The sequence below is a fragment of the Lampris incognitus genome, chromosome 2, assembly GCF_029633865.1.
Source record: "Lampris incognitus isolate fLamInc1 chromosome 2, fLamInc1.hap2, whole genome shotgun sequence".
Classification (NCBI taxonomy): Eukaryota; Metazoa; Chordata; class Actinopteri; order Lampriformes; family Lampridae; genus Lampris; species Lampris incognitus.
Genome location: NC_079212.1, coordinates 64378765 through 64614818, shown reverse-complemented (window position 1 = coordinate 64614818; position 236054 = coordinate 64378765). Strand labels below are relative to the sequence as shown.

Below are 236054 nucleotides of genomic sequence, written 5' to 3'. Positions count from 1 at the left end.
ATACAAGCAGCTGTTCTCGGTGATGCGGCGTTGACGCTCCTCCGGGTTGAGCCGGAAGCGGCCGAGTTGCATCGGCTCCGAAGCTGGGGAAGAGTCACGCCTCGGGCTTTCTCGGAGGACGTCCGCCTCAGGCGAGCGAGCTCGGCCCCCAGAGTTTGGAGGTGTGGCCCGTGGTAAGTTGTTGTGACCAGGAAAGCGGCGCGTCCTCTCTCTCCTCCGCTCCCGGAGACGGTTGTCCACACGAATGGCCAGGGTAACCAATTCCTCCAACCCTCCAGGCTCGGGGTAGGAAACCAATTCGTCCTTTATGGATTCGCTGAGACCGTTGGAAAACCCGGCCTGGAGGGACTCGTTGTTCCATCCGCTCTCCGCTGATAGCGTACGGAACTCAACTGAGTAGTCAGCGACGCTGCGGGAACCCTGGCGGAGAGATATCAGTCTTTTTGACGCATCCTTTCCCCGCACGGGATGATCAAAAACCTGGCGAAAAGCAGTGGTGAACTCAGCGTAGGATGAGGAAGTGGAGGCCCGCATCTCCCACACCGCTGTAGCCCAACCCAAGGCGCTTCCCCGGAGAAGACTCATGATGTAAGCGACTTTGGCTCCATCCGTGGAATATGACTGGGGCTGCTGGTTAAACACCATCTCACACTGCATCAAAAAAGGGCGACAGAGTCCAAAATCTCCATCATACTTATCGGGCGGGGCAACCCATGGTTCCTTAGCCGAAGTTGATGGCGCTGGGGGGGGGGCGGAGCTGGAGGGGCGGGTCCCGGGCTAGCGGAGGCACTAAGTTGGGTCTGGATTCCGGAGATCTTTGAGCCGAGCTCACGGAGGGCGTCAGCCATCTCCTGTAGCACCTGGCTGTGCTGGCCGAGGACCGATTCCTGGTTGGCTACAGCCTGGCAGACCGTGGCCAAGTCTGTGGTGGAATGGTCTGCTGGGTCCATAGACGCTGGAACGTACTGTCACGTATCAGGAAAGAACTCAAAAGCAGACAGGACAACCAGGTAAGGGAAGAATCAAGTCTTTATTGAAGTAACCGATCTCAGGGGTAGAGCAGGAGTCGGTTCAGTGGCAGGTAGGCAGGCAGGCAGGCAGGCAGGCAGGCAGGCAGGCAGGCAGGCAGGCAGAAGTCCATGAAAGGCGACGTTCCAGCGAAGACTGGACCACAGCGGAGGCTTTTTAAGGGTGATGATCGCGTTGATGTCAAGGGAGAGCGGCTGACTGCTTTGATGGCCAGCTGGTGTCAGGGGCGAACGCTTTGATGTCAAGGCAAGTCAAGGGCGAGAGGCTGTGACAGCGAACGCTTTGATGTCAAGGGCAAGTCAAGGGAGAGAGGCTGTGACGGGGGGTCAGCAGGTGTCAGGGGCGAACGCTTTGATGTCAAGGGCGAGAGGCTGTGACAGCGAACGCTTTGATGTCAAGGCAAGTCAAGGGAGAGAGGCTGTGACAGGGGGGGTGAGCAGGTGTCAGGGGCGAACGCTTTGATGTCAAGGACGAGAGGCTGTGACCGCGAACGCTTTGATGTCAAGGGCGAGAGGCTGTGACAAGTTGAGGTGGTTCGGGCATCTGATCAGGATGTCTCCTGGGCGCCTTCCTTTGGAGGATTTCCGAGCATGGCCAACTGGGTGGAGACCCCGGGGTAGACCCAGAACTCGCTGGAGGGACTACATGTCCAATCTGGCCTGAGAACGCCTTGGGATCCCCCAGGAGGAGCTGGAGGGCGTTGCTGGGGAGAGGGACGTCTGGAGTGCCCTACTTAGCTTGCTGCCACCATGACCTTCTTCAGAGAAGCGGCTGATGATGAGATGAGATGAGATGAGATAAGATGAGACTTATGCTTCATCATAGAAAGGCAAAGCTCGGTTCTCCCCATTAACTGCAATGTTAAAAACCCAACTTTCCTCAGTGACAAAGACCTCAGTGGCGGAACTGGTGGAAGATGTTTCCAGGTCACAACAGCATTGAAGGTGGATGAAGGCTACAACAGACCTGGTCCCCAATCGGCTTGGTTCTCCATGCCATTGGACTCTGGCCACCCCCTGCCAAGGACCGTGTGGTGGCTGCAGGTGCATCAGCCTCCCCACATAAAAAGCCGCTACGCACAGGCTTCCTGCTGCAAGGATCAAGCCATAACCCTCCTGGTACAAAGGCCTGTGGCGATCAGGAAGAGGTGATGGGGCAGGACAGTGATTGGCCCCTACGCCCACCTGAAGACCCACAAGGACCTAGACGGAGGATAGTCATACCCCAAGTGACCGCTGATGATGATGATGATGATGATGTGTGTGTGTGTGTGTGTGTGTGTGTGTGTGTGTGTGTGTGTCGCACCCAGCCACCCATACACAAAAGTGTGTAAATGATGTAAATGTTACTGACCCACAACCTGCAGAAAGGCAGGTGTACTTCATGTTGTTGTTTAAGTGCTGTTCCGGCTAGATTTCCACGGCTGGTTGCCCTTGTGAAGTGATTTTCAAACAGGTTTTAAAGGGAGGTCTGCCTCCATCTGATTAGCCTTCATTACTTTGATTATCCAGCTCTGGTTATCCTTTAATTTCACTTTAAGTCTTTATCTTTTTCTGTTCTTGTTATTTGATCTATCTTGTTTTGCATCTGACATTTACAGCTGTACATAAAGCACCTTGAATTGTCTTCATGTATGAAATGTGTGACTTGGTAAAAAGGGATCCGATATCAGTTCCCTATTTTCTGAGAGCATTTCGCCGGAACTTCACCAACAATAATGTGTTCGTTGGTAATGTTCAAATGATGACATGTTCCAGCAATGAACACAAGTCAGCAAACAACCTGGACCTGAGCTCTGGGCCTCACTCCGACTGACCAACATGTGATCTGGATCACAGATTTTCAGACAGGTGTTTGACGGGAATCATTTAAGCTATGAAAAACACCATCCATCCATTATCCACCCATCCATCCATTATCTGAAGCGCTTATCCTGCTCTCAGGGTCAATACCAACCTCTTGTAAGTCCCCGTTGTGCAGGAGCTGCTGCGAACCTGCAGCTCTCATTGGCAGATGGGCGGGGTTTGTAGTGATATAATGCCATGTATATCCACTGGAACTACACTAGGTGTTATGTACTACCCGGACTGTTATTATGGTTACACCACTACCATGTATGGTTATTACGTCTGCCTACTGAGCCGCGATTAAACCTGAGTTCTATAACCCGGTGTGGTCATTGATCCTCGACCAATACTACCCCAAGTATTACTTCATGGTGGCAGCGGTAAAGTACTCTCTATGAATAATGAAGATAGACTGATAAAATTGTCCGTGGATAATTTCTGTCATCATTCAAGCAAGAGTGCACCGGAGCTGAGCTAGCCGCAAAGCTAACTAGCTAGCTAGTAACAGGAGATGTCATGGCGTCGTATCTACCGACGATGAATTGGTCAGACCCGGACCTGGGTGAGGCAATTTCACTGTAGAAACAGAAAATGACTCTGTATTTAGAAGATGAAGAAATAAATGGCGCAGCTAAACAAGCTAGGAAAATATGTCGTGGAATCGGAGATGAAGGATTAAAAAGACTGAACGCCAGTGGTCTCACCGATGATGAAAAGAAACAGCCTGCCAAACTATGGGACTTTTTTGAAAAACAGCTAAAGTTGAATGTAAATTTCAGAATCCATAGACTGCAACTGATGCAACACAGACAGAAACCAGATGAGAATATTGATGATTTTGTGACCAGAGCCAGAACACTAGCACAGAAATGTCAGTTTTCAGACAAAGAGCTTAACGAGCGTATGATTGAGCTTATTATTGCGAGCACTCCCCATGATGCCCTGAGGAATGATCTATACAGCAAACCAAAAGGATATTCCTTAGCAGAGGTTCTGGCCGAGGGACGAAAATATGAAGCCCTGACAGCAGGCAATGAACAGTTAGACAAACTTACCCTGTCACACAATGAGAGAATCCACGCTGTGGACAGGGACCGCATATGTCTTAACTGTGGGAGAAGCCACAAACCACGTCGATGTCCTGCATATGATGATGAATGCAATGCGTGTGGTGCAAAAGGTCACTGGGAGCGGTGCTGCAGGAAGGCCAAACGAGAGTGCCAGGAACACTCCAGCCAGAGCAGGAGCGGGGGAAGTAAGTCCCACACACCACAAGACAAACAGCACAAGCGCAAAACCTATATAGACAAAAAGCAACAGAGCAGGACTCGCATACATGCTGTAGAGAGTAGCAGTGAAACAGACAGTGAGAACGAAAGTACTTACCAGAAACAGTTCCACTCCATAACTATCAGTGAAAAGTGCATGCATACCATAGACAGCAAGCCGGCCAGAGAGGAGGCGTACACAGTCCTGAAGGTGACGCCACCTGACCTACCTGGTCGTGGATACACACTACGTCTGAAGATAGACACAGGTGCGTCAGGCAACACACTCCCATTGCGTACCTTCAAGCAGATGTACGGTGAAAATGCATGCACCCAGAAACGACTGAAAAAAACCAACAGGAGGCTATCTGCATACAGTGGTCACGCCATCCCCTGCCTAGGCACCATTGACATTCCATGCCAGTACAAAGAATCCAAATGGATCAATGCAAAGTTCTATGTTGTAGACGTACCAGGGCCAGCCATAGTTGGGCTGCCAACATGTGAACTGTTAAACCTAGTGACTGTCAATGTAGATGCAGTGACTGAGAAAGGACATGGAAACCAGAAAAAAGTCAACACAAGACAGACAAAACCCAAAATGACCATATCTAACAGTGCAGACCTAAAGAGAGCATACCCAGACCAGTTTGACAAAATTGGCAACTTCAGTGGAAAGGCCAAGCTCTTCCTGAAAAAGGATGCTGAACCATTCATAGACCCACCACGTAAGTGCAGCATTCACATCAAAGACAAACTGAAAGATGAACTGAATAACCTATTCAAACAAGATGTGTTAAGAAAAGTAGAACAGCACACGGAGTGGTGCTCGAGTCTGGCATACAGCGCAAAGAAAGACGGTTCCCTTCGCATATGCTTAGACCCCCAAAAGCTTAATGCCAGCCTTAGGAGATGCCCACACAAGATTCCTACTGTGGAGGAACTGAACCCGAAGTTTGCCAATTCAAAGATATTCAGCTAACTTGACGCAAAAGCTGGATATTGGTCAATACACCTAGAGGAAGAGTCACAACTGCTAACCACATTCCGAACTCCATTTGGTAGATACTGCTGGAAACCTTTGCCATTTGGTCTCAGTGTCTCTCAAGATCTCTTCCAGGCAAAGATGGACCAAATCCTGGAGGAGCTCGACAGTGTGGTCAGCATAGCCGATGATATCGCAGTCTACGGAGCAAGCGAAGAGGAGCATGACAGGAACCTGACCAACCTGATGGAGAGAGCAGCCAAGACAGGTATTGTGTTCAACAGTGACAAGTGCACAATCAAACAGACAAGCATCTCATTCTTTGGCAACCTGTACACAGACAAAGGTATCAAACCTGACCCAGCCAAAATCAGGGACATCCAGAAAATGCCGACACCCCAGAACAAAGATGAACTGAGCAGATTCTTGGGGATGCTGACCTACCTGTCACCCTACATCCCAAAGTTCGCAGACAAAGCACACACACTGAGGGTGCTGCTGAAAAGTGATGTGCCTTGGACATGGGACACTGACCACCAAAAGAGCTTTGAGGACCTGAAATCAGTTATCAACGAACATGACTGCCTGAAGTACTATGATCCAAGCACACCTCTGACACTTGAGGTCGATGCATCACAGAAAGGACTGGGCGTGGCATTAGTGCAGAACAAAAGACCCATAGCTTTTGGCTCAAAGACACTGGACGACTGCCAATCCAGGTACAGCAACATAGAGCGAGAAATGCTGGCCATAGTCTATGGAATGCAGCGATACCATACCTACCTGTATGGGAAGTCATTCATTGTAGTTACAGACCACAAACCCCTCGTTACCATATGCACAAAGCCACTGCATGCCGCCCCACCACGGCTTCAGCGAATGCTGATAAAAACACAAGGATACAACTACGAGGTCACGTATCGACCAGGAAACCAGATGGTCCTGGCAGACACACTCAGCCGACTACCCAACCCTGAGAATAACAGCAACATCGAGCTGGACGAGCGCATTGACGGAATAGAGGCAGAAGTCGAGGATCCAGAGATGCTCACTGTTGCAATGATAAACGTCTCTCCCGAGAAACAGGACGCACTCCGCACGGAAACCACCAGCGACCCTAGACTCAATGCACTGAAAGAGCTGATCCACCAGGGATGGCCAGACAACATCAAAGCTCTACCAAGACAACTACGTGAGTACTGGTCATTCAGAGATGAGCTCGCAGTTGAAGCAGGAGTCATATTCAAAGGCAGACAGGTGCTCATCCCAGACTCCATGACTGATTCTATACTCGAACAGCTGCATGTAGGACACCAGGGCATCGAAAAGACATGGCGACTGGCAAGAGAAAGTGTCTACTGGATCAAAATGAACGATGACATCGAAATAGTCTGCAGGTCATGTAGCATATGCGTGGAACATCAGGATGCAAATCCAAAGCAACCTCTCTGTTGTGGTTACACCGCCCCGAGCTGCCTCCCCGGCACGTTCAAGCCACTCCCCCAGCTCGGACGTGCCGGAAACATCCGAGCGCTCGGCTCGCGCTCTGAGGAGACGAGCGCTGCACTGCACCAGGTGTTTGCCATCATCCATCAGGCACACCTGTGGCAATCAGGCAGCCTTCTACAAGAAGCCTCCCAGAACGTCTCTCAGTGCTTCGACGTACTGAACCCTGCGACTCTCCCTCCGCGATTTCCACGGCTCCCCGCGTCTCCCTCGTCCCCAGCGACCTTCACGTTTCTCCCCGGACCTCTCCTGCGATCTCCCCCCTTGTCCCTCTATCTGGACCCCTCCTTTCGGACTCGACTTCCCGGATCTCGGACCTGGACTTTCTCGGACAACCCCTCTTGGATCACGGACTGGACTTTCTCGCCAGGTGCACGCACATTTTTTCAACACCTCCTGGTCATTTACATACCGCACCACACATTGGCTAAAAACACTCACACATAGTTATACACGCAAACCACGGGACACCACACATAGTTTATTCACACATCCCACTAACAGAACGCCCTTTTTTCACCATACATTTCCCTCCACAATAAAACCTCCCTTTGTAGATTTTGAAGTCATCTCGTGTCTGTCTGTCTTGGGTTTCGCCACACGGGTCAGGTTCTGGTGCGCGAGCATAACAGAACGTCGAAGCCATTATGGACCCAGGCAAACCCAAGGAGCGGACGGTCCCTGTGACGCCCCAGAGCCCCTTCCCCCTTGAGGCAGTAGTAAGAAGTCACAGCTGCCAACTTGCCTCTCCGCTCAGAGCTTACTACTGCCTTCACCCGTGTCACCGGAGAGATCAGCGATCTTCAGTCCGGCTCCCAGGCGGCGACGAGCGCGTTAGATGCCCTCATCGCGCAGATCGCTGCACTCTCCACAGCGGTCTCCAGGATGAGCGACCACCCTGCCCTGGCCTCGGTCTCTGCCCCCAGCTCGGCCTCCGGTTTCCCCGTTTCTGGTCCCGACGTTCCCCCTCCTCCGAGTCAACCCCCACTGGACCCCCGGTGCGAGCCTAACCTCCCCTGCCCCAAGGCCTTCGGTGGGGAGTTCGAGCTGTGCAGGGGTTTCCTTGGTCAGTGTGAGCTCCTGTTCAAACACCAGCCAGCTAGGTATAGGACAGGAGAGACCAAGGTAGCCCTTGTCATGTCCCTCCTCACCGGCAAAGCCCTCAGCTGGGCCATAGCGGCGGTAGGCCATACCGAGCAGCTCGCCTCGGACTATGGTGCCTTCCGCCGCGAGTTCAATCTGGTGTTCGACCACCCAGTTGACGGGCAGGACGCTGCCGGCCGCCTCCATTCCATCCAACAGGGAGCCAGGTCGGTGGCAGATTATTCCTTGGAGGTAAGGATACTCGCGGCAGACAGTGGGTGGGATGACACTGCGCTCAAGAGCGCGTACAGGAGGGGGCTGAGCGAGCCCATCAAAGATCTCATCGTTCGGGACCGCCCTGCCTCCTTCGACGAGCTCGTCACCCTCGCCCTCCAGATGGACGAACGGCTGCGGGAGCGGCGCCAGGAACGCGCCCCGCGCGCTGGCCCCTCCCATAGACCAACCCCCGTCCGTCCTACCGGTGCCTTCCCTGGGTCAGCGTCCCGTGGGCTCTCTCCACCCTCACACTCCCCCTCGCAACCCTGGGTGGCTTCTGGATCCAGGCCGGAGGAGGAGCCCATGCAGTTGGGTCGGTCACGGCTCCCGCTGGAGGTTGGGGAGCAGAGGATGCATGGCCACCTCTGCCTCTACTGCGGGAGGTCGGGCCACTATATCAAGGCCTGCCCGACTCGCCCAAAAAGACCCGGCTCACTAGTGAGGGGTGTCCTAGTGAGCCTGACGACCCTTCCTCAGCCCCAGCCCAAGAAGGAGCACAACCACCTTTTTCGGTCACTCTCACCTGGGGTAACCACTCACTGTCTGTTGGTGCACTCCTGGATTCGGGGGCGGACGAGTGTTTGATGGACATCTCGCTGGCCCGGCAGGCCGGCATTCCACTCGTCCCCCTAGACACACCCCTCACAGCCCAAGCCCTAGTTGGTCGTTCACTTGGTAAGATCAAACACAGCACTGCTTCCCTCACCCTCACTCTTTCGGGTAATCACGTGGAAGCTATCCGTTTCTTGGTTTTGCACGCCCCCACAGCGCCCCTGGTGTTAGGAAGACCGTGGTTGGAACGGCACGATCCCTACATCTCTTGGTCTACTGGGCGGATTTTGGGTTGGAGCGTTGCGTGTCATGCCAACTGCCTTCGCTCCGCCCACTCCCCGTCCAGCGGCCTCAGACCCGTGCCTCCTCCCACGGATCTCACTGGCGTTCCTTCCATTTATCACGATTTAGCCCCTGTATTTAGTAAAGACAGTGCGCTTTCCCTCCCCCCTCACCGTCCCTGTGATTGTGCCATAGATCTCTTTCCCGGGGCCGCCCTTCCCACCGGTCGGTTGTATAACCTCTCCATCCCGGAGAAGGAGGCTATGCGCAATTATATCACAGAGTCCCTGGCCTCAGGAATCATAAGGCCCTCGTCTTCCCCGGTGGCGGCGGGCTTCTTTTTTGTGGCAAAGAAGGAGGGCAGCCTGAGGCCTTGCATAGATTATCGAATGCTAAATAATATCACGGTGAAAAATAAATATCCACTCCCCCTTATGAGTTCCACGTTCGAGCCACTCACTCACGCCACGGTGTTCACGAAGCTGGACCTGCGCAGCGTGTACCACCTGGTGCGCATCCGGGAAGGGGATGAATGGAAGACGGCCTTCAACACCCACCTAGGGCATTTCGAGTACCTCGTTATGCCCTTTGGCCTCACCAACGCCCCGGCCGTCTTCCAGGCATTGGTCAACGACGTGCTCCGGGACATGCTGAACACGTTGGCGGTGGTGTACCTGGATGACATCCTCGTGTTCTCCAGGACTGAGGAGGAACACCACCAGCATGTCCGCCTGGTCCTCCAACGGCTGCTGGAGAACAGGCTCTTCGTGAAAGCCGAGAAGTGCGTGTTCCACTCCGCCTCCGTGGAGTTCCTTGGCCACATCGTGGAGAAGGGGCTCGTCCGCACTGACCCCAGGAAGACCCGAGCGGTGGAGGAGTGGGCACGGCCCACCAACAGGACGCAACTCCAGCGCTTCCTGGGGTTTGCAAACTAATACCGGCGCTTCATCAGGGGGTTCAGCCGTGTGGCCGCCCCCCTCACTGCACTCACCTCCAACCTCCGCCCCTTCTCCTGGACCTCGGAGGCAGAAGCCGCTTTCTTGGCCCTGAAGAGGCTGTTCACAACGGCTCCGGTGCTCGCCCACCCGGACCCGTGCAGGCAGTTCATCGTGGAGGTGGACGCATCGGACACGGGCATCGGAGCCGTCCTCTCCCAGCGGTCGGAGGAGGACCAGAAGATCCACCCGTGCGCCTTCTCCCGGCGTTTCAGTCCTGCGGAGAAGAATTATGACATCGGCAACAGGGAGTTGCTGGCCGTCCACGCCGCCCTAGAGGAGTGGAGACACTGGCTGGAGGGAGCAGGGCAGCCGTTCATCATATGGTCCGATCACAAGAACCTGACCTACGTGCAGACGGCTAAGAGGCTCAACCCCAGGCAGGCGCGCTGGGCTCTCTTCTTCAGCCGGTTCGACTTCCCCCTCACCTACCGCCCGGGCACCAAGAACGTCAGGGCAGACGCCCTCTCCCGTCTGTTTCCCGAGGGGTCCCCTGACGCCCCAGACATCATCCTTCCCCCGGCCCGGGTGGTGGGTGTCGTCACCTGGGCCATCGAATCAGTGGTGAGAAGGGCCCAGCGCGCCCAGCCCGACCCAGGCAATGGACCCCGGGACCGGCTATTTGTGCCTCCCTCTGTCCGGCCCCAGGTGCTGGAGTGGGGCCACTCCAGCCATCTTGCCTGCCACCCTGGTGTCTACCGAACGGCGGCCTTCATCCGCAGGGGTTTCTGGTGGCCCACCATGGAGGCAGACACCAGAGAGGTCGTGGCAGCCTGCACTACCTGCGCCCGCAGCCCGGCTCTCCATCGCCCTCCAGCAGGTCTCCTGCGCCCCCTTCCTGTCCCCGGCCGACCTTGGTCCCACATTGCCTTGGACTTTGTAACTGGCCTCCCCGTGTCCCAAGGCAATGACACCTTTCTGACCATTGTCGACCGGTTTTCCAAGGCCGTCCACTTTGTTGCCCTCACCAAACTCCCCTCTGCAGCCGAGACGGCGGACCTTCTCGTCTCCCACGTCGTCCGACCCCATGGGATTCCCCTGGACATTGTCTCTGACCGTGGTCCCCAGTTCACTTCGAAGGTATGGCAGGCCTTCTGTAAGGGGATTGGGGCCACGGTCAACCTCTCCTCCGGGTATCACCCCCAGACCAATGGGCAGGCAGAGCGGGCCAATCAAGCCCTGGAGGCGGCTTTGCGTTGCGTTACCACCAGCAACCCCGCCTCCTGGAGCAAGTACCTGCCCTGGGTGGAGTACTCGCTCAACTCCATGGAGAGTTCGGCTACCGGTTTGTCCCCCTTCGAGTGTTCCCTGGACTATCAACCCCCTCTGTTCGCCCATCAGGAGTTGGAGGTGGCGGTCCCGTCCACGAGGGCCCATCTCCGCCGATGTCGGCGCGTTTGGAAGACCGCCCGGGCCGCTATGTTGCGAGCTACAGAGCGGGCCCGGCGCAGCGCCAACCGGCGGAGAGTGCCGGCCCCAACTTATCGACCTGGCCAGAGGGTATGGCTCCTGGCCCGGGACCTGCCCCTCCCTACCCTCAACCGGAAGCTGGCTCCCCGCTACGTCGGTCCCTACACCATCGACCGCATCGTCAACCCTTCGGCGGTGCGTCTCCATCTCCCTACCTCACTCAAGATCCATCCCGTCTTCCATGTCTCGCGCCTCAAACCGGTAGCCACCAGCCCCCTGTCTCCCCCTGTCCAAGCTCCTCCACCCCCCAGGGTCCTCGACGGTGGTGACATGGTCTGGGATGTCGACCAGCTGCTCGCCGTACGCCGCCGGGGGCGTGGGTACCAATACCTGGTGGACTGGGTTGGCTATGGGCCCGAGGACCGCAGCTGGGTTCCCCGGTCCTACCTGGCCGACCCCGCACTCCTGGAGGAGTTCTATCGGGCCCACCCCAACGCCATCGGACGGTCGCCCGGTGTCTCCTGTAGGAGGGGGGGTCCTGTTGTGGTTACACCGCCCCGAGCTGCCTCCCCGGCACGTTCAAGCCACTCCCCCAGCTCGGACGTGCCGGAAACATCCGAGCGCTCGGCTCGCGCTCTGAGGAGACGAGCGCTGCACTGCACCAGGTGTTTGCCATCATCCATCAGGCACACCTGTGGCAATCAGGCAGCCTTCTACAAGAAGCCTCCCAGAACGTCTCTCAGTGCTTCGACGTACTGAACCCTGCGACTCTCCCTCCGCGCGATTTCCACGGCTCCCTCGTCCCCAGCGACCTTCACGTTTCTCCCCGGACCTCTCCTGCTATCTCCCCCCTTGTCCCTCTATCTGGACCCCTCCTTTCGGACTCGACTTCTCGGACCTGGACTTTCTCGGACAACCCCTCTTGGATCACGGACTGGACTTTCTCGCCAGGTGCACGCACATTTTTTCAACACCTCCTGGTCATTTACATACCGCACCACACATTGGCTAAAAACACTCACACATAGTTATACACGCAAACCACGAGACACCACACATAGTTTATTCACACATCCCACTAACAGAACGCCTTTTTTCACCATACATTTCCCTCCCACAATAAAACCTCGCTTTGTAGATTTTGAAGTCATCTCGTGTCTGTCTGTCTTGGGTTTCGCCACACGGGTCAGGTTCTGGTGCGCGAGCATAACGGTTACATTTTTATTTGAAACTTGAAAAATGAATGTGGCATATCTTGTCCAAGTTGAAATGATTTTCTTATTTTTCACAAGCGGATGTCTACATTTGTTAAAGGATACATTTAGGGTGGAATCAAAGGAAATGTTTGTCTGTATCTACAACAAGTCGGTCATCATAGGTTAAATCTAGTACAGAGGAGACCTGGCGTTCTGTTCAATGAAATAAAAAGATGTGTATGTATCAGTATGGGCAAATGACCAAAACGAGTCTGAAAATATCGGCATATTATATATTGCCAAAAACCCAATATTGTGGATCCCTATTTTCAGTACATCTTAACAATACCGCGATAATACTGATAACCATGATAATTTTGGTCACGACTACTACCACTTTTGGCTGCTCCCGTTAGGGGGCGCCACAGCGGATCATCCGTTTCCATCTCTTCCTGTCTTCTGCATCTTCCTCTGTCACACCAGCCACCTGTATGTCCTCCCTCACCACATCCATAAACCTCCTCTTTGGCCTTCCTCTTCTCCTCTTCCCTGGCAGCTCCGTATTCAGCATCCTTCTCCCAATAATATCCAGCATCTCTCCTCCACACATGTCCAAACCATCTCAATCTTGCCTTTCTTGCTTTGTCTCCAACCTGAGCTGTCCCTCTAATATAATCGTTCCTAATCCTGTCCATCACTCCCAAGAAAATCTTAGCATCTTCAACTCTGTCACCTCCAGCTCCACCTCCTGTCTTTTCGTCAGTGCCACTGTCTCCAAACCATACAACATAGCTGGTCTCACTACCATCTTGTAAACCTTCCCTTTAACTCTTGCTGGTACCCTTCTGTCGCAAATCACTCCTGACACTCTTCTCCACCCACTCCACCCTGCCTGCACTCTCTTCTTCACCTCTCTTCTGCACTCCCCGTTACTTTGAACAGTTGACCCCAAGTATTTAAACTCATCCACCTTCATCACCTCTACTCTTTGCATCCTAACGATTCCACTGTCCTCCCTCTCATTCACACAGGTATTCCATCTTGCTCCTACTGACTTTCATTTCTCTTTTCTCCAGTGCATACCTCCACCTCTCCAGGCTCTCCTCAACCTGCACCTTACTCCCACTACAGATCACAATGTCATCCACAAACATAATAGTCCACGGAGACTCCTGCCTGATCCCGTCTGTCAACCTGTCTATTACCATTGCAAACAAGAAAGAGCTCAGAGCTGATCCTTGATGTAATCCCACCTCCACCTTGAACCCATCTGTCATTCCTACCGCACACCTCACCGCTGTCACACTACCGTCGTAGAGATCCTGCACCACTCTTAAATAGTACTTCTCGGCCACTCCTGACTTCCTCATACAATACCACACCTCCTCTATCGGCACCCTGTGGTATGCTTTCTCTAAATCCACAGACACAATGTAACTCCTTCTGGCCTTCTCTATACATCTCCAACATTCTCAAAGCAAAGATCACATCTGTGGTGCTCTTTCCTGGCATGAAACCATACTGCTGCTCGCTGATCACCACCTCTCCTCTTAACCTAGCTTGTATTACTCTTTCCCATATCTTCATGCTGTGGCTGATCAACGTTATACCTCTGTAGTTGCTACAGTTCTGCACATCGCCCTTATTTTTGAAAACCAGTACACTTCTCCACTCCTCAGGCATCCTCCCACTTTCCAAAATTGTGTTAAAAAATCTACTCAACAAAAAAAACAAACAAATAAACAAACAAAAAAACTCCACTGCCATCTCTCTGTTATGCTCACGCACCAGAACCCGACCCGTGTGGAGAAACCCAAGGCAGACAGACACAGGATGACAGTTAGTAATGCAAAAGGCGGTTTTATTGGGGGAGGGGAATAACATAGCATCTTCTTCATAGCTGCCCTCACCTCCTCCTTGCTAATCCACTGCACTTCCTGATTCACTATCCCCACGTCATCCAACCTTCTCTTCTCTCTCTAATTTTCTTCATTCATCAGCCCCTCAAAGTACTCCTTTCACCTTCTCAACACACTCTCCTCCCTTATCAGCACATTTTATCCTTCATCACCCTAACCTGCTGCACATCCTCTCCAGCTTGGTCCCTCTGTCTAGTTAATCGGTACAAGTCCTTTTCTCGTTCCTTAGTGTCCAACCTCTCATACAACTCACCATATGCCTTTCCTTTGCGTTCGCCACCTCTCTCTTTGCCTTTGCCGCATCTCTTTGTACTCCTGTCTACTTTATTCAGCTTTCTGACTATCCTACTTCTTCTTCTCCAAACTCTTCCTCTTCCTGTACCTCCTCATTCCACCACCAGGTATAATTTTCTTCCTTAGTGTGTCCAGATGACACACCATGAACCTTCCTAGATGTCTCCCTCATTATTTCTGCAATAGTTACCCAGACATGCGGCAACTCCTCACCCAGTGCCTACCTTAACTCCTCCCTGAGCTCCACACAACAGTCTTCCTTCTTTGCAGAAATTTGAATCAGGCACCCAAATTCCATCTGTGACTGAAAAGCCAGTAAAGAGCCAGGGTAAGATCTTCACCAGCAATCTGTAGGACACAGCGGCACACCAGGTAACCATTGATGGCCCCAACGCTTGACTCTCCTCAGTGGACAAGTCAAGGCTTCCTGAAAAATTAAAGGCCGACATACATCAACATGGAATACTGCCTCGACTCCTCTGGCCGCTGTTAATCTATAAAGTCCCAATCACCATCGTGGAGGGCTTTGAAAGGATGATCAGCCAGTTGCTGCGCAGGTGGCTGGACCTGCCACAGAGCCTAAGCAGAATCACCCTTTATGGGCATAACACCAAGCTACAGTTTCCTCACAGCAGTCTGGCAGAGGAGTTCAAGGTCACCCAAGCCAGAGAAAACCTGCTCTACCAAGATTCCACAAACACCAAGGTCTCCTCTGCAGGTATCGAGGTCAGAACAGGAAGGAAGTGGCATGCACATGAGGCAGTTGAGCGGGATGAGGCAGGACAACATCCTGATGCGCACTTTGGCAACTGATTGGGCCAGGCTCGGGAGCAACTCAATACCTTGCTACAGTAAAGCCCGAGGAAAGGAAAGGTGAACGCTGATCCAGGAGGAGATATGCGCAGAGGTTGAGGAAGCTCGCTACAGCAGAATGGTGCGTATGTGCAAGCAGGGGGCCTGGATGAAGTGTGAGCATATAACTGGCCGAAAGAGCACCTGGACAGAACTCTGGAAGGTGGAATCACACCGATTAAAGCTTTTGGTCCAGTCAGTGTATGATGTTCTCCCAAGCACTTCCAACCTTTTCAACTGGGGCCTGGTGGACTCACCTGCTTACCAACTCTGTCAGAAAAGGGAATCCTAGGAGCAGATCCTGAGCTGCTGTCCACAGGCCTTGGAAAAGAGGGGCAGTATCATTGGCGCTATATGACCAAGTTCTGCGGGCAGTAGCAGACACCATGTGCACTGGGATCAGCATCACAAGCAGCAACACCCAACAAAATGCACCATCGCCTTCGTTTGAGCAGGGGAGAAGCCCCAGCCAAAGGCCTAGGATGGGCTGCTCACAACAACAAGGCACTGGCAGTTCCTGGTCAACCTAGGGAGACAACTGAGGTTCTCGGACACCATCACAGCTACCACACTCAGGCCAGACATGGTCCTGATGTCCGTGGCAACCAAGCAAGTGGTTTTGCTAGAGCTAACTGTCCCCTGGGGAGATCAAATTGAGGAGGCGCAAGAACAGAAGAGAGCCAGGTATGCAGATCTGGTAGCTGAGTGTCGGAGACATTGATGGAACGCCCACTGTGAGCTGATTGGAGTGGCTGCAGGGGATTTGCAAGCCAGTATCTACACTGGGTCCTTGGACTCTTGGGGAATTGTGGGCTGCAAAGAAGAAGAGCCATTAGGAACATCTTGGAAGATGTGGAAAAGGCTTCCCGTTGGCTCTGGGTGAAGAGGGGTGACACATGGCGTAATGCACTACCTGGACACAAGTCGGGGCTTGATCATCTCCAGCTGGGTCGCTCGGGCGAGAGTGTCTGATGTTAAGACCCAAAACACCTGATGATCCTGGGTTCATAACTGCGATGTGTCCAGGTTGCACTCCATGATGTATCAAAGAACTAGCACCTCCACATGTCACCTGGATCCAATTCCCACAACCCTAGTTAAAACATGCCTGCTCTTACCATCTCCCTGATAACCTCCATCATCAACTTCTCTCTGTCCACTGGTACAGTTCCCCCTTCACTGAAGGTTGTCATAATCAGACCAACTCTGAAAAAACCTGGTTAGATTCTAATGACCAAAACAACTACCAGGCTATTTCCAGTTTACCATTCATCTCACAAATTCTTGAGAGGGTAATTGCATCTCAACTCTAGGTCTACCTTGATAACAATAATCTCTTTGAACAATTCCAATCTGGCTTTCGCCCCAAACATAGCACAGAAACAGCCCTGGTTAAGATCACCAATGACCTCTTTCATGCAGCTGACTCCGGTCTACTCTCTATCCTCATCCTCCTTGACCTCATCACAGCCTTTCATACTAGTATATCTCATCAGCTCCTCATGGATCGTCTGGCTAGCATCGGAGTTGGGGGCACTGTGTATCAGTGTTTTGTTTCCTACCTTAGAGACAGAACACATTTTGTACAGATTTAGGATTACTCATCAGAAAGTTTGATAGTTCCTGAGGGACTCCATCAGTTTTGGGGCCACTCCTGTTTATTATTTACCTCATTCCTCTTCGCAACATCTTCTGGCATTCTGTTATCCATTTACAATGTTAGGCTGATGATACACAGCTTTATGTGTCCACTAAGCCCACCTCCACGCTCCCCTTCAGTTACCTCACTGCTTGTCTCCATGGTATACAGATATGGATGACTAACAATTATCTGAAATTCAACAGTAGTAAAACTGAGCTATTCCTAATTGGCACTAAATCTACACTCTCAAAAACTAATATTTACTCACTCCCCATTGCTGGAGCCATCATACCTGTCCCCCCACAGGCTAAGAGCCTTGGTGTTATCTTCGATAGTCCCTTTCTTTTTCCAGTCATTTAAACAATGTCTCTGGGATTGTCTTTTCCCATCTGCAAAACATCTCCAGACCACGATTTAACACTCCAGATTTAACACAACAGTCCATGGAAGTCTTAGTCAATGCTTTGGTCACATCATGCATTGACTACTGCAATGCAATCCTGGCAGTTATCCCCAACAATCTTACTCACCGACCTCAACTCATCCAGAATTCTGCAGCATGGATTATTACACGTTCAAAGTCCACGGACCATGTCTCTCCCCTGCTGATTCAATTACACTGGCTTCCTGTGTCACAGCGGATTAACTTTACAATTTTATTAAAATTCAAAGCTCTTCATAATCTATCACCTGCTTATCTTGCAGACCTCCTCTAGACGTACACTCCATGTTGTTCCCTGCGTGCTTCACCAGCAGGTCTATTGGCACTACCAGCCGTCAACCTCAGCACAATGGGTGACAGGGCTTTCTCCTATGCTGCACCCAAACTCTGGAACTCCATTCCCCGTCACATTCGCTTACAGGACTCCATTACAGAATTCAAAACTGCTCTTAAAACCCACCTTTTTAAACTAGCATACTCACTTTAACAGTATTAACTGCATCATTTTCGTCTTGTTTTAACTCCTACTGATGTATGCTCTATTGCTTATTGTGTGTTTTATTGTTGATTGCGCTGGTGTTTTTTACTGCTTTGCTTTATTGTAGTTGAAGTAAGGTGACCTCGGGTGTCATGAAAGACGCATTTAAATAAAATGTAGTGTAACATGCATGGATAAGCAGACACGTTGGCCTTTGGCTAAAGGGTAGGACCCTTTAGTCGAGCGGTCAGATTGGTGCCAGAAGTGAGATGGACTTTTCTATCAGCAAACGTTGGCCGAAGGGCATAACCGAAAGTTGGCCGGTGGCTGTATGAAAATCATTGCTCTCGAAGAGGAGATCAGAGGTCTGCTCTCTCTGCCAGATGGGATCAGCGCAGTGCAGCCTCATGAAGGGGGAGACCTGTGCCCACCCCTGAGTGCGGTAGATGCGCTGGGTACTGTCCGAGGGGCGGAGTCCCGAGGAAAAGGAAAATTTCTTCTCTTTCAGAGCAAGCCCAATGAAGAGCCCCTGCCCCGTCCTGCCCCGACCGTGTGACGAAAGACAGCCAGCCATTCAAGCCATGGGGAAGCCACCAGAAGCAAGCTGGACATGATTCGTGAAGAGAGAGCCACCAGCGGCGGCCATCAGAAGCAAGTTGGGCACGATCGGAGAGTGTGCCACCAGGGGGAAACACCAGCAGCAAGCTGGACACGATCTACAGAGAGGGAGCTTCAACCCAAGTTACTCACTGTCCCATCTGCCACTACTGGAGAGTTGCACACACCCTGTAGATGTGGTTCCTGTACAAGATTCACTAACTCTACTGACCCATGGCAACAAACAAGAGGACATGAGGCCATCCTGCTCCAGTCCCCTCCCTGCCTTTCACGTTCCAACCCCTGGCCAATCCCAAACACTTCTTCGGTGAAGCTGGGGCGCTACAACAGGAGCTCCAGCTGGGAGGGATTCCTTGCTCAGTTCAACCTGATTGCTAGGGTGATGAGATGGACAGAAAACCAGCAAGTAGTCAACCTAGCAGCAGCCCTGGAGGGAGAAGCAAGGCAGGCACTCCTAGACCTGGCAGCTGGAGAGATATCACTGGGGGCGCTAACCACTGTCCTGGGTCACCAGTTTGGCAACACCCAATCACTGATCAGCCTCCGGGATCAACTCCATTCAAGACAGAGACATGGCCAGGAGAAGTCGGGTACCCTAGTGGCTGACATTCAACGCCTGGAGAGCCGTGCGTATCCTGATACGCCCCCATCTGCCATCCAATGCTTGGCCCTTGACTTCTTCCTACGTGCTCTACAGCCACCTCACCTCAGGCAACAGGTGCGGCTTGCCAAGCCACTGACCATTGAAGAGGCGCTGCATAGGGCAGAGGAGGTGGAGGCCATCATGGCAGAAAAAGGAGCGGCCTCAACACTGCACCATCATGTGCGGGCACTACAGGAAAGCGAGGAGGAGCCACGCACATCCATCCTGGCAGTACGAGGAGCAGAGCCATTTCTGTGCTGGGGCTGCGGGAAACCAGGGCCCCAAAGACAGGAGTGTCAGAAGACAAAAAGATGCTTCTACCAACGAGTACGGAGGCCTGTCGCCCAAGTAGCCGCCACTTCTGAACTGAGAAACGACCAAGGGTCGGCCTAGAGGGGGACTGGCCAGCCCATACAACCTCCCCCCTGAGTAACAGTCCCAGGGTCATTGGACGGATTGGCGCTGGCTTCAGCCTCCATGTCTCCTGTCAGCTGAATGGCAACACCTGTATTGCCCTGGTCGACATCGGGCTTGGTGGGACAGTTACATGTCAGTGTGCTAGAATGGAGGGGAGAAGTACATTGACCCTTAAGATGGAAGAAATGGAAGTACAGCAATCATTTTGGCTAGCAAACACACGAGAGGGCTGTATCCTTGGATTGGACTCTTTGAGAGCCATTGGTGCGGTGGTACGGGCGGCCGGACCACAGCTGGAGGTGGGCAACCAAGTGCTGAATGCCATTACTGTACACAGCAATCCGGGGGGCAATGCAGGTGGACCACGACTCTTGTGCTTGGCTTCAGGGCCATGGGAAGGTACATCACCAGAAACGGCCTCTGCACTGGAAGAACTGTCCCAAAAGTGCATGGAGGGGTTGAGCCAAGAAGAGGGGGAGCAGGTACGAAACCTGCTGATAGAGAACAGACACCTCTTTGCTTAGTGTAACGTGCATGGATAAAGTAGACATGTTGGCTAAAGGGTTGGACCCTTTAGTCGAGCGGTCAGCGATGTCTCCCGCAGTGCGAGAGATATGGGTTCGCGTCCCAGCTGTGACAGTTCCTGTGGTTGCCTCCCGAATTCCCTACACTGGTGTCGGAAGTGGGATGGCGAGACCGTCTCTCCCACTTATTGTGCCATAGATAGAAAACTTGTTTTGATATGGATGTGCTCAGAAGAATACAAACTGTAGGTCCGGGGACATTCTTAGATGGTTGATGCACATCTGTAAGTCATAAGATGGACGAGAAAAATAAAAAAATATTGCAAAACACAATGATATGGCTTTTTTTAAACTTTACTCATGTAGTCCAAATACTGTGAATACAGACATTTGCCAACTCGGTAATTTGTTTTTCAAATGTTGGAGTGGTTCCTGAATTATTAATTTATTTTATGATATATTTCAGCGGTTTGTTGTTCTTTTTTTTTAGATTTACTATTTTGATTTTTGAAGCGTAAAACTGCTTGTTGAGATGTAATTGCCAATTCTCAGCCTCTTTAGATCAAATATGCTATCCGCAATAAAAAAAATCAACTTCATGAATCTAATTTTTCTATTTGATAATTGGCCAACTCCTTAGAGCCAAAAGGTTTATGCTCAAACAAAACGAGTCTTAATGGTCTTTAATTTAAATATGACCATAAGTTCAATGGCTCTTCCCTGATGCAGTTGTATAGTTATTATGTAGTAATGATGAATTTGTATGAACAAAAGAACTGGAAAAAAAAAGAATTGATTTACTGACAAAAACCTGCACAAGTCTATGTTGTGTTACTGAGCTCGGGTTCCCTACAGCCATGTTCCTATATTCAAACCATACACCAAAATAGCCATGGGAGTGCCCCCATCCTGCACCATCTGTTGTTCCTTCCTTTGGTCCGCAGCAACAGTTTACTGGTTAAACAGTTTTAGGGACAGGTTTATATAGTCCTCCTTCTGTGGTGATTTTCCAAATGTGTTCTTAGAGTAGGCAGCCGTGTGAGTTATATCACAGACAAGACTTTTATGCTACACTGGGTTGATCACACAACCTTCTGTATTTCCACTGGTTTAGATTCAGTTGTGAACATGGGAAGTGCAGTGGGTTCGGCGTGGCTACGTGAGCCATACGGTACAGTGATTTCCCCACAGTGCTGTGTTGTCAGAAAGTTGCTCTGAGCCATGTTCTGTTTTTCCTTTACTTTTAGGTGTGCGCAGTGATCCTGCATGTGACATCACGTGAAACTTGAGACCATCATTTTGAGTGGCCCTCCCTTTCCCCTGCCTCCTCACATGTGTTCCCTTCCCTAACCCCTGCCTGCACAGCACAGGAGCAGACTCTCCCTAACCCCACTCAGCTGCAGACCCAGGCCACTTCCACCGCTCGAGCTGGACAAGTCAAGGCCAAGAACGCCGCGCTTCTTGCAGGACTTCCCACCAGAGTCGACCCTGCTGCAGAAAGTCAGAGTGTGTGCGCTTCAGAAGGTGAGTGAAGCAGTTTTTTCTGTACGTGTGTGTGCTTTCCTGGTATGTGGCTTTCCAATGGAGGAGCTCTTGTCAGAGAACAGGCAGTACCTGAGTGACCTAATAATGCCTGGTCACAGCATCAAACTCACATTTTGTAAAAACGCATAAACTATATGATAAAAACATTGTTTGTATTTTATAAACAAGGTTTTGGTTGTAATATTGGCTGTAATCATTGTGATGACATTGCAGTGTGCAACACACGGAAAGGCAGTTTAAAGTACAGAAATCTAAAAGTTATGTGTATGTTGTGGTAAAGCAGAACCCTGGTAGGTCCTGAGTGTACTGCAGAAGTCCAGATAAGCGGCTAACGGTCACTACACATGTAAAGACGGCTCAATAAACCACGTGGAAAAGCGACAGAATTACATAACTTGTAACGCTATATATCTCATGCTTGGAAAATGGGCCAGGGACAGTTAGAAGACCACTGCATGCTCCTTTTTTCCCTCTTTGGGCTGTACATTTGCCCCCTACTCTCCCATAATATAATATAATATGATATAATATAGCATAAGCTATATTATATATATATAGATATATATAATACAATATAACATAGCACAAACTATATATATATATTTCGCGTTTTTCTGAAACCGTCAATGGTGTTGAGTGCTCCACTAATGAGGAGCGGAATATATCCTATGTGTGTGTATAAGGGGAAAACACATTAGCAGCTGATGAGTGCAAGACGCACGAAACAGGCCTGTACTGCTATGCATTAAAATCTTTTTTCCTGTATCCTGTATGGAGCTTATATATATATATATATATATATATATATATATATATATATATATATATATATATATATATATATATATATATATATATATATATAGCATAAGCTCCATTCTACACAGGACATATTCATACAACTGTTTTATACTGAGAAATAAAGACATATTTTCGGCTTACTACGGTTATGGGTTTTGGCTTATTTGCTATCAGATGCAGTGAGTCTGTTCAACCCATGTGAGGACAATTATTGTAATCAAGTTATTTTCCATGTACTTTCTTTCCAACCTTTTAAAAAATGTCAGCAGCAAATAATGGAGGCTGACTTGTCAAGTTTGGCTTTTCTCTTCTAAGGTGTTGAGGCCTGCAGAATCAAATCAAACGTGACCTGTGAATGGGTTTTAAACTAGTCTGTCCTTCTGTCCTTCGGCTGTAACATCACAGTTCCTTTTTGGACCCATCGGGTTGGAGCCCAGATTGCCAAGAAAATAAGCTAACAGCTGGTACATAACAAAACATTAATGAAAACCAATATGAATATTTACTTGAAAGTTCCAGGGCGAAGCTTCGGTTTGCCCAGTGAGTCTACGCATACGTCACATCAGCATCATAAACACAAGCATCTGTTGTGAAGGCTGTTTAGAAAGCAGACCTGCACCAGGCTAACAGCACCAGGCTAACCGCACCAGGCTAACAGCACCAGGCTAACAGCACCAGGCTAACCGCACCAGGCTAACAGCACCAGGCTAACAGCACCAGGCTAACCGCACCAGGCGAAACAGCACCAGGCTAACAGCACCAGGCTAACCACACCAGGCTAACAGCACCAGGCTAACAGCACCAGGCTAACCACACCAGGCTAACAGCACCAGGCTAACAGCACCAGGCTAACCGCACCAGGCTAACAGCACCAGGCTAACCACACCAGGCTAACAGCACCAGGCTAACCGCACCAGGCGAAACAGCACCAGGCTAACAGCACCAGGCTAACCACACCAGGCTAACAGCACCAGGCTAACCACACCAGGCTAACAGCACCAGGCTAACCACACCAGGCTAACAGCAGCAGGCTAACAGCAGCAGGCTAACCACACCAGGCTAACAGCAGCAGGCTAACAGCACCAGGCTAACAGCACCAGGCTAACCGCACCAGGCTAACTGCAGCAGGCTAACAGCAGCAGGCTAACAGCACCAGGCTAACCACACCAGGCTAACAGCTCCAGGCTAACAGCACCAAGCACCAGGCTAACTGCAGCAGGATGGGGATGTTTATGTGGCGCTGCCATTCAGAGCGTGTAAGGTCATCAAAGTTGTAGAATTTTTTTGCTTAATTGAACTTAAGATATGCTCTTGAGAACAGTGTGTTTTGGCACTCTACATGTTGTCTTATGTCCATCTGCTACTCAAAATAAGTGAAAAAAAGGATTAACTCCAGTTGGGCTGACTGCTCTTTGTGGGGTTCATAAAAAAATCAAACGAGGAGATATAGTACCGTGAAGTAGTATTTGCCCCCTTCCTGGGCAAATACTACTTCCGGGGTCTCACCCAGTGCTGGTGTGGGAAGATGGCGGCGCGAATTCACATTTGCGGCGGCCTCACCCAGCACCGTCCATGCAGTGTCTTTGTCTACGTCTGCGTCTACTTTCTGTCTTCGTTGATGGCTTGGAGAGCAAGGCAGGCTAAGCTAACTGCTAGCCCATGCAGACTAGCGGTTCCGATAACACCAACGGCGGCCTGGCGGCGGCCTCACCTGGCACTGACTGTGGTACTTTTGATGTCGTCGTGAGCAGTGCGGAGAGGTGTGTCGAGGGTGTCTGGCTGGGAGAGCTTGGTCTGCCTCGTCCGGTGGGCCCGGAGACCACGGCCCCTACCTGGAGCTGCACCTGAGGAAGAAGTGCCGGGGGCGGTCTGACGGGACGCGGAAGCGGGGCAGGCTAGGCTAACTGCTAGCCCATGCAGACCTGCAGTTCCGACAATCATCCTGGCTGGCGTTCGTTCCCTTGGACAGTGATTTTTGGTTGTGTGTTAGTGTGGGTATGTGTGTTAGTAGGGGTATGTGTGTTACTTTGGATGTGTGTTACTTTGGGTGTGTGTTAGTGTGGGTATGTGTGTTAGTGTGGGTGTGTGTGTTAATGTGGGTGTGTGTGTTAGTGTGGATATGTGTGTTAGTGTGGATATGTGTGTTAGTGTGCGTATGTGTGTTAGTGTGCATATGTGTGTTATTTTGGGTGTGTGTTAGTGTGGGTATGTGTGTAGTTTGGGTGTGTGTGTTACTTTGGGTGTGTGTTAGTGTGGGTATGTGTGATAGTGTGGGTGTGGGTGTTAATGTGGGTGTGTGTGTTAGTGTGGGTGTGTGTGTTAATGTGGGTGTGTGTGTTAGTGTGGATATGTGTGTTAGTCTGGGTATGTATGTTAGTGTGGGTGTGGGTGTTAGTGTGGATATCTGTGTTAGTGTGGGTGTGTGTGTTAGTCTGGGTATGTGTGTTAGTGTGGATATGTGTGTTAGTGTGGATATGTGTGTTAGTCTAGGTATGTGTGTTAGTGTGGATATGTGTGTTAGTGTGGATATGTGTGTTAGTCTGGGTATGTGTGTTAGTGTAGATATGTGTGTTAGTGTGGGTATGTGTGTTAGTTTGGCTGTGTATTAGTGTGGGTATGTGTGTTAGTGTGGGAATGTGTGTTAGTTTGGGTGCGTGTGTTACTTTGGGTGTGTGTAAGTGTGGGTATGTGTGTTAGTGTGGATGTGTGTGTTAATGTGGGTGTGTGTGTTAGTGTGCATATGTGTGTTATTTTGGGTGTGTGTTAGTGTGGGTATGTGTGTAGTTTGGGTGTGTGTGTTACTTTGGGTGTGTGTTAGTGTGGGTATGTGTGTTAGTGTGGGTGTTAGTGTGGGTGTGTGTGTGGATATGTGTGTTAGTGTGGGTGTGGGTGTTAGTGTGGATATCTGTGTTAGTGTGGGTGTGTGTGTGTTAGTGTGGGTGGGTGTGTTAGTGTGGGTATGTGTGTTAGTGTGGATATTCGTGTTAGTGTGGGTATGTGTGTTAGTGTGGATATGTGTGTTAGTGTGGATATGTGTGTTAGTCTGGGTATGTGTGTTAGTGTGGGGCTGGGTGTTAGTGTGGATATCTGTGTTAGTGTGGGTGTGTGTGTTATGCTCGCGCACCAGAACCTGACCCGTGTGGCGAAACCCAAGACAGACAGACACGAGATAACTTCCAAAGCTGCAAAGGGAGGTTTTATTGTGTGAGGGAAATGTATGGTGAAAAAAGGCGTTCGGTTAGTGGGATGTGTGAGTAAACTATGTGTGGTGTCCCGTGGTTTGCGTGTATAACTGTGTGAGTGTTTTTAGCCAATGTGTGGTGCGATATGTAAATGACCAGGAGGTGTTGAAAAAATGTGCGTGCACCTGGCGAGAAAGTCCAGTCCGTGATCCAAGGGGGGTTGTCCGAGAAAGTCCAGGTCCGAGATCCGGGAAGTTGAGTCCGAAAGGAGGGGTCCAGATAGAGGGACAAGGGGGGAGATCGCAGGAGAGGTCCGGGGAGAAACGTGAAGGTCGCTGGGGACGAGGGAGACGCGGGGAGACGTGGAAATCGCGGAGGGAGAGTCTTGGGAGGAAACAGAGACACGAAGATAAGACACTGGGGAATAAACAGAATGCAAGGAACGCTGGAGGGCTTGTCAGAACTTTACCGCAGGGTTCAGTACGTCGAAGCACTGAGAGACATTCTGGGAGGCTTCTTGTAGAGGGCTGCCTGATTGCCACAGGTGTGCCTGATGGATGATGGCAAACACCTGGTGCAGTGCAGCGCTCTTCTCAGAGCGCGAGCCGAGCGCTCGGATGTTTCCGGCACGTCCGAGCTGGGGGAGTGGCTTGAACGTGCCGGGGAGGCAGCTCGGGGCAGTGTAACCACAACAGTGTGTGTGTTAATGTGGGTGTGTGTGTGTTAATGTGGGTGTGTGTGTTAGTGTGGATATGTGTGTTAGTGTGGGTGTATGTGTTAGTCTGGGTATGTGTGTTAGTGTGGGTGGGTGTGTTAGTGTGGGTATGTGTGTTAGTGTGGATATGCGTGTTAGTGTGGGTATGTGTGTTAGTGTGGATATGTGTGTTAGTGTGGATATGTGTGTTAGTGTGGGTGTGGGTGTTAGTGTGGATATGTGTGTTAGTCTGGGTACGTGTGTTAGTGTGGATATGTGTGTTAGTGTGGATATGTGTGTTAGTCTGGGTATGTGTGTGAGTATGGGTGTGTGTGTTAGTGTCGATATGTGTGTTAGACTGGGTATGTGTGTTAGTATGGGTGTGTGTGTTAGTGTGGATATGTGTGTTAGTGTAGATATGTGTGTTAGTGTGGGTGTGTGTTAGTTTGGGTGTGTGTGTGTGTTAGTGTGGATATGTGTGTTAGTGTGGGAATGTGTGTTAGTCTGGGTGTGTGTGTAAGTGTGGGTATATGTGTTAGTGTGGGTGTGTGTGTGTTAGTTTTGGTGTGTATGTGTTAGTGTGGTTTTGTGTGTTAGTGTGGGAATGTGTGTTAGTTTGGGTGTGTGTGTTACTTTGGGTGTGTTTGTTACATTGGGTGTGTTTAAGTGTGGGTATGGGCGTTAGTGTGGACATGTGTGTTAATGTGGGAGTGTGTGTTAGTGTGGATATGTGTGTTAGTCTGGGTGTGTGTCTAAGTGCGGGTATGTGTGTTAGTGTGGGTGTGTGTGTTAGTTTGGGTGTGTGTGTGTTAGTGTGGTTATGTGTGTTAGTGTGGGAATGTGTGTTAGTTTGGGTATGTGTGTTTTAGTGTGGGTGTGGGTGTTAATGTGGGTGTGTGTGTTAGTGTGGGTGTGGGTGTTAATGTGGGTGTGTGTGTTAGTGTGGGTGTGTGTGTTAGTGTTGATATGTGTGTTAGTCTGGGTATGTGTTTTAGTATGGGTGTGTGTGTTAGTGTGGATATGTGTGTTAGTGTAGATATGTGTGTTAGTGTGGGTGTGTGTTCGTTTGTGTGTGTGTGTGTGTGTGTCAGTGTGGATATGTGTGTTAGTGTGGGAATGTGTGTTAGTCTGGGTGTGTGTGTAAGTGCGGGTATATGTGTTAGTGTGGGTGTGTGTGTTAGTTTGGGTGTGTGTGTGTGTTAGTGTGGTTATGTGTGTTTGTGTGGGAATGTGTGTTAGTTTGGGTGTGTGTTACTTTGGGTGTGTGTAAGTTTGGGTATGTGTGTTAATGTGGGTGTGTGTGTTAGTGTGCATATGTGTGTTATTTTGGGTGTGTGTTAGTGTGGGTATGTGTGTAGTTTGGTGTGTGTGTTACTTTGGGTGTGTGTTAGTGTGGGTATGTGTGTTAGTGTGGGTGTGGGTGTTAATGTGGGTGTGTGTGTTAGTGTGGGTGTGTGTGTTAATGTGGGTGTGTGTGTTAGTGTGGATATGTGTGTTAGTGTGGATATGTGTGTTAGTCTGGGTATGTTTGTTAGTGTAGATATGTGTGTTAGTGTGGGTATGTGTGTTAGTGTGGGTGGGTGTGTTAGTGTGGGTATGTGTGTTAGTGTGGATATGTGTGTTAGTGTGGGTATGTGTGTTAGTGTGGATATGTGTGTTAGTGTGGATATGTGTGTTAGTGTGCGTGTGTGTGTTATTGTGGATATGTGTGTTAGTCTGGGTATGTGTGTTACTTTGGGTGTGTGTGTTAGTGTGGATATGTGTGTTAGTGTGCGTGTGTGTGTTAGTGTGGATATGTGTGTAAGTGTGGATATGTGTTAGTCTGGGTATGTGTGTTAGTGTAGATATGTGTGTTAGTGTGGGTGTGTGTGTTACTGTGGGTATATGTGTTAGTTTGGGTGTGTGTGTGTTAGTGTGGGTATGTGTGTTACTGTGGGAATGTGTGTTAGTTTGGGTGTGTGTGTTACTTTGGGTGTGTTTAAGTGTGGGTATGTGTGTTAGTGTGGATATGTGTGTTGATGTGGGTGTGTGTGTTAGTGTGCATATGTGTGTTATTTTGGGTTTGTGGTAGTGTGGGTATGTGTGTAGTTTGGGTGTGTGTGTTACTTTGGGTGTATGTTAGTGTGGGTATGTGTGTTAGTGTGGGTGTGGGTGTTAGTGTGGGTGTTAGTGTGGGTGTGTGTGTTAATGTGGGTGTGTGTGTTAGTGTGGATATGTGTGTTAGTCTGGGTATGTGTGTTAGTGTGGGGCTGGGTGTTAGTGTGGATATCTGTGTTAGTGTGGGTGTGTGTGTGTTAATGTGGGTGTGTGTGTGTTAATGTGGGTGTGTGTGTTAGTGTGCATATGTGTGTTATTTTGGGTGTGTGTTAGTGTGGGTATGTGTGTAGTTTGGTGTGTGTGTTACTTTGGGTGTGTGTTAGTGTGGGTATGTGTGTTAGTGTGGGTGTGGGTGTTAATGTGGGTGTGTGTGTTAGTGTGGGTGTGTGTGTTAATGTGGGTGTGTGTGTTAGTGTGGATATGTGTGTTAGTGTGGATATGTGTGTTAGTCTGGGTATGTTTGTTAGTGTAGATATGTGTGTTAGTGTGGGTATGTGTGTTAGTGTGGGTGGGTGTGTTAGTGTGGGTATGTGTGTTAGTGTGGATATGCGTGTTAGTGTGGGTATGTGTGTTAGTGTGGATATGTGTGTTAGTGTGGATATGTGTGTTAGTGTGCGTGTGTGTGTTATTGTGGATATGTGTGTTAGTCTGGGTATGTGTGTTACTTTGGGTGTGTGTGTTAGTGTGGATATGTGTGTTAGTGTGCGTGTGTGTGTTAGTGTGGATATGTGTGTAAGTGTGGATATGTGTTAGTCTGGGTATGTGTGTTAGTGTAGATATGTGTGTTAGTGTGGGTGTGTGTGTTACTGTGGGTATATGTGTTAGTTTGGGTGTGTGTGTGTTAGTGTGGGTATGTGTGTTACTGTGGGAATGTGTGTTAGTTTGGGTGTGTGTGTTACTTTGGGTGTGTTTAAGTGTGGGTATGTGTGTTAGTGTGGATATGTGTGTTGATGTGGGTGTGTGTGTTAGTGTGCATATGTGTGTTATTTTGGGTTTGTGGTAGTGTGGGTATGTGTGTAGTTTGGGTGTGTGTGTTACTTTGGGTGTATGTTAGTGTGGGTATGTGTGTTAGTGTGGGTGTGTGTGTTAGTGTGGGTGTTAGTGTGGGTGTGTGTGTTAATGTGGGTGTGTGTGTTAGTGTGGATATGTGTGTTAGTCTGGGTATGTGTGTTAGTGTGGGGCTGGGTGTTAGTGTGGATATCTGTGTTAGTGTGGGTGTGTGTGTGTTAATGTGGGTGTGTGTGTGTTAATGTGGGTGTGTGTGTTAGTGTGGATATGTGTGTTAGTGTGGATATGTGTGTTAGTCTGGGTATGTTTGTTAGTGTAGATATGTGTGTTAGTGTGGGTATGTGTGTTAGTGTGGGTGGGTGTGTTAGTGTGGGTATGTGTGTTAGTGTGGGTATATGTGTTAGTTTGGGTGTGTGTGTGTTAGTGTGGGTATGTGTGTTACTGTGGGAATGTGTGTTAGTTTGGGTGTGTGTGTTACTTTGGGTGTGTTTAAGTGTGGGTATGTGTGTTAGTGTGGATATGTGTGTTGATGTGGGTGTGTGTGTTAGTGTGCATTTGTGTGTTATTTTGGGTTTGTGGTAGTGTGGGTATGTGTGTAGTTTGGGTGTGTGTGTTACTTTGGGTGTATGTTAGTGTGGGTATGTGTGTTAGTGTGGGTGTGGGTGTTAGTGTGGGTGTTAGTGTGGGTGTGTGTGTTAATGTGGGTGTGTGTGTTAGTGTGGATATGTGTGTTAGTCTGGGTATGTGTGTTAGTGTGGGGCTGGGTGTTAGTGTGGATATCTGTGTTAGTGTGGGTGTGTGTGTGTTAATGTGGGTGTGTGTGTGTTAATGTGGGTGTGTGTGTTAGTGTGGATATGTGTGTTAGTGTGGGTGTGTGTGTTAGTCTGGGTATGTGTGTTAGTGTGGGTGGGTGTGTTAGTGTGGGTATGTGTGTTAGTGTGGATATGTGTGTTAGTGTGGGTATGTGTGTTAGTGTGGGTGTGGGTGTTAGTGTGGATATGTGTGTTAGTCTGGGTACGTGTGTTAGTGTGGATATGTGTGTTAGTGTGGATATGTGTGTTAGTCTGTGTATGTGTGTTAGTATGGGTGTGTGTGTTAGTGTCGATATGTGTGTTAGACTGGGTATGTGTGTTAGTGTGGGTGTGTGTGTTAGTGTGGATATGTGTGTTAGTCTGGGTATGTGTGTTAGTATGGGTGTGTGTGTTAGTGTGGATATGTGTGTTAGTGTAGATATGTGTGTTAGTGTGGGTGTGTGTTAGTTTGGGTGTGTGTGTGTGTGTTAGTGTGGATATGTGTGTTAGTGTGGGAATGTGTGTTAGTCTGGGTGTGTGTGTAAGTGTGGGTATATGTGTTAGTGTGTGTGTGTGTGTGTTAGTTTGGGTGTGTATGTGTTAGTGTGGTTATGTGTGTTAGTGTGGGAATGTGTGTTAGTTTGGGTGTGTGTGTTACTTTGGGTGTGTTTGTTACTTTGGGTGTGTTTAAGTGTGGGTATGGGTGTTAGTGTGGACATGTGTGTTAATGTGAGAGTGTGTGTTAGTGTGGATATGTGGTTTGTCTGAGTGTGTGTCTAAGTGCGGGTATGTGTGTTAGTGTGGGTGTGTGTGTTAGTTTGGGTGTGTGTGTGTTAGTGTGGTTATGTGTGTTAGTGTGGGAATGTGTGTTAGTTTGGGTATGTGTGTTTTAGTGTGGGTGTGGGTGTTAATGTGGGTGTGTGTGTTAGTGTGGGTGTGTGTGTTAATGTGGGTGTGTGTGTTAGTGTGGGTGTGTGTGTTAGTGTGGATATGTGTGTTAGTCTGGGTATGTGTTTTAGTATGGGTGTGTGTGTTAGTGTGGATATGTGTGTTAGTGTAGATATGTGTGTTAGTGTGGGTGTGTGTTCGTTTGTGTGTGTGTGTGTGTGTCAGTGTGGATATGTGTGTTAGTGTGGGAATGTGTGTTAGTCTGGGTGTCTGTGTAAGTGTGGGTATATGTGTTAGTGTGGGTGTGTGTGTTAGTTTGGGTGTGTGTGTGTGTTAGTGTGGTTATGTGTGTTCGTGTGGGAATGTGTGTTAGTTTGGGTGTGTGTTACTTTGGGTGTGTTTGTTACTTTGGGTGTGTGTAAGTGTAGGTATGGGTGTTAGTGTGGACATGTGTGTTAATGTGGGTGTGTGTGTTAGTGTGGATATGTGTGTTAGTCTGGGTGTGTGTGTAAGTGCGGGTATGTGTGTTACGGTGGGTGTGTGTGTTAGTTTGGGTGTGTGTGTGTTAGTGTGGTTATGTGTGTTAGTGTGGGAATGTGTGTTAGTTTGGGTGTGTGTGTTACTTTGGGTGTGTGTGTTACTTTGGGTGTGTGTAAGTGTGGACATGTGTGTTAATGTGGGTGTGTGTGTTAGTGTGCATATGTGTGTTATTTTGGGTGTGTGTGTAAGTGTGGGTTTGTGTGTTAGTGTGGGTGTGTGTGTTAGTTTGGGTGTGTGTGTGTTAGTGTGGTTATGTGTGTTAGTGTGGGAATGTGTATAAGTGTGGGTATGTGTGTTAATGTGGGTGTGTGTGTTAGTGTGGGTGTGTGTGTTAGTGTTGATATGTGTGTTAGTCTGGGTATGTGTTTTAGTATGGGTGTGTGTGTTAGTGTGGATATGTGTGTTAGTGTAGATATGTGTGTTAGTGTGGGTGTGTGTTCGTTTGTGTGCGTGTGTGTGTGTCAGTGTGGATATGTGTGTTAGTGTGGGAATGTGTGTTAGTCTGGGTGTGTGTGTAAGTGCGGGTATATGTGTTAGTGTGGGTGTGTGTGTTAGTTTGGGATGTGTGTGTGTGTTAGTGTGGTTATGTGTGTTTGTGTGGGAATGTGTGTTAGTTTGGTTGTGTGTTACTTTGGGTGTGTGTAAGTTTGGGTATGTGTGTTAATGTGGGTGTGTGTGTTAGTGTGCATATGTGTGTTATTTTGGGTGTGTGTTAGTGTGGGTGTGTGTGTAGTTTGGTGTGTGTGTTACTTTGGGTGTGTGTTAGTGTGGGTATGTGTGTTAGTGTGGGTGTGGGTGTTAATGTGGGTGTGTGTGTTAGTGTGGGTGTGTGTGTTAATGTGGGTGTGTGTGTTAGTGTGGATATGTGTGTTAGTGTGGATATGTGTGTTAGTCTGGGTATGTTTGTTAGTGTAGATATGTGTGTTAGTGTGGGTATGTGTGTTAGTGTGGGTGGGTGTGTTAGTGTGGGTATGTGTGTTAGTGTGGATATGCGTGTTAGTGTGGGTGTGTGTGTTAGTGTGCATATGTGTGTTATTTTGGGTGTGTGTTAGTGTGGGTATGTGTGTAGTTTGGTGTGTGTGTTACTTTGGGTGTGTGTTAGTGTGGGTATGTGTGTTAGTGTGGGTGTGGGTGTAAATGTGGGTGTGTGTGTTAGTGTGGGTGTGTGTGTTAATGTGGGTGTGTGTGTTAGTGTGGATATGTGTGTTAGTGTGGATATGTGTGTTAGTCTGGGTATGTTTGTTAGTGTAGATATGTGTGTTAGTGTGGGTATGTGTGTTAGTGTGGGTGTGTGTGTTAGTGTGGGTATGTGTGTTAGTGTGGGTATATGTGTTAGTTTGGGTGTGTGTGTGTTAGTGTGGGTATGTGTGTTACTGTGGGAATGTGTGTTAGTTTGGGTGTGTGTGTTACTTTGGGTGTGTTTAAGTGTGGGTATGTGTGTTAGTGTGGATATGTGTGTTGATGTGGGTGTGTGTGTTAGTGTGCATATGTGTGTTATTTTGGGTTTGTGGTAGTGTGGGTATGTGTGTAGTTTGGGTGTGTGTGTTACTTTGGGTGTATGTTAGTGTGGGTATGTGTGTTAGTGTGGGTGTGGGTGTTAGTGTGGGTGATAGTGTGGGTGTGTGTGTTAATGTGGGTGTTTGTGTTAGTGTGGATATGTGTGTTAGTCTGGGTATGTGTGTTAGTGTGGGGCTTGGTGTTAGTGTGGATATCTGTGTTAGTGTGGGTGTGTGTGTGTTAATGTGGGTGTGTGTGTTAATGTGGGTGTGTGTGTTAGTGTGGATATGTGTGTTAGTGTGGGTGTGTGTGTTAGTCTGGGTATGTGTGTTAGTGTGGGTGGGTGTGTTAGTGTGGGTATGTGTGTTAGTGTGGATATGTGTGTTAGTGTGGGTATGTGTGTTAGTGTGGGTGTGGGTGTTAGTGTGGATATGTGTGTTAGTCTGGGTACGTGTGTTAGTGTGGATATGTGTGTTAGTGTGGATATGTGTGTTAGTCTGGGTATGTGTGTTAGTATGGGTGTGTGTGTTAGTGTCGATATGTGTGTTAGACTGGGTATGTGTGTTAGTGTGGGTGTGTGTGTTAGTGTGGATATGTGTGTTAGTCTGGGTATGTGTGTTAGTATGGGTGTGTGTGTTAGTGTGGATATGTGTGTTAGTGTAGATATGTGTGTTAGTGTGGGTGTGTGTTAGTTTGGGTGTGTGTGTCTGTGTTAGTGTGGATATGTGTGTTAGTGTGGGAATGTGTGTTAGTCTGGGTGTGTGTGTAAGTGTGGGTATATGTGTTAGTGTGTGTGTGTGTGTGTTAGTTTGGGTGTGTATGTGTTAGTGTGGTTATGTGTGTTAGTGTGGGAATGTGTGTTAGTTTGGGTGTGTGTGTTACTTTGGGTGTGTTTGTTACTTTGGGTGTGTTTAAGTGTGGGTATGGGTGTTAGTGTGGACATGTGTGTTAATGTGGGAGTGTGTGTTAGTGTGGATATGTGTGTTAGTCTGAGTGTGTGTCTAAGTGCGGGTATGTGTGTTAGTGTGGGTGTGTGTGTTAGTTTGGGCGTGTGTGTGTTAGTGTGGTTATGTGTGTTAGTGTGGGAATGTGTGTTAGTTTGGGTATGTGTGTTTTAGTGTGGGTGTGGGTGTTAATGTGGGTGTGTGTGTTAGTGTGGGTGTGTGTGTTAATGTGGGTGTGTGTGTTAGTGTGGGTGTGTGTGTTAGTGTGGATATGTGTGTTAGTCTGGGTATGTGTTTTAGTATGGGTGTGTGTGTTAGTGTGGATATGTGTGTTAGTGTAGATATGTGTGTTAGTGTGGGTGTGTGTTCGTTTGTGTGTGTGTGTGTGTGTCAGTGTGGATATGTGTGTTAGTGTGGGAATGTGTGTTAGTCTGGGTGTCTGTGTAAGTGTGGGTATATGTGTTAGTGTGGGTGTGTGTGTTAGTTTGGGTGTGTGTGTGTGTTAGTGTGGTTATGTGTGTTCGTGTGGGAATGTGTGTTAGTTTGGGTGTGTGTTACTTTGGGTGTGTTTGTTACTTTGGGTGTGTGTAAGTGTAGGTATGGGTGTTAGTGTGGACATGTGTGTTAATGTGGGTGTGTGTGTTAGTGTGGATATGTGTGTTAGTCTGGGTGTGTGTGTAAGTGCGGGTATGTGTGTTAGTGTGGGTGTGTGTTAGTTTGGGTGTGTGTGTGTTAGTGTGGTTATGTGTGTTAGTGTGGGAATGTGTGTTAGTTTGGGTGTGTGTGTTACTTTGGGTGTGTGTGTTACTTTGGGTGTGTGTAAGTGTGGACATGTGTGTTAATGTGGGTGTGTGTGTTAGTGTGCATATGTGTGTTATTTTGGGTGTGTGTGTAAGTGTGGGTTTGTGTGTTAGTGTGGGTGTGTGTGTTAGTTTGGGTGTGTGTGTGTTAGTGTGGTTATGTGTGTTAGTGTGGGAATGTGTATAAGTGTGGGTATGTGTGTTAATGTGGGTATGTGTGTTAGTGTGGGTGTGTGTGTTAGTGTTGATATGTGTGTTAGTCTGGGTATGTGTTTTAGTATGGGTGTGTGTGTTAGTGTGGATATGTGTGTTAGTGTAGATATGTGTGTTAGTGTGGGTGTGTGTTCGTTTGTGTGCGTGTGTGTGTGTCAGTGTGGATATGTGTGTTAGTGTGGGAATGTGTGTAGTTTGGTGTGTGTGTTACTTTGGGTGTGTGTTAGTGTGGGTATGTGTGTTAGTGTGGGTGTGGGTGTTAATGTGGGTGTGTGTGTTAGTGTGGGTGTGTGTGTTAATGTGGGTGTGTGTGTTAGTGTGGATATGTGTGTTAGTGTGGATATGTGTGTTAGTCTGGGTATGTTTGTTAGTGTAGATATGTGTGTTAGTGTGGGTATGTGTGTTAGTGTGGGTGGGTGTGTTAGTGTGGGTATGTGTGTTAGTGTGGATATGCGTGTTAGTGTGGGTATGTGTGTTAGTGTTTATATGTGTGTTAGTGTGGATATGTGTGTTAGTGTGCGTGTGTGTGTTATTGTGGATATGTGTGTTAGTCTGGGTATGTGTGTTACTTTGGGTGTGTGTGTTAGTGTGGATATGTGTGTTAGTGTGCGTGTGTGTGTTAGTGTGGATATGTGTGTAAGTGTGGATATGTGTTAGTCTGGGTATGTGTGTTAGTGTAGATATGTGTGTTAGTGTGGGTGTGTGTGTTACTGTGGGTATATGTGTTAGTTTGGGTGTGTGTGTGTTAGTGTGGGTATGTGTGTTACTGTGGGAATGTGTGTTAGTTTGGGTGTGTGTGTTACTTTGGGTGTGTTTAAGTGTGGGTATGTGTGTTAGTGTGGATATGTGTGTTGATGTGGGTGTGTGTGTTAGTGTGCATATGTGTGTTATTTTGGGTTTGTGGTAGTGTGGGTATGTGTGTAGTTTGGGTGTGTGTTACTTTGGGTGTATGTTAGTGTGGGTATGTGTGTTAGTGTGGGTGTTAGTGTGGGTGTTAGTGTGGGTGTGTGTGTTAATGTGGGTGTGTGTGTTAGTGTTGATATGTGTGTTAGTCTGGGTATGTGTGTTAGTGTGGGGCTGGGTGTTAGTGTGGATATGTGTGTTAGTGTGGGAATGTGTGTTAGTCTGGGTGTGTGTGTAAGTGTGGGTATATGTGTTAGTGTGTGTGTGTGTGTGTGTGTGTTAGTTTGGGTGTGTATGTGTTAGTGTGGTTATGTGTGTTAGTGTGGGAATGTGTGTTAGTTTGGGTGTGTGTGTTACTTTGGGTGTGTTTGTTACTTTGGGTGTGTTTAAGTGTGGGTATGGGTGTTAGTGTGGACATGTGTGTTAATGTGGGAGTGTGTGTTAGTGTGGATATGTGTGTTAGTCTGAGTGTGTGTCTAAGTGCGGGTATGTGTGTTAGTGTGGGTGTGTGTGTTAGTTTGGGCGTGTGTGTGTTAGTGTGGGTGTGTGTGTTAGTGTGCATATGTGTGTTATTTTGGGTGTGTGTTAGTGTGGGTGTGTGTGTAGTTTGGTGTGTGTGTTACTTTGGGTGTGTGTTAGTGTGGGTATGTGTGTTAGTGTGGGTGTGGGTGTTAATGTGGGTGTGTGTGTTAGTGTGGGTGTGTGTGTTAATGTGGGTGTGTGTGTTAGTGTGGATATGTGTGTTAGTGTGGATATGTGTGTTAGTCTGGGTATGTTTGTTAGTGTAGATATGTGTGTTAGTGTGGGTATGTGTGTTAGTGTGGGTGGGTGTGTTAGTGTGGGTATGTGTGTTAGTGTGGATATGCGTGTTAGTGTGGGTGTGTGTGTTAGTGTGCATATGTGTGTTATTTTGGGTGTGTGTTAGTGTGGGTATGTGTGTAGTTTGGTGTGTGTGTTACTTTGGGTGTGTGTTAGTGTGGGTATGTGTGTTAGTGTGGGTGTGGGTGTAAATGTGGGTGTGTGTGTTAGTGTGGGTGTGTGTGTTAATGTGGGTGTGTGTGTTAGTGTGGATATGTGTGTTAGTGTGGATATGTGTGTTAGTCTGGGTATGTTTCTTAGTGTAGATATGTGTGTTAGTGTGGGTATGTGTGTTAGTGTGGGTGTGTGTGTTAGTGTGGGTATGTGTGTTAGTGTGGGTATATGTGTTAGTTTGGGTGTGTGTGTGTTAGTGTGGGTATGTGTGTTACTGTGGGAATGTGTGTTAGTTTGGGTGTGTGTGTTACTTTGGGTGTGTTTAAGTGTGGGTATGTGTGTTAGTGTGGATATGTGTGTTGATGTGGGTGTGTGTGTTAGTGTGCATATGTGTGTTATTTTGGGTTTGTGGTAGTGTGGGTATGTGTGTAGTTTGGGTGTGTGTGTTACTTTGGGTGTATGTTAGTGTGGGTATGTGTGTTAGTGTGGGTGTGGGTGTTAGTGTGGGTGATAGTGTGGGTGTGTGTGTTAATGTGGGTGTTTGTGTTAGTGTGGATATGTGTGTTAGTCTGGGTATGTGTGTTAGTGTGGGGCTTGGTGTTAGTGTGGATATCTGTGTTAGTGTGGGTGTGTGTGTGTTAATGTGGGTGTGTGTGTTAATGTGGGTGTGTGTGTTAGTGTGGATATGTGTGTTAGTGTGGGTGTGTGTGTTAGTCTGGGTATGTGTGTTAGTGTGGGTGGGTGTGTTAGTGTGGGTATGTGTGTTAGTGTGGATATGTGTGTTAGTGTGGGTATGTGTGTTAGTGTGGGTGTGGGTGTTAGTGTGGATATGTGTGTTAGTCTGGGTACGTGTGTTAGTGTGGATATGTGTGTTAGTGTGGATATGTGTGTTAGTCTGGGTATGTGTGTTAGTATGGGTGTGTGTGTTAGTGTCGATATGTGTGTTAGACTGGGTATGTGTGTTAGTGTGGGTGTGTGTGTTAGTGTGGATATGTGTGTTAGTCTGGGTATGTGTGTTAGTATGGGTGTGTGTGTTAGTGTGGATATGTGTGTTAGTGTAGATATGTGTGTTAGTGTGGGTGTGTGTTAGTTTGGGTGTGTGTGTCTGTGTTAGTGTGGATATGTGTGTTAGTGTGGGAATGTGTGTTAGTCTGGGTGTGTGTGTAAGTGTGGGTATATGTGTTAGTGTGTGTGTGTGTGTGTTAGTTTGGGTGTGTATGTGTTAGTGTGGTTATGTGTGTTAGTGTGGGAATGTGTGTTAGTTTGGGTGTGTGTGTTACTTTGGGTGTGTTTGTTACTTTGGGTGTGTTTAAGTGTGGGTATGGGTGTTAGTGTGGACATGTGTGTTAATGTGGGAGTGTGTGTTAGTGTGGATATGTGTGTTAGTCTGAGTGTGTGTCTAAGTGCGGGTATGTGTGTTAGTGTGGGTGTGTGTGTTAGTTTGGGCGTGTGTGTGTTAGTGTGGTTATGTGTGTTAGTGTGGGAATGTGTGTTAGTTTGGGTATGTGTGTTTTAGTGTGGGTGTGGGTGTTAATGTGGGTGTGTGTGTTAGTGTGGGTGTGTGTGTTAATGTGGGTGTGTGTGTTAGTGTGGGTGTGTGTGTTAGTGTGGATATGTGTGTTAGTCTGGGTATGTGTTTTAGTATGGGTGTGTGTGTTAGTGTGGATATGTGTGTTAGTGTAGATATGTGTGTTAGTGTGGGTGTGTGTTCGTTTGTGTGTGTGTGTGTGTGTCAGTGTGGATATGTGTGTTAGTGTGGGAATGTGTGTTAGTCTGGGTGTCTGTGTAAGTGTGGGTATATGTGTTAGTGTGGGTGTGTGTGTTAGTTTGGGTGTGTGTGTGTGTTAGTGTGGTTATGTGTGTTCGTGTGGGAATGTGTGTTAGTTTGGGTGTGTGTTACTTTGGGTGTGTTTGTTACTTTGGGTGTGTGTAAGTGTAGGTATGGGTGTTAGTGTGGACATGTGTGTTAATGTGGGTGTGTGTGTTAGTGTGGATATGTGTGTTAGTCTGGGTGTGTGTGTAAGTGCGGGTATGTGTGTTAGTGTGGGTGTGTGTTAGTTTGGGTGTGTGTGTGTTAGTGTGGTTATGTGTGTTAGTGTGGGAATGTGTGTTAGTTTGGGTGTGTGTGTTACTTTGGGTGTGTGTGTTACTTTGGGTGTGTGTAAGTGTGGACATGTGTGTTAATGTGGGTGTGTGTGTTAGTGTGCATATGTGTGTTATTTTGGGTGTGTGTGTAAGTGTGGGTTTGTGTGTTAGTGTGGGTGTGTGTGTTAGTTTGGGTGTGTGTGTGTTAGTGTGGTTATGTGTGTTAGTGTGGGAATGTGTATAAGTGTGGGTATGTGTGTTAATGTGGGTATGTGTGTTAGTGTGGGTGTGTGTGTTAGTGTTGATATGTGTGTTAGTCTGGGTATGTGTTTTAGTATGGGTGTGTGTGTTAGTGTGGATATGTGTGTTAGTGTAGATATGTGTGTTAGTGTGGGTGTGTGTTCGTTTGTGTGCGTGTGTGTGTGTCAGTGTGGATATGTGTGTTAGTGTGGGAATGTGTGTAGTTTGGTGTGTGTGTTACTTTGGGTGTGTGTTAGTGTGGGTATGTGTGTTAGTGTGGGTGTGGGTGTTAATGTGGGTGTGTGTGTTAGTGTGGGTGTGTGTGTTAATGTGGGTGTGTGTGTTAGTGTGGATATGTGTGTTAGTGTGGATATGTGTGTTAGTCTGGGTATGTTTGTTAGTGTAGATATGTGTGTTAGTGTGGGTATGTGTGTTAGTGTGGGTGGGTGTGTTAGTGTGGGTATGTGTGTTAGTGTGGATATGCGTGTTAGTGTGGGTATGTGTGTTAGTGTTTATATGTGTGTTAGTGTGGATATGTGTGTTAGTGTGCGTGTGTGTGTTATTGTGGATATGTGTGTTAGTCTGGGTATGTGTGTTACTTTGGGTGTGTGTGTTAGTGTGGATATGTGTGTTAGTGTGCGTGTGTGTGTTAGTGTGGATATGTGTGTAAGTGTGGATATGTGTTAGTCTGGGTATGTGTGTTAGTGTAGATATGTGTGTTAGTGTGGGTGTGTGTGTTACTGTGGGTATATGTGTTAGTTTGGGTGTGTGTGTGTTAGTGTGGGTATGTGTGTTACTGTGGGAATGTGTGTTAGTTTGGGTGTGTGTGTTACTTTGGGTGTGTTTAAGTGTGGGTATGTGTGTTAGTGTGGATATGTGTGTTGATGTGGGTGTGTGTGTTAGTGTGCATATGTGTGTTATTTTGGGTTTGTGGTAGTGTGGGTATGTGTGTAGTTTGGGTGTGTGTTACTTTGGGTGTATGTTAGTGTGGGTATGTGTGTTAGTGTGGGTGTTAGTGTGGGTGTTAGTGTGGGTGTGTGTGTTAATGTGGGTGTGTGTGTTAGTGTTGATATGTGTGTTAGTCTGGGTATGTGTGTTAGTGTGGGGCTGGGTGTTAGTGTGGATATGTGTGTTAGTGTGGGAATGTGTGTTAGTCTGGGTGTGTGTGTAAGTGTGGGTATATGTGTTAGTGTGTGTGTGTGTGTGTGTGTGTTAGTTTGGGTGTGTATGTGTTAGTGTGGTTATGTGTGTTAGTGTGGGAATGTGTGTTAGTTTGGGTGTGTGTGTTACTTTGGGTGTGTTTGTTACTTTGGGTGTGTTTAAGTGTGGGTATGGGTGTTAGTGTGGACATGTGTGTTAATGTGGGAGTGTGTGTTAGTGTGGATATGTGTGTTAGTCTGAGTGTGTGTCTAAGTGCGGGTATGTGTGTTAGTGTGGGTGTGTGTGTTAGTTTGGGCGTGTGTGTGTTAGTGTGGTTATGTGTGTTAGTGTGGGAATGTGTGTTAGTTTGGGTATGTGTGTTTTAGTGTGGGTGTGGGTGTTAATGTGGGTGTGTGTGTTAGTGTGGGTGTGTGTGTTAATGTGGGTGTGTGTGTTAGTGTGGGTGTGTGTGTTAGTGTGGATATGTGTGTTAGTCTGGGTATGTGTTTTAGTATGGGTGTGTGTGTTAGTGTGGATATGTGTGTTAGTGTAGATATGTGTGTTAGTGTGGGTGTGTGTTCGTTTGTGTGTGTGTGTGTGTGTCAGTGTGGATATGTGTGTTAGTGTGGGAATGTGTGTTAGTCTGGGTGTCTGTGTAAGTGTGGGTATATGTGTTAGTGTGGGTGTGTGTGTTAGTTTGGGTGTGTGTGTGTGTTAGTGTGGTTATGTGTGTTCGTGTGGGAATGTGTGTTAGTTTGGGTGTGTGTTACTTTGGGTGTGTTTGTTACTTTGGGTGTGTGTAAGTGTAGGTATGGGTGTTAGTGTGGACATGTGTGTTAATGTGGGTGTGTGTGTTAGTGTGGATATGTGTGTTAGTCTGGGTGTGTGTGTAAGTGCGGGTATGTGTGTTAGTGTGGGTGTGTGTTAGTTTGGGTGTGTGTGTGTTAGTGTGGTTATGTGTGTTAGTGTGGGAATGTGTGTTAGTTTGGGTGTGTGTGTTACTTTGGGTGTGTGTGTTACTTTGGGTGTGTGTAAGTGTGGACATGTGTGTTAATGTGGGTGTGTGTGTTAGTGTGCATATGTGTGTTATTTTGGGTGTGTGTGTAAGTGTGGGTTTGTGTGTTAGTGTGGGTGTGTGTGTTAGTTTGGGTGTGTGTGTGTTAGTGTGGTTATGTGTGTTAGTGTGGGAATGTGTATAAGTGTGGGTATGTGTGTTAATGTGGGTATGTGTGTTAGTGTGGGTGTGTGTGTTAGTGTTGATATGTGTGTTAGTCTGGGTATGTGTTTTAGTATGGGTGTGTGTGTTAGTGTGGATATGTGTGTTAGTGTAGATATGTGTGTTAGTGTGGGTGTGTGTTCGTTTGTGTGCGTGTGTGTGTGTCAGTGTGGATATGTGTGTTAGTGTGGGAATGTGTGTTAGTCTGGGTGTGTGTGTAAGTGCGGGTATATGTGTTAGTGTGGGTGTGTGTGTTAGTTTGGGATGTGTGTGTGTGTTAGTGTGGTTATGTGTGTTTGTGTGGGAATGTGTGTTAGTTTGGTTGTGTGTTACTTTGGGTGTGTGTAAGTTTGGGTATGTGTGTTAATGTGGGTGTGTGTGTTAGTGTGCATATGTGTGTTATTTTGGGTGTGTGTTAGTGTGGGTATGTGTGTAGTTTGGTGTGTGTGTTACTTTGGGTGTGTGTTAGTGTGGGTATGTGTGTTAGTGTGGGTGTGGGTGTTAATGTGGGTGTGTGTGTTAGTGTGGGTGTGTGTGTTAATGTGGGTGTGTGTGTTAGTGTGGATATGTGTGTTAGTGTGGATATGTGTGTTAGTCTGGGTATGTTTGTTAGTGTAGATATGTGTGTTAGTGTGGGTATGTGTGTTAGTGTGGGTGGGTGTGTTAGTGTGGGTATGTGTGTTAGTGTGGATATGCGTGTTAGTGTGGGTATGTGTGTTAGTGTTTATATGTGTGTTAGTGTGGATATGTGTGTTAGTGTGCGTGTGTGTGTTATTGTGGATATGTGTGTTAGTCTGGGTATGTGTGTTACTTTGGGTGTGTGTGTTAGTGTGGATATGTGTGTTAGTGTGCGTGTGTGTGTTAGTGTGGATATGTGTGTAAGTGTGGATATGTGTTAGTCTGGGTATGTGTGTTAGTGTAGATATGTGTGTTAGTGTGGGTGTGTGTGTTACTGTGGGTATATGTGTTAGTTTGGGTGTGTGTGTGTTAGTGTGGGTATGTGTGTTACTGTGGGAATGTGTGTTAGTTTGGGTGTGTGTGTTACTTTGGGTGTGTTTAAGTGTGGGTATGTGTGTTAGTGTGGATATGTGTGTTGATGTGGGTGTGTGTGTTAGTGTGCATATGTGTGTTATTTTGGGTTTGTGGTAGTGTGGGTATGTGTGTAGTTTGGGTGTGTGTTACTTTGGGTGTATGTTAGTGTGGGTATGTGTGTTAGTGTGGGTGTTAGTGTGGGTGTTAGTGTGGGTGTGTGTGTTAATGTGGGTGTGTGTGTTAGTGTTGATATGTGTGTTAGTCTGGGTATGTGTGTTAGTGTGGGGCTGGGTGTTAGTGTGGATATCTGTGTTAGTGTGGGTGTGTGTGTGTTAATGTGGGTGTGTGTGTGTTAATGTGGGTGTGTGTGTTAGTGTGGATATGTGTGTTAGTGTGGGTGTGTGTGTTAGTCTGGGTATGTGTGTCAGTGTGGGTGGGTGTGTTAGTGTGGGTATGTGTGTTAGTGTGGATATGTGTGTTAGTGTGGGTATGTGTGTTAGTGTGGGTGTGGGTGTTAGTGTGGATATGTGTGTTAGTCTGGGTACGTGTGTTAGTGTGGATATGTGTGTTAGTGTGGATATGTGTGTTAGTCTGGGTATGTGTGTTAGTATGGGTGTGTGTGTTAGTGTCGATATGTGTGTTAGACTGGGTATGTGTGTTAGTGTGGGTGTGTGTGTTAGTGTGGATATGTGTGTTAGTCTGGGTATGTGTGTTAGTATGGGTGTGTGTGTTAGTGTGGACATGTGTGTTAGTGTAGATATGTGTGTTAGTGTGGGTGTGTGTTAGTTTGGGTGTGTGTGTGTGTGTTAGTGTGGATATGTGTGTTAGTGTGGGAATGTGTGTTAGTCTGGGTGTGTGTGTAAGTGTGGGTATATGTGTTAGTGTGTGTGTGTGTGTGTGTGTTAGTTTGGGTGTGTATGTGTTAGTGTGGTTATGTGTGTTAGTGTGGGAATGTGTGTTAGTTTGGGTGTGTGTGTTACTTTGGGTGTGTTTGTTACTTTGGGTGTGTTTAAGTGTGGGTATGGGTGTTAGTGTGGACATGTGTGTTAATGTGGGAGTGTGTGTTAGTGTGGATATGTGTGTTAGTCTGAGTGTGTGTCTAAGTGCGGGTATGTGTGTTAGTGTGGGTGTGTGTGTTAGTTTGGGTGTGTGTGTGTTAGTGTGGTTATGTGTGCTGGTGTGGGAATGTGTGTTAGTTTGGGTATATGTGTTTTAGTGTGGGTGTGGGTGTTAATGTGGGTGTGTGTGTTAGTGTGGGTGTGTGTGTTAATGTGGGTGTGTGTGTTAGTGTGGGTGTGTGTGTTAGTGTGGATATGTGTGTTAGTCTGGGTATGTGTTTTAGTATGGGTGTGTGTGTTAGTGTGGATATGTGTGTTAGTGTAGATATGTGTGTTAGTGTGGGTGTGTGTTCGTTTGTGTGTGTGTGTGTGTGTCAGTGTGGATATGTGTGTTAGTGTGGGAATGTGTGTTAGTCTGGGTGTCTGTGTAAGTGTGGGTATATGTGTTAGTGTGGGTGTGTGTGTTAGTTTGGGTGTGTGTGTGTGTTAGTGTGGTTATGTGTGTTCGTGTGGGAATGTGTGTTAGTTACGGTGTGTGTTACTTTGGGTGTGTTTGTTACTTTGGGTGTGTGTAAGTGTAGGTATGGGTGTTAGTGTGGACATGTGTGTTAATGTGGGTGTGTGTGTTAGTGTGGATATGTGTGTTAGTCTGGGTGTGTGTGTAAGTGCGGGTATGTGTGTTAGTGTGGGTGTGGGTGTTAGTTTGGGTGTGTGTGTGTTAGTGTGGTTATGTGTGTTAGTGTGGGAATGTGTGTTAGTTTGGGTGTGTGTGTTACTTTGGGTGTGTGTGTTACTTTGGGTGTGTGTAAGTGTGGACATGTGTGTTAATGTGGGTGTGTGTGTTAGTGTGCATATGTGTGTTATTTTGGGTGTGTGTGTAAGTGTGGGTTTGTGTGTTAGTGTGGGTGTGTGTGTTAGTTTGGGTGTGTGTGTGTTAGTGTGGTTATGTGTGTTAGTGTGGGAATGTGTATAAGTGTGGGTATGTGTGTTAATGTGGGTGTTGGAGTTAGTGTGGGTATGTGTGTTAGTGTGGGTGTGTGTGTTAATGTGGGTGTGTGTGTTAGTGTGGATATGTGTGGAGTTTGGGTGTGTTTGTTACTTTGGATGTGTGTTAGTGTGGGTATGTTTGTTAGTGTGGGGATGTGTGTTAACGTGGGTGTGGGTGTTAGTGTGGATATGTGTGTTAGTGTGGATATGTGTGTTAGTGTGGGTGTGTGTGTTAGTGTGGATATGTGTGTTAGTGTGGAAATGTGTGTGAGTCCGGGTATGTGTGTTAGTGTGGGTGTGTGTGTTAGTGTGGATATGTGTGTTAATGTGGGTGTGTGTGTTAGTGTGCATATGTGTGTTATTTTGGGTGTGTGTTAGTGTGGGTATGTGTGTAGTTTGGGTGTGTGTGTTACTTTGGGTGTGTGTTAGTGTGGGTATGTGTGTTAGTGTGGGTGTTAACGTGGGTGTGTGTGTTAGTGTGGATATGTGCGTTAGTCTGGGTGTGTGTGTAAGTGCGGGTATGTGTGTTAGTGTGGGTGTGTGTGTTAATTTGGGTGTGTGTGTGTTAGTGTGGGTGTGTGTGTTAGTGTGGGAATGTGTGTTAGTTTGGGTGTGTGTGTTACTTTTGGTGTGTGTGTTACTTTGGGTGTGTGTAAGTGTGGACATGTGTTTTAATGTGGATATGTGTGTTAGTGTGGATATGTGTGTGAGTCCGGGTATGTGTGTTAGTGTGGGTGTGTGTGTTAGTGTGGATATGTGTGTTAATGTGGGTGTGTGTGTTAGTTTGGGTGTGTGTGTGTGTGTTAGTGTGGATATGTGTGTTAGTGTGGGAATGTGTGTTAGTCTGGGTGTCTGTGTAAGTGTGGGTATATGTGTTAGTGTGGGTGTGTGTGTTAGTTTGGGTGTGTGTGTGTGTTAGTGTGGTTATGTGTGTTCGTGTGGGAATGTGTGTTAGTTACGGTGTGTGTTACTTTGGGTGTGTTTGTTACTTTGGGTGTGTGGGTATGGGTGTTAGTGTGGACATGTGTGTTAATGTGGGAGTGTGTGTTAGTGTGGATATGTGTGTTAGTCTGGGTGTGTGTCTAAGTGCGGGTATGTGTGTTGGTGTGGGTGTGTGTGTTAGTTTGGGTGTGTGTGTGTTAGTGTGGTTATGTGTGTTAGTGTGGGAATGTGTGTTAGTTTGGGTATGTGTGTTAGTGTGGGTTCGGGTGTTAATGTGTGTGTGTGTGTTAGTGTGGGTGTGTGTTCATGTGGGTGTGTGTGTTAGTGCGGGTGTGTGTGTTAGTGTGGATATGTGTGTTAGTCTGGGTATGTGTGTTAGTATGGGTGTGTGTGTTAGTTTGGATATGTGTGTTAGTGTAGATATGTGTGTTAGTGTGGGTGTGTGTTCGTTTGTGTGTGTGTGTTTGTGTTAGTGTGGATATGTGTGTTAGTGTGGGAATGTGTGTTAGTCTGGGTGTCTGTGTAAGTGTGGGTATATGTGTTAGTGTGGGTGTGTGTGTTAGTTTGGGTGTGTGTGTGTGTGTTAGTGTGGTTATGTGTGTTCGTGTGGGAATGTGTGTTAGTTTGGGTGTGTGTTACTTTGGGTGTGTTTGTTACTTTGGTTGTGTGTAAGTGTGGGTATGGGTGTTAGTGTGGACATGTGTGTTAATGTGGGTGTGTGTGTTAATGTGGGTGTGTGTGTTAGTGTGGATATGTGTGTTAGTCTGGGTGCGTGCGTAAGTGCGGGTATGTGTGTTAGTGTGGGTGTGTGTGTTAGTTTGGGTGTGTGTGTGTTAGTGTGGTTATGTGTGTTAGTGTGGGAATGTGTGTTAGTTCGGGTGTGTGTGTTACTTTGGGTGTGTGTGTTACTTTGGGTGTGTGTAAGTGTGGACATGTGTGTTAATGTGGGTGTGTGTGTTAGTGTGGATATGTGTGTTAGTCTGGGTGTGTGTGTTAGTTTGGGTGTGTGTGTGTTAGTGTGGTTATGTGTGTTAGTGTGGGAATGTGTATAAGTGTGGGTATGTGTGTTAATGTGTGTGTGGGAGTTAGCGTGGGTATCTGTGTTAGTGTGGGTGTGTTTGTTAATGTGGGTGTGTGTGTTAGTGTGGATATGTGTGGAGTTTGGGTGTTTGTGTTACTTTGGGTGTGTGTTAGTGTGGGTATGTTTATTAGTGTGGGTGTGTGTGTTAATGTGGGTGTGGGTGTTAGTGTGGATATGTGTGTAAGTGTGGATATGTGTGTTAGTGTGTGTGTGTGTGTTAGTGTGGATATGTGTGTTAGTGTGGATATGTGTGTGAGTCCGGGTATGTGTGTTAGTGTGGGTGTGTGTGTTAGTGTGGATATGTGTGTTAATGTGGGTGTGTGTGTTAGTGTGCATATGTGTGTTATTTTGGGTGTGTGTTAGTGTGGGTATGTGTGTAGTTTGGGTGTGTGTGTTACTTCGGGTGTGTGTTAGTGTGGGTATGTGTGTTAGTGTGGGTGTGGGTGTTAATGTGGGTGTGTGTGTAAGTGCGGGTATGTGTGTTAGTGTGGGTGTGTGTGTTAGTTTGGGTGTGTGTGTGTTAGTGTGGGTGTGTGTGTTAGTGTGGGAATGTGTGTTAGTTTGGGTGTGTGTGTTACTTTTGGTGTGTGTGTTACTTTGGGTGTGTGTAAGTGTGGACATGTGTTTTAATGTGGATATGTGTGTTAGTGTGGATATGTGTGTTAGTCTGGGTATGTGTGTTAGTATGGGTGTGTGTGTTAGTGTGGATATGTGTGTTAGTGTAGATATGTGTGTTAGTGTGGGTGTGTGTTCGTTTGTGTGTGTGTGTGTGTTAGTGTGGATATGTGTGTTAGTGTGGGAATGTGTGTTAGTCTGGGTGTCTGTGTAAGTGTGGGTATATGTGTAAGTGTGGGTGTGTGTGTTAGTTTGGGTGTGTGTGTGTTAGTGTGTTTATGTGTGTTCGTGTGGGAATGTGTGTTAGTTTGGGTGTGTGTTACTTTGGGTGTGTTTGTTACTTTGGGTGTGTGTAAGTGTGGGTATGGGTGTTAGTGTGGACATGTGTGTTAATGTGGGTGTGTGTGTTAGTGTGGATATGTGTGTTAGTCTGGGTGTGTGTGTAAGTGCGGGTATGTGTGTTAGTGTGGGTGTGTGTGTTAGTTTGGGTGTGTGTGTGTTAGTGTGGTTATGTGTGTTAGTGTGGGAATGTGTGTTAGTTTGGGTGTGTGTGTTACTTTGGGTGTGTGTGTTACTTTGGGTGTGTGTAAGTGTGGACATGTGTGTTAATGTGGGTGTGTGTGTTAGTGTGGATATGTGTGTAAGTCTGGGTGTGTGTGTAAGTGTGGGTTTGTGTGTTAGTGTGGGTGTGTGTGTTAGTTTGGGTGTGTGTGTGTGTGTTAGTGTGGTTATGTGTGTTAGTGTGGGAATGTGTATAAGTGTGGGTATGTGTGTTAATGTGGGTGTGGGAGTTAGTGTGGGTATCTGTGTTAGTGTGGGTGTGTTTGTTAATGTGGGTGTGTGTGTTAGTTTGGATATGTGTGGAGTTTGGGTGTTTGTGTTACTTTGGGTGTGTGTTAGTGTGGGTATGTTTGTTAGTGTGGGTGTGTGTGTTAATGTGGGTGTGGGTGTTAGTGTGGATATGTGTGTAAGTGTGGATATGTGTGTTAGTGTGTGTGTGTGTTAGTGTGGATATGTGTGTTAGTGTGGATATGTGTGTGAGTCCGGGTATGTGTGTTAGTGTGGGTGTGTGTGTTAGTGTGGATATGTGTATTAATGTGGGTGTGTGTGTTAGTGTGCATATGTGTGTTATTTTGGGTGTGTGTTAGTGTGGGTATGTGTGTAGTTTGGGTGTGTGTGTTACTTTGGGTGTGTGTTAGCGTGGGTATGTGTGTTAGTGTGGGTGTGGGTGTTAATGTGGGTGTGTGTGTAAGTGCGGGTAAGTGTGTTAGTGTGGGTGTGTGTGTTAGTTTGGGTGTGTGTGTGTTAGTGTGGGTGTGTGTGTTAGTGTGGGAATGTGTGTTAGTTTGGGTGTGTGTGTTACTTTTGGTGTGTGTGTTACTTTGGGTGTGTGTAAGTGTGGACATGTGTTTTAATGTGGATATGTGTGTTAGTGTGGATATGTGTGTGAGTCCGGGTATGTGTGTTAGTGTGGGTGTGTGTGTGTTAGTGTGGATATGTGTGTTAATGTGGGTGTGTGTGTTAGTGTGCATATGTGTGTTATTTTGGGTGTGTGTTAGTGTGGGTATGTGTGTTAGTGTGAGTGTGGGTGTTAGTGTGGGTGTTTGTGTTAATGTGGGTGTGTGTGTTAGTGTGGATATGTGTGTTAGTCTGGGTATGTGTGCTAGTGTGTGTATGTGTGTTAGTGTGGATATGTGTGTTAGTGTGGGTGTGTGTTCGTTTGTGTTTGTGTGTGTGTCAGTGTGGATATGTGTGTTAGTGTGGGAATGTGTGTTAGTCTGGGTGTCTGTGTAAGTGTGGGTATATGTGTTAGTGTGGGTGTGTGTGTTAGTTTGGGTGTGTGTGTGTTAGCGTGGTTATGTGTGTTCGTGTGGGAATGTGTGTTAGTTTGGGTGTGTGTTAATGTGGGTGTGTGTGTTAGTGTGGATATGTGTGTTAGTCTGGGTGTGTGTGTAAGTGCGGGTATGTGTGTTAGTGTGGGTGTGTGTGTTAATTTGTGTGTGTGTGTGTTAGTGTGGTTATGTGTGTTAGTGTGGGAATGTGTGTTAGTTTGGGTGTGTGTGTTACTTTGGGTGTGTGTGTTACTTTGGGTGTGTGTAAGTGTGGACATGTGTGTTAATGTGGGTGTGTGTGTTAGTGTGGATATGTGTGTTAGTCTGGTTGTGTGTGTAAGTGTGGGTTTGTGTGTTAGTGTGGGTGTGTGTGTTAGTTTGGGTGTGTGTGTTAGTGTGCATATGTGTGTTATTTTGGGTGTGTGTTAGTGTGGGTATGTGTGTAGTTTGGGTGTGTGTGTTACTTCGGGTGTGTGTTAGTGTGGGTATGTGTGTTAGTGTGGGTGTGGGTGTTAATGTGGGTGTGTGTGTAAGTGCGGGTATGTGTGTTAGTGTGGGTGTGTGTGTTAGTTTGGGTGTGTGTGTGTTAGTGTGGGTGTGTGTGTTAGTGTGGGAATGTGTGTTAGTTTGGGTGTGTGTGTTACTTTTGGTGTGTGTGTTACTTTGGGTGTGTGTAAGTGTGGACATGTGTTTTAATGTGGATATGTGTGTTAGTGTGGATATGTGTGTTAGTCTGGGTATGTGTGTTAGTATGGGTGTGTGTGTTAGTGTGGATATGTGTGTTAGTGTAGATATGTGTGTTAGTGTGGGTGTGTGTTCGTTTGTGTGTGTGTGTGTGTTAGTGTGGATATGTGTGTTAGTGTGGGAATGTGTGTTAGTCTGGGTGTCTGTGTAAGTGTGGGTATATGTGTAAGTGTGGGTGTGTGTGTTAGTTTGGGTGTGTGTGTGTTAGTGTGTTTATGTGTGTTCGTGTGGGAATGTGTGTTAGTTTGGGTGTGTGTTACTTTGGGTGTGTTTGTTACTTTGGGTGTGTGTAAGTGTGGGTATGGGTGTTAGTGTGGACATGTGTGTTAATGTGGGTGTGTGTGTTAGTGTGGATATGTGTGTTAGTCTGGGTGTGTGTGTAAGTGCGGGTATGTGTGTTAGTGTGGGTGTGTGTGTTAGTTTGGGTGTGTGTGTGTTAGTGTGGTTATGTGTGTTAGTGTGGGAATGTGTGTTAGTTTGGGTGTGTGTGTTACTTTGGGTGTGTGTGTTACTTTGGGTGTGTGTAAGTGTGGACATGTGTGTTAATGTGGGTGTGTGTGTTAGTGTGGATATGTGTGTAAGTCTGGGTGTGTGTGTAAGTGTGGGTTTGTGTGTTAGTGTGGGTGTGTGTGTTAGTTTGGGTGTGTGTGTGTGTGTTAGTGTGGTTATGTGTGTTAGTGTGGGAATGTGTATAAGTGTGGGTATGTGTGTTAATGTGGGTGTGGGAGTTAGTGTGGGTATCTGTGTTAGTGTGGGTGTGTTTGTTAATGTGGGTGTGTGTGTTAGTTTGGATATGTGTGGAGTTTGGGTGTTTGTGTTACTTTGGGTGTGTGTTAGTGTGGGTATGTTTGTTAGTGTGGGTGTGTGTGTTAATGTGGGTGTGGGTGTTAGTGTGGATATGTGTGTAAGTGTGGATATGTGTGTTAGTGTGTGTGTGTGTTAGTGTGGATATGTGTGTTAGTGTGGATATGTGTGTGAGTCCGGGTATGTGTGTTAGTGTGGGTGTGTGTGTTAGTGTGGATATGTGTATTAATGTGGGTGTGTGTGTTAGTGTGCATATGTGTGTTATTTTGGGTGTGTGTTAGTGTGGGTATGTGTGTAGTTTGGGTGTGTGTGTTACTTTGGGTGTGTGTTAGCGTGGGTATGTGTGTTAGTGTGGGTGTGGGTGTTAATGTGGGTGTGTGTGTAAGTGCGGGTAAGTGTGTTAGTGTGGGTGTGTGTGTTAGTTTGGGTGTGTGTGTGTTAGTGTGGGTGTGTGTGTTAGTGTGGGAATGTGTGTTAGTTTGGGTGTGTGTGTTACTTTTGGTGTGTGTGTTACTTTGGGTGTGTGTAAGTGTGGACATGTGTTTTAATGTGGATATGTGTGTTAGTGTGGATATGTGTGTGAGTCCGGGTATGTGTGTTAGTGTGGGTGTGTGTGTGTTAGTGTGGATATGTGTGTTAATGTGGGTGTGTGTGTTAGTGTGCATATGTGTGTTATTTTGGGTGTGTGTTAGTGTGGGTATGTGTGTTAGTGTGAGTGTGGGTGTTAGTGTGGGTGTTTGTGTTAATGTGGGTGTGTGTGTTAGTGTGGATATGTGTGTTAGTCTGGGTATGTGTGCTAGTGTGTGTATGTGTGTTAGTGTGGATATGTGTGTTAGTGTGGGTGTGTGTTCGTTTGTGTTTGTGTGTGTGTCAGTGTGGATATGTGTGTTAGTGTGGGAATGTGTGTTAGTCTGGGTGTCTGTGTAAGTGTGGGTATATGTGTTAGTGTGGGTGTGTGTGTTAGTTTGGGTGTGTGTGTGTTAGCGTGGTTATGTGTGTTCGTGTGGGAATGTGTGTTAGTTTGGGTGTGTGTTAATGTGGGTGTGTGTGTTAGTGTGGATATGTGTGTTAGTCTGGGTGTGTGTGTAAGTGCGGGTATGTGTGTTAGTGTGGGTGTGTGTGTTAATTTGTGTGTGTGTGTGTTAGTGTGGTTATGTGTGTTAGTGTGGGAATGTGTGTTAGTTTGGGTGTGTGTGTTACTTTGGGTGTGTGTGTTACTTTGGGTGTGTGTAAGTGTGGACATGTGTGTTAATGTGGGTGTGTGTGTTAGTGTGGATATGTGTGTTAGTCTGGTTGTGTGTGTAAGTGTGGGTTTGTGTGTTAGTGTGGGTGTGTGTGTTAGTTTGGGTGTGTGTGTGTTAGTGTGGTTATGTGTGTTAGTGTGGGAATGTGTATAAGTGTGGGTATGTGTGTTAATGTGGGTGTTGGAGTTAGTGTGGGTATGTGTGTTAGTGTGGGTGTGTGTGTTAATGTGGGTGTGTGTGTTAGTGTGGATATGTGTGGAGTTTGGTTGTGTTTGTTACTTTGGATGTGTGTTAGTGTGGGTATGTTTGTTAGTGTGGGTATGTGTGTTAATGTGGGTGTGGGTGTTAGTGTGGATATGTGTGTTAGTGTGGATATGTGTGTTAGTGTGGGTATGTGTGTTAGTGTGGATATGTGTGTGAGTCCGGGTATGTGTGTTAGTGTGGGTGTGTGTGTTAGTGTGGATATGTGTGTTAATGTGGGTGTGTGTGTTAGTGTGCATATGTGTGTTATTTTGGGTGTGTGTTAGTGTGGGTATGTGTGTAGTTTGGGTGTGTGTGTTACTTTGGGTGTGTGTTAGTGTGGGTATGTGTGTTAGTGTGGGTGTGGGTGTTAACGTGGGTGTGTGTGTTAGTGTGGGTGTGTGTGTTAGTTTGGGTGTGTGTGTGTTAGTGTGGGTGTGTGTGTTAGTGTGGGAATGTGTGTTAGTTTGGGTGTGTGTGTTACTTTTGGTGTGTGTGTTACTTTGGGTGTGTGTAAGTGTGGACATGTGTTTTAATGTGGATATGTGTGTTAGTGTGGATATGTGTGTGAGTCCGGGTATGTGTGTTAGTGTGGGTGTGTGTGTTAGTGTGGATATGTGTGTTAATGTGGGTGTGTGTGTTAGTTTGGGTGTGTGTGTGTGTGTTAGTGTGGATATGTGTGTTAGTGTGGGAATATGTGTTAGTCTGGGTGTTTGTGTAAGTGTGGGTATATGTGTTAGTGTGGGTGTGTGTGTGTTAGTTTGGGTGTGTATGTGTTAGTGTGGTTATGTGTGTTAGTGTGGGAATGTGTGTTAGTTTGGGTGTGTGTGTTACTTTGGGTGTGTTTGTTACTTTGGGAGTGTTTAAGTGTGGGTATGGGTGTTAGTGTGGACATGTGTGTTAATGTGGGAGTGTGTGTTAGTGTGGATATGTGTGTTAGTCTGGGTGTGTGTCTAAGTGCGGGTATGTGTGTTGGTGTGGGTGTGTGTGTTAGTTTGGGTGTGTGTGTGTTAGTGTGGTTATGTGTGTTAGTGTGGGAATGTGTGTTAGTTTGGGTATGTGTGTTAGTGTGGGTGTGAGTGTTAATGTGGGTGTGTGTGTTAGTGTGGGTGTGTGTTCATGTGGGTGTGTGTGTTAGTGTGGGTGTGTGTGTTAGTGTGGGTATGTGTGTAGTTTGGGTGTGTGTGTTACTTTGGGTGTGTGTTAGTGTGGATATGTGTGTTAGTGTGGGTGTGGGTGTTAATGTGGGTGTGTGTGTTAGTGTGGGTGTGTGTGTTAGTGTGGGAATGTGTGTTAGTTTGGGTGTGTGTGTTACTTTGGGTGTGTGTAAGTGTGGGTATGTGTGTTAGTGTGGATATGTGTGTTGATGTGGGTGTGTGTGTTAGTGTGCATATGTGTGTTATTTTGGGTGTGTGTTAGTGTGGGTATGTTTGTAGTTTGGGTGTGTGTGTTACTTTGGGTGTGTGTTAGTGTGGGTATGTGTGTTAGTGTGAGTGTGGGTGTTAGTGTAGGTGTGTGTGTTAATGTGGGTGTGTGTGTTAGTGTGGATATGTGTGTTAGTCTGAGTATGTGTGCTAGTGTGGGTGTAGGTGTTAGTGTGGATATGCGTGTTAGTGTGGATATGTGTGTTAGTGTGGGTGTGGGTGTTAGTGTGGATATGTGTGTTAGTCTTGGTATATGTGTTAGTGTGGATATGTGTGTTAGTATGGGTGTGTGTGTTAGTGCGGATATGTGTGTTAGTCTGGGTATGTGTGTTAGTGTAGATGTGTGTGTTAGTGCGTGTATGTGTGTTAGTGTGGGTATGTGTGTTAGTTTGGGTGTTTGTGTGTTAGTGTGGATATGTGTGTTAGTGTGGGTGTGTGTGTTAGTGTGGATATGTGTGTTAGTGTGGATATGTGTGTGAGTCCGGGTATGTGTGTTAGTGTGGGTGTGTGTGTTAGTGTGGATATGTGTGTTAATGTGGGTGTGTGTGTTAGTGTGCATATGTGTGTTATTTTGGGTGTGTGTTAGTGTGGGTATGTGTGTAGTTTGGGTGTGTGTGTTACTTTGGGTGTGTGTTAGTGTGGGTATGTGTGTTAGTGTGGGTGTGGGTGTTAACGTGGGTGTGTGTGTTAGTGTGGATATGTGCGTTAGTCTGGGTGTGTGTGTAAGTGCGGGTATGTGTGTTAGTGTGGGTGTGTGTGTTAGTTTGGGTGTGTGTGTGTTAGTGTGGGTGTGTGTGTTAGTGTGGGAATGTGTGTTAGTTTGGGTGTGTGTGTTACTTTTGGTGTGTGTGTTACTTTGGGTGTGTGTAAGTGTGGACATGTGTTTTAATGTGGATATGTGTGTTAGTGTGGATATGTGTGTGAGTCCGGGTATGTGTGTTAGTGTGGGTGTGTGTGTTAGTGTGGATATGTGTGTTAATGTGGGTGTGTGTGTTAGTTTGGGTGTGTGTGTGTGTTAGTGTGGATATGTGTGTTAGTGTGGGAATGTGTGTTAGTCTGGGTGTTTGTGTAAGTGTGGGTATATGTGTTAGTGTGGGTGTGTGTGTGTTAGTTTGGGTGTGTATGTGTTAGTGTGGTTATGTGTGTTAGTGTGGGAATGTGTGTTAGTTTGGGTGTGTGTGTTACTTTGGGTGTGTTTGTTACTTTGGGTGTGTTTAAGTGTGGGTATGGGTGTTAGTGTGGACATGTGTGTTAATGTGGGAGTGTGTGTTAGTGTGGATATGTGTGTTAGTCTGGGTGTGTGTCTAAGTGCGGGTATGTGTTTTGGTGTGGGTGTGTGTGTTAGTTTGGGTGTGTGTGTGTTAGTGTGGTTATGTGTGTTAGTGTGGGAATGTGTGTTAGTTTGGGTATGTGTGTTAGTGTGGGTGTGGGTGTTACTTTGGGTGTGTGTGTTACTTTGGGTGTGTGTAAGTGTGGACATGTGTGTTAATGTGGGTGTGTGTGTTAGTGTGGATATGTGTGTTAGTCTGGTTGTGTGTGTAAGTGTGGGTTTGTGTGTTAGTGTGGGTGTGTGTGTTAGTTTGGGTGTGTGTGTGTTAGTGTGGTTATGTGTGTTAGTCTGGTTGTGTGTGTAAGTGTGGGTTTGTGTGTTAGTGTGGGTTTGTGTGTTAGTGTGGGTGTGTGTGTTAGTTTGGGTGTGTGTGTGTTAGTGTGGGAATGTGTATAAGTGTGGGTATGTGTGTTAATGTGGGTGTTGGAGTTAGTGTGGGTATGTGTGTTAGTGTGGGTGTGTGTGTTAATGTGGGTGTGTGTGTTAGTGTGGATATGTGTGGAGTTTGGGTGTGTTTGTTACTTTGGATGTGTGTTAGTGTGGGTATGTTTGTTAGTGTGGGTATGTGTGTTAATGTGGGTGTGGGTGTTAGTGTGGATATGTGTGTTAGTGTGGATATGTGTGTTAGTGTGGGTGTGTGTGTTAGTGTGGATATGTGTGTTAGTGTGGATATGTGTGTGAGTCCGGGTATGTGTGTTAGTGTGGGTGTGTGTGTTAGTGTGGATATGTGTGTTAATGTGGGTGTGAGTGTTAGTGTGCATATGTGTGTTATTTTGGGTGTGTGTTAGTGTGGGTATGTGTGTAGTTTGGGTGTGTGTGTTACTTTGGGTGTGTGTTAGTGTGGGTATGTGTGTTAGTGTGGGTGTGGGTGTTAACGTGGGTGTGTGTGTTAGTGTGGATATGTGCGTTAGTCTGGGTGTGTGTGTAAGTGCGGGTATGTGTGTTAGTGTGGGTGTGTGTGTTAGTTTGGGTGTGTGTGTGTTAGTGTGGGTGTGTGTGTTAGTGTGGGAATGTGTGTTAGTTTGGGTGTGTGTGTTACTTTTGGTGTGTGTGTTACTTTGGGTGTGTGTAAGTGTGGACATGTGTTTTAATGTGGATATGTGTGTTAGTGTGGATATGTGTGTGAGTCCGGGTATGTGTGTTAGTGTGGGTGTGTGTGTTAGTGTGGATATGTGTGTTAATGTGGGTTTGTGTGTTAGTTTGGGTGTGTGTGTGTGTGTTAGTGTGGATATGTGTGTTAGTGTGGGAATGTGTGTTAGTCTGGGTGTTTGTGTAAGTGTGGGTATATGTGTTAGTGTGGGTGTGTGTGTGTTAGTTTGGGTGTGTATGTGTTAGTGTGGTTATGTGTGTTAGTGTGGGAATGTGTGTTAGTTTGGGTGTGTGTGTTACTTTGGGTGTGTTTGTTACTTTGGGTGTGTTTAAGTGTGGGTATGGGTGTTAGTGTGGACATGTGTGTTAATGTGGGAGTGTGTGTTAGTGTGGATATGTGTGTTAGTCTGGGTGTGTGTCTAAGTGCGGGTATGTGTGTTGGTGTGGGTGTGTGTGTTAGTTTGGGTGTGTGTGTGTTAGTGTGGTTATGTGTGTTAGTGTGGGAATGTGTGTTAGTTTGGGTATGTGTGTTAGTGTGGGTGTGGGTGTTAATGTGGGTGTGTGTGTTAGTGTGGGTGTGTGTTCATGTGTGTGTGTGTGTTAGTGTGGGTGTGTGTGTTAGTGTGGGTATGTGTGTAGTTTGGGTGTGTGTGTTACTTTGGGTGTGTGTTAGTGTGGATATGTGTGTTAGTGTGGGTGTGGGTGTTAATGTGGGTGTGTGTGTTAGTGTGGGTGTGTGTGTTAGTGTGGGAATGTGTGTTAGTTTGGGTGTGTGTGTTACTTTGGGTGTGTGTAAGTGTGGGTATGTGTGTTAGTGTGGATATGTGTGTTGATCTGGGTGTGTGTGTTAGTGTGCATATGTGTGTTATTTTGGGTGTGTGTTAGTGTGGGTATGTTTGTAGTTTGGGTGTGTGTGTTACTTTGGGTGTGTGTTAGTGTGGGTATGTGTGTTAGTGTGAGTGTGGGTGTTAGTGTAGGTGTGTGTGTTAATGTGGGTGTGTGTGTTAGTGTGGATATGTGTGTTAGTCTGAGTATGTGTGCTAGTGTGGGTGTAGGTGTTAGTGTGGATATGCGTGTTAGTGTGGATATGTGTGTTAGTGTGGGTGTGGGTGTTAGTGTGGATATGTGTGTTAGTCTTGGTATATGTGTTAGTGTGGATATGTGTGTTAGTATGGGTGTGTGTGTTAATGCGGATATGTGTGTTAGTCTGGGTATGTGTGTTAGTGTAGATGTGTGTGTTAGTGTGTGTATGTGTGTTAGTGTGGATATGTGTGTGAGTCCGGGTATGTGTGTTAGTGTGGGTGTGTGTGTTAGTGTGGATATGTGTGTTAATGTGGGTGTGTGTGTTAGTGTGCATATGTGTGTTATTTTGGGTGTGTGTTAGTGTGGGTATGTGTGTAGTTTGGGTGTGTGTGTTACTTTGGGTGTGTGTTAGTGTGGGTATGTGTGTTAGTGTGGGTGTGGGTGTTAACGTGGGTGTGTGTGTTAGTGTGGATATGTGCGTTAGTCTGGGTGTGTGTGCAAGTGCGGGTATGTGTGTTAGTGTGGATGTGTGTGTTAGTTTGGGTGTGTGTGTGTTAGTGTGGGTGTGTGTGTTAGTGTGGGAATGTGTGTTAGTTTGGGTGTGTGTGTTACTTTTGGTGTGTGTGTTACTTTGGGTGTGTGTAAGTGTGGACATGTGTTTTAATGTGGATATGTGGGTTAGTGTGGATATGTGTGTGAGTCCGGGTATGTGTGTTAGTGTGGGTGTGTGTGTTAGTGTGGATATGTGTGTTAATGTGGGTGTGTGTTAGTTTGGGTGTGTGTGTGTGTGTTAGTGTGGATATGTGTGTTAGTGTGGGAATGTGTGTTAGTCTGGGTGTTTGTGTAAGTGTGGGTATATGTGTTAGTGTGGGTGTGTGTGTGTTAGTTTGGGTGTGTATGTGTTAGTGTGGTTATGTGTGTTAGTGTGGGAATGTGTGTTAGTTTGGGTGTGTGTGTTACTTTGGGTGTGTTTGTTACTTTGGGTGTGTTTAAGTGTGGGTATGGGTGTTAGTGTGGACATGTGTGTTAATGTGGGAGTGTGTGTTAGTGTGGATATGTGTGTTAGTCTGGGTGTGTGTCTAAGTGCGGGTATGTGTGTTGGTGTGGGTGTGTGTGTTAGTTTGGGTGTGTGTGTGTTAGTGTGGTTATGTGTGTTAGTGTGGGAATGTGTGTTAGTTTGGGTATGTGTGTTAGTGTGGGTGTGGGTGTTAATGTGGGTGTGTGTGTTAGTGTGGGTGTGTGTTCATGTGGGTGTGTGTGTTAGTGTGGGTGTGTGTGTTAGTGTGGGTATGTGTGTAGTTTGGGTGTGTGTTAGTGTGGATATGTGTGTTAGTGTGGGTGTGGGTGTTAATGTGGGTGTGTGTGTTAGTGTGGGTGTGTGTGTTAGTGTGGGAATGTGTGTTAGTTTGGGTGTGTGTGTTACTTTGGGTGTGTGTAAGTGTGGGTATGTGTGTTAGTGTGGATATGTGTGTTGATGTGGGTGTGTGTGTTAGTGTGCATATGTGTGTTATTTTGGGTGTGTGTTAGTGTGGGTATGTTTGTAGTTTGGGTGTGTGTGTTACTTTGGGTGTGTGTTAGTGTGGGTATGTGTGTTAGTGTGAGTGTGGGTGTTAGTGTAGGTGTGTGTGTTAATGTGGGTGTGTGTGTTAGTGTGGATATGTGTGTTAGTCTGAGTATGTGTGCTAGTGTGGGTGTAGGTGTTAGTGTGGATATGCGTGTTAGTGTGGATATGTGTGTTAGTGTGGGTGTGGGTGTTAGTGTGGATATGTGTGTTAGTCTTGGTATATGTGTTAGTGTGGATATGTGTGTTAGTATGGGTGTGTGTGTTAGTGCGGATATGTGTGTTAGTCTGGGTATGTGTGTTAGTGTAGATGTGTGTGTTAGTGTGTGTATGTGTGTTAGTGTGGGTATGTGTGTTAGTTTGGGTGTTTGTGTGTTAGTGTGGGTATGTGTGTTAGTGTGGATATGTGTGTTAGTGTGGATATGTGTGTTAGTGTGGGTGTGTGTGTTAGTGTGGATATGTGTGTTAGTGTGGATATGTGTGTGAGTCCGGGTATGTGTGTTAGTGTGGGTGTGTGTGTTAGTGTGGATATGTGTGTTAATGTGGGTGTGTGTGTTAGTGTGCATATGTGTGTTATTTTGGGTGTGTGTTAGTGTGGGTATGTGTGTAGTTTGGGTGTGTGTGTTACTTTGGGTGTGTGTTAGTGTGGGTATGTGTGTTAGTGTGGGTGTGGGTGTTAACGTGGGTGTGTGTGTTAGTGTGGATATGTGCGTTAGTCTGGGTGTGTGTGTAAGTGCGGGTATGTGTGTTAGTGTGGGTGTGTGTGTTAGTTTGGGTGTGTGTGTGTTAGTGTGGGTGTGTGTGTTAGTGTGGGAATGTGTGTTAGTTTGGGTGTGTGTGTTACTTTTGGTGTGTGTTACTTTGGGTGTGTGTAAGTGTGGACATGTGTTTTAATGTGGATATGTGTGTTAGTGTGGATATGTGTGTGAGTCCGGGTATGTGTGTTAGTGTGGGTGTGTGTGTTAGTGTGGATATGTGTGTTAATGTGGGTGTGTGTGTTAGTTTGGGTGTGTGTGTGTGTGTTAGTGTGGATATGTGTGTTAGTGTGGGAATGTGTGTTAGTCTGGGTGTTTGTGTAAGTGTGGGTATATGTGTTAGTGTGGGTGTGTGTGTGTTAGTTTGGGTGTGTATGTGTTAGTGTTGTTATGTGTGTTAGTGTGGGAATGTGTGTTAGTTTGGGTGTGTGTGTTACTTTGGGTGTGTTTGTTACTTTGGGTGTGTTTAAGTGTGGGTATGGGTGTTAGTGTGGACATGTGTGTTAATGTGGGAGTGTGTGTTAGTGTGGATATGTGTGTTAGTCTGGGTGTGTGTCTAAGTGCGGGTATGTGTGTTGGTGTGGGTGTGTGTGTTAGTTTGGGTGTGTGTGTGTTAGTGTGGTTATGTGTGTTAGTGTGGGAATGTGTGTTAGTTTGGGTATGTGTGTTAGTGTGGGTGTGGGTGTTAATGTGGGTGTGTGTGTTAGTGTGGGTGTGTGTTCATGTGTGTGTGTGTGTTAGTGTGGGTGTGTGTGTTAGTGTGGGTATGTGTGTAGTTTGGGTGTGTGTGTTACTTTGGGTGTGTGTTAGTGTGGATATGTGTGTTAGTGTGGGTGTGGGTGTTAATGTGGGTGTGTGTGTTAGTGTGGGTGTGTGTGTTAGTGTGGGAATGTGTGTTAGTTTGGGTGTGTGTGTTACTTTGGGTGTGTGTAAGTGTGGGTATGTGTGTTAGTGTGGATATGTGTGTTGATGTGGGTGTGTGTGTTAGTGTGCATATGTGTGTTATTTTGGGTGTGTGTTAGTGTGGGTATGTTTGTAGTTTGGGTGTGTGTGTTACTTTGGGTGTGTGTTAGTGTGGGTATGTGTGTTAGTGTGAGTGTGGGTGTTAGTGTAGGTGTGTGTGTTAATGTGGGTGTGTGTGTTAGTGTGGATATGTGTGTTAGTCTGAGTATGTGTGCTAGTGTGGGTGTAGGTGTTAGTGTGGATATGCGTGTTAGTGTGGATATGTGTGTTAGTGTGGGTGTGGGTGTTAGTGTGGATATGTGTGTTAGTCTTGGTATATGTGTTAGTGTGGATATGTGTGTTAGTATGGGTGTGTGTGTTAGTGCGGATATGTGTGTTAGTCTGGGTATGTGTGTTAGTGTAGATGTGTGTGTTAGTGTGTGTATGTGTGTTAGTGTGGGTATGTGTGTTAGTTTGGGTGTTTGTGTGTTAGTGTGGGTATGTGTGTTAGTGTGGGAATGTGTGTTAGTTTGGGTGTGTGTGTTACTTTGGGTGTGTGTAAGTGTGGGTATGTGTGTTAGTGTGGATATGTGTGTTGATGTGGGTGTTTGTGTTAGTGTGCATATGTGTGTTATTTTGGGTGTGTGTTAGTGTGGGTATGTGTGTAGTTTGGGTGTGTGTGTTACTTTGGGTGTGTGTTAGTGAGGGTATGTGTGTTAGTGTGAGTGTGGGTGTTAGTGTGGGTGTGTGTGTTAATGTGGGTGTGTGTGTTAGTGTGGATATGTGTGTTAGTCTGAGTATGTGTGTTAGTGTGGGTGTGGTTGTTAGTGTGGATATCTGTGTTAGTGTGGGTGTGTGTGTGTTAATGTGTGTGTGTGTGTGTGTTAATGTGGGTGTTTTTGTTAGTGTGGATATGTGTGTTAGTGTGGGTGTGTGTGTTAGTCTGGGTATGTGTGTTAGTGTGGGTGGGTGTGTTAGTGTGGGTGTGTGTGTTAGTGTGGATATGCGTGTTAGTGTGGGTATGTGTGTTAGTGTGGATATGTGTGTTAGTGTGGATATGTGTGTTAGTGTGGGTGTGGGTGTTAGTGTGGATATGTGTGTTAGTCTGGGTATGTGCGTTAGTGTGGATATGTGTGTTAGTGTGGATATGTGTGTTAGTCTGGGTATGTGTGTTAGTATGTGTGTGTGTGTGTTAGTATGTTTATGTGTGTTAGTCTGGTTACGTGTGTTAGTGTGGGTATGTGTGTTAGTGTGGATATGTGTGTTAGTGTAGATATGTGTGTTAGTGTGGGTATGTGTGTTAGTGTGGGTGTGTGTGTTAGTTTGGGTGTGTGTGCGTGTTAGTGTGGATATGTGTGTTAGTGTGGGTATGTGTGTTAGTGTGGATATGTGTGTTAATGTGGGTGTGTGTGTTAGTGTGCATATGTGTGTTATTTTGGGTGTGTGTTAGTGTGTGTATGTGTGTTAGTGTGGGTATGTGTGTTAGTTTGGGTGTTTGTGTGTTAGTGTGGGTATGTGTGTTAGTGTGGATATGTGTGTTAGTGTGGATATGTGTGTTAGTGTGGGTGTGTGTGTTAGTGTGGATATGTGTGTTAGTGTGGATATGTGTGTGAGTCCGGGTATGTGTGTTAGTGTGGGTGTGTGTGTTAGTGTGGATATGTGTGTTAATGTGGGTGTGTGTGTTAGTGTGCATATGTGTGTTATTTTGGGTGTGTGTTAGTGTGGGTATGTGTGTAGTTTGGGTGTGTGTGTTACTTTGGGTGTGTGTTAGTGTGGGTATGTGTGTTATTGTGGGTGTGGGTGTTAACGTGGGTGTGTGTGTTAGTGTGGATATGTGCGTTAGTCTGGGTGTGTGTGTAAGTGCGGGTATGTGTGTTAGTGTGGGTGTGTGTGTTAGTTTGGGTGTGTGTGTTAGTGTGGGTGTGTGTGTTAGTGTGGGAATGTGTGTTAGTTTGGGTGTGTGTGTTACTTTTGGTGTGTGTGTTACTTTGGGTGTGTGTAAGTGTGGACATGTGTTTTAATGTGGATATGTGTGTTAGTGTGGATATGTGTGTGAGTCCGGGTATGTGTGTTAGTGTGGGTGTGTGTGTTAGTGTGGATATGTGTGTTAATGTGGGTGTGTGTGTTAGTTTGGGTGTGTGTGTGTGTGTTAGTGTGGATATGTGTGTTAGTGTGGGAATGTGTGTTAGTCTGGGTGTTTGTGTAAGTGTGGGTATATGTGTTAGTGTGGGTGTGTGTGTGTTAGTTTGGGTGTGTATGTGTTAGTGTGGTTATGTGTGTTAGTGTGCGAATGTGTGTTAGTTTGGGTGTGTGTGTTACTTTGGGTGTGTTTGTTACTTTGGGTGTGTTTAAGTGTGGGTATGGGTGTTAGTGTGGACATGTGTGTTAATGTGGGAGTGTGTTAGTGTGGATATGTGTGTTAGTCTGGGTGTGTGTCTAAGTGCGGGTATGTGTGTTGGTGTGGGTGTGTGTGTTAGTTTGGGTGTGTGTGTGTTAGTGTGGTTATGTGTGTTAGTGTGGGAATGTGTGTTAGTTTGGGTATGTGTGTTAGTGTGGGTGTGGGTGTTAATGTGGGTGTGTGTGTTAGTGTGGGTGTGTGTTCATGTGGGTGTGTGTGTTAGTGTGGGTGTGTGTGTTAGTGTGGGTATGTGTGTAGTTTGGGTGTGTGTGTTACTTTGGGTGTGTGTTAGTGTGGATATGTGTGTTAGTGTGGGTGTGGGTGTTAATGTGGGTGTGTGTGTTAGTGTGGGTGTGTGTGTTAGTGTGGGAATGTGTGTTAGTTTGGGTGTGTGTGTTACTTTGGGTGTGTGTAAGTGTGGGTATGTGTGTTAGTGTGGATATGTGTGTTGATGTGGGTGTGTGTGTTAGTGTGCACATGTGTGTTATTTTGGGTGTGTGTTAGTGTGGGTATGTTTGTAGTTTGGGTGTGTGTGTTACTTTGGGTGTGTGTTAGTGTGGGTGTGTGTGTTACTTTTGGTGTGTGTGTTACTTTGGGTGTGTGTAAGTGTGGACATGTGCTTTAATGTGGATATGTGTGTTAGTGTGGATATGTGTGTGAGTCCGGGTATGTGTGTTAGTGTGGGTGTGTGTGTTAGTGTGGATATGTGTGTTAATGTGGGTGTGTGTGTTAGTTTGGGTGTGTGTGTGTGTGTTAGTGTGGATATGTGTGTTAGTGTGGGAATGTGTGTTAGTCTGGGTGTTTGTGTAAGTGTGGGTATATGTGTTAGTGTGGGTGTGTGTGTGTTAGTTTGGGTGTGTATGTGTTAGTGTGGTTATGTGTGTTAGTGTGGGAATGTGTGTTAGTTTGGGTGTGTGTGTTACTTTGGGTGTGTTTGTTACTTTGGGTGTGTTTAAGTGTGGGTATGGGTGTTAGTGTGGACATGTGTGTTAATGTGGGAGTGTGTGTTAGTGTGGATATGTGTGTTAGTCTGGGTGTGTGTCTAAGTGCGGGTATGTGTGTTGGTGTGGGTGTGTGTGTTAGTTTGGGTGTGTGTGTGTTAGTGTGGTTATGTGTGTTAGTGTGGGAATGTGTGTTAGTTTGGGTATGTGTGTTAGTGTGGGTGTGGGTGTTAATGTGGGTGTGTGTGTTAGTGTGGGTGTGTGTTCATGTGGGTGTGTGTGTTAGTGTGGGTGTGTGTGTTAGTGTGGGTATGTGTGTAGTTTGGGTGTGTGTGTTACTTTGGGTGTGTGTTAGTGTGGATATGTGTGTTAGTGTGGGTGTGGGTGTTAATGTGGGTGTGTGTGTTAGTGTGGGTGTGTGTGTTAGTGTGGGAATGTGTGTTAGTTTGGGTGTGTGTGTTACTTTGGGTGTGTGTAAGTGTGGGTATGTGTGTTAGTGTGGATATGTGTGTTGATGTGGGTGTGTGTGTTAGTGTGCATATGTGTGTTATTTTGGGTGTGTGTTAGTGTGGGTATGTTTGTAGTTTGGGTGTGTGTGTTACTTTGGGTGTGTGTTAGTGTGGGTATGTGTGTTAGTGTGAGTGTGGGTGTTAGTGTAGGTGTGTGTGTTAATGTGGGTGTGTGTGTTAGTGTGGATATGTGTGTTAGTCTGAGTATGTGTGCTAGTGTGGGTGTAGGTGTTAGTGTGGATATGCGTGTTAGTGTGGATATGTGTGTTAGTGTGGGTGTGGGTGTTAGTGTGGATATGTGTGTTAGTCTTGGTATATGTGTTAGTGTGGATATGTGTGTTAGTATGGGTGTGTGTGTTAGTGTAGATGTGTGTGTTAGTGTGTGTATGTGTGTTAGTGTCGGTATGTGTGTTAGTTTGGGTGTTTGTGTGTTAGTGTGGGTATGTGTGTTAGTGTGGGAATGTGTGTTAGTTAGGGTGTGTGTGTTACTTTGGGTGTGTGTAAGTGTGGGTATGTGTGTTAGTGTGGATATGTGTGTTGATGTGGGTGTTTGTGTTAGTGTGCATATGTGTGTTATTTTGGGTGTGTGTTAGTGTGGGTATGTGTGTAGTTTGGGTGTGTGTGTTACTTTGGGTGTGTGTTAGTGAGGGTATGTGTGTTAGTGTGAGTGTGGGTGTTAGTGTGGGTGTGTGTGTTAATGTGGGTGTGTGTGTTAGTGTGGATATGTGTGTTAGTCTGAGTATGTGTGTTAGTGTGGGTGTGGTTGTTAGTGTGGATATCTGTGTTAGTGTGGGTGTGTGTGTGTTAATGTGTGTGTGTGTGTGTTAATGTGGGTGTTTTTGTTAGTGTGGATATGTGTGTTAGTGTGGGTGTGTGTGTTAGTCTGGGTATGTGTGTTAGTGTGGGTGGGTGTGTTAGTGTGGGTGTGTGTGTTAGTGTGGATATGCGTGTTAGTGTGGGTATGTGTGTTAGTGTGGATATGTGTGTTAGTGTGGATATGTGTGTTAGTGTGGGTGTGGGTGTTAGTGTGGATATGTGTGTTAGTCTGGGTATGTGCGTTAGTGTGGATATGTGTGTTAGTGTGGATATGTGTGTTAGTCTGGGTATGTGTGTTAGTATGTGTGTGTGTGTGTTAGTATGGATATGTGTGTTAGTCTGGTTATGTGTGTTAGTGTGGGTATGTGTGTTAGTGTGGATATGTGTGTTAGTGTAGATATGTGTGTTAGTGTGGGTATGTGTGTTAGTGTGGGTGTGTGTGTTAGTTTGGGTGTGTGTGCGTGTTAGTGTGGATATGTGTGTTAGTGTGGGTATGTGTGTTAGTGTGGATATGTGTGTTAATGTGGGTGTGTGTGTTAGTGTGCATATGTGTGTTATTTTGGGTGTGTGTTAGTGTGGGTATGTGTGTAGTTTGGGTGTGTGTTTTACTTTGGGTGTGTGTTAGTGTGGGTATGTGTGTTAGTGTGGGTGTGGATGTTAATGTGGGTGTGTGTGTTGGTGTGGGTGTTTGTGTTAATGTCGGTGTGTGTGTTAGTGTGCATATGTGTGTTAGTGTGGGTGTGTGTGTTAGTGTGGATATGTGTGTTAGTGTGGCTATGTGTGTTAGTCTGGGTATGTGTGTTAGTGTGGGTGTGTGTGTTAGTGTGGATATGTGTGTTAGTGTGGATATGTGTGTTAGTGTAGGTATGTGTGTTAGTTTGGGTGTGTGTGTGTTAGTGTGGGTATGTGTGTTAGTGTGGATATGTGTGTTGATGTGGGTGTGTGTGTTAGTGTGCATATGTGTGTTATTTTGGGTGTGTGTTAGTGTGGGTATGTGTGTAGTTTGGGTGTGTGTGTTACTTTGGGTGTGTGTTAGTGTGGGTATGTGTGTTAGTGTGAGTGTGGGTGTTAGTGTGGGTGTGTGTGTTAATGTGGGTGTGTGTGTTAGTGTGGATATGTGTGTTAGTCTGAGTATGTGTGTTAGTGTGGGTGTGGGTGTTAGTGTGGATATCTGTTAGTGTGGGTGTGTGTGTGTTAATGTGTGTGTGTGTTAATGTGGGTGTGTGTGTTAGTGTGGATATGTGTGTGTTAGTGTGGGTATGTGTGTTAGTGTGGGTTGGTGTGTTAGTGTGGGTATGTGTGTTAGTGTGGATATGCGTGTTAGTGTGGGAATGTGTATTAGTGTGGATATGTGTGTTAGTGTGGGTGTGGGTGTTAGTGTGGATATGTGTGTTAGTCTGGGTATGTGTGTTAGTGTGGGAATATGTATAAGTGTCAGTATGTGTGTTAATGTGGGTGTGGGAGTTAGTGTGGGTATGTGTGTTAGTGTGGGTGTGTGTTTTAATGTGGTTGTGTGTGTTAGTGTGGATATGTGTGGAGTTTGGGTGTGTGTGTTACTTTGGGTGTGTGTTAGTGTGGGTATGTTTGTTAGTGTGGGTGTGTGTGTTAGTGTGGATATGTGTGTTAGTGTGGGAATGTGTGTTAGTCTGGGTGTCTGTGTAAGTGTGGGTATATGTCTTAGTGTGGGTGTGTGTGTTAGTTTGGGTGTGTGTGTGTGTTAGTGTGGTTATGTGTGTTCGTGTGGGAATGTGTGTTAGTTTGGGTGTGTGTTACTTTGGGTGTGTTTGTTACTTTGGGTGTGTGTAAGTGTGGGTATGGGTGTTAGTGTGGACATGTGTGTTAATTTGGGTGTGTGTGTTAGTGTGGATATGTGTGTTAGTCTGGGTATGTGTGTTAGTGTGGGTGTGTGTGTTAGTCTGGATATGTGTGTTAGTGTGGATATGTGTGTTAGTGTAGGTATGTGTGTTAGTTTGGGTGTGTGTTAGTTAGTGTGGGTATGTGTGTTAGTGTGGGTATATGTGTTAGTGTGGATATGTGTGTTAATGTGGGTGTGTGTGTTAGTGTGCATATGTGTGTTATTTTGGGTGTGTGTTAGTGTGGGTATGTGTGTAGTTTGGGTGTGTGTGTTACTTTGGGTGTTTGTTAGTGTGGATATGTGTGTTAGTGTGGGTGTGGGTGTTAATGTGGGTGTGTGTGTTAGTGTGGGTGTGTGTGTGTTAATGTGGGTATGTGTGTTAGTGTGGGAATGTGTGTTAGTTTGGGTGTGTGTGTTACTTTGGGTGTGTGTAAGTGTGGGTATGTGTGTTAGTGTGGATATGTGTGTTGATGTGGGTGTGTGTGTTAGTGTGCATATGTGTGTTATTTTGGGTGTGTGTTAGTGTGGGTATGTTTGTAGTTTGGGTGTGTGTGTTACTTTGGGTGTGTGTTAGTGTGGGTATGTGTGTTAGTGTGAGTGTGGGTGTTAGTGTGGGTGTGTGTGTTAATGTGGGTGTGTGTGTTAGTGTGGATATGTGTGTTAGTGTGGATATGTGTGTTAGTGTGGGTGTGGGTGTTAGTGTGGATATGTGTGTTAGTCTTGGTATGTGTGTTAGTGTGGATATGTGTGTTAGTGTGGGTATGTGTGTTAGTATGGGTGTGTGTGTTAGTGCGGATATGTGTGTTAGTCTGGGTATGTGTGTTAGTGTGGATATGTGTGTTAGTGTGGGTGTGTGTGTGTTAATGTGTGTGTGTGTTAATGTGTGTGTGTGTTAGTGTGGATATGTGTGTGTTAGTCTGGGTATGTGTGTTAGTGTGGGTGGGTCTGTTAGTGTGGGTATGTGTGTTAGTGTGGATATGCGTGTTAGTGTTGGTGTGGGTGCTAGTGTGGATATCTGTGTTAGTGTGGGTGTGTGTGTGTTAATGTGTGTGTGTGTTAATGTGTGTGTGTGTTAGTGTGGATATGTGTGTGTTAGTCTGGGTATGTGTGTTAGTGTGGGTGGGTCTGTTAGTGTGGGTATGTGTGTTAGTGTGGATATGCGTGTTAGTGTGGGTATGTGTGTTAGTGTGGATATGTGTGTTAGTGTGGGTATGTGTGTTAGTGTGGGTGTGGGTGTTAGTGTGGATATGTGTGTTAGTCTTGGTATGTGTGTTAGTGTGGATATGTGTGTTAGTGTGGGTATGTGTGCTAGTATGGGTGTGTGTGTTAGTGCGGATATGTGTGTTAGTCTGGGTATGTGTGTTAGTGTAGATGTGTGTGTTAGTGTGGGAATGTGTGTTAGTTTGGGTGTGTGTGTTACTTTGGGTGTGTGTAAGTGTGGGTATGTGTGTTAGTGTGGATATGTGTGTTGATGTGGGTGTTTGTGTTAGTGTGCATATGTGTGTTATTTTGGGTGTGTGTTAGTGTGGGTATGTGTGTAGTTTGGGTGTGTGTGTTACTTTGGGTGTGTGTTAGTGAGGGTATGTGTGTTAGTGTGAGTGTGGGTGTTAGTGTGGGTGTGTGTGTTAATGTGGGTGTGTGTGTTAGTGTGGATATGTGTGTTAGTCTGAGTATGTGTGTTAGTGTGGGTGTGGTTGTTAGTGTGGATATCTGTGTTAGTGTGGGTGTGTGTGTGTTAATGTGTGTGTGCGTGTGTTAATGTGGGTGTTTGTGTCAGTGTGGATATGTGTGTTAGTGTGGGTGGGTGTGTTAGTGTGGGTATGTGTGTTAGTGTGGATATGCGTGTTAGTGTGGGTAGTTGTGTTAGTGTGGATATGTGTGTTAGTGTAGATATGTGTGTTAGTGTGGGTATGTGTGTTAGTGTGGGTGTGTGTGTTAGTTTGGGTGTGTGTGCGTGTTAGTGTGGATATGTGTGTTAGTGTGGGTATGTGTGTTAGTGTGGATATGTGTGTTAATGTGGGTGTGTGTGTTAGTGTGCATATGTGTGTTATTTTGGGTGTGTGTTAGTGTGGGTATGTGTGTAGTTTGGGTGTGTGTGTTACTTTGGGTGTGTGTTAGTGTGGGTATGTGTGTTAGTGTGGGTGTGGGTGTTAATGTGGGTGTGTGTGTTGGTGTGGGTGTTTGTGTTAATGTCGGTGTGTGTGTTAGTGTGCATATGTGTGTTAGTGTGGGTGTGTGTGTTAGTGTGGATATGTGTGTTAGTGTGGCTATGTGTGTTAGTCTGGGTATGTGTGTTAGTGTGGGTGTGTGTGTTAGTGTGGATATGTGTGTTAGTGTGGATATGTGTGTTAGTGTAGGTATGTGTGTTAGTTTGGGTGTGTGTGTGTTAGTGTGGGTATGTGTGTTAGTGTGGGTATGTGTGTTAGTGTGGATATGTGTGTTAATGTGGGTGTGTGTGTTAGTGTGCATATGTGTGTTATTTTGGGTGTGTGTTATTGTGGGTATGTGTGTAGTTTGGGTGTGTGTGTTACTTTGGGTGTGTGTTAGTGTGGGTATGTGTGTTAGTGTGGGTGTGGGTGTTAATGTGGGTGTGTGTGTTAGTGTGGGTGTGTGTGTGTTAATGTGGGTATGTGTGTTAGTGTGGGAATGTGTGTTAGTTTGGGTGTGTGTGTTACTTTGGGTGTGTGTAAGTGTGGGTATGTGTGTTAGTGTGGATATATGTGTTGATGTGGGTGTGTGTGTTAGTGTGCATATGTGTGTTATTTTGGGTGTGTGTTAGTGTGGGTATGTGTGTAGTTTGGGTGTGTGTGTTACTTTGGGTGTGTGTTAGTGTGGGTATGTGTGTTAGTGTGAGTGTGGGTGTTAGTGTGGGTGTGTGTGTTAATGTGGGTGTGTGTGTTAGTGTGGATATGTGTGTTAGTCTGAGTATGTGTGTTAGTGTGGGTGTGGGCGTTAGTGTGGATATCTGTTAGTGTGTGTGTGTGTGTGTTAATGTGTGTGTGTGTGTGTTAATGTGGGTGTGTGTGTTAGTGCGGATATGTGTGTTAGTCTGGGTATGTGTGTTAGTGTAGATGTGTGTGTTAGTGTGGGAATGTGTGTTAGTTTGGGTGTGTTTGTTACTTTGGGTGTGTGTAAGTGTGGGTATGTGTGTTAGTGTGGATATGTGTGTTGATGTGGGTGTTTGTGTTAGTGTGCATATGTGTGTTATTTTGGGTGTGTGTTAGTGTGGGTATGTGTGTAGTTTGGGTGTGTGTGTTACTTTGGGTGTGTGTTAGTGAGGGTATGTGTGTTAGTGTGAGTGTGGGTGTTAGTGTGGGTGTGTGTGTTAATGTGGGTGTGTGTGTTAGTGTGGATATGTGTGTTAGTCTGAGTATGTGTGTTAGTGTGGGTGTGGTTGTTAGTGTGGATATCTGTGTTAGTGTGGGTGTGTGTGTGTTAATGTGTGTGTGTGTTAATGTGGGTGTTTGTGTTAGAGTGGATATGTGTGTTAGTGTGGGTGTGTGTGTTAGTCTGGGTATGTGTGTTAGTGTGGGTGGGTGTGTTAGTGTGGGTATGTGTGTTATTGTGGATATGCGTGTTAGTGTGGGTATGTGTGTTAGTGTGGATATGTGTGTTAGTGTGGATATGTGTGTTAGTGTGGGTGTGGGTGTTAGTGTGGATATGTGTGTTAGTGTGGATATGTGTGTTAGTCTGGGTATGTGTGTTAGTATGTGTGTGTGTGTTAGTGTGGATATGTGTGTTAGTTTGGGTGTGTGTGTGTTAGTGTGGTTATGTGTGTTAGTGTGGGAATGTGTGTTAGTTTGGGTGTGTGTGTTACTTTGGGTGTGTGTAAGTGTGGGTATGGGTGTTAGTGTGGCCATGTGTGTTAATGTGGGCGTGTGTGTTAGTGTGGATATGTGTGTTAGTCCGGGTGTGTGTGTAAGTGTGGGTATGTGTGTTAGTGTGGGTGTGTGTGTTAGTGTGGGAATGTGTGTTAGTGTGGCAATGTGTGTTAGTGTGGGTGTGTGTGTTAATGTGGGTGTGTTTGTTGGTGTGGATATGTGTGGAGTTTGGATGTGTGTGTTATTTTGGGTGTGTGTTAGTGTGGGTATGTTCGTTAGTGTGGGTGTGTGTGTTAGTGTGGGAATGTGTGTTAGTGTGGGTGTGTGTGTTAATGTGGGTGTGGGAGATAGTGTGGGTATGTGTGTTAGTGTGGGTGTGTGTGTTAATGTGGGTGTGTGTGTTAGTGTGGATATGTGTGGAGTTTGGGTGTGTGTGTTACTTTGGGTGTGTGTTAGTGTGGGTATGTTTGTTAGTGTGGGTGTGTGTGTTAATGTGGGTGTGTGTGTTAGTGTGGATATGTGTGTTAGTGTGGATATGTGTGTTAATGTGGGTATGTGTGTTAGTGTAGATATGTGTGTTAGTGTGGGTATGTGTGTTAGTTTGGGTGTGTGTGTGTTAGTGTGGGTATTTGTGTTATTTTGGGTGTGTGTTAGTGTGGGTATGTGTGTAGTTTGGGTGTGTGTGTTATTTTGGGTGTGTGTTAGTGTGGATATGTGTGTTAGTGTGAGTTTGGGTGTTAGTGTGGGTGTGTGTGTTAATGTGGGTGTGTGTGTTAGTGTGGATATGTGTGTTAGTCTGGGTATGTGTGTTAGTGTGGGTGTGGGTATTAGTGTGGATATCTGTGTTAGTGTGGGTGTGTGTGTGTGTGTTAATGTGGGTGTGTTTGTTAGTGAGGACATGTGTGTTAGTCTGGGTGTGTGTGTTAGTGTGGGAATGTGTTAGTGTGGCAATGTGTGTTAGTGTGGGTGTGTGTGTTAATGTGGGTGTGTTTGTTGGTGTGGATATGTGTGGAGTTTGGATGTGTGTGTTACTTTGGGTGTGTGTTAGTGTGGGTATGTTTGTTAGTGTAGGTGTGTGTGTTAGTGTGGGTGTGGGTGTTAGTGTGGATATGTGTGTTAGTGTGGATATGTGTGTTAGTGTGGGTGTGTGTGTTAGTGTGGATATGTGTGTTAGTGTGGATATGTGTGTTAGTGTGGGTGTGTGTGTTAGTGTGGATATGTGTGTTAGTGTGGATATGTGTGTTAGTCTGGGTATGTGTGTTAGTGTGGGTGTGTGTGTTAGTGTGCATATGTCTGTTAGTGTGGATATGTGTGTTAGTCTGGGTATGTGTGTTAGTATGTGTGTGTGTGTTAGTGTGGATATGTGTGTTAGTCTGGGTATGTGTGTTAGTGTAGGTGTGTGTGTTAGTGTTGATATGTGTGTTAGTGTGGGTATATGTGTTAGTGTGGGTATGTGTGTTAGTGTGGGTGTGTGTGTTAGTTTGGGTGTGTGTGTGTGTTAGTGTGGATATGTGTGTTAGTGTGGGAATGTGTGTTAATTTGGGAGTGTGTGTTACTTTGGGTGTGTGTGTAAGTGTGGGTATGTGTGTTAGTGTGGATATGTGTGTTAGTTTGGGTGTGTGTGTGTTAGTGTGGTTATGTGTGTTAGTGTGGGAATGTGTGTTAGTTTGGGGGTGTGTGTTACTTTGGGTGTGTGTGTTACTTTGGGTGTGTGTAAGTGTGGGTATGGGTGTTAGTGTGGACATGTGTGTTAATGTGGGCGTGTGTGTTAGTGTGGATATGTGTGTTAGTGTGGGTGTGTGTGATAATGTGGGTGTGTGTGTTGGTGTGGATATGTGTGGAGTTTGGATGTGTGTGTTACTTTGGGTGTGTGTTAGTGTGGGTATGTTTGTTAGTGTAGGTGTGTGTGTTAGTGTGGGTGTGGGTGTTAGTGTGGATGTGTGTGTTAGTGTGGATATGTGTGTTGGTGTGGGTGTGTGTGTTAGTGTGGATATGTGTGTTAGTGTGGATATGTGTGTTAGTCTGGGTATGTGTGTTAGTGTGGGTGTGTGTGTTAGTGTGCATATGTCTGTTAGTGTGGATATGTGTGTTAGTCTGGGTATGTGTGTTAGTATGGGTGTGTGTGTTAGTGTGGATATGTGTGTTAGTGTGGGTATGTGTGTTAGTGTGTGTATGTGTGTTAGTGTGGGTGTGTGTGTTAGTTTGGGTGTGTGTGTGTGTGTGTTAGTGTGGATATGTGTGTTAGTGTGGGAATGTGTGTTAATTTGGGTGTGTGTGTTACTTTGGGTGTGTGTGTAAGTGTGGGTATGTGTGTTAGTGTGGATATGTGTGTTAGTTTGGGTGTTTGTGTGTTAGTGTGGTTATGTGTGTTAGTGTGGGAATGTGTGTTAGTTTGGGTGTGTGTGTTACTTTGGGTGTGTGTGTTACTTTGGGTGTGTGTAAGTGTGGGTATGGGTGTTAGTGTGGACATGTGTGTTAATGTGGGCGTGTGTGTTAGTGTGGATATGTGTGTTAGTCCGGGTGTGTGTGTAAGTGTGGATATGTGTGTTAGTGTGGGTGTGTGTGTTAGTTTGGGTGTGTGTGTGTTAGTGTGGGAATGTGTGTTAGTGTGGGAATGTGTGTTAGTGTGGGTGTGTGTGTTAATGTGGGTGTGTGTGTTGGTGTGGATATGTGTGGAGTTTGGGTGTGTGTGTTACTTTGGGTTTGTGTTAGTGTGGGTATGTTTGTTAGTGTGGGTGTGTGTGTTAGTGTGGATATGTGTGTTAGTCTGGGTATGTGTGTTAGTGTGGCAGTGTGTGTTAGTGTGCATATGTGTGTTAGTGTGGATATGTGTGTTAGTGTAGGTATGTGTGTTAGTTTGGGTGTTTGTGTGTTAGTATGGGTATGTGTGTTAGTGTGGGAATGTGTGTTAGTCTGGGTGTGTGGGTATGCGTGTTAGTTTGGGTGTGTGTGTGTTAATGTGGGTGTGTTTGTTAGTGAGGACATGTGTGTTAGTCTGGGTGTGTGTGTTAGTCTGGGTATGTGTGTTAGTGTGGGTGTGTGTGTTAGTGTGGGTATGTGTGTTAGTGTGGATATGTGTGTTAGTCTGGGCATGTGTGTTAGTATGGGTATGTGTGTTAGTGTGGGAATGTGTGTTAGTCTGGGTGTGTGGGTATGCGTGTTAGCTTGGGTGTGTGTGTCTGTTAGTTTGGTTATGTGTGTTAGTGTGGGAATGTGTGTGTTAGTTTGGGTGTGTCTGTTACTTTGGGTGTGTGTTAGTGTGGGTATGTGTGTTAGTGTGAGTGTGGGTGTTAGTGTGGGTGTGTGTGTTAATGTGGGTGTGTGTGTTAGTGTGGATATGTGTGTTAGTCTGAGTATGTGTGTTAGTGTGGGTGTGGGTGTTAGTGTGGATATCTGTTAGTGTGGGTGTGTGTGTGTTAATGTGTGTGTGTGTGTGTTAATGTGGGTGTGTGTGTTAGTGTGGATATGTGTGTGTTAGTCTGGGTATGTGTGTTAGTGTGGGTGGGTCTGTTAGTGTGGGTATGTGTGTTAGTGTGGATATGCGTGTTAGTGTGGGAATGTGTGTTAGTGTGGATATGTGTGTTAGTGTGGGTGTGGGTGTTAGTGTGGATATGTGTGTTAGTCTGGGTATGTGTGTTAGTGTGGGAATATGTATAAGTGTCGGTATGTGTGTTAATGTGGGTGTGGGAGTTAGTGTGGGTATGTGTGTTAGTGTGGGTGTGTGTTTTAATGTGGGTGTGTGTGTTAGTGTGGATATGTGTGGAGTTTGGGTGTGTGTGTTACTTTGGGTGTGTGTTAGTGTGGGTATGTTTGTTAGTGTGGGTGTGTGTGTTAGTGTGGATATGTGTGTTAGTGTGGGAATGTGTGTTAGTCTGGGTGTCTGTGTAAGTGTGGGTATATGTCTTAGTGTGGGTGTGTGTGTTAGTTTGGGTGTGTGTGTGTGTTAGTGTGGTTATGTGTGTTAGTGTGGGAATGTGTATAAGTGTGGGTATGTGTGTTAATGTGGGTGTGGGAGTTAGTGTGGGTATGTGTGTTAGTGTGGGTGTGTGTGTTAATGTGGGTGTGTGTGTTAGTGTGGATATGTGTGGAGTTTGGGTGTGTGTGTTACTTTGGGTGTGTGTTAGTGTGGGTATGTTTGTTAGTGTGGGTGTGTGTGTTAATGTGGGTGTGGGTGTTAGTGTGGATATGTGTGTTAGTGTGGATATGTGTGTTAATGTGGGTATGTGTGTTAGTGTAGATATGTGTGTTAGTGTGGGTATGTGTGTTAGTTTGGGTGTGTGTGTGTTAGTGTGGGTATTTGTGTTAGTGTGGGAATGTGTGTTAGTTTGGGTTTGTGTGTTACTTTGGGTGTGTGTAAGTGTGGGTATGTGTGTTAGTGTGGATATGTGTGTTGATGTGGGTGTGTGTGTTAGTGTGCATATGTGTGTTATTTTGGGTGTGTGTTAGTGTGGGTATGTGTGTTAGTGTGAGTGTGGGTGTTAGTGTGGGTGTGTGTGTTAATGTGGGTGTGTGTGTTAGTGTGGATATGTGTGTTAGTCTGGGTATGTGTGTTAGTGTGGGTGTGGTTGTTAGTGTGGATATCTGTGTTAGTGTGGGTGTGTGTGTGTTAATGTGGGTGTGTGTGTGTTAATGTGGGTGTGTTTGTTAGTGAGGACATGTGTGTTAGTCTGGGTGTGTGTGTTAGTCTGGGTATGTGTGTTAGTGTGGGTGTGTGTGTTAGTGTGGGTATGTGTGTTAGTGTGGATATGTGTGTTAGTCTGGGCATGTGTGTTAGTATGGGTGTGTGTGTTAGTGTGGATATGTGTGTTAGTCTGGGTATGTGTGTTAGTGTGGGTATGTGTGTTAGTGTGGGTGTGTGTGTTAGTTTGGGTGTGTGTGTGTGTGTGTTAGTGTGGATATGTGTGTTAGTGTTGGAATGTGTGTTAATTTGGGTGTGTGTTACTTTGGGTGTGTGTGTAAGTGTGGGTATGTGTGTTAGTGTGGATATGTGTCTTAGTTTGGGTGTGTGTGTGTTAGTGTGGTTATGTGTGTTAGTGTGGGAATGTGTGTTAGTTTGGGTGTGTGTGTTACTTTGGATGTGTGTGTTACTTTGGGTGTGTGTAAGTGTGGGTATGGGTTTTATTGTGGCCATGTGTGTTAATGTGGGCGTGTGTGTTAGTGTGGATATGTGTGTTAGTCCGGGTGTGTGTGTAAGTGTGGGTATGTGTGTTAGTGTGGGTGTGTGTGTTAGTTTGGGTGTGTGTGTGTTAGTGTGGGAATGTGTGTTAGGGTGGGAATGTGTGTTAGTGTGGGTGTGTGTGTTAATGTGGGTGTGTGTGTTGGTGTGGATATGTGTGGAGTTTGGATGTGTGTGTTACTTTGGGTGTGTGTTAGTGTGGGTATGTTTGTTAGTGTAGGTGTGTGTGTTAGTGTGGGTGTGGGTGTTAGTGTGGATATGTGTGTTAGTGTGGATATGTGTGTTAGTGTGGGTGTGTGTGTTAGTGTGGATATGTGTGTTAGTGTGGATATGTGTGTTAGTCTGGGTATGTGTGTTAGTGTGGGTGTGTGTGTTAGTGTGCATATGTCTGTTAGTGTGGATATGTGTGTTAGTCTGGGTATGTGTGTTAGTATGGGTGTGTGTGTTAGTGTGGATATGTGTGTTAGTCTGGGTATGTGTGTTAGTGTAGGTGTGTGTGGTAGTGTTGATATGTGTGTTAGTGTGGGTATGTGTGTTAGTGTGTGTATGTGTGTTAGTGTGGGTGTGTGTGTTAGTTTGGGTGTGTGTGTGTGTGTTAGTGTGGATATGTGTGTTAGTGTGGGAATGTGTGTTAATTTGGGTGTGTGTGTTACTTTGGGTGTGTGTGTAAGTGTGGGTATGTGTGTTAGTGTGGATATGTGTGTTAGTTTGGGTGTTTGTGTGTTAGTGTGGTTATGTGTGTTAGTGTGGGAATGTGTGTTAGTTTGGGTGTGTGTGTTACTTTGGGTGTGTGTGTTACTTTGGGTGTGTGTAAGTGTGGGTATGGGTGTTAGTGTGGACATGTGTGTTAATGTGGGCGTGTGTGTTACTGTGGATATGTGTGTTAGTCCGGGTGTGTGTGTAAGTGTGGGTATGTGTGTTAGTGTGGGTGTGTGTGTTAGTTTGGGTGTGTGTGTGTTAGTGTGGGAATGTGTGTTAGTGTGGGAAGGTGTGTTAGTGTGGGTGTGTGTGTTAATGTGGGTGTGTGTGTTGGTGTGGATATGTGTGGAGTTTGGGTGTGTGTGTTACTTTGGGTTTGTGTTAGTGTGGGTATGTTTGTTAGTGTGGGTGTGTGTGTTAGTGTGGATATGTGTGTTAGTATGGATATGTGTGTTAGTCTGGGTATGTGTGTTAGTGTGGCAGTGTGTGTTAGTGTGCATATGTGTGTTAGTGTGGATATGTGTGTTAGTGTAGGTATGTGTGTTAGTTTGGGTGTTTGTGTGTTAGTATGGGTATGTGTGTTAGTGTGGGAATGTGTGTTAGTCTGGGTGTGTGGGTATGCGTGTTAGTTTGGGTGTGTGTGTCTGTTAGTTTGGTTATGTGTGTTAGTGTGGGAATGTGTGTTAGTCTGGGTATGTGTGTTAGTGTGGCAGTGTGTTTTAGTGTGCATATGTGTGTTAGTGTGGATATGTGTGTTAGTGTAGGTATGTGTGTTAGTTTGGGTGTTTGTGTGTTAGTATGGGTATGTGTGTTAGTGTGGGAATGTGTGTTAGTCTGGGTGTGTGGGTATGCGTGTTAGCTTGGGTGTGTGTCTGTTAGTTTGGTTATGTGTGTTAGTGTGGGAATGTGTGTGTTAGTTTGGGTGTGTCTGTTACTTTGGGTGTGTGTTAGTGTGGGTATGTGTGTTAGTGTGAGTGTGGGTGTTAGTGTGGGTGTGTGTGTTAATGTGGGTGTGTGTGTTAATGTGGATATGTGTGTTAGTCTGAGTATGTGTGTTAGTGTGGGTGTGGGTGTTAGTGTGGATATCTGTTAGTGTGGGTGTGTGTGTGTTAATGTGTGTGTGTGTGTTAATGTGGGTGTGTGTGTTAGTGTGGATATGTGTGTGTTAGTCTGGGTATGTGTGTTAGTGTGGGTGGGTCTGTTAGTGTGGGTATGTGTGTTAGTGTGGATATGCGTGTTAGTGTGGGAATGTGTGTTAGTGTGGATATGTGTGTTAGTGTGGGTGTGGGTGTTAGTGTGGATATGTGTGTTAGTCTGGGTATGTGTGTTAGTGTGGGAATATGTATAAGTGTCGGTATGTGTGTTAATGTGGGTGTGGGAGTTAGTGTGGGTATGTGTGTTAGTGTGGGTGTGTGTTTTAATGTGGGTGTGTGTGTTAGTGTGGATATGTGTGGAGTTTGGGTGTGTGTGTTACTTTGGGTGTGTGTTAGTGTGGGTATGTTTGTTAGTGTGGGTGTGTGTGTTAGTGTGGATATGTGTGTTAGTGTGGGAATGTGTGTTAGTCTGGGTGTCTGTGTAAGTGTGGGTATATGTCTTAGTGTGGGTGTGTGTGTTAGTTTGGGTGTGTGTGTGTGTTAGTGTGGTTATGTGTGTTAGTGTGGGAATGTGTATAAGTGTGGGTATGTGTGTTAATGTGGGTGTGGGAGTTAGTGTGGGTATGTGTGTTAGTGTGGGTGTGTGTGTTAATGTGGGTGTGTGTGTTAGTGTGGATATGTGTGGAGTTTGGGTGTGTGTGTTACTTTGGGTGTGTGTTAGTGTGGGTATGTTTGTTAGTGTGGGTGTGTGTGTTAATGTGGGTGTGGGTGTTAGTGTGGATATGTGTGTTAGTGTGGATATGTGTGTTAGTGTGGGTGTGTGTGTTAGTGTGGATATGTGTGTTAGTGTGGGTATGTGTGTTAGTTTGGGTGTGTGTGTGTTAGTGTGGGTATTTGTTTTAGTGTGGGAATGTGTGTTAGTTTGGGTTTGTGTGTTACTTTGGGTGTGTGTAAGTGTGGGTATGTGTGTTAGTGTGGATATGTGTGTTGATGTGGGTGTGTGTGTTAGTGTGCATATGTGTGTTATTTTGGGTGTGTGTTAGTGTGGGTATGTGTGTAGCTTGGGTGTGTGTGTTATTTTGGGTGTGTGTTAGTGTGGGTATGTGTGTTAGTGTGAGTGTGGGTGTTAGTGTGGGTGTGTGTGTTAATGTGGGTGTGTGTGTTAGTGTGGATATGTGTGTTAGTCTGGGTATGTGTGTTAGTGTGGGTGTGGGTGTTAGTGTGGATATCTGTGTTAGTGTGGGTGTGTGTGTGTTAATGTGGGTGTGTGTGTGTTAATGTGGGTGTGTTTGTTAGTGAGGACATGTGTGTTAGTCTGGGTGTGTGTGTTAGTCTGGGTATGTGTGTTAGTGTGGGTGGGTGTGTTAGTGTGGGTATGTGTGTTAGTGTGGATATGTGTGTTAGTCTGGGTATGTGTGTTAGTATGGTTGTGTGTGTTAGTGTGGATATGTGTGTTAGTCTGGGTATGTGTGTTAGTGTGGGTGTGTGTGTTAGTGTTGATATGTGTGTTAGTGTGGGTATGTGTGTTAGTGTGGGTATGTGTGTTAGTGTGGGTGTGTGTGTTAGTTTGGGTGTGTGTGTGTGTGTGTGTGTGTGTTAGTGTGGATATGTGTGTTAGTGTGGGAATGTGTGTTAATTTGGGTGTGTGTTACTTTGGGTGTGTGTGTAAGTGTGGGTATGTGTGTTAGTGTGGATATGTGTGTTAGTTTGGGTGTGTGTGTGTTAGTGTGGTTATGTGTGTTAGTGTGGGAATGTGTGTTAGTTTGGGTGTGTGTGTTACCTTGGATGTGTGTGTTACTTTGGGTGTGTGTAAGTGTGGGTATGGGTTTTATTGTGGCCATGTGTGTTAATGTGGGCGTGTGTGTTAGTGTGGATATGTGTGTTAGTCCGGGTGTGTGTGTATGTGTGGGTATGTGTGTTAGTGTGGGTGTGTGTGTTAGTTTGGGTGTGTGTGTGTTAGTGTGGGAATGTGTGTTAGTGTGGGAATGTGTGTTAGTGTGGGTGTGTGTGTTAATGTGGGTGTGTGTGTTGGTGTGGATATGTGTGGAGTTTGGATGTGTGTGTTAGTGTGGGTGTGGGTGTTAGTGTGGATATGTGTGTTAGTGTGGATATGTGTGTTAGTGTGGGTGTGTGTGTTAGTGTGGATATGTGTGTTAGTGTGGATATGTGTGTTAGTCTGGGTATGTGTGTTAGTGTGGGTGTGTGTGTTAGTGTGCATATGTCTGTTAGTGTGGATATGTGTGTTAGTCTGGGTATGTGTGTTAGTATGGGTGTGTGTGTTAGTGTGGATATGTGTGTTAGTGTAGGTATGTGTGTTAGTTTGGGTGTTTGTGTGTTAGTATGGGTATGTGTGTTAGTGTGGGAATGTGTGTTAGTCTGGGTGTGTGGGTATGCGTGTTAGCTTGGGTGTGTGTGTCTGTTAGTTTGGTTATGTGTGTTAGTGTGGGAATGTGTGTGTTAGTTTGGGTGTGTCTGTTACTTTGGGTGTGTGTTAGTGTGGGTATGTGTGTTAGTGTGAGTGTGGGTGTTAGTGTGGGTGTGTGTGTTAATGTGGGTGTGTGTGTTAGTGTGGATATGTGTGTTAGTCTGAGTATGTGTGTTAGTGTGGGTGTGGGTGTTAGTGTGGATATCTGTTAGTGTGGGTGTGTGTGTGTTAATGTGTGTGTGTGTGTTAATGTGGGTGTGTGTGTTAGTGTGGATATGTGTGTGTTAGTCTGGGTATGTGTGTTAGTGTGGGTGGGTCTGTTAGTGTGGGTATGTGTGTTAGTGTGGATATGCGTGTTAGTGTGGGAATGTGTGTTAGTCTGGGTATGTGTGTTAGTATGGGTGTGTGTGTTAGTGTGGATATGTGTGTTAGTCTGGGTATGTGTGTTAGTGTAGGTGTGTGTGTTAGTGTTGATATGTGTGTTAGTGTGGGTATGTGTGTTAGTGTGGGTATGTGTGTTAGCGTGGGTGTGTGTGTTAGTTTGGGTGTGTGTGTGTGTTAGTGTGGATATGTGTGTTAGTGTGGGAATGTGTGTTAATTTGGGTGTGTGTTACTTTGGGTGTGTGTGTAAGTGTGGGTATGTGTGTTAGTGTGGATATGTGTGTTAGTTTGGGTGTGTGTGTGTTAGTGTGGTTATGTGTGTTAGTGTGGGAATGTGTGTTAGTTTGGGTGTGTGTGTTACTTTGGATGTGTGTGTTACTTTGGGTGTGTGTAAGTGTGGGTACGGGTTTTATTGTGGCCATGTGTGTTAATATGGGCGTGTGTGTTAGTGTGGATATGTGTGTTAGTCCGGGTGTGTGTGTAAGTGTGGGTATGTGTGTTAGTGTGGGTGTGTGTGTTAGTTTGGGTGTGTGTGTGTTAGTGTGGGAATGTGTGTTAGTGTGGGAATGTGTGTTAGTGTGGGTGTGTGTGTTAATGTGGGTGTGTGTGTTGGTGTGGATATGTGTGGAGTTTGGATGTGTGTGTTACTTTGGGTGTGTGTTAGTGTGGGTATGTTTGTTAGTGTAGGTGTGTGTGTTAGTGTGGGTGTGGGTGTTAGTGTGGATATGTGTGTTAGTGTGGATATGTGTGTTAGTGTGGGTGTGTGTGTTAGTGTGGATATGTGTGTTAGTGTGGGTTATGTGTGTTAGTCTGGGTATGTGTGTTAGTGTGGGTGTGTGTGTTAGTGTGCATATGTCTGTTAGTGTGGATATGTGTGTTAGTCTGGGTATGTGTGTTAGTATGGGTGTGTGTGTTAGTGTGGATATGTGTGTTAGTCTGGGTATGTGTGTTAGTGTAGGTGTGTGTGTTAGTGTTGATATGTGTGTTAGTGTGGGTATGTGTGTTAGTGTGGGTATGTGTGTTAGCGTGGGTGTGTGTGTTAGTTTGGGTGTGTGTGTGTGTTAGTGTGGATATGTGTGTTAGTGTGGGAATGTGTGTTAATTTGGGTGTGTGTGTTACTTTGGGTGTGTGTGTAAGTGTGGGTATGTGTGTTAGTGTGGATATGTGTGTTAGTTTGGGTGCGTGTGTGTTAGTGTGGTTATGTGTGTTAGTGTGGGAATGTGTGTTAGTTTGGGTGTGTGTGTTACTTTGGGTGTGTGTGTTACTTTGGGTGTGTGTAAGTGTGGGTATGGGTGTTAGTGTGGACGTGTGTTAATGTGGGCGTGTGTGTTAGTGTGGATATGTGTGTTTTTCCGGGTGTGTGTGTAAGTGTTGGTATGTGTGTTAGTGTGGGTGTGTGTGTTAGTTTGGGTGTGTGTGTGTTAGTGTGGGAATGTGTGTTAGTGTGGGAATGTGTGTTAGTGTGGGTGTGTGTGTTAATGTGGGTGTGTGTGTTGGTGTGGATATGTGTGGAGTTTGGGTGTGTGTGTTACTTTGGGTTTGTGTTAGTGTGGGTATGTTTGTTAGTGTGGGTGTGTGTGTTAGTGTGGATATGTGTGTTAGTGTGGATATGTGTGTTAGTCTGGGTATGTGTGTTAGTGTGGCAGTGTGTGTTAGTGTGCATATGTGTGTTAGTGTGGATATGTGTGTTAGTGTAGGTATGTGTGTTAGTTTGGGTGTTTGTGTGTTAGTATGGGTATGTGTGTTAGTGTGGGAATGTGTGTTAGTCTGGGTGTGTGGGTATGCATGTTAGTTTGGGTGTGTGTGTCTGTTAGTTTGGTTATGTGTGTTAGTGTGGGAATGTGTGTTAGTTTGGGTGTGTCTGTTACTTTGGGTGTGTGTGTTACTTTGGGTGTTTGTAAGTGTGGACATGTGTGTTAATGTGGGTGTGTGTGTTAGTGTGGATATGTGTGTTAGTCTGGGTGTGTGTGTAAGTGTAGGTATGTGTGTTAGTGTGCATATGTGTGTTATTTTGGGTGTGTGTTAGTGTGGGTATGTGTGTAGTTTGGGTGTGTGTGTTACTTTGGGTGTGTGTTAGTGTGGGTATGTGTGTTAGTGTGGGTGTGGGTGTTAATGTCGGTGTGTGTGTTGGTGTGGGTGTTTGTGTTAATGTCGGTGTGTGTGTTAGTGTGCATATGTGTGTTAGTGTAGGTATGTGTGTTAGTTTGGGTGTTTGTGTGTTAGTGTGGGTATGTGTGTTAGTGTGGGAATGTGTGTTAGTTTGGGTGTGTGTGTTACTTTGGGTGTGTGTAAGTGTGGGTATGTGTGTTAGTGTGGATATGTGTGTTAATGTTGGTGTGTGTGTTAGTGTGCATATGTGTGTTATTTTGGGTGTGTGTTAGTGTGGGTATGTGTGTAGTTTGGGTGTGTGTGTTACTTTGGGTGTGTGTTAGTGTGGGTATGTGTGTTAGTGTGGGTGTGGGTTTTAATGTGGGTGTGTGTGTTAGTGTGGGTGTGTGTGTTAATGTGGGTGTGTGTGTTAGTGTGGATATGTGTGTTAGTCTGGGTATGTGTGGTAGTGTGGATATGTGTGTTAGTCTGGGTATGTGTGTTAGTGTGGATATGTGTGTTAGTGTGGATATGTGTGTTAGTCTGGGTATGTGTGTTAGTATGGGTGTGTGTGTTAGTGTGGATATGTGTGTTAGTCTGGGTATGTGTGTTAGTGTGAGTTTGTGTGTTAGTGTGGATATGTGTGTTAGTGTGGGAATGTGTGTTAGTCTGGGTGTGTGTGTAAGTGTGGGTATGTGTGTTAGTGTGGGTGTGTGTGTTAGTTTGAGTGTGTGTGTGTTAGTGTGGTTATGTGTGTTAGTGTGGGAATGTCTGTTAGTTTGGGTGTGTGTGTTACTTTGGGTGTGTGTGTTACTTTGGGTGTTTGTAAGTGTGGACATGTGTGTTAATGTGGGTGTGTGTGTTAGTGTGGATATGTGTGTTAGTCTGGGTGTGTGCGTAAGTGTAGGTATGTGTGTTAGTGTGGGTGTGTGTGTTAGTTTGGGTGTGTGTGTGTTAGTATGGTTATGCGTGTTAGTGTGGGAATGTGTATAAGTGTGGGTATGTGTGTTAATGTGGGTGTGGGTGTTAATGTGGGTGTGTGTGTTAGTGTGGGTGTGTGTGTTAATGTGGGTGTGTGTGTTAGTGTGGGTGTGTGTGTTAGTGTGGGTATGTGTGTTAGTGTGGGTATGTGTGTTAGTGTGGATATGTGTGTTAGTGTGGATATGTGTGTTAGTGTGGATATGTGTGTTAATGTGGGTGTGTGTGTTAGTGTGCATATGTGTGTTATTTTGGGTGTGTGTTAGTGTGGGTATGTGTGTAGTTTGGGTGTGTGTGTTACTTTGGGTGTGTGTTAGTGTGGGTATGTGTGTTAGTGTGGGTGTGGGTGTTAATGTGGGTGTGTGTGTTGGTGTGGGTGTTTGTGTTAATGTCGGTGTGTGTGTTAGTGTGCATATGTGTGTTAGTGTGGGTGTGTGTTAGTGTGGATATGTGTGTTAGTGTGGCTATGTGTGTTAGTCTGGGTATGTGTGTTAGTGTGGGTGTGTGTGTTAGTGTGGATATGTGTGTTAGTGTGGGTGTGGGTGTTAATGTGGGTGTGTGTGTTAGTGTGGGTGTGTGTGTTAGTGTGGATATGTGTGTTAGTGTGGATATGTGTGTTAGTCTGGGTATGTGTGTTAGTGTGGATATGTGTGTTAGTGTGGATATGTGTGTTAGTGTGTGTATGTGTGTTAGTGTGGGTATGTGTGTTAGTTTGGGTGTGTGTGTGTTAGTGTGGGTATGTGTGTTACTGTGGGAATGTGTGTTAGTTTGGGTGTGTGTGTTACTTTGGGTGTGTGTATGTGTGGGTATGTGTGTTAATGTGGATATGTGTGTTGATGTGGGTGTATGTGTTAGTGTGCATATGTGTGTTATTTTGGGTGTGTGTTAGTGTGGGTATGTGTGTAGTTTGGGTGTGTGTGTTACTTTGGGTGTGTGTTAGTGTGGATATATGTGTTAGTGTGAGTGTGGGTGTTAGTGTGGGTGTGTGTGTTAATGTGGGTGTGTGTGTTAGTGTGGATATGTGTGTTAGTCTGAGTATGTGTGTTAGTGTGGGTGTGGGTGTTAGTGTGGATATCTGTGTTAGTGTAGGTGTGTGTGTGTTAATGTGTGTGTGTGTGTGTTAATGTGGGTGTGTGTGTTAGTGTGGATATGTGTGTTAGTGTGGGTGTTTGTGTTAGTATGGGTATGTGTGTTAGTGTGGGTGGGTGTGTTAGTGTGGGTATGTGTGTTAGTGTGGATATGCGTGTTAGTGTGGGTATGTGTGTTAGTGTGGATATGTGTGTTAGTGTGGATATGTGTGTTAGTGTGGGTGTGGGTGTTAGTGTGGATATGTGTGTTAATTTTGGGTATGTGTGTTAGTGTGGATATGTGTGTTAGTGCGGATATGTGTGTTAGTCTGGGTATGTGTGTTAGTATGGGTGTGTGTGTTAATGTGGATATGTGTGTTAGTCTGGGTAGGTGTGTTAGTGTGGGTGTGTGTGTTAGTGTAGATATGTGTGTTAGTGTAGATATGTGTGTTAGTGTGGGTATGTGTGTTAGTGTGGGAATGTGTGTTAGTTTGGGTGTGTGTGTTAGTTTGGGTGTGTGTGTAAGTGTGGGTATGTGTGTTAGTGTGGATATTTGTGTTAATGTGGGTGTGTGTGTTAGTGTGGATACGTGTGTTAGTCTGGGTGTGTGTGTAAGTGTGGGTATGTGTGTTAGTGTAGTGTGTGTGTTAGTTTGTGTGTCTGTGTTAGTGTGGTTATGTGTGTTAGTGTGGGAATGTGTGTTAGTTTGGGTGTGTGTGTTACTTTGGGTGTGTGTAAGTGTGGGTATGGGTGTTAGTGTGGACATGTGTGTTAGTGTGGGAATGTGTATAAGTGTGGGTATGTGTGTTAATGTGGGTGTGGGTTTTAGTGTGGGTATGTGTGTTAGTGTGGGTGTGTGTGTTAATGTGGGTGTGTGTGTTAGTGTGGATATGTGTGGAGTTTGGGTGTGTGTGTTGCTTTGGGTGTGTGTTAGTGTGGGTATGTTTGTTAGTGTGGGTGTGTGTGTTAATGTGGGTGTGGGTGTTAGTTTGGATATGTGTGTTAGTGTGGATATGTGTCTTAGTGTGGGTGTGTGTGTTAGTGTGGATATGTGTGTTAGTGTAGGTATGTGTGTTAGTTTGGGTGTTTGTGTGTTAGTGTGGGTATGTGTGTTAGTGTGGGAATGTGTGTTAGTTTGGGTGTTTGTGTTACTTTGGGTGTGTGTAAGTGTGGGTATGTGTGTTAGTGTGGATATGTGTGTTAATGTTGGTGTGTGTGTTAGTGTGCATATGTGTGTTATTTTGGGTGTGTGTTAGTGTGGGTATGTGTGTAGTTTGGGTGCGTGTGTTACTTTGGGTGTGTGTTAGTGTGGGTATGTGTGTTAGTGTGGGTGTGGGTTTTAATGTGGGTGTGTGTGATAGTGTGGGTGTGTGTGTTAATGTGGGTGTGTGTGTTAGTGTGGATATGTGTGTTAGTCTGGGTATGTGTGGTAGTGTGGATATGTGTGTTAGTCTGGGTATGTGTGTTAGTGTGGATATGTGTGTTAGTTTGGATATGTGTGTTAGTCTGGGTATGTGTGTTAGTATGGGTGTGTGTGTTAGTGTGGATATGTGTGTTAGTCTGGGTATGTGTGTTAGTGTGAGTTTGTGTGTTAGTGTGGATATGTGTGTTAGTGTGGGAATGTGTGTTAGTCTGGGTGTGTGTGTAAGTGTGGGTATGTGTGTTAGTGTGGGTGTGTGTGTTAGTTTGGGTGTGTGTGTGTTAGTGTGGTTATGTGTGTTAGTGTGGGAATGTGTGTTAGTTTGGGTGTGTGTGTTACTTTGGGTGTGTGTGTTACTTTGGGTGTTTGTAAGTGTGGACATGTGTGTTAATGTGGGTGTGTGTGTTAGTGTGGATATGTGTGTTAGTCTGGGTGTGTGCGTAAGTGTAGGTATGTGTGTTAGTGTGAGTGTGTGTGTTAGTTTGGGTGTGTGTGTGTTAGTATGGTTATGTGTGTTAGTGTGGGAATGTGTATAAGTGTGGGTATGTGTGTTAATGTGGGTGTGGGTGTTAATGTGGGTGTGTGTTGGTGTGGGCATGTGTGTTAGTGTGGGTGTGGGTGTTAATGTGGGTGTGTGTGTTAGTGTGGGTGTGTGTGTTAATGTGGATATGTGTGTTAGTGTGGATATGTGTGTTGGTCTGGGTATGTGTGTTAGTGTAGATATGTGTGTTAGTGTGTATGTGTGTTAGTGTGGATATGCGTGTAAGTGTGGGTATGTGTGTAAGTGTGGATATGTGTGTTTGTGTGTAAGTGTGTTAGTGTGGGTATGTGTGTTAGTTTGGGTGTGTGTGTGTTAGTGTGGGTATGTGTGTTAGTGTGGGAATTTGTGTTAGTTTGGGTGTGTGTGTTACTTTGGGTGTGTGTAAGTGTGGGTATGTGTGTTGATGTGGGTGTATGTGTTAGTGTGCATATGTGTGTTATTTTGGGTGTGTGTTAGTGTGGGTATGTGTGTTAGTCTGGGTATGTGTGTTAGTGTGGGTGTGGGTGTTAGTGTGGATATCTGTGTTAGTGTGGGTGTGTGTGTGTTAATGTGGGTGTGTGTGTGTTAATGTGGGTGTGTTTGTTAGTGTGGATATGTGTGTTAGTGTGGGTGTGTGTGTTAGTCTGGGTATGTGTGTTAGTGTGGGTGGGTGTGTTAGTGTGGGTATGTGTGTTAGTGTGGATATGCGTGTTAGTGTGGGAATGTGTGTTAGCGTGGACATGTGTGTTAGTGTGGATATGTGTGTTAGTTTGGGTGTGGGTGTTAGTGTGGATGTGTGTGTTAGTCTGGGTATGTGAGTTAGTGTGGGTATGTGTGTTAGTCTGGGTATGTGTGTTAGTCTGGGTATGTGTGTTAGTAAGGGTGTGTGTTTTAGTGTGGATATGTGTGTTAGTGTGGGTGTGTGTGTTAGTGTTGATATGTGTGTTAGTGTAGATATGTGTGTTAGTCTGGGTATGTGTGTTAGTATGGGTGTGTGTGTTAGTGTGGATATGTGTGTTAGTCTGGGTATGTGTGTTAGTGTGGGTGTGTGTGTTAGTGTGGATATGTGTGTTAGTGTAGATATGTGTGTTAGTGTGGGTGTGTGTGTTAGTGTGGGTGTGTGTGTTAGTTTGGGTGTGTGTGTATGTTAGTGTGGATATGTGTGTTAGTGTGGGAATGTGTGTTAGTTTGGGTGTGTGTGTTACTTTGGGTGTGTGTGTAAGTGTGGGTATGTGTGTTAGTGTGGATATGTGTGATAATGTGGGTGTGTGTGTTAGTGTGGATATGTGTGTTAGTGTAGATATGTGTGTTAGAGTGGGTGTGTGTGTTACTTTGGGTGTGTGTGTTGCTTTGGGTGTGTGTAAGTGTGGGTATGGGTGTTAGTGTGGGTGTGGGTGTTAGTTTGGGTGTGTGTGTGTTAGTGTGGTTATGTGTGTTAGTGTGGGTATGTGTGTTAATGTGGGTGTGGGTTTTAGTGTGGGTATGTGTGTTAGTGTGGATATGTGTGTTAGTCTGGGTGTGTGTATGTTAGTGTGGATATGTGTGTTAGTGTTGGTGTGTGTGTTAGTTTGGGTGTGTGTGTGTTAGTGTGGTTATGTGTGTTAGTGTGGGAATGTGTATAAGTGTGGGTATGTGTGTTAATGTGGGTGTGGGTTTTAGTGTGGGTATGTGTGTTAGTGTGGGTGTGTGTGTTAATGTGAGTGTTTGTGTTAGTGTGGTTATGTGTGGAGTTTGGGTGTGTGTGTTACTTTGGGTGTGTGTTAGTGTGGGTATGTTTGTTAGTGTGGGTGTGTGTGTTAATGTGGGTGTGGGTGTTAGTGTGCATATGTGTGTTAGTGTGGGTGTGTGTTAGTGTGGATATGTGTGTGTTAGTGTGGATATGTGTGTTAGAGTTGGAATGTGTGTTAGTCTGGGTGTGTGTGTAAGTGTGGGTATGTGTGTTAGTGTGGATATGTGTGTTGATGTGGATGTGTGTGTTAGTGTGCATATGTGTGTTAGTGTGGGTATGTGTGTTAGTGTGAGTGTGGGTGTTAGTGTGGGTGTGTGTGTTAATGTGGGTGTGTGTGTTAGTGTGGATATGTGTGTTAGTCTGGGTATGTGTGTTAGTGTGGGTGTGGGTGTTAGTGTGGATATCTGTGTTAGTGTGGGTGTGTGTGTGTTAATGTGGGTGTGTGTGTGTGTTAATGTGGGTGTGTTTGTTAGTGTGGATATGTGTGTTAGTGTGGGTGTGTGTGTTAGTCTGGGTATGTGTGTTAGTGTGGGTGGGTGTGTTAGTGTGGGTATGTGTGTTATTGTGGATATGCGTGTTAGTGTGGGAATGTGTGTTAGCGTGGATATGTGTGTTAATGTGGATATGTGTGTTAGTGTGGGTGTGGGTATTAGTGTGGATATGTGTGTTAGTCTGGGTATGTGTGTTAGTGTGGGTATGTGTGTTAGTGTGGGTATGTGTGTTAGTCTGGGTGTGTGTGTTAGTATGGGTGTGTGTTTTAGTGTGGATATGTGTGTTAGTGTGGGTGTGTGTGTTAGTGTTGATATGTGTGTTAGTGTAGATATGTGTGTTAGTCTGGGTATGTGTGTTAGTATGGGTGTGTGTGTTAGTGTGGATATGTGTGTTAGTCTGGGTATGTGTGTTAGTGTGGCTGTGTGTGTTAGTGTGGATACGTGTGTTAGTGTAGATATGTGTGTTAGTGTGGGTGTGTGTGTTAGTTAGGGTGTGTGTGTATGTTAGTGTGGATATGTGTGTTAGTGTGGGAATGTGTGTTAGTTTGGGTGTGTGTGTTACTTTGGGTGTGTGTGTAAGTGTGGGAATGTTTGTTAGTGTGGATATGTGTGTTAATGTGGGTGTGTGTGTTAGTGTGGATATGTGTGTTAGTCTGGGTGTGTGTGTAAGTGTGGGTATGTGTGTTAGTGTGGGTGTGTGTGTTAGTTTGGGTGTGTGTGTGTTAGTGTGGTTATGTGTGTTAGTGTGGGATTGTGTGTTAGTGTGGGTGTGTGTGTTACTTTGGGTGTGTGTGTTACTTTGGGTGTGTGTAAGTGTGGGTATGGGTGTTAGTGTGGGTGTGTGTGTTAGTTTGGGTGTGTGTGTTAGTGTGGTTATGTGTGTTAGTGTGGGTATGTGTGTTAGTGTGGGTGTGTGTGTTAGTCTGGGTATGTGTGTTAGTGTGGGTGGGTGTGTTAGTGTGGGTATGTGTGTTAGCGTGGATATGTGTGTTAATGTGGATATGTGTGTTAGTGTGGGTGTGGGTATTAGTGTGGATATGTGTGTTAGTCTGGGTATGTGTGTTAGTGTGGGTATGTGTGTTAGTGTGGGTATGTGTGTTAGTCTGGGAGTGTGTGTTAGTATGGGTGTGTGTTTTAGTGTGGATATGTGTGTTAGTGTGGGTGTGTGTGTTAGTGTTGATATGTGTGTTAGTGTAGATATGTATGTTAGTCTGGGTATGTGTGTTAGTATGGGTGTGTGTGTTAGTGTGGATATGTGTGTTAGTCTGGGTATGTGTGTTAGTGTGGCTGTGTGTGTTAGTGTGGATACGTGTGTTAGTGTAGATATGTGTGTTAGTGTGGGTGTGTGTGTTAGTGTGGGTGTGTGTGTTAGTTAGGGTGTGTGTGTATGTTAGTGTGGATATGTGTGTTAGTGTGGGAATGTGTGTTAGTTTGGGTGTGTGTGTTACTTTGGGTGTGTGTGTAAGTGTGGGAATGTTTGTTAGTGTGGATATGTGTGTTAATGTGGGTGTGTGTGTTAGTGTGGATATGTGTGTTAGTCTGGGTGTGTGTGTAAGTGTGGGTATGTGTGTTAGTGTGGGTGTGTGTGTTAGTTTGGGTGTGTGTGTGTTAGTGTGGTTATGTGTGTTAGTGTGGGATTGTGTGTTAGTGTGGGTGTGTGTGTTACTTTGGGTGTGTGTGTTACTTTGGGTGTGTGTAAGTGTGGGTATGGGTGTTAGTGTGGGTGTGTGTGTTAGTTTGGGTGTGTGTGTTAGTGTGGTTATGTGTGTTAGTGTGGGTATGTGTGTTAGTGTGGGTGTGTGTGTTAATGTGAGTGTGTGTGTTAGTGTGGTTATGTGTGGAGTTTGGGTGTGTGTGTTACTTTGGGTGTGTGTTAGTGTGGGAATGTGTGTTAGTCTGGGTGTGTGTGTAAGTGTGGGTATGTGTGTTAGTCTGGGTGTGTGTATTACTTTGGGTGTGTGTGTTACTTTGGGTGTGTCTAAGTGTGGGTATTGGGTGTTAGTGTGGACATGTGTGTTAATGTGGGTGTGTATGTTAGTGTGGATATATGTGTTAGTCTGGGTGTGTGTGTAAGTGTGGGTATGTGTGTTAGTGTGGGTGTGTGTGTTAGTTTGGGTGTGTGTGTTAGTGTGGGTATGTGTGTTATTTTGGGTGTGTGTGTTACTTTGGGTGTGTGTAAGTGTGGTATGTGTGTTAGTGCGGATATGTGTGATAATGTGGGTGTGTGTGTTAGTGTGCATATGTGTGTTATTTTGGGTGTGTGTTAGTGTGGGTATGTGTGTAGTTTGGGTGTGTGTGTTACTTTGGGTGTGTGTTAGTGTGGGTATTTGTGTTAGTGTGGGTGTGGGTGTTAATGTGGGTGTGTGTGTTAGTGTGTGTGTGTGTGTTACTTTGGGTGTGTGTAAGTGTGGGTATGGGTGTTAGTGTGGGTGTGTGTGTTAGTTTGGGTGTGTGTGTGATAGTGTGGTTATGTGTGTTAGTGTGGGTATGTGTGTTAATGTGGGTGTGGGTTTTAGTGTGGGTATGTGTGTTAGTGTGGATATGTGTGTTAGTCTGGGTGTGTGTGTAAGTGTGTGTATGTGTGTTAGTGTTGGTGTGTGTGTTAGTTTGGGTGTGTGTGTGTTAGTGTGGTTATGTGTTTTAGTGTGGGAATGTGTATAAGTGTGGGTATGTGTGTTAATGTGGGTGTGGGTTTTAGTGTGGGTATGTGTGTTAGTGTGGGTGTGTGTGTTAATGTGAGTGTGTGTGTTAGTGTGGTTATGTGTGGAGTTTGGGTGTGTGTGTTACTTTGGGTGTGTGTTATTGTGGGTATGTTTGTTAGTGTGGGTGTGTGTGTTAATGTGGGTGTGGGTGTTAGTGTGGATATGTGTGTTCGTGTGGATATGCGTGTTAGTGTGGGTTTGTGTGTTAGTGTGGATATGTGTGTTAGTGTGGATATGTGTGTTAGTCTGGGTACGTGTGTTAGTGTGGGTGTGTGTGTTAGTGTGGATATGTGTGTTAGTCTGGGTGTGTGTGTTAGTGTAGGTATGTGTGTTAGTTTGGGTGTGTGTGTGTTAGTGTGGGTATGTGTGTTAGTGTGGGCATGTGTGTTAGTGTGGATATGTGTGTTAATGTGGGTGTGTGTGTTAGTGGGCATATGTGTGTTATTTTGGGTGTGTGTTAGTGTGGGTATGTGTGTAGTTTGGGTGTGTGTGTTACTTTGGGTGTGTGTGTAAGTGTGGACATGTGTGTTAGTGTGGATATGTGTGTTAGTTTGGGTGTGTGTGTGTTAGCGTGGTTATGTGGGTTAGTGTGGGAATGTGTGTTAGTTTGGGTGTGTGTGTTACTTTGGGTGTGTGTGTTACTTTGGGTGTGTGTAAATGTGGGTATGGGTGTTAATGTGGACATGTGTGTTAATGTGGGCGTGTGTGTTAGTGTGGATATTTGTGTTAGTCTGGGTGTGTGTGTAAGTGTGGGTATGTGTGTTAGTGTGGGTGTGTGTGTTAGTTTGGGTGTGTGTGTGTTAGTGTGGTTATGTGTGTTAGTGTGGGAATGTGTATAAGTGTGAATATGTGTGTTAATGTGGGTGTGGGTGTTAGTGTGGATATGTGTGTTAGTGTGGATATGTGTGTTAGTGTGGGTGTGTGTGTTAGTGTGGATATGTGTGTTAGTCGGGGTATGTGTGTTAGTATTGGTGTGTGTGTTAGTGTGGATATGTGTGTTGGTGTAGATATGTGTGTTAGTGTGGGTGTGTGTTAGTTTGGGTGTGTGTGTGTGTTAGTGTGGATATGTGTGTTAGTGTTGGAATGTGTGCTAGTCTGGGTGTGTGTGTAAGTGTGGGTATGTGTGTTAGTCTGGGTGTGTGTGTTACTTTGGGTGTGTGTGTTACTTTGGGTGTGTCTAAGTGTGGGTATTGGGTGTTAGTGTGGACATGTGTGTTATTGTGTGTGTGTATGTTAGTGTGGATATGTGTGTTAGTCTGTGTGTGCGTGTAAGTGTGGGTATGTGTGTTAGTGTGGGTGTGTCTGTTAGTTTGGGTGTGTGTGTTATGTGGGTATGTGTGTTGATGTGGGTGTGTGTGTTAGTGTGCATATGTGTGTTATTTTGGTTGTGTGTTAGTGTGGGTATGTGTGCAGTTTGGGTGTGTGTGTTAGTGTGGGTATGTGTGTTAGTGTGGATATGTGTGTTAGTGTGGGTGTGTGTGTGTTAATGTGGGTGTGTGTGTGTTAATGTGGGTGTGTTTGTTAGTGTGGATATGTGTGTTAGTGTGGGTGTGTGTGTTAGTGTGGGTATGTGTGTTAGTGTGGATATGTGTGTTAGTGTGGGTGTGTGTGTGTTAATGTGGGTGTGTGTGTTAGTGTGGATATGTGTGTTAGTGTGGGTGTGTGTGTGTTAATGTGGGTGTGTGTGTGTTAATGTGGGTGTGTTTGTTAGTGTGGATATGTGTGTTAGTGTGGGTGTGTGTGTTAGTCTGGGTATGTGTGTTAGTGTGGGTGGGTGTGTTAGTGTGGGTATGTGTGTTAGTCTGGGTATGTGTGTTAGTGTGGGTGGGTGTGTTAGTGTGGGTATGTGTGTTAGTGTGGATATGTGTGTTAGTGTGGGTGTGGGTGTTAGTGTGGATATGTGTGTTAGTCTGGGTATGTGTGTTAGTCTGGGTATGTGTGTTAGTGTGGGTGTGTGTGTGTTAATGTGGGTGTGTGTGTGTTAATGTGGGTGTGTTTGTTAGTGTGGATATGTGTGTTAGTGTGGGTGTGTGTGTTAGTCTGGGTATGTGTGTTAGTGTGGGTGGGTGTGTTAGTGTGGGTATGTGTGCTAGTGTGGATATGTGTGTTAGTGTGGGTGTGGGTGTTAGTGTGGATATGTGTGTTAGTGTAGGTGTGTGTGTGTTAATGTGGGTGTGTGTGTTAATGTGGGTGTGTTTGTTAGTGTGGATATGTGTGTTAGTGTGGGTGTGTGTGTTAGTCTGGGTATGTGTGTTAGTGTGGGTGGGTGTGTTAGTGTGGGTATGTGTGTTAGTGTGGATATGTGTGTTAGTCTGGGTATGTGTGTTAGTCTGGGTATGTGTGTTAGTATGGGTGTGTGTGTTAGTGTGGATATGTGTGTTAGTGTGGGTGTGTGTGTTAGTGTTGATATGTGTGTTAGTGTATATATGTGTGTTAGTGTGGGTATGTGTGTTAGTGTGGGTGTGTGTGTTAGTTTGGGTGCGTGTGTGCGTTAGTGTGCATATGTGTGTTAGTGTGGGAATATGTGTTAGTTTGTGTGTGTGTGTTACTTTGGGTGTGTGTGTAAGTGTGGGTATGTGTGTTAGTGTGGATATGTGTGTTAGTTTGTGTGTGCGTGTGTGTGTGTGTACATACACACAAGGTTTTGTGATGCGTCTAGTGCAGCAGTGTGTAGTTGGAGGGAAGGTGCATGTGTTCTTCCAACCCGCTTGTGTCCTTCCTGCCCTTAGCTTGCTGCCGCTGGCTAGCCTTTGTGGCGAATAGGGAAGCATCCTAGCGTGTAACCCTTCCCTTGCCAGTACATAGCCTCTCCTTCACCAAGACTCCTGCCAGGCCTCCCCGTGGCCACACATGGTAACTGGGGTCTTGCGGCCCAAGGCTAACTTGACAGGGGATCTCGGAGCAGCAGTGGGCCCCAGAGATATGGTGTGCAGGCCCACCCTGGTGGACACGCCCTGGCACCTATCAACCACTGCCCCGCTGCCTTGTGGGTGAGTCTGGGAAGACATAAGGCTAAGGGAGCTTACCCCAACAGAAAAGCAAGCTGTGGTGGCACGCTTCGAGGCGGTTTCCGAAAAACTGGATTTCCGGCAGCCCCCTGCAGTTGTGTGGAGGTGCTGGTTGTCTAGGGATCCCCCTTGCCATCGGAACCATCTCCTCTACAATCAAGTCATGTGGCGTTGGGAGAAGCGCACCCCCCATGCCACTTTAAAAACCATCTCTGAGCAGGTATCTTCTGCTATCTGAGTCCTCAAAGGACCCACAAATAGAAGAAGATGGTCATCATCGGGCACGATGGACAACCAGCAAGCAAGTGTGTTAGTTTGGGTGTGTGTGTTAGTGTGGGAATGTGTGTTAGTGTGGGAATGTGTGTTAGTTTCGGTGTGTGTGTTACTTTGGGTGTGTGTGTTACTTTGGGTGTGTGTAAGTGTGGGTATGGGTGTTAATGTGGACATGTGTGTTAATGTGGGCGTGTGTGTTAGTGTGGATATGTGTGTTAGTCTGGGTGTGTGTGTAAGTGTGGGTATGTGTGTTAGTGTGGGTGTGTGTGTTACTTTGGGTGTGTGTGTTAGTGTGGTTATGTGTGTTAGTGTGGGAATGTGTATAAGTGTGGGTATGTGTGTTAATGTGGGTGTGGGTTTTAGTGTGGGTATGTGTGTTAGTGTGGGTGTGTGTGTTAATGTGGGTGTGTGTGTTAGTGTGGATATGTGTGGAGTTTGGGTGTGTGTGTTACTGTGGGTGTGTGTTAGTGTGGGTATGTTTATTAGTGTGGGTGTGTGTGTTAATGCGGGTGTGGGTGTTAGTGTGGATATGTGTGTTAGTGTGGATATGTGTGTTAGTATGGGTGTGTGTGTTAGTGTGGATATGTGTGTTAGTCTGGGTATGTGTGTTAGTATGGGTGTGTGTGTTAGTGTGGATATGTGTGTTAGTGTGGATATGTGTGTTAGTGTGGGAATGTGTGTTAGTCTGGGTGTGTGTGTAAGTGTGGGTATGTGAGTTAGTCTGGGTGTGTGTGTTACTTTGGGTGTGTGTGTTACTTTGGGTGTGTCTAAGTGTGGGTATTGGGTGTTAGTGTGGACATGTGTGTTAATGTGGGTCTGTATGTTAGTGTTGATATGTGTGTTAGTCTGGGTGTGTGTGTAAGTGTGGGTATGTGTGTTAGTGTGGGTGTGTGTGTTAGTTTGGGTGTGTGTTTGTTAGTGTGGTTATGTGTGTTAGTGTGGGAATGTGTGTTAGTTTGGGTGTGTGTGTTACTTTGGGTGCCTATGTTACTTTGGGTGTGTGTAAGTGTGGACATGTGTGTTAATGTGGGTGTGTGTTTTATTGTGGATATGTGTGTTAGTCTGGGTGTGCGTGTAAGTGTGGGTATGAGTGTAAGTGTGTGTGTGTGTGTGTTAGTTTGGGTGTGTGTGTGTTAGTGTGGTTATGTGTGTTAGTGTGGGAATGTGTATAAGTGTGGGTATGTGTGTTAATGTGGGTGTGGGTGTCAGTGTGGGTATGTGTGTTAGTGTGGGTGTGTGTGTTAATGTGGGTGTGTGTGTTAGTGTGGATATGTGTGGAGTTTGGGTGTGTGTGTTACTTTGGGTGTGTGTAAGTGTGGGTATGTGTGTTAGTGTGGATATGTGTGATAATGTGGGTGTGTGTGTTAGTGTGCATATGTGTGTTATTTTGGGTGTGTGTTAGTGTGGGTATGTGTGTAGTTTGGGTGTGTGTTAGTGTGGGTATTTGTGTTAGTGTGGGTGTGGGTGTTAATGTGGGTGTGGGTGTTAGTGTGGGTGTGTGTTAATGTGCGTGTGTGTGTTAGTCTGGGTATGTGTGTTAGTGTAGATATCTGTGTTAGTGTGGGTATGTGTGTTAGTGTGGGTATGTGTGTTAGTGTGGGTGGGTGTGTTAGTGTGGGTATGTGTGTTAGTGCGGATATGCGTGTTAGTGTGGGTATGTGTGATAGTGTGGATATGTGTGTTAGTGTGGATATGTGTGTTAGTGTGGGTGTGTGTGTTAGTGTGCATATGTGTGTTAGTCTGGGTATGTGTGTTAGTGTGGATATGTGTGTTAGTGTGGATATGTGTGTTAGTCTGGGTATGTGTGTTAGTGTAGATATGTGTGTTAGTGTGGGTATGTGTGTTAATGTGGGTATGTGTGTTAGTTTGGGTGTGTGTGTGTTAGTGTGGGTATGTGTGTTAGTGTGGGAATGTGTGTTAGTTTGGGTGTGTGTGTTACATTGGGTGTGTGTAAGTGTGGGTATGTGTGTTAGTGTGGATATGTGTGTTGATGTGGGTGTGTGTGTTAGTGTGCATATGTGTGTTATTTTGGGTGTGTGTTAGTGTGGGTATGTGTGTAGTTTGGGTGTGTGTGTTACTTTGGGTGTGTGCTAGTGTGGGTATGTGTGTTAGTGTGAATGTGGGTGTTAGTGTGGGTGTGTGTGTTAATGTGGGTTTGTGTGTAAGTGTGGGTATGTGTGTTAGTCTGGGTATGTGTGTTAGTGTGGGTGTAGGTGTTAGTGTGGATATCTGTGTTAGTGTGGGTGTGTGTGTGTTAATGTGGGTGTGTGTGTGTTAATGTGGGTGTGTTTGTTAGTGTGGATATGTGTGTTAGTGTGGGTGTGTGTGTTAGTCTGGGTATGTGTGTTAGTGTGGGTGGGTGTGTTAGTGTGGATATGTGTGTTAGTGTGGGTGTGTGTTAGTCTGGGTATGTGTGTTAGTGTGGGTGGGTGTGTTAGTGTGGGTATGTGTGTTAGTGTGGATATGCGTGTTAGTGTGGATATGTGTGTTAGTGTGGGTGTGTGTGTTAGCGTTGATATGTGTGTTAGTGTAGATATGTCTGTTAGTGTGGGTATGTGTGTTAGTGTGGGTGTGTGTGTTAGTTTGGGTGCGTGTGTGTGTTAGTGTGGATATGTGTGTTAGTGTGGGAATGTGTGTTAGTTTGGGTGTGTGTGTTACTTTGGGTGTGTGTGTAAGTGTGGGTATGTGTGTTAGTGTGGATATGTGTGTTAGTTTGGGTGTGTGTGTGTTAGTGTGGTTATGTGTGTTAGTGTGGGAATGTGTGATAGTTTGGGTGTGTGTGTTACTTTGGGTGTGTGTGTTACTTTGGGTGTGTGTAAGTGTGGGTATGGGTGTTAATGTGGACATGTGTGTTAATGTGGACGTGTGTGTTAGTGTGGATATGTGTGTTAGTCTGGGTGTGTGTGTAAGTGTGGGTATGTGTGTTAGTGTGCGTGTGTGTGTTAGTTTGGGTGTGTGTGTGTTAGTGTGGTTATGTGTGTTAGTGTGGGAATGTGTGTTAGTTTGGGTGTGTGTGTTACTTTGGGTGTGTGTGTTACTTTGGGTGTGTAAGTGTGGACATGTGTGTTAATGTGGGTGTGTGTGTTATTGTGGATATGTGTGTTAGTCTGGGTGTGCGTGTAAGTGTGGGTATGTGTGTTAATGTGGGAATGTGTATAAGTGTGGGTATGTGTGTTAATGTGGGTGTGGGTTTTAGTGTGGGTATGTGTGTTAGTGTGGGTGTGTGTGTTAATGTGGGTGTGTGTGTTAGTGTGGATATGTGTGGAGTTTGGGTGTGTCTGTTACTTTGGGTGTGTGTTAGTGTGGGTATGCTTATTAGTGTGGGTGTGTGTGTTAATGTGGGTGTGGGTGTTAGTGTGGATATGTGTGTTAGTGAGGATATGTGTGTTAGTGTGGGTGTGTGTGTTAGTGTGGATATGTGTGTTAGTCTGGGTATGTGTGTTAGTATGGGTGTGTGTGTTAGTGTGGATATGTGTGTTAGTGTAGATATGTGTGTTAGTGTGGGTGTGTGTTAGTTTGGGTGTGTGTGTGTGTTAGTGTGGATATGTGTGTTAGTGTGGGAATTGTGTTAGTCTGGGTGTGTGTGTAAGTGTGGGTATGTGTGTTAGTCTGGGTGTGTGTGTTGCTTTGGGTGTGTGTGTTACTTTGGGTGTGTCTAAGTGTGGGTATTGGGTGTTAGTGTGGACATGTGTGTTAATGTGGGTCTGTATGTTAGTGTGGATATGTGTGTTAGTCTGGGTGTGTGTGTAAGTGTGGGTATGTGTGTTAGTGTGGGTGTGTGTGTTAGTTTGGGTGTGTGTTTGTTAGTGTGGTTATGTGTGTTAGTGTGGGAATGTGTGTTAGTTTGGGTGTGTGTGTTACTTTGGGTGTGTGTGTTACTTTGGGTGTGTGTAAGTGTGGACATGTGTGTTAATGTGGGTGTGTGTTTTATTGTGGATATGTGTGTTAGTCTGGGTGTGCGTGTAAGTGTGGGTATGTGTGTAAGTGTGGGTGTGTGTGTTAGTTTGGGTGTGTGTGTGTTAGTGTGGTTATGTGTGTTAGTTTGGGAATGTGTATAAGTGTGGGTATGTGTGTTAATGTGGGTGTGGGTGTCAGTGTGGGTATGTGTGTTAGTGTGGGTGTGTGTGTTAATGTGGGTGTGTGTGTTAGTGTGGATATGTGTGGAGTTTGGGTGTGTGTTAGTGTGGGTATGTGTGTTAGTGTGGGAATGAGTGTTAGTTTGGGTGTGTGTGTTACTTTGGGTGTGTGTAAGTGTGGGTATGTGTGTTAGTGTGGATATGTGTGATAATGTGGGTGTGTGTGTTAGTGTGCATATGTGTGTTATTTTGGGTGTGTGTTAGTGTGGGTATGTGTGTAGTTTGGGTGTGTGTTAGTGTAGGTATTTGTGTTAGTGTGGGTGTGGGTGTTAATGTGGGTGTGGGTGTTAGTGTGGGTGTGTGTGTTAATGTGGGTGTGTGTGTTAGTCTGGGTATGTGTGTTAGTGTAGATATCTGTGTTAGTGTGGGTATGTGTGTTAGTGTGGGTATGTGTGTTAGTGTGGGTGGGTGTGTTAGTGTGGGTATGTGTGTTAGTGCGGATATGCGTGTTAGTGTGGGTATGTGTGATAGTGTGGATATGTGTGTTAGTGTGGATATGTGTGTTAGTGTGGATATGTGTGTTAGTCTGGGTATGTGTGTTAGTGTAGATATGTGTGTTAGTCTGGGTATGTGTGTTAGTGTGGGTATGTGTGTTAGTGTGAATGTGGGTGTTAGTGTGGGTGTGTGTGTTAGTGTGGGTGTGTGTGTTTGTGTGGATATGTGTGTTAGTCTGGGTATGTGTATTAGTGTGGGTGTGGGTGTTAGTGTTGATATCTGTGTTAGTGTGGGTGTGTGTGTGTTAATGTGGGTGTGTGTGTGTTAATGTGGGTGTGTTTGTTAGTGTGGATATGTGTGTTACTGTGGGTGTGTGTGTTAGTCTGGGTATGTGTGTTAGTGTGGGTGGGTGTGTTAGTCTGGATATGTGTGTTAGTGTGGGTGTGTGTGTTAGTCTGGGTATGTGTGTTAGTGTGGGTGGGTGTGTTAGTGTGGGTATGTGTGTTAGTGTGGATATGCGTGTTAGTGTGGGCATGTGTGTTAGTGTGGATATGTCTGTTAGTGCGGAGATGTGTGTTAGTCTGGGTATGTGTGTTAGTGTGGATATGTGTGTTAGTCTGGGTATGTGTGTTAGTGTAGATATGTGTGTTAGTGTGGGTATGTGTGTTAGTTTGGGTGTGTGTGTGTTAGTGTGGGTATGTGTGTTAGTGTGGGAATGTGTGTTAGTTTGGGTGTGTGTGTTACATTGGGTGTGTGTAAGTGTGGGTATGTGTGTTAGTGTGGATATGTGTGTTGATGTGGGTGTGTGTGTTAGTGTGCATATGTGTGTTATTTTGGGTGTGTGTTAGTGTGGGTATGTGTGTATATTGGGTGTGTGTGTTACTTTGGGTGTGTGCTAGTGTGGGTATGTGTGTTAGTGTGAATGTGGGTGTTAGTGTGGGTGTGTGTGTTAATGTGGGTTTGTGTGTAAGTGTGGGTATGTGTGTTAGTCTGGGTATGTGTGTTAGTGTGGGTGTAGGTGTTAGTGTGGATATCTGTGTTAGTGTGGGTGTGTGTGTGTTAATGTGGGTGTGTGTGTGTTAATGTGGGTGTGTTTGTTAGTGTGGATATGTGTGTTAGTGTGGGTGTGTGTGTTAGTCTGGGTATGTGTGTTAGTGTGGGTGGGTGTGTTAGTGTGGATATGTGTGTTAGTGTGGGTGTGTGTTAGTCTGGGTATGTGTGTTAGTGTGGGTGGGTGTGTTAGTGTGGGTATGTGTGTTAGTGTGGATATGCGTGTTAGTGTGGGTGTGTGTGTTAGTGTTGATATGTGTGTTAGTGTAGATATGTCTGTTAGTGTGGGTATGTGTGTTAGTGTGGGTGTGTGTGTTAGTTTGGGTGCGTGTGTGTGTTAGTGTGGATATGTGTGTTAGTGTGGGAATGTGTGTTAGTTTGGGTGTGTGTGTTACTTTGGGTGTGTGTGTTACTTTGGGTGTGTGTAAGTGTGGGTATGGGTGTTAATGTGGACATGTGTGTTAATGTGGGCGTGTGTGTTAGTGTGGATATGTGTGTTAGTCTGGGTGTGTGTGTAAGTGTGGGTATGTGTGTTAGTGTGCGTGTGTGTGTTAGTTTGGGTGTGTGTGTGTTAGTATGGTTATGTGTGTTAGTGTGGGAATGTGTGTTAGTTTGGGTGTGTGTGTTACTTTGGGTGTGTGTGTTACTTTGGGTGTGTAAGTGTGGACATGTGTGTTAATGTGGGTGTGTGTGTTATTGTGGATATGTTTGTTAGTCTGGGTGTGCGTGTAAGTGTGGGTATGTGTGTTAATGTGGGAATGTGTATAAGTGTGGGTATGTGTGTTAATGTGGGTGTGGGTTTTAGTGTGGGTATGTGTGTTAGTGTGGGTGTGTGTGTTAATGTGGGTGTGTGTGTTAGTGTGGATATGTGTGGAGTTTGGGTGTGTCTGTTACTTTGGGTGTGTGTTAGTGTGGGTATGCTTATTAGTGTGGGTGTGTGTGTTAATGTGGGTGTGGGTGTTAGTGTGGATATGTGTGTTAGTGAGGATATGTGTGTTAGTGTGGGTGTGTGTGTTAGTGTGGATATGTGTGTTAGTCTGGGTATGTGTGTTAGTATGGGTGTGTGTGTTAGTGTGGATATGTGTGTTAGTGTAGATATGTGTGTTAGTGTGGGTGTGTGTTAGTTTGGGTGTGTGTGTGTGTTAGTGTGGATATGTGTGTTAGTGTGGGAATTGTGTTAGTCTGGGTGTGTGTGTAAGTGTGGGTATGTGTGTTAGTCTGGGTGTGTGTGTTACTTTGGGTGTGTGTGTTACTTTGGGTGTGTCTAAGTGTGGGTATTGGGTGTTAGTGTGGACATGTGTGTTAATGTGGGTCTGTATGTTAGTGTGGGTGTGTGTGTTAATGTGGGTGTGTGTGTTAGTCTGGGTATGTGTGTTAGTGTAGATATCTGTGTTAGTGTGGGTATGTGTGTTAGTGTGGGTATGTGTGTTAGTGTGGGTGGGTGTGTTAGTGTGGGTATGTGTGTTAGTGCGGATATGCGTGTTAGTGTGGGTATGTGTGATAGTGTGGATATGTGTGTTAGTGTGGATATGTGTGTTAGTGTGGATATGTGTGTTAGTCTGGGTATGTGTGTTAGTGTAGATATGTGTGTTAGTCTGGGTATGTGTGTTAGTTTGGGTATGTGTGTTAGTTTGGGTGTGTGTGTTAGTGTGGGTATGTGTGTTAGTGTGGGAATGTGTGTTAGTTTGGGTGTGTGTGTTACTTTGGGTGTGTGTTAGTGTGGGTATGTGTGTTAGTGTGAATGTGGGTGTTAGTGTGGGTGTGTGTGTTAGTGTGGGTGTGTGTGTTTGTGTGGATATGTGTGTTAGTCTGGGTATGTGTATTAGTGTGGGTGTGGGTGTTAGTGTGGATATCTGTGTTAGTGTGGGTGTGTGTGTGTTAATGTGGGTGTGTGTGTGTTAATGTGGGTGTGTTTGTTAGTGTGGATATGTGTGTTAGTGTGGGTGTGTGTGTTAGTCTGGGTATGTGTGTTAGTGTGGGTGGGTGTGTTAGTCTGGATATGTGTGTTAGTGTGGGTGTGTGTGTTAGTCTGGGTATGTGTGTTAGTGTGGGTGGGTGTGTTAGTGTGGGTATGTGTGTTAGTGTGGATATGCGTGTTAGTGTGGGCATGTGTGTTAGTGTGGATATGTCTGTTAGTGCGGAGATGTGTGTTAGTCTGGGTATGTGTGTTAGTGTGGATATGTGTGTTAGTCTGGGTATGTGTGTTAGTGTAGATATGTGTGTTAGTGTGGGTATGTGTGTTAGTGTGGGTATGTGTGTTAGTTTGGGTGTGTGTGTGTTAGTGTGGGTATGTGTGTTAGTGTGGGAATGTGTGTTAGTTTGGGTGTGTGTGTTACATTGGGTGTGTGTAAGTGTGGGTATGTGTGTTAGTGTGGATATGTGTGTTGATGTGGGTGTGTGTGTTAGTGTGCATATGTGTGTTATTTTGGGTGTGTGTTAGTGTGGGTATGTGTGTAGTTTGGGTGTGTGTGTTACTTTGGGTGTGTGCTAGTGTGGGTATGTGTGTTAGTGTGAATGTGGGTGTTAGTGTGGGTGTGTGTGTTAATGTGGGTTTGTGTGTAAGTGTGGGTATGTGTGTTAGTCTGGGTATGTGTGTTAGTGTGGGTGTAGGTGTTAGTGTGGATATCTGTGTTAGTGTGGGTGTGTGTGTGTTAATGTGGGTGTGTGTGTGTTAATGTGGGTGTGTTTGTTAGTGTGGATATGTGTGTTAGTGTGGGTGTGTGTGTTAGTCTGGGTATGTGTGTTAGTGTGGGTGGGTGTGTTAGTGTGGATATGTGTGTTAGTGTGGGTGTGTGTTAGTCTGGGTATGTGTGTTAGTGTGGGTGGGTGTGTTAGTGTGGGTATGTGTGTTAGTGTGGATATGCGTGTTAGTGTGGATATGTGTGTTAGTGTGGGTGTGTGTGTTAGTGTTGATATGTGTGTTAGTGTAGATATGTCTGTTAGTGTGGGTATGTGTGTTAGTGTGGGTGTGTGTGTTAGTTTGGGTGCGTGTGTGTGTTAGTGTGGATATGTGTGTTAGTGTGGGAATGTGTGTTAGTTTGGGTGTGTGTGTTACTTTGGGTGTGTGTGTAAGTGTGGGTATGTGTGTTAGTGTGGATATGTGTGTTAGTTTGGGTGTGTGTGTGTTAGTGTGGTTATGTGTGTTAGTGTGGGAATGTGTGATAGTTTGGGTGTGTGTGTTACTTTGGGTGTGTGTGTTACTTTGGGTGTGTGTAAGTGTGGGTATGGGTGTTAATGTGGACATGTGTGTTAATGTGGGCGTGTGTGTTAGTGTGGATATGTGTGTTAGTCTGGGTGTGTGTGTAAGTGTGGGTATGTGTGTTAGTGTGCGTGTGTGTGTTAGTTTGGGTGTGTGTGTGTTAGTATGGTTATGTGTGTTAGTGTGGGAATGTGTGTTAGTTTGGGTGTGTGTGTTACTTTGGGTGTGTGTGTTACTTTGGGTGTGTAAGTGTGGACATGTGTGTTAATGTGGGTGTGTGTGTTATTGTGGATATGTGTGTTAGTCTGGGTGTGCGTGTAAGTGTGGGTATGTGTGTTAATGTGGGAATGTGTATAAGTGTGGGTATGTGTGTTAATGTGGGTGTGGGTTTTAGTGTGGGTATGTGTGTTAGTGTGGGTGTGTGTGTTAATGTGGGTGTGTGTGTTAGTGTGGATATGTGTGGAGTTTGGGTGTGTCTGTTACTTTGGGTGTGTGTTAGTGTGGGTATGCTTATTAGTGTGGGTGTGTGTGTTAATGTGGGTGTGGGTGTTAGTGTGGATATGTGTGTTAGTGAGGATATGTGTGTTAGTGTGGGTGTGTGTGTTAGTGTGGATATGTGTGTTAGTCTGGGTATGTGTGTTAGTATGGGTGTGTGTGTTAGTGTGGATATGTGTGTTAGTGTAGATATGTGTGTTAGTGTGGGTGTGTGTTAGTTTGGGTGTGTGTGTGTGTTAGTGTGGATATGTGTGTTAGTGTGGGAATTGTGTTAGTCTGGGTGTGTGTGTAAGTGTGGGTATGTGTGTTAGTCTGGGTGTGTGTGTTACTTTGGGTGTGTGTGTTACTTTGGGTGTGTCTAAGTGTGGGTATTGGGTGTTAGTGTGGACATGTGTGTTAATGTGGGTCTGTATGTTAGTGTGGATATGTGTGTTAGTCTGGGTGTGTGTGTAAGTGTGGGTATGTGTGTTAGTGTGGGTGTGTGTGTTAGTTTGGGTGTGTGTTTGTTAGTGTGGTTATGTGTGTTAGTGTGGGAATGTGTGTTAGTTTGGGTGTGTGTGTTACTTTGGGTGTGTGTGTTACTTTGGGTGTGTGTAAGTGTGGACATGTGTGTTAATGTGGGTGTGTGTTTTATTGTGGATATGTGTGTTAGTCTGGGTGTGCGTGTAAGTGTGGGTATGTGTGTAAGTGTGGGTGTGTGTGTTAGTTTGGGTGTGTGTGTGTTAGTGTGGTTATGTGTGTTAGTTTGGGAATGTGTATAAGTGTGGGTATGTGTGTTATTGTGGGTGTGGGTGTCAGTGTGGGTATGTGTGTTAGTGTGGGTGTGTGTGTTAATGTGGGTGTGTGTGTTAGTGTGGATATGTGTGGAGTTTGGGTGTGTGTTAGTGTGGGTATGTGTGTTAGTGTGGGAATGAGTGTTAGTTTGGGTGTGTGTGTTACTTTGGGTGTGTGTAAGTGTGGGTATGTGTGTTAGTGTGGATATGTGTGATAATGTGGGTGTGTGTGTTAGTGTGCATATGTGTGTTAATTTGGGTGTGTGTTAGTGTGGGTATGTGTGTAGTTTGGGTGTGTGTTAGTGTGGGTATTTGTGTTAGTGTGGGTGTGGGTGTTAATGTGGGTGTGGGTGTTAGTGTGGGTGTGTGTGTTAATGTGGGTGTGTGTGTTAGTCTGGGTATGTGTGTTAGTGTAGATATCTGTGTTAGTGTGGGTATGTGTGTTAGTGTGGGTATGTGTGTTAGTGTGGGTGGGTGTGTTAGTGTGGGTATGTGTGTTAGTGCGGATATGCGTGTTAGTGTGGGTATGTGTGATAGTGTGGATATGTGTGTTAGTGTGGATATGTGTGTTAGTGTGGATATGTGTGTTAGTCTGGGTATGTGTGTTAGTGTAGATATGTGTGTTAGTCTGGGTATGTGTGTTAGTTTGGGTATGTGTGTTAGTTTGGGTGTGTGTGTTAGTGTGGGTATGTGTGTTAGTGTGGGAATGTGTGTTAGTTTGGGTGTGTGTGTTACTTTGGGTGTGTGTTAGTGTGGGTATGTGTGTTAGTGTGAATGTGGGTGTTAGTGTGGGTGTGTGTGTTAATGTGGGTGTGTGTGTTTGTGTGGATATGTGTGTTAGTCTGGGTATGTGTATTAGTGTGGGTGTGGGTGTTAGTGTGGATATCTGTGTTAGTGTGGGTGTGTGTGTGTTAATGTGGGTGTGTGTGTGTTAATGTGGGTGTGTTTGTTAGTGTGGATATGTGTGTTAGTGTGGGTGTGTGTGTTAGTCTGGGTATGTGTGTTAGTGTGGGTGGGTGTGTTAGTCTGGATATGTGTGTTAGTGTGGGTGTGTGTGTTAGTCTGGGTATGTGTGTTAGTGTGGGTGGGTGTGTTAGTGTGGGTATGTGTGTTAGTGTGGATATGCGTGTTAGTGTGGGCATGTGTGTTAGTGTGGATATGTCTGTTAGTGCGGAGATGTGTGTTAGTCTGGGTATGTGTGTTAGTCTGGGTATGTGTGTTAGTATGGGTGTGTGTGTTAGTGTGGATATGTGTGTTAGTGTGGGTGTGTGTGTTAGTGTTGATATGTGTGTAAGTGTAGATATGTGTGTTAGTGTGGGTATGTGTGTTAGTGTGGGTGTGTGTGTTAGTTTGGGTGCGTGTGTGTGTTAGTGTGGATATGTGTGTTAGTGTGGGAATGTGTGTTAGTTTGCGTGTGTGTGTTACTTTGGGTGTGTGTGTAAGTGTGGGTATGTGTGTTAGTGTGGATATGTGTGTTGGTTTGGGTGTGTGTGTGTTAGTGTGGTTATGTGTGTTAGTGTGGGAATGTGTGATAGTTTGGGTGTGTGTGTTACTTTGGGTGTGTGTGTTACTTTGGGTGTGTGTAAGTGTGGGTATGGGTGTTAATGTGGACATGTGTGTTAATGTGGGCGTGTGTGTTAGTGCGGATATGTGTGTTAGTGTGGGTGTGTGTGTTAGTCTGGGTGTGCGTGTAAGTGTGGGTATGTGTGTTAATGTGGGAATGTGTATAAGTGTGGGTATGTGTGTTAATGTGGGTATGGGTTTTAGTGTGGGTATGTGTGTTAGTGTGGGTGTGTGTGTTAATGTGGGTGTGTGTGTTAGTGTGGATATGTGTGGAGTTTGGGTGCGTGTGTTAATTTGGGTGTGTGTTAGTGTGGGTATGTTTATTAGTGTGGGTGTGTGTGTTAATGTGGGTGTGGGTGTTAGTGTGGATATGTGTGTTAGTGTGGATATGTGTGTTAGTGTGGGTTTGTGTGTTAGTGTGGATATGTGTGTTAGTCTGGGTATGTGTGTTAGTATGGGTGTGTGTGTTAGTGTGGATATGTGTGTTAGTGTAGATATGTGTGTTTGTGTGGGTGTGTGTTAGTTTGGGTGTGTGTGTGTGTTAGTGTGGATATGTGTGTTAGTGTGGGAATGTGTGTTAGTCTGGGTGTGTGTGTAAGTGTGGGTATGTGTGTTAGTCTGGGTGTGTGTGTTACTTTGGGTGTGTGTGTTACTTTGGGTGTGTCTAAGTGTGGGTATTGGGTGTTAGTGTGGACATGTGTGTTAATGTGGGTCTGTATGTTAGTGTGGATATGTGTGTTAGTCTGGGTGTGTGTGTAAGTGTGGGTATGTGTGTTAGTGTGGGTGTGTGTGTTAGTTTGGGTGTGTGTTTGTTAGTGTGGTTATGTGTGTTAGTGTGGGAATGTGTGTTAGTTTGGGTGTGTGTGTTACTTTGGGTGTGTGTGTTACTTTGGGTGTGTGTAAGTGTGGACATGTGTGTTAATGTGGGTGTGTGTTTTATCGTGGATATGTGTGTTAGTCTGGGTGTGCGTGTAAGTGTGGGTATGTGTGTAAGTGTGGGTGTGTGTGTTAGTTTGGGTGTGTGTGTGTTAGTGTGGTTATGTGTGTTAGTTTGGGAATGTGTATAAGTGTGGGTATGTGTGTTAATGTGGGTGTGGGTGTCAGTGTGGGTATGTGTGTTAGTGTGGGTGTGTGTGTTAATGTGGGTGTGTGTGTTAGTGTGGATATGTGTGGAGTTTGGGTGTGTGTTAGTGTGGGTATGTGTGTTAGTGTGGGAATGAGTGTTAGTTTGGGTGTGTTTGTTACTTTGGGTGTGTGTAAGTGTGGGTATGTGTGTTAGTGTGGATATGTGTGATAATGTGGGTGTGTGTGTTAGTGTGCATATGTGTGTTATTTTGGGTGTGTGTTAGTGTGGGTATGTGTGTAGTTTGGGTGTGTGTTAGTGTGGGTATTTGTGTTAGTGTGGGTGTGGGTGTTAATGTGGGTGTGGGTGTTAGTGTGGGTGTGTGTGTTAATGTGGGTGTGTGTGTTAGTCTGGGTATGTGTGTTAGTGTAGATATCTGTGTTAGTGTGGGTAAGTGTGTTAGTGTGGGTATATGTGTTAGTGTGGGTATGTGTGTTAGTGCGGATATGCGTGTTAGTGTGGGTATGTGTGATAGTGTGGATATGTGTGTTAGTGTGGATATGTGTGTTAGTGTGGGTGTGTGTGTTAGTGTGGATATGTGTGTTAGTCTGGGTATGTGTGTTAGTATGGGTGTGTGTGTTAGTGTGGATATGTGTGTTAGTGTAGATATGTGTGTTTGTGTGGGTGTGTGTTAGTTTCGGTGTGTGTGTGTGTTAGTGTGGATATGTGTGTTAGTGTGGGAATGTGTGTTAGTCTGGGTGTGTGTGTAAGTGTGGGTATGTGTGTTAGTCTGGGTGTGTGTGTTACTTTGGGTGTGTGTGTTACTTTGGGTGTGTCTAAGTGTGGGTATTGGGTGTTAGTGTGGACATGTGTGTTAATGTGGGTCTGTATGTTAGTGTGGATATGTGTGTTAGTCTGGGTGTGTGTGTAAGTGTGGGTATGTGTGTTAGTGTGGGTGTGTGTGTTAGTTTGGGTGTGTGTTCGTTAGTGTGGTTATGTGTGTTAGTGTGGGAATGTGTGTTAGTTTGGGTGTGTGTGTTACTTTGGGTGTGTGTGTTACTTTGGGTGTGTGTAAGTGTGGACATGTGTGTTAATGTGGGTGTGTGTTTTATCGTGGATGTGTGTTAGTCTGGGTGTGCGTGTAAGTGTGGGTATGTGTGTAAGTGTGGGTGTGTGTGTTAGTTTGGGTGTGTGTGTGTTAGTGTGGTTATGTGTGTTAGTTTGGGAATGTGTATAAGTGTGGGTATGTGTGTTAATGTGGGTGTGGGTGTCAGTGTGGGTATGTGTGTTAGTGTGTGTGTGTTTGTTAATGTGGGTGTGTGTGTTAGTGTGGATATGTGTGGAGTTTGGGTGTGTGTTAGTGTGGGTATGTGTGTTAGTGTGGGAATGAGTGTTAGTTTGGGTGTGTGTGTTACTTTGGGTGTGTGTAAGTGTGGGTATGTGTGTTAGTGTGGATATGTGTGATAATGTGGGTGTGTGTGTTAGTGTGCATATGTGTGTTATTTTGGGTGTGTGTTAGTGTGGGTATGTGTGTAGTTTGGGTGTGTGTTAGTGTGGGTATTTGTGTTAGTGTGGGTGTGGGTGTTAATGTGGGTGTGGGTGTTAGTGTGGGTGTGTGTGTTAATGTGGGTGTGTGTGTTAGTCTGGGTATGTGTGTTAGTGTAGATATCTGTGTTAGTGTGGGTAAGTGTGTTAGTGTGGGTATATGTGTTAGTGTGGGTATGTGTGTTAGTGCGGATATGCGTGTTAGTGTGGGTATGTGTGATAGTGTGGATATGTGTGTTAGTGTGGATATGTGTGTTAGTGTGGGTGTGTGTGTTAGTGTGCATATGTGTGTTAGTCTGGGTATGTGTGTTAGTGTGGATATGTGTGTTATTGTGGATATGTGTGTTAGTCTGGGTATGTGTGTTAGTGTAGATATGTGTGTTAGTCTGGGTATGTGTGTTAGTTTGGGTATGTGTGTTAGTTTGGGTGTGTGTGTTAGTGTGGGTATGTGTGTTAGTGTGGGAATGTGTGTTAGTTTGGGTGTGTGTGTTACTTTGGGTGTGTGTTAGTGTGGGTATGTGTGTTAGTGTGAATGTGGGTGTTAGTGTGGGTGTGTGTGTGTTAATGTGGGTGTGTTTGTTAGTGTGGATATGTGTGTTAGTGTGGGTGTGTGTGTTAGTCTGGGTATGTGTGTTAGTGTGGGTGGGTGTGTTAGTGTGGATATGTGTGTTAGTGTGGGTGTGTGTGTTAGTCTGTGTATGTGTGTTAGTGTGGGTGGGTGTGTTAGTGTGGGTATGTGTGTTAGTGTGGATATGCGTGTTAGTGTGGGCATGTGTGTTAGTGTGGATATGTGTGTTAGTGTGGATATGTGTGTTAGTCTGGGTGTGTGTGTTAGTATGGGTGTGTGTGTTAGTGTGGATATGTGTGTTAGTGTGGGTGTGTGTGTTAGTGTTGATATGTGTGTTAGTGTAGATATGTGTGTTAGTGTGGGTATGTGTGTTAGTGTGGGTGTGTGTGTTAGTTTGGGTGCGTGTGTGTGTTAGTGTGGATATGTTTGTTAATGTGGGAATGTGTGTTAGTTTGGGTGTGTGTGTTACTTTGGGTGTGTGTGTAAGTGTGGGTATGTGTGTTAGTGTGGATCTGTGTGTTAGTTTGGGTGTGTGTGTGTTAGTGTGGTTATGTGTGTTAGTGTGGGAATGTGTGATAGTTTGGGTGTGTGTGTTACTTTGGGTGTGTGTGTTACTTTGGGTGTGTGTAAGTGTGGGTATGGGTGTTAATGTGGACATGTGTGTTAATGTGGGCGTGTGTGTTAGTGTGGATATTTATGTTAGTCTGGGTGTGTGTGTAAGTGTGGGTATGTGTGTTAGTGTGCGTGTGTGTGTTAGTTTGGGTGTGTGTGTGTTAGTGTGGTTATATATGTGTTAGTGTGGGAATGTGTGTTAGTTTGGGTGTGTGTGTTACTTTGGGTGTGTGTGTTACTTTGGGTGTGTGTAAGTGTGGACATGTGTGTTAATGTGGGTGCGTGTGTTATTGTGGATATGTATGTTAGTCTGGGTGTGCGTGTAAGTGTGGGAATGTGTGTAAGTGTGGGTGTTAGTTTGGGTGTGTGTGTGTTAGTGTGGTTATGTGTGTTTGAGTGGGAATGTGTATAAGTGTGGGTATGTCTGTTAATGTGGGTGTGGGTGTCAGTGTGGGTATGTGTGTTAGTGTGGGTGTGTGTGTTAATGTAGGTGTGTGTGTTAGTGTGGATATGTGTGGAGTTTGGGTGTGTGAGTTACTTTGGGTGTGTGTAATTGTGGGTATGTGTGTTAGTGTGGATATGTGTGATAATGTGGGTGTGTGTGTTAGTGTGCATATGTGTGTTAATTTGGGTGTGTGTTAGTGTGGGTATGTGTGTTATTTTGGGTGTGTGTTAGTGTGGGTATGTGTGTAGTTTGGGTGTCTGTTAGTGTGGGTATTTGTGTTAGTGTGGGTGTGGGTGTTAATGTGGGTGTGTGTGTTAGTGTGGGTGTGTGTGTTAATGTGGGTGTGTGTGTTAGTCTGGGTATGTGTGTTAGTCTGGGTATGTGTGTTAGTGTGGATATGTGTGTTAGTGTGGGAATGTGTGTTAGTGTGCGTGTGTGTGTTAGTTTGGGTGTGTGTGTGTTAGTGTGGTTATATATGTGTTAGTGTGGGAATGTGTGTTAGTTTGGGTGTGTGTGTTACTTTGGGTGTGTGTGTTACTTTGGGTGTGTGTAAGTGTGGACATGTGTGTTAATGTGGGTGTGTGTTTTATTGTGGATATGTGTGTTAGTCTGGGTGTGCGTGTAAGTGTGGGTATGTGTGTAAGTGTGGGTGTGTGTGTTAGTTTGGGTGTGTGTGTGTTAGTGTGGTTATGTGTGTTAGTTTGGGAATGTGTATAAGTGTGGGTATGTGTGTTAATGTGGGTGTGGGTGTCAGTGTGGGTATGTGTGTTAGTGTGGGTGTGTGTGTTAATGTGGGTGTGTGTGTTAGTGTGGATATGTGTGGAGTTTGGGTGTGTGTTAGTGTGGGTATGTGTGTTAGTGTGGGAATGAGTGTTAGTTTGGGTGTGTGTGTTACTTTGGGTGTGTGTAAGTGTGGGTATGTGTGTTAGTGTGGATATGTGTGATAATGTGGGTGTGTGTGTTAGTGTGCATATGTGTGTTAATTTGGGTGTGTGTTAGTGTGGGTATGTGTGTAGTTTGGGTGTGTGTTAGTGTGGGTATTTGTGTTAGTGTGGGTGTGGGTGTTAATGTGGGTGTGGGTGTTAGTGTGGGTGTGTGTGTTAATGTGGGTGTGTGTGTTAGTCTGGGTATGTGTGTTAGTGTAGATATCTGTGTTAGTGTGGGTATGTGTGTTAGTGTGGGTATGTGTGTTAGTGTGCGTGGGTGTGTTAGTGTGGGTATGTGTGTTAGTGCGGATATGCGTGTTAGTGTGGGTATGTGTGATAGTGTGGATATGTGTGTTAGTGTGGATATGTGTGTTAGTGTGGATATGTGTGTTAGTCTGGGTATGTGTGTTAGTGTAGATATGTGTGTTAGTCTGGGTATGTGTGTTAGTTTGGGTATGTGTGTTAGTTTGGGTGTGTGTGTTAGTGTGGGTATGTGTGTTAGTGTGGGAATGTGTGTTAGTTTGGGTGTGTGTGTTACTTTGGGTGTGTGTTAGTGTGGGTATGTGTGTTAGTGTGAATGTGGGTGTTAGTGTGGGTGTGTGTGTTAATGTGGGTGTGTGTGTTTGTGTGGATATGTGTGTTAGTCTGGGTATGTGTATTAGTGTGGGTGTGGGTGTTAGTGTGGATATCTGTGTTAGTGTGGGTGTGTGTGTGTTAATGTGGGTGTGTGTGTGTTAATGTGGGTGTGTTTGTTAGTGTGGATATGTGTGTTAGTGTGGGTGTGTGTGTTAGTCTGGGTATGTGTGTTAGTGTGGGTGGGTGTGTTAGTCTGGATATGTGTGTTAGTGTGGGTGTGTGTGTTAGTCTGGGTATGTGTGTTAGTGTGGGTGGGTGTGTTAGTGTGGGTATGTGTGTTAGTGTGGATATGCGTGTTAGTGTGGGCATGTGTGTTAGTGTGGATATGTCTGTTAGTGCGGAGATGTGTGTTAGTCTGGGTATGTGTGTTAGTCTGGGTATGTGTGTTAGTATGGGTGTGTGTGTTAGTGTGGATATGTGTGTTAGTGTGGGTGTGTGTGTTAGTGTTGATATGTGTGTAAGTGTAGATATGTGTGTTAGTGTGGGTATGTGTGTTAGTGTGGGTGTGTGTGTTAGTTTGGGTGCGTGTGTGTGTTAGTGTGGATATGTGTGTTAGTGTGGGAATGTGTGTTAGTTTGCGTGTGTGTGTTACTTTGGGTGTGTGTGTAAGTGTGGGTATGTGTGTTAGTGTGGATATGTGTGTTGGTTTGGGTGTGTGTGTGTTAGTGTGGTTATGTGTGTTAGTGTGGGAATGTGTGATAGTTTGGGTGTGTGTGTTACTTTGGGTGTGTGTGTTACTTTGGGTGTGTGTAAGTGTGGGTATGGGTGTTAATGTGGACATGTGTGTTAATGTGGGCGTGTGTGTTAGTGCGGATATGTGTGTTAGTGTGGGTGTGTGTGTTAGTCTGGGTGTGCGTGTAAGTGTGGGTATGTGTGTTAATGTGGGAATGTGTATAAGTGTGGGTATGTGTGTTAATGTGGGTATGGGTTTTAGTGTGGGTATGTGTGTTAGTGTGGGTGTGTGTGTTAATGTGGGTGTGTGTGTTAGTGTGGATATGTGTGGAGTTTGGGTGCGTGTGTTAATTTGGGTGTGTGTTAGTGTGGGTATGTTTATTAGTGTGGGTGTGTGTGTTAATGTGGGTGTGGGTGTTAGTGTGGATATGTGTGTTAGTGTGGATATGTGTGTTAGTGTGGGTGTGTGTGTTAGTGTGGATATGTGTGTTAGTCTGGGTATGTGTGTTAGTATGGGTGTGTGTGTTAGTGTGGATATGTGTGTTAGTGTAGATATGTGTGTTTGTGTGGGTGTGTGTTAGTTTGGGTGTGTGTGTGTGTTAGTGTGGATATGTGTGTTAGTGTGGGAATGTGTGTTAGTCTGGGTGTGTGTGTAAGTGTGGGTATGTGTGTTAGTCTGGGTGTGTGTGTTACTTTGGGTGTGTGTGTTACTTTGGGTGTGTCTAAGTGTGGGTATTGGGTGTTAGTGTGGACATGTGTGTTAATGTGGGTCTGTATGTTAGTGTGGATATGTGTGTTAGTCTGGGTGTGTGTGTAAGTGTGGGTATGTGTGTTAGTGTGGGTGTGTGTGTTAGTTTGGGTGTGTGTTTGTTAGTGTGGTTATGTGTGTTAGTGTGGGAATGTGTGTTAGTTTGGGTGTGTGTGTTACTTTGGGTGTGTGTGTTACTTTGGGTGTGTGTAAGTGTGGACATGTGTGTTAATGTGGGTGTGTGTTTTATCGTGGATATGTGTGTTAGTCTGGGTGTGCGTGTAAATGTGGGTATGTGTGTAAGTGTGGGTGTGTGTGTTAGTTTGGGTGTGTGTGTGTTAGTGTGGTTATGTGTGTTAGTTTGGGAATGTGTATAAGTGTGGGTATGTGTGTTAATGTGGGTGTGGGTGTCAGTGTGGGTATGTGTGTTAGTGTGGGTGTGTGTGTTAATGTGGGTGTGTGTGTTAGTGTGGATATGTGTGGAGTTTGGGTGTGTGTTAGTGTGGGTATGTGTGTTAGTGTGGGAATGAGTGTTAGTTTGGGTGTGTTTGTTACTTTGGGTGTGTGTAAGTGTGGGTATGTGTGTTAGTGTGGATATGTGTGATAATGTGGGTGTGTGTGTTAGTGTGCATATGTGTGTTATTTTGGGTGTGTGTTAGTGTGGGTATGTGTGTAGTTTGGGTGTGTGTTAGTGTGGGTATTTGTGTTAGTGTGGGTGTGGGTGTTAATGTGGGTGTGGGTGTTAGTGTGGGTGTGTGTGTTAATGTGGGTGTGTGTGTTAGTCTGGGTATGTGTGTTAGTGTAGATATCTGTGTTAGTGTGGGTAAGTGTGTTAGTGTGGGTATATGTGTTAGTGTGGGTATGTGTGTTAGTGCGGATATGCGTGTTAGTGTGGGTATGTGTGATAGTGTGGATATGTGTGTTAGTGTGGATATGTGTGTTAGTGTGGGTGTGTGTGTTAGTGTGGATATGTGTGTTAGTCTGGGTATGTGTGTTAGTATGGGTGTGTGTGTTAGTGTGGATATGTGTGTTAGTGTAGATATGTGTGTTTGTGTGGGTGTGTGTTAGTTTCGGTGTGTGTGTGTGTTAGTGTGGATATGTGTGTTAGTGTGGGAATGTGTGTTAGTCTGGGTGTGTGTGTAAGTGTGGGTATGTGTGTTAGTCTGGGTGTGTGTGTTACTTTGGGTGTGTGTGTTACTTTGGGTGTGTCTAAGTGTGGGTATTGGGTGTTAGTGTGGACATGTGTGTTAATGTGGGTCTGTATGTTAGTGTGGATATGTGTGTTAGTCTGGGTGTGTGTGTAAGTGTGGGTATGTGTGTTAGTGTGGGTGTGTGTGTTAGTTTGGGTGTGTGTTCGTTAGTGTGGTTATGTGTGTTAGTGTGGGAATGTGTGTTAGTTTGGGTGTGTGTGTTACTTTGGGTGTGTGTGTTACTTTGGGTGTGTGTAAGTGTGGACATGTGTGTTAATGTGGGTGTGTGTTTTATCGTGGATGTGTGTTAGTCTGGGTGTGCGTGTAAGTGTGGGTATGTGTGTAAGTGTGGGTGTGTGTGTTAGTTTGGGTGTGTGTGTGTTAGTGTGGTTATGTGTGTTAGTTTGGGAATGTGTATAAGTGTGGGTATGTGTGTTAATGTGGGTGTGGGTGTCAGTGTGGGTATGTGTGTTAGTGTGTGTGTGTTTGTTAATGTGGGTGTGTGTGTTAGTGTGGATATGTGTGGAGTTTGGGTGTGTGTTAGTGTGGGTATGTGTGTTAGTGTGGGAATGAGTGTTAGTTTGGGTGTGTGTGTTACTTTGGGTGTGTGTAAGTGTGGGTATGTGTGTTAGTGTGGATATGTGTGATAATGTGGGTGTGTGTGTTAGTGTGCATATGTGTGTTATTTTGGGTGTGTGTTAGTGTGGGTATGTGTGTAGTTTGGGTGTGTGTTAGTGTGGGTATTTGTGTTAGTGTGGGTGTGGGTGTTAATGTGGGTGTGGGTGTTAGTGTGGGTGTGTGTGTTAATGTGGGTGTGTGTGTTAGTCTGGGTATGTGTGTTAGTGTAGATATCTGTGTTAGTGTGGGTAAGTGTGTTAGTGTGGGTATATGTGTTAGTGTGGGTATGTGTGTTAGTGCGGATATGCGTGTTAGTGTGGGTATGTGTGATAGTGTGGATATGTGTGTTAGTGTGGATATGTGTGTTAGTGTGGGTGTGTGTGTTAGTGTGCATATGTGTGTTAGTCTGGGTATGTGTGTTAGTGTGGATATGTGTGTTATTGTGGATATGTGTGTTAGTCTGGGTATGTGTGTTAGTGTAGATATGTGTGTTAGTCTGGGTATGTGTGTTAGTTTGGGTATGTGTGTTAGTTTGGGTGTGTGTGTTAGTGTGGGTATGTGTGTTAGTGTGGGAATGTGTGTTAGTTTGGGTGTGTGTGTTACTTTGGGTGTGTGTTAGTGTGGGTATGTGTGTTAGTGTGAATGTGGGTGTTAGTGTGGGTGTGTGTGTGTTAATGTGGGTGTGTTTGTTAGTGTGGATATGTGTGTTAGTGTGGGTGTGTGTGTTAGTCTGGGTATGTGTGTTAGTGTGGGTGGGTGTGTTAGTGTGGATATGTGTGTTAGTGTGGGTGTGTGTGTTAGTCTGTGTATGTGTGTTAGTGTGGGTGGGTGTGTTAGTGTGGGTATGTGTGTTAGTGTGGATATGCGTGTTAGTGTGGGCATGTGTGTTAGTGTGGATATGTGTGTTAGTGTGGATATGTGTGTTAGTCTGGGTGTGTGTGTTAGTATGGGTGTGTGTGTTAGTGTGGATATGTGTGTTAGTGTGGGTGTGTGTGTTAGTGTTGATATGTGTGTTAGTGTAGATATGTGTGTTAGTGTGGGTATGTGTGTTAGTCTGGGTGTGCGTGTAAGTGTGGGTATGTGTGTAAGTGTGGGTGTGTGTGTTAGTTTGGGTGTGTGTGTGTTAGTGTGGTTATGTGTGTTAGTTTGGGAATGTGTATAAGTGTGGGTATGTGTGTTAATGTGGGTGTGGGTGTCAGTGTGGGTATGTGTGTTAGTGTGGGTGTGTGTGTTAATGTGGGTGTGTGTGTTAGTGTGGATATGTGTGGAGTTTGGGTGTGTGTTAGTGTGGGTATGTGTGTTAGTGTGGGAATGAGTGTTAGTTTGGGTGTGTTTGTTACTTTGGGTGTGTGTAAGTGTGGGTATGTGTGTTAGTGTGGATATGTGTGATAATGTGGGTGTGTGTGTTAGTGTGCATATGTGTGTTATTTTGGGTGTGTGTTAGTGTGGGTATGTGTGTAGTTTGGGTGTGTGTTAGTGTGGGTATTTGTGTTAGTGTGGGTGTGGGTGTTAATGTGGGTGTGGGTGTTAGTGTGGGTGTGTGTGTTAATGTGGGTGTGTGTGTTAGTCTGGGTATGTGTGTTAGTGTAGATATCTGTGTTAGTGTGGGTAAGTGTGTTAGTGTGGGTATATGTGTTAGTGTGGGTATGTGTGTTAGTGCGGATATGCGTGTTAGTGTGGGTATGTGTGATAGTGTGGATATGTGTGTTAGTGTGGATATGTGTGTTAGTGTGGGTGTGTGTGTTAGTGTGGATATGTGTGTTAGTCTGGGTATGTGTGTTAGTATGGGTGTGTGTGTTAGTGTGGATATGTGTGTTAGTGTAGATATGTGTGTTTGTGTGGGTGTGTGTTAGTTTCGGTGTGTGTGTGTGTTAGTGTGGATATGTGTGTTAGTGTGGGAATGTGTGTTAGTCTGGGTGTGTGTGTAAGTGTGGGTATGTGTGTTAGTCTGGGTGTGTGTGTTACTTTGGGTGTGTGTGTTACTTTGGGTGTGTCTAAGTGTGGGTATTGGGTGTTAGTGTGGACATGTGTGTTAATGTGGGTCTGTATGTTAGTGTGGATATGTGTGTTAGTCTGGGTGTGTGTGTAAGTGTGGGTATGTGTGTTAGTGTGGGTGTGTGTGTTAGTTTGGGTGTGTGTTCGTTAGTGTGGTTATGTGTGTTAGTGTGGGAATGTGTGTTAGTTTGGGTGTGTGTGTTACTTTGGGTGTGTGTGTTACTTTGGGTGTGTGTAAGTGTGGACATGTGTGTTAATGTGGGTGTGTGTTTTATCGTGGATGTGTGTTAGTCTGGGTGTGCGTGTAAGTGTGGGTATGTGTGTAAGTGTGGGTGTGTGTGTTAGTTTGGGTGTGTGTGTGTTAGTGTGGTTATGTGTGTTAGTTTGGGAATGTGTATAAGTGTGGGTATGTGTGTTAATGTGGGTGTGGGTGTCAGTGTGGGTATGTGTGTTAGTGTGTGTGTGTTTGTTAATGTGGGTGTGTGTGTTAGTGTGGATATGTGTGGAGTTTGGGTGTGTGTTAGTGTGGGTATGTGTGTTAGTGTGGGAATGAGTGTTAGTTTGGGTGTGTGTGTTACTTTGGGTGTGTGTAAGTGTGGGTATATGTGTTAGTGTGGATATGTGTGATAATGTGGGTGTGTGTGTTAGTGTGCATATGTGTGTTATTTTGGGTGTGTGTTAGTGTGGGTATGTGTGTAGTTTGGGTGTGTGTTAGTGTGGGTATTTGTGTTAGTGTGGGTGTGGGTGTTAATGTGGGTGTGGGTGTTAGTGTGGGTGTGTGTGTTAATGTGGGTGTGTGTGTTAGTCTGGGTATGTGTGTTAGTGTAGATATCTGTGTTAGTGTGGGTAAGTGTGTTAGTGTGGGTATATGTGTTAGTGTGGGTATGTGTGTTAGTGCGGATATGCGTGTTAGTGTGGGTATGTGTGATAGTGTGGATATGTGTGTTAGTGTGGATATGTGTGTTAGTGTGGGTGTGTGTGTTAGTGTGCATATGTGTGTTAGTCTGGGTATGTGTGTTAGTGTGGATATGTGTGTTATTGTGGATATGTGTGTTAGTCTGGGTATGTGTGTTAGTGTAGATATGTGTGTTAGTCTGGGTATGTGTGTTAGTTTGGGTATGTGTGTTAGTTTGGGTGTGTGTGTTAGTGTGGGTATGTGTGTTAGTGTGGGAATGTGTGTTAGTTTGGGTGTGTGTGTTACTTTGGGTGTGTGTTAGTGTGGGTATGTGTGTTAGTGTGAATGTGGGTGTTAGTGTGGGTGTGTGTGTGTTAATGTGGGTGTGTTTGTTAGTGTGGATATGTGTGTTAGTGTGGGTGTGTGTGTTAGTCTGGGTATGTGTGTTAGTGTGGGTGGGTGTGTTAGTGTGGATATGTGTGTTAGTGTGGGTGTGTGTGTTAGTCTGTGTATGTGTGTTAGTGTGGGTGGGTGTGTTAGTGTGGGTATGTGTGTTAGTGTGGATATGCGTGTTAGTGTGGGCATGTGTGTTAGTGTGGATATGTGTGTTAGTGTGGATATGTGTGTTAGTCTGGGTGTGTGTGTTAGTATGGGTGTGTGTGTTAGTGTGGATATGTGTGTTAGTGTGGGTGTGTGTGTTAGTGTTGATATGTGTGTTAGTGTAGATATGTGTGTTAGTGTGGGTATGTGTGTTAGTGTGGGTGTGTGTGTTAGTTTGGGTGCGTGTGTGTGTTAGTGTGGATATGTTTGTTAATGTGGGAATGTGTGTTAGTTTGGGTGTGTGTGTTACTTTGGGTGTGTGTGTAAGTGTGGGTATGTGTGTTAGTGTGGATCTGTGTGTTAGTTTGGGTGTGTGTGTGTTAGTGTGGTAATGTGTGTTAGTGTGGGAATGTGTGATAGTTTGGGTGTGTGTGTTACTTTGGGTGTGTGTGTTACTTTGGGTGTGTGTAAGTGTGGGTATGGGTGTTAATGTGGACATGTGTGTTAATGTGGGCGTGTGTGTTAGTGTGGATATTTATGTTAGTCTGGGTGTGTGTGTAAGTGTGGGTATGTGTGTTAGTGTGCGTGTGTGTGTTAGTTTGGGTGTGTGTGTGTTAGTGTGGTTATATATGTGTTAGTGTGGGAATGTGTGTTAGTTTGGGTGTGTGTGTTACTTTGGGTGTGTGTGTTACTTTGGGTGTGTGTAAGTGTGGACATGTGTGTTAATGTGGGTGCGTGTGTTATTGTGGATATGTATGTTAGTCTGGGTGTGCGTGTAAGTGTGGGAATGTGTGTAAGTGTGGGTGTTAGTTTGGGTGTGTGTGTGTTAGTGTGGTTATGTGTGTTTGAGTGGGAATGTGTATAAGTGTGGGTATGTCTGTTAATGTGGGTGTGGGTGTCAGTGTGGGTATGTGTGTTAGTGTGGGTGTGTGTGTTAATGTAGGTGTGTGTGTTAGTGTGGATATGTGTGGAGTTTGGGTGTGTGAGTTACTTTGGGTGTGTGTAATTGTGGGTATGTGTGTTAGTGTGGATATGTGTGATAATGTGGGTGTGTGTGTTAGTGTGCATATGTGTGTTATTTTGGGTGTGTGTTAGTGTGGGTATGTGTGTAGTTTGGGTGTCTGTTAGTGTGGGTATTTGTGTTAGTGTGGGTGTGGGTGTTAATGTGGGTGTGTGTGTTAGTGTGGGTGTGTGTGTTAATGTGGGTGTGTGTGTTAGTCTGGGTATGTGTGTTAGTCTGGGTATGTGTGTTAGTGTGGATATGTGTGTTAGTGTGGATATGTGTGTTAGTCTGGGTATGTGTGTTAGTATGGGTGTGTGTGTTAGTGTGGGTATGTGTGTTAGTCTGGGTATGTGTGTTAGTGTGAGTGTGCGTGTTAGTTTGGATATGTGTGTTAGTCTGGGTATGTGTGTTAGTATGGGAGTGTGTGTGTGTTAGTGTGGGTATGTGTGTTAGTGTGGGAATGTGTGTTAGTTTGGGTGTGTGTGTTACTTTGGGTGTGTGTAAGTGTGGGTATGTGTGTTAATGTAGATATGTGTGTTGATGTGGGTGTGTGTGTTAGTGTGCATATGTGTGTTATTTTGGGTGTGTGTTAGTGTGGGTATGTGTGTAGTTTGGGTGTGTGTGTTACTTTGGGTGTGTGTTAGTGTGGGTATGTGTGTTGATGAGAATGTGGGTGTTAGTGTGGGTGTGTGTGTTAATGTGGGTGTGTGTGTTAGTGTGGATATGTGTGTTAGTCTGGGTATGTGTGTTAGTGTGGGTGTGGGTGTTAGTGTGGATAGCTGTGTTAGTGTGGGTGTGTGTGTGTTAATGTGGGTGTGTGTGTTAATGTGGGTGTGTTTGTTAGTGTGGATGTGTGTTTTAGTGTGGGTGTGTGTGTTAGTCTGGGTATGTGTGTTAGTGTGGGAATGTGTGTTAGTTTGGGTGTGTGTGTTACTTTGGGTGTGTGTAAGTGTGGGTATGTGTGTTAGTGTAGATATGTGTGTTGATGTGGGTGTGTGTGTTAGTGTGCATATGTGTGTTATTTTGGGTGTGTGTTAGTGTGGGTATGTGTGTAGTTTGGGTGTGTGTGTTACTTTGGGTGTGTGTTAGTGTGGGTGTGTGTGTTAATGTGGGTGTGTGTGTTAGTGTGGATATGTGTGTTAGTCTGGGTATGTGTGTTAGTGTGGGTGTGGGTGTTAGTGTGGATAGCTGTGTTAGTGTGGGTGTGTGTGTGTTAATGTGGGTGTGTGTGTTAATGTGGGTGTGTTTGTTAGTGTGGATATGTGTTTTAGTGTGGGTGTGTGTGTTAGTCTGGGTATGTGTGTTAGTGTGGGAATGTGTGTTAGTGTGGATATGTGTGTTAGTGTGGATATGTGTGTTAGTGTGGATATGTGTGTTAGTGTGGGTGTGGGTGTTAGTGTGGATATGTGTGTTAGTCTGGGTATGTGTGTCAGTCTGGATATGTGTGTTAGTCTGGGTATGTGTGTTACTATGGGTGTGTGTGTTAGTGTGGATATGTGTGTTAGTGTGGGTGTGGGTGTTAGTGTGGTTATGTGTGTTAGTGTGGGAATGTGTGATAGTTTGGGTGTGTGTGTTACTTTGGGTGTGTGTGTTACTTTGGGTGTGTGTAAGTGTGGGTATGAGTGTTAATGTGGACATGTGTGTTAATGTGGGCGTGTGTGTTAGTGTGGATATTTATGTTAGTCTGGGTGTGTGTGTAAGTGTGGGTATGTGTGTTAGTGTGCGTGTGTGTGTTAGTTTGGGTGTGTGTGTGTGTTAGTGTGGTTATGTGTGTTAGTGTGGGAATGTGTGTTAGTTTGGGTGTGTGTGTTACTTTGGGTGTGTGTGTTACTTTGGGTGTGTGTAAGTGTGGACATGTGTGTTAATGTGGGTGCGTGTGTTATTGTGGATATGTATGTTAGTCTGGGTGTGCGTGTAAGTGTGGGAATGTGTGTAAGTGTGGGTGTTAGTTTGGGTGTGTGTGTGTTAGTGTGGTTATGTGTGTTTGAGTGGGAATGTGTATAAGTGTGGGTATGTGTGTTAATGTGGGTGTGGGTGTCAGTGTGGGTATGTGTGTTAGTGTGGGTGTGTGTGTTAATGTAGGTGTGTGTGTTAGTGTGGATATGTGTGGAGTTTGGGTGTGTGAGTTACTTTGGGTGTATGTTAGTGTGGGTATGTGCGTTAGTGTGGGAATGAGTGTTAGTTTGGGTGTGTGTGTTACTTTGGGTGTGTGTAAGTGTGGGTATGTGTGTTAGTGTGGATATGTGTGATAATGTGGGTGTGTGTGTTAGTGTGCATATGTGTGTTATTTTGGGTGTGTGTTAGTGTGGGTATGTGTGTAGTTTGGGTGTCTGTTAGTGTGGGTATTTGTGTTAGTGTGGGTGTGGGTGTTAATGTGGGTGTGTGTGTTAGTGTGGGTGTGTGTGTTAATGTGGGTGTGTGTGTTAGTCTGGGTATGTGTGTTAGTGTAGATATGTGTGTTTGTGTGGGTATGTGTGTTAGTGTGGGTATGTGTGTTAGTGTGGGTGGGTGTGTTAGTGTGGGTATGTGTGTTAGTGCAGATATGCGTGTTAGTGTGGGTATGTGTGATAGTGTGGATATGTGTGTTAGTGTGGATATGTGTGTTAGTGTGGGTGTGTGTGTTAGTGTGCATATGTGTGTTAGTCTGGGTATGTGTGTTAGTGTGGATATGTGTGTTAGTGTGGATATGTGTGTTAGTCTGGGTATGTGTGTTAGTATGGGTGTGTGTGTTAGTGTGGGTATGTGTGTTAGTCTGGGTATGTGTGTTAGTGTGAGTGTGCGTGTTAGAGTGGATATGTGTGTTAGTCTGGGTATGTGTGTTAGTATGGGTGTGTGTGTGTTAGTGTGGGTATGTGTGTTAGTGTGGGAATGTGTGTTAGTTTGGGTGTGTGTGTTACTTTGGGTGTGTGTAAGTGTGGGTATGTGTGTTAGTGTAGATATGTGTGTTGATGTGGGTGTGTGTTAGTGTGCATATGTGTGTTATTTTGGGTGTGTGTTAGTGTGGGTATGTGTGTAGTTTGGGTGTGTGTGTTACTTTGGGTGTGTGTTAGTGTGGGTATGTGTGTTGATGTGAATGTGGGTGTTAGTGTGGGTGTGTGTGTTAATGTGGGTGTGTGTGTTAGTGTGGATATGTGTGTTAGTCTGGGTATGTGTGTTAGTGTGGGTGTGGGTGTTAGTGTGGATAGCTGTGTTAGTGTGGGTGTGTGTGTGTTAATGTGGGTGTGTGTGTTAATGTGGGTGTGTTTGTTAGTGTGGATATGTGTTTTAGTGTGGGTGTGTGTGTTAGTCTGGGTATGTGTGTTAGTATGGGTGTGTGTGTTAGTGTGGATAAGTGTGTTAGTGTGGGTGTGTGTTTTAGTGTCAATATGTGTGTTAGTGTAGATATGTGTGTTAGTGTGGGTATGTGTGTTAGTGTGGGTGTGTGTGTTAGTGTAGATATGTGTTAGTGTGGGAATGTGTGTTAGTTTGGGTGTGTGTGTTACTTTGGGTGTGTGTGTAAGTGTGGGTATGTGTGTTAGTGTGGATATGTGTGTTAGTTTGGGTGTGTGTGTGTTAGTGTGGTTATGTGTGTTAGCGTGGGAATGTGTGATAGTTGGGTTGTGTGTGTTACTTTGGGTGTGTGTGTTACTTTGGGTGTGTGTAAGTGTGGGTGTGGGTGTTAATGTGGACATGTGTGTTAGTGTGGGTATGTGTGTTAGTGTGCGTGTGTGGGTTAGTTTGGGTGTGTGTGTGTTAGTGTGGTTATGTGTGTTAGTGTGGGAATGTGTATAAGTGTGGTTATGTGTGTTAATGTGGGTGTGGGTTTTAGTGTGGGTATGTGTGTTAGTGTGGGTGTGTGTGTTAATGTGGGTGTGTGTGTTAGTGTGGATATGTGTGGAGTTTGGGTGTGTGTGTTACCTTGGGTGTGTGTTAGTGTGGGTATGTTTATTAGTGTGGGTGTGTGTGTTAATGTGGGTGTGGGTGTTAGTGTGGATATGTGTGTTAGTGTGGATATGTGTGTTAGTGTGGATATGTGTGTTAGTTTGGGTGTGTGTGTTACTTTGGGTGTGTGTGTTACTTTGGGTGTTTGTAAGTGTGGACATGTGTGTTAATGTGGGTGTGTGTGTTAGTGTAGATATGTGTGTTAGTCTGGGTGTGTGTGTAAGTGTAGGTATGTGTGTTAGTGTGGGTGTGTGTCTTAGTTTGGGTGTGTGTGTGTGTTAGTTTGGTTATGTGTGTTAGTGTGGATATGTGTTAGTGTGGGTGTGGGTGTTAATGTGGGTGTGTGTGTTAGTGTGGGTGTGTGTGTTAATGTGGGTGTGTGTTAGTGTGGATATGTGTTAGTGTGGGTGTGGGTGTTAATGTGGGTCTGTGTGTTAGTGTGGGTGTGTGTGTTAATGTGGGTGTGTGTGTTAGTGTGGATATGTGTGTTAGTCTGGGTATGTGTGTTAGTGTAGATATGTGTGTTAGTGTGGGTATGTGTGTTAGTGTGGATATGTGTTAGTGTGGGTGTGGGTGTTAATGTGGGTGTGTGTGTTAGTGTGGGTGTGTGTTAGTGTGGGCATGAGTGTTAGTGTGGGTGTGGGTGTTAATGTGGGTCTGTGTGTTAGTGTGGGTGTGTGTGTTAATGTGGGTGTGTGTGTTAGTGTGGATATGTGTGTTAGTCTGGGTATGTGTGTTAGTGTAGATATGTGTGTTAGTGTGGGTATGTGTGTTAGTGTGGATATGCGTGTTAGTGTGGGTATGTGTGTTAGTGTGGATATGTGTGTTAGTGTGGATATGTGTGTTAGTCTGGGTGTGTGTGTTAGTGTGGGTGTGTGTGTTACTTTGGGTGTGTGTGTTAGTGTTGGTGTGTGTGTTAATGTGGGCGTGTGTGTACTAGCAAGGTGTACCTAATAAAGTGGCCAGTGAGTGTATATTTTGTTATGCATTTTGTTATATATTTGTTATATTTTGTTATATATATTTTGTTATACATTTTGTGATATATTTGTGCTGTTTTGTTATATACATTTTGTTATATATATATATATATATATATATATATTATATATTTTGCTATACATTTTGTTATATATATTTATTCTATTTTGGTATATACATTTGTTTTATACATTTTGTTATGTATATTTTGTTATATATTTGTTCTATTTTGTTATATACATTTTGTTATATATATTTTGTTATACATTTTGTTATGTATTTGTTTTATTTCGTTATATACATTCTGTTATATATATTTTTATATATCTATTCTATTTTGTTATAAACATTTTTTTATACATTTTGTTATATATATTTTGTCATACATTTTGTTATATATTTGTTCTATTTTGTTATATACATTTTGTTATACATTTTGTTACTTTCCTTGCAATGTTGTTCCTTAACATTTGCAATGTCGATTAGAAAATGAATTAGGCTTTGGCAATAACGCATTTATTGCTTGTACGTAGGCTGGACCAACCTTACTGGACTAAGTGAGCTACACTGACTGAGGCCTGGTGAGCCACTGGGTGACATATCCAATCATACAGCTTCTATAGCATGACTACCCTACAGGTGCGCGAAAACACTGAGATTAAGCTGTCCAGTGGGTGTTGTGTGCCTCACCATTTTGATAAATTTTCCTGGTTACCTGGAGCATCTTTCTCAATTCAAAGATGAATTAAGGATATATCATGCATAATTAAAGACATATCATGCAACAGCATGTTCACCTTGGTCTGAATATTAGATACCATACATGTTCCTCTGTTTTGTTTCCATGATTCTAGTTTTTAGTGTAGTAAAAATCACCTGGGGCTGGTTAGCCTTCATGTTACAACAGTCCAGTACATCTTCTGCAGGAAGTAGAAAGCAGTGTGAGAACGTTTAGTTGCGCTGCTCCTGACAGCTGGGAGTTTCGTGTAACCACGGTGTGATGACACTAAACCAGGGGATTTTTTTTTTACATGGTGATGCTGGTCGCCTGGCTTGGGGCCTGGACTGTTCTGATGGCGTCTGGACACTGCTTGGCATCCTGTGCGTCATATTCTTCATAAATTCTATAAGTCCATTATAATTGTGTTCTCCTCTTTCAATGTTGTATTGTGTAAATTGCTTGAACACAACATCCATTGCATGCTGTCCGTCTTGGGAGAGAGATCCTCCTCTGGTGCTCTCCCTGAAGTGTCGTCCTGTTTTTTCTCCCTGTTAAAGGTTTTTTAGGGAGTTGTTCCTTATCTGATGAGCGGGTCTAAGGACAGGATGTTGTGTTGCTCTTAAGCCCACTGAGGCACATTTGTAATTTGTGATAATGTGCTACACAAATAAACTTGATTTGATTTGATTTGATTTGAGATCCCTGTCCTGGATGTCCTGTTTGGGTGCTGCAGTCGCTGGGCTTGGTGAAAAAAACAAACAAACAAACAAAAAGCAAAAAACATGGCATCCAGGTAGCGTAGCAGTCTATTCCGTTGCCTACCAACACGGGGATCACCAGTTCGAATCCCTGTGTTACCTCCGGCTTGGTCGGGCATCCCTACAAACACAACTGGCCGTGTCTGCGGGTGGGAAGCCGGATATGGGTATGTGTCTGGTTGCTGCACTAGCGCCTCCTCTGGTCGGTCGGAGCACCTGTTCAGGGGGGAGGGGGAACTGGGGGAATAGCGTGATCTTCCCATGTGCTATGTCCTCCTGGTGAAACTCCTCACTGTCAGGTGAAAAGAAGGGGCTGGTGACTCCACATGTATGGCAGGAGGCATGTGGTAGTCTGCAGCCCTCCCTGGATCGGCTGAGGGGGTGGAGCAGAGACCGGGGCAGCTCGGAAGAGTGGGGTAATTGGCCAGGTACAATTGGGGAGAGAAAGGAGGAAAAATCCAAAAATGAATAAATAAATGAAATAAACCACAGTCAGTAACCATGACTCTTAGTATGAATGAATGAAATGATTCGAATCAGCACGTGAAAGAGTCACCTACGTTCTCTAAAGTAGTCGTTAGTTTCATCGGATGGATTCATCCATTTGAAAACTCTTTGCAAACTCTTGTTGCCATTTCACGGTCACATACTGACTGATTTTTCAGTGAAACTTGTCTAATCTGTTTGCTGTCAGTTAATCTTACGCGTGCTGCTTACCAATGCGTTCACACAGCTATAAACTGGTTGACGTGTCGCTGAATTCTCTGGTTGCACACTGGAGGATTTTTCAAATCCCAACTCATACCAAAAACATGGAAGACCGCAACCATTAGGAAAGAGTTCACAGATTTTCTTTCTTTCAGTCATCACAATGCGCACACACTAGATGATGAAGCAAACAGCACTGAGTTCTTGATGAAGGCTATTAGCAGCCTGTTAGCTTTGTCTAATGCCAAGCACTCCAGTATCATGTCGACTAAAGGGCCCGACCCGTTAGCCAAGGGCTAGCGAGTCTAGTCATCCGTGGTCGTTACATACTCAATCCAGGCTGTGATCAGGTTGGTCTGTCTGGTCTTATAGTCTTGGGTGACTGCTCTATCAACCAGTATCTGATGCGTTGACCCTCTGGTAATGTTCCAGATTCCTTGCTGGGTTTCACTCATGTATTGACTCATGTGCCCATTCAGCTTCGCTGCTTTGATGCTTGACAGGATCTTCCATGTTGTGAAGAGGCAGGTTATCGGCTGGTAGTTTGAAGGTGTTGTACCCTTGTGGGGATCCTTCATGATCAGTATTGTTCTCCCCTGTGTTAGCCAGTCAAGATGAGACCCTGATGTTAGCAGCTGGTTCATCTGTGTCGCCAGGCATTCATGGAGTGCTGTTAGCTTCTTCAACCAGTTGGCCTGAATCATATCAGGGCCGGGTGCAGTCCAGCTCTTCATGTTTGAGACTCGTCGTTGGATGTCGGCCACTGTGGTAACTTGTTCTTCTTCTGGGATATGGTTGTAGTCTGCTCTTAGGTCCACCAGCTAATGGGCGCTGGTGTTGTTTGATGCCTCCTTTTCTCATATATCCTTCCAGTATCACTCAGTCTGTGCTCTGGCTGGGACTGATGTTTTTCCTTTGTTAAATCAGTATGCGGATTGACAAGAACACACCGGATCAGTCAAGGCCCGGGTTAACAATGGCCGCCATTGGTGCCGTGCCCTCACATGGTACCGATGGAAACTCTAAAATGCACTGTGGCAACCCCTGAAAAACAGGGAACAAGCTAGAAGAAGAAGAAGACTCTGCAGCTGGGAGTACACATGGATGGTTCTTTGAGGAACAGGCCATTTACTCTTATGGCTTTTACTTGTCCAGTGTATCTCTTCGGCTTGGTGGCCAGAGCTGTCAGCCTTTGTTTGGCAATTTCCAGGGGGCCTCATGTATCAATCGTTACAATGGGCAAATTTGTTCGCACACACCCATGGGAATTTTTAGCCCCGAAGTTTGTCTCAGAGACCAGTGTAGAACCTGGGTAACCCATGAATTTAGACACTGGTTGGCTAACGCTGATGTCTTTCCAGGCCTGGATGATTGCTCGTTGCAAGAGGTAGACAATAGCTGTTAGGAGGAAGGAATTACAAATAACCATCATGCTTTGCTACTGACTGTCAAACAATCTTAAGGGCTAAAACATCCATGGGTGTGTAAGAACAAATTTGCCCATAGTAACAATTTATACAAGAGGCCCCAGGGTCTCACTTATAGACAGCTTGCTGCACTTCTTCAACCAAGGCCCATCTTTCATCACACCATTCTGCACCTCTGTTAACTGGCTAACATCTCTCCATGATGCTTAGATCTTGGCTTCCAGCTTTCTCTTCCATGTAGAGTACTGTTGGTGACCCGTGTTCTTAATCCTGTACTCAAGCATCTCCAGGATTACTGATAATATCATAACCTTACATTGATATTGTGTGTGTGTGTGTGTGGGGGGGTGTTATGGTATTGCACATTTTTGCATAAAAGAAAGAGCGGGGGGGGGTAGCTCACCAGGTAGAGCAGGTACCACAAAAGACTGAGTCCTTACCGCTGCAGCCTGGGTTTGAATCCGACCTGGGCCCTTTGCTGCATGTCCTCCCCCCTCTCTCTCTCTCTCTCCCGCCTTTCCTGCTTCTCTATCACTAGCCAAGAAAAGGTGGGAAATGAAAAAAAAACACATCTAAAAAAGAAAGAGGCAGCATGCATGTTGTCCCCCAGAGTGGCCATGTGGGGCAGTATTTTATCTGTTGACCTGGACCACTCATATGGAAATAACCTCCAGCACCTCGCACTGCTGGCACAGCTAAGTCTGCCAAGCTGGAGACTGCAGCCCCTCTAGTTCTGCTTTATTAGGTCCATTTGAAATGTGATGACACTCCGGCAGTTCTGTTGGGCAGTGGAACAGTGTTCCAGCATAGTTGGATGGAGGAGCCGGACAGAAATAAACTACTGCAGCTGATTTTCTTGGACTGCAAACAAGGTGTAGCAGCCATCATCACGTGTGTACAGTCTGCTCACCAGTAAAGTGGGTCTCCACCCTTGTAAAAAGGCGACTCTTGGACCAGAGCTAACACAGGCAGTCTAAACTCCATCAGACTACACATTGTACTACAAGTTCTAGTGATTGTCTCTCTGACAGAAGCGTCGCCACTTTGGCACCATGTTTAAATCTTTCCTCCTGCTGGAGTTGTTTCCAACATGCACGTGTTCGCCGCTGCACCAGTGGCCCCACCACCAGCAGGCCCAAACAACTAGCAGGCCCAACAACCAGCAGGCCTGACCACCAGCAGGCCCCAACACCAGCAGGCCTGACCACCAGCAGGTCTGACCACCAGCAGGCCCCACCACCAGCAGGTCTGACCACCAGCAGGCCTGACCACCAGCAAGCCCCACCACCAGCAGGCCCAACAACTAGCAGGCCCAACAACCAGCAGGCCTGACCACCAGCAGGCCCCACCACCAGCAGGCCCCAACACCAGCAGGCCCCACCACCAGCAGGTCTGACCACCAGCAGGCCCCACCACCAGCAGGCCCAACAACTAGCAGGCCCAACAACCAGCAGGCCTGACCACCAGCAGGCCCCACCACCAGCAGGCCCCAAGACCAGCAGGCCTAACCACCAGCAGGTCTGACCACCAGCAGGCCTGACCACCAGCAGGCCCCACCACCAACAGGCCCCAACACCAGCAGGCCCCACCACCAGCAGGCCCCACCACCAGCAGGTCTGACCACCAGCAGGCCTGACCACCAGCAGGCCCCACCACCAGCCGGCCCCAACACCAGCAGGATCCCACCACCAGCAGGTCTGACCACCAGCAGGCCCCACCACCAGCAGGTCTGACCACCAGCAGGTCCCAACACCAGCAGGCCCCACCACCAGCAGGTCTGACCACCAGCAGGCCCCACCACCAGCAGGTCTGACCACCAGCAGGCCCCACCACCAGCAGGCCCGACTGAAGAATTTCAGCAGCGCAACTTATGACCATGGTCATGAATAGCAAACATCTTTTCTTGTCCATGCAGATATTCTGGTCAGCTGCATTATTTTTCTGCTGCGGTTCTTTTTGCACGTCCACCATCTCGTCCTACACTGTTAGCTAACACCACCTGCCAATCCACTGTTAGCTAACGCCACCTGCCAACTTCATTCAACCCTCCAGTCAGGTGATGCAAAGCTGTAACAGTTCAAACACGACATCAGTCACAAGTAGGTTTATATATAAACCTGTTTGTTAAATGGTTGATATGTGAGGGCGGAGCCACTGCCAGCAGCACCACCTGGTCTGCACGTGCACTCCTGCGTACTATCTGATGAGGCAAAAATAATGTTACAAAACCTAACATGCAGTCACTACTGATGTAGACTTTCATGGGCACACCTGCAAGTTTTGTTTTGGTTTGTGTGTGTTTTTGGTAAACCCTTGTTGATGTCTCAACAAAGTCATGTAACTCACAGCTAATCCCACTTAATTGACAAACTGCTAAGGTCTCGCATGGGCTTGTACGTCCCGTGTCCCCTGACCGAGTCCATCCCGCAGAAGGACAGTAGCAGCAGGGCAACAAGGGTTGACGTAGCACAACGTAGCAGAGGCATAGCATGTCTGGGCAAACAGTCTTCTCAGTCAGACCAGACACTACTGCAGCAGTCCACCTGCTGATGTGAATCTGGTCTGGTTTTTAATGAGGTAATTAATGAGGTAATTAAGAGGGCACTCTGTGACTGCACTGGACAACTACGTTTTCAATCAGGAAGCTGAGCACAGAAATAATTCCAGACTGGCTGTCTGTAATGACCAAACCTTTAAAGCAAAGGCGGTGCCAGGGAGGGGCCTTTAGTAGTTAGTAGATTGTCTTTAGGATGCCTTTAGTAGTTAGTAGGATGTCTTTAGGATGTCTTTAGTAGTTAGCAGGATGTCTTTAGGGTGTCTTTAGTAGTTGGTAGGTTGTCTTTTGGATGCCTTTAGTATTTAGTAGGATGTCTTCATTATGTCTTTCGTAGTTAATAGGATGCCTTTAGTATTTAGTAGGATGTCTTCATGATGTCTTTCGTAGTTAATAGGATGTCTTTAGTAGTTAGTAGGTTGTCTTTAGGATGTCTTTAGTAGTTAGTAGGATGTCTTTAGGATGTCTTCAGGAGTTAGTAGGTTGTCTTTAGGATGTCTTTAGTAGTTAGTATGCTGTCTTTAGGATGTCTTTAGTAATTAGTAGGATGTCTTTAGGATGTCTTCAGGAGTTAGTAGGTTGTCTTTAGGATGTCTTTAATAGTTAGTATGCCGTCTTTAGGATGTCTTTAGTAGTTAGTAGGTTGTCTTTAGGATGTCTTTAGTAGTTAGTAGGCTGTCTTTAGGATGTATTTAATAGTTAGTATGCCTTCTTTAGGATGTCTTTAGTAGTTAGTAGGTTGTCTTTAGGGTGTCTTTAGTAGTTAGTACGTTGTCTTTAGGATGCCTTTAGTAGTTAATAGGTTGTGTTTAGGATGTCTTTAGTAGTAAGTAGGATGTCTTTAGGATGTCTTTAGTAGTTAGTAGGTTGTCCTCAGGATGTCTTTAGTAGTAAGTAGGATGTCTTTAGGATGTCTTTAGTAGTTAGTAGGTTGTCCTCAGGATGTCTTTAGTAGTTAGCAGGATGTCTTTAGGATGTCTTTAGTATTTAGTATGCTGTCTTTAGGATTTCTTTAGTAGTTAGATGTTGTCTTTAGGATGTCTTCAGGAGTTAGTAGGCTGTCTTTAGGATTTCTTTAGTAGTTAGATGTTGTCTTTAGTATGTCTTTAGTAGTTAGTAGGATGTCTTTCGGATGTCGATAGTAGTTAGTAGGATGTCTTTTGGTATGTGTTTAGTCGTTAGTAGGATGTCTTTTGGATGCCTTTATTCGTTTGTCTTTAAACCCTCGACATCTGACAGTTTCAGTGTCAGTGTGGTCACAGATACTGTAAGACCGTGATGCTCAGTGTTCATGGAAGCGGTTTTCGATGAGGATCAAACAAACATGTCTTGATACATGCTCAGTAATCCAGGTAAGAACATCAAAGAAGGTTGAACCAGTCCATCGACGTTGTATCAGATGAACTGGTTCAACCTTTTCTCATTGAACTAAACAGAAAATATCAAACAAGTCAAGACCGGCATCAAAGAGTTCCGATACATCAAAACCTCTGAAACATGAAGCACTTGTGTTGAGCAAGTGCAGAGTGAGTGTAACTGATTGATTTGTACTGTGATCCCCTGTCTGCAGCCTTTTCTCTGTTTACATTCTCTGTTTACCTTTACTACCAACGGTTTGTTTACAGGTGTGACATGTTTCTCTCATGTATTGCAGGACGTCGAGGGAAGCTTCTTGTTTTGTATACTATGTACAAAACACAACACCTTTGATGATGATGTGCCATTCACTAAATTTATTTCTTGGCATATGGGAAGTACATCTACTCAGAAGGAAGGTGAATTTCACACTGCTGTAAGCGCCCCCAAGTATGTAAACATAATATCTGAATAACCAGTCAGCAACCCTGCATCTGTGTAAAGTCTGAAATCGACGGTCATAATCTCCAACTTTCAAACATATTCAATGCTACACATGCAAATACTACAACATATTCAGAGCTACACATATTAATAATAAATAATACTACAACACCTCAATATTTATCAGATATTTGAGAAAAGCCAAATATATATATTGATAATATCAACCAATTTTACATAGAGGGCAATTTCTAGATTTCAGAACTACAAAAAAAAATAATATCAAGAGTTAGAAAATAAACTGCAAGCATATATTGATAGTGGCTCTGTGTGAGCCCATCTGGCCCCACAGGGTTCATCAGCTCAGCACACAGGCCAGACCCGGCCTGACTGAGTGAATAACCTAGATGGCCCGACAGAGTAAAGTTCCTTACTTGGGCCAGTATAAATGATTCTCTGACAATCAACTGAATAAGGAGGATAAAAATGCAGTTGGCTAAAATAATACACCAGTTGATGTGTTCCATTATTAGGAGGATTAGAACAAAATAGATGCTGATTGTTGAAAAAAATAATGACTCCTGCATTCTGGCTGTCTGCATATCATGTGCACCTCCAGTCTCGGAGTGGGAGCAGCTGTGAGTGTCATCTAACACCTCATGATCTGTGAGCATCAATTCTTTTTTCACCCTGCCAGGGTTGTATTAAGATTATAACCACTGCCTTAAATACACTAACAATTTGGGCCAATGGACACCAGCCTGTCTGCCAGGACTGTGTGGGGGTGGTCCAACCTTATAATGATTCACATCGGTGTCTCTCCAGCATGGTGAACAAACAACACAGTGACATGGTGGTCAGGGACAACTAGCTAACTAGTGCTCTGTGAGCACTAGCATCTAGGATCGACATGGTGGAACCACACATATTTAAACCTATTTAATATACACTCACTGGCCACTTTATTAGGTACACCTTGCTAGTACCGGGTTGGACCCCCTTTTGCCTTCAGAACTGCCTTAATCCTTCGTGGCATAGATTCAACAAGGTACTGGAAACATTCCTCAGAGAGTTTGGTCCATACTGACATGATAGCATCACGCAGTTGCTGCAGATTTGTCGGCTGCACATCCATGATGCGAATCTCCCGGTCCACCACATCCCAAAAGTGCTCTATTGGATTGAGATCTGGTGACTGTGGAGGCCATTTGAGTACAGTGAACCCATTGTCATGTTCAAGAAACCAGTCTGAGATAATTCGAGCTTTATGACATGGCGCGTTATCCTGCTGGAAGTAGCCATCAGAAGACGGGAACACTGTGGTCATAAAGGGATGGACATGGTCAGCAACAATACTCAGGTAGGCTGTGGCGTTGACACGATGCTCAATTGGTACTAAGGGGCCCAAAGTGTGCCAAGAAAATATCCCCCACACCATTACACCACCACCACCAGCCTGAACCGTTGATACAAGGCAGGATGGATCCATGCTTTCATGTTGTTGACGCCAAATTCTGACCCTACCATCCGAATGTCGCAGCAGAAATCGAGACTCATCAGACCAGGCAACGTTTTTCCAATCTTCTATTGTCCAGTTTTGGTGAGCCTGTGCGAATTGTAGCCTCAGTTTCCTGTTCTTAGCTGACAGGAGTGGCACCCGGTGTGGTCTTCTGCTGCTGTAGCCCATCTGCCTCAAGGTTCGACGTGTTGTTCGTTCAGAGATGCTCTTCTGCATACCTCGGTTGTAATGAGTGGTTATTTGAGTTACTGTTGCCTTTCTGTCAGCTCGAACCAGTCTGGCTATTCTCCTCTGACCTCTGGCATCAACAAGGCATTTTCGCCCACGGAACTGCCGCTCACTGGATATTTTCTCTTTTTCGGACCATTCTCTGTAAACCCTAGAGATGGTTGTGCGTGAAAATCCCAGTAGATCAGCAGTTTCTGAAATACTCAGACCAGCCCGTCTGGCACCAACAACCATGCCACGTTCAAAGTCACTTAAATCACCTTTCTTCCCCATTCTGATGCTCGGTTTGAACTGCAACAGATCGTCTTGACCATGTCTACATGCCTAAATGCATTGAGTTGCTGCCATGTGATTGGCTGATTAGAAATTTGCGTTAATGAGCAGTTGGACAGGTGTGCTTAATAAAGTGGCCGGTGAGTGTACATATACAAGATACACATTTAAACCTTTTAAATTCTTGCAAGAATTATGGTGCAGCTGCCACTGGATTATTTTTAATAGACAGCAACTGAATATTGGTAGCGCATCAGTGTTAGTTACTTTATACTGAGCCCTACAGGACAAGGAATAACCCCCCCCCCCATAAAGAACTTTACTTTCTTGGAACAGAGCACATAATTTCAACAATAAAATTGATGAACAAAATCTTTGCATATGAGCAACATTTTTCTTTTTTGGTGGGTTGCCAGTCCTTGGCTCCGAGCAAATGTATATGAGTAAGGGGGTAAGCACCTGATGATCAGTACAGACCGTAAATCTGCAGCCCCACAGGTAGGTTTTCCATTTTTCAATGGCCCAAACACATGAAAGGGTCTCTTTCTCAACAGTTGAATATCAGCCATCTGCTGAAGAGAGTGTTCTGGAGGTGAACACAGTGACTCTCAGATATCCATCCATAATCTGAAGCATCAGCTGAAATTGCTGTCAGTAAATCCAGATCAAGAAATTTCAAGGCTGGGCTGTCGATAAGCAAATGTTTTACATGTGTGAAGCTGGTTCATGCTTTTTCAGACAATTCGAACTCAGTGTCATGTAGGCAAGCAAGCAATGGTTCGGCATCAGTCGGGGAAAGGGCATGCAAGATTTTAGACAGGTTTTCCTTGTCTGGTTAGAGACCTTGCGCCGCGACCATTTGGCCCAGATGCTCTGATTGAAGTGGCATTTTGACTCATTCAGTTGAAGGCCTGCATTTCGGAGATGCTGGAGCACTGCCTTTGATGGTGGTGTCATGCTCAGTAGCTCTGTGGCCCTGGATGATGAAGACGTCGAGGTTGTTTGTCACATTTGGTTAACACTGTGAGTAGTGCTGAGAGACAAACTGAAATTTCAGTAAATTTTTAATATTTACAAATGGAATTGATAGAGATCAGCTCAATTATTGGACATACTGAAACTCTGTCAATGTTTTTCTTTTCTGAGCTTGATGCCAAGAGAGAAGATATCATGTGGTGTATACTATTACCTATGTCCCAATTGGAAGGAGGCATCCTACAAAAGGTGCGTTTCTGGGCTGCATATGCCAGAGGGACTGTTCCACTTCAAATGCGGCCGACAGATACAGCCTATACTCTTGGCTGAATTTTGAGGACACAACTGATGTCTCCTTCACAGCCCTTGACATCCCAAAGCCCTTTTACACACCTGTCAGTGCAAAGTTTTGCTTTTTAACGGACAAAAATGCGATCTCATTTTCAGAAGTAGTAACATAAGTATCTGCCCTGATGATAACAATCTACAGTCTAGGGGCTGCAACCCCCCGCAAATGTGTGGTCACCCCTGAGCATAATTTAGATTGCACAACAACCAGGAGTCGCAAGTCAGCTGACCTGTGGTGGAATAGAGGGTTAAAAGGTCTGCGATATAGGAGGAGGACAGCCCATTAGGGCTTTATAAATAAACAGGAGGACCTGAAAATCAACTCTGAACTGCACAGGCTGCCAGTGGAGAGAGGCCAGTATAGGGGTAATATGGTCTCTCTTCTGGGTACCTGTCAGTAGCCTAACTATGGTGTTCTGGACCAGTTGCAGGCGGGACAGGGATGACTGACTAATCCCAATATATGGAGTTGCAGTAGTCCAAGTAGGAGGATATCAAAGTGTGGATGACTTTCTTGAGCTCTTTAAAAGAGAGAAACTGCTTGATTTTGGTAACAGTATGAAGTTGGGGAAAAAAATGGTTTTCACTACTGCATTAACTTGCTTGTTAAACTTGAAGGTGGAATCAAATATCACACCAAGGTTTTTGACATGATGCTTGACAAGGGTGGACAGGTTGCCAAGGCTGTTGGTAAACACTTAAACAGAGTCAGGGGGACAAATAGGGCAACTTCAGATTTGACTTCATTCAGCTTTAGGAAGTTTTGTGCCTTCCAGCACTTTTTGTCCCCAAAGTAGTTGAAGATGCTGACAAGACTGGACTGATTGTTTGGTCTCAGGGGGAGATAAAGCTGAGTTTCATCAGTGTAACAGTGGAAGGAAATGTCATATTTTTGAATGATTTGACTGAGGATGTATGTATATGAGCATGTATATAGAGAAAAGAATCGGACCTAGGATAGAACCTTGTGGGACCCCACTGGAAGGATGCTGGGATGGGCTATGTCAAACACATCCTTCAGGAGGGCAGTAAGGATAATGTCATAGGGGCAGGTTGTAGGTTTTATGATGGAAGCAATAGTAAATTCGATACTTTCCTTCTCTACTTTTAGTGTGTCACACAAATTAAGCACCTCTGCGTCACCATGCTTTATGTTTATGTCCCGTTGTCCTTCCGGGTGTTATTGTAAGCCTAATGTAACATTACTTAGACCAGCCGCCAACAGAGAAAAGCAGGCAGGTGAGAATGGGAACAGGTGAGTGTCACGTAGTGTTCCTAGTGCCCCTTGTGTAACGCAGTTTATTTAGGGCTATTATCAATCACCCAGAGAACCTGACATGAAGAGGACAGAAAAGAGTACTGGCAGCTTGTGAGAAGTGTCGGTGCGCAAGAAGAAGTCACAGTACACCAAAGAGTAAAATGTAGAAGTGGCGGTACTGTGTAACGGTGAGTACTGGCCCGCTTCGAGCACTGAGATATATCAAATCAATTCAAAAAGTAGTGTAATATCTTGATTATAGTGGATTTTGATTTATAATCATGTGATGACAGGCGGCATGGTGGCGCAGTGGTTAGCGCGGTCGCCTCACAGCAAGAAGGTCCTGGGTTCGAGCTCGGGGGTAGTCCAACCTTGGTGGGTCGTCCCGGGTCATGCATCCTCTGTGTGGAGTTTGCATGTTCTCCTTGTGTCTGCGTGGGTTTCCTCCGGGGGCTCCAGTTTCCTCCCACAGTCCAAAGACATGTAGGTCAGGTGAATCGGCCGTACTACATTGTCCCTAGGAATGAATGTGTGTGTGTGTGTGTGTGTGTGTGTGTGTGTGTGTGTGTGTGTGTGTGTGTGTGGGCCCTGTGATGGCCTTGAGGCCTGTCCAGGGTGTCTCCCCACCTGCCGCCCAGTGACTGCTGGGATAGGCTCCAGCATACCCGTTACCCTGAGAGCAGGATAAGTGGCTCAGATAACGGATGGATGGATGGATGGATAGATGGATGGATGGATCATGTGATGGTATTGGGTGTGCATGTGAACTGATTTGTGGCATACATTTATCCTCACCTAGTCATGGCTGTTTGACTAGCTTCAGGCCGTTATTGTGTTTTTGAACTGATGGATGTCTTATCTTCCAACCACATTTCAGAAGAATGTCGGTCAGTTACATTTACCTCTGTGCGCCCTCAGAAAGCTGAAAAGGGAGAACCCTTGCGCCTGATTGGAGCAGCCCATGACTGCACAGAACTGAGGCATCTTAAACTGTAAAGGGCATTGGTTGGGCATATGAAAAGGGGTTTAAAATAGTAAAAAGTTGGTTGTTTAAATATTACTCTGTAAGCTGTCTCTTGATCAGATGTTATTGTTTTTATTTTTGGAGGGAATTCACACAAGTCTTACTTACTCTAAGCAACAAAAGTTTAATAGGACAACATTTCGATCCCACATGGATCTTCGCCAGGTCACCTGATGAAGATCCATGTGGGCTCAAAACGTTGTCCTATTAAGTGTTATGGCTAGCAGGAAGTGCGCAGGCATCACCCCCCCCCCTTTCATTGATGATGTGCTAATAGCCTTGCACCTACGTGATGTGCTTCTGTAATTACTTCCCTTCAATTCACACAGTCTTGGCATAGTTATTAATCTGTCACTGTAGGCTGTAGAATCCCTGGGAGACCCAACTCCAACCAACCGTGACTTGTGGACTCTGGAAGCGATATGATAAAGTGGTGGTGATGCGCTAGTGATGTTACTGGCCTTAACGGTATTCCATTTTACATGAACTTCATACTGCGTTGACACGTCATATCCATAGCTATGATGCTGCATGTACTGCACAATATTAAGGAAATTTCACAGTTCTTGTTTGTTGAGGAAAAGGGAACTTTTTTTTTACATGTCACAAATTAGGATGAAGTCATAAAACAATGTTATTATATCTATGATTAACATTACCTGCTATGACGCAGCACCATACAATACAGTGTAAACACAGACCTTCAGATCAGTGATTACATGAGATTGCTGCTGTGCTGGAGAGGTTTTTAGGGAGAAATATTCCCATTCAAGAATGACAGCTAGGAGCTATAGTGTATTGGGAAATTTGCATTAAGCGTATTGCAAAAATATCGAGGTCTAAATGTTCATGGTCAAATTAATGTCACTTCAGCCATGTAGCCTTGTTCACTCCATTCACATGTTTTACTACTTTAAATTTACTGGTGCTAGAGGTGAGAGTAATATGAGCACTTGACTGAGGGAGTTGTGACTCTTCCTGCCGGACCATTTTTGGTGCAACATGGAAGGGCACTGGAAATGAACGGGCAAGGCTGTTGGCCATAGTTTAATATTTAACCTGCAATACAGCCTTTTCCGCTGGGCAACCCCGAGTCGGGGAATACAGATTCACTCAGAATGACAAAGTCTATTGAGCTAACGTGCTCAAATTATTTATTACAAGGAACTAAAATATTTCTTCCATAGATTTAATTTCAGTAATCACTAGAACTCATATTAAATGGTATCCCAGTAGTTCTGTTTTGTCAGCCTGACATTTGACTGCATCACATCAATACCATTTTAGTGCTATTTCAGTTAACTTGTGCTAACTGGTTATGATAATCATGAATATTGAAATATATAGCCAGTCTCAGCACGGCAGTGCATTACAACAGATCCCAGGAAAAGGACTTTTACAGTAATGTACATACCTGGTCCAGTAATGTACATACCTGGCCCAACACTGTCAACTGCTTTATTGTTCAGTTGAATTAATAAAATGACTTCTTACTGAAGCCATAAACTGCCTTAAAGCATTTTTCAGGCAGTTACATTCATTATGTCACATTAATTATATCAAAAATCACAATAAGACTCCAAGGCACTCTCTTTTAAAAAGTAAAATGCCTTTAATGTCATGGCATGGTTATATAAGACCTATAAAAACCAACTCCGATATGTTTTGGCGTCAAGCCTTCGTCAAGGAGTCAAACAGATCTCATGGAACAAATGCCCCTTCTCTAGTGGTATTCCACTAATAGGAATCTTCTCTAGTGGTATTCCACCAATAGGAATCTTTTTAGTGGCATTCCGCCATAGGAATCTTCTCTAGTGGTATTCCACCAATAGGAATCTTCTCTACTGGTATTCCACCAATAGGAATCTTCTCTAGTGACATTCCACCAATAGTAATCTTCTCTAGTGGTATTCCACCAATAGGAATCTTCTCTAGTGGCATTCCGCCATAGGAATCTTCTCTAGTGGTATTCCACCAATAGGAATCTTCTCTACTGGTATTCCACCAATAGGAATCTTCTGTAGTGGTATTCCACCAATAGGAATCTTCTCTAGTGCTATTCCACCAATAGGAATCTTCTCTAGTGGTAGTCCACCATGGGAATCTTCTCTAGTGGCAGTCCACCATAGGAACCTTCTCTAGTGGTATTCCACCAATAGGAATCTTCTCTACTGGTATTCCACCAATAGGAATCTTCTCTAGTGGTATTCCACCAATTGGAATCTTCTCTAGTGGTATTCCACCAATAGGAATCTTCTCTAGTGGTATACCACCAATAGGAATCTTCTCCAGTGGTATTCCACCAATAAGATTCTACCACCTGGGTATTTAGTAGCCTGTAATTTGTCAACTTTTCGTACAGGAGATGGGATGTGGTCAATGCCAAAGGCTTGTAACGTGGATGGGTTATTGTTATGGAAATCCAGATAGTGTCTAGCTAGAGGGTACTTTACATTTCCTGTGCAGATGGCATATTTGTGTTCTGCTATCCTTTCCTGCAAACGTCTTTTTGTTCTGGTCTTGTACCCCAATCCAAAGGGCACCTTAAACAAACTATTTGAGTCTAGGAAGCGCTCCTACCCAAACACGTTCATTATATTGCTTTAGAATTTGTCAGCTGAGCTGACAATACATTTTTTACAATGACAGGTTTGCAAGATTTCAGCAAAAAAGAAAAGAAAGCAGGGCCAAGAAAAGTGTGTGGCTAATGTTATGTGATGTTGTGTTATAATCATTGCAAAAATAAATTGTAAATTTTTTTTTCTAAATTTATCTCTAATTTTTCCCTTTTTCTCCCAATTTAGTGGCCAATCGATCCCTATTTTAATTCAGACACTACCCTCGTACAGCGTGCGTTCGCCAACTGCATCTCTCTGGCCGGCAGTCTGGAAGGAAACGCCTCCCCACTTTCGTGACAAGGCGACTCCAGGCCGAACCACTGTTTTTTCCGAGACACACAGAGACGCATTCACGTGACGAACACAAGCTGACTCCGCCCCCCTCCCGTAGGCAGCGCTGCCAATTGTTGCTGCTTCACCGAGTCCGGCCATAGTCGGATCTGACGAGACCGAGGCGCGAACCCCGGTCCCCAGGGGGCAACTGCATCGACACAAAGCCGATGCTTAGACCGCTACACCACCGCGGACCCCAAATAAATTGTAAATTTAAGCACATAGCATAATCTTACTTTCTTAGCGTAGCACTGATCAATTAACCAGACTGTGGTTTGACTGTTGGACAGCTATTCATTATTGGCCCGGGGACCAATTCCAGTTGGACGTCATTGTTGTGGTCAGGGACAGGACAGGAGGGTGTTCTACATGTTTTTATCAGGGTTCTTTTAGCTGAGATTCTTGTCAGCGAGGGAGTTGTGCTGGTTTGACTTGATTCCTACTCATGAAAAGGCTCTTGCACACACCTACATCGATCCCAATAGATCAAGACCTTAGCACAAAGAGTGACCGTGACGCATCCAGAAATCAACCGAGCATCGGGGCAGCATGGCAGCCCAGTGGTTAGAACTGTTGCCTCCCGGGCATCCGGGTAGCGTGGCTGTCTGTTCCATTTACTACCAACATGGGGATCGTCAGTTTGAATCCCTGTGTTACTTCCGGCTTGGTCAGGCGTCCCTACAGACACAAATCGCCATGTCTGCGGGTGGGAAGCCGGATGTGGGTATGTGTCCTGGTCGCTGCACTAGCGCCTCCTCTGGTCGGTCGGAGTGCCTGTTCGGGGGGGGGGGGACTCGGGGGAATAGCGTGATCCCCCCACGTGCTACGTCCTCCTGGTGAAACTCCTCACTGTCAGGTGAAGAGAAGCGGCTGGTGACTCCCCGTGTATGGGAGGCTGCAGCCCTCCCCGGATCAGCAGAGGCGGTGGAGCAGCGACCGGGGCGGCTCGGAAGAGTGGGGAAATTGGACGGGTACAAATTGGGGAAAGGGGGAAAAAAAGAACTGTTGCCTCCCACCAAGGAGGTCCTTGGGGTTATGGGTTATGTCACCAACATGACCCAGATGTGTATGCTTTGTTTGTGCAATGCTTTCTTGAATAACAGACAACAGATTCATAACACTGTCCAGCACTGCAGCAATCTGCTCAACCATCCGACTCCAGCATGAAGAGTCGGGTGTTGGTTGGTAGTGCATCTTGTCCTCCCCAGGTAGTGCCTGTGCTCCGAGTAACTTCTGATGTTGCTGACAGCTCCACAGTCTCCATCTCGGCCCTGAAGATCAGCCCTCTTGAGTCTTCTGCAAAGTGGTTGTTCTTGATGACGAATGCAGTGATGAGGAAAGAAGTCATGGAATTGTGTTCTCTTTTCTCAGCAACACAACGAGCCCCTTCTCCTTTCTGACCATTGTGGATGCAGAAGAGTTTTTACATTACATTTCATTACATTACATTAGGTTATCAGCCTCATACGATTGTTTACCATCAACGTTGGTGTTTAATAACTTTGGTGTTTAATAGTCATAATTGAACCATTCAAGTTGATGGAATAATCAGTGTTGCACTTGTAACCTGCACGACAGGGGAATGGGCCTATGCTTGCGCAGGGACAGTTTACAGTCTAATGTCTAAGTTCAGTGGAGATTGGTGTAGGTTTTTTTCTAGACCAGATTCTAGTACTCACCCCAAAGACAACACACACACTCGTGGGTATAGTTTACAATAAAAAAAACCAATTTATTTCAACAGTTCAAAGTAAAGTTATTTCAATATCAATACTAAATGAGATGTGTTATACATATATATATATATATTTTACTCTATTATACTTTTTAAAAGTTCTTCCTAATATTCTATTTATTGTCTATATCTATCTATATTCTATTTTATACCCTTCTAATATATTACTTATGCAGCCATATTCTACACTAACAAATTAAAGAAAATAATCCAAAATAAAGTATGAGTGCACTCAAAGAAAATAATAAAGAAAAGAAAAGGGGGAATGATTCAGTCTTTCAATCTGTGCAAGGTGCAATGTCCAGATCCTACCACAATCACAGGGGCAAGTTAATGTAGAGGCGATGATGATGAATCCAAATCCAGGGCGATGATGGGGGCAATCCAAAGGGGGTATCCAAGGGTTCCAAAAGGTGTAGCGAGGGGGGTTGTTCGGGGTACTAAAAAAACCAGTCTGCACAAAATTGTACAGATTCCTTATTAATTGCAATCTCTATCAAACAATTACAAACAAAATAAAAATACCCAAATCTAGAGTCAATTCTCAGAATTAAATCATTTCCTACATATAACTAATATGCGGCTGAATGACAACAGCCTATTGCTGTAAGAACAGTTAAAAACAATGTCATCGCAGCCAGGCTGCGGCACTATCAACGTGAATTCACGTCTAGCTGGCTGCTATGGGTTCCATGGATGCCATGTAGCCCGAGTTGGCTCGGTGGCTAGTGGCAACTGGAGCTTACAGTTTTTTTTAACAACAAGCATATTATTATATTAAAATGTCTAACATTCCTACATCAAATAAACCCTATGGACCGGGTGTCCTGACTGGTTTTAAAGCTCTGAATCATATGGGAACTGCTAAGGATCATAGATATACGTTTTAGCTGGGTTAGCTTAGCTTAGCAACCAATGGAAAGTTGTCAGTCTTTAGATTTCAAGATTTTAAACTCTTATCTCACCAGGATTCCAGCAGCGTACAAAACACAAGAGAAAAGAGTCTTCCTTCTTCCTTCAACAGGAGATCATCTGTCTTTGGATAAAATCAAGATATCCTACGTAAATGGCTATGATTACATGGAACACAGAACGCTGTTTACTTTTTAGCTTTGGCTAGCGGCTCACCAAGGAAGCTTCGTGGGAGGGATCTTTTTTGTCGTAGTTCAAATGTCCTGTAGCTCAAATATCCATAGTTCAAATATGAATAATTCAAGTATCCATAGTCAAAGTTGTCCGTATTTCTAAATATCCCAATTTCTCTTCTCTATTGTTGACGGTTTTTTGTATGGTTTAAACTCTGTAGCTCGTGTGCCTCCTAGAGGCTACTCGTGGAACTTACATACGTCACAGGGTACATGTAATCATGTGGGTTACATTCTCCCCCTCTAAACCGCATCAGTCTCTGCATGCGTCTAAACACTGTATCGTCTTGCAGAGGGCACTCTAGAAGAATCAGGGACATTTCTGCCCAAATTTTCAAAAAATGAGGCCATGGCTAGGACTAAAGGCCTTCCTAGTTCACCATAACAGAGTCTCTCAGGGGGATGTCTTTCTCTGATAGATCTTCTGATCGGTTCGCTCTCAGACGGGTTTCCGTCAGACAGGTCAGCCTGGCCTGTCACACCAGTGGGCGGTGCACTCTCGGGTTCAAGTGGGTTGTTTTCAGGTGAACGTCCTTCAACAGGTCCAAATTGAGGTACAACAGTAGTAGATGATGCGAGGTCTCCCTCAGGTAAGTGTCTTCGAACAGGTTGAGAGAATTCATCTGTGACTACTTCTGTCTCACACCCAATTGGTTTCTTTTCAAGTAACTGATTGTGAACAGACTCAGGGGTATGGGGTACTTCACTAAGGAGTGGACTATCAGATTGGGAGAACTCCGACGGACTTGGATTCAACCCGACTGGGTTCAACAGTTCCGTGGCACGTGCTAGAGGGGTGGCCTGTGTGGTTGTCCTAATGCTTTGGGGAAACCTTGTGGAGATCTGTGGATAGCAATCCTCATCCTCGTCACTGCTGGGCATATCTGGGTCAACAATATTGTCGTGCCTGGTCTGCTGCGAGACTGCTTCCCTGCGTCTCAGCCTCCTTGTTGGCAAGTTTGTTTCAGGTTCTGAGATTTTATCTGTAGCAGGTAGAAAGCCGCAGGGCAGAAGAAGGTCTCTGTGAAGGGTACGGTGTGGACCTTCACCCTGTTCTTGCTTGACGACATACACTAGGCCATCTCCCATCCTCTTCACCACAGTATGGACTTCCTTTTCCCATCTGTCCGCAAGTTTATGTTTTCCTCTTAAATTGACATTCTTCACCAGGACTCTATCTCCGGGAACAAGTTCTGCGGCTCTGATGTTTTTATCAAACCTGGCTTTATTCTTCTCTCTCATCTTCTTAGAGCTTTCAGAAGCAAGTGCATAGCTGTCTTGGAGGCGCTGTCGAAGATGTTTAACATACTCCGAATGCGACTTGAATCCAATTTGGTCTGGTGTAAGGCCTAGAACCAGATCAATGGGTAGTCTTGGCTGTCTACCAAACAACAATTCATATGGAGAGTAGCCTGTGGTGTCATTTTTCGTGCAATTGTATGCATGGACTAGCGGTTTGACAAAGTCCCTCCAATGATATTTATCTTTGTCTTCTAGTGTCCCAAGCATGCTGAGAAGGGTCCTGTTAAATCTCTCGACAGGGTTTCCACGTGGATGGTATGGCGTGGTTCTGATCTTTTCAGTTCCAATCAGACAGCACAACTCCTTGATGGTGTGGGATTCAAAATCTCTCCCCTGATCACTGAGAAGGCGACTTGGAAAACCATACTGTACAATGAAGTTTTCCCACAGTGTTTTGGCAACCGTATTCGCCTTTTGGTCTTTCGTGGGGATGGCAACGGCAAACTTGGTGAAGTGATCCGTGATGACGAGGATGTTTCTAGTGTCCTTACTATCAGGCTCAATACAGAGGTAATCCATACACACCAGTTCAAGGGGATAACTGGTCTGTATATTCTCCATATGAGCAGCATGCTGGGAATTGGCTTTCCGCCTCACGCATCTTTCACAAGTCCTACACTTCTGTTCAACAGACTGAAACATCTTTGGCCAGAAAAATCTGGAACGAACAAGATGAAGGACACGCTGAGCGCCAAGACGACCGACTTCATCGTGAAGGCCTTGCAATGCTCTTTCTCTGTGGCTACTAGGCAGCACCAGCTGATAGATGTGATTCCCACGATCAAGACATTTCCTGAACAGTACTCCATCTATAAGCTCTAGTCTATTCCATTCTCTAAGGAGCAGCTTGACTTCTGGCAGTTCAGAGGACATCTCTTGAAAAGTGGGTTTTCGGTTTCCTTGAATGAAACTGATCACACGTCTGATAGATGGATCCTGTCTTTGAGACTGATACCAGTCATTGTGAGTCATTCCAGGGAGGGTGCCTTGTCCAGAGAACACAAAGTCATCAGGGATGGCAGAAGCATCTAAAGCTAAGGATTCAGCAAGAATGGGGAGTTCTGGCTGCAAATAGTCAGCCAAAGTGGTCACAGAGTGGCGTTGACATAAAGCAGACAGCATGTCACCAGAAACAGTTTTACTTTCTCCATCCAAAACCCTTTGCTTCAGCTCTTCTATCCTCGCTTTCTCCTGCTTGAACTCCTCATCTTCTTCTGACGGACTCTGAGGTCTTCTGGACAACCCATCGGCATCTTGATTGCTGATCCCAGCCCTATACTTTATGGTGAATCTGTAGGTTGACAGAGCGGCTAACCAGCGATGTCCTGCTGCATCAAGCTTTGCTGTGGTCAACACATAAGTTAGGGGTTATTGTCTGTTAAAACCTGAAATTCTGTTCCATAGAGGTAATCATGGAATTTCTCACAGATGGCCCATTTCAAGGCGAGGTACTCTTGCTTGTGGGCAGGATAGTTTTGTTCACTTCTGGATAGTCCTCTGCTGGCATAAGCTACAACCCTCAGCTTCCCATCGTGTTCCTGATAGAGCGCAGCACCGAGACCATCGCGGCTGGCATCAGTATGCAGGACGTAAGGAAGATTGGGATTGGCGAAGGCAAGAACAGGGGCCGAAGTCAGTTTATCTATGAGAGTTCTAAAAGCAACGTCACACTCTTCGGTCCACTCATTTCCAAAAGGTAAGGTGGGATTGATGGAAGTCTTGACCCTGTCCTTCTTGTAAATCTTCCCTCTTTTCCTTGGACCAACATAGCCAGCAGTTAGAGCATTCAATGGCTTTGCTATTTTAGAGTACCCTTCCACAAAACGTCGGTAATATCCAGCAAATCCTAGGAAGCATTTGAGCTCTTTTCTGTTGGTGGGTTGAGGCCATTCTCTCAAAGCAGAGACTTTGCTTGGATCTGTGTGGACTCCATTGGCATCTACAACATGGTCAAGGTATTTAACAGAAGTCTGGAAAAAATGGCATTTTTCAGGGGACAACTTTAGGCCATAGTCTTTGAGCCGGTTCAACACTTTCATCAATCTGGCCTCGTGCTCTTCTAGTGTGTCAGAGAAGACAATCAGGTCATCCAGAAATACTAGTACTTCATTGAGATGCAGGTCTCCAACACATTTCTCCATCAGTCTCTGAAAGGTGGTTGGTGCATTTGTCACACCTTGGGGCATACGATTAAACTCATAGAAGCCTAGAGGGCAGACAAAAGCGGTCTTGTGCTTATCTTCCTCTGCAACTTCTACTTGATAGTAACCTGACTTCAGATCCATGACAGAAAACCATTTGGCTCCACTAAGAGCAGAGAAGGTGTCTTCGATGTTGGGGAGAGCATAGGCATCTTTGATCGTTCTCATGTTCAGCTTCATGAAATCTATGCAGAGTCTTATTGCACCATTCTTCTTCTTGACAACTACAATGGGGGAAGCAAATGGAGACTCTGACTCGCGAATAATTCCAGCGTCTAGCAGCTCTCTTAGGTGTTGTTTGACAGCTTCTCTGTCAGAGGGATGAATGGGTCTGGGTCGCTCTCTAAAAGGGGCCTCATCCTGGAGTCGGATGCAATGTTTTACTGCAGTCGTATGACCATGAGACAAGTCATCAACAGCAAACACCTCTGGCATGCTGTTCAGCTGGTGTGTGATCCGTTTTTTCCACTCTTCTGGAATGGGGGAATCTTCCAAATCAAAGTTGGTGGTGTTACTCTGAGACTGAGGGATGTCAGGCACAGTCATATTTTGGGATTCAGACGGCATCACATACTGTGCTACCATCATTTCAGCTATCACCTGCCTTGGATGCAGTGTGACACTACGATCAGTCACATTTCTGAGAATGACAGGAATCTTGTTTAAAGATCGAAGTGGAGTTTCTATCAAGGAATTTTCAACAAACACTCCACCAGGTAAGGAAACGGTTTCAGGGGATTCGACCACGAAAAGGGAACGTGGGAAATGTTTCTTCACTCTGACATCTCCAAAGACTGGTGGAATGGTGACAGGATGGCGTCCATGCAACTTAACATGATTGGCTGAAATCTCTTCCTGATGACTTAAGGCAACATGCTGGAACAGCAAGATACAGTCACTATTGATATTGGGCCTTTGTAAGAATTCTCTTCCATGCTTTTCTATGCCACCTTCATATAATCTGTCAAGGACATTGGTTCCAATCAATAGGGGAATCTGAGTGTTAAAATGGCAATTTGGCACAATGAGAACTAATGAAGAGACCTGTTCAGCTATGCCAGTGATGCTGCTGGGGAAGGAGATGAGGGCTTGGATATAACCCTGGTAAGGAACATGTTGGCCACCTGCACCTTCTATCTGGAAAAGAGTCTGAATGGGCTGGATGGGGAGGAACGATAAGTGGTTCAAGTAGAATGTCTCTGAAATGGTTGTTACTTGGGAACCAGTGTCAAGGATTGATTCACATTCTATTCCGTCAATGGAGACAGATGCAGTGCAGCGTGGCCCTACAAGTTCACAGGGAAGGGATTGGCTATTTTGGTATCTTTGTCTGTATCTATTTTTTCTTGTCTGGGTTCTATTCATAATATCATTAATGGGTTTGGGACTCTTATGCTGGTACTTAGCTCCTGAACGTCCCGAAACAGGAGCTGCTACTAGTTTAAAGGCATGGAGGTGAAGGTATGCGTATTCCTGTGAGCTTCACGTTTTTGTCTCAGCTCGGTGTTCTTTTGATGGACAAGAACGGGTTTGCCCACTCACATTGCTGCCCACTCACACAGTGGGCAGCAATGTGACCATCTCCACCACATTTAAAGCAGAACCATGGCTTGGGAAAACGAGGCGTGTAAATTCGAGGTGTGGAGGCATTCGTGACCATGCAGCTGGTTTCAATCTGAGTTCTGTTTGGCTGTGGTTCTTCCTTGATGGAGAGGGTAGCAATTTGTTTCTTTAACTCAGCTACCTCATCGCGGAGTTTCTGTGTGTCTTCATTTTTGTTTTCGGCTGGGGCTTCGATTCCATAAACAGTGTGGGCATGCACTGAAGCTTTTGAGCTCCCTAGATGTTTCTTCATCCTATCTAGTTTAGCTGAACGACGGCCTTCTTCTGTCCTAAGCTGATGAAGCATTTCAGGAAATGAGGGTGGGCTATTTTTTTTCAAGCTGAAGACCTAAAATCAACGAGTGGTCCCAGCATCCTCTGCAGAACTGTCTTATTAAGTGTTTTTTTCTGAATCTACAAGTGAAGCTCCCCCTCTAGAGATGACTTTGGTGAGGAGGGTCTGAAGTCTGAATAAATAATCAGATGGCTTCTCTCCAGAATTCTGGTTTGCACTCAAGAATGCAGCAAAAAGCTCTTCTCCATCTCCTACGACTCCAAAGGCTGATTCGATGTGGTTTACGTACGCAACAGGGTTTGCATTGACACCAAGTGGTTTCACCATGTCAGAAGCTGGACCAACCAAACTCTCTAGAACCTTTCTGATTTTTTGTGAATCGGTGACATAGGTGTCACTTAGAAGCAGCTCAACTTGAGTTCTCCAAGCTTCATAATCTACTTCCCCATTTGGCTTTGGAAGCCTACCTGAGAAGGTTCGAATTTTACTTGGGCTACTGTATGGTTGTGTTGACTCATTCTTAATAACATGTTCTACTACTACGTTCTGGATGCTCGGGGGATTAATGATGTCTTCTTCAAGGCTCATTGAATTACGCACGGATGAGTGTGTGGTTGGAGCACGGTGAATGTCAGATATAGATGGCCGTCTGTTACATTCTCGGGTCATGCTAGGCGTGTGCTCAACATCAATGCTAGGCTGAGTGTCCTGCATAGGGCTGTGTTCTGATAAAGACGTGTTGTCAGTTTTCTGTGATGCTGTAGACCGAATGCGTCTCAGTTCATTTTCTAAGATGGAGGCATAGCCTGACATGGCACTACCACCAATAGCGCTGAGTTCTTCGAGAAATTGCTAGGCTAAGTCTTTGCCTATTTCCTCTTGACATATTTGTCTAATTGTTCTGACATTCCATAGAGTAGTTGGATCAACAGTGCTAGGTATAAGGCCAAGGGTATCTGGGGTTATCCTGGTGATTGACTTTTCACACTCAAATTCTATTAATACCCTACCATTAGGTTGGTTGGGCTCATCCGCAACTCTGATGCAGGATGAGATCTTCCCATGTTGTTCGAAGAAGCTTATTATCATTTCGGCAGAGCTCATTTCATTGACACCTTCAACTAATAAGCAGTTTTGTCCATGGACGTTATACTGATTGCAAAGATCCATATTGACTGTGTTATTTTCAAAATAAAAAAATATATATAATCAAGTATTTTATAGAGGTGTGGTCAGTGGGGTAGTATATGGCCTGAAACGCTAATTAACCAATCTCCTGGCTGGCTCGCCAACTTTCTGTAACCTGCACGACAGGGGAATGGGCCTATGCTTGCACAGGGACAGTTTACAGTCTAATGTCTAAGTTCAGTGGAGATTGGTGTAGGTGTTTTTCTAGACCATATTCTAGTACTCACCCCAAAGACAACACACACACTCGTGGGTATATGTTACAATAAAAAAAACCCAATTTATTTCAACAGTTCAAAGTAAAGTTATTTCAATATCAATACTAAATGAGATGTGTTATACACACACACACATATATATATATATATATATATATATATATATATTTTATTTTTTTTACTCTATTATACTTTTTAAAAGTTCTTCCTAATATTCTATTTATTGTCTATATCTATCTATATTCTATTTTATACCCTTCTAATATATTACTTATGCAGCCATATTCTACACTAACAAATTAAAGAAAATAATCCAAAATAAAGTATGAGTGCACTCAAAGAAAATAATAAAGAAAAGAAAAGGGGGAATGATTCAGTCTTCCAATCTGTGCAAGGTGCAATGTCCAGATCCTACCACAATCACAGGGGCAAGTTAATGTAGAGGCGATGATGATGAATCCAAATCCAGGGCGATGATGGGGGCAATCCAAAGGGGGTATCCAAGGGTTCCAAAAGGTGTAGCAAGGGGAGTTGTTCAGGGTACTAAAAAAAAAACCAGTCTGCACAAAATTGTACAGATTCCTTATTAATTGCAATCTCTATCAAACAATTACAAACAAAATAAAAATACCCAAATCTAGAGTCAATTCTCAGAATTAAATCATTTCCTACATATAACTAATATGCGGCTGAATGACAACAGCCTATTGCTGTAAGAACAGTTAAAACAATGTCATCGCAGCCAGGCTGCGGCACTATCAACGTGAATTCACGTCTAGCTGGTTGCTATGGTTTCCATGGATGCCATGTAGCCCGAGTTGGCTCGGTGGCTAGTGGCAACTGGAGCTTACAGTTTTTTTTTAACAACAAGCATATTATTATATTAAAATGTCTAACATTCTTACATCAAATAAACCCTATGGACCGGGTGTCCTGACTGGTTTTAAAGCTCTGAATCATATGGGAACTGCTAAGGATCATAGATATACGTTTTAGCTGGGTTAGCTTAGCTTAGCAACCAATGGAAAGTTGTCAGTCTTTAGATTTCAAGATTTTAAACTCTTATCTCACCAGGATTCCAGCAGCGTACAAAACACAAGAGAAAAGAGTCGTCCTTCTTCCTTCAACAGGAGATCATCTGTCTTTGGATAAAATCAAGATATCCTACATAAATGGCTATGATTACATGGAACACAGAAAGCTGTTTACTTTTTAGCTTTGGCTAGCGGCTCACCAAGGAAGCTTCGTTGGGGGGATCTTTTTTGTCGTAGTTCAAATGTCCTGTAGCTCAAATATCCGTAGTTCAAATATCAATAATTCAAGTATCCATAGTCAAAGTTGTCCGTATTTCTAAATATCCGTATTTCTCTTCTCTATTGTTGACGGTTGTTTGTATGGTTTAAACTCTGTAGCTCGTGTGCCTCCTAGAGGCTACTTGTGGAACTTACATACGTCACAGGGTACATGTAATCATGTGGGTTAAACACTGACTTGAGTACTTTGATAGGCAGGGGAAGGCTTCAGTAATGTTGTCACGAAACAGGCAGGATGATGACTTACTTAAATGAATACTGTTAGAACAGTCAGTAAAGAAAACTGACTAATCAACACTAATGACCTAATTAATACTGAGCAAGTACAACCAACGATGAGCAGCAATACAATGATCAAGGCACAAACGGTGCCGCCTTGACCATTCAGGTGGTGAGGCCCTGCAATATCGTGTGTGTGTGTGTGTGTGTGTGTGTGTGTGTGTGTGTGTGTGTGTGTGTGTGTGTGTGTGTGTGTGTGTGTGTGTGTGTGCAGACAGTGGTACGCTAAATACACGTAAATTATAAAACACACACACACACACACACACACACACACACACACACACACACACACACACGTCTGTCAGGTCGGGCAGTCCCAACATGGGCGTGGTAGTCAAAGTCAGTTTCATTCGAATGAGAGCTGCATCAGCAGCCTCTGTCTACGTCCCACTGTCAGTTGGCTTCAGTCCATGGCCATGCATGATAGTCAATAGTGGAGCCTCCTTCCCACACACACGGGCACTGGAGAGAGGACACGTGTGCGGGTGGGGGAGGCCGTGCCCGTGTGCCCAGTGGGAGGCTGTACGTGAACACATAGACACGGAGGGAAGAGTGTGGTGAATTTCAGACAAAAAGAGAACTAGTGAGAGAGAGCTATTGAGAGAACTAGTGAGAGAACTAGTGAGAGAACTAGTGAGAGAGAACCAGTGAGAGAACTAGTGAGAGAGACCTAGTGAGCGAGAACCAGTGAGAGACCTAGTGAGCGAGAACTAGTGAGAGAGAACCAGTGAGAGAACTAGTGAGCGAGAACTAGTGAGCGAGAACTAGTGAGCGAGAACTAGTGAGAGAGAGCTACTGAGAGAACTAGTGAGACAGTGCTACTGAGAGAACTAGTGACAGAACTAGTGAGAGAGAGAGCTACTGAGAGAACTAGTGAGAGAACTAGTGAGAAAGAACTAGTGAGAGAGAACTAGTGAGAAAGAACTAGTGAGAGAACTAGTGAGAAAAAACTAGTGAGAGAACTAGGAGAGAGAACTAGTGAGAGAGAACTCCTGAGAGAGAACCAGTGAGAGAGAACTAGTGAGAGAACTAGAGAGAATTAATGAGAGAGAACTAGTGAGAGAATTAGTGAGAGAGAACTAGTGAGAGAACTAGTGAAGCGAGGACTAGTGAGAGAACTCCTGAGAGAGAAACAGTGAGAAAGAACTAGTGAGAGAACTAGTGAGAGAGAACCAGTGACAGAACTAGTCAGAGAATTAGTGAGAGAGAACTAGTGAAGAGAGAACTAGTGAAGAGAGAACTAGTGAGAGAACCAGCGCGAGAGAACTAGTGAAATAACTAGTGAGAAATAACTAGTGAGAGAACTAGTGAGAGAGAACCAGTGAGAAAGAACTAGTGAGAGAGAACTAGTGAGCGAGAACTAGTGAGAGAGAACTAGTGTGATAACTAGTGAGAGAGAACTAGAGAGAGAGAACCAGGGAGAGAACCAGTGAGAAAGAACTAGTGAGAGAGACCCAGTGAAAGAGAACTAGTGAGATAACTAGTGAGAGAACTAGTGAGAGAGACCCAGTGAAAGAGAACTAGTGAGAGAGAAGTAGTGAGCGAGAACTAGTGAGAGAACTAGTGAGAGAACTAGTGAGAGAGACCCAGTGAAAGAGAACTAGTGAGAGAGAACTAGTGAGCGAGAACTAGCGAGCGAGAACTAGTGAGTGAGAACTAGTGAGAGAGAACTAGTGAGAAAGAGATACAGATTGCATTCACGAGCTACCACGGTAGCAAACAATAGAAACCAAAATGAACGTAGCGAATGAACAAAAGAAAGGTAGACGGTCCGTCTAGCAAACTGTGTGTGTCAGTGTGCACAACTGAACATCGACTGAACTCAGTCAAGGGGAGATTCAAACAAAAGGAAAAATGAAAGGAAACACGTGGAAAACCTAACGATGTAACACTGTGTAACACTTCCTACGTGACTCACGGTGTGTATCTACAACCCGGAGGATTTCGACTAACGACACTTTTCTCACGTGAGATCATTAGACCCACTATTAAACTGACCTAGTACTTGCCAGATACCCGCCTTATGTGAGGTCGCCCTTCTGCGGCAATAAGAGGTGCGCCCTCTGTTGTCCAGCGTCGAAGCGCAGGTCCATGGAAAACAGTCTCCTCCCACGCGCTACGTCCCCCTGGTGAAAAGAAGCGGCTGGTGACTCCACATGTATGGGAGGAGGCATGTGGTAGTCTGCAGCCTTCCCCGAATCAGCAAAGGGGGTGGAGCAGAGACCGGACGGCTCGGAAGAGTGGGGTAATTGGACGGGTACAATTCGGGAGGAAAAGAGGAGGGGGAGGGGGGATCAGAAAAGAAAAAAATTGCAGCTGCATCCCCATAAAGACACACGAAAGACTGAGGGAGTAAAACCACGGACACACGATTCCACTTAGCGCTCTCTCCAGCTACAGACACCTAGTGGCGTTGAGCTGTTTTTACTTGTGGAAGACAAAGGTGTCAGTTTAGAATGCATGAGTGGTGGAGGTGCGTTAATGTATACAGCCTGCCTCGATACAGACGATTACACAAAAACTGGTAAACCGGTAAAAGCCAAGAAACAGGGGGCGCAGACAAATTGGAGAGAACTGAGTATAAGGCATCAAAAACTGAATTTAGTCCCTGTCAGTCATTTTGCAGCAGCTTAAACATCTGTGCGTGCAGAATTGTTCTGTTTTTTGAGGGTTTTTATTTTAATTACAATGAAACCAATTGTGCTCTGTAATTTGAAATGTTTCAATACTTTTGCCATAAATCTGGTTCCAAGTGAGCACCTGTGCCAGGTCCTGGAAGAAGAGCACCGTGCTGATCGAGGACATTGTCCACACTTTGTGACTCTGTTTGTGTGTTATTTATTTATGTTGTTTTTTGTTTATGACTAGTTCTGTTTTGATGCGTATTAATTCTTTATTTGATGCTAATGCACGATAAGATCAACGTGTTAGCCAAGTCAGCACCACCAGCTCCCTTCCACCATGGTGCTCTGAGTAACGCAGAGAGCCTACATGTAGTCAGTCCCCCGAGGAGCCCACCAGGATGGAGCTTAACTTTGTCTCTTGTGGTTACACACGAGCTGGAATGTGGTCAGCAGTTTGTCTGTATGAGTACAGGGATTTGTTTGCATGTTCTTTTGTGTTTGTTTTGTGTGCGCATGTGTGCTTTACTGTGTGTTGTGTGTTCCTAGGTCGCAGGATCAGACGAGATTGTAGCAGTGTAAACTCTTAACTCGCCAAAGAACGACAACTTGAAATGAACCCCATCAATGAAGAAAACTGATGATTTATAAAGCTATTCTTCTCCTGATGATTTGTAAATCTGTTCTTCTCCTGGTGATTTCTAAATCTTGTTCTTCTCCTGATGATTTATAAATCTGTTCTTCTGATTATTTATAAATCTGTTCTTCTCCTGATGATTTATAAAGCTGTTCTTCTCCTGATGATTTATAAATATGTTCTTCTCCTGATGATTTATGAATCTGTTCTTCTTCTGATGATTTATAAATCTTGTTCTTCTCCTGATGATTTATAAATTGGTTCTTCTTCTGATGATTTATAAATCTGTTCTTCTCCTGATGATTTATAAATCTTGTTTTTCTCCTGATGATTTATAAATCTTGTTCTTCTCCTGATAATTTGTAAATCTTGTTTTTCGCCTGATGATTTATAAACCTTGTTGTTCTCCTGATGATTTATAAATATTGTTTTTCTCCTGATGATTTATAAATATTGTTTTTCTCCTGATGATTTATAAATCGTGTTCTTCTCCTGATGATTTATAAATCTTGTTCTCTTTTTCAGCGATCTGAGTTTTGATTTTGCCCTCAACATTTGAAGAATCGGGTCGAGTCACCTGAGCAGCGCCTCTGCAGCCACAAAGCAGCACGTGGGCACATCAGCGGGTCCTCATCATGGAACTTCAGAAGCTGTCAAATGGTCACCACCACCACGACCTCCCCATGGCAGAGGGGTAGGTTTCCTCTTTGGCTGCAAACATGAACGATTCATTCCGGACATGAATACCCCCCCTCCATTCTTTATTGAACACATTCTCATAGACAACGATACAAACAAAGACACACACAATAAAAAACAAAAATAAAAAGGACACAAAAAGACGACATTTTACAATGCCAGAGTTTGAGTTGTATGCAGCATATTAAATTCGCCTCGTAACTTAAAGGTCTTGATAGATTTTTGTTTTTAAGATTAAATAAACTGGTTTTAAATATTGTTTGAATTCATGAATAAAGTGCAGGAAATGTGGTTCCGGGAATGAATGAATGCTGACTATGTTGTGAGTCACAGTGCTACGTCATTCAGCCAGGAGTGAAGTGGACTCACTAGAACTAATTCGTCTGCAGAGGGGTTAGCTTACGTGATCTATATGGAACAGTTGTGATTTTGTAAATGATCGTTCTAATAACGTTGTCATATAAAAGTTGCTAAAACGTCTTCATTATTATTGTAACCTACAGAAAGACTCACTGGCCGCTCGCCGAGGGAGGGGTCGGCGCCCTTTAGTCGAGCGGGTAGCGATGACGTTTCGTGGTGCAGTACAAGCCGGATCGAATCCCGCAGCGGGCGGGGAAATGCCCGGTTACATCGGTGGCAGCGGTGGGGTCCGGACGTGTCCGGAAGCGTGCGGATCCTCGGAAGTGTTTTCGGAGCGCGGGAATAACGAAGCGCTTCCGGGAGAGGGTGACCGCTGTAACCCACAAAAAAGACTCAGTGTAACCGAGCATATTCCCGCCCACTGCGGGATTCGATCTGGAGTTGTACTGCGCCACGAGACGTTACCGCTCGACTAAAGGGGGCCGAGCCCCGCCGAGCGGCCAGCGCGTCTCTCTGTAGGTTTCACTATCAAGAGACAGCAAGCCGTAGAAGGTGACAACATGGTTGATGCAGTTCTACTTACCATGCACGTGCGTTGTTTCCTCTGAACTTTCGGTGGATCTCCCAGACTACCAGAGGAAGAACAGTTCCTACCGCACAAGAGTGACGGAACAAAAAGGTCACAGTTCACAGACGTGAGTATTTAATGACATTTACAAACGAACCCTACTGAATGTAACAGACCTCCGAACTTGATCTTGATCTGAAGTATTTTAAAGATGTTGATTTAAAGTGAAGCATTAGAATTTGTGCAAAGGGGAAGATTGAATTTGCAGACAAATGTTTATCAACTGATTCATTATTTTAGAGAATTACATTTCTCAGTAGTCTGCATAGAATTTCAAGTTGATCCCAAGGCCAGACAGAGCCTGTTTGTATCTGGTGTGTTTGGTAACACATCTGTCGAGCAGTTAAGAAGACTTCTTAATGAATCTAATGACGTATTTACACTGCTGTTACCGCTGATGAATTAGAGTTTGGAAATTACATTCGGGAATTTGTTTTTGGCGCATTTTTTTTTTGCAGACACACCTAAACTGCAACACTTTAACATTTAACGTAAAACAACAAATCTTGAAAAATTCAACAGCTGGAAACATTTTTAAAACCACTGCAGATTTTCACAAAATAAAGTAGTATTCGAGAAACCACCGCAGCAGTAAAGAAAAGATGCAATGCAATGCCATTGTGTATTTTGTAGTAATGTTCTTCTTCTCAACCATCTAATAAGTATCGCTGTACTCTGGCCATATAAAAATGATGATAGCGCTTAACAGCGATGGCAACAGATTACATCTTTCAGAACACATCTGGATTCTTTTGGTTTTCCACCTTTGGCAAAATGAAGTAGACTTCCACATCCAGTTTGCCAACCTCTCTGTTCCCAAAATATTTGAAATATATAAGAAGAGATGACACAGCACAGCTATTGCATGTTCAAACAACTTACTGTATTTTAAATGAAAGTTACGCTACCAGTTTGGTGTCTCCATTTCTGATCTGGCCAAGCCTCTAAGCCTAATGGGCAAAAAGCTGAAGAATGTACATGCCCGGGTACATATTGGTTTTACACCTCTGCAAGGTCGGGTCTAGTGAACAGGCTTTTTTCTGCAATCGGCTCTGTGCATACGTGTAGTCCACTGACTTCTGGTTTCTACTGCAGCGGTCATACCAGTTTCCTGTTTGTTGGCGCGTGCTACTGCAGGCGTCGCCAAAAACACGCCATTGTCACTAGCACGCGCCAACAAACAGGAAACTGGTATGACCGCTGCGGTAGAAACCGGAAGTCAATGGACTACAGTTAAGCACAGAGTCGATTGTGTCTGTAGGGACGCCCGACCAAGCCGGAGGTAACACGGGGATTCAAACTGGCGATCTCCGTGTTACAAATTTTACTTTTAATGCTTCTGCTTTGCCAACGTCTGACACTGGCATGATAGCATGTGATGACACAGTTAAGAGGACACGTGGAGGACATTCAAGAAAGGACACTTGGAGAATCAGTAATGTAACCTATTTTTCTGGACTTGCCTGTTAGTGATTTTAAGTTCCTGTTATAAGCTGTTGCCACAGTATATGCCTTGAGCTCTTATTTTGAAGGCTGAAGAGAGAGCGGAAGTGATGTACGCAGTGTTGTTGCTGTGGAGTTCTGTTGGGGGGGGGGTCCAAATAAAGTGGTCCTCGTGTGAAAGTGGAACCTCCGTATTTGTTATTTTAGTTTCATACAGTATAGGCGACACCTACAAACCCTCTGTAATGTCCGTAGACGCCTTGTCTTACTGACATAAGAATAATTCAAGAACGAGCCGACTTCGTAGGTTCTTAACTGTGTAGCTTTTACTAGCGTTCATCCAACATACAACCTTCATAACATGCGCTTCTAACTTCCTGTATACGTCACACGCACTGCACGTACATCCGTGAGTAGGTCAAGTTAAACACGTGACCTTTCATTCATTACATCTCCCCCTCTAAGATGATTTTATAACCTGTATATCACCCCCCTTTTCACAAAAAAAATAAAAAATCCCCCACAGTACACAAGTCCATACGCCTCACAAATCCAGCCGGATTGCAGGCTTGCTCACCCTGCCAGAACGAGTAACATATGGTGTGGAAGTTGGCATTTCTGCTGCTCGGGACTCATCCGTGTTTCCATTCTCCCCTGGAGTGACATGGTCAGGATCCCTGCTGACAAAGGTGAGTGTTTTGGGTGTGGCCAACAGGTGGCGCCTGTTCCTTCTGTAATGTTCACCTTGAGCTGTCTCCACTATGTAGGATCTGGGAGTGGAGCTCTGACTGTGAACAACTGCTGGCATTGTCCATGTTTTCTGTCCATCAAGTTTGGTGAGTACTGCGTCACCCGAGTTCAGTGGGCGCAGTGTCCGCACGCCATTCCTGCGGTCGTAGTAGAAAGCCTGCCTCGATTTGGCTGCGGCGTCAGCGGTTTTGATCAGTTCCTCTTTAGGTCAGGCCGGTTTCAGGTTATGCTGCAATGTGGGTAAGGTGGTTCTGAGTCTCCTACCCATGAGCAATTCTGCTGGACTGGCTCCAGTGGAAGAAGAGGGTGTAGCTCTGTATGTCAACAAGGCGAGGAGAGGGTCTTCCTGCCTTAATATGCTTTTGGCTATCTGAACAGCCCTCTCTGCCTGTCCATTACTCTGGGGGTAGTGTGGGCTTGAAGTCACATGGATGAAATCATAATCCTCACTGAACCTCCTCATCTCTTCTGAAACTAGCTGTGGCCCATTATCACTAACTACAAGTTCAGGGACACCAAAACGTGCAAATGTAGCCTTCAGCCTAGCTACAACCTGACTGCTAGTAGTTGTTGGTAGATTTAGGATCTCCAAAAACCTGGAATAATAGTCAGACACTATCAAGTAGTTTTGCTTTTTGTACTCACACAGGTCTATGCCAACTTTCTGCCATGGTCTGGATGGGAGCTCACTTGACATTAAAGGCTCTTTTCTCTGTGTGTTCTTGTGTTCTCTGCAGAATTGACATTGCTGTATCTTTGTTGTAATGTGCTCTGTCATTTTGGGCCACCACACTGACTGGCTAGCTCTCTCTCTGCACTTAACTATCCCCTGGTGCCCGTCGTGTATTCTGTCTAAGATCACCTCCCTCATCTCTGTGGGAATGACGATACGACTGCCTCTGATGACTAAACCATCTACCTCAGATAACTCCCCTCTCACCTGATAAAAGTCTCTGACTGTCTCCGGCACTTTATCGACATACTCAGGCCAGCCGTGTCTGATGAAGCCCAACACTGTCTGGAGCTGCAGATCCCCATCCGTGCTCTGTTTTATCTCCTGCATCCTTTGAGGTGTGGCAGGCATCTGGCACACGATGGCATCAATGTGCGCTGCAACATCATCATGAGAAGCACCATCTCCGTAGCGCTGCTCTGGGCCTCTGGAGAGTGCATCAGCCACAGCTAAAGTTTTGCCTGGTGCGTATTCAGCCACTGCATTGAAACGCATCAGCCTCATTAACAGTCTCTGGCACCTAATGGGCACATTATCCAAGTCTTTGCTGTTCATGAGAGGCACTAGTGGTTTATGATCGGTGACAAGTCTGAAATTGTCAAGCCCAAACAAGTACTTCTCGAACCTTTCACATGCCCAGACGCTGGCTAAGCACTCTTTCTCGATCTGTGCGTACCTTGTCTCTGCGTCACTCAGCCGTCGGGAGCAGTAGGCCACGGGCTTCCAGTGTTCCCCGTGCTGCTGGAGCAGAACGCCTCCCAGCCCGTAGCTGCTGGCATCTGCTGACACCACCGTAGCCTTAGTGACGTCATAAAAGGTGAGTACCGGGGCGGTGGCGAGTGCTGCTTTAAGGTCTTGGAATGCTGTGTTCTGTGCAGGTCCCCACTGCCACTCTGTCGTTGCTTTAAGCAGTCCATAAAGCGGCTGACCTACAGTGGACAGCTCTGGGACGTATTTTGCCAAATAGTTCACCATCCCGAGGAACCTCTTGAGTTCCGTCACGTTCTGGGGCTGAGGAAAGTTCTCTATTCCGGCCACTTTGTCCGGGTCAGGTCTGATGCCTGCCTCGTTGATGATATGACCAAGGAAGCGGACTTGTTTCTGTTTGAACTTGCATTTCACTTGGTTCAGTTTGAGACCTGCTGTTTCAATGACCCCCAGCGCCTCTGCTAGGCGCCGGTCATGGATTTCCTCAGTCTCTCCATGTATAAGGATGTCATCCATGTACACCTCTGTGCCCTCTAGCCCGGTCAGAGTTTCCGCCATCTTTCTCTGGAAAATCTCTGGAGCACTCGTTATACCAATGGAAGGCGGCAGAAAGCATACCTCCCAAATGGGGTGATGAAAGTGGTGAGCCCCCTGCTGTCTTCATGCAAGGGGATCTGGTAAAACCCACTTGCTGCATCCAACGTTGTGAAGAACTTTGACCCTGCGAGCCTTGGCATTATTTCCTCCATAGTGGGCAGCACGTATTTCTCACGTTTCACCGCTCGATTCAGCCTCCTGAGGTCAGCGCAGCAGCGAACCTCTTTCTTGTTCGGTTTCAGCACCGGCACCATAGCGGCGCACCATTCTGTGGGCTGAGTCACTTTTTCAATAATGCCCTCATTTTCCATGCGCTGCAGTTCTTTCTTAACCAGTGGTACAAGTGGCAGCGGTATCCGTCTGGCTGTATGCACCGCGTATGGCTGGGCACCCTCCACCAGAGCTATTTTCACTGGGTCTGTTTTCAGCAGTCCACTTGAACCGAAAACTCCACTGACCTCATTCATCCGCTTCACTAGACCCATCTCCACTGCCTCTGGACGACTCAGCAGACAGCTGCCTCTCCCCTTGATCACATACACTGGAAAGGAGTATTGTTTCTCCTTGTAGTTGGTTGTGGCTTGAAACTGTCCTATGCAGCTGATGTTTCCACCTGGGCTTATGAAACATGTGTCAGGAGGTCCCAGTTTTATGTTTGGCTTCAGCTTTTTAAATGTCCCTTGGTTGATAACAGTAGCGTAAGCCCCCGTGTCAATTTTAAAGGTTATTGGTACATCACTTATTGTTAAACTAACAGTCCAATCTTCCTGACTGCTCTCTTTGCCAACTTCTCCCAGAAAGTACAGCTGTTTAACCTCTTCAGTGACTTCTCTCATCGCTTTAGAGTGACATACACGCTCCCAATGTCCCTTTTTATGACACTTGTTGCACTTACTGTTCGTTGCAGGACACTTCCGCTCATCGGTGTGCTGCGTCTTGCCGCACCTCCCGCATTCATCTACTTTGTTGGTTGCAGGTCTGCTGCCACCATGACGCTGTCCGCCCTTTTTGTTTTGGCGTTCGTCCCGCCATCGGACAACATTGACGTTAGCCAGCTGGGCCTCTGGTTGGTTAGCTTGGAGGCTGAGCTGCTTTGTTATTGCCTCCGCCTGGCGCACTTGTTCAATGACTTTCACCAGAGTAAGGTCCGCTGTGAGCTGGAACTGACGGGAGAGCACCTTATCTTTTATGCCCACTACCAGATGATCTCTGATATGTTCATCCCTCTTGTCCCCAAACTCACAGTGTTCAGACAGCTCATACAATGTCCGGATGTACATCTCCGCTGTCTCTCCTGGCTGCTGGCTACGTTGATAGAAGCACGCCCTCTCATGTATGATGTTACGGCGGGGAATAAAGTAGTCGTCGAACCTTTTCAGTACGATATCATAGTCCACTTTATCACCCTCCGCCGCGAAGTCAAACGAGCTGAATATCTTTTCAGCCTCGCTTCCCATTGCATAAATCAGCGAACTCACTTGAATCTCCCCGTCGTCTTTATCCAGCTTTGTCGCGAGCCTGAAGCGCGAAAACCGTTGTTTCCACTCCGGCCATTCAACGGGGCAGTCAAACTTGAATTCACTCGGCGGATTAAACTTCGGCATGACCGCTCGTGTTCAGATACACAGACTATTCTGACACCATGTAATGTCCGTAGACGCCTTGTCTTACTGACATAAGAATAATTCAAGAACGAGCCGACTTCGTAGGTTCTTAACTGTGTAGCTTTTACTAGCGTTCATCCAACATACAACCTTCATAACATGCGCTTCTAACTTCCTGTATACGTCACACGCACTGCACGTACATCCGTGAGTAGGTCAAGTTAAACACGTGACCTTTCATTCATTACACCCTCGGTTACATTGGTGGCAGCGGTGGGATGCTTGTGCCAACGTCCCGCAAAAGCAAGACGTTTAAATTACCGAAAAGAAAGGTTCGGGGAGTTAGTTAGCTTCTCAGTTAGCCTCAGCTAGCAACGGCGGAGCTTCGTCGTGTCGGAAACCCGGCTGCTGTCTTCTGAGATAATTGAGGAGCAACATGTGGAAATACGGAGGTTCCACTTTCACACGAGGACCACTTTATTTGGATTCTTCCCCCAACAGAACTCCACAGCAACAACACTGCTTACAGCACTTCCGCTCTCTCTTCAGCCTTCAAAATAAGAGCTCAAGGCATATACTCTGGCAACAGCTTATAACAGGAACTTAAAATCACTAACAGGCAAGTCCAGAAAAATAGGTTACAGTAACATCAAATGATGCCAGGTTAGGTAATGCTAGCAACATTATTTGATTTTTCAGCTTCGAAGCCTGCCAGACACCATCTCAACACACAAAGAAATGTATAACAATGGTGCAACTGACAGCAGAATAGTCCAATCATGCTGCTGCACATCGTTAGAAGGACTATGGACTGGTCTGTGCCAATCCATTTTTTCATTTGTTTGTTAGCTTGTTCCTCAGATGTGGTATATCAGATGCCACTGATCCACGTTTGACGAAACTTGTAGGCATGATGCATCCTAACACTGCAGAACTGCACAGTAACCGTGATCATCCCAGTGTGTCGCTGCATCATTTGTGGGGAAGACGTGCAGTGTCTGCTGTTGTCCTTGTTTTACCAGGAGTTAACACTGGATGAGCCCCGGATTCATTATTTTCGTATCAGAAAGATGTGCTGCCATTGTGCACATTGATCAGCATTGGCTTGGCCCTTGGTTCAAATATAGTATCGCAAAAATAATAGCATACCTAGAGAACAGGTATCCTGACAACATCGGGTCTAAAAAAGTTCAGGTTTTACTTTAAACTGGTATTTTTAGGCTTTAGATTTAAGTCTGACACACATTTCCAGGCCCACTTTGAGCACCAAGAATAAACTGCATATTTCACCACAGGATGATTAAATGTTTTAATGGACACAATCAAAAACAATTAAACTTTCTGTGCACGTTCTCCATTGATGATGCCATATTTTAACAATAATGTCTTTGAAATATGTATTATAAATAATAAATATTCATTACTTTGTGGTGGACACGTATTGGGGACAGAATTCAACCCAGGAACTAAGGGTTAAGTCATGGTTGCCCTGGCAGGTTAACGCAGGGTTGAGTTATGGTTGTCCAGCCAGTTTTTCTGGTTATTCTTGCCACCTCCGCTCAGTCGAGCTGTGGTTTTGTTGTCTCTCTGATTTACCGTGGATTAAAGAAAGTTGCCTACACGGCTAAAGTGTGAACCTACGGTCTTCTCCGTTACTTCGGCTCTACACTGGTGACCCCGACGTCGGTTTTCGGATAAGTTTTCTGAAACCACACACATTATGGCTACGAACGCCGTTGCAATTAAACTGCCGGAGTTTTGGGAGTCTTCCGCGGCTACATGGTTCGCGCAGGCTGAGGCACAGTTCGCGCTCAGAGACATAACAGCAGACGAGACCAGGTACTACTACGTAGTGGCAGCGCTGGGGTGCGCTACGGCTTCCAGGATAAGCGGTTTCATAACCAACCCACCGGCCGATGGTAAATACGCCGCACTTAAACATCTCCTCCTTGAAACTTTTGAACTGTCAGCAACGGAGAGAGCACGTCGCCTCTTCGCAATTCAGGGCTTGGGAGATGGCAAACCATCGGAGCTAATGAGCAGGATGTTAAACCTACTGGGTCAAGAAAAGCCATGTTTCCTGTTTATGGAGCTGTTTCTGCGCAACATGCCGCCCCACGTCCAGACTGCGCTCGCTAACTCCACCATCACTGATCCCCGTGAGCTGGCAAAGGAGGCTGACCGATTCTTCGTCGCTACACAACGTTCCTCCCATGCCGGGGTGCTGGCTCCTACCTTCGCTGGCCCCCCGCCGACATCGCGGGCGTGGCCCGACGGTGGCGCCACAGCATCAGACCGCTACAAGCCCTCTGGACTCTGTATGTACCACGCTCGATTTGGTGCGAAAGCTAAACGGTGCCGTTCCCCCTGCAACTACAGGCCGACGGGAAACGAGAGGGCCAACACTCAGTAGTGGCCATGAGTGTTGGCGATACGAGCAGGCTACTCTTCATCCTCGACACCATCTCCGGTCGGCGATTTCTTTGTGACACGGGCGCACAGAGAAGCGTGCTCCCTGCTACTGACGTCGACATCATGGGCGGGGAGCGGGGCCCCCAGTTGGCGACGGCTGACGGCAGCCCTATCCACACCTACGGCGTGCGGTCTGTAGAACTGTGTTTTGGTGGACAACGTTTCACGTGGGAGTTCGTCATGGCCAATGTAACGCTTCCCCTCCTCGGAGCTGATTTTTTGTGCGCTTACGGTTTGCTAGTGGACATTCAGAACAGCCGTCTGGTCGATGCCTTAACCTTCTCCTCCTTCGCATGTACGCGGAGGGAAGCGGCCTATGCAGGTCTAGCCAACTCTCTCTCAGAGGCAGACAAGTTCACCCGCCTCCTCGCTGAGTTCCCTGACCTCACCCGGCCTACCTTCTCTGCACCCACCGCTAAGCATGGGGTGGAGCATCACATTGCTATGAAGGGGCCCCCGGTCTACGCCAGAGCCAGGCGTCTCGACCCCGCCAAACTCGCCATTGCCAAGTCTGAGTTCGAGCACCTGGAACGCATGGGGATCATCCGCCGCTCTGACAGCCCGTGGGCATCCCCACTCCACATCGTCGCTAAGCCTGATGGAGGTTGGCGCCCATGCGGGGACTACCGCCGACTAAATGACGCCACCACGCCTGACCGCTATCCTGTCCCGCATATCCAGGACTTTTCTGCAAACCTGTCTGGCAAATGCGTCTTCTCAAAAGTCGACCTGGTCCGTGGTTATCATCAAGTTCCCGTGCACCCCTCAGACATCCCCAAGACAGCGGTGACAACCCCATTCGGCCTATTTGAATTCCTACGAATGCCATTTGGACTCAAAAACGCGGCCCAGTCCTTTCAGCGGCTGATGGATTCAGTGCTCCGTGGCCTTCCTTTCATCTTCGTCTATTTGGACGACATACTCATCGCCAGCGCCTCCGAGGAAGAACACCTGTCCCATCTTCATGCCCTCTTCACACGCCTCAGCCAGCATGGGCTGATCGTCAACCCGGCGAAGTGCCGGTTCGGGCTGACAGCCATTGATTTCCTCGGGCACCGCATCACTGGGGACGGGGCAGTCCCCCTGCCCTCAAAGGTGGAAGCGGTGGCGGCCTTTCCGCGCCCCCAAACAGCTCGTGCGCTCAGGGAGTTCATCGGGATGGTGACATTCTACCACCGCTTCATTCCTCGAGCCGCCTTTATCATCCGGCCACTGTACGAGGCGCTGAAAGGCATGTCCCCCAACCAGGCGGTCGACTGGACAGCAGAGCGGGACCGTGCGTTCACCGAGACTAAAGCTGCGCTCTCCCAGGCTACCCTGCTAGCGCATCCTTCACCTACAGCGCCTATTTCCATAACCACGGAAGCATCGGACTATGCTGTTGGTGCGGTTCACGAACAGTGGGTGGGGGGGGCTTGGCAGCCTTTGGCCTTTTTCAGTCGCCAGCTTACACCCCGAGAGCGCAAGTATAGTACTTTTGACAGGGAACTCCTCGGTCTCTGGCTCGCCGTCCGGCATTTCCGTTTCCTGCTAGAGGGCCGCGAGTTTACTGCGTACGTGGACCACAAGCCCCTCACGTTTGCCATGTCCAAGACGGCCGAGCCATGGTCCGCTCGCCAGCAGCGACAACTCTCCTACATTTCGGAATTCACTACCGACATCCAGCACGTCGCTGGTAAGTCTAACCAGGTAGCTGACTGCCTGTCTAGGGCAGTGATTGGAGCGGTCCACCTAGGCCTTGACTATGCACAGATGGCTGCTGACCAGGCCACGGACCCGAGCATCCTCTGTCTCCGGGCCTCCGACACGGGGCTCCGCCTGCAGGACGTTCCTTTCAGCGACACAGGTGTCACCCTCCTGTGTGACGTCTCCACAGGACAGCCCAGGCCCATCGTCCCGCACAGCTGGAGACGCCCCGTATTTGAAGCTGTGCACGGCCTCTCTCATCCAGGCGGTAAGCCATCCGTGCGCCTGACCTCTGCTAAGTTTGTGTGGGAGGGACTTAAGAGAGACGTGAAAGCGTGGGCCGACTCGTGTGTTGCCTGTCAGCGGGCTAAGATACAACGCCACATTAAGGCGCCCCTGGAACGCTTCGCAGTGCCGGAGAGACGATTTGACCATGTCCACGTCGACCTGGTTGGTCCCCTACCCCCCTCCCATGGGTTCACCTACCTCTTCACTGTGGTGGACAGGACTACGCGCTGGCCTGAAGCTGTTCCCCTGGCATCCACGACGTCTGCTGATGTGGCCCGGGCTTTTATTGGGTCGTGGGTCTCACGTTTCGGTACGCCTTCCGACCTTTCATCTGACCGTGGGCCACAGTTTACCTCAGAGCTATGGAATGCTGTGGGTGAGGCTCTGGGCGTCAAGCTTCATCGCACTACCGCCTACCACCCTCAGGTGAACGGCCTATGTGAGCGCTTCCACCGGTCCATGAAGGCTGCGCTTCGGGCTACTCTCAAGGACTGCAACTGGGTTGACAAGCTCCCATGGGTCATGCTGGGCCTGCGGACCGCCCCGAAGGAAGACCTACAAGCCTCCTCTGCGGAGCCGGTGTACGGCACGCCGCTGCGAGTCCCAGGCGATTTCATGCCCAATGCAACGCGTCCCTGGTCAGCTGTGGACCAACGAGCCTCCTTGCTGGACGGGGTCAGAGCTTTCACACCCGTCCCTACCGCCCAACACGGCGCTCCGGTGTCCCAGGTGCCCCCAGGTCTACAGTCAGCGGACTACGTGTTCATCCGTCACGACGCACACCGCCCCCCTCTGCAACCCCCTTATGACGGCCCCTTCCGCGTCCTGGAACGGGGAACTAAGCACCTGGTGGTGGATTTTGGGGGCACGGCCGAGCATGTTTCAGTGGACCGAGTTAAACCCGCACACCTGGACTTGACGCAGCCGTTGGAGTTAGCCCAACCTCCTCGTCGCGGTCGTCCCCCGGCTCCGCCTCCTCCCCCCGTGGAGGCCCGAGCTGCCTCTTCTGCTCCTCAGGCCGACCTCCACAGGCCCGCGTCAATGCCTCCCACCGACACTCCGGCCCCTGTTATCCGGAGCCGCCGCGGACGGCCTGTCGTCCACCCGCGCCTGCCTGACTTCGATTACTAGGGCGAATTCTGGGGGGGCTCATGTGGTGGACACGTATTGGGGACAGAATTCAACCCAGGAACTAAGGGTTAAGTCATGGTTGCCCTGGCAGGTTAACGCAGGGTTAAGTTATGGTTGTCCAGCCAGTTTTCTGGTTATTCTTGCCACCTCCGCTCAGTCGAGCTGTGGTTTTTGTTTGTCTCGCTGATTTACCGTGGATTAAAGAAAGTTGCCTACACGGCTAAAGTGTGAACCTACGGTCTTCTCCGTTACTTCGGCTCTACAACTTATTATATATTTTATCAATATAAAATATATTATTATAATATGTTACATATAATTAAAATAAATATATTTGTTATAAATAAATAGTATAAATGATAAATATATTTTTATATTGTTTATCTCCATCTGTATGAGTTTTCCTATTTTAGGATATGCTTTGCTGTTTGGATGATCACACCACTTTTGAACATGTGTCTCAGATGCAACTTCAAATGTGTCTCAGATGCAACTTCAAATGTGTCTGATGCAACTTTAAATGTGTCTCAGATGCAACTTTAAATGTGTCTCAGATGCAACTCTGTCTCAGATGCAACTCTAAATGTGTCTCAGATTCAACTTTAAATGTGTCTCAGACTCAACTTTAAATGTGTCTCAGATGCAACTTTAAATATGTCTCAGATGCAACTTTAAATGTGTCTCAGATGCAACTTCAAATGTGTCTCAGGTGCAACTTTAAATGTGTCTCAGATGCAACTTCAAATGTGTCTCAGATGCAACTCTAAATGTGTCTCAGATGCAACTTTAAATGTGTCTCAGATGCAACTCTAAATGTGTCTCAGATGCAACTTTAAATGTGTCTCTGATGCAACTTTAAATGTGTTTCAGATGCAACTTTAAATGTGTCTCAGATGCAACTGTGTCTCAGATGCAACTCTAAATGTGTCTCAGATGCAACTTTAAATGTGTCTCAGATGCAACTTTAAATGTGTCTCAGATGCAACTCTAAATGTGTCTCAGATGCAACTTTAAATGTGTCTCAGGTGCAACTTTAAATGTGTCTCATGCAACTCTAAAGGTCTCAGATGCAACTTTAAATGTGTCTCAGATGCAACTCTAAATGTGTCTCAGATGCAAGTCTAATTGTGTCTCAGATGCAACTCTAATTGTGTCTCAGATGCAACTCTAAATGTGTCTCAGATGCAACTTCAAATGTGTCTCAGATGCAACTCTAAATGTGTCTCAGATGCAACTTCAAATGTTTCTCAGATGCAACTCTAAAGAGGATGTTGTCATTTTGCCTCCATGCTAGTTTGAGGGGAAAACCTCCTTTGGGATGTCAGTCTTTAACCTCAGCAACGCCATCATGGGGAGTGGGATCCTAGGTCTGTCGTATGCCATGTCCAACACCGGCATCCTTCTCTTCCTGTGAGTATAACCGTGCACGTGCACAAACACGTGAGCAAACCAAAGACAGACTGAAACAGCGCTACACATCTACACACACACACACACACTCTCTCTCTCTGTCTCTCTCTCTCTATCTCACACACACACAGACATACACACACACACTTTCTCTCTCTCTCTCTCTCTCTCTCTCTCTCTCATACACACACACACACACACACACACACACACACACACACACACACACACACACACACACACACACACACACACACACACACACACACACACACACAACATTTCCAGTAAGTCTGTACCGCAGCGGTTCCCTGAAAGGTCAACAGTGTCTACATTCATGGACATGAAGTTAAATATTACTCAGGACTCGGCCTGAAAATATCCAGTCGTGATTATTTTGATATTCTCTTGGTTAGAACTTCGCAGGTACAAATTTAGTTTGAATCCCCACATAAATTGTGGATCTTAAATTTATACACATGGCTGACCACTATATTTCTTTCAACCAAAACGTGACTAAATTACAAAAGTATATTAGTGTCATTTTCATGTGTTATCTGAAATGTCATGGATGTCATGTACATGTAGATGTCGGACTCTGGAACATTGTGTAACATACAGTGTCCTAGGACTCTGAAACACATCTATTGTGTAACGTACAGTGTGCTAGCAAACAGTGTGCTGAATTGATCCGCCACAGCATGAAGGTATGGGAGAGTAGTGGAAGCTAGCTTACAAAAAGAAAGAAAGGCGGCACGGTGGCCCAGTGGTCAGCACTGTTGCCTCACAGCAAGAAGGTCCTGGGTTCGAATTCCAGGTCGTCCCAAGTCCTTTCTGAGTGGAGTTTGCATGTTCTCCCTGTGTCTATGTCTGCGTGGGTTTCCTCCCACAGTCCAAAGACACGTAGGTCAGGTGAATCGGCCGGACTAAACTGTCCCTAGGTGTGAATGTGTCTCACTGGGTGTCCTCCCACCGTTAAAAAGACATGCATGTTAGGGTTAATGCTCCTGTCTATGCCCCTGAGCAAGGCAATGGAAAGAGGAACTTGAGTTGGTCCCCAGGGGCTGCAGCTGCCCCCTGTTCCTATACAGTAGGCTGGGTCGCCATCCCGATCTCTGCTCCACCCCCTCTGCCGATTCGGGGAGGGCTGCAGACTACCACATGCCTCCTCCCATACATGTGGAGTCACCAGCCGCTTCTTTTCACCTGACAGTGAGGAGTTTCACCAGGGAAACGTAGCACGTGGGTGGATCACGCTATTACCTCCAGTTCCCCGTCCTGAACAGGCGCCCCGACCGACCAGAGGAGGCGATGGTAACACGGAGATTCGAACCCGCGACCCCCGTGTTGGTAGGCATCGCCTGGACGCCTTGCTTTGAGCATTTTGGTGGAGTATAGAGAAAGTCAGAAGGAGTTACATTGTGTCTTTGTGGATTTAGAGAAAGCATATGACAGGGTGCCGAGAGAGGAGGTGTGGTATTGTATGAGGAAGTCTGAAGTTGCAGAGATGTAGGAGTGGTGCAGGTGCAGTGTGCCCTTCTTTTTTGCAATCAGGGTGTCCGCGGATCCTTAAAAAGTCTTAAAAAGTCTTAAATTCATGTATCTAAATTAAAGGCCTTAAAATGTCTTAAATTCATTAAAAATGTCGGAAAATGGTATAAAAATCATTACTGAAAGGTCTTAAAAAAGAACTGTCCGGGAGAGGAATATTTCTTCTTCTTCGTTTGTGTTGTGCAAAGATGAATGTAGCTTGGGTTGCGTGCAGAGCGCGAATCGTTCTGGTAACTACTTGCAGTCGTGACCAGAGTTGGCTGCTTTTTTCGCTGCAGCTAATGTGAGGTTGTAAATAGACCGTTCTATGGTGAAATACATAAATGTGTTCAGCCAGCGACGTCTATTGGTCAGATAGAATCGCTTACAGAAGCCTCTGGAAACCGGAAATCCACAGCAGAGATGGAAATTCTGAGCAGTGGTAAGTCACGTTCCGGCAGCTCCGCAAAAATAATAAAATAACGCCTTTTAAAACGAACGAAAAATTTATTGAACACCTAAACTGACATAAGATAATATTTGACACTTACACGGTACATATTCATTCCACCACATGCTATTTTCATGAATTCCAGGTTCGTATCAGGCGCACCTGTTAGCTATAGCATGCTATTCCCTGTAATTAAAACAAATATGTATCCCCATAGACAAATAAATGACCTGGATGATGCGATACCATGGCAATATTACCTGCAACTCACGGTTGTAGGTAATATTAATGTCACTAGTTATCGAAAAGAATACCGATGTTCGTTTTACTGAGCGGTTAATTGCTAAATGGTATAGCCTATATAGAATTTGGCGGACAAATGCTAACTAAGTTATCACAAAATGGCAGCCGAGAGAAGAAGAAAAGTTGACGCTAGAATGGATCGTCTGGCGGAAGGGGGGAGGGACCTCCGCTGAGCGCTCTGCTGTGATTCGTTGTTTTGTCATCAAATGCTCATCGAACCAACCAATCACAGCAGCGTATAGTTTCTGGCAGCTTTTTCAACATTGAGGAGGACTTCAGCTTATCTGATTGCAATCGCGCGAAATTCCGCGAATCAAATGTTTAAATATTCGGTCTGAACGTCAAGAAATGCGGTTACAACATCAACGTGTCACAAAACATACATTTGTTTAACCATTTCGATAAAACTGCACTCGCGCGAATCAAATGTTTAAATATTCAGCTGTTGGGCGTTAGGTCTTACCAACCATATGTATATATTTTGTTGTAGATCTTGGTCTTAAATTCAGTTCCAAGCGGCATTAAAAAGTTCTTAAAAAGTCTTAAATTTAACTTACTGAAACCTGCAGATACCACGTGCAATGGTGATGGACAGGTTGACGGACGAGATCAGGCAAGAGTTTCCGTGGACTATAATGTTTGCGGATGACATTGTGATCTGTAGTGAGAGTAGGGTGCAGGTTGAGGAGAGCCTGGAGAGGTGGAGGTATGCACTGGAGAGAAGAGGAATGAAAGTCAGTAGGAGCAAGATGACCCTACCAGGGAAGAGGAAAAGAGGAAGACCAAAGAGGAGGCTTATGGATGTGGTGAGGTAGGACATGCAGGTGGCTGGTGTGACAGAGGAAGATGCAGAGGACAGGAAGAGATGGAAATGGATGATCTGCTGTGGTGACTCCTAACGCAAGCAGACGAAAAAGATGGAGGAGGAGGGGAAGGGGGAAAGAAGAAGAAGAAGAGTGTGCTAGCAGAGCTATGGATTATGAATCTTTTAGAAGGAGTAACAACCATGTCTCATGTGATATGGTTACGCCTCTTTGAGAAGGATTAATAACTATGTCTCATATGATATGGTTATGACTCTTTGAGAACAGTAATAACCATGTATCATGTGATATGGTTATGACTCTTTGAGAAGGAGTAACAACCATGTCTCATGTGTTATGGTTATGACTCTTTGAGAAGGAGTAATAACCATGTCTCATGTTATATGGTTATGACTCTTTGAGAAGGAGTAATAACCATGTCTCATGTGATATGGTTATGACTCTTTGAAAAGGAGTAATAACCATAGCTCATGTGATATGGTTATGACTCTTTGAGAAGGATTAATAACCATGTCTCATGTGATATTGTTATGGCTCTTTGAGAAGGAGTAATAACCATGTCTCGTGTGATATGGTTATGATTCTTTGAGAAGGAGTAATAACCATGTCTCATGTGATATGGTTATGACTCTTTGAGAAGGGGTAACAGCCATGCCTCATGTGATATGGTTATGACTCTTTGAGAAGGAGTAATAACCATGTCTCATGTGATATGGTTATGACTCTTTGAGAAGGAGTAATAACCATGGCTCATGTGATATGGTTATGACTCTTTGAGAAGGAGTAATAACCATGTCTCATGTGATATGGTTATGACTCTTTGAGAAGGAGTAATAACCATGTCTCACGTGATATGGTTATGACTCTTTGAGAAGGAGTAACACCCATGTCTCACGGGATATGGGTATGACTCTTTGAGAAGGAGTAATAACCATGTCTCATGTCATAGGTTATGACTCTTTGAGAAGGAGTAATAACCATGTCTCATGTGATATGGTTATGACTCTTTGAGAAGGGGTAATAACCATGTCTCATGTGATATGGTTATGACCATGTCTCATGTGTTATGGTTATGACTCTTTGAGAAGGAGTAATAACCATGTCTCATGTTATATGGTTATGACTCTTTGAGAAGGAGTAATAACCATGTCTCATGTGATATGGTTATGACTCTTTGAAAAGGAGTAATAACCATGGCTCATGTGATATGGTTATGACTCTTTGAGAAGGATTAATAACCATGTCTCATGTGATATTGTTATGGCTCTTTGAGAAGGAGTAATAACCATGTCTCGTGTGATATGGTTATGATTCTTTGAGAAGGAGTAATAACCATGTCTCATGTGATATGGTTATGACTCTTTGAGAAGGAGTAATAACCATGTCTCATGTGATATTGTTATGACTCTTTGAGAAGGAGTAACAACCATGTCTCATGTGATATGGTTATGACTCTTTGAGAAGGAGTAATAACCATGTCTCATGTGATATGGTTATGACTCTTTGAGAAGGGGTAATAACCATGTCTCATGTGATATGGTTATGACTCTTTGAGAAGGAGTAATAACCATATCTCATGTGATATGGTTATGACCATGTCTCATGTGATATGGTTATGACTCTTTGAGAAGGAGTAATAACCATGTCTCACGTGATATGGTTATGACTCTTTGAGAAGGAGTAACACCCATGTCTCACGGGATATGGGTATGACTCTTTGAGAACAGTAATAACCATGTCTCATGTGATGTGGTTATGACTCTTTGATAAGGAGTAATAACCATGTCTCATGTGATATTGTTATGACCCTTTGAGAAGGAGTAACAACCATCTCTCATGTCATATGGTTATGACTCTTTGAGAAGGAGTAATAACCATGTCTCATGTCAGAGGTTATGACTCTTTGAGAAGGAGTAATAACCATGTCTCATGTGATATGGTTATGACTCTTTGAGAAGGGGTAATAACCATGTCTCATGTGATATGGTTATGACCATGTCTCATGTGTTATGGTTATGACTCTTTGAGAAGGAGTAATAACCATGTCTCATGTTATATGGTTATGACTCTTTGAGAAGGAGTAATAACCATGTCTCATGTGATATGGTTATGACTCTTTGAAAAGGAGTAATAACCATGGCTCATGTGATATGGTTATGACTCTTTGAGAAGGATTAATAACCATGTCTCATGTGATATTGTTATGGCTCTTTGCGAAGGAGTAATAACCATGTCTCGTGTGATATGGTTATGATTCTTTGAGAAGGAGTAATAACCATGTCTCATGTGATATGGTTATGACTCTTTGAGAAGGAGTCATAACCATGTCTCATGTGATATTGTTATGACTCTTTGAGAAGGAGTAACAACCATGTCTCATGTGATATGGTTATGACTCTTTGAGAAGGAGTAATAACCATGTCTCATGTGATATGGTTATGACTCTTTGGGAAGGAGTAATAACCATGTCTCATGTGATATGGTTATGACTCTTTGAGAAGGAGTAATAACCATATCTCATGTGATATGGTTATGACCATGTCTCATGTGATATGGTTATGACTCTTTGAGAAGGAGTAATAACCATGTCTCACGTGATATGGTTATGACTCTTTGAGAAGGGATAATAACCATGTCTCATGTGATATGGTTATGACCATGTCTCATGTGATAGGGTTATGACTCTTTGAGAAGGAGTAATAACCATGTCTCATGTGATATGGTTATGACTCTTTGAGAAGGAGTAATAACCATGTCTCATGGGATATGGTTATGACTCTTTGGGAAGGAGTAATAACCATGTCTCATGTGATATGGTTATGACTCTTTGAGAAGGGGTAATAACCATGTCTCATGTGATATGGTTATGACTCTTTGAGAAGGAGTAATAACCATATCTCATGTGATATGGTTATGACCATGTCTCATGTGATATTGTTATGACTCTTTGAGAAGGAGTAATAACCATGTCTCGTGTGATATGGTTATGACTCTTTGAGAAGGGATAATAACCATGTCTCATGTGATATGGTTATGACCATGTCTCATGTGATAGGGTTATGACTCTTTGAGAAGGACTAATAACCATGTCTCATGTGATATGGTTATGACTCTTTGAGAAGGAGTAATAACCATGTCTCATGGGATATGGTTATGACTCTTTGAGAAGGAGTAATAACCATGTCTCATGTGATATGGTTATGACCATGTCTCATGTGATATGGTTATGACTCTTTGAGAAGGAGTAATAACCATGTCTCATGTGATATGGTTAGTGTTGCTTTGTATCTTGGCAACAGCATGAGAGAAGTGACAAATTTAACACACATTAACACATGAACACATTTACACACACTTGCTTTTTTGTGTGTGTATTCAGCTCAAAGCGGTGTTCTAGGGTTGTAAATAGTTCCTCCCCAAGAGCTGAACCCGTCCTCCCTCTGAAAAATGTTGACAGCCTCGTTCTACAGGGATAGATGTGAATTACAGTTGGGAGGGAAAGCAGTTAAAGAGATACTTGCATCAAAACCCGACGTGTCCTGTTGTTAGTCGATGTAAGGAGTGTGGATGTGATCGATGAGACAAATGGTAGCCCTAAAATCACATTTATGGCTAGACGAGAGACATCTGCGGTCGAGTAACTGATTTCCGGTTGGCGAACATGTGGTAACTTGCCGCGTCACGAATTAAATTAGCATAGAGGGCGTGTCCGTAGCGGGACGCTATAAAAGCGGAGACGCCTCCTTTCGGGGGCAACATATTCGTGAGGCGAGTAGTCAACTTCTACTGTCAAAGCTGCTTCCGGTGGTCTCGTCCCTCACCATTTTTTTTCTCGTTTCTCATTTTTCTACGGCAAGCGGTTTAGCCCCCATGTTTAGCCCACCCAGCCACACCCACACGACCACCCTGAATTTCAGTAGTCAATAGCTATGAAATCATAAGACCACACCTACCTTTCGGTTGTAATTCAAACCACCCGTGTTAAAATGTGCTCAGAAACAGCACGAATGTATCTCTTTCATGCAGTTTCATACATATGCCACCTGCTGGCTGTGTTCATACAGAATAACATTTCCATTAATTTTGCAGATTTTTTAAAAATTTCTCTATATTCAATGGCTTGAACGAATGCATGCATATTTTTCCTTAAGTCGACATGTGTACTATGAATGGCATTACCATAACTGTGCTGTATGTTTTGCAAGGTCATACCAGTGTGCCACAAAACATCAGCCACTACAGAAACCTAGAGCATCGCACTCTCATAAGTGCTGCGTCATAGATCCATGAAAGAAGAGAAGTTGAAACACACTGTTCCTATCTGATAATGTGTATTGAATGAGTTCCGTCACTCTGTAGGCACGATGGCACTAGAGTTTCAGGCCATTCTGGGTTCTGACAATTCCACGGATCACAGATCTTCCTCACCTCATTGCTGCGTCAAGCTTCAGTCGACTCTATAGGCTAGAGAGCTAGAAAACATCAGGACTGGTTCGACGAGAACTCTGACATCATCACATCCCTGCTGGAAACCATGCGTAGGGCACACAGGGCTACTCTCAACTGCCCTGCATCTGCCATCTTTCAACAGCAGTGGAACAAAGCACGTAAGGAGGTACAAACAACTTTGCGCACTCTGCAAAATATACATGGTGGATGAACAACGCTCGCGAGATTCAGCCATATGCTGACAGTAATGATATGCACAAATTCTGCAACTCTATAAAGACTATAGTATATGGCCCTAGGAACTGCTCTATCACACCCTTAAAAAATCAACCTTGTTGTTGCTGAAGTTACAGAAAGTTTTGGTGGGCACACACGTCCTCACTAAAGCTGATGTAAGATGTCACAGTGTCAGTAAGTTTGTCCAGGTCTGTAGATGCAGCCTCAGAAACACTCCGGTAAGTCCAGTCGAGGCAGGCCTGGAGCTCCAGTTCTGACTCATTGGTCAATTTCCTCAGTTTTAGCCACAGGTTTCGCAGATTTTAGTCTCTGCCTGTAGGTTGGGATGAGATGAATCAGACAGTGATCAGAGGTCCAGGGCTGCACGGGGGACAGAGTGATAGGCGTCCTTTAACATTGTGCAGCAATGATCCAGAGTGTTTTTGTCCCTGGTGGGACATTTAACATGCTGTCTGTATTTTGGTAGGTCGTGGCTGAGGTTTGCTCTGTTAAAATCCCCAGGGATAGTGAGTAGGGAGTCTGGATATTTTTATGCTCCATGTTTGTAATTTGGTCAGCAGGTGTTTTAACACCTCTTTACCACAGGTCTGGGTGGGTATAGACACCCACCAGAATACATGATGAAGATTCCCGTGGTGAATAGAATGGTTTACAGTCAATGAGAAAGGTCTCTAAGTGAGGGCTGTATGACCTCTTCAACTCTGTGACATCCGTACACCAACCATCGCTTATGTAGAAGCATATGCCACCAACCCGTATTTTTTTTTTAGCTCTGTTTGGCGGTCCGCCCGGAGGAGTTGGAACTGCGGCAGATGAAGTGATTGGCCGTACTGAATTGTCCCTAGGTGTGTGTGTGTGTGTGGGGGGGGGGGGGTCCTGTGTGATGGCCTGGCGGCCTGTCCAGGGTGTCTCCCCACCTGCCGCCCAATGGCTGCTGGGATAGGCTCCAGCATCCCCGCGACCCTAAGAGCAGGATAAGAGGTTCGGATGATGGATGGATGGAAGATAAAATTGTTTTATTACATCTTAACACACTTCCGTGTGAAATATACATAAACTGCAGGACAGACAGGCGCATACGACAGTAATTATGTCCTCGTGTTTCAGAATCTCTTGGTTTTCTGTCCTCTCTAGGATCCTGCTGACATGTATAGCTTGTCTGTCCAGTTACTCTGTTCACCTCCTGCTGCGCAGTGCTGGCATTGTGGGTAAGCTATGCTGCAAAAAGCTGTCACCTCAAGCAGTCCACAGTATACAGCATTTTTAAGATTGGCACATTATTGTGTAGGAGGCAAGAGATAGAGCACTTCTCTCAAATATATCAAATATGATTGTCCTCCTTGCATAGATGTCCAAATGTCCACTTCCAGTAAGAAAACTTTTATTTTGTTTTTTTTTGTTTTGTTTTTGTTTTGTTTTTATTGTATTGAACTGTGTAGGTATCCGTGCCTATGAGCAGCTTGGTCTTCGTGCTTTTGGACATCCAGGAAAGATACTTGCTGGTGTCGTTATAACTCTACATAACATTGGTGGTAAGTCTCTATTATTAGATTTTGGTATATCTTCATCGCCACTAAACTGTCCCTAGGGGTGAATGTGTGTGTGTGTGTGTGTGTGTGTGTGTGTGTGTGTGTGTGTGTGTGTGTGTGTGTGTGTGTGTGTGTGTGTGTGTGTGTGTGTTGGCCCTGTGTGATGGCCTGGCAGCTTGTCCAGGGTGTCTCACCACCTGCCGCCCAGTGACTGATCTCGGTCTACAAAGACTCTTTTCCTGAGTCTGGCATACGTGCCACTGGCACAATTCAGGTGATGGTTGACCTCAGACTTGATGTCAGCTTTTGTGGAGCGAAGGCTTCCGAGGTAGGGGAAGTGATCAACGTTTTCAAGAATTTTGTTGTCCACTGGGTAGATGGCTGGTTAGGTGGAAGTGGAGGTTGATATAGTACGTGGGTCTTCTTGATGTTTAATGCTAGACCATGCAGGGCTCTGTGCCTTGGCAAAGGCATTCAGGATGTCCTGGAGGTCATATGCAAAGTATGCGGTGATGGTGTTGTCATTTGCATACTGAAGCTCCATGATGGTGTTGATGACTTTGCTCTTAGCCTTGAACCTATTAAGGTTGAAGAGCCTGCCGACAGTTCTGTATGGGATTGGGATTCCCCGCCGTAGCTCTTTGCCAATGAGGTGGAGTATGGCAGCAATAAAGATGGCAAACAGGCTGTGTGCGATGCTGCATCCCTGTTTGACCCCTGTTTCCACATTGAAGGGCTCTGACTCAGAGCTGCTGTTGCTGAGCACTGTGAATGACATTCCATCATGTAGAAACCTCAATATTCCGATGTATTTGTCAGGGCAGTATCTTGATAGTATGCTCCACAGAGCCTGGTGGTCTACTCAGTCAAAGGCCTTTGTCAGGTCTATGAAAGCCATGTACAAATGCTGCCTTTGTTCACTGCATTTTTCCTGGAGTTGGCATGCTGTAAATATTATATCTGCTGTACCTCTGGATGGGCGGAAGCCACACTGAAATTCTGTGACTACTTCCTCAGCTAGTGGAAGCAGTCAGTTTGCAAGGGTGCGAGCGAGGACTTTGCCTGTTGTTGACAGGAGTGGGATGCCCCTGTAATTTCCATTTTCTGCCTTGTCACCTTTCTTGAATATGGCTACCATTAGAGCATCCCTGAGCTCCGAGGGAAGTTCTTCTTTTTCCCAGGCCTTGAGGAGGAGGGTGTGGATGTGGTACAGGAGCTCTGGTCTGCCTTCCTTTAAGATTTCAGCTGAGATCCCATCTGGACCAGCAGCCTTGTTCTTAAGGCTTCTGATTGCATCTTGAACCTCTGTCATGGTGGGAGGTTCCCCAATGTCTTCTCTGATGGGACTAGGGAATGTTGCTGGCAAATGTTTAGTTCAGCTGTGCTGTTGCAGTTGAGTTCCTGGAAGTGCTCCTTCCATCAGGCGTTAATGGTATCGTTGTCCTTCAGCAGCTCCTGTCCGTCCTTTGAGTACAGGGGGTTTAAACCGCGGTTGCTTGGACCATAGAGTGTCTGTTGTCACCCGAGTCTGCCAGTCACTGGACTTCTAGAGCCTTTTCTGTCCACCAAGCGTTCTTAAGCTCCCTTACCAATCGCTGGATGTCTGCCTTGGCTCTGGAGTGAGCCACTCATTTAGCCTTGCAGGTTACATCATTTTGCCAGGCACGTAAAGCTTTCCTTTTCTTGGAGATGAGCTGCTCTATCTCTGTGTCAGTCTCATCAAACCAGTCCTGCTGTTTTCTGGACTTGTACCCAAGGGTGGTTTTGCATGTGTCGAGGATGGTGGACCTGAGCAGGCTCCAGTGCTTCTTAATGTTATCAGGGTATTCCTTTTGGAGGGTTTCCCCAAGAGAGGCCTGAAGTCGCTGCTGGGTGGCAGTTTCATTCAGACTTTCATGGTTCAGTCTTAGTTGGATCTGCCTCTTTTGAACCATCCTCTTCCTCTTGAGTTTAATGGACATCGTGGAGCAGATGAGGTGATGATCTGTCCAGCAGTCATCTGCATTAATCATGGCCCTCTTGATGTTCACATCACGATGGTCCCTTGTTCATACAATGACATAGTCAAGGAGATGGCACTGTTTGAAGCGTGGGTGTCTCCAAGACATCTTAAATTTATTTTTCTGATGAAACAGAGCATGAATGATGGCGAGGTCGTACTGAGCACATTTCCTAAGGCTGAAGATCAATGATAGACTTTGTGGTCATATCATCAGATCTGCAGCCATTTGTTTTGGACACTCCGGTGAAGAAAGGAGCAGAGCTGTCAACTGATCACCACCTGGTGGTGAGTTGGATCAGATGGCAGGAAAGGCTGCCGGAAAGACCTGGCAAACCAAAATGTGTAGTGAGGGTGAACTGGGAACGTCTGGTGGAGCCCCCTGTCCATGAAGTCTTCAACTCCCACCTCCAGAAGTTCTCATGTATCCCGAGGGAGGCTGGGGACATGGAGTCTGAGTGGGACATGTTTAAAGCTTCTATTGCAGATATGGCAAGTAGGACCTGTGGTCATAAGGTCATCGATACCTGTCGTGGTGGCAACCTAAGAACCCACTGGTGGACACCGGCAGTGAGGGAAGCTGTCAGGCTGAAGAAGGAGGCCTTTCAGTCTTGGTTGGCCCAGGGGTCTCATGAAGCAGCAGACAGGTACTGGGAGTCCAGAAGGGCTGCGGCTTTGCAGTCGTGGAAGCAAAAACTTAGTGTGGGAGAAATTTGGTGAGGCTATGGAGGAGGACTTTCGGTTGGCCTCAAGGAAGTTCTGGCAAACCATCCCATGACTCAGGGAGGGGAGGCAGGGCCTGACTCAGGCTGTGTTCAGCCGGGAGGGGAACTGCTGAACTGGACTGGGGATGTTGTCGGCTGGTGGAAAGAACACTTTGAGGAGCTCCTGAACCCGACTAACACGTCCTCTGAAGACTCAGGGGAAGCCCCACCCATATCCCTGGCAGAGGTATCTGAAGTAGTTAAGAAGCTCCTCGGTGGCAAGGCACCGGGTGTGGATGAGATTCGCCCTGAGATGCTGGAAGCTATGGACACTGTTGGGCTGTCTTGGCTGACATGCCTCTTCAGTGTCACGTGTGTTATCAGGGCATCACATTGGTCAGCCTCCCTGGGAAAGTCTACTCTAAGGTACTGGAAAGGAGACTCCGACTAACTGTCGAATCTCGGATCCAGGAGGAACAATGCGGATTGCGTCATGGCCATGGCACAACAGACCAACTCTTTACCCTTGCGGAAGTGCTGAGGGAGGCATGGTAGTTTGACCTGCCAGTCTACATGTGTTTTGTGGACTTGGAGAAGGCTTATGACTGTGTACCAAGGGACACTCTGTGGGGGGTAATGCGGGAGTATGGGGTACCGGGACAGTTGCTACAAGCCATTCGGTCCTTGTATAAACAAAGTGAGAGCTGTGTTTGCATTCTCGGCACAAAGTCAAACACGTTTCCGGTGGATGTAGTACTCAGCCAAGGTTGCCCCTTGTCTCCGATTCTGTTTGTGATATTCATGGACAGGATCTCAAGGCGCAGCTAAGGTGAGGAGTGTTTCAATTTTGGGAACCTCGGAATTGCATCTCTGCTCTTCACAGATGATAGGGTTTTGTTGGCTTTATCAGAACGCGACCTCAAGCATGCGCTGGGGCAGTTTGCAGCTGAGTGTGAAATGGCTGGGATGAGAGTCAGCGCCTCCAAGTTTTAGGCCATGGTTCTCTCCCGGAAAATGATGGATTGTTCCCTCTGGGTTGGGGTGAGTTGTTGCCTCAAGTGAAGGAGTTCAAGTTTCCCCTTTTGTATCTGTCTAAGTCGGAGAGTACTGCTGGCATTGTGTGTGGCTGCCGCTTCTCTGTCTCGTAGGCCCCCTTCCCATCCACCCCTGTATGTCTGTGTTATTTTTATCTGTTGTCTTGTTTCACCCCGTTTATTGTAAAGCGACTTTGAGTGTTAGAAAAGTGCGATATAAGTTTAATTTATTAAGTATCTCGGGGTCTTGTTCACAAGTGAGGGTAGGATGGAGCGGGAGATTGACAGGTGGATTGGTGCAGCATCTGCAGTAATGCGGATGTTGCAGCAGACCATTGTGGTGAAGTGGGAGCTGAACCGGAAGACAAACCTCTCAATTCACCAGTCAATCTTTGCTCCAACCCTCAACTATGGTCATGAGCTTTGGGTAGTGACCGAAAGGGTGAGATCGTGGATACAAGTGGCTGAAATGAGTTTCCTCTGTAGAGTGTCTGGGCTCAGCGTTAGCGATAGGGTGAGGAGCTCGGAGTAGAGCCACTGCTCTTTCACGTTGAAAGGAGCCAGTTGAGGTGGTTCGGGCATCTGATTAGGATGCCTCCTGGGCGCCTTCCTTTGGAGGTTTTCTGGGTACGTCCAACTGGGAGGAGACCCCGGGGTAGACCCAGACATTGCTGGAGGGACTACATGTCCAATCTGGCCTGGGAATGCCTTGGGATCCCCCGGGAGGAGCTGGAGGGCATTGCTGGGGAGAGGGACATCTGGAGTGCCCTACTTAGCTTGCTGCCACCACGACCCGACCCCAGAGAAGCGGCTGATGATGAGATAAGATGTGCCATTAAGTAGCTACGGGAGAAAATGACATGTCACAGTTGATTTTCCTTATAGATTTTGATTAAGTACCTTCAGTGTTGCTAAGCTACTTTTCTTTGTAGCTTGTTGTGTATCTTGGGCATGGTGGCCCAGTGGTCAGCACTGTTGCCTCACAGCAAGAAAGTCCTGGGTTCGAACCCCAAGCTGTCCCAGGTCCTTTCTGTGTGGAGTTTGCATGTTCTCCCCGTGTCTGTGGGTTTTCTCCGGGTACTCCAGTTTCCTACTTGCATGTTAGAGTTAATACTCCTCTCTGTGCCCCTGAGCAAGGCAATGGAAAGAAGAACTGGAGTTGGTCCCCAGGTGCTGCAGCTGTCCACTGCTGCTATACAATAGGATGGGTTAAATGCAGAGAACACATTAATTATATGTTTGTACAAATGACAAGTAAAGTGTTTTCTTCTTCTTCTTCTTCTTCTTCTTCTTCTTCTTCTTCTTCTTCTTCTTCTTCTTCTTCTTCTTCTTCTTCTTCTTCTATCTTGTTACTCTCATCAAAAGGGTAGCTTTGCTGTATAACATTGCTATTTCAAATCATGAGTAGCTTGTAGCTAAGCTACAATTTCAAAGTACCTTCCCTAATACTGGCTGCCACATAGAATAGAATAGAATAGAACAGAATAGAATACTCTTTATTAGTCATTTTGTACATACATACAAATGAAATTTACTATCTGATTCAACCCATCCTAGCTGTGTAGCTAGTCGTATCTGTGTATCTAGTGGGCAGCCGCTGTGCAGCACCCGGGGACCAACTACTCTTCTGTAGAAAAAAACTGTTGCTCAAACTTTGTGAGTTGCTCCAACATCTTGTTCTCTCCCCAGCTATGTCTAGTTACCTTTTCATCGTGAAATATGAGTTGCCGCTGGTCATCCAAGCCTTCCTTGGCCAGACTTCAAGCACTGAGTGAGTACTGCAGTTATCTCTCCACTGAATAAATGGCATGATATCAATTGTATGATTACTCCCAAATTATACTATTTTACAATGAAATAACGGATTCATTTCCCTTTTATCTAAGATGGCTATCAATACATATCAATATCCTTCACATTCATATTGATTACATAGCACAGTAAAACGTAGCAATAGTCAGTGTGTGTGTGTGTGTGTGTGTGTGTGTGTGTGTGTGTGTGTGTGTGTGTGTGTGTGTGTGTGTGTGTGTGTCTTTCATGACTGCTGTTCTTTTTCCAGGGATTGGTTCATGAATGGAAATTACCTCATAATCATTGTCACTGTCTGCATCATTTTTCCATTGGCCATGATGAAACACCTCGGTATGTCCCTGCCCCCTCTCCACCCTGCCTTCCTACTGCCCCCTCTCCACCCTGCCTTCCTACTGCCCCCTCTCCACCCTGCCTTCCTACTGCCCCTTCTCTACCCTGCCTCCCTACCGCCCCCTCTCCACCATGCCTCCCTACCACCCCCTCTCTACCCTGCTTCCCTACCACCCTCTCTCCACCTTGCCTCCCTACTGCCCCCTCTCCACCCTGCCTTTCTACTGCCCCCTGTCCACCCTGCCTCCCTACCGCCCCCTCTACACCATGCCTCCCTACCGCCCCCTCTCCATCCTGCCTTCCTACCGCCCCCTCTCCACCCTGCCTTCCTACTGCCCCCTCTCCACCCTGCCTTCCTACTGCCCCCTCTCCACCCTGCCTTCCTACTGCCCCTTCTCTACCCTGCCTTCCCTACCGCCCCCTCTCCACCCTGCCTCCCTACCACCCCCTCTCCACCCTGCCTCCCTACTTCTTTCTGTACTTTCCATAGCACCTGTGCTGTGAGTGGCTGTTACACCACTAGGCGCTGATAGAGCAACATATTTTGATTTGTAGAAAAACTAAAACTTGTATTTCAAGGTTATTGTATAATTTACTTTTACAAAATGATAAATACAATAATAACTAATAAACACATATTTACAGGACGCTGGTGTGACTTCAGCCATTTGTTGATAAAATAACACCTGTACAGAACAATCGTCTGTAGTTTAGGGACATATAAAAATGAACTTAAAGCACTTCTTTTTCATTTTATCAATATTTTTGTTTAAAACTGCCACATGTCTGCCCCCTGCTGCGCATGGCACTAAACCCTCTGCAGCAGTGGGAGCAGGGAGGCCAGTGATGCTGTTCACTTGCTCTTCCTCAGACTAGCTACATGTGTAGTTCTGTTGGTGGAGGCTGAGTGTGAGCATTATGTGGTCTTCGTTTGACAGGATATCTGGGCTACACCAGTGGGTTCTCCCTCTCCTGCATGGTGTTCTTCCTCTCTGCGGTGAGTCTGACTGCCATTAAACTGCATGTACTATCCAAGACCAGCTCAGGAGGACTTGGTCAGGGCCAGCTCTGTATCTAGTACACAGTCAATCAGAAGTGTGCAGAATGAGGGCGTCCAGGTGGTGTAGCGGTCTATTCCGTTGCCTACCAACACAGGGATCGCTGGTTTGAATCCCCGTGTTACCTCCGGCTTGGTTGGGCATCCCTACAGACACAATTGGCCGTGTCTGCGGGTGAGAAGCCAGATGTGGGTATGTGCCCTGGTCGCTGCACTAGCGCCCCCTTCCCCCCTGTTCGGGGGAGAGGGGAAACTGGGGGGAATAGCGTGATCCTCCCACGTGCTACATCCCCCTGGCGAAACTCCTCACTGTCAGGTGAAAAGAAGCGGCTGGTGACTCCACATGTATGGGAGGAGGCATGTGGTAGTCTGCAACCCTCCCTGGATCAGCAGAGGGGGTGGAGCAGCAACCGGGACGGCTCGGAAGGGTGGGGTAATTGGCAAACTACTATTAGGGAGAAAAAGGTGGAAAAAAGCCACACAAAAGGAAGTGTGCAGAATGTGGCTTACAATATGAAGTAAAACGGGACTTCCTCGATCAGTAAGAAGGAAGTTACTCTTCACTTGCTTGTTGTTCATGTCTGTTATCCCAACACATCTTTCACTCTTTCATAAATCCACTTCTTCTGGAACATCTGTGAAGGTCATCTACAAGAGGTTCAACATCACTTGTCCCCTGGAGGCATTTAGCAACAATGCCACCACCATCCCAGAGGACGTTTGCAGTGCCAAATTCTTCACCATCAACCAAGAGGTGAGGGACGAGTTTTCTGGTCAGTAAAGTGCCACCATAAAAGCCCTGATACCTCCAGGCTGAGCTGTTTGTTCAGCATTACCTGCTCACAAGACGCAAGTGCTCTCTAACTACATGAGATAAAATGTTATTTTCACTGGGTTCTTTGGTCATTCAATATAGCAGTGTTGTGGGGGCCTCCGGGTAGTGTGGTGGTCTATTCCGTTGCCTACCAACATGGGGATCGGTGGCTCAAATCCCTGTGTTACCTCCGGCTTGGTTAAGCATCCCTACAGACACAGATGGTCGTGTCTGCGGGTGGGAAGCTGGATGTGGGTATGTGTCTTGGTCTCTACACTAGTGCTTCTTCTGGTCGGTCGGGGCGCCTGTTTAGGGGGGAGGGGGAACTGGGGGGAATAGTGTGATCCTCCCACGTGCTACGTCCCCGTGGCGAAACTCCTCACTGTCAGGTGAAAAGAAGCGGCTGGCGACTCCACATGTATTGGAGGAGGCATGTGGTAGTCTGCAGCCCTCCCCGGATCAGCAGAGGGGGTGGAGCAGCGACCAGGACGGCTCGGAAGAGTGGGGTAATTGGCCAAGTACAATTCGGAGAAAAGGGGGGAATATATGTATATATATATATATATATATATATATATATATATATATATATATATATATATATATATATATATATATATAGTAGTGTTGTGGCCACTGTTTCATGCATCCTATCACATGGAGAGAGTAAATACTTAACCTCGTGTGTTCATGGAGCCAGTTTTAGACTTGACTGAATGATTGATTGATTGATTGATACCGCACTACTTGCTTCTCAGACGGCGTACACCATCCCCATCTTGGCCTTTGCCTTTGTGTGTCACCCAGAAGTGCTTCCCATCTACACTGAATTGTGCAAGTAAGAAGCAGATCACTGTTCTTCTACCATAAAATCCCCAGCACACAACGTGTTTTTCAATAAGATACCTGGATATTCTGTATGATTGCCAGCATATTTCAATTAATGACATAAATGGTTATTTCTCCCCCTTCACAACATGAGGTGAAGTAATGCGTGACAGTTCTCTCACTAGGAGTTAAAATAGTGCAGCTGTAGGTATTTCTTAAACACTGCCTCAGCTATACGGCTCATGTACAGTATTGCCAAACTGTTCTGCTTTCATTTCCCCATCTCCAGCCCAACCAAGAGGAGAATGCAGAACATCTCTAACGTCTCCATCCTCGGCATGTTCATCATGTACCTCCTCACAGCCACCTTCGGTTACCTCACATTCTATGGTAACACGATCCCTAAAGCACCTTCTGTAGAATTCCCTGCACTGATGTTACACAAACTGATGGTTCACTTCTTAAAGACAATCACTCTTCACACATAATGTGTGTGTGTGTGTGTGTGTGTGTGTGTGTGTGTGTGTGTGTGTGTGTGTGTGTGTGTGTGTGTGTGTGTGCGTGTGTGCGCACAGCAAACACCGAAGCGGAGCTCCTCCACACCTACAGTAAAGTGGACCCTCTAGACACCTTGATCCTGTGCGTACGCCTGGCTGTGTTGGTGGCAGTCACCCTGACGGTGCCAGTGGTGTTGTTTCCTGTAAGAACCCCAGACATAAGACTAGTCCCCATATGACAGTTTATTATTCTATTCCCACATACATGTTGCCAGTGGAAACCACATTACTCTTCAGACTGCTCGTAGTATGATCAGGAGTTCTTGCATTAGCAATATTCTGTATGGTATGTAGCGGTCCAATGTTGCCAGTTTTTCACTACAATTTCAGCTTAACACTTAAAACCCTGGTTTTCCCTGCCAACCACTTAAGGCCAGCAAACACTGTTGCTGGCTAATGTGAGTCCAGGTTGCGCTCTCATTTCAGACATCTAGCCTCGAGCCAATGTACATCTGCTAGATGAGCCACAATGTCTTGGTACACTGTTCTATGCTCTGTTGAACTGTTCTATACAAGTATGCTCCTGCATACTTGTATTTATTTTGGGGGGGGGGGGTAGGTGTACATTGCCTTTTATATTTGACAGGTGTCAACCCTTGCTGTTTTAGTGGAGAGGACACTTGACTCGGCTCATTCGACACCATCTGATTCGGTGCCAGTGTGTACTGGCCTTAGGCAAGGCTACCATAGTGATTTTAGTTATCACTCAAGTGAAATCAGCTGCAGTCCAACCTAAGGCCTTTACACACCAGGGATGTGATGAATAAACGACACGAAAACGCAAAATACTCACCTGCGAATATTTTCCATGAAAACTATTCATACCAGCAGATTTTGCGACAAAAACCCAGCTTTCTGTCGCAAACTCGCGAGACATGACGGGGACTCAAATTGGTGGGTTCAGGTATGGTGGTACGGTGCGTGGGGATCTCCTCTTCTTCATGGAGGGGATCATGGGGGGGATCCCCGCCTGTTGCCAATCTGACCTCTGCTGGGCGCACTTCCTCCGATGTGGTGTGCCGCAACCGACTCTGGGTGAGCAAGGAAGGATTACCTTGATATCAACTCTACAATATCTCACTATTACAGCCCCTCTACTACGTCCCTCTACTACGTCCCTCTACTACATCCCTCTACAACATCACTCTACTACATAACTCTACTACATCCCTCTACTACAGCCCCTCTACTACATCCCTCTACTTCGTACCTCTACTACGTCCCTTTACATCCCTCTACTCCATCCCTCTACTACATCACTCTACTACATCGCTCTACTACATCCCCCTACTACAGCCCCTCTACTACATCCCTCTGCGACATCCCTCTACTACATCGCTCTACTACACCCTCTACGACATCCCTCTACTAAATCCCCTCTACTACATCCATCAACTACAACCCTCTACTACATAACTCTACTACATCCCTCTACTACAGCCCCTCTACTACATCCCTCTACTACACCCCTCTACGACATACCTGTACTACATACCTCTGCAACATCCCCCTACTACATACCTCTACTACATCGTTCTACTACACCCCTCTACTACATACCTCTATGATATCCCTCTACTACGTCGCTCTACTACGTCGCTCTACTACGTCCCTCTACAACATCCCTCTACAACATCCCTCTAATACATCCCTCTACAACATCCCTCTACTACATCCCTCTACTACATTGTTCTACTACATCCCCTCTACTACAGCCCCTCTACTACATCCCTCTACTACACCCCTCTACTACATACCTCTACTAAATACTTCTGCGACATCCCCCTACTACAAACCTCTACTACATCGCTCTACTACACCCCTCTATGACATCCCTCTACTACGTCCCTCTTCTACGTCCCTCTAATACATCCCTCTACTCCATCCCTCTACTAGAGCCCCTCTACTACATCCCTCTACTTCACCCCTCTACTACATACCTCTACTACATACCTCTACGACATCCCTCTACTACATCCCCTGTACTACATCCCTCTGCGACATCCCTCTACTACATCGCTCTACTATACCCTCTACAACATCCCTCTACTACATCCCCTCTACTGCATCCCTCTACGACATCCATCAACTACATCCCTCTACTACAGCCCCTCTACTTCATACCTCTACTACATCCCTCTACTACATCGCTCTATTACATCCCTCTACGACATCCCTCTACTACATCGCTCTACTACATCCCTCTACTACATCCCCCTACTACAGCCCCTCTACTACAACCCTCTACTACACCCCTGTACTACATAACTCTACTACATAACTCTGCGACATCCCCCTAATACATCCCTCTACTACATCGCTCTACTACATCCCTCTACTACGTCGCTCTACTACATCCCTCTACGACATCCCTCTACTGCATCGCTCTACTACATCCCTCTACTACATCCCCTACTAAAGCCCCTCTACTACATCCCTCTACTACGTCCCTCTACTACATCCCTCTACTACACCCCTCTACTACATACCTCTACGACATCCCTCTACTACGTCCCTCTAATACATCCCTCTACAACATCCCTCTACTACATCCCTCTATGACATCCATCTACTACATAACCCTACTACAGCCCTCTACTACAGCCCCTCTACTACATCCCTCTACTACATACCTCTGCGACATCCCCCTACTACATCCCTCTACTACAGCCCCTCTACTTCATACCTCTACTACATCCCTCTACTACATCGCTCTACTACATCCCTCTACGAAATCCCTCTACTACATTGCTCTACTACAGCCCTCTACTACATCCCTCTACTACATCCCCCTACTACATACCTCTACTACATACCTCTACTAATCCCTCTACTGCTTCCCTGTACTACAACCCTCTATGACATCCCCCTACTAAAGACCCTCTACTACATCCCTCTACTACGTCCCTCTACTACATCCCTCTACTACACCCCTCTACTACATACCTCTGCGAAATCCCCCTAGTACATCTCCCTACTACATACCTCTACTACATACCTCTACTACATCGCTCTACTACATACCTCTACGACATCCCCATACTACATCGCTCTACTACATCCCTCTACGACATCCCTCTTCTACATTCTCTACTCCATACCTCTACTACGTCCCTCTAATACATACCTCTGCGACATCCCTCTACTATATACCTCTACTACATCGCTCTACTACACCCCTCTATGACATCCCTCTACTACATCCCCTGTACTACATCCCTCTGCGACATCCCTCTACTACATCGCTCTACTACACCTTCTACGACATCCCTCTACTACATCCCCTCTACTACATCCCTCTACGACATCCATCAACTACATCCCTCTACCACATAACTCTACTACATCCCTCTACTACAGCCCCTCTACTACATCCCTCCACTTCATACGTCTACTACATCCCTCTACTACATCACTCTACTACATCCCTCTACTACATCACTCTACTATATCGCTCTACTACATCCCCCTACTACAGCCCCTCTACTACATCCCTCTACTACATACCTCTACTACATCGCTCTACTACACCCCTCTACGACATCCCTCTACTACATCCCCTGTACTACATCCCTCTGCGACATCCCTCTACTACATCGCTCTACTACACCCTCTACAACATCCCTCTACTAGATCCCCTCTACTACATCCCTCTACGACAACCATCAACTACATCCCTCTACTACATAACTCTACTACATCCCTCTACTACAGCCCCTCTACTACATCCCTCCACTTCATACCTCTACTACATCCCTCTACTACATCGCGCTACTACATACTTCTGTGACATCCCTCTACTACATCCCTCTACTACATCCAAAAGTAAATTACATAAGCTACTCACGATCCTGATAGCCTAGTTGTACAGTGATGCTCCTCCACACTGTCCTTCAGTTCCTTGTCTTTATAATATTGTGTCCTTTGTCATACAATACAGGGTGATGACAAACACAAGCAATAGGTCTGCCATTGTCATTAGGAGGTTGTGACGTGACATCCGTTCCACACAACATAATTCGTGGATGTCTTTATTAGTAGTACGAATGCTCAGAAAAGTCAAACTTGTTAGAAAACATTATGTTGCTTTTCACTGCGTAATATTCATGTTCTGTGTGAAAGTACTTACGAGATAAACAACAGTTACATAAAAACATATTGACATGTGAATTAATCGCATGAAAAATAAAACTTCCCTGATGTGTTAAGGCCTTAAACACAAATTCAGGGACACTACAGGGGTTAAAAAGCTGGCAAAAACTAAAGAAAAGAATGTTTGTTTAGAAAATGCAAAAATGCAAACACGAATTAACACAAAATACCAAACACGGGAAACACTCTCTCACACAGAGAAGGCAGGTGAGGGTTCGGGAGACACGGGCATCTGCAGACCGACGCTAAACTTTTCCCAGACTCGACGAGGAATGTCTGCAAAGCACCCGGTCAAATAGTCCCCAGCACAGGTGCACCTCATCACAGGCCAATCAAGGGCAGGTGCCACTCATACTGGCCGACAGGGAGATGTCACACCTGTTGGCTGCTGACCCTCTGGCCAGTGATCGTGTCAAAAAGCCGATTTCTGGTCATTCTTTTCATAATTCAAGTGTATCATGTAACTTTTTTTAAGGTTTAGTTAAAGGTCTGTGTTGTTGTTGTTTATTCATAATTTTTCGGTGTAGTTTATGGTCAAGGCTTTGAGAAGAGGTTTTATCAAAGATGGAAAATAAGATTTTAGCAAATTATCTAAAACCATTGAAACTTTAAATACTAGCAAATTTTACATTAATTTGTACAAACACTATATTGTGTCACTAAACAAGACTAAGTTAAAACCTGGTATATGGCTGGAACTCGACTACATTTAGAAAATGGCTTGTTTTGTGTGACTACATTTAAAAAGTGGCTGTTTTGACATTGGTTACATGAACAGCGGCTATACGGGTCAGCAGTTTTCAAACCCTGATTCCCTCTACAGTTAAATAGTGCCAATTTCTTTTTTATATAAAATAATTACCTGGCTACATCACTGCTGTCAGCATCACCAGAAAGTCTTGGCTTGATAACCCTTATAAATGTGCTTCAGCTATCACCAACTGTCTGAAGATGCGACTAATTCTCACTCTAGCTGCATGTGTCTATGAGCGCTGGTGTTTGTGAACTGGACTGACTTTTTTTGCAATGACACGTCTCGGTAGTGTCCACGAGCAGCAATATATTATGTTCATTAGCATGGGAAACGGCCACTTCCATGTTTATCAGTGATGTCGTTCGTCGGCCAACCAGTCGTGTAAATTTAGTGATGCCATTGGTCGCCACCAGCTGAAATCGCCGTTGGTCACCTGAGCCAGCAGCTGAATCATGTGAAAGTGATCACTCAGTCAGTCAGTCAGTCACTCTAACGATGATCACTCAGTCACTCGAACTATGATCACTCAGTCAGTCACTCCAACTACACTGCGTGCACAATTGTTAGGCAAGTTGTATTTTTGACGATTAATTTTATTTTTTAACAACTACAGCGCTCTCGCTCAATCCAAAATGTTAATGAAGCTCAAACCTGAATATTTAAGGAAGTAAAAGTCAGGTTTTGTCTTTCTTGAGAGAGTATCAGTGTGCACAATTATTTGGCAAATATTGGTGCACAGAATTATTAGGCAACTAAATGAAAAACGAATATTTTCTCATCTCACTTGTTTATTTTCAGCTGTTAAAGTGAAAATAATGAACAAACAACTGAAAATTTAAAAATAAAAATTTCTAACATTTCCACAAAAAAAATCTGACCAATATAGCCACCCTTCTTTTCAATAACCATCACAAGCCTTCCATCCATGGAGTCTGTCAATTTCTTTATCTTTTGACAATCAACTTTTTGTGCAGCAGTAACCACAGCCTCCCAGACACTGTTCAGAGAGGTGTACTGTTTTCCTTCATGGTAAATCTCCCGTTTAAGAAGAGCCCACAAGTTGTCAATAGGGTTAAGTCAGGTGAGGAAGGGGGCCATGTCATTTTCCTGTCATCTTTAAGGCCTTTACTGGCAAGCCATGCAGTGGTGTACTTTGATACATGTGATGGAGCATTGTCCTGCATAAAAATCATGGTCTTCTTGAAGGATGCAGACTTTTTTCTGTACCACTGCTTGAAGAAAGTGTCCTCTAAAAACTGGCAGTAGTCTGGGAGTTGATTTTAAGTCCATCTTCAACCCAAAAAGGTCCAACTAGCTCATCTTTAATGATACTGTGGCGGACACTAGGGGCTATGCCTCGGAGATGAGCTAGTTGGACCTTTTCGTGTTGAAGATGGACTTAAAATCAAACTGAAATCTTATTTGTAAATTTTCCGTTGTTTGTTCATTATTTTCACTTTAACAGATGAAAATAAACAAGTAAGATGGGAAAATATTCGTTTTTCATTTAGTTGCCTAATAATTCTTCGCACCAATATTTGCCAAATAATTGTGCACACTGAGATATTCTCTTAAGAAAGACAAAACCTGACTTTTACTTTCTTAAATATTCAGGTTTGAGCTTTATTAAAATTTTGGATTGAGCGAGAGCGCTGTAGTTGTTAAAAAATAAAATGAATCATCAACTTGCCTAATAATTGTGCACGCAGTGTATGATCACTGAGTCAGTCAGTCAGTCTAACTATGATCACTAAGTCAGTCACTCCAACTACGATCACTTAGTCAGTCAGTCACTCTAACTATGATCAGTCACTCCAACTGCGATCACTCAGTCAGTCAGTCTAACTATGATCACTCAGTCAGTCACTCCAACTATGATCAGTCACTCCAACTGTGATCACTCAGTCAATCAGTCTAACTATGATCACTCAGTCAGTCAGTAACTCCAACTATGATCACCCAGTCAGTCACTCTATGATCACTGACAGTCAGTCACTCGAACCATGATCACTCAGTCAGTCAGTCAGTCAGTCTAACTATGATCACTTAGTCAGTCACCCCAACTATGATCAGTCAGTCAGTCAGTCTAACTATGATCACTCACTCAGTCAGTCAGTCAGTCACTCCAGCTATGATCACTCAGTCAGCCAGTCATTCCAATATGATCAGTCAGTCAGTCAGTCAGTCACTCTATGATCACTAACAGTCAATCACTTAAATCATGATCACTCAGTCATTCACTCTAACTATGATCAGTCAGTCAGTCAGTCAGTCAGTCAGTCTAACTATGATCACTCAGTCAGTCAGTCAGTTACTCCAACTATGATCACTTAGTCAGTCATTCACTCCAATATGATCACTCAGTCAGTTAGTCACTCTATGATCACTGACAGTCAGTCACTTGAACCATGATCACTCAGTCAGTCAGTGAGTCACCCCCACTATAATCACTCAGTCAGCCACTCACTCCAATATGATCAGTCAGTCAGCCAGTCACTCTATGATCAATGTCAGTCAGTCAGTCTGTCAGTCACTCTAACTATGATCACTCAGTCAGTCAGTCAGTCACTCCAACTGTGATCAGTCAGTCAGTCAGTCTAACTATGATCACTCAGTCAGTCAGTCACTCCAACTATGATCACTCAATCAGCCAGTCACTCCAATATGATCACTCAAGTCAGTCAGTCACTCTATGATCACTGACAGTCAGTCACTCTATGATCACTCAGTCAGTCGGTCACTCTAACTATGGTCAGTCAGTCAGTCAATCACTCCAACTATAATCAGTAAGTCAGTCACTCTGACTATGATCACTCAGTCAGTCACACTGTAAAACTATTAAGTTATTAACTGTCAAATTAACATTATTTACGTCAAACCTGTCCTTCATACTAAGGAAGACATTTTGATGAACATGAAGCTGAGTGCATGACTGTGCATGAAGTTTTTCTAAATCATTGTTCAATGGTATGAATACCTTTGCGGGCATATTTTTCTTATTTAATTGAAAAGCAACAGAGAAATTCATCACTAACTTTATTTAATTTATAAAAAGGCAAGGTTTCCCTAAACTTTTGATTCACATTATATTTTTGTTTTGCTGTTTTGTTTTTTTGTTTGTTTTTGTTTGGTATCGTGCTGTTTATTTTTCCCTTTTTTTGTCTTTGTTTACTGAGATATGTCCTTGTTTTACTTTTCTTGATTTATTAGGCAGTGCTAATTCATTAGGCTAAAAACAAATGTTTTTCATGCTGATTTTTTACAAATGGTTAATTTTGTTGCATCAGTTTTAGGTACAAACCCTGACATCGATACCTTAACTTTGTTTAAATTAAGCCGATGTGCCACAGCATGAGCGGTATCAGTGCTTCTGGAACACTAAATAAGATTGTTTTTTTTAGATTCGACGTGCAGTCCTCCAGCTTCTGTTCCCGGAGAAGCCCTTCCACTGGCTCCGTCACATCACCATCGCCCTGTGTCTGCTCTTCTCTGTTAATGTGCTGGTCATCCTGGTCCCCAACATCCGAGACATCTTTGGTATCATTGGTGGGTATAGTTTCCATGTACAGTTGAAACAATACTGTAGTACAACATCCGAGACATATTTGGTATCATTGGTGGGTATAGTTCTCATGTACAGTAGAAACAATACTGTAATACAACATCTGAGACATCTTTGGAATCATTGGTGGGTATAGTTCCCATGTACAGTAGAAACAATACTGTAGTACAACATCCGAGACAGCTTTGGTATCATTGGTGGGTATAGTTCTCATGTACAGTAGAAACAATACTGTAATACAACATCCGAGACAGCTTTGGTATCATTGGTGGGTATAGTTCTCATGTACAGTAGAAACATAATGGAATACAACATCCAAGACATCTTTGGTATCATTGGTGGGTATAGTTCCCATGTACAGTAGAAACAACACTGTAGTACAGCTTTGGTCTAATGACCAATAACTTGCAAAGGTATATCTCAACTTTCCATTTGTTATAAGGTTACTTTCTGTTACTGAGGAATTCCCTTCAAGGTACAGTGTGTCAAGTTTGGGGTTTTAGTGGCATCTGATAATTAAGAGGCACATTACCACAAAAATGACCCCTACTCACCCGCCAAGCACATCTACAGACGCTACGGTGGACTGCAGAGGCCATAAATGATGAAAGTGCTCACCCTGCATTGTAAAGCGGTGTGGCGTGGTGAGGTAGCTTTAGATTCAGACATTTCAAGCTGATTCCAGACAGCTTGTTCCACGGTTGAACAGAAGAATCCCCACGTCAGTGTCACATTTTAATCTTCATTCCTGCTGGAGTTGTTTCAAACATGTATGTGTTTGCTGCTGCAACCGGTCAAACTGCTGCTGCTGACCTACTCGGTCAAACATTTTCAACAACAGTATAGACAGACTGGAGAGCATCTCCAACCATGATTAAGATGACAGTTAGTAGTATGTAACCCGACAACATGGTCAAGATGGATAAAATACCTATTTTTAATGGAGAAAATTTACAGATCGCAGCTTTGACATATACTTCCTGGAAGTTGGGGCTTCAGTACCAATCAGTTCCAGGGTTGTTTTCTTAGATACCAGATACTTACAGCAGCTGGTACCTCTGGCACCTTTAGATGAGCTATTTAAGTTTTTGAATTGAGAAATGTTAACTCTGATCCTTCTTTGTGTCTAGGGGCCACCACTGCTCCTAGTCTGATCTTCATCCTCCCTGGACTGTTCTACATCCGCATTGTCCCAGTGGAGCAAGAGCCAATGAAATCAAGACCAAAGGTCCAGGTAAGTTTGTTCAGTACTCATACAAAGCCTGCTTCATCCACTAACATCTTGAAAATACAAAAAAAGGTGAAGGATAAGAGGAGAGTGAAGGTGGTGTGTGTGTGTGTATGGTGTGTGTGTATGGTATGTGTGTGTGGGGGGGAGGGGCTCAAGGTGGCAGTGCAGTTGTATAACAACATGCCTCAGCTTCTTAAGTCTCCCTAGAGAGTTTAGTTGGGCAACATCCGTGTGTTGTCTTCCTGCTTGACTCACATCTTTTTTGTCTAACGTACTTAACCCATAGAAACCATACTGAAGTCTAGAAGCAGCGGCACAACTGGTTTCTACATTACATTACATTACATTACAGTCATTTAGCAGATGCTTTATCCAAAGCGACTTACAATAAGTGCATCATTTAACGTAGGAAATCAGGAGAACTACTAGTCATCAGAGGTCATAAGTGCATCTAAACAAGCATCTAAGAGCAAAACCAGTGCTAAAGTAAAAGTGCAAGAAAGAATTTTTTTTTAATGAGTGAATACAATAAGTGCTAAGAACAAGTAGCAGGGTAGTAGTTCTTGAAGAGGTGAGTTTTCAACCTGTGCTGAAAGATGGGCAGCGACTCCGCTGTCCTGACATCAGTGGGGAGTTCATTCCACCACTGCGGGGCCAGGACAGAAAATAGCCGTGACCGGGTCGATCGGCAGCAGGGGCCTCTGAGCGACGGGGCAACCAGGCGTCCCGAGGCAGCAGAGCGAAGTGGTCGGGCGGGGGTGTAGGGCTTGACCATGGCCTGGAGTTAGGGTTTCTACTGGTGTGCCTTGCGGCTGATTTTTTTTGGTTCAATTCTAGATAATGACTGGTCATTTCAGGGAACATCGGTAGGATTCTGGGAGAAAACGTGCTCCGGTGTGATAGAAATGGGAGCAGAAGCATAATAATGAGATTTTATTTCAGCCTCAGTGGCGGTGCCCTGCTCTATGAGTCATATTCCATGTCAAGTGTTCCTGACAAGGCTGCTAATAGAGTTCAGAGGCTACTTCACTATATATATGTATCTTATGTGCTAGCATACCATGCTATAGTTTAAAAAATTGGACACTACATATAGCCTACATGGTGGAAATGTTTTTGACATAGCTAATTTTTTATTCATTTATTCATAATCGCATGTGGCCTATAATTTACAGTTTACACCATGCCTAAAAGTGGGTTACGTTGTGTGGGGAAGCTGGCCTGTAGGAGGCAGACTCGAAACTGTTTCTATTTAACAAAAATACTGTATTTATAGGGCGCAGCTGCAAGTGAAACAAAAGAACATGAAATAGAAAGCAAACGAACAGTTAACTCGTCTTAACTGAACTAAACTCAACTCATAACAACTGAGCTTCAATTAAAATCATGTGCTCAAATCTACACCGTGACAGCCTACAACCCTGCCAACTTCTTAATCCTCCCTGGAGTCAGTCAGCAGCACCGGGGTTCAGGCTGCACCGCTGTGGCAGGGAAAGCCAACACCTGGTCATGATTAAGATGGTGATGTTGTGTTCTCACCCACGTTGTCACACATATTAGACAATACGTAATGTGGAAGATCAACAGTTAACATATTTGTGGGTCCAGATGTGGAATTCATAGTGAGTTATTATACTTTAGGTGTCAGCAGCATGAATCCACGGGGATCAACACAGGCTTCCATCATGAAAGTCCTTCCTCTGCACAGATATGATATGGTTGATATGGGTTTTTCAAAAAATATTTTAGGGTATTTTTAGGCAATGACGGATTGTTTGCATTTTTTGACAAACTATGATTATTTATCTTAATTTTAGATACCGAGAAGACGTCAGAAAAGTTTTAATTGTGAAGTTTCTCAGCTTTAGATTATAATGGATGTCTATGGAGAAAAGCCTCTTTTGCAGCGCCCGGGTAGCGTAGCGGTCTATTCCGTTGCCTACCAACACGGGATCGCCAGGTCGAAACCCCGCGTTACCTCTGGCTTGGTCAGGCGTCTCTACAGATGGCCGTGTCTGCGGGTGGGAAGTCGGATGTGGGTGTTTGTCCTGGTCGCTGCACTAGCGCCTCCACTGGTCGGTCGGTGCGCCCCCCGGATCGGCAGAGAGGGGGTGGAGCAGAGACTTGGACAGCTCAAAAAGAGCGGGGTAATTGGCCAGATACAACTGGGGAGAAAAAGGGGGAAAATTGGAAAAAAAATAAGCCTCTTTTGCCAACATTTTGTTACCTCTTGCAGGTTGAAATACCTGTTGGTTGGGGGGAGGGGGGGATTGTTACCCAGATTGTTACACAGATTGTTACCCTCAAAATACAGAAGCCCTGAAAGGCAAGGTGAATTTTATTTTTACTGTTTTGTGCCAAATTTCCAAGTTTGTCTCATCTAGATGAGGTACTAATTCATTCAGACATCCTGACAAATCATTCGGAAGGGGTTTCTAGGTTGTCCGGACAACAAAACTTGGAGTTTGACAGATCTTTTTTTTCTTCTTGCATAGCCTATGAGGGCTTCTGCCATTAAGTTATTTTAAAAACTTAGCGCTGGTGTGGAGGCTTTCTATAACCTGAATCAGAATCAGAATCATGGTTATTGGCCATGTAGGTTTAGACATACATGGGATGTGACTCTGGTTTCGTGGCTGACTCAGTGTACTTAACATAGAATAACAACACTACAACACAACAATCTTCACATATATACACAAGGACTGACTTATACAGGTGAAATAAGAGGTGATAAGGTGCAGTGGTGCAGAGAATATATGAGAGATGCTGAAATACATGTTAGCAGCTTACTGACATACACGCCTGAGGTAGATGGACATGACAGAGTGTACCAGTATACCTACAATGTACAATACAATATATACAACATGTACAGTACAGTATATACAACAAGTACAGCACAGTATATACAACATGTACAGTACAGTGTATACAAAATTTTGGATTTTTTTTAAAAAAAATCCGACAGATTTTTCAGATGCATGAAAAAGCCTAAATCCCCATCGTATAGTGATGGAAACTTGAGATTTGACCAAAATCTAAACTTAGGGACTTAGGGGTCTGCGGTGGTGTAGCGGTCTAAGCATCAGCTTTGTGTCAATGCAGTTGCCCACTGGGGACCGGGGTTCGCGCCCCGGTCTTGTCAGATCCGACTATGGCAGGACTCGATGAAGCAGCAATAATTGGCAACGCTGTCTTCGGGAGGGGGGCGGAGTCAGCTTGTGTTCGTCACATGAATGCGCCTCTGTGTGTGTCGGAAAAAACAGTGGTTCGGCCTGGATTCGCCTTGTCACGAAAGTGGGGAGGCGTCACCTTCGAGACTGCCGGCTGGAGAGATGCGGTTTGCGAACGCATGCAGTACAAGGGTGGGTGTTTGAACTAGAATAGGGATTGATTGGCCACTAAATTGGGAGAAAAGAAGAAAAATCAGAAATAAAAAAAAAACTTAATCAAAAGGGTCCTATATATCACACACATCAGCACAAAATAACCAAACCGTATCCCAGCTGCAGGGAGACATCAAATAAACCATGAAAACTTAAAGCAAAACCATCTGATCCACTCATTCTTTACCACAGAAAGCATATTAGGCAAAGCAAGGCACATTTATTTGTATAGCACATTTCCGCATCAAGGCAATTCAAAGTGCTTAAAACATAAAAAGGCATTAAAAAACAACATAAGGCAATAAAAATACATTTAAACGCAAATAAAAAGAGAGTAAAAGTTACAGTGTAGTGTAAGATGATAATCAAAAGCTTCAAATTCTATTTAGTAAAAGGCAGCGGCAAACAGGAAAGTCTTCAGTCTAGATTTAAAGGAACTGAGAGTTGCAACAAACCTGCAGTTTTCTGGGAGTGTACCCAGATATGTATTGCATAAAAACTGAAAGCTGCCTCTCCATGTTTAGTTTTGACTCTGGGGACAGAAAGCAGACCTATCCCCGGAGTGGTCTGGATGGGTCCTAGTGCAGCAGTAGAGCAGACGTGTATTCCAGCCTTAAACCATTCAGCACTTTATAAACCAAGAGCAGTTTTAAATTCAGTTCGCTGACGAACAGGGAGCCAGTGTAGCGACGTCAGAACTGAAGTGATGTGATCCACTCCTATGGTCTTAGTAAGGACTCGAGCAGCAGCGTTCTGAATCAGCTACAGCTGTTTTATCGATTTTTAAAAATTGTTTTAGAAAGACCCATAAAGACACCGTTACAGCAATGGCGGACTGGCCATCTGGAGCACTTGGAAAACTCCCGGTGGTTTGTGTAGGTGGTGGTGTATCTGGGGGAGGGGGAGGTGCTGAGTCAAAAAGTCCAGGGCCATTTTTCATTCCCAGGCTGCCTCTGCGTTACAGTAGTTGAGTCGACTGACGATAAATGCATGACAAGTTTTTCCAAAACCTGCTGAGACATAAATCCTTTAATTCTTGATATATTCTTCAGGTGATAGTAGGCTGACTTTGTAATTGTCTTAATATGACTATCTAAATTCAGGTCTGAGTCCATGACTACACCAAGATTTCTGGCTTGGTCTGTAGTTTTTTTTTGTTTTTTTTTAATTTATTTCTGATTTTTCCCTTTTTTCTCCCAATTTAGTGGCCAATTAATCCCTATTTTAATTCAAACACCCACCCTCGTATTGCATGCGCTCGCCAACTGCATCTCTCCGGCCGGCAGTCTCGAAGGAAAGCGCCTCCCCACTTTCGTGACAAGGCGAATCCAAGCCGAACCACTGTTTTTCCGACACACACAGAGACGCATTCACATGACGAACACAAGCCGACTCCGCCCCCCTCCCAAAGACAGCGTTGCCAATGATTGCTGCTTCATCGAGTCCGGCCATAGTCGGATCTGACGAGACCGGGGCGCGAACCCCAGTCCCCAGTGGGCAAGGTTTGTAGTTTTTAACAGTACCGATTGTAACTGAGTGCTGACTTTTAATTGTTCTTCCTTGGCTCCAAATTACTTCAGTCCATTACTTAAGTTTTATCGTTGTTTAATTGAAGAAAATTCTGAGACATCTGATCATTGATTTGTTCAGTGCACTTACTCAGTGCTTGTATGGGATTATAGTCCCCTGGTGATGTGGTTATGCAAATCTGTGTGTCGTCTACATAATTATGGTAACATGTTTTGTTGTTTTCCATAATCTGAACTAGTGGGAGCATATATATGCTAAACAGAGGTGGCCCCAGAATGGATTCTTGGGGAACTCCACAGATCAATTTTGTAAACTCAGGTTTGTGATTATGTTTAGACACAAAGTAGTCTCTGTCCTTTAAGTAGGATTCAAACCAGTTTAGTGCTGTGCCAGAAAGTCCCACCCAGTTTTCCAATTGGTCTGTAATATGTTGTAGTCGACTGTGTCAATTACACTACTGAGATCCACTAAATCCAATAATACCAGGACTGGAATTTTGGCACTCTTTGTTTTTAAGTGGATGTCATTAAAGACCTTAACAAGGGCAGTCTCAGTGCTGTGGTGTGGTCAAAATCCTTACTGGAAGACATCAAAACTGTTGTTAAGTACCAAAAAGTTGTTGAGCTTCTAGAAAACAGCTTTTTCAAGTATTTTACTTAGAAATATTAGGTTTGATATGGGCCTATAACTGTTCATAATGAAGTTTCTAGATTATTCTTATTTAAGAGTGGCTTGATGACTGCAGTTTTCAGGGCCTGTGGGAAGAGACCTGAGAGAAGAGATGTGTTGACAATTTGTAGAAGATCTGAGGCCATACAATGAGAAGCATTTTTGAAAAAGCCTACTGGCAGAATATCAAGGCAGCAGCAGGAGGATTTCAGATGTTATATAATGTCCTCCAAGTTTTTATGGTTGATGGGATCAAATTATGACATACTATTTGAATTGGTTTTAGGTGGACACAGGGACAACACATGCCCTGCACCTAGTACAGAGGCACTGACTGTCTAATTTTCTGAATTTTGTCATTAAAGAAGGCAAATTCATTGCAGGCCCTGGTAGATAGAATTCAGAGGCTACTGCCACAGGAGGAGGGTTTGTTAGCCCATCGACAGGAGCAACCATAATTATTGTTTTTGGCAATGACGTCAGAGAAGTAGGACCGCCTTGCATTTCTCAGTTCCAAATTATAAATGCGCAGTCTCTCTTTATAGATGTCATAATGAACAGATTTGTTTTTGGCCACCAGCGTTCAGCTTTACAACACTCTCTTTTTCTATTCTGACCAGTGTGGCACATCTCCATGGAGATCTTTTCTTACCAGAGTCCACCTTCACCTTAGCAGGTGCAATGACGTCGATAACATCTGTAATTTTAGAATTTCATTTCATTTCATTTCGTTAATTTCGAACATGCTAAAATAACAAAATAAAATACACAGGCAGGAATACAAGAACAAATGGAAATAATAGTGAACATATTTTGCAAACTCTCTGTAACAACACAAGTTATAACTAGACCATGTTGTAAAAGGGCATAGGATGAAGTAAAGAACTTTTCTGGTCCTACTCCTTTCTTATACTTTATCAATCAAATCAAAACAAAACTTTCAAGACAAAACAAAAGTGGAAAGAAAGAAAAGAAATGCCAATGCATAGAAATCAAAATAAACAAAACAGTACAAATCAAACAAGGCACCTTACACGTCATGTATCATGTCATGTTATTCCAGTCCACCTCTTTGTTCATCCATCCTACATCTATTCAATATGTTGTTTTTAAAGAGTTGTTTAAACGTACTTATTGATGTACACATCTTCATTTCTTTTGTGCAGTTGTTCCATAGATTGACTCCTTTGATGGATATACAATGAAGTTTTGCATTTGTTCTCACTAGTTGTTTTTTGAATATACGTACATATTCCTCTGAGATCGTGTTTACGTTCCCTCCTTTGGAACAACTTTTGGACACTGTTTGGTAACTGCTGATTTTTTACTCTGTACATGATTTGAATTGTTTTGAAGTCAACCAAATCCTTAAATTTTAGTGCTTTCAGTTTGATAAAGAGTGGGTTTGTAGGCTCTCTGTGAGTGGTTTTGTTTACAATTCTTATGGCTCTTTTTTGAAAGATGAAAATTGGATCTGCGTTTGTTTTGTATGTGTTCCCCCACACTTCCACACAGTAGGTGATGTATGGAAGTATGAAGGAGCAGTACAAGGTGTATAGTGATGGTTGATGCAGGAGATCTTTGGCTTTATATAGTATTGCAATTTACTTTGATATGTTTGCTTTAATATACTTTATATGTGGTTTCCAACATAATTTATTGTCTATTACTACTCCAAGAAATTTGATTTCCGACACTTTTTCGATTTCTACATCATTTATCATGAGCTTCTTCTTTGAGTTTGTTGACCGATTCCCAAATATTATGAATTTCGTTTTGCTTAGATTTAGTGTTAGTTTATTTGAATCAAACCAACTCTTTAGTTTCTTCAACTCATTTCCCACTGTATCCAAAAGTTGTTCCAAGTTGTCCCCACTGCAAATTAGGTTTGTGTCATCTGCAAATAAAATTATTTTTTGTGCTTTTGAAACCTCACATATATTATTTATGTACAAAATAAACAACAATGGCCCCAACACTGAGCCTTGAGGAACTCCACACTTAACCATCATTAATTGTGATTTATAATTATTAATTTGCACATATTGGTTCCTATTATTTAGGTAACTGGATAGCCAAGAAAGAGATTAAAATTATCTACAAGCTGGATAGCCAAGAAAGAGAATTAAAATTATCTACAAGTTCATTGACTGAGACCCAAGAGTGGGTGGGTGTAGAAGAGTAAGAAGAAGAAAGAAGAAGAAAGCCACTTTATGTTGTCATTGTAACTTACAATGAAATGTGTTTTCTGCATTTAACCCATCCTATTGTATAGGAGCAGGGGACAGCTGCAGCGCCCGGGACCACCTCCAGTTTATTTTTCCTATTGCCTTAGTCAGGGACACAGACGGGAGTATTAACCCGAACATGCATGTCTTTTTGATGGTGAGAGGAAACAAGAGCACCCAGAGGAAACCCACATAGACACGGGAAGAACATGCAAAAGCCTGAATAAATATTTCACTGGTGCTTCCAGTGATATGCCATTTTGTGATTACCTCTGTTTGAGTATTTGTATGCATGGAGATAGTACTCTCAAAGAAAACACAGGACTGATCGGAGAGAGCGACATCAGTCACCACAATCTTAGAAATGTTCAGACCCTTGGAGATAATTAAGTCGAGAGTGTGCCCCTTGTTGTGTGTGGGCTACGTCACATGGGCTCCGTAGTTATGAAGAACACAACACAGTTGTTTAGGTCCTCTGGCCTTGGGGTTGTCAAGCATGGATGTTTAAATCACCAGCAATAACTACACTGTCACATTCAATACAGATTATAGACCGCAGTTCAGTTAAGTCATCAAAAAACTTTGCACTGTATTTAGGTGGCCTGTAGATATTTAGAAATATGACTCAAGAAGAGGAATTCAAAGGGGGCGTCCGGGAAGCATAGCGGTCTATTCCTTTGCCTACCAACACGGGGCTCTCGGTTCGAATCCCCGTGTTGCCTCCGGCTTGGTCGGGCGTCCCTACAGACACAATTGGCCGTGTCTGTGGGTGGGAAGCCGGATGTGGGTATGTGTCTTGGTCGCTGCAGTAGCGCCTCCTCTGGTTGGTCGGGACGCCTGTTTGGGGGGGGGGGAACAGGGGGGACTAGCGTGATCCTCCCACGTGCTACGTCCCCCTGGAGAAACTCCTCACTGTCAGGTGAAAAGAAACAGCTGGTGACTCCACATGTATGGGAGGAGGCATGTGGTAGTCTGCAGTCCTCCCCGGATTGGCAGAGGGGATGGAAAGAGTGGGGTAATTGGCCAAGTACAACTGGGGAGAAAAAGGGGGAAAACGTCCAAGAAAAAAAAAAGTTATTTTCTGCTGATACTGCACTCTTCCATAGGATGAGATGGTCATCAATAGTCGTTTGTGTCTAAAATTCCTGGTGGAGGACCATTTTTACCCTTTAAATGGTTTTATAAACATTACGCAATAGTTCGATGTTTTACCATTTGATTTTAGGGTGTCAGATCCATTTTTAGTTAAACCTTTAAAAATAAATTGACCTACTATGCTTTAAATGTTATTGCCAGATAACCTTTTGAGTGTAACTCTAGATTCTACTGTTCCAGTCCCATTGTGATTCCACTTTGTAATTTTGTGATTGTGTCTTTGGGTTTTCAGGCTGCTTGTTTCACGGCTTTAGGCTTCATATTCATGATCATGAGTCTGACGTTCATTGGGCTTGACTGGATGAGTGGAGTGAAACGAAGTGGCGGCCATTAAAGCACATCCATCAACATCTGGGGTTCCAAAACGAAATAGCTGGTGCTCAGTGCCCCTCCTCAGCACCCTCTGCCAACAGGGAACAAGATCTAACTACTGCTCAAAGGCTCGACCCACATCACCAAGGGACTTTGATAAGAACACTGCCCCAGGCCTCACTCTCAAACCAAAAGGACATTTGGAGGAACCCAGGAGGGGGGGCCCATAATTCTGGACGGATGGCACATCCGTCTGTTATTATGTCCACCACAGAGACTGCTATCACAGGTTCTTCTGCCTGAGGAGTAGAGGAACATGTTGCCCATTAAAGCCCTTGAACCACTTAGTGCACCCAGAAACAGAGGTATGTCATATAATATAGAGACAGACAAACAGGGGAGGCAAAGTATCTCTTTGCAAAAATTTTGTTCACTCATTATCAGGACTCGGTGGGAATTTATTTTTGCAGGTCGTTCATCAAATTGCTATGCAAGAAGATCTTGTTGTGAAACTTTATGTCCTGTTAATTATTTCCTGCTCCCCGGAGTCATGTTGGGTTGCTGGACATAATGATTTTAAATAATTCACTGAGACCGGTTACAATTTATAATCTTTTATTACTGCCATGTGGGAGAGATAAGACATCACTGTGAAGAAAATCCTCGAGATGCATTTGTATTTGATAATTTTGCTCAGTGAAAGATAATTTCTATTGGTCGTAATTGTGCAGTAAGTCCATTTTTGCATGGCAGTGTAATATTGATCGCTACGCTTTGTTTGGCACAGTTGGATTTTTAACCTTATGTTTGTCAGAGTAGCATTTAATTCTCTGGGACAGTTTAAATGCTACTGCAGAATGAAAAGCTAATTAATTCTGTGTAATGTGATTCATTCATGTTCATTCATTTATTTTTTTTTTGTGGACAAAACATGTGTTTATTATTTGGCACAGATTTAAAAGAAGACCCTCATTGTTTATTCCAGAAATATGGTTCAATGGAAAGTTAAAAATTAATTTTTTTATTGGCTTATAACGGCATAGAACATGTACTGTAGTACACTAAAAATACAAGAAAAGGGTCGTGTCTGAAGGACAAAGTACATTTAATGGCTTGTTTTATGGTAACTGGTCTACTTTGGTGGATGGGGACTGTTGAACAGAGCGGTGCATCAAAGAAAGACCACTGTGAAGTGGGTACGTAGCACATCTTCCTGGTGCTATTAGCTTTACGTTTGCATGGCAAGGCACCACCATGGTCACTGTCAGATGTTCCTTTTTCAATAAACAAATGCTTGTCAGTATTACCAAGGTATCATCATGACTCTGCCTTCCCTTTTTTTTTCCTTAACCTTTTTTTTTTTCAAATTGCACGCATGAGTCTGGTTCAACTGATCCGGATTTTTAAAGGCTGATACGAAGGTCAAGAGTTTTTGCTGCCAAGTAAATGTACTGATATTTTTATTTTATATTTTTAAATTGGAATTTAATATTTTTAGATATTATTATTAATAATATTTTTATTATTCATTATTATTACTGTAGTACCTTGAACGACATGTATACTTGATAATAAGAAAGCTTTACTTAACTGAATGGGACCAATACATAGCCGGAATTGCAGTGCACTAACCGTCCGTGAGCACTAACATGACACATACTCAATAGACTGACGGACAGAACACATTTACTTCTTGTGTGACGTCCTAAAGGGTACGGGGACCCCATAACAAAAAATAATAAAACTAGTCCGGTTTAACTCATTATCACACTTACAACACGTCTCCCCCCCTTAAGCTAAATTTCCCCTGTGGACAGAAAAACATCTAACAACCGAAGTCTTGTACACCTTCAAACTTGTTAGCGCAGGCCCATGAACATAAACATAACCTGACACATGACACTGTAAACATTTGAAGTAGGTAAGGCACTTATGCAACACATGAACACCCTGACTTCAGTCTCTGTCTAAAGGGTTAGTCTGTCAGGCGGTTTGTGACTACACTGAGAGCAGTGTAATACTACCCCCGGTGTCTCAGCAGACATTAGTGGGGTCTCTCCCAGTGGGCATGGGGGTACCTCAGCAGACACTGGTGCAGTGTCGTCAACACAGGAGTGTGTTGCATGTGTGAGCTTTTGAGCTCATTACTCACTCCTGTAGTCACCATGGCCCCTGGATGTCGCTCCTGTGCTGGGCCTTGTTCTGTCTCCCCTGTATGCCCCCCTGCTGAGGGGTCTGGATGCAGAGGAGTGTCCTGGCGCCGACGGATGTGATCCTGGTGCCCGCGGAACAGTCTGCTATCCGTTAGTTTCACAACGAAAGAGATAGGACCACTCTGCTTTAGAATGACCCCTGGCAGCCAGTGTTGACCACTGCCAAAGTTTCTCACATACACACAGTCCTTTTCCTCAAAATGTCTCTCTGGCATGCTCATCGGGCCTCTCCTGTTTCCTCTCCACCCTTGCTTTAACATCTGGATGCATCAAGTCCAGGTGCGACTTTGGCTTCCTGCCCATCAGCATTTCTGCAGGTGTGAGCCCTGTCACTGTTTGTGGCGTTATGTGGTACTGAAACAGTCAACGTGAGAGCTTTGTTGCAATGGCCTCCCTTCCTGTCATACATTTAAGCCCTTCCTTAAACATCTGCACGGCTTTCTCAGCCAGACCATTTGAGGCAGGATGGAACGGTGCTGTGCAGACGTGTTGGATGCCGTTCCTTTCCATGAACTCCCTGAACAACTCACTGGTAAATGTTGTCATCATTGTCACTCACCAGTGTGTCAGGAAGTCGCAGATGATTGACGCAGCTTGTCAATCGTCACCGGGGCTGTGATGTTGCTCATCAGGTGTACCTCTAGCCACTTAGAATGTGCGTCTACAAAGACTAGAAACATCTGCCCCATAAAAGGCCCTGCGAAGTCCACATGTAGTCTGGACCACAGGTGGTCAGGCCACTCCCATGGATGGAGTGGGGCAGGCGGTGCAATCTTTTGGTTTATCTGACACTGGTAACAGGATTTCACCTTGTTTTCTAGATCCTGGTCCATGTTAGGCCACCATGCATATGCCCTGGCTAAGCTTTTCATACGGGAAGCCCCTTGGTGGGCCTCATGGATCTCCATTACTTGTGAACGCCCCTGAGGTGGGACCACCACTCTGGAGCTCCAGAGAACACAGCCATCTTGGACGCTCAGTTCCTTTTTTTCTTTAGCATAAGGTCTCAGTCTCTCATCCTCTACCACAGGGGGCCACCTGCATGAGGAATCTTTTCACCTGAGACAGGACCGGGTCCCTCTCTGTCCACTGTTTGATTTGTTTGGCATTCACAAGAGAAGTTGACAGTCTCTCCAGCAAGAAAACTGTCTCTGGAGGCACCACGGTCTGGGTGGGTGTGTCAGGCAAAGGGAGCCGACTCAGTGCGTATGTGTTTGCGTAGTCCTCCCCTGCTCTGTAGACTATAGTGTACTGGTAGGCTGACAACGTGAGGGCCCAGCGCTGTACTCTCGCTGATGCCATGGAAGGAATACACTTAAGCTCACTAAAAAGGCTCATCAGCAGTTTGTGGTCAGTACATATGGTAAATGCCCGACCGTAGAGGTACTGATGAAAACGTTTAACAGTGAACACAACAGCTAGACCCTCCTCGTCTAGCTGGGAGTAGCCCTTCTCAGCTCATGTCAATGACCGTGATGCAAATCCAATGGGTTTTTCCTGACCCGTCCTTCATCACATGTGAAAGAACTGCCCCAATGCCATATGGTGAGGCGTCACAGAACAGGATGATCTCTTTTTCTGGGTCGAAATGAACCAGCAGCCTCACTGAATGCAGTAGTGTTTTCATATTGGCGAAAGCTGTCTCCTGTGCAGGCCCCCACTCCCAACGAGAGCTCTTGCGGAGAAGTGACTACAGGGGCGCCAGCCGTGTTGAGAGGTGTTGAAGGAACTTACCATAGTAGTTCACCATGCCCAGAAATGACCTGAGCTCAGGCATGTTTTCGGGGCTTGGAGCTTCCTTGATGGCCCTGACTTTGTCCTCCACTGGACGCAAACCCTGAGCCTTGATGGTGTGGCCCAGGTATGTCACGCTTGGTGCTTGTGTAACCTGCACGACAGGGGAATGGGCCTATGCTTGCGCAGGGACAGTTTACAGTCTAATGTCTAAGTTCAGTGGAGATTGGTGTAGGTTTTTTTCTAGACCAGATTCTAGTACTCAACCCAAAGACAACACACACACTCGTGGGTATAGTTTACAATAAAAAAACCAATTCATTTCAACAGTTCAAAGTAAAGTTATTTCAATATCAATACTAAATTAGATGTGTTTTATATATATATATATATATATTTTACTCTATTATACTTTTTAAAAGTTCTTCCTAATATTCTATTTTATACCCTTCTAGTATATTACTTATGCAGCCATATTCTACACTAACAAATTAAAGAAAATAATCCAAAATAAAGTATGAGTGCACTCAAAGAAAATAATAAAGAAAAGAAAAGGGGGAATGATTCAGTCTTCCAATCTGTGCAAGGTGCAATGTCCAGATCCTACCACAATCACAGGGGCAAGTTAATGTAGAGGCGATGATGATGAATCCAATCCAGGGCGATGATGGGGGCAATCCAAAGGGGGTATCCAAGGGTTCCAAAAGGTGTAGCAAGGGGGGTTGTTCGGGGTACTAAAAAAAACAGTCTGCACAAAATTGTACAGATTCCTTATTAATTGCAATCTCTATCAAACAATTACAAACAAAATAAAAATACCCAAATCTAGAGTCAATTCTCAGAATTAAATCATTTCCTACATATAACTAATATGCGGCTGAATGACAACAGCCTATTGCTGTAAGAACAGTTAAAAACAATGTCATCGCAGCCAGGCTGCGGCACTATCAACATGAATTCACGTCTAGCTGGCTGCTATGGGTTCCATGGATGCCATGTAGCCCGAGTTGGCTCGGTGGCTAGTGGCAACTGGAGCTTACAGTTTTTTTTAACAACAAGCATATTATTATATTAAAATGTCTAACATTCCTACATCAAATAAACCCTATGGACCGGGTGTCCTGACTGGTTTTAAAGCTCTGAATCATATGGGAACTGCTGAGGATCATAGATATACGTTTTAGCTGGGTCAGCTTAGCTTAGCAACCAATGGAAAGTTGTCAGTCTTTAGATTTCAAGATTTTAAACTCTTATTTCACCAGGATTCCAGCAGCGTACAAAACACAAGAGAAAAGAGTCTTCCTTCTTCCTTCAACAGGAGATCATCTGTCTTTGGATAAAATCAAGATATCCTACGTAAATGGCTATGATTACATGGAACACAGAACGCTGTTTACTTTTTAGCTTTGGCTAGCGGCTCACCAAGGAAGCTTCGTGGGAGGGATCTTTTTTGTCGTAGTTCAAATGTCCTGTAGCTCAAATATCCGTAGTTCAAATATCAATAATTCAAGTATCCATAGTCAAAGTTGTCCGTATTTCTAAATATCCGTATTTCTCTTCTCTATTGTTGACGGTTTGTATGGTTTAAACTCTAGCTCGTGTTCCTCCTAGAGGCTACTCGTGGAACTTACATACGTCACAGGGTACATGTAATCATGTGGGTTACACTTGGAAAATACACTTGCTATGCTTCAAGCGGAGCCCTGCCTCTGAGAGTCTCTTTAGCACCTGCTCCAGGTTGCTGAGGTGCTCCTTCTCGGTCTCTCCAGTGACCAGGATATCATCCAGATAAATGCTACTTGGGGAACACCCTGCAACAGACTGTCCATTGTCCTTTGGAAAATGGCGGAGCTGGAGGCCACTCCAAACACTAGGCAGTTGTACCTAAACAACCCCTTGCGGGTGTTGATTGTAGTGAACTGTTTAGAGTCCTCGTCCAACACCAGCTGTTGGTAGGCATGGCTCATGTCGAGTTTTGAAAATGTCTTACCACCAGCCAGGGTTGCAAACAGGTCCTCCACTCTAGGGAGAGGGTATTCATCTAGCTGGGAGGCCTGGTTGGTGGTGAGTTTGTAGTCTCCACAGATGTGTACCGTGCTGTTCCTCTTGAGAACTGGGACAATGGGGGCTGCCCAGGCTGAGAACTGGACAGGATGCATGACTCCCAGCCTCTGTAGTCTGTCCAGCTCCTCCTCCACTTTGGCTTTCATAGCATAGGCTACTCTTCTGGGCTTGAAAAAGCGAGGGGTAGGCTGAGGATCTACATGCAGTTTAACTGTAGTTCCCTGCAGTACCCCCAGCTCATTTTGAAAACCTCAGCATACTTTTGAATGACATCCTCAGTCACCCGTGTGTGTTTAATCTCACCCCAGTACAGCTTAATTTTCTGGAGCCAGTCCCGTCCCAGTAGACTGGGCCCCCTACCTTTTACTACCAGGAGCCGTGCTCTTGCTTCCTGGCTGTCACACTGAATGTCCACCTCTAGTGCACCAACCGGTGGTATAGTCTGTCCTGTGTATGTCCATAGATTAATATCGCTGGGGTGATAGTGGGTGCTTTGGTATCACCCCAATTCTCTCTGTAGGTCTCCTCACTGATGATAGAGGCAGAGGCCACTGTGTCAACCTCCATCCTCATCTCTTTTCCATTGACGACCACTTTGGCATAGATAGGCTCAGAACATGGCTCCCTCACCTTGAACATGTTGACAGAGCATTCCTCCTCCTGCTCTGTATCCAGATAGTGTGCCGCTAACTGTGGCTTTCTAAAGGCAGTGTTGCCCCGCCCAGTCTCTGTTTTGCCCTTAGAACCCCTGCACTTTTTTGACTCTGCCTGTGGCTCATTCACATTGAGCACAGTGTAGGAGCATTCCTCCTCCTCCTCCTGCTCGGAGTCCTCCACATAGTGTGCAGCTGACTGTGGCTTCCTAAAGGTAGCATTACCCTGCCGAGTCTTTGTTTTACCCTTAGCACCCCTACACCTTTTAGCTAAATGTCCTTTTAGATTGCAGTTGTGACACACTGCCTCTTTGAACTTGCAGTTGTGACACACTGCCTACTTGAACTTGAAGTTGTTTGCATAATGTGCCCCTCCACACCTGAATCACTCCACTGCTCGAGACCTATCTGCCTCCCTCCTAACCTAGTGCACTTCTCCCGCCTGTGCGCCACATGCTCTCTGAATGTCTTTTGCGTTGTTATCAGCCATTTCCAATCCTTGAGCCAATTCCAATGCTCTCTTTAAAGTTAACGTGATCTCCCTCTGTAAACAACGCTGAATCCTGTCGTCATTAATGCCAACTACAAATCTGTCACAGAGCATGTCCTCTGACATCAGCCCGTACTCACCATGCTCTGAGAACTGACGTAACTCTGCCACAAACTGGGCTACGGACTGGCCGGACTTCCGGACCAGAGTGTTGAATTTAAACCTCTGGACGATCACTGATGGCCTGGGATTGTGGTGATCCCAAATGACCTTGACTAGCTCCTCAAATGAAGGGTCGGCCGGTTTCTGTGGTGTCGCCAAATTCCTCATCAATTTGTACGTCTTCGCACCACACACACTCAGTAGAACTGAGCGCTGTTTCTCCTCATTGGTAATTCCGTTAGCGGAGAAGTGTCCCAACCTTTCCACATATTCCGTCCAGTCCCCGTTCTCATCCACAAACTCACTAATAGTCCCACACGTGGCCATGGTGCCGCTTCCTCTGTCGGCGTTCTCACTCGAACTCATGAACGTAACGTTAGCTCAACTAGCAAGCAAACACTGATCAGATGTAGTTCTATTCGCCGAAACTTCAGCCTTCTATCTCCCGTTTTATCCTCGTCACCAAAAATGTAGTAACTTGAACGACACGTACACTTGATAATAAGTAAGCTTTACTGGACTGAATGGGACCGACACGTAGCCGAACTGCAGTGCCCTAACCGTCCGCGGGCAATAAACTGACAGACAGAACACATTTACTTCCTGTGTGACGTCCTAAAGGGTCCGGGGACCCCACAAAAGAATCATAATGAAACTAGTCCTGTTTAACTCATTATAACACTTAAAACAATTACGTTTAATTTTATTTAAGTTTATTTTAATCTTAATTTTATTATTATTCATATTTTTAGAATATTTTTAAATTAGAAAATTTCTATGAAAAAAATAATTTCACATGTTAGTAATGTCCTGAAACGTTGTTTCAATAGTGTGCAAATACATTTTTATTTTCTTTCTATTATTTACTCTGACGGCTCACTAGTATACCCCATGTAGAGAACACATATATGAATATGTAACTCACATGATTACATGTACCCTGTGACGTATGTAAGTTCCACTAGTAGCCTCTAGGAGGCCCACGAGCTACAGAGTTTAAACCATACAAACAACCGTCAACAATAGAGAAAAGAAATACGGATATTTAGAAATACGGACAACTTTGACTATGGATACTTGAATTATTGATATTTGAACTACGGACATTTGAACTACAGGACATTTGAACTACGACATAGCCGCTAGCCAAAGCTAAAAAGTAAACAGCTTTCTGTGTTCCATGTAATCATAGCCATTTACGTAGGATATCTTGATTTTATCCAAAGACAGATGATCTCCTGTTGAAGGAAGAAGGAAGACTCTTTTCTCTTGTGTTTTGTACGCTGCTGGAATCCTGGTGAAATAAGAGTTTAAAATCTTGAAATCTAAAGACTGACAACTTTCCATTGGTTGCTAAGCTAAGCTAACCCAGCTAAAACGTATATCTATGATCCTTAGCAGTTCCCATATGATTCAGAGCTTTAAAACCAGTCAGGACACCCGGTCCATAGGGTTTATTTGATGTAAGAATGTTAGACATTTTAATATAATAATATGCTTGTTGTTAAAAAAAACTGTAAGCTCCAGTTGCCACTAGCCACCGAGCCAACTCGGGCTACATGGCATCCATGGAACCCATAGCAGCCAGCTAGACGTGAATTCACGTTGATAGTGCCGCAGCCTGGCTGCGATGACATTGCTTTTAACTGTTCTTACAGCAATAGGCTGTTGTCATTCAGCCGCATATTAGTTATATGTAGGAAATGATTTAATTCTGAGAATTGACTCTAGATTTGGGTATTTTTATTTTGTTTGTAATTGTTTGATAGAGATTGCAATTATAAGGAATCTGTACAATTTTGTGCAGACTGGTTTTTTTTTTAGTACCCTGAACAACTCCCCTTGCTACACCTTTTGGAACCCTTGGATACCCCCTTTGGATTGCCCCCATCATCGCCCTGGATTTGGATTCATCATCATCGCCTCTACATTAACTTGCCCCTGTGATTGTGGTAGGATCTGGACATTGCACCTTGCACAGATTGGAAGACTGAATCATTCCCCCTTTTCTTTTCTTTATTATTTTCTTTGAGTGCACTCATACTTTATTTTGGATTATTTTCTTTAATTTGTTAGTGTAGAATATGGCTGCATAAGTAATATATTAGAAGGGTATAAAATAAAATATAGATAGATATAGACAATAACTAGAATATTAGGAAGAACTTTTAAAAAGTATAATAGAGTAAAATATATATATATATATATATATATATATATATATATATATATATATAACACATCTAATTTAGTATTGATATTGAAATAACTTTACTTTGAACTGTCGAAATAAATTGGTTTTTTATTGTAAACTATACCCACGAGTGTGTGTGTTGTCTTTGGGGTGAGTACTAGAATCTGGTCTAGAAAAAAACCTACACCAATCTCCACTGAACTTAGACATTAGACTGTAAACTGTCCCTGCGCAAGCATAGGCCCATTCCCCTGTCGTGCAGGTTACAAATACATGAATACATACTGACCACATACTTACTACATACTGATTACAGACTGAATACATACTTACTACACACTGATTACATACTGAATACATACTGACTACATACTGAATACATACTGATGACATACTGATTACATACTGACAATATAATGAATACATACTGACTACATACTACATCGCCTTTAAAACCTGCTCAATGGCTGTCATTCTCATCTACTGGCCACCCACACCAAATCCACCTTACCTGTCTGACCTCTCTGAACTCCTCACAATAGCCTCATCTCTCTCCTCACACTTACTACTGCTTGGTGATTTTAACATCCACATTGATTTACCCACCTGTAAGTTTGCATCAGAATTCATCACTCTATGGGACAATTTCAACCTCACCCAGCATGTCACTTTCCCCACCCATGTCAAAGGCCATATCCTTGACCTGGTCTGCTCTGTCAATCTACCGGTACACAACATCCATTCATCCCTATTTCCTCTGTCAGACCATAATCTCATCTAGTTCACTATTCCATCCCCAACTCCTCGGCCACACCTCCTCAGAGAAATAACATTCCGCATTACTAAATCTATTGAGCCACTCCAACTCTCCGATCTGCTCTCCTCTGCTCTCCCTCTGGAACCAGCCTCTACCTCACCTGATGATCTCACCAATCACCTCAACGCCACTCTGTCTGCCTCCCTCAACACACTGGCCCCTCTCAAAACAAAAACAATCTCCTTCAAAACCTCTGCACCCTGGTTCACACCTGAGCTCCGCACAATGAAACAGGCTGCCCGCCAACTGGAACGACTCGCCAAACAAACATCTCTCACTGTACATCAAGAAGCCCACAACCTCCACCTCTCTGCCTACAAAGATGCCCTCACCGCTGCCAAGTCTGCCTATTTTTCCACCATCATTAATGATTCCAACCCGCAACCCCCGCACCCTCTTCTCCACTATATAACAACCTCCTCACGCCCCGTGCCGATGCCCTGTCCAACTCTACTGCTGAACAATGCAACTCGTTTCTCCCATTTTTGCAGCCAAAATCACCGCTATCAACAAATCACTGTCCCCTGCATCTGACTCGGCAGCCCCTACCCTGGCCCCTCTTCTCCCCATTCCTCTCGACCTCCCTACCCCTCCCCCTGATTGCCGCCTCTCCCGATTTGTTCCAGTTGCCCCTCCCACTACCTTTGAACTCATCAGCTCATTAAAATCCCCAACCTGCTCCCTTGATCTCCTCTCCAACCCCCTACTGAAGAAATGCCTCCCTGACCTATACCCCTACCTCAGCAGCATTTTCAATTCTTCGCTGTCCCATGGAATTGTCCCCTCTGACTTCAAAACTGCTACTGTCACTCCGTTTCTCAAGAAACCCGGGCTTGATCCATCCTGCCTCAACCACTACCAGCCATTTTCCAACCTCCCCTTCCTCTTAAAAACCCTGGAATGCCTTGTCGCCACACAACTCCAAACCTACCTACACCCCAACAACCCATTTGAACCCCTCCAGTCCGGTTTCGGCCCACTCCACATCACTGAAACTGCACTCCTGAAAGTACTCCACGGCCTCCTCACCTCTGCTGATACTGGAGCCCTTAACATCCTCATCCTCCTCGACCTGAGTGCAGCCTTCGATACTGTGAGCCACAAGATCACCAGATTGGAAGATGTCGGTATTGAAGGCACCGTACTCCTCTGGCTCCAGTCCTACCTCTCCAACAGGTCACACTTCATCTCACTTCACAGCCACTCCTCTGTTCCATCTACAGTTACACAAGGTGTTCCCCAAGGTTCTGTACTCGGCCCACTCCTTTTCATCATATATTCTACACCCTCCCTCTTGGTCAGATTCTCTGCCATTTCAACTTGAACTTCCACTGCTATGCTGATGACACCCAGATATACCTCAGCACCAAATCCCCTCACAATCCACCCCTCTCTCACATCGACTCTTGGCTGTCTGCAATAAAAGTCTGGATGCAACAAACCTCCTCAAACTCAACAGTGAAAAAACTGAACTCCTCTTTATTGTAACGCCGTGCGTTTGGACCCAATCGCAGAGAAGAGGCAGAGGCAGCTGTTAAATACTACGGTGCTACTGGACTCCAGAAAATATACAACAACCAAAAACCACTGCCAAACAGGGCAGGCAAAAATACAAACACGAATTAACATAAAATACTAAACACACGAAACACTCGCTCACACAGAGGAGGCAGACGAGGGTTCAGGAGACACGGGCATCCGCAGACCGACGCTAAGCTTTTCCCAAAACTCGACAGCGTCTGTCTGCAAAGCACCCGGTCAAATAGTCCCCAGCACAGCTGCACCTAATCACAGGCCAATCAAGGGTAGGTGCCACTCACACTGGCCGACAGGGAGATGCCACTCCCGTTGGCTGCCGACCCTCCGTGTCATTTATTGGCTCCAAGTCCACTGTCAGCCAAATCAACAACCTTGCACTCACCATCGACGGCACTACTGTCTCCCCTTCCTCCCAGGCACGCAACATTGGTATGATCCTTGAGCCCACCCTCTCCCTCGAGCCCCATATCCGCCAAATTGTCAAATCCTCTTTCTACCACCTTCACAACATTGCGAAAATAAGACCCTCTCCCGCACGCCCTGCTGCTGAGACACTGATCCATGCCTTCATCTCCTCCCGCCTTGATTACTGCAACTCACTCCTCTATGGCATCAGTGCTAACGCTATCGAGAGACTCCAATTGGTCCAGAACGCATCTGCCCGACTTTTAACATTCACCAAATCCTGGCACCACATCACCCCAGTCCTAAAAGACTTCCACTGGCTACCCATCTCTCACCGGATCAAGTACAAAATCCTGGTTGTCACTTACAAAGCCCTTCACCAACTGGTTCCCCCACACCTCACCAACCTCCTCTCCCCCTACCAACCCTCTCGGTCCCTCAGATCCACCTCAGCCTCCCTTCTCTCCACCCCAGGTCCAATCTCCGCGGCTTTCGTAACCGAGCCTTCTCCAGGGCAGCTCCCACGCTCTGGAACTCACTTCCCCAAATCATTAGAGACAGAGAATAACTCCCACCCTTCCAATCCCTTGTTTTTATTTCTTTATTTCAAATTTATTGTATCTGTCTTATAATTATATTTATTATGGTTTTAGTGATATATTAATTTTTTAATGTCTTAATTATGCTTACATGTTTTAGATTCTATTACTATTCTATATCTTATTTTTCTGTAATTTATCATGTTTTTATCTGCGATTGTAGGCAACTCCACACCATCATAAATGAGGACGTTTCGTCAATGGGTCCTTCGAGTGTAAATAAAGTCAATATATTCCCCTGGATAATTAACGAGTCTAAATAAAGTAAATATATTCCACTGGATAATTAACGAGTTAGAATAACGTAAATATATTACCCTGGATAATTAATTAGTCTAAATAAAGTAACTATATTTCCCCTGGATAATTAACGAATGTAAATATATTCTGCTGGAAAATTAACGAGTCTAAATAAAGTAAATATATTCCCTTGGATGAAGTAAATATATTCCCCTGGATAATTAATGAGTCTAAATAAAGTAAATATATTCCCCTGGATAATTATTGTGTGAATAAAGTAAATATATTCCCCTGGATAATTACCGAGTCTAAATAAAGTAAACATATTCCCCTGGATAATTAACGAGTTGTGATGTCTTGAGTTGATGCAGTTTAAGGATAGTAGGGGGAGCTAGAGGCCAAGATAGGATGTAAGTGACTGTAAGAGGGGTGAAGGAGTGTGACGTGGGTTGTTAAGTAAAGAGCGTATGCGAACAGACGTGTGTCTTCGAGTGGTCCCTTAGCGACACACCACGAGTGTATATAAAGTCATGATATTCCCCTGGATAAATAACGAGTGTAAATAAAGTAAATATATTCCCCTGGATAATTAACGAGTCTAAATAAAGTAAATATATTGCCCTGGATAAAGTAAATATATTCCGCTGAATAATTAACGATTCTAAATAAAGTGAATGTATTCCCCTGGATAATTAACGAGTCTAAATAAAGTAAATATATTCCGCTGGATAATTAACGGTCTAAATTAAGTAAATTCCCCTGGATAAACAACGAGTGTAAATAAAGTAAATATATTCCCCTGCATAATTAACGAGTCTTAATAAAGTAAATATATTCCCCTGGGTATTTAACGAGTCTAAATAAAGTAAACATATTCCCCTGGATAATTAACGAGTCTAAATAAAGTAAATATATTCCGCTGGATAATTAACGGTCTATATTAAGTAAATTCCCCTGGATAAACAACGAGTGTAAATAAAGTAAATATATTCCCCTGCATAATTAACGAGTCTTAATAAAGTAAATATATTCCCCTGGGTATTTAACGAGTCTAAATAAAGTAAACATATTCCCCTGGACAATTAGCGAGTCTAAATTAAGTAAATATATCCCACCGGATAAAGTAAATATATTCCGCTGGATAATTAACGGTCTAAATGAAGTAAATATATTCCGCTAGATAATTAACAAGTCTAAATAAAGTAAATACATTCCGGTGGATAATCAACGTTCTAAATGAAGTAAATATATTCCCCTGGATGAAGTAATTATATTCCCCTGGATAATTAATGAGTCTAAATAAAGTAAATACATTCAGCTGGATAATTAACAAGCCTAATGAAGTAAATACATTCCCCTGGATAATTAACGAGTCTAAATTAAGTAAATATATTCCCCTGGATAATTAACGAGTCTACGAGTCTAAATAAAGTAAATATATTCCCCTGGATAATTAACGAGTGTAACTAAAGTAAATATATTCCCTGGATTATTACCGAGTGTAAATAAAGTAAATATATTCCTCTGGATAATTAACGTGTTTAAATAAAGTAAATATATTACCCTGGTTAAATAACGATTGTAAATAAAGTAAACATTTTCCCCTGGGTAATTAACGAGTCAAAATAAAGGAAATATATTCCCCTGGACAATTAACGAGTGTTAATTAAGTAAGTATATTCCGCTGGATAATTAACGAGTCAGCAGTGTTGTGTCATGGCCATCGCGTTGTTGTTTCTTTTCTGAGAAAAACGAAGTAAATATATTCCCCTGAATAATTCACGAGTCTGAATAAAGTAAATATATTCCCCTCGATAATTAATGAGCCTAATGAAGTAAATATATTCCCCTGGATAATTAACAAGTGTCAATAAAATAAATATATTCCCCTGGATAATTAACGAGTGTAACTAAAATAAATATATTCCCTCGATTATTACAGAGTGTAAATAAAGTAAATATATTCCTCTGGATAATTAACGTGTTTAAATAAACACATATATTACACTGGATAAATAACGATTGTAAATAAAATAAAAATTTTCCCCTGGATAATTAAAGAGTGTTAATTAAGTAGGTATATTCCGCTGGATAATTAAGGAGTCTAAATAAAGTAAATATATTCCCCTGGATAAATAACGAGTGTAAATCTACTACTACTTTCGGCTGCTCCCGTTAGGGGAAACGGTCATCCGTTTCCATTTCTTCCTGTCTTCTGCGTCTTCCTCTGTCACACCATGTCTTCCCTCACCACATCCATAAACCTCCTCTTTGGCCTTCCTCTTCTCCTCTTCCCTGGCAGCTCCATATTCAGATTAATAACGAGTGTAAATAAAGTATATATATTCACCTGGATAATTAACGAGTCTAAATGAAGTTAACACATTCCCCTGGATAATTAACAAGTCTAAGTAAAGTAAATATATTCACCTGGATAATTAACGAATCTACATTAAGTAAACATATTCCCCTGGATAATTAACGAGTCTAAATAAAGTAAATGTATTACTGTGGATAATTAACGAGTCTAAATGAAGTAAACATATTCCCCTGGATAATTAATGAGTCTACATTAAGTAAACATATTCCCCTGGATAATTAACGAGTCTAAATAAAGTAATTATATTCCGCTGGATAATTAACGAGTTTAAATAAAGTAAATATATTCCGCTGGATAAATAACGCGTGTAAATAAAGTAAATATATTCCCCTGGATAATTAACGAGTCTAAATAAAGTAAATATGTTCCCCTGGATAATTAACGAGTCTAAATAAAGTAAATGTATTACCGTGGATAATTAACAAGTCTACATATTCCCCTGGATCATTAACGAGTAAATATATTCCACTGGATAATTAACGAGTGTAAATAAAATAAATATATTCTCCTGGATAATTAAAGAGTGTGAATAAAGTAAATATATTCCCCTGGATAATTAACGAGTCTAAATAAAGTAAACATATTCCCCTGAATAATTAACGAGTTGTAATGTCTTGAGTTGATGCAGTTTAAGGACAGAAGGGGGAGCTAGTGAGCAAGATAGGATGTAAGTGACTGTAAGAGGGGTGAAGGAGTGTGACGTGGATTGCTCAAGTAAAGAAGCGTATGCTGACAGCCGTGTGTCTTCGAGTAAATAACGAGTTTTGATAACGTAAATATATTACCCTGGCTAATTAACGAGTCTAAATAAAGTAAATATATCCCCCTGGATAATTAACGAGTCTAAACAAAGTAAACATATTCCCCTGGGTAATTAACGAGTCTAAATAAAGTAAATATATTCCGCTGGATAATTAACGAGTAAATATATTCACTTGGATAATTAATGAGTCAGCAGAGTTGTTTAAATAAAGTAAATATATTACCCTGGATAAATAACGATTGTAAATAAAGTAAAGATATTCCCCTGGGTAATTAACGAGTGTTAATTATATAAGTATATTCCGCTGGATAATTAACGAGTCTAAATAAATTAAAAATATTTCGCTGGATAATTAACGAGTCTAAATAAAGTAAATATATTCCGCTGGATAATTAACGAGTCTGAATAAAGTTAATATGTTCCCCTGGATAATTAACGAGTCTAAATAAAGTAAATGTATTACCGTGGATAATTAACGAGTCTAACATATTCCCCTGCATAATTAACGAGTAAATATATTCCACTGGAGAATTAACGAGTGTAAATAAAATAAATATATTCACCTGGATAACTAATGAGTGTGAATAAAGTTAATATATTCACCTGGATAATTAAGGAGTCTAAATAAAGTAAACATATTCCCCTGAATAATTAACGAGTTGTAATGTCTTGAGTTGATGCAGTTTAAGGACAGAAGGGAGAGCTAGAGGGCAAGATAGGATGTAAGTGACTGTAAGAGGGGTGAAGGAGTGTGACGTGGATTGTTCAAGTAAAGAAGCGTATGCTAACAGCCTTTTGTCTTCGAGTGGTCCCTTAGCAACACAAACGAGTGTAAATAAAGTCAATATAGTCCCCTGGACAAATAACGAGTTCAAATAACGTAAATATGTAAACCTGGATAATTAACGAGTCTAAATAAAGTAAATATATTCCACTGGATAATTAATGCGTGTTATTTAAGTAAGTATACTCCGCTGGGTAATTAACGAGTCTAGATAAAGTTAAAATATTCCGCTGGATAATTAACAAGTCTAAATAAAGTAAATATATTCCCCTGGCTAACTCATGAGTCTATATAAAGTAAATATATTCCCTTGGATAATTAACGAGTCTAAATAAAGTAAATGTATTACCGTGGATAATTAACGAGTCTAACATATTCCCCTGGATAATTAACGAGTAAATATAATCCACTGGATAATTAACGAGTGTAAATAAAATAAATATATTCCCCTGGATAATTAATGAGTGTGAATAAAGTAAACATATTCCCCTGGATAATTAACGAGTCTAATACATTCCCCTACATAATTAACGAGTAAATATATTCACCTGGATAATTAATGAGTCAGCAGAGTAGTTTCATGGCCATCGTGTTGCTGTTTCTTTTCTGAGAAAAACGAAGCAAATATATTCCCCTGGATAATTAACGAGTCTAAATAAAGTAAATATATTCTCCTGGATAATTAACAAGCCTAATTAAGTAAATACATTCCCATGGATAACTAACCAGTGTAAATGAAGTACATTTATTCCCCAGGATAATTAACGAGTCTACATAAAGTAAATATACTCCCCTGGATAGTTAACGAGTCTAAATAAAGTAAATATATTCCCCTGGATAATTAACGACTGTAACTAAAGTAAATATATTCCCTGGATTATTACCGAGTGTAAATAAAGGAAATATATTCCTCTGGATAATTAACGTGTTTAAATAAAGTAAATATATTACCCTGGTTAAATAACGATTGTAAATGAAGTAAACATTTTCCCCTGGGTAATTAACGAGTCAAAATAAAGTAAATATATTCCCCTGGATAATTAACGAGTGTTAATTAAGTAAGTATATTCACCTGGATAATTAACGAGTCAGCAGAGTTGTGTCATGGCCATCGCGTTGCTGTTTCTTTTCTGAGAAAAACGAAGTAAATATATTCCCTGAATAATTCACGAGTCTAAATAAAGTAAATATATTCCCCTGGATAATTAACGAGTTAAATAAAGTAAATATATTCCCCTGGATAATTAACCAGTGTAAATGAAGTAAATATATTCCCGTGGCTGATAAACGAGTCTAAATAAAGTAAATATATTCCCCTGGATAATTAACGAGTGTAACTAAAGTAAATATATTCCCTGGATTATTACCGAGTGTAAATAAAGTAAATATATTCCTCTGGATAATTAACGTGTTTAAATAAATAAATATTATTACCCTGGATAAATAACGATTGTAAATAAAATAAAAAAATTCCCCCTGGATAATTAACGACTGTTAATTAAGTAAGTATATTCCGCTGGATAATTAAGGAGTCTAAATAAAGTAAATATATTCCCCTGGATAATTAACGAGTCTAAATAAAGTAAATATATTCCGCTGGATAATTAACGAGTAAATATATTCACTTGGATAATTAATGAGTCAGCAGAGTTGTTTAAATAAAGTAAATATATTACCCTGGATAATTAATGAGTCTACATTAAGTAAACATATTCCCCTGGATAATTAACGAGTCTAAATAAAGTAATTATATTCCCCTGGATAATTAACGAGTCTAAATAAAGTAAATATATTCCCCTGGATAATTAACAAGTGTCAATAAAATAAATATATTCCCCTGGATAATTAACGAGTGTAACTAAAGTAAATATATTCCCTGGATTATTACCGAGTGTAAATAAAGTAAATATATTCCTCTGGATAATTAACGTGTTTAAATAAATAAATATTATTACCCTGGATAAATAACGATTGTAAATAAAATAAAAAAATTCCCCCTGGATAATTAACGACTGTTAATTAAGTAAGTATATTCCGCTGGATAATTAAGGAGTCTAAATAAAGTAAATATATTCCCCTGGATAAATAACGAGTGTAAATAAAGTATATATATTCACCTGGATAATTAACGAGTCTAAATAAAGTAAATGTATTACTGTGGATAATTAACGAGTCTAAATGAAGTAAACATATTCCCCTGGATAATTAACAAGTCTAAATAAAGTAAATATATTCACCTGGATAATTAACGAGTCTACATTAAGTAAACATATTCCCCTGGATAATTAACGAGTCTAAATAAAGTAATTATATTCCGCTGGATAATTAACGAGTTTAAATAAAGTAAATATATTCCCCTGGATAAATAACGCGTGTAAATAAAGTAAATATATTCCCCTGGATAATTAATGAGTCTAAATAAAGTAAATATATTCCCCTGGATAATTAACGAGTCTAAATAAAGTAAATGTATTACCGTGGATAATTAACGAGTCTAACATATTCCCCTGCATAATTAACGAGTAAATATATTCCACTGGAGAATTAACGAGTGTAAATAAAGTCAATATAGTCCCCTGGACAAATAACGAGTTCAAATAACGTAAATATGTAAACCTGGATAATTAACGAGTCTAAATAAAGTAAATATATTCCACTGGATAATTAATGCGTGTTATTTAAGTAAGTATACTCCGCTGGGTAATTAACGAGTCTAGATAAAGTTAAAATATTCCGCTGGATAATTAACAAGTCTAAATAAAGTAAATATATTCCCCTGGCTAACTCATGAGTCTATATAAAGTAAATATATTCCCTTGGATAATTAACGAGTCTAAATAAAGTAAATGTATTACCGTGGATAATTAACGAGTCTAACATATTCCCCTGGATAATTAACGAGTAAATATAATCCACTGGATAATTAACGAGTGTAAATAAAATAAATATATTCCCCTGGATAATTAATGAGTGTGAATAAAGTAAACATATTCCCCTGGATAATTAACGAGTCTAATACATTCCCCTACATAATTAACGAGTAAATATATTCACCTGGATAATTAATGAGTCAGCAGAGTAGTTTCATGGCCATCGTGTTGCTGTTTCTTTTCTGAGAAAAACGAAGCAAATATATTCCCCTGGATAATTAACGAGTCTAAATAAAGTAAATATATTCTACTGGATAATTAACAAGCCTAATTAAGTAAATACATTCCCATGGATAACTAACCAGTGTAAATGAAGTACATTTATTCCCCAGGATAATTAACGAGTCTACATAAAGTAAATATACTCCCCTGGATAGTTAACGAGTCTAAATAAAGTAAATATATTCCCCTGGATAATTAACGACTGTAACTAAAGTAAATATATTCCCTGGATTATTACCGAGTGTAAATAAAGGAAATATATTCCTCTGGATAATTAACGTGTTTAAATAAAGTAAATATATTACCCTGGTTAAATAACGATTGTAAATGAAGTAAACATTTTCCCCTGGGTAATTAACGAGTCAAAATAAAGTAAATATATTCCCCTGGATAATTAACGAGTGTTAATTAAGTAAGTATATTCACCTGGATAATTAACGAGTCAGCAGAGTTGTGTCATGGCCATCGCGTTGCTGTTTCTTTTCTGAGAAAAACGAAGTAAATATATTCCCTGAATAATTCACGAGTCTAAATAAAGTAAATATATTCCCCTGGATAATTAACGAGTTAAATAAAGTAAATATATTCCCCTGGATAATTAACCAGTGTAAATGAAGTAAATATATTCCCGTGGCTGATAAACGAGTCTAAATAAAGTAAATATATTCCCCTGGATAATTAACGAGTGTAACTAAAGTAAATATATTCCCTGGATTATTACCGAGTGTAAATAAAGTAAATATATTCCTCTGGATAATTAACGTGTTTAAATAAATAAATATTATTACCCTGGATAAATAACGATTGTAAATAAAATAAAAAAATTCCCCCTGGATAATTAACGACTGTTAATTAAGTAAGTATATTCCGCTGGATAATTAAGGAGTCTAAATAAAGTAAATATATTCCCCTGGATAATTAACGAGTCTAAATAAAGTAAATATATTCCGCTGGATAATTAACGAGTAAATATATTCACTTGGATAATTAATGAGTCAGCAGAGTTGTTTAAATAAAGTAAATATATTACCCTGGATAATTAATGAGTCTACATTAAGTAAACATATTCCCCTGGATAATTAACGAGTCTAAATAAAGTAATTATATTCCCCTGGATAATTAACGAGTCTAAATAAAGTAAATATATTCCCCTGGATAATTAACAAGTGTCAATAAAATAAATATATTCCCCTGGATAATTAACGAGTGTAACTAAAGTAAATATATTCCCTGGATTATTACCGAGTGTAAATAAAGTAAATATATTCCTCTGGATAATTAACGTGTTTAAATAAATAAATATTATTACCCTGGATAAATAACGATTGTAAATAAAATAAAAAAATTCCCCCTGGATAATTAACGACTGTTAATTAAGTAAGTATATTCCGCTGGATAATTAAGGAGTCTAAATAAAGTAAATATATTCCCCTGGATAAATAACGAGTGTAAATAAAGTATATATATTCACCTGGATAATTAACGAGTCTAAATAAAGTATATGTATTACTGTGGATAATTAACGAGTCTAAATGAAGTAAACATATTCCCCTGGATAATTAACAAGTCTAAATAAAGTAAATATATTCACCTGGATAATTAACGAGTCTACATTAAGTAAACATATTCCCCTGGATAATTAACGAGTCTAAATAAAGTAATTATATTCCGCTGGATAATTAACGAGTTTAAATAAAGTAAATATATTCCCCTGGATAAATAACGCGTGTAAATAAAGTAAATATATTCCCCTGGATAATTAATGAGTCTAAATAAAGTAAATATATTCCCCTGGATAATTAACGAGTCTAAATAAAGTAAATGTATTACCGTGGATAATTAACGAGTCTAACATATTCCCCTGCATAATTAACGAGTAAATATATTCCACTGGAGAATTAACGAGTGTAAATAAAGTCAATATAGTCCCCTGGACAAATAACGAGTTCAAATAACGTAAATATGTAAACCTGGATAATTAACGAGTCTAAATAAAGTAAATATATTCCACTGGATAATTAATGCGTGTTATTTAAGTAAGTATACTCCGCTGGGTAATTAACGAGTCTAGATAAAGTTAAAATATTCCGCTGGATAATTAACAAGTCTAAATAAAGTAAATATATTCCCCTGGCTAACTCATGAGTCTATATAAAGTAAATATATTCCCTTGGATAATTAACGAGTCTAAATAAAGTAAATGTATTACCGTGGATAATTAACGAGTCTAACATATTCCCCTGGATAATTAACGAGTAAATATAATCCACTGGATAATTAACGAGTGTAAATAAAATAAATATATTCCCCTGGATAATTAATGAGTGTGAATAAAGTAAACATATTCCCCTGGATAATTAACGAGTCTAATACATTCCCCTACATAATTAACGAGTAAATATATTCACCTGGATAATTAATGAGTCAGCAGAGTAGTTTCATGGCCATCGTGTTGCTGTTTCTTTTCTGAGAAAAACGAAGCAAATATATTCCCCTGGATAATTAACGAGTCTAAATAAAGTAAATATATTCCCCTGGATAATTAACAAGCCTAATTAAGTAAATACATTCCCATGGATAATTAACCAGTGTAAATGAAGTACATTTATTCCCCAGGATAATTAACGAGTCTACATAAAGTTAATATACTCCCCTGGATAGTTAACGAGTCTAAATAAAGTAAATATATTCCCCTGGATAATTAACGAGTGTAACTAAAGTAAATATATTCCCTGGATTATTACCGAGTGTAAATAAAGGAAATATATTCCTCTGGATAATTAACGTGTTTAAATAAAGTAAATATATTACCCTGGTTAAATAACGATTGTAAATAAAGTAAACATTTTCCCCTGGGTAATTAACGAGTCAAAATAAAGTAAATATATTCCCCTGGATAATTAACGAGTGTTAATTAAGTAAGTATATTCACCTGGATAATTAACGAGTCAGCAGAGTTGTGTCATGGCCATCGCGTTGCTGTTTCTTTTCTGAGAAAAACGAAGTAAATATATTCCCCTGAATAATTCACGAGTCTAAATAAAGTAAATATATTCCCCTGGATAATTAACGAGTCTAAATAAAGTAAATATATTCCCCTGGATAATTAACCAGTGTAAATGAAGTAAATATATTCCCGTGGCTGATAAACGAGTCTAAATAAAGTAAATATATTCCCCTGGATAATTAACGAGTGTAACTAAAGTAAATATATTCCCTGGATTATTACCGAGTGTAAATAAAGTAAATATATTCCTCTGGATAATTAACGTGTTTAAATAAATAAATATTATTACCCTGGATAAATAACGATTGTAAATAAAATAAAAAAATTCCCCCTGGATAATTAACGACTGTTAATTAAGTAAGTATATTCCGCTGGATAATTAAGGAGTCTAAATAAAGTAAATATATTCCCCTGGATAATTAACGAGTCTAAATAAAGTAAATATATTCCGCTGGATAATTAACGAGTAAATATATTCACTTGGATAATTAATGAGTCAGCAGAGTTGTTTAAATAAAGTAAATATATTACCCTGGATAATTAATGAGTCTACATTAAGTAAACATATTCCCCTGGATAATTAACGAGTCTAAATAAAGTAATTATATTCCCCTGGATAATTAACGAGTCTAAATAAAGTAAATATATTCCCCTGGATAATTAATGAGTCTAAATAAAGTAAATATATTCCCCTGGATAATTAACGAGTCTAAATAAAGTAAATGTATTACCGTGGATAATTAACGAGTCTAACATATTCCCCTGCATAATTAACGAGTAAATATATTCCACTGGAGAATTAACGAGTGTAAATAAAGTCAATATAGTCCCCTGGACAAATAACGAGTTCAAATAACGTAAATATGTAAACCTGGATAATTAACGAGTCTAAATAAAGTAAATATATTCCACTGGATAATTAATGCGTGTTATTTAAGTAAGTATACTCCGCTGGGTAATTAACGAGTCTAGATAAAGTTAAAATATTCCGCTGGATAATTAACAAGTCTAAATAAAGTAAATATATTCCCCTGGCTAACTCATGAGTCTATATAAAGTAAATATATTCCCTTGGATAATTAACGAGTCTAAATAAAGTAAATGTATTACCGTGGATAATTAACGAGTCTAACATATTCCCCTGGATAATTAACGAGTAAATATAATCCACTGGATAATTAACGAGTGTAAATAAAATAAATATATTCCCCTGGATAATTAATGAGTGTGAATAAAGTAAACATATTCCCCTGGATAATTAACGAGTCTAATACATTCCCCTACATAATTAACGAGTAAATATATTCACCTGGATAATTAATGAGTCAGCAGAGTAGTTTCATGGCCATCGTGTTGCTGTTTCTTTTCTGAGAAAAACGAAGCAAATATATTCCCCTGGATAATTAACGAGTCTAAATAAAGTAAATATATTCCCCTGGATAATTAACAAGCCTAATTAAGTAAATACATTCCCATGGATAATTAACCAGTGTAAATGAAGTACATTTATTCCCCAGGATAATTAACGAGTCTACATAAAGTTAATATACTCCCCTGGATAGTTAACGAGTCTAAATAAAGTAAATATATTCCCCTGGATAATTAACGAGTGTAACTAAAGTAAATATATTCCCTGGATTATTACCGAGTGTAAATAAAGGAAATATATTCCTCTGGATAATTAACGTGTTTAAATAAAGTAAATATATTACCCTGGTTAAATAACGATTGTAAATAAAGTAAACATTTTCCCCTGGGTAATTAACGAGTCAAAATAAAGTAAATATATTCCCCTGGATAATTAACGAGTGTTAATTAAGTAAGTATATTCACCTGGATAATTAACGAGTCAGCAGAGTTGTGTCATGGCCATCGCGTTGCTGTTTCTTTTCTGAGAAAAACGAAGTAAATATATTCCCCTGAATAATTCACGAGTCTAAATAAAGTAAATATATTCCCCTGGATAATTAACGAGTCTAAATAAAGTAAATATATTCCCCTGGATAATTAACCAGTGTAAATGAAGTAAATATATTCCCGTGGCTGATAAACGAGTCTAAATAAAGTAAATATATTCCCCTGGATAATTAACGAGTGTAACTAAAGTAAATATATTCCCTGGATTATTACCGAGTGTAAATAAAGTAAATATATTCCTCTGGATAATTAACGTGTTTAAATAAATAAATATTATTACCCTGGATAAATAACGATTGTAAATAAAATAAAAAAATTCCCCCTGGATAATTAACGACTGTTAATTAAGTAAGTATATTCCGCTGGATAATTAAGGAGTCTAAATAAAGTAAATATATTCCCCTGGATAATTAACGAGTCTAAATAAAGTAAATATATTCCGCTGGATAATTAACGAGTAAATATATTCACTTGGATAATTAATGAGTCAGCAGAGTTGTTTAAATAAAGTAAATATATTACCCTGGATAATTAATGAGTCTACATTAAGTAAACATATTCCCCTGGATAATTAACGAGTCTAAATAAAGTAATTATATTCCCCTGGATAATTAACGAGTCTAAATAAAGTAAATATATTCCCCTGGATAATTAACAAGTGTCAATAAAATAAATATATTCCCCTGGATAATTAACCAGTGTAAATGAAGTAAATATATTCCCGTGGCTGATAAACGAGTCTAAATAAAGTAAATATATTCCCCTGGATAATTAACGAGTGTAACTAAAGTAAATATATTCCCTGGATTATTACCAAGTGTAAATAAAGTAAATATATTCCTCTGGATAATTAACGTGTTTAAATAAATAAATATTATTACCCTGGATAAATAACGATTGTAAATAAAATAAAAAAATTCCCCCTGGATAATTAATGACTGTTAATTAAGTAAGTATATTACGCTGGATAATTAAGGAGTCTAAATAAAGTAAATATATTCCCCTGGATAAATAACGAGTGTAAATAAAGTATATATATTCACCTGGATAATTAACGAGTCTACATTAAGTAAACATATTCCCCTGGATAATTAACGAGTCTAAATAAAGTAATTATATTCCGCTGGATAATTAACGAGTTTAAATAAAGTAAATATATTCCCCTGGATAAATAACGCGTGTAAATAAAGTAAATATATTCCCCTGGATAATTAATGAGTCTAAATAAAGTAAATATATTCCCCTGGATAATTAACGAGTCTAAATAAAGTAAATGTATTACCGTGGATAATTAACGAGTCTAACATATTCCCCTGGATCATTAACGAGTAAATATATTCCCCTGGATAATTAATGAGTGTGAATAAAGTAAATATATTCCCCTGGATAATTAAAGAGTCTAAATAAAGTAAACATATTCCCCTGAATAATTAACGAGTTCTAATGTCTTGAGTTGATGCAGTTTAAGGACAGAAGGGGGAGCTAGTGGGCAAGATAGGATGTAAGTGACTGTAAGAGGGGTGAAGGAGTGTGACGTGGATTGTTCAAGTAAAGAAGCGTATGCTAACAGCCGTGTGTCTTCGAGTAAATAACGAGTTCAAATAACGTAAATATATTACCCTGGCTAATTAACGAGTCTAAATAAAGTAAATATATTCCCCTGGATAATGAATGAGTGTTAATTAAGTAGGTATATTCCCCTGGATAATTAACGAGTCTAAACAAAGTAAACATATTCCCCTGGGTAATTAACGAGTCTAAACAAAATAAAGATATTCCCCTGGATAATTAACAAGTAAATATGTTCACCTGGATAATTAATGAGTCAGCAGAGTTGTTTAAATAAAGTAAATATATTACCCTGGATAAATAACGATTGTAAATAAAGTAAACATTTTCCTCTGGGTAATTAACGAGTCAAAATAAAGTAAATATATTCCCTTGGATAATTAACGAGTCTAAATAAAGAAATATATTCCCCTGGATAATTAACGAGTGTTAATTAAGTAAGTATATTCCGCTGGATAATTAACGAATTTAAATAAAGTAAAGATATTCCCCTGGATAAATATCGAGTTTAAATAAAGTATATATAATCACCTGGATAATTAACGAGTCTAAATAAAGTAAATGTATTACCGGGGATAATTAACGAGCTTAAATAAAGTAAATATATTCCCCTGGATAAATAGCGAGTATAAATAAATGAAAAATATTCCCGTGGATAATTAACGAGTCTAAATAAAGTAAATATATTCACCTGCATAATTAACATGTCTAAATAAAGTAAACATATTTCCCTGGATAATTAACGAGTCTAAATAAAGTAAATATATTCCCGTGGATAATTAACGAGTCTAAATAAAGTAAATATATTCACCTGGATAATTGACGAGTCTAAATAAAGTAAATATATTCCCCTGAATAATTAACGAGTCTAAATAAAGTAAATGTATTACCGTGGACAATTAACGAGTCTAATATACTCCCCTGGATAATTAATGAGTCTGCAGAGTTATGTCTGCAGAGTTGCTGTTTCTTTTCTGAGAAAAACATTATTTAGGCAATGGGGGCAGTTTTAAATGGTTAAAAAAATGCAATAGGGGAGTTATTACTTTGATGTATTTTTGGCACTTACTAAAAAGACAACAACTGGATTATCGGGAAGTCTTGATCCAGAAAATTCAGCCACTTTATTTTGTCATTGTATGGTTACGATGACAAAATAAATTGGCTTCATTTTCACCTAATATATCACCAAAAAAAAAAGGGGTCTGAGGCGTGCGGCACGGTGGCGCAGTGGTTAGCGCGGTCGCCTCACAGCAAGAAGGTCCTGGGTTTAAGCCCCGGGGTAGTTCAACCGTAGGGATCATCCCGGGTCTTCCTCTGTGTGGCGTTTGCATGTTCTCCCCGTGTCTGTGTAGGTTTCCTCCCACAGTCCAAAGACATGTAGGTCAGGTGAATTGGCTATACTAAATTGCCCGTAGGTGTG

At 44.2% G+C, this 236054-nt stretch overlaps 1 protein-coding gene and 1 pseudogene across 1 annotated transcript; one reads left to right on the top strand and one right to left on the bottom strand.

Annotated features, from left to right (window-relative positions):
• The first annotated feature begins 21635 nt into the window (after positions 1–21635).
• LOC130107007 (sodium-coupled neutral amino acid transporter 3-like) lies at positions 21636–209263 on the top strand. The gene is made up of 16 exons (XM_056273391.1): positions 21636–21782; positions 156526–156694; positions 157688–157754; positions 170394–170509; positions 179438–179511; positions 179743–179835; positions 185259–185340; positions 185629–185711; positions 186650–186708; positions 187412–187522; positions 188341–188420; positions 188700–188800; positions 188986–189110; positions 197275–197419; positions 198566–198669; positions 207870–209263. The coding sequence occupies exons 2-16, from the start codon at positions 156636–156638 to the stop codon at positions 207969–207971; spliced, it is 1401 nt and encodes a 466-aa protein (XP_056129366.1). The 5' UTR covers positions 21636–21782; positions 156526–156635; the 3' UTR covers positions 207972–209263.
• A 730-nt stretch (positions 209264–209993) lies between these two features.
• LOC130130419 (uncharacterized protein K02A2.6-like) lies at positions 209994–215631 on the bottom strand (annotated as a pseudogene).
• Positions 215632–236054: the final 20423 nt, after the last annotated feature.

Excerpts from the sequence above, each read along its gene's own strand:
- LOC130107007 (XM_056273391.1), top strand. The coding sequence starts at position 156,636 with ATGGAACTTCAGAAGCTGTCAAATGGTCACCACCACCACGACCTCCCC. Across the intron at positions 179,836-185,258 it reads AACTCTACATAACATTGGTG|CTATGTCTAGTTACCTTTTC; the intron begins GTAAGTCTCTAT and ends TTCTCTCCCCAG. Across the intron at positions 185,341-185,628 it reads GGCCAGACTTCAAGCACTGA|GGATTGGTTCATGAATGGAA; the intron begins GTGAGTACTGCA and ends TTCTTTTTCCAG.